At 42.3% G+C, this 253,147-nt stretch overlaps 6 protein-coding genes and 1 long non-coding RNA gene across 17 annotated transcripts; 3 read left to right on the forward strand and 4 right to left on the reverse strand.

Moving 5' to 3' along the window:
* The first annotated feature begins 408 nt into the window (after positions 1 to 408).
* Positions 409 to 6,355, forward strand: CREG1 (cellular repressor of E1A stimulated genes 1). Of its 2 annotated transcripts, XM_066208010.1 has the most exons (4): positions 409 to 758; positions 2,776 to 2,895; positions 4,192 to 4,376; positions 4,773 to 6,355. In XM_066208010.1, coding segments are annotated over exons 1-4 (642 nt in total). In that variant the 5' UTR covers positions 409 to 422; the 3' UTR covers positions 4,774 to 6,355. The 2 variants fall into 2 exon arrangements, with proteins under 2 accessions (XP_066064107.1, XP_066064113.1); XM_066208016.1 differs by lacking the exon at positions 4,773 to 6,355 and having other exon boundaries at positions 4,192 to 4,377.
* LOC136304500 (uncharacterized) lies at positions 1,569 to 14,571 on the reverse strand. The gene is made up of 3 exons (XR_010724627.1): positions 14,491 to 14,571; positions 13,804 to 13,894; positions 1,569 to 2,450 (listed from the first exon to the last, which is right to left on the reverse strand). It is a non-coding gene; the product is annotated as an uncharacterized lncRNA (long non-coding RNA).
* CD247 (CD247 molecule) lies at positions 13,888 to 63,484 on the forward strand. The gene is given in 9 exon segments (XM_066208002.1): positions 13,888 to 14,572; positions 14,574 to 14,829; positions 53,943 to 54,049; positions 55,208 to 55,261; positions 56,493 to 56,576; positions 57,230 to 57,265; positions 57,895 to 57,951; positions 59,105 to 59,146; positions 59,848 to 63,484. Coding segments are annotated over 9 exon segments (864 nt in total). The 5' UTR covers positions 13,888 to 14,410; the 3' UTR covers positions 59,914 to 63,484.
* Positions 63,485 to 67,279: 3,795 nt separating this feature from the next.
* POU2F1 (POU class 2 homeobox 1) lies at positions 67,280 to 174,956 on the reverse strand. Of its 6 annotated transcripts, none has more exons than XM_066208037.1 (16): positions 174,875 to 174,956; positions 115,307 to 115,372; positions 108,611 to 108,711; positions 105,700 to 105,753; positions 103,932 to 104,051; positions 102,102 to 102,281; positions 96,164 to 96,290; positions 88,602 to 88,696; positions 86,162 to 86,335; positions 82,321 to 82,462; positions 80,081 to 80,226; positions 79,400 to 79,579; positions 76,437 to 76,542; positions 75,684 to 76,029; positions 74,816 to 74,904; positions 67,280 to 73,603 (listed from the first exon to the last, which is right to left on the reverse strand). In XM_066208037.1, exons 1-16 carry the CDS (start codon positions 174,936 to 174,938, stop codon positions 73,293 to 73,295), a joined length of 2,301 nt encoding a protein of 766 aa, XP_066064134.1. In that variant the 5' UTR covers positions 174,939 to 174,956; the 3' UTR covers positions 67,280 to 73,292. The 6 variants fall into 6 exon arrangements, with proteins under 6 accessions (XP_066064134.1, XP_066064125.1, XP_066064117.1 ...); XM_066208028.1 differs by lacking the exon at positions 174,875 to 174,956 and adding an exon at positions 120,151 to 120,316 and having other exon boundaries at positions 96,164 to 96,281; XM_066208020.1 differs by lacking the exon at positions 174,875 to 174,956 and adding an exon at positions 120,151 to 120,316.
* A 20,014-nt stretch (positions 174,957 to 194,970) lies between these two features.
* STYXL2 (serine/threonine/tyrosine interacting like 2) lies at positions 194,971 to 211,003 on the reverse strand. Its single transcript, XM_066208060.1, has 6 exons — positions 210,929 to 211,003; positions 210,083 to 210,220; positions 207,296 to 207,390; positions 206,216 to 206,447; positions 205,240 to 205,457; positions 194,971 to 203,269 (listed from the first exon to the last, which is right to left on the reverse strand). The coding sequence occupies exons 2-6, from the start codon at positions 210,199 to 210,201 to the stop codon at positions 200,433 to 200,435; spliced, it is 3,501 nt and encodes a 1,166-aa protein (XP_066064157.1). The 5' UTR covers positions 210,202 to 210,220; positions 210,929 to 211,003; the 3' UTR covers positions 194,971 to 200,432.
* Positions 211,004 to 215,123: 4,120 nt separating this feature from the next.
* GPA33 (glycoprotein A33) lies at positions 215,124 to 224,696 on the forward strand. The gene is made up of 7 exons (XM_066208162.1): positions 215,124 to 215,280; positions 218,799 to 218,950; positions 219,831 to 220,041; positions 220,589 to 220,747; positions 222,994 to 223,107; positions 223,530 to 223,653; positions 224,085 to 224,696. Exons 1-7 carry the CDS (start codon positions 215,232 to 215,234, stop codon positions 224,164 to 224,166), a joined length of 891 nt encoding a protein of 296 aa, XP_066064259.1. The 5' UTR covers positions 215,124 to 215,231; the 3' UTR covers positions 224,167 to 224,696.
* Positions 224,697 to 224,699: 3 nt separating this feature from the next.
* Positions 224,700 to 242,925, reverse strand: MAEL (maelstrom spermatogenic transposon silencer). Of its 5 annotated transcripts, XR_010724690.1 has the most exons (14): positions 242,594 to 242,798; positions 242,142 to 242,228; positions 239,946 to 240,048; positions 237,854 to 238,009; positions 237,332 to 237,373; positions 236,591 to 236,718; positions 235,784 to 235,838; positions 235,312 to 235,453; positions 234,525 to 234,587; positions 233,760 to 233,892; positions 233,474 to 233,552; positions 232,564 to 232,705; positions 231,044 to 231,146; positions 224,700 to 230,453 (listed from the first exon to the last, which is right to left on the reverse strand). XR_010724690.1 is itself a non-coding variant. In XM_066208091.1 (13 exons), the coding sequence occupies exons 1-12, from the start codon at positions 242,771 to 242,773 to the stop codon at positions 232,590 to 232,592; spliced, it is 1,284 nt and encodes a 427-aa protein (XP_066064188.1). In that variant the 5' UTR covers positions 242,774 to 242,798; the 3' UTR covers positions 229,311 to 231,146; positions 232,564 to 232,589. The 5 variants fall into 5 exon arrangements, 4 of the variants coding, with proteins under 4 accessions (XP_066064191.1, XP_066064188.1, XP_066064198.1 ...); XM_066208091.1 differs by having other exon boundaries at positions 229,311 to 231,146; XM_066208101.1 differs by lacking the exon at positions 242,594 to 242,798 and adding an exon at positions 242,853 to 242,925 and having other exon boundaries at positions 229,346 to 231,146; positions 242,142 to 242,218.
* Between the last annotated feature and the right edge of the window lie 10,222 nt (positions 242,926 to 253,147).

Genomic DNA, 253,147 nt, shown 5'->3' on the forward strand with positions numbered 1-253,147 from the left:
AGGCTGGCTGTGTCACTCGGTGCCATGGTCCGGGTCACTCGCCGGCGTTGGGTCACAGCGGACCCGGCGATTTCGGGGTCTTTTCCATCAATGCGGTGACGCAGAGCAGCGCTCCCATTGGCTGCCGGGCTGCCGGTGACTCCACCCCCTCCCGGGCCGCGCTCGCGGCGATGTTTACAGCGGCCGCGCGCATTGACCCGCCTCCAGCGGCTCTCATTGGCTGAGGGGCGCAGACCTCGCAAGTCTATTGGCTGCCAGCGGGGGTGGCGGCTCGTTGCTCCCGGGGTTATCGCTCATTGGCTCGGCGGGGCGGGCAGCGCTGCTCCCATTGGTGAGACGCGGCGGCGCCCACCCCTCCCGGCGCGGTCCGTGGGCGGTGCGGGCGGGCCCGGCAGTCGGTGGCCGGCGCCGTGTAGGCTGGCATGTCCCGGTCGGCGTCTGTGCGGGAAGCGATGTCCGTGTCCTCAGCCGGCCGGGGAGCCACGGCGCGGCTGCTGCTCCTGTGCGCCGCATCGGGGCTGCTGCTGGCGGCCGTGGCGGCCATCCCGCCGCCCGAGGAGGCGGCGCGCATGGCGCGCTACGTCCTGCACAGCTGCGACTGGGGCGCGCTGGCCACGCTGTCGGCGCAGGAGGGGCTGCGCGGCCGCCCCTTCGCCAACATCTTCTCCCTCAGCGACGGCCCGCCCGGGCCCTGCGGCGGCAGCGGCGTCCCCTACCTGTACCTGACCGACATGGAGATCTCCGTGCAGGACCTGGAGGTGAGCGGGGAGGGACGTGACCCCACGAAGGACGCTCAGAGAAGCGCCCAGGTTGCTCGGGCCTGCGCTCACCAGCGAGGGCTGATTGCAAGGTGGAGTGTGACAGCGCTGGTTTACAAAACCACGGCATTGCCGGGGCTGGGAGGGACCGCTAGGGACCACAAAGCCCTGCCCCTTGCCACGGCAGGGTCACCTCGGGCAGGTAGGGCTCTCCAGAGAGGGGAAACTCCACGACCTCCCTGGGCAGCTGTGCCAGCGCCCTGCCACCCTCAGCGTAAGATTCTTCCTCATCTGTGTTTTAGTTTATGGCTGCTCCGTGGATGTCGCCCGGTTTGTCGGCCCTGGGGACAGTTATTAGCCCAGGAGCAGTGCTGTCTGTGGTGGCAGTCAGGAGGTCTCCTGAGAAGTTCCTGCTAATCGTGGCCTTGAGAAAGAAAGGGCAGCACCGGACAGAGGAAGTGTCTGCAGCTTCCACAAGCACTGAGCAAAGAAACGAGGCGCCACACAATAGCTGGAACAGAGAAAATTTCACACACACACACACACACAAAAAAGTCAGAAGGACTGGAGCTTCTCAGTGTGGGACCTAAGCAAAGAGAATTCTTACACAGCCTGCTGAAGGAATAGTTATTAAGTAGTAATTAAATAGTTATTAAATAGTTAATAAATCTTTGGAGCTTACCGTAAAGGGAGGCACACATGGAAAGGCAGCATTGGCATGCTGAGACTCTGAGTGTGTAATTGGCCTTGTCCCAGATCTTTTGTGGCCAAGACTTCACTAAAAACTTAATGAAATAGCAGTTCTACGCCTCTTTTATTAGATTTGTTTGTTTTAGTAACTGGTACAATATTAGTAAACACAAAACCATGGTAATTTTTCAGACTGTTTTATCATATTTTGTTTGTTCCTTGTCAGGTTTTAGTTTGTTGCCTTAAAATAGTTCAATTATGTGTCTGAGTACCATAGAGAGTCTTAATTTATTTTGCCTCATACTTTTCTTTCCATCCCAGATACAGCTATTTGCTTTCAGAGTAACATAAAACGCAGGGTATGAACTGGTAATAAATATTTCCTTCAGGAAGCTCCTCAACAGGTCCTTATTTTGCTGCTTCAGGGCAGGAACTGTTGACATGTGATAGTCACGGGCGGGGAGAAGGTGCTGAATAATCGTGAGTCAGCTTTTTGGGAGTTAAGCAACTTCCTATCATCTCTCGAGTGGTTGCTTCTGTTTCTTGAGGTCACCGGTGCTCTCCGGAGTGTTCAGGTGACTTTGGAGGGTTTCTCTTGGACCTGAGCCCTTCTGAAGACACTTCTCAAAGCAGGGGAACTTTCCTTGCTGGGGGATAATGACCCTTAGTACGTGGCATCCTGCAGTCCTGTTTGGCACGAACGCTCTTCAAGCCATGGTCACCAAATTAGTTTTTAGAAAGACAATCAGATAAGGGTTCTTTAGTTCTTCAAGTTGGGTGCTTCACTTAAATGCTTAGAATTTTTTAAAACCTAACTTCTAAAATTCACTTTAAATGCCAAAAGAGCCGGGGGCTGTTTGAAGAGATGTTTGTTTTTGTAATTTTTTTACCAACAGTTGTGAAGCTCAGTTGTTTGTCTTCTCAGTAACACTTTGCCCTTCCACCAGAATTAACCTGATGAAGTTCACTGCATGTCCTTGTCTTCTGTACTGTCCTTTGTGCCTGTAAATTGTAATACATCATCATTTGCATGTGAAATAGGTAGGCTGAATTCAGAGTTTTAAGGAGTGTTGTTCTGTGATGTTTCCATTTCATGTTAACAAGCTTCAGCACGCCTCTGAACTGGGCTTTATTTCCAATTCAGAGCTCACCCAAGGAGCCTTTCAGATGTAGTTAGGAAAAGGTGATGACAGCTCTGTTCTTTCTGCAGTATTACTGAGCTGAATAAAGTACCAAGTGCTGAAAATGTAATTTTTGGTGGGTAGGACACTTCTTTCACGTAAGAAAAGTAAGCACAAACCTCTTTATCTTACTTCTTGCATTTCAGGTCAACTCAAATGCCTCCTTGACGGTGTCTTTGGCACAGACTCCTTACTGCAGGAAGCACAAATATGATCCCCAGAACCCCCTCTGTGCCCACATAATCTTCGTTGGGAGCATTGTCAAGGTAAGCAGCTGAAAGCTGACACTGGGCAAGGCTGTGTGCATCGAATCCAGATTTATTTAGTGGAGGTAGAGGAGCGAGGTGAGAAATTCTGTGCAAAAGCATAGGCTGACGTGTTCTGTGCTGTGGTACCCAAAGGCCAGCTCATGGTTTGTGGGAGGAAAACGAAGTTACAACTTGATTTTTGCAGAAGCTTTGTTGACATGCCTCTAGCAAGGAGTTTGGGGAGGACAATAATACAGGAAACCTCCCTCATTCCTGTCAGTGTGTTCTGAAACTAAGAAGTCTGAGGCCATTATTTTGGAAAAACCTTCACACTTCATTGACATTCAGTCTCTTGCTCAGTTAAATTCTTTGGTTCAAGCAGTGTGACGTGCTTGCTTCTGACGCTCTGTTGAAGTCAATACTTAGCTGAGCTAAAAAGTTGCAGGTATTATAGACAAAAAGTGTGCATTATGTGATTGCTCTGGTGGTGCTGCTGCCAGGGCAGGGTTCTTTTGTCCACCACTACTTTGGTGTCTGGTAGGAGGAACTGAGAACTGCATGTGTTATTCATTGAAGATCCTAATCCCATTTTTGGGGATAATGATTGAGGATGAGAGCTGGTCATCACGCTCTCTCTTACTTGCTAGTCTCAATTCTTATTTGGTGTTTTCACAGCTCTGATATTTGTACGTTGCACTCAGCAATCTCGTAGTTGCTTTCCTGAGTGTCTCATTAATAATGGAGTTGATTTTATTTACGTGGTTCTTCTTGTACCTTACCCAGAGCTCTAAATTGTTGATTTAACCCTTTAAACATGTGCACATTGTGTATTAAGTGCTGTCACACTTTTCAGCTTCCCTTCTCTGTGGATTCTGTTATACCGTCCTACTTGTGTGTGTTTGCAAATGTCTGAGCACTTGGATCTGTTTCTGTCAGTTTTGAGTGAGCAGGTGCAGAGGAGGTAAAATTACACCTGAGACAGCACATAATAATGATTCACCTAGAATCCATAATCCTCTGGTTTGTGATTTGTTTAAAGATTTATTCTTATGTTGATGAAGTACTTTCTTGCTCATGCTAACTTTAGAGGCAGCCTTCTGATTTAATGTTAAAATCCATTACTTTGGGAGTGTTGCCTGTCTCACACAGTTGCACACCACACTGAAGATGAGCAGACTCAGCCACAGTAATGAGCCCCTTGGGACAAGACACGGCTGCACTAAAAAAAGCACACTGCAGTCAGCAGTGGTTTTTTAGCTAAAACTCATCTTTACACGACTATCTTACTGTAATGTTTTCCTGGTTTTTGTTCAGGTGAATGATTCAGAAGCAGACTTGGCCAAAAAAGCATTATTCAGTCGTCACCCTGAAATGGAAAGTTGGCCCAAGGATCATAATTGGTTCTTTGCCAAATTCAACATCACCAATATTTGGGTCCTGGACTACTTTGGTGGATTGAAAATTGTGACACCAGAAGAGTACTACAGTGTCAAGCCTTAGTAAGTACTGAAACTTTTCATTATAACTCTCATTATATTTCTCATTATGTTTCACACCTACAAAACTTACTGTTGTTAACAGGGAGGAGTGACTCCTGTAGAATTGTCACAGTCACTGTCCTCTGTTTGAATTAATTGCAAGACAGATGATGTTTTGGTCTAATAATTAATAGTAGTGAGACTCTTGAGTATTTCTGAAGCTGTATTAATGGGATTGCAGCAATACTGCTGATTCTTCCAAAAGAAAATTGCTGTTGAATCTGTCCTTATGATATTGAAGTATAGAGAAATTGTGTTCTGTCTACATAAAACCAAGTCTTCAAAACTTTCAAATATATTTTAGCACAGTCAACATGAATTATGCATTCATTTCACTCTTATTCTTACTCCTTGTAGGTGGAAGAAGATCCTTGGTGATGCTGATATGGAAATGAATTACTTTGGCTGTTTCATGAAAGATTTATTTTTTTATGTAGTGTAGAGCTGAAATAATAATACAATAAATCAAACATCTTGCATTGTTAATGAGCATGTATTACCCTTATGAAGCAGATTTAACTTCTCACTAACTTGAATCATGTCACACTGAAAAGCCTTTGTGCATAAGCAATAACTAAATTTTATTCACTGGATATGAATTTGTGTCTGACAGCGTGCATTCAGAAGTGTTGTGTTTACTGGAATCTAAAGGATTAGTCCAGTTCTAAAGCTTTCAGTGCCTTAGTTGAATAATATTTCTGAGCACTTTCCACTTTTCTTTTATTTTTAATACCAATTTCGTTTAGAGTTTTATGGTGAAGTTCTATAGGATGGCTCAGGTGATGGAATGGGAAGCATTGCCTGCATTACAGTGCCAAATGATGTGCTGAGTTCCCACATCCTGGTAAGAGTTTTCTTTGCACACTGACAAACCCACTTGCTTGAGCCATTTTTGTGTTTTATTGAATGTGCTGTAGAATTACAGTTGTGTTCATGCCAGCTGTACCTATACCTCAGGATACATTCTTGGTAATTCCTCAGCTGATTACGTGCCCTGACTCTGTAATAGAAGCACATCAGTAGTACCTAAAATATCTGACTTTAGAAGAGTAGTGTCTTGTAAATTCAGTAGAATGTTGTGAAGGATAAATGTTTTCTGGCTGAGATTCTGAAATACTCAGCTTTGTTAGTCTGATCAAATGGCAATTTAGCAGCTTTTATTACCCTCAGCAGCAGAACTGAGCAGATTTGGGGGTCTGGAAAACCTTATGCAGCAGTTTTGGATTAGTAACCCAGATGTGAAAAAGAAGCAATGCAGTATGACACAAATGATTCATGATTTGTAGAGAATGAAAATTAATGAAAGGTGTGCTTAATTAATTCTGTTAAAGTAAGTTGCACCCAAGCACAAAAAGCACCTTTTTAAACATCCTTTCCAATCTGCTGTGTGCTAAGTTCACCAACACTAAAAAGTGTTTATGAACAAATAAGTTGATTTTACAGTGAGCAAATATTACCTAGTTGACCTAGAGTAAAGCATTTAGACTCCTTAGAGGAGGTTGATATATAGAACAGTGGGATTTCTCGTGTAAAATCCTTATATCTTAATGTTGTTGTTATATCACTCCTTTTCTCAAATACTGGGATGGTTTGTGAAAGTATTTTTTATGTAACTTATTAAGAGTTCTTTCTTCATAAGGGGAAGGAAGATACTTGGTACTGTTCTACTGTTCTAATATTTTAAAACTAATTTAGGATCAAAAAACCCATACAATATAGAAACAATTTATGTTGAATAGGTAACACTGATAATTAATATGAAATTGAAAAATATTTTTATATATAAGGTATGACAGTTGTGAAAACTCAAATGAATCTTTGCCATGGACTCAATCCTTTCTGTGAGGACACCTGAATGCATTACATGTAACCCTGTGACTTCTGATGTGTGAGACTGATGATGCTGGACTTTTGTTAAAATTAAAATATTTTTTTGACAAGTGATGTGAAGCATTACTTATTACATATCCAAGAATTATTCTCCCCCTCCTGCTGTCTTTAATACAAGCACTCTCTTTTCAGTGTTCTTGCTTCACTGTTGCTCTGATATCTTTCATTCTTGTTAGAGTTATTGGGGAAATGTCCCTCCTTCCACTTGCCTTCCCCTCCTTGGATTAAAACTGTGTCTTTTTACTTCACATGCTGTGAAATGGAAAACTGGAAAGACAAATGCCATCATTCCACACATCCCCAACTTCCTTCTTCCACCAGCTGCGCCCCCAGATTCTTCACTGGTAGGGCAGGGTGAGAAGCATATTGTTTATTGCATAAACAATAAAACATTGGTGTGTTAGCAAGGCTGTTTTAAGCACAAATTCAAAACATACCCCCAAGCAAGCCAAGAAAAAAAATCCCAACCACAAACCCCAAATCTCCATCCCAGCCAAAACCAGTACACTGCCCTCAAAAGTATGTTGTCCCTTGAGGGTTTGGTGCAGAACGAGGCTGGCTTTGTTTCTGATTTTCTTCTCCTTTCACTATCAATTCTCAAGTATCTTCTCTTTGGAAGTGGAAGGGCCTTTTTTGTGGTAACAGTATGATCTTTAAAAAGTTTTGTAATACTACTGCAACAATTGCAGATCATCCAAATTTCTTCACCTTTGAAATTTGGGAGGACCCTAACCAGATGTTTCTTTGGGAAAACAGTGAACAGAGTGGTTAACCTACCTATACAGATCTCTGGAGTTTTATCTGTGCATCTCACTGAATACTTCTTGCTGTGTTTTATATGGAGTAGTGGAATGTAAAGCAATTCAGTCTTCTCCCTTAGTAATAGGTGTGTAAATCACCAACCCAAGAAAGTCATCAGCTGCTCCTATTTTTCCCTCACTTCTTTTCCCGATGCTCACATTTATTCTGTCCAGCTCATGCAGGAATTCATTGGTGAGCATGTTTCCTTTATTTCCTGCTCTCCAGGAGTAATACTGTGGCTTAGAACAGAAGAGGCGGAGTATAATCAATTGATAGAGCTGTAAGCAATGAATCAGTGTTTTGATTTCTGTGTGTATCCTCTACCAGGGCATGCTTGCAGTACCTGAGCATATTCCCAACAGCAGTGAAGTCAGCCTTCATACCTGGGAGGCACCTGCATTCACGGGGATCTGACACAGGATAACTGCAGCCATCTCACTAAGCCACAGGATGTTTGTTAGCTGGGAATCTAATAAGGCTAATCACAACCTGTCATGTTCTTCCTTCTATTGATCTTGCTTATTGATGTGTTTGTGCTTCTACTTCTCCATTTTTAATTTCTTTCTTGTGTTTTAAATGTAGGACTTGTGCCCAGTAGGCTCTTGCAACATACAACACCTTTACACAGTAGATCTTAAATATATCAGGTGCTCATTTAATCCTTTATTGAGTTCTCTCTGGAATTAATTTTTTAGCTGTTTAATACTGTGCCTGTGATCTTCACAGGAAAATAGAGGTAGCTCAATCAGAGTATCAGACTAACACAAAAAGTGTTAATTTTAACTTAATGGATTAATTAGTTTTCAAAAGGTTTTCCCTGAGCAAAAACATTGCATCGAGATAAAATCCAATAAACTGACATATTGTAGTTGAACACAAGAGGGTGCCACAGACTTACATTCGGCTGGAGTGTTAAATGTTTAATGCTTAAAAGTGGTTATTGAATTCATCATAACTCAAAGATGCTGGAAAAGCAAACGACGGGGGCATAATATGAACAAATTCTTTTTCTGCAGTGCTTTACATTATGAATGCTTCCCTCCATAAACACAGCGGCCTGCTGGCTGCAAAAAAAAAAAGGAGCATTCATCATTTTTTTGTGTTTTGTAATCATTTTGTGCTACGGAGAGCTCAGAAGTAATATCCATGAAAATGATTTAAGGGTTTTTAAATTAAGTAACTCTAGTAAAGGAAATGGAGACAGGTATAGAATGCCACGGAACATCGGCAGGAGCAGCCAGCTCCAGACTCAACAGTGTTTATTTCTGTCAGATCCAGACAGAGGGGGTTCTTTAGCGTGACCATCCTTTGGCTTAGGCTTATTGTGAGCTGAATTAAACCACTTGACTCTGACTTGTAATTTCCAACAGCTAATTAATCTTGGGTTCTTCAAGTGCCCCCAGGCTGCTCTCCAGTGGTTTGGGCTGCCCTGATGATGTGCAGGCATTTGGGTGATGAGGCAGAGCTGGGAAAAGCTTGAAGTTTCCCCTTTTTCCATGGGGGCTGTGTTAGAGCTCAGGCTCCTGTTGCTTGCTCAGTCCTAGTGTCTTGGTCTCAAGCCTGGCTCAAGTGTGGTTGACACTGGTTGCTGTTACCCACCCTCTGTTCTTGTCCAGGTACTGTGGGACTGCTTATTTTGGGGTTGAGGCCACTGCCCTGCCCTCCCTGCCAGCTCCTCTGCTTGGGTGGAGCAGTCCTTGCTGCTCTCCATGATAATTGTATTTTCTCTGCTGGGGAGCTCAGTCCATGAATTTCTCATGGAAGCCTCTTGCAGTTGCTCCCAGGGCTTTTTGACTATAGAACTTCTGTGTCTAGAGGCTTCCTCAGAGTTTCTGAGCTGAATTGGTAGGTAAGATTAGGCTGCAAGACTCATTCATTCTGGGTGTAGTGGTCAATGTTTTCCACAGCCTGGTTTTCTGTGGAAACAAAGCTTAGGTAACATTTCTGGGTACTTGCCTTTGTCAGATTTGTTTTCACTTTGTCGGATTCAGATTTGAAATGGGAAGTCTAACCTCAAAGCCACCAAGCTCCTATAAATGTCTTGACAACTGTGAGCTGGGGAGAGGAAACAAACCCCAGTTCATGTATATTAAAGGTACAAAAGTCATATTTTGAAAATTTGAATTTCATTAGTTGTGCTGATTGTAGAGTTGAAGTATTCTGGCAGGTATGCAGTCAGTACCAGAAAGGGTGCAATTCTGTATTGTTTAGGGGATGGTAGGCTTTAAACAAACAACCTGATATCCGTAATGATGATTCGGGATTATTTTCTTCCTCTAGCTCTTACTATCCTACATTAAAAAGCCATAAAAATTCCCCATTACTATTTGCCTCTGATCCCTGCAGCTGCCAGGCTTAGTTTTGCATAGAATTCCTCCAGTTTAAATGAAAGAGATGCCACATTTCTGGTGATGGGCCAAACAGCTGCTGTGGGGCTTGTTGAAAAAGGAGAGTCTGTTCCTTGACCTCAGTAGTACTGTGTACCCACACAGGTCTAGAACTACTTCATGTTATTTTTGCTACTGCCATTGACTCAGATTGTAAATTTACTTTGCATCATTACTTTTCTCCTCCCTTTACCTATAAAAATGTAGATACCAGTTTGCAGCACTCATGTAAAACACTTGAAGCTAATCTTGATACCCTTAGATGGCAGGAAGGCTTTATTTGAAGAACAAGATGACTTGTTTTAATCTGTGAGTAATTAATTTTAAGGATTTTTTAATAAATCTGTGATTGCTACAACCACAGAGTAATTTGACAAAACCAAACAGGATGTGTGTGTGCAAAAGGGGAGAGAGTGTCAAGAAATAGTGTGCAATTGCATATCTAAGCATGTGTATTTATGTGAAAACATTGAAGATCATTTGTATTTCTATAATGTTTTTATGCCAACGGAACCTGTTAAACATCTTCCAGTGTTAACAAGTAACTGTTTCTAGATTGAAAGGTGGCAATTGTTTAGAGGTAAGAAAGATAGTCATACAAACCCTGCATTATATTATTATAGGAACATTGCACACTAATTTCCAGTTGTCTTTTAGCCAAAAAACAGTTGCCTATTTAAGCATGAATTGGATTTTTGATTTGTTTTAAATGCTTAAATGAATTTCAGTTAATTAAGTTTTTCCTCAGGTGAGCATTTGAAACATGCAGAAGAGGTGTGTTTTAGAGGTAAAGAAGGGAGGAGAATAAAGGAAAAGAAGATACTTGTCACAGACCTTAAAATGTGGCTTCACAATATTTTTATATTTATAAAAGGCATATCCTGGTAAGTTATATTCTGTACAGCCATGCAAGAAAACACTGAAGGTGTTCTATAATTAAAAAGAGCGTTTTGAGAATGTGTGTAGTGTTAAAGTCACAGAATTTTTCTACATATGCTGCAGTGTAATTGGGGAAATCCACCTGCAATTAACAGGGTTGTTGATGACGCCAGAGAGAGTAGCCTAAAAGAAAAGGAGCACTGTTCCTCCTCCTTAAAATATGACATAAGCAGTGGTCTCTTGTGTGCATTAACAATAACAAAATCCAGAGCAGATCATAAAGGCATCAGTGGGGAGGGAAAAAATTGAATATTACAGATTCAGTAGTCTCAAAATTGAGCATTCAAAGAGGGTGTATTTTAACTTTCTCCCAACAACTCCTTTATAGGTTTCCACAACCCCTGTTGCACTGAAGATTTTAAGACCGTAGCAGGAACAGGAAACTGCCAGTCACAAAAAAATCCCTGAAATAATGAATAGAAATACGTTTTTGCATTGCATCAAGGCCTGTTTATGATCTCCCATAGGAAACATGCACTCCACTTTGTGGTCCTGCACAGGTGTTCCTTTTTATGTTTGGGTTGGTTTTTTTTCTTGTTGCACGTGTTAAGATTTTCTATTTGCTCAATGCAGCTGCGAGGAGTAGTGATGGTGAGGTGGGTTTTCCTTGGAAAAGTGGTATTTTCATACACAAAGGGGAGCAGTTGTAGCAAGAGCAATTCCTGTGTCTCCCTGTTGGGAGCTGCAAAGCAAGACCTGTAGTTAGACACTGTCTTCTTTCCAGCTCTCCATTTGCTGGCAAAAGTGCAGGGCAGGGACTAATCCTCTTGGAATGCAGCCATCACCACTAAATAAGTATTAATTGCTGCATTCCGAGGGGATTAGCACAGTTGAACCCAATTATAGCAAATCGAAGCTGCACTGTAAAGCACTACAGTGCATTGGGATGCAGTGAAGCAGCGTCGGACTGTCAGTCTGCAACATTCTGTCAATAAAAAATTGTGGGCTTGCACGCCATAAACAGCAGACCATTTCTTTTCAGTGTATTAGTCTGAATGGCATGCCTGGCTGGAGGCTACAGCCTGCTCACCAGCGAAAATTGTTGCTTTTTTTAACACCCATTATCTTTGTGTGAACATCTCCAGAAATGTTTTCAATACTTGTTGAGTTAATTACGGCACCGCAAGCGTCACTCCCCGCTGGACCAGGGGCAAGGCTCTGCAGTCTGCCTGGATCCTCACAGCTCTGAAGTCGGCCAGCTCCTCCATCAGGTGATGTAGGAATTAATTTTGCCTGCCAGTGCTAACTGTATCAAACAGGCTTAGGAGAGCTCTTGATAACCGACCTGTTCTCAATCCCAGCAGTCTGCGGTGATGATTACAGGCATATCTCTGTGGTAGCAACACAGGAGCCAGAGGGCAGTGTGTAGTTATATATTTTTTTAATCCTCAGCTTGACTGTGGTGTGGGTTTGTTTTTTTTCAGTTTTCATTTATTTCCTGTTAAAACTGCAAACCCTGCTGCTTTTTTTTTTTTTTTTTTTTTTTTTTAAATAGTACAGTCAAAGCATAACCAGTAAGCGTGAAAAGGGAATGCTTCTGGGAATGAATCAGCCCCTTGCATTAGAGCTGTTCCAGGATTTTTTGTGTCCAGAGAAAGGATGGCATATGGATGCACAGAACCAGTTGAATGCATGCCTTGACTATTTTATGAAGGATCTTATCCTTACGGATAATGAGCTGCACCTTAACCAGCATTAAACACGCTGAGCTGTGCTTGGGGACCACTTCAGTTCCCTGACCCATTCTGTTTCAGGAGCCACAGATCAAATATTGCAGTCTTCCCAGTGCAGGTAATTCTTGAAAATGTACTTTCCTCCACCCATATGCTTAGATGAAGAGTCAAGTTTAGCCGAGAGCTTTTCTTAACACAGCAGGAAAGGGTTTTATATTTCCGCTGTGGCCTTGTCTGTATTGAGAAAAATTGCTGCTGGTTCAGCTGAACGAGGGTTGGCATTCATTGCTAGTCCAGGGTTAACAAAGTCCTTACAATCTGACTGAAGTGAGTAAACTGAAACATCAGTATGGTTTAAACTGCTGGTAGAAATGCATTTGCAAGATTGGCCAATGCACAATGCGGGCAGGAGGTGCTGAAGTTTTTACAGCGCTGTGTAGCTCCTAGAGATGCAAAGACTAGAAAGGCTGAAAAGAAGGTTACACTCTAAGCAAATCATTCCTCATGGTTGAATTGCAAGCCTTATGAACACTGAAAAGCTTTTTCCTAGAGAGGAGACCACTTCCCCTTTATCTTTTCCTGTGCTGCTTGTCTGCGTGCGATTTGCATCTCTCCCATGCCATGCTTGTTGTGAGAATAACTCATAATACAAGCATGAGTGCTCTTCTCTATGCTTTGATTATATTTGGATAATGATAAGCTTGCCTTAGTTCAAAAGCTGAGGGATGGGGAGGTGAGAATTTCTAGGGGCACTGTCATGCAAAGCCTTTTTCTGACTCTACCCACACTTCCAAGTGAAGTCCATACACTCAATTTCTCTGACCTTTCCCTATCTAGACATCAAAACACAGTGGCCCAACTGCTGTTCTCCCAGTGTGCCTACTGTTGCCATTAATCTCCCTTTCTTACACAGCTCTTCATTTCTTTTCCTTACCTTTGGCCTCGACTCTTTATTCAAAGTGATAATTTGCTGGCTTTCTGCCGGAGGGAGAAGCTATGATCAATAACACGAGGAGACAGGGGTCAGTGGAATAGTGATGAGCAGTGCCATCTGCTTCTCTGCAAACACCGTTACCCAAAAAATATCAATAACTAGGATGATATTTCAGCTTTTGGATAAGGCATCAGTGAGATTGAGGCAGCCAGCAGTGAGAGCAGGGGTCTTTTTCTGCTCACTAATTCCTTGTTTCAGCCGATCTTCTCTCACACAGAGAAGTGGACAGAAAGGGCTTTATCCAGCTTGCACTGGAATATAGAACATGTACCTGAGCACAGCCATTTCAAGGACTAATGACACCTCTTTCAGGTTCAGTGCATGGCAGCTCTCCTGGGCTGGGCTCTGCTTTCTGCCTGGTGGTGTCAGAGCCCATCTCCAGGCTTTCCTTGGAGTTCTTGGGGTAGAAGAGGCACAAAGAAAACCCTCCCCAGGGCTGGGAGAGAGCAGAGGCTCAGCAGCACTGCCTGGGTATCACAGATGGGTATGCTGCACTTATACACCTGGTGCTAGACTACTACTAGTGTCTAGTACTTTTGGTATATAATTGTGCCAGTTATATATTGGAACAATATATAATTATTCAATTAAAGGAAAGGACAGTTTTATCCATGTACCAGGTGTTATTACTCCAGACAACAAAGTGAGGAATTTCTTCCAAGAACTTCAATTTACTTTGCATTCAAAAGACTATAAAGCCTTACCTCTTTTGTGCACAATAACTCTTATCCTGCCATACTTCAGGGGAATTTTTATCACCAGTTTCTGTATCTTCTGGGGATGCACATTCCTCTTCTAAGAATTAGAAACAGAAGAAAAAAAAATGTGTTGAGATGCTTGTACTTCCTCCCACCCTAAGCTCTGACCCTCAAGTGCATTTTTAGTATCACTGTTTAAAACATTGAACACTCAGTGGTCTGTTGAGCCAGATGTATTCTGATGGGAGTGAGGCTGAGCTTTAAGCCTTAGGGCTCATCTAAGCTATGTTTTCAAGCTTTTCTAATTCACAGTTGTCTAAAATGAACTTTTTTTTGATTAATGAAAAGGTGAAAATTTTTATTTGCCCGCATTTGAAAAGAGCGCAATGATGTGAGAATTCTTACAAAGCGGGAGTTAGAAATGAATTTTATATCGTTACAAGTTTAGACAGCGATGTTGTTCAAGAGCGACTATAGCTTACAGTTTTAAATTTCTATTCGTGCCCTGTGCTGCACACTGGGAATAGTTGCACAAATCCCTTCTGAAGTCAGGTCAAATTTGGAACCAGAAACAGACACCAGCAGCCACTGAGCGGGGATGACCTAGGTCATCATGATGACACCATCAGACAAAATGGAAAAAAAAAAAAAAGAAAAGAAAAAAAAAAAAAGAAGAAAAAGAAAACAACTCACTGAAAACCATGTTGCAGAGAGGAAAAGGATGAATAGCAAAGGAAACCCCGAACATCAATACCAAGAAGGCAAACCCCAGCCCTCGCTCAGAAGCTGTGAAGGCAGAGCAAGCCGGCAGGTGGACTCCGAAAGCCCTCATAGGAGGTGAGCCTCTTCCTGTGGCGGCCACACACCAGCACAGCCCGTGGAGGAGCCTCCTCCTCCTCCTCTTCTTCTTCTTCTTCTTCTTCTTCTTCTCCCCTCCGTGGCCTCCCGTCCCCAGCGGTGCCCGGCCGGGCAAGATGAAGTGGAGGAGGATCGCCGTCCTCGCCGGCCTGCAGGCGCAGCTCCCAGCCACAGGTAAAGGCGGCCTTGGGGCGTGCGAGGAGCTCTCCTCAAGCTCTCCTGAGGGCAGGGCGCGGCGTTCCTGTGGTGCCTTCACCACCATTTTGGCGGCACGAGGGTGTCCGCGCCAGCGCCTCCGCCGTGCTCGTCCTCCTGGCGTGAAGGAGGAGCGGGACCCGCTGTGTTAAACCGGCCCGGGATAAAGAGCCCCTCTGGAAGGCCGGGATGAGGGGCCCTTCTCCTGCCGGAGCGATGCCGCAGCCGAACAGCAACTGAACAAAGCTGTCGGCCCTCACCTGGGCCGCTTTCCTTTGAAAAGGGGAGATGTGAGGCAGCCGTGGAGAAGCGGTCCCTTGAAATGAGCTGCGTGGGAGAGACTTCTGATGGAGCCGGGCCGCGGCTTCGTGGCCCGCAGCAGAGCCGGCGGGCGGGAAATGGGGCACAGGTGGCGAGCAAAGGGTAGGGCTCTTCTTCCCCTCAGGGCCCTGCCTTCGTGCTCCTCGCCGCCAGACACTGCACAAAATGAAGCCGGTTCTTCCTTTGTGTTATTTATCCGTGTGGGGCAAAGGCAGGCCCCGCCTGGGCACCAAGCGGAGCGGCTTCGCTGTGCGCCGATCTTCCGAGGTTAGCTCGAGAAGGAGGAATTCACTCTTTAGGAGCGTAGTAGGTCAAAAGAGCAACAAAGTTTACATCTGGAAGAGGCCTCAGGTGAGGGCTGAATGTGCCATAGGCCACATCTGAGCACGCATTAAAGCCAAAGCCTCCAGATTTTCCCCCCCACAATATACACCCTGGCTGTACTAAAACCCAGCATCCTCAAGGGCTTGGGTGGCTGCCACAGACATTTTATTGGAAAGTTTTCTGGGGATGAGAGGAAGGTTTTACAGCTGCTTTCTAGTGCTGTGGAAGCAGCCCTGGTGATTTGTGAGGTTTTTCTTTCAGGAGGGTTTTATGCTCTGTGGCAGGCCATGATTTGTGTTTGTCCTCCCTTCAACCCCTGGGGCCTCTGTCCCTTCCTGACACCCAAATATAATCCTGTATTTAAGTATACATCTCATTTTTGTACCTTGCTCTGTATCCACAGATGCATGTAAGGCTACAAAAGTGTGGAAGTTACTTTAGGTCAAAATCTATCTGCGAAACCATCTTGTTACAATTCCTCCTTTTTAACCTGTCACACAATGCCTGTAGTTCAGGCTGTTATTTGTGCATTTTCAGCAGAAAAAATTGAAAAATATGTAATGCAGCTTGCAGAGGTCTCTGGTGCAAAGCTCTTCGGGGTATTCACACTCACAAAGAATACATGGTTCAAGTTTTGAACCAGATAATGTCACTGATGGCTGCCTGTGGATTTCAGGGGAAGGGTTTTTGATTGGATACCTAAAATAGTTTGAAGTCTAGCAGCATTTAGCCAAAGAGTGCAGGTAAAGTAGAAGAAATGTAAATCAAACCTTGTGGAATTGTTGCCACATTATGGACACAGAATTGACAGAAACGAAAATGTAAGATCTGTCATGAATTTAGTTCAATGATGAGACCAAACAGTTGGGTTTTTCAGCTCAGAGCTGTGAGCAGGAAGAGATTTTCTGCTGCCTGGAGTGTTTTCAAGCTTTCTTAGAGTTCACTTCTAGAGAGACTTCTAGGGAAATGAGCTTTTATTTTTTTTCACGAAACAAGCACAGATTCAGTAAGCATACCTCCTCACAGTGAGTTCATTCCCCTTCACTATAAAATGTTTGTGCTTATTCTTTAAAAGTGCAGTTGAAAGATGCCACCAAGATTAGCACTGAGGAACTCGCAGGGCCTTTCTTTTTGATCTTTGGGTTTTGAAGTAAATATGCCAGGTATGAGGGGGAAAAAAATGTTTTAAACTAATTCTAGAGATGGGCCATGAATTCTGATGCAGACTTTGAATTTGTGTACGCCAGACCACAAATTTCAGAATGCTCCAATTTGGCCTGTGAGCAATTACAGAGGGAAGGCATCTCACATTTTTAAATGCACATTTACATATATATATATACATATATACACACAGGTTTAATTTTCTTTATTTCCCCTCTTCAAAGGCACAAAAGTGTACATCTGGAAATCTAGCTGAGGTCCTCCCATAGGCCCTCTGTTAAAAACTCCATGAAAAGTAATAGTTTTAATTATGAGTAGATGACTTTGTTAATCATATTGTTAGTTGAGGCAAGAATATTAGAAGACTTGTACCTGAGTATCACCACTAAAATGGCAAAAACCTTCACACAGTTTACACAGCTTCTGTTCTGAAGTGTGACAGACTTCGATAGCAACAAAACAGTCCTGTGAGCAATACTGTAGAGTTGCCCCCCTGGTTTTTTTTAAGGCTGAAGAGATGATGCCTTGATTTATACAAACACACTGTGTGTGTGTATAAATGTACGTGCAAGGGTTTCAGAACAACCCTCCCCTGTTCTGCACTTCTTTACAGAGCCACTTCTCTCAGAATTGTCTGCTCAGTGGAACTGGCCAGTGCCCTGTTTTTAGCTAACTCTGTGGAAAGTGCAGCCTGTGGGTCTTTACCAGATGTTCCTCCCACAGCTCATCTCCACACCGCTTTTCTGCTCTGCATAGCTGCACCTCCCGTTGGGTTGCCGTGATGCCATCAGCCTTTCCTTAGTCACTGCAGGGACAGGTAATAGGAGTTAGCATTAATTCTTTTCTTCCCTTCCGTCAGATGCTTTAGCTGCTCTGCAAACGACCAAGACTTGTAAACCAGGAGTTGTTTACAAGCTTGTCTGAGGAAACTGAACAAGTAGATTCAGACTTGTTTTCGATCCCATCGCAGTGTCCTTGTGCGTTGTCTGAAGTTCTCCGAGCTGCATTCTTGTTACACCTAGGGGGGAAAAAAAAACCATTTAAAGGCTTAATTTTACATGTTTTATTTCTTTTGTTTCTCCTGCCTGTTCACAATGATTCATTAATAATTCATGGCGAAAACCCTGCCAACTGGCAGAATGGAACAAAATGTAGGCAATGTAGCCTTTCTTTGTAAAGGGACATTTGTTGAGCCCTCGCAGTGCCATGTTCAACTCTGTAATGCTTGTTACAGAGTGAGTGCTTTCCATCTCAACCCTTCCAAGCAGAATTCCTAATCAGTGAGGTAACAAATTAATGGTCACATTCCTTTGGGTTTTTTATGTGCACTAGATGAGAAGGATATACAAACTACAGAAAGCTCTCTGTGAAATACATTTTTCCTCTGTGTGTCCTTCTTCAGTAAGACTGTGTGGATAAAAAGCCCAAGTGGAGTTGAAAAAGGAGCTTCACTAGCAGCTTCAGGGGAGAAGAATTTGATGTGTAAATGAATGCTCATGTGAGGAATGTTTTTGACAACCATTTTCTGTTGCTCACACAGACTTAAATGGTGACTAGCATGATGAGTAAAAATTTTTTTTTCTTTGCATATGGGTTATTTCCTAACTGTTTCCAAATTCTAACCAAACTCCCTTTCGAAAAGAAAGAAAAAAATACCTTTTTTGCACAATTGCAGACAACCATTGAATCCTCCTTCCCTTTTCCAATTAATCATATATTTGAATGTCTATATTGTACGTAGAAATGTAAGATACATCAGCTATTCTGGCAAGAAAACAGAGGATGTTTTTAGCATGGCATGAATGGAAGATGCAACTTCTTAAAAATACTTAAAATGTGTATTCTCCTGGAGGTATCTATTTTCTCTGTGTGCACGTTAAAGTCTTAAGCAAATTGTTGACTTTTCACTCTTCTGCTGACTTCGGTCAACAGATAAATTTAAGTTTCACTGCTGATTCTCTTCAGTGCTAGGAGAACAATTCATGCTGTTCTAGAGTCTGTGAGAAGCTGAAATTTTGCAGATTTCTCTGATTTGTGATGTCGTCTAAGGTAATTATTTTGAGACTGGGACTGAATATTGTTTTCTTAATTAACTTAACCTCTGGTCCTCTAAGAAGTGCATAGGTTTTTTTAGCTTTTAAAGTATAACAGTCCAAATCAGCTTTTTTTTTTTCAGGAAAGCAATGAAAACACTTATCTCCACTCACGAGGAGCAAGTTTGGAGTTTTCCATCTCTCTGTGCTTTTGGCATATGACCGTATGTTAAACATGTGCTTGTGGAACCTGATGAAATCCTCCTTATTTCTTTTGTGAGATGTATCTGTAGTGAAAACTTCACCTCTGTCCAGACTCCTTCTGAGTAGCAGACAATCCTTTTCAGTTTGTTATATTTTTAAGTGAAGGAGAAGCCATAATGGGAACACAAGTCTCTGAAAACTCAGATAACGCGGAAGTGAAATATATCCCGAATTAGAATTCGATGAAAGCTGACAGGGGAAAAAGGTTGGAGAATTTTCAACAAATTATAGAATAAACAGCAGCAGGACACACTGAATAAGTCTAGAGGGTGGTCAGCTGGAAATACTTGTGGGCTGTTTTGTTTGGTTTGGTTTTTTTAGGAAATCTCACAGTATATGATCTACCTACAGTTCAAGCTGCTGTCTTAGGTGAAAATCTTAACTTTCACCGCAAATAAACTTTTCTAGTTTCCTCGTAAAGTTTTCCAGCTTGTAAAGTTAACCTTGAAAATGCAAACCTGCATGGCTCCAGAAAAAAACATAAAATAAAAGAGCAAACTAGCAATATAATTTGTCACTTAGAAGTTTTGGGGTTTTTTTGCTTTAAAGCAATTGCTATTTTGGTGGAGCGATAGCATGCTGCAATACTCATGGTTGAAAACGGTAAAAATAATTTCCTCATCAGAAAGAAAAGCACATGAAATGTTTTGAACCAGAGGACACTTTGCAAAGCTTTTCTAAGACCCCTCCATGTTTGTATAATAAAAATGAATTAATAGATTTTATTGTTTATATTAGAGCAAGGGTCTGAAATACTTTTCTAACGGGATAAGGTGCAGTACCCAGGAAATTAATGAGGGAATACTAATTTGGCTGGTGTTTTATTTCAAGGAAGTGTACGCTGGCCGTTGAATAAAGACCTCTGAAACTAAAATCCCCTTTTCCTGGATGTTCATCCAAATTTCATAATTTGTTCGTTCCAGCCAAGAGCATGGGTGTTTTGCATTCATTTCTCTTTGAGTGTTGCTATCATCTGCATGACAGCCAAACGTGAAATAACCAGAGCCAAGTAGTTACAAAAACGCTTCCCAAATATTTAACGCGTCAGCATGTGCTGTGAATTCATTCCAGTTCCCCACGGTGTACAAAGCAAACTGAGGCTTGGGGGAAACGGGACAGAAAAATCTCCATGTGGTGACCATGGGATGGGTGGGAGAAAGTCGAGGCTCTTTGTGTGAGCATGTGGATTTTGGAGCAGGGCTCAAACTAATGAGGTACTTTGTTTTCAAAGCATTTATTTTTAATTAATTCATATAGAAATCCAGCTCAAACTAAAATGGAACATCCAGTATTTTCTTCTGATCAGATCAATCTGAAGCAAGAGTTTGGTGTAGTCTGACAATGTCACTTTTTAAATACTCTCAGCAAACATCATTTCAGACAGGCGGATCAGCTTCCTAACAATGGATACTGTGCATTCCTAGTTATCAAATGTTTTGTTACTCCAAAATAGCTGAAAGTTTTTAATTACTCCTTTAAAAAAATTGTACAAACTGGATTCCTGAGCTGGGATCTTGCAGCTCACAATTAATACAGCAGAATTCTAAACCTTTGCAAGGTAAAATTGTATGCGTGTAATGCATATCATATTATAAAATATTTCATGGCCATAAAATAACTACAACATTTGGTCATTTCTTCAGCTGCAGATCAGCAAGATTCAGTCAAGGAACCCCACTTCAAGTCTTTGGGAGCAGAAATAATTTCTGTGTTCATCCACTCTGTGTTATTGCCATTTATGTAGTTTGCCATCCAGCCATGTGAAGTCAACCCCAGGAAAGAAAGTCTTACTGGAATTTGGAGTCCTCTCCTTCCCTTTCTCTCTCTCATGGACATTTTTTTCTCCATGATGCAAATTTGCACAGTGTCATCACTTTGGGCTTTTATATGAGTGAGGTGATTTTCAGCAGCACTTTGTGCAAGCGTGTGGGTGCATTTCTGGAGATGGCAAAAATAGAATAGCATTTTAAAAGTTGGATTAATAATCATCCTCTAAGGGAAGGAAAATGGGATACAGATGGATAGAAATATTACATTGTTGGTATCTTGTAAAAAAAACTCTACTTAAAGACAGTTTTTAAGAAGCAAACAAATAATTTTTGCATTACTACGAGAATAGTTGCTCCGTTCAGAAAATGTCACTCATGTAGCAAATCAGTATCTTTGGATAATTTTTGAAAGAATGATGCTTAAGTTTAAGTATGGATTTCTTTCTAACAACTTGCTGCTGATTTTCAGGATTCATTTGTTGCTTTATGTTATTTTATGATTCATTGCCTAGAGGTAAAACACCTGAGTTAGTGTCCAGAGGGGAACTCGTCTAAGTCATTATAGACTAGAAACGCTTGAGGCAATTGGTAATAAAAAGATTTTCAAGAGGAGTGTGTGGAAGCAGTGCTCTAGGAAGTAATGTAAGTGTACATTTTTCTGCTTGATTTTTTTTGTTATGACTTCTAATTTTCATATTTCTCAGGAAGTGAAAACAATATTGCTGTTAATATTGGTTCAGCACTTAATAGTCTGTTGGAATTTGAAGAGATACAAATGCAACGCAACCAAAGTAACCCATGTGACAATTAACTGGAGGCCTGCTCTTAGATTTAACTTCATGTTTGTTTGCTACCTGCATTTTTTTCCTGCTTATTTATCAGTCACATCTTCATTACCAAGAGGCTTCTGGTTCTTTCAGTCTCTTTCAGGACATGTAAATTCTCTGCCTAAATTTTTCTGAGTGGTTTCTCTGATGAGTGATGTGGAAGAACGAAATATTTGCAGGTGGTAATCTCAAAGAGAATTAGTGAAAGCAAATGAGACAACCTTCCAGAGAAGGGAAGGGGAATCACTACACCCCATCATTTATTGCCTGATTTTTAACTTCTTGAAACTATTGATCTTTTAAATGGCCCCTGTTTTCTGCGTCAGGCTCAGGACAGTTTGCTGACAATTCCTATTTCTTTTTGTCCAGAGAATTATTCCTAATTTTATTTAGAAAACAGCAAAACATTGTCCATTGGATTTTTTTTTTTTTTAATACAGCAAGTTTGTAAGAGAACTTAAAGTAATTTTTTTGAGGCTGTCTTGACATGATCTAAAGTTCTGGTGAAGGCTGTTTGTAATTTCACAATTATGGTCAGCTCCCAAAAGTTTGGAAAGAACTACAGATTTTCAAGAGTTTTGCTTTTCTTTTTCCAAAGTGCTTTGCCTAAAATATAATGAAATATCCAATATTGTGCCAACTGGGGCCATTAATTGACTTTATTTTAATTTCCAGAGTGTGATCCCTTCTGATCACATCACCAAGTGGTTTTCCTTGACTCAAACATTTAAAAACCCCAAAATTCTCTCACAAAATTACTTTTCTAGAAGAAGCAGCTTTAATTTACCTTGTTTTGAATTCTCTCTTAAATTTCAGAGGTCTCTAGGATTAATGTGAATTAGGCAGAACTATTAGTTTCCTTCTCCTGTCTATTCATGCAGCTGAATTAATCTCATTTTTCCTAGATGTTCCTAACTCAGATGTTATTTCACGACTTGATTCAAAACATAGCAGCACAATAATGCATTTGTTGCTGCTGTTAGCTGTGTGTCTCCTGATGGAAAAGCAGCACTGCTTATTTTCAGGCTTGAGACTTTTCTTTTCTTCTTTTTATAACTCTCTTAAAGAAGTTACAGATATGAACCCTCAGCCCTATCTTATGGTAACATCTTTTCCAAAGTGTTTTTCTCTGATTTTATCTTTCTCAGCTGCAAAGAAGTAGCTAACAAGTTTGCCCCTTTTCTCTCTTGCTCTTCTTTTTACATCCTGAGCCAAATGTTTATTTGTTAGACATCATGGTTGTAGTAGAACAAATATCAGGTTTAAAATAGCGCCCAAAGGTAAAGAACTTTCTGCAAAACTTTGAAATGTTTTAATACTTCCCTCCCCTCACTACTCTTCCCCTATTTTCCACTGGGTTAATCAAAACCCTTCCAAAGTATTTTTTGTGAGACACCAGAGAGTCAGTGAGCAACTTGTGTTGTGCATTTGGAAAGAGAGAAATGCAAATTCAGCTCTTTATTCTGAATGATTTGGAGCAGGAGCTTGAATGGGGCTCCCACATGCTAAGCCATTTGAGAGACCCCTGCTGATTTTGGGGAGAAATCCTAACGGAGTCTAGAAAGATTCCTTAGTTAATGGGTCATCAGAATTTGCTCCTGATGAACTTGACAAACCTATTAAAAAAAAAATCTCAACCTTAGTTGTAGTATTTTACAGAATGAGTTTAATCATTTGCAGTCAATTAATGGGGCGTGTCTCTAAGAGTTTCCCCATCCACCGCGGCAAAAATTGTTGTTCTCTCTAGAGTGGCACAACCAGGATCACTGAGCAGGTTCCTGTGTGTGAGACTCTGCAAAATGGTGCACAGAGGTGGGGCTGTTCCCTCGTGCCTGGGTATATTAAAATAGCATTAAAATAGCATTAACATGAGGACTGATAATATATATGGATGGTTCTGCCATTGCTGAAACCACATGAAATTATAGAGGACTGGAACATTTAGGAGGTGGCTACCAAATCTTAAAGATATGCAGGGATCTGAGGGATTCAGCAACAGGAAATTGGATCAGCAGAGGCAATCTGAGAAAGCCCAGCACATGTGCTGACCTTTCCTGAACAGAAGGGATTATCTGGAGGGCTTCAGGTATTTAAAAAGGTCTGGCAAGCAGCATCACCTCCAGATGTGCTGTGACTGTAATGTGGGGATGGCAATGAATTTCTGTCAAACTTTCCCCTTCTAATTAGTTCATGCCAGTGTTTTAGTAAGTGCCACTTACTTAAGCAGAACTAATTTAAAACTAATTTGGCTGTTTTGCTTAGGCAGCTGCCCAGTGGTGTCAGCAGGAGTTTTACTTCAGACAAACTGCTTGGGCATTTACCCAGCTGCTCAGGCAGACTTTTGCAGCTCCGTGCTGGAGGAAAGGTGCTGTTATCAGATCGCTGAAAAGTAATTAAGTGATGTTTTTGTGAGCTGCTGCCACATCCATAAAGGCTGCAGTGTATGCCAACCATTTGGAAAGGAGAAAGTTTCTCATCCTGTGCCTTTGGCTTCAGTGTGGGGTCTTCACCTCTTTTGAAGCTTTAGAATAAAAATAGAATAGAAATATGGTGAATAAACACTAGAATAAAAATATGGTGGTGTTCAGCCTCATCCGTAGTTAGAAGGTGTCTTATACACAAGGAAATGAGTGCCTATAAGTAGTTATATTGCCTAGCTTTTATTTGTCAATTTGCATGTATAAATGATTATACCAAGCAGTTTTAATGCGTACTGCAGTTAAGAAAGGTATAATACCTATAGCAGTTTTGTTTTGAGGTTTTCTTCTTTCTTTAACTCCTTATTATCTTGTTTTGTTGGAGTTCTGATTATTTTGAAAGTATCTTCTGGTGCTTTTTAATCCATCTGATTAGGAAGATAGCCCTCAAGATACTAAGAAAAATCAATGTGAATGAAATGTAACATTTTTAAATCGGGCAGTTTGAACTTTGGGGTCGTTTTTGAAGGATTTGTAGATAATTCTGACAATTCCAATCATCCTCAATGGTCTTTCTCCCCTTAGTGAAACAGTGCTGGTTTTTAGATAAAGCAAGAAAATAGAAAAATGGGTTTGCAGGTTTTATACTTTACCTTGTGGTTGATGATTTACTTTGCAACCTTTAGAAATCCACTGGAAGGTGTGGAGGCTTTCCAAGAAAATGGAACTGGATCAATCAATTCCAGCTCAATCAGAATGGCCCACACTGTTGGCTTTTTTGCTGTGTATTACTTACCTGGTTGTCAATATACAAATAACACTTAGAAAGTGTTAACACACGTGGTCCTGAAGACCAGAGGGTACTTTAGAATTTGATTAATCAACGCAGAGGTTTATTTGCCTGTTTCATGGTGCTGTTTTGAAAGCTGAGATCTATCAAGCATCCTTTGGATCCTCCAGAGCAATGTATTATATATATATATAGGAAATGAAATAAGAAAATTATTTGTAGGAAATTAAAATAGAGCCTGCATCTCATTTGCTGCTACATTCACACATGGTGACACGTCCGGCTTGCAGGACAGCCTTTAGTTGCCTTGGGAAAACAGCCAACTTTTCCCCTTCCCACTCTTTAAAAAGCCTCTGTAATTCAAGACTCAATTGAACCGATAAAAGAAACAAAAAAAAGTTCAAGATTATTTATGTATGTGCTGTTAGTATTCCTGAGGTGGGGATAGAGAGGAGGAGATAATGTCTGTGTGTTGTTTCGCACATACAAAGCATCTGGAGATCCTTGGGAAATGTGCTCCAGAGCTGAAGAACATTTACTGCCCTCCACACAGCACATGCATCTGTCACAGCTCTTAACGTGATGGCGTTTAACCGAGTGTTGTTGTTCAGAGACAGCCTTTCTGGGATCACAAAAATACAAACCCAGCGATTCTAGCTACCTCTTACTCCTACAGGAACAAAAACCTGATGATTGTAATGTCTGAATATCTCCTTTAGGCTAACTAAAACGTGCTGCTTTGGATGGGAGTGGTCCTTGCTGTTTCAGTGGATTTTGAAGCTCTGCTCACAGCCGTCTGCCCGCCTGCCCCTGCACGCTGCTCTCCTCCCAGGTAGCTCCTGGCTGCTGAGGACTCGCCCTGTGCATTAACTATTAACCAGGCATCAAGGCAAGGCCCTCCTCTGGGGATCGGCTGCAGTTTATTTGCTCGGTGTGTGTAGAACTCCGTAGCCTCGGGCGCCAAACAGAGCACCTTGGTCTTGAACTCGTCAGTCTGGGGCTGCTGAGGAGTGAAGCCGCCTGAGGGGAGCTGTATTTCAGCAGAGCTCTTGTTCTGCCTGCTTTGGCTTATCCAGGGAAATACCTGTAACAGGGCTTGGGAAATGCTCCATGCCTGGCACTTCCCTATTTTCCGTGTCGTGCGTGTGAACCAGACAGGCGTGAGCTTGACTGAAAGCTACTTCAGGGTTTTTTTTTATTTTTTTCCCCAAAGCCTTTCAGGCTTGGGGTCTTGAGCTGAGAAAAAAAAAAATAAATATTTGGTGATAGAGCCCTTAAGTCGAGTGGCACTTTGAATAGAGTTTACGTATAATTAGTCAAAACATTGGCTCTTCAACATCTGTATGCAGCGTGTAAAAGAACACCCACTTGAGTATTCATGCAGGGGGTGATTGCTGCCTAAAATACACTGGGGGAGAGAAGATGGAATTAAAATGAGAACACATGTTATTAAAAAAAAAAAAAAAAAAAGCTATAAATTGCTGAATTACTTCAGGAGGACCAGAAGAAGGATTCCCACTATCCAAATAGCTTTAGCATAGGACAGAGGGGCTAAGAACTCAAATCCTTACTTGGGAACCATTGGCTGAGTTTATGGAGTGGACTTTTTCAGGTTGGATTTAGGGGCCAGAGTTTGCCAGGGACACCTTCCTCAGCCCTAATCTGTTCTAATTTACACATTTGAGAGGTGCATAAGAAGGGCAATGTTGGATCAATCCCATTACAGACATATTTATGTTAATTTAATGGCTAAGCTCACGTGTACTCTTTGGTGTATCAGCATGAAAATGTGCTCTGTGTCTATTATTGAGACCATTTTTAAATGTAGATTTCATGAGGATCAAAGATGATCTTTAGTACTTGTTTACTGCAGCCTGCAGACATATTAAAATTACAAAATCTATTGATCATCTTTCATCTTTTATCAGATAAACAGCAGTTTTCTGTGAGTAAGTGAAGTTCTACCATTAGATACAAGCAGCCCAAGGTGGAGGGAATAATGTTTTCTCAGCAGGTGCCAGGAATAATGGAATATTTCTTTTTTTAAGCTCAGCATTACTGTTTCAAAGGCAGTGAGGGCTATTGCTGCTGGGTCCTCCTCTGCTTCTCTTCTACTTCTTCCCTTTTTACTACCTGGATTTTGTGTCTTGTAATCAAATGGTGTGGGTATGTCTTCCTAGTTATTTACCTCCCCACCCATCTGAGATTTATTATCATTTCTGTAATAGTAAATGGTTTGAAAAATGCAAACAGAAGTTGGGAAATCCAGAAATGTGAATTCATAAACATCTTTTACACTTTCTTTCTATTTGTCTTTCTCTGACCATATCCCTGTATATGTTTATCCCTGATGTTCTCCTACACACACGTTTCCTCTATGTTGAAAAAAAGGCTTTGTGTGTGTGCCTGTCACCTTTTAGAATTACATTATTGCAACTTAAGGGCTGGCAAATTTCCTCCCTTTAAAATACTGAATTTGTTGAATGACAGGAGTAACACCTTTGATATTATTTGAGAGATGTATAACCTCGCTGCTGCAAGAAAGATCTGGTTAAAACTGCTGCTGCTTCAAGAGAATTTAAAACTGTGAGTGGAGAAAGGAATAGTACAGATCCTTTTAATGGAATTGTGAGACACAAGTTGCTTTTTTTTTTTTTTCTCCCTGTGTAATCCTTTCATATAAAGGGTCTCTGAACTGTCAGTAGTGTGGGAAGAGCAAAGGTAGTTGCAGCTAAATTTAAAGAAAGGGCTTTTCAGCAGCCTTCTTGCTCAGGTTCATCAAACAATGGTAGAAATGGATATGGTTAATTCCTGAATTTTTGTTGCCGATGTCCTTCTTAGCCAACTTACAGGTATGAGCATAATGCAGTTCTGAGACATGCAGGTTCTAAAATTTACATCAAGCCCCAGTTTTGTGAATAACTGGTCTGAAGCTCCTGGCATGGCAGTAACTGCCTGTGCAGTTACCATTAAATACTGACAGCTTGCCTGTTGAACTCGAATTTAAGAAAGAACATAATGTTTTATTTAGATTCTTCTTCAATAAAATGTCTGAGTTCCTGACAGGAGAGATCTGGAGAGCTGATCACAGCCATGGCAGCTCTGTCAGCTGCGGAAAGGTGTTGATGGCTTGTTCTCTGAGGGGAGAAAGAAGTCAGGAGAGCAAACCATTAAACCAGCACCACACATCTGGGTGGCTGTGTGGGTGAGAGTGAGACATGCAGGAGTGCAAGGAGCAGACAAAGGCTTAAGTGCCTGTGCCCTCTCATAAGGGAAGAGTAGGGGTGATGCTCTGCTGTGAGGAAATACACCTTTGATGTGTCTTTTTCTGGAGAGGCCTGTTCATATTGCTTATCCCAAGGTGTAGGTCATTGCCGTGGTCACGTTCCTTCTTCTTCAAGAGAACCACGGCTGGTGGATGGGTTGTGGGGCCTCAGTCCCCTGTTCAGTGTGTGTGAGATGTCACCTCCATAGCCAGCATGGTGCATCAAAAAGGAGCTGTGTGAGTGCTGGAATTAGTCTGGGTTGGCTACCCCAGACTTTTGACCCGTATCAGCACCTCAACAGGTATCGGTGCTGCGGTGTGAAAGGAACATCTCTTAAAAGCATCGCCACAAATGGATTCTTGTGAAAGCAGACAGAGAGAAGCCATGGTGCAAATTAGTCAAGCTATGCTAAAATTAGCTTCTTGATAGTTGACATCACAGTGAGTCTGACAGGTTTTGGTCTTGCAGTGCAGACAGGGCTGTGATTTGTGTCTTTACCTTGTCCCTGAATTATGCGATAGCCTTTGGTTTCGGCTGGGCTATAACGTGATTTGGGAATGTGGCTTGACACCGTCTACACTGCAGAGTAAATGATGTTCCCAGCATGTCTGAGCAATTATCTGATGAGCACCTTATTCTCCCTCAGTGAAGACTATTTTTAATCTTTTAATGAATCAGCACTTGCTGCTCATCTCATTGCTTTCATTAATCTAACAATTCCTTGGGAACTGGAAATACTTCATAACCCATAATGGGTCCTCACCTTTCTCTCCTGGAGTAGTATGTTCTTGTAATTTCTGTTCTAATGGGGTAAATCAAAGTGCAGAATGGTTAATTGTTTTTCAGAAAGTCTCTGTCAAAGTCAGCAACAGAACTCCCAATTGCTTTATCCATTATATATGGTATCTTTCCGTGCTCGAATTCATGATGAGCTAATAAAATGGAAAACCAGACTAGAGCGGGCAGGGAATTGTTTATGTAAAAGTATACCTCAGGAGCTTTGTTCATGAGCTTTCAGCTAAAGCAAGGGGAAGTTGTTTCATGTTGCTGGTTTTGCACAAAAACTGCTATATAAGTAGAAACTCGTATTAAGGTAAGAAAAGTATCTCCACACTCTTGCAGCTGTTGCAGCAAGAATGAAAAGGAATGGAAGATAAATGCAGTGCTGAAGCATGGAGTAGGTGAGTTGTAAGATACTCTGCATACCTTTACAACCACCACACTGAAAGAAATTTAAAAATCATCAACCAAAGCCAACCTGATTGACAGCACCTAGATGTGTCTAAGTGTCATGTCCAGTATGGAAAAGGCCATGCACAGCACTATGACACAGCATATGGTTAAATCCATTTGCTGACCCATAACAGGATGCTGGGGATGCTGAAATTTTACTGAATAGTAGAGTCCAAAAGGGCACGTGCAAAGAAGATGAGGAGTAAATGAGATACATCAGTGAGGATTTAGGTTAAGTTAGAAAGGGCACTGATATCAGATACAAGGTTTGAGTCTGGTTGTTAAAGTGGTACTCTCTATGATCCTATCCTTGTTAACTGGGAATGCTAAAGATGTGCTGGAAACCACAAGGCAGCAGGATTTTGCTTAAGCAACCATCTGTTGGATGAAAACAGCAAAGTCGGCTTTACCTTGAAGGAGCTGGGCATGAATAGCTGACATTTGAAGGGGATCAGGATGAAAATAACCTCCAAAAAAACTGCCATGGATGTGTTGTTCCATAGCAAGCTGACAGAAGGGTGTTATGGCCAGGAGGGAAATCTGGCTTTGAGTCTGCTTTTCTCTTGAAAAGGCAATACTGCAACTGCTGCATCAAATTAGAGGCTTCAGCGGAGAAAGTGCATTCATCGACCTTTTTGATTTGTTTTTTTATTTCTAGCAACATGGAAATGGAGAAGTACTTTGTTGTTGTTGTTGTTTCCGAGCAAAACACATATGAAAAGCAGGAATAAGGTCTGGAGTTCCCGGAGGATTGCTGTGAGACTGGAGAGTGTGTCTGCATCAACCCAGATGTCTGTCCTCGGATTACTGCTGGGTAGCCAACCCTCAGGTGGGCTGCTCCTGATCTTAGCAGAGCAGCAGGACGGTGAACATTTGACTGCCTGAAACACTGGCATCTCTAACTGGAAAGGTTTATAAATTTAAAACAGCAGGGGTTTTCCAAGGTGTTGAAAAGTAATGGGGAGAGTGGGTGGCAGAGGAGCCACCATAAATTTTCTCCAGATACAGAGGCTGAAAATGTTTTGAATTCTTCCCCGTCGGATTTCCCTTAAGCTGAGGATCAGAATCGGAGGGGCTTTCAGGAAAGCCGTGTGTGGGTGTAGAGAATGAAAGTATGGTAAGGCTACAGTCTTCAGATTAATACAGAGAATAAGTTCAATAATGTCACGGGGTCTGAGGTTGTGATATTAATTTTCCTCTTCTACAGGAAAACCACAGTGCCTCTCACACTGCTGGCTGTCACATGGTGCTGTCACATGCCTTTCCCGTTTGTGGTCCTTTTGGATCCAGGACTGTCGCTGATCTGCCACAGGAATGTCAAAGGGCCATTGCCTGTTTCCGTGCCTGTACCCCTGTGTTATTTGTTTACTTGGGTTCTGGCTGTGCTGCGCCTCGTAATTTATTAATTAATGCACTAATTGAAGCCAGGGCTGACCAGAAACACAGGTCTCTGCAGATCTGAGGTACAGGCAGTCTTTTGAGGACAGCTGCTGTATTTAGGCAGGTGCACGTGTAACACCATAAACAGTATCATCTAAAACTGCAGTGATTGATGGCTGGGCCTCAAGACTCTTTAATGATTTACAGTGGCAATCACCTCTTGCTGTTATCATTTTATGAGCACTGAACATTCATCAGTGAGAAACACAACCCTTACAGCAAAGCAGGTTGCTGTTGGGAGTTTCATGTGGAGGTCAACTGGACAGCTGAGTACCTCTGTCAAAAAGCCTCCGGGTGATTTAAAGTGAGACAGCTTCCTGCGTTTGGTTTGTGCTTTTTGTTTAAAACTTTCCGTCAGTCTCCAGAGACAGCGCTGCTTTCTCACAAGAGCATCTGAGAGACTGCCTCTCTTCCACTGCTGCCCTGTTGAGGGTCAGAGAGCTGCTTCAACACCGAGCCTGTGGCCGCTTTTGTTTTCGATGTTTTTGTGCTCTCCTTCTGAAACGCGCAAGTGTCAGGCTGCTTTCCCCGCCACTCAGCAGAAAACGCTGGCGCTGCTGATCTCCGTGACAGAGCAACCGACGGGTGACAAACTGCCTTGTCATTTCAATCAAAGCCACCCACACTTGTCATTAGGTTTATCCAGGGTTAAACTGTTCATTACGTGCCAGCCCAGCTGCCAGGGGTGGCTGTTTTTCTTCATCTCGTGTCATAACTGCTGTAGGTCGGGGGCGGGATCGGAGGCACCTGCTGGCTCAAGTGACAGCTTCATTCTGGGAGCTGCAGACTCAGCTGAAAGAGAAAACAAATGGGGACACGAATTAGTGGGCCTGCAGTTCGCAGGGATAATGTGCTTTGTCAAATTAAGAGTTTGTTTAAATGAAATTATACGGCAGTTCTCATTTCCTTCTGCTTCTTACGTGCCCTCGTTTTGGGCTTCTCTGGAAACTTTGGTCTTCCATTTTCCTCTTGTGTCCTTCTCTCACATGAAACTTTTTAGTGTTGCTGGCTTTTGTTGTTGTTGTGTTCTTGTTAAAATTCCATGATATTTTAACTGGAATATATTCAACAAAATTTGTTACGAATTCATATCCAGGTTTTTGGTTGAAAAAGGCAAATATATAAGAAGAGATGATGTGGACTCAGCTAGTGTAACCTATTTCACATTGTAACAGCATAACTCCAAATATCTTTTTTTAATTTTAATTTTTGTTATGTCTCTGGATTATAAACTTATTTTTCTTCATCCTAGCCCTGTAGTATTAGGGCAATGTTGTTCAGTGCCTTGTCTCTCAGAAGTGGGAATCTTGTTTCAAGTCTGACACTGGCAGGCTTTGTGTACCACTTACTACAGCTAAGTGGAAATTAATAGTATCTTTAAATTTTTCATTACGTGCTGTGCTGTTGTTTGTAAAAAGCCCACCTGGACTCCTGGGAGACAGCTACTCCCTGTATAGCCAAGGGAGAACAGAATAATTAGATTTAGATTTGTTTTTATCCCAGCCACAGGAAAGCAAATGTGTGCATTAGTGTTATTTTGAGTTGCATTAGAGTTATTTCGAGTAAATACTCAATGTTAGATTTCTTTATATGACAACATTTACAAGTGCATTACAACTTTGATTTAATTTTCCTACTATATGAAAATGCATGTGTATTTTTTATAGCTTAAACTACCTAAATTCTGGCAATATTACCAACTATTCATTGCTACTGGATAGTTTTAAATGACCCAAATATGCTAAGGAATTTCAATAACCAAACTTTAAAGCAATATAACCTATTACAGCCTGTTTTCTTATATCCTCCTGGTTTAATCAACCCAATATAGATAAAGAAGCATTTAAGATAAATTTATATAATCATGTTACCTCCATATTATGTTATTTTAATACAGCATTGATATATAAAATACCTCAATATGCTGCATGCTAAAAATAAGTGTATTCTAATAATGTTGAGGCTTTCCAAGAGAATATATAGCTCCTGTCTCAAAGATGGGCTCTGGGGCAAGTTTTTTATTATTATGGCCATTAAAATAAGGAGTCCCTTTCATACAGAAAAGCAACATCAGTCATCTGACCTGCATCTTTCCCTCGGAGCTCTGAAAAAAAATGGCTTTTATCATCAGACTTTGTCTCTGCTTACGGAAATACAGAAGTAGACTGGGATAATTTTTAAGAACTTCCTAAGATTTTTCAGTCGGGTGCCAGGTTTGTTCAGGTCCTTTGTTTGTAAGGCAGAGCAGGCACTGAGGAACATGGAGCTAGACCTTCCATTTGGGATGGATAAGTGAGACCTCAATGGTTGCACAGAACCAGGCCCCCCTCTGTTGTTACCTGGGATTATGTGGTGGCAGATGGTTTGAGTTTGGCTGGAATTTTTTTCCTGGGTGATTTAAAGTTGGAGAGCTTTCCTGTGGGATGTGTGTGGAGTGGGGAGAAAGGGTAAGATTAAAAGGAGGGGAGGAGAGAACGAGGCAAATGTTCTGTCAGGGTTCGGCTTCTTGCAGAGACAGCCGAGGTGAGAACAAAAGGGGAAGCATCAGAGGGTAAGCAGCAAAGCCTAGGGTTAAGGGGAGAATTGTAGGGATGATGGCCCAGCAACTTACCTTTATATCACCCTTTTCATGTTAGAAATGATCCTGGGAAGCCAAGCTGTGCTTCAGAGGCGAGATGCGATTCAAACACTGCTTTGATGGTGACCCCTAAGGCAAAGGTAGAAATGACCTTCCTAAAGTTTTGCTTACACAGATGAGGACGAGCACAGAATCCCAGAGAGAGCTCTGGATTCATCTCATGAGGGTTATGGTGGTTGAATCTCACACAGCATGAAGCTGTGATGGCAGCACCTTCCTTGCAGGTGAGTACAAGGTTTGGGTAGACATACATGTTGTCCATCAGAACTGTCCACACCAGGGTTTGTTTTCCTACCTTTGAACACTTTGTGTCCTCAGGTATTTCAGTTAGTCATTGTTTGCACATAAATCATCCTTCCTGTTCCTCACTGGCTGGTAAAACTGGGATTGAACCATTACAGGGTCAGTTCTGTGCATGACACAAAAGCAGCAAATGTGCTGCTAATTCCCCAGAAACAGGGAGAGCAGGGATCAGTTACAAATCTGTCCATGTTGCACTTCACTGGGCTGACATGTTTCAGGATAAATTCTTCGGGAAATACACGAGAGAGGAATGTGGAAAGAAAGATAAAACGCAAAGTAGCTTTACCAAAGATTATGAGGATAACTAAACTGATTACTCGGTAGATTATTATTAATTATCTCCACAAAGGAATGGATGATGGATTTATCTGAATCACCTTTCCTGGTGCTAGACAGAACAGAGAGGAGGGAGCTATTGTACCTGATGGAGTAAAGGTCCTGTAAAGTGCACAGTGAAGCTCACAAAAAAGTGTCAGGAGGATGTGCAGGTGAAAATTTGGGTCTGAGGAAATCATTAGTGAGCATCTGTAAGAACTGAAATGGATATTACTATTTAATATCATGTTTAATAACAATGGCAGAAAAATGTGAATAAAACCTACAGATGACACAGGCTAGGAACAGGTCCTCAACACAGATGCAGTCTGCACTACCAGACAGAATTTCATGGACATATGATAGACATACAATAACTCATGCAGTGTGTCCCACTTATCTTTGTTTTAAAAATTCCAGAATATGACTGCTTTATTTCCCTGCAGATGATGTCTTTAGAGTTAACCCAACAGTGGTAAACTGCTTAGCTCATGGGTTCCCTTCCCTCCTGTCAGAAGTACAAGAAAAAATTACATGTAAGTTGGTATCTGAAGTTCAGCCAAAGTGTGCACCAGCTTTAGTGATGTTGGAATTCACTGACTGCTGTGTGAATGACATAATTCTTAAACTTTTTAAAATAGAAGACAAGTATTGCAGTGCTTTTTATCCTTAGCTATATTTTACTCAATAACAAGGCATCAGGTCACTGTAATTCAGATATGTCAGAGATCTCATGTTTGCTGCTGTGCTGCCTTCTGCCTCAGTAAACAAGAGGAGATCACTGTTTCCTCTTTAAAACAAAAACAGAGAATTGTGTTCTAGTGTTTCCCCCACTTCAAACCTGTTGTCAGTTTAACCTGGATTTCCCTGCCCTGCTCAGTGTTTCCCCAAGTGATTTTCATTGGGTGTATCACACATGCATTTACCTTCAATGTGTTCAAATGCCTATCAAAAGAAACTCATTAATAGTATCAAATATGAAATACTTAATTGTTATGAATATATCAGCATTGGATCCTGTTCCTTGGAGGGAGCAGAATGAGAATCTTAGTCTAATCCAACTTTTTGTTGTTGTTGTTTTTTGTTAGTTTGTTTTTTGTTTTTGTTTTGTTTTTTTTTTTTGTATTTTCAGTCAGTGCTGAAAGCATAACAAGTTTGCAGGGAAATGTGGCTCTTGGAAGGAAGGTGGTAGATGAAAGATGGTGGCTTGGCTTTTGTGGAAGTGTCCAAAATGGGCATTAATCCCTGCCTTGCTGCATAACTAAACAGTCCCATGAACCATTTGCTCAGTTCTGTCTGTTACAGAATTGCCAATGTGTCATATTTTTCTCAAGTATCCTGTGCTTTTGTTTTAATTTGCTTTTGAATGCAATCTATTTATATAACCCTGACTTTTTTATTTTTATTTTAAAGTGTGTAGGGTTGGCAGCTCAGTACCTCTGCTGTTTCCACCACGTGCTATCTAAATTCGCTTTTACCTTTTCAGTAGTCATGTGCTTGCCTGTGTCTACTCGTTTTTCTGTGTCCTTCTGTGTCTGGCACTGGAGCCCTTGCTGTGTTTGTAGCTTTGGGAGCTGCTGAATGCTTCTCAGTGGTCTGCCTCAAGTTCTTGACCTCACTGCACCTCGTGGATATTGGTCTGAAATTTGCAGATGTGGAGATGAACTGGAAAGGTTTCTGCAGTGGGAAGGGGTGTAGTGGCAAGGAGGTGGACTTGGGTGGGTCAAGTTTCTGTAAACTCCACCAAGAGGCAGAGCAAACCCCTGCTGTGACTCTGGGGCACACCTGAGCAGGGGAAAATCATCCTGGCACTGCGGGGGCTGGAACCAAGCAGCAGAAAAGCCCACGGAGAGTCCGAAAGCCTTGTGTGAACCGGGGTGTTTGCGTGGGCGAGGCTGCCTCCCGTGGGGTCACCCTTATCGTAAACAGGAGCCAGCAGCCTGGCTGGGGCTTGCCAGGCAGAGCTGGGTCACACCAAACTCACTGCTGGCTTTGTGCTGGGTCAAATCTGCACTCTGGGGGGCCTGTGCCACTCGCCCTTGGGATTCCAGGCTTGGGATGTGGGTCTGTGCAATACAGGTGGAGGTGGGAAACATCCCAGAGAAGATCCTGGGGTACTAAGTAAGGGAATGTTTTAAATAAATGGGGTTTTTTGCCATTCCATAGTTGAGTTTTCTCCATCAGAAACAGCGTACACTAAATTAAAATTCAGGATGCTACAAAGTTTCTTGTATAATTGTAGTTAATTAAACGGATAAATTATGACCTTTCAATACCAACGTGGCAAAGAGATGTTACTAAACCATACCAGAACTTTGATCCCAAAACAGAGAGACTCTTTTCTGGAGTCAAGTGGAAACCTTTTATCTGTGTAGTTTGGTTTTCTTTAAAGAGTTTTCTTATAACAACCAGAAGATTTTTTTTGCTTTAGAAAAGACATATTGTTTGATATTTAAAAATGAGACTTCCTGAGAATTAAAAATTAAATACGGCATGAATGTGTACATGGTTTTATCTTTCCTTTGATATTTCAGAAAAACAGCCCTCCAAAAAATCTAAGTTTTAATTTTTCAGAAGGAAAATGCTTGCAAATTGTAGTCACCTCCAAGGAGGTGCTCTGAGCTGTTGTGCTCCATTATGGGAAAAAGACAGAACGTTCCTTCTTTTTTAATAATACAGTGGATGCAAGTCAGCAGCATGAAGTATTAAAACTGCGGTTTTTGCCACTCTTTAGTGCCACAAGATGTTGTTTCTTTAAAATAAAACCAACAGGAGTGTTTGCAGTGAAATCATCATTTTTATTTATAGCAAGTTGATAAACGTAACTTGAACTTTTTAGCATGCAAACTCAGCTAACAGTCTGGGGCACCGGGAGATAATGAATTTCCATCACTGGACTGTCTTAGAGCACACATACCAATTTCTGCAAGGTGCACTGGGACAAAAATAATTGAGCTTTTCAGCTTTTTTGGGTGAGTTATCAGGTTCATCTCAAGGTCGAAAAGGATGTTCAAACAGGCAATTAGCAGTTTAAGTTAAAGCTTTGGTTTGCTGCTTTGAGGAGGATGTAATCTGGGCCCTGGGCAGTTACTTCTCCTTTAGCACAAATGAACATGTCAAGCATGAAATTTAATGTGTTCTTACTTTTGCAAAGAAAAATGTTCTTGTAGCGTGGTCTAAATACCAAATGTGACATAATATGTGCTCCCAATTGAAGACTTTATGGTCAAAAGAAAGAGAGAAATAACGTGTTATTTTTTAAAAATGCTGTTGTTTTAAAGTCCTTTCTATCTACTTCTGTTAACAATTTAGGCCTTTTTATTACAAACATTAACAGGCTCTACTTCATGTAGTTTGTGTACTTTATCATCTTGCTTTCTGGTGCCCTGTAACTTTTGATATTTGAGGCTCTGCTATCTTTTAGGCTCTCCTAGTGCAGTATTTTGAAGGAGAGGTGCCACATGTTCTCCCACAGGCTTTGTTTTCAGCTTACTGATTAACTATTTCGCTTCTGTGACTGGGCTTTGACAATACCCAGTAGATAGGAGCATTATAAATAAACAAACAGAGAAAGAAGCAAACATCTGATTTCATGGCTCTTTTCTCCATGCACTTACGGACACACAGTAAAGCACCACACAAACTCCCCAATAACCTAAGGTAACATGTGCTGCATTCATTTATTATCCTGATTTTTTTTATCCTTCAAAGAACACATCTCTGTCATTAATTTCTCACCTGTCTCAGAAAAGTGCTAATTTTTCTTCAAACCCTGGCTGCTGGGGTTCATGTGGTTGACCAGGTCTTTACGGATTTTTCTTCGAAAAATAAGTATACCACTTTTTAACTTCTCAATGACAGAAGAATGGGGAAGAGTGTATGGCAAAGAACCTGGTTAGAAAGAAAACAGAGGATGCTGCTCTTCTGTCATGATCTCGGAATGTGAGGTGTGAATGAATGTAGTCTGCAGCATTTTTGATTGCCTGTGGTAACGCATGTCCCACCTAACAGATTGCTGAAATAGGTAAGAGTGAATTAGGCAGATCTAGCACGTGAATGTGAGCACTAACAAGTGCACGTTGTTTTAAGCTTCAGCGCTGTCCCTGATCTAGTTGAGTTGGCATTTCATGAGTGCTGGCAAAGCCCAGGCTGGATGCAGGAACACATCACACCCTCACCCAGAAACACAGATTCTGGCCAGGGAGAGCAGCCCTGTCTCTCTTTGTGAGATGTGTCCTTGCTGTGTGCCTGGGCCATCAGCTGTTCCCTGGCCACACCACTGTGTTCAGGGATGATTCCTGAGCTGCAAGCAGGGCTTGCCCGCTGCTAGGGCTGTTTACCGCCAGCAAGAACAGGACAGAAAATGCTGAACAGATGAAATGCTTTAATTTTCCACTGTTTTATCTGCATTGCTTAGATCTCTTCCTTTAAATAGAGGAGTAAAATTATAAATGAATCTGTAGTTCCTCTCCGCTGAAGTGGAAAATATGTTATTGTCTGTTTTTATGAATCCATTCCAATCTGCTTACTCTTCTTTTCCATAGAGAGAAGAAATGGCTTGGGTGAGTGTATGTAAGTATAGGCACACATATAAAAATATGTGTGAGGGTTATGTGGTGTATCCATGAATGTAGATATATATAAATACGTGTACATACACCCTTGGTCTATGGTATTGCACCTACGTTTACGTGGAAGGGAAAGACAGCGAGCACGTTGCACCTAAGGGAGTGAAAATGGCAATGGGTGAACCCAAAAATTTGAGGTGCTCACTTAAACTGGAGAGCATCACTGATTTGGCCAAGTCCTGCAGCTCTGGAAGGTGACAGTAAGGGAATCCTATTATATCTCTGTATTTCTTCCAGTGTATCTGTCACTGGCTTATCAATAGTCTCTTCAGGAGGAGAATGCTCTGAGGCTACATAAATGCAAAATAGTGGGGCAAAGGCAATACCTGCGTTGTCAAATTGAAGATGTTTATCGAAAGTTCAGTATAGATTTTTATTCTGATTATTCCAACTCCACCACGTGTTTGGAATGAAGGGACAAAATGTTCTTGAATAAGAAAACCTTCAAATGCAGATATTTTGACGCTTTTGTATCTCTGGCAGCAGCTAACATCAGAAGTTCTAAAATACCACAGCTCTGTGAGCAGTACTGTATTTTGCGATTACCTAGAATTTGTATTTCTTATGAGAAAGATATAGCCTAACCTCATAAGTCTTGAGTTTAAACTTCTGAATGACAAACTGTGTTTTGTTGCTTGCTCAACAGGAGCCAATACAGTATATTCCAGAGAGCACAAACAGGGCTTTTTTTTCCCCTTGTCGTAGTCAATTGACTTGTTTTTCCCTAAATCTATATAGTCAATTATTCAGATTGAAACTTTCCAGTTGCTCATTATGAAGAAGTGGGAGTTGGCGAGAAGTATTCAGAAAATTCATGCTGCGATTCATGGTCCCACTCATAAAAGAGAAGAGAGAGTTTGTTTATCAGTGGTTATTCTATATGGATGTGAATTTGGTTTTGTGTCTGGCAATTTTGAATCCAGAGTCAAAGCTGTCTTCTAAAAACAACGAAAAAAAGAAAGGTATTTTGCCTTTTAAAAAAAGATGGAAGAAGAAGGAAAAGCGACTTGTCGCCTTCCCTTTCTGCCTTAGCCTGTCTGGCAGCATTTGGACTCACGCTGCCCTGTCGCAGCCTTAGTTTGGCACTACAACACAAGATCATTTAGTGTTTTTCTTTTTTCTCCAAGCTCCCAGGAGGTGCTGAGAGCCAAATATTCCAGCTCAGGCAGCAGAGGTGCAGGACATTCTGTGCCGAGGCCTTGGGTCCCCTCTGCTGAGCTCTGCAGGCATGTCCCATTTCATGGATGAATGCAGTAACTCCTGCAAAGACAGTCGTGTTCTGAAAGCAAACAAACAACCTTTTCCACCACCCTTTAACTTAAGAAGAAAAGGTGTTGGTGTGTAAGATTGTGTCATACACGTTTTGCCTGGAGGGTGTCAAAAGGGCTTCCTTTGGATCTGGACACTTCAAAGGAAGAGCAGTCCCTGCTCATGCTGCGTAGTGGGGTTGGTGCGACGCCTCTTTGGTTGGCTGAAAGTCTGTGAGTCTTTCTGCAGCTCTGACAGGGGCACAGGTGGGACACTGGTGGGACCAGGCTTTGCTTCCTCTGTCCCCTTAAGGTCCCAAGTTTGGGAAGACGATAACCTGTGACCCAGACTTAAGGTGTTGCCCTGTTTAAGTCAAGCTCTTTTTTGTTTGTTTGTTTGTTCGGGTGTTTTTTTATTCCTGCTGTTAAAGAAAGAGAGCCTGAAGAGCCCTGAAATTATAAAGCCTGCTCCTACACTCACTTTATTTTGAGGTAACAATTTTATATCTCAGTTAGAGGAGTTTTCTGCTGCTCTGAACAAGTGCTTTCCCAGACACACCTGGCGCTGGCTGAGCTCAGGAGAGTCTCAGATGTGTTTTTGCCGGGGCGGTGTGTGGGGGGTAGATCCGTATCTGCTGAAGGGAAGCGTCACGGCGCGCTTTGAGGCTCTGAGGGGCCGGGGCGTGCAGGAGTGAGGGACCAGGAGCTTGGTTTTGTTGCCACAGTGTATAAGTGAAAGGGACTCCGTGGGCATGGATCTTGTGGTTGCTGCCAGGCAGGCGAGCACGAGTTCCCCCCTCAGCAGGGGAACAAGGCTGTGTAAAATGTTCAAGCCATTTCATAATCAGCTTCGTAGACAGATCTTCAAAATACTCAAAGCTCTCCCAGAAATCAGTTGTTTTGAACAAGGAAGGAAAGGAATAGGAAAAAAATAAACATGATTAGTGATGCTAACCTTACCAAAGAGACAAAAAGGATGGAGATTTCTGACAGAAGAAGCCAGCCTGTGTTGTGGCATTGGGCCCCAGAGCCAGCTTGTGCAGTGCTGGAGGGGAGCACACAACCAGAAGGTTTCCTCCTCCTCCTCCACTGAGCCCATGAATAAACCAGAAAAATCACAGGTAATCTGCTGGGCAAACAGCTCCTGAGCAGTTCCCGAAATGGCCTGGCCAGTAAATGATGGGGGCTTTCCTGGGGCTACACTGGGATGCAGCAGCAAGGTGTTGGAGCAAGAAAACGCATTTGTTTTTCTAAGAGCGTGACATCAAGCTCCGATTTGTACGGTCCACGCTGAAACACTGACCTGATCTTCTCTGACCAAAGTACGGCACATCTAGAATGTAAAAGAAAGGCGAAGGTAAGTCATATGGCATCTCTGAGACAGTCTGTACAAAGAGGAGTGCATCATTAACAAAACCTGATAAAAGGACAATTAGTGGTCAGGATGGAAAGCTGTAACACAGAGGTGAGCCAGTTGGGTAGGTGTAAGAAATGTGATTTATCTGTCTGCAAAGGATAATAAAGCAGTCGTTCTCTCCTTAACTGTGGCTATAAAGCTATTATTAAAACCAGCTTGGAGAGTGTCTGCTGTGCAATACCCAGAGGGGCAGCAAACATAAAAGTGTGTCCTTGGCTGATGTCATGGCTCCGGGTTTTCTGTTCCTCCCTGAACTTCTCTGAACTTCCCTGACGAGCACTGAGAACACCATTACACTGCAAGTACTTTTTCCTGCTCATTGTCCTCTTTTGTCTAACTTTTTACAGCACAGAGCAATTTTACAAATGGGACAGCACTGAACACTCTGGTAACTATAGGAAATAATTTGATGACATCACTTTGTTTTCTGTCATTTCCCACCATTAAGATTGTCTGCTTAAAATGCACTTTCTTGGCCTTCTGATAAGTACTCAGGAAGTTTCTGCAGCAGCTCTTAGAGTCATTCAAATTCAACACCTTGTAATCATCTCCATGCTTGTGCTATAGATTTTGATTCCTACGTGACCTAATAAGGTTAAAAAGGATATTTTGAAATAAAGTCAGGCATGGTATTGCAGAAACTGCTCTGGTTCTCTTTTGACCTAGTGGTGCATTTGTGGTTTGAGGAACTTGGACAAAAACAACTGGGAGAGTAATGCCAAATTCTCTGTAATATTGCGAGCAGCATGTGGAACTGACTTCTTTCACTTTTACACTTCTGCTCAGTAGCAAAAATAAAATACAAATCTTGACTGAAGATAAGAATATCAATTTTGCTTCTGCAGCTGTAAAGTGAGTAGTCACTGAGCAAAATGACTGTGCATTATTTCCATGAAAATGCTGGTGCCGTCAGACTCCACCACATCAGAATGAGCACAAAACATTTCTGTGGAAATCAGCGGTCATTCAGGGTTTCTGGGAGTCAAGAGTTCACAGGTTGATCCACATGTGTTAATAACATTATTTAGAGTTTTTATTGCTGATTTCAGCACTGCTGGGTAACTTCCTGGATGGTAAAATTTCAGCAGTCCATCTGCCAGTAGAGCCTGCACTTTCTGAGTTGGCAGAAGATGTTTCTGATTAGAAGCAAGTCTGTAGGCAAACAGACAAATGTACCCTCTTCACTCCAATTGCAGTAATCTGCTAAAAGAAATTCAAGTGGCAGAATTTATTTTGTTTTTAAAACATGACTTACTGACACTTCCAAAAAATCTGAAGGTACAACTAATTTTGAAATACAATTTTTGTAAAATCTTAATTATACAGTTGTGTCTTGAATTACAAATTGATTGTGCATGAATTCTAACTATGCCCAATATCTGATATCAGGTTATTCTGCAGGCAGCATAACCAGCTGCAGAATTTAATCTCTTAAAAGGTGCAGAAATACTAATCTCTGAACAGCCCAGCAAGAGGGTATTTCTGTGTCATAGTCAGCTGAGAATTTTAAGTGAAGCAGTATGTTCAGTGTTACACTTTATTTTGCTTTACCTAGATTATAAATAGCAGCAGAAAACTGTCACTCAATTGCTGCTTCTAAAGAGTACATAATAATTTTGCATAGGATTTGATAAGTGTTTTTTCACTTTTTATGCTGCCCCCACTATGATAGTATTAGAAATGTGATAGGGAAAAGAGAAAGAAAAAATTGCTTTTATTGTTGTAAACTACGTCTGAAAACCATAGTGTTTGGATCACCAATTGTTAGCATGGTGAAAAAATAACTGAACAGATTTTCTTTGTCCCAGCTGATCAGACTTTTTCTCTTTTAGGGACTTTTTTCTGATCATAAAGTTACAAGAGTGAGATATTTAACAGTGGGACACTAGAGGAGGATGGGTCTTGCTAGCAGGGAAATTTGGCTTCAGGGGCTTGTGGCACTCGTTTGATAAAATAAAATTGTCCAAGGTCTATGCAGATTTGCTTATGATTTCGCTGTTTGTATGTCATTGTTTTTCCAGCATATGAAATTAAATGTATCTTTGTGAAATGAAATGAATTAATGAAGATAATGTTTGTTCTATAGCTGTATCTACATGTGTATGTAATTTAATTTAGATAAAAACCCAGTATGTGACAGTGGAAGCCATCGTGTTCAGTAAATTTCAGGTGCATGGAATCTGTTAGGAAATCACTTTTTTTGTCCTGCCCAAGCAGAAAATTGACTGACAGGAGAAATTCACAATAATTTTATATTTCCATTTTTTTTTGGTGAACCAGTTTTATATCCTAAACTGTATCAGGTAGAGCAGGTTACAATGCCAGACTTCTTTTGCTTCATGTGCATAGACCTTCTCCTTCGACCTTTGTATTTTGTGCATGTGCTGTGCTGTTCTTCAGTGGAAATGCAGAAATGTTTGGTGAGTTAAATATATATATTTGGTGCTGTGCAATGAGCTGAACCATCTAGTCCTTCCTGCTCTTTTGCCTTGTAGTAAATGTAGCTAACGTAGCTCTTGCAATGGATTTGGAGTAAACCACTGGTGATTTTGGTTGATAAAATGGAAATATAGCTTTGGGATATATTTCTAGAAAAATAATACTTTGTAAATTGAAGGGTTTAGAGGCAAAGTTTTTCTTTGTTGTTGTTGTTGGTTTTGTTTGTTTGTTTGTTTGTTTGTGGGGTTTTTTGGGTTTTTTTTTTTGGCTTCTAAAATGTAGGCATGTGAAAATGAATTGCAGAGGAACAAACTGTCAGGTTACTCCGAAAGCAGGGCAGAATACAGCAAATTATTTAAAGAGTAATGAAAAGGTTTATTTCCAGAAAAAAAAAATTATCTAGGGTCATACTCTCCAAACTTAAATGTGTTAGACTGAGTAAATATTTATTGTAGCGTGAATATTGTGTTAGAAAAAACTTTTGCATTTATCTTTTAATAATTGACGCAGTCTCTGTGTTTCTTGTGCGTCTTTGAAGGTGTGCGTGTGTCGGCTCTGGGGCTAAACTTGCTCTCATTGAATTAAATGGCCTTTGCTAATTTGAAATCAATGATGTGGGGAATGAATTCACCCATTTTGGAATCTGCTCTTTGCTGGGAAGGAAACCAGGACTTTTGTTTACCTTCACTTGCGTTGCTCCCTCCCAGCACAGTCCTCGTGAGTGCTGTCGGCTCCCATAGCTTCCCTTTTTTTGCCTGTAAAAACAGGGCAGCTTCTCCAAGTGGATTTCAAGGGGTAGATTGAAATAATTAATGCACATCTAATGGCTAATTCTGTGGGATAACACTTTGCTTAATGGGATTAATTCCAGGCTTGCACATGCCAGAAACTCCCGGCGGCACAGATGAGGCAAAGCACCTCAAAGTAGGTCCCTGGTACCTTCCCTCTTCCCCTCTGTCCTGTTAGGAACACACAGCAAGTCCAATGTGAATGAACCATGCATTAATCACAGCTAATCCCAGAAAAGCATTTGTATTAAGGGAGGAGAGTGTTTTGTCCTGTACAAGCCCATGCATTGTCTGGCCACCCAGTATTTTAGATAGTGCAATACACAATAAAGGGCTCCGTGGCAAGAAAAACTTGTGATGGATAGAAGTAGAAGAAAGATTTTTCTTAGAGAGTACAAAAAGTAAATTAAACACTGAGGATCCTTTTAGGAGAAAATTTATTTTCTGTGGGCATTTGATCACTTGGCCATTTTTCACCCCATCCAGCAGTTCTGTGACTGCACTTTCCCAAACTGTGCTTTCAATAAAGCTGACCTAAGCTCCCAGTGCTATGAAAAATGGAGCTCATATAAATTTCCTTTGCATTCTAAATCCATCTCAGCTGCACACAGAAAGCAAACAAGTAGAGTTTCCACACAGCCTTTTTATCTCTCTCCACATCCCAGAGGCTTCCCAGTCTGGCTTTTGTGGGAGAGAGGGGCTGTTTAAAGTAAACATAATTTCAAAATTTTCATCCATTTTAGAAGCAGCATTAAAGATCTTAAAAGGAACATGTTTCATGAGGCTGACAAGCAATTAGATGAGTGCAGTGGCAGTACAAGTGCACGATTCTACACTTACAAAATTAGTTGGAGTGAGAAAAATCAGAGACAACATAATATCCCGTCTCAAGTGGCTGCTTCAGATAGGTGCTCTGAAACTTGAAGGTATGAACAGAATTGTTCTGTAAAATACATCTGGTAAGTGGCTGAGAGCTGCTTGCCTATGTTAAGATGGAAAAAATAAATGCAAGGGATCGAAATCTTCTGAAACAGCCATTCCTCCAGGAAACCAAAACTAAATTAAATCTAGTCATAAGCAACAGAATAGGATTGCTCTTTGCTAATTTTCTGGAAAATCTTTTAACAAAAAATCTTGAAGAAAAATCAATAGGGTAAATTTAGTGCTGTGGATAAAATTAATTTAAGTTACTCACAGTAGCTCACCGTTCCAGATTTTCAATGTATTCCCAAGTAATTACTGGAATTAACTTGACAAATTTTAATATTAGTTGCATGCAGCGGGTAAATCGTAATTTATCTCAGTTGAAATACTGCCATAGAATGGTTTGAACTCATGGTGTAAATAAACAGGAAATTTTCTTTGTGATGAAAGATTGGGGTCCTTTTCCTTGGGTTTTTGGATTTTTTTTCCTACAAGTCTGTTTCCACAGAGAAGCAATTAAGAAGGTACCAGCTTCCCGTGCTTGAGCTTTTGAGAGCATTTCAGAATTTTTGATAGTTAATGTATTACTTTTCTCTTACAGTTGGTGAAATAAAAGTGTTGCATAAAGTCATTTATGATAAGGAAATTCTTTCCTCCTATTTCTTCCACCCCTCATGGGAATGTATTGCTTTCTAACAGTCTTTAATTCTGTCAAAATTTATATATAAGCTCTTCATTCTTGCCATTTCCTACCTATGCGTGAGAAGGTGTGTTTCAAAATACAGCACTTTCCCCCCCCCGCCCCTATCCTGTAATGCCATCTGAGATAAGGTTTTCTAAAGTTGGGTGTAGTCCCTCAGGTGGCTCCTAACAAAATGCAGCAGTGGAGATGTACCAGCCACAGTTTTGTCACCTGACAGAGGAGCAGCCTCAGCAGTGAGGTGTTAACAGGGATAAATAAATCCGTGCCCCAGCTGCACACCCATGGCAAAGCCCCTTCTCTTCAACAGTGCTTTGCTCTGCCGTGAAATTTTAGCTGCATAGCTGCTACATGCTATGGAAATGTGAATGCTCCCAAATCAGAGGAAGGGCATTTCAGAAGTGGAAGAAGCAATTCCTTTTTTTTTTTTCTTCAAGTGGAATGTGTGAGGGTCCAAGGAGTTTGGGTTTGTTCTGAGCCCCTTTGCTGAAGGAGTCCATCGGGGACCCAGGCAAAGTTTGTTGTGATATTTCCATTTTGTGAGAGCTCATCCATCGGCTCCTTTTTTATGAGGCCTGTGAAATGCTTCATGTGCTCTTTTCAGAGTGCAATATTCCCCAGTGGTCTTAATATTATTATTGCTGAGCTTTGTTGAGCAATGCTGCAAGAAAAATACGCAGAGCATTAATATTAACCCAAATCTTTAATCACCCCTTCTCTCTACTCTCTCTACATACTTGCTGTTGCACAGGAGAGGTTTTTTTTCACCTGTGCACGCTCTGGCAGAGGCAGGACATGACACACACACACATCTCTCCCCTAAGTGGGTCAGGGTCAGGGGCTGCTGTGAAACCTCTCCCTCCCTGCAGCTACTGCAGGTTTAGAGCCTCAGCCGTTGGGGCCGGTGTCGCCTCCTTCCTGCCCGAGAACCCACGGCATCTGCAGATCATTTAACTCTTTCCCTCCTTGACACCGAGCTGCACTAGGAATTCCTTCTCCCTCAGAAACGGGTGCTGCAATGAAAACACCTTGAGGCTTTGCTCACATTTCAACAGTCTGCTCCTGGTTGTCCTGCTCAAGTAAATCTTGCAGCCTTCCCACCACTTTTCTGCCTTGTGGATCTGCCTTCCCTAGGATTCAGTCACTTACCTGCTGGAAAGCATTGTAGGAGAAATGTGTTGAAAATGTTGAATGACAGCTACCTGGGTTTTGAAAAGTGTTGCTATGAACTTAACCTAAAAAAGTGGATGGCTTTCATTACTGGGGGTTTGGTGTCCTTCCCGAGTCTGGTTCTTTTGGCGCTGGTTAGATCTGGTGCTGTCGGTGAGTTTAGGTGGAAATTGATCCCAGAAAAGGAAAAAAACCATGATTTGATTCCAGTAGGATTAGTTGTGACGAGTGTCCAGGCATGGCTTTGACCATACATCAGGGATGGCTCCTGTAATTGGTCCATGTTGGCTGCAGGGGAAGGAATTGTTCATGGGCTGAGTGTTCTCTGTAAATAACCTTGTGTTTGTCTTGGTTAGGGCAAATTTGGGAAGAAACCTCTAAAGGGGTTCTTCTAGAAAGCAGATTTAAGTGGCCCCTCTCCTAACTGGTTCGGGAAAAGATTTCATTGGAGAAAAATGGAAAAACCAATTTATTTAACAAGCAAAGCATTCACAAGCATAAAAAAATGAATAATATTGACCAATAAAACTTCTCGTAGCAATTCACCCTCCAGCACCTCCACCACCCTTAGCTTGTGTTGTTGTGAGGGATTTTTTTCTGCTCTGCTTGCAGCAAATCGCGAGAGTTGGAATCAAGCTCAGACTGAGACAACAGCCCAGGTGAGGCTCTTGCTGGGCCTGTGCATCTCTGCATTCAGTTCCCACCATTTCCCACCAGCAGGGAAAGCCCCCATTAGCTCAATGACTTCTGGAAGTTTGAATCTAGGATAAAAGGGAGTGGGAATGCCTCATAAATCTCCTGGTTGGGAATTGTTCTTCATGTAATCAGTAGATTTGATTACTGGAGCCATGAGCTGTGAGCTAGCTCTGAAGTCTAACTTAAAAATGCTAATTTGAAGTACTTAGGGAAATGTCTGCCACTCTTCGAAGTGCTCACTGAACAGAGCAACACATCTGATTGTGATCAGCAGCATCTTGTGCCTGACTCCGTGTCTCTTCCTTTAGCCTTGCAGCTGAAGTCTCTTTGGGATTCCCGGGGAGATGAGGAGGCTCAGCTCTTTAATGTAGTCCTCCATCATGTGCACGGGGTTGCAGGAGCTGAAATGAAAAGGCCACCCGATAGTAAATCAGTCCGGGGTGAGTTACTGCTGTGGGACAGAGTTGGTAGGGCAAGGGAAAGGCTAAGTGACCTAGAACCATTTGAATAATAATTCTGCCTCTTCGTACACTTAACACCAGATTGAATTAGACGCTAGAAAATTTACAGCGGGGAACACCTTTTGCATTAACTGGATTAAACTTTTGCTGTCCCTGATGAAGCTGGGTCTGGTAAAAACACTTGTGCCTGATCTAAACCCCTCCCCAAAAGCTGGAAGAGCTACACAGCATCTGCCAGCCCAGCTTGTTGGATATCCACATGTGCGGCTGCCCTGTGCATGGTTTGCCGTCTCTAGGAGGCAACATCAGGCTTGCTTCAGGAAAGCCCTTTGCACCGAGTCCTTGCTAAACTGAGAAGTGAAAGCAGTTGCTTTTTCTGAGAATGACTGACTGTTTTGATGAAGCAAGGAGTCCCCTTCCAGAGATGAGCAAGGCACACCCCTCCTTTCTGTTTCTGACGAGGCTCTGGAAGGATTTGGAGGGTGAAAGGCTGCCTTATTGAAATATATATTCAAAGTTAGCCTTCTTCACCTTCAGACTGAAAAGGTAGATAATTTATTGTTTTCTGCACGTTTCCTCTTCCCACGTATCCAACAGCTGCTGGAGATCCACTTATCTTGCTCCTGTTACAGTGCCCTGGACTTTTTTATTAGAGTCTTTATTCCCTGATGTGCTAGAAAACCATAGAATCATAGAAAAGTTTGGGTTGAAAAGGACCTTAAGGATCATCTAGTTCCAAACACCCTGCCATGGGCAGGAACACCAATGTTTAACCCTTTGCGGCATTATAATAGTTTCCTTCTTTTGACTCTATTTCTTCCAAATAAATCAGAGGGACACTTGAATTATTGGAACTTTGTGTTAGTGCCTCCCTGAAAGGGATCCTAAAAGGACTACGAAGGGCTCACAAGAATCCTAAAGCACCTCTACCTTGACTTTCCATGGGGCTAACATTCATTGGTGTAAAAAAGTGGAAGTTGATGGCCTAAAATAATTTCCTTTTTAAATGCAATTATTTGGGCTGCCCAACATCTGGTCTTGTAACCTGAATTCTGATCATATCAGCAGCTTCCTCTGACAAGCAACAACAAAAACTCTAATGCTGAACTACAAGGGCACGAGCTTTGCTTTGGGCCATGCTGTGTTTCACAAATACGTGATGGAATATTGATGACAAATTAATTGAGCCTCTGCCCTCTGCAAGTGAAGGAGAATTCAGCCTCTGCTTCTTCAGCCCGGGAGAGTCACAGGTTTGTTTGTTGTTTATATCTATGAGTAAAACCCATAGAAATATATAAATACAAACAAACCTGTGTTAGATACATTCTTTATGAACAGGATTATCTGTAATAATTCTAGCTGTAGGCATTTAGTCTGGGCTGCCTTTTCATCTGCAGGCCTGTGTACACTGGGAGTGAAACACCATGCAGGGTACTCATCTCTCTCCTGGATCTGCCCCGAGCCCAGGGCGCTCTCTTGGGTTCAGAATTTTGCTCTCAGACAGCAGCAGTGAGGCAAGACTCATCACACCCAGCACCTCCCTGCTGAAGAGAGGCTGATAGGAGCCTGATGTGGCAGTGGCACCTGCAGCTGTGGAATTCTGTCCCCACGGGGGCTGAAACACAAACCTGCAGCAAGAGGCTCTTGGATGATATAGGAGTGAGGTAAATGCAACAGTCTAGAGTCACAGGGATCACTGCTGGTAGAAGATGGTTCTGTCTGAGAAAAGCTGCCTGCTTTGCCCCAGCAGGCAGCTGTGGCAGCTCTGGGCGGTTGGGAGAAGGCCCTGCAGGATCTGCCTTTAGAAACCTTTGTATGTAAACACTGCTGCATCAATAAATCTCCTGTGCTGGGATTGGTTTTCATGGGCTTCACTGAGGAACTCGGTTTCCAGGAAGATAAAGCGCTTCATTTACAGCTGTGTTACTGAATTTTGGTAACCCCTAAAAGTAAAACCCTAAAATGAATCACTTAATAAGGGCCATGGGAGAAAAAAAAATTTATGGTGGACAGATTTGATCTGGATTTACAAGTAATTCAGCTTTTACGGTCTGTATTTCTCAAACTATTATCAGGAATCATGGTCTAACCCAATCCAGATGCACACTAAAAAGCATTGGAGGAGGAAAATCCTATTAAAAAGAAATGTCCTGGCATGTTTCAAGGGTCCAGGCTGTATTCCAGTGATTCAGCTGATCCCCGTTGGTACTGGCTGCACTGGGCCAGCCCTGCGGGTTGGACCCCAGCCAGCTCTGGGGTGCACCATCCCTCCCTCGTGTCATGTTTTGGAGCTGTGTGTGGATGTGTGTCCTGGGACTCCCCGTGTCTCTCCAGGGCTGGAGCTCAGCTCGCTGCCCTGTGCAGGAGCTGCTGCTGGGCCTGAGCCAGGGGCTTGACTGTGAAACCACGCAGGGCTGTGGAGGCGGCGGCGCAGCTCCCTCCCCGGCCCCCGGGCTTCCTCTGCTCGGCTCCGGGGCTGCTCTTGGCCTCTCGCTGCTGCTCTGTTCTCGCCTGCCTGTCCGCACCTGGTCTGAATTGCCTTTTTAAATTTTTTTTCTTTTCTTTTTTTTTTTTTTTCTTTTTTTTTCTTCACCCATACTTCAGAAAGTCAAAGGCCACGGGGGGTTGTTGCGGAGGTGCTGGCAGAGCTGCTTTGGGGGTGTGAGTGTGGAGCAGCATGAGGGAGATGCCAGCCTCGGGTCCAGATGTGGGAGTGCAGGGACTGCAGCAGCTGGAGAGAGCACCCAGGCACAGAGGAGAGCAGGGCTGCATTGCTGGGTGGGAGCAGGGAAAAGGGGGGTGAGGGAAAACACCCAGGCTTTGGAAGGAGGAGGTGCTGGGAAGAAACTTGTCAGGGGCAGAAGCACAGCTGCTGACAGAGTTCCAGGTGTAGGCAATTGGGATTGAGGAGGGCTGGAAACCTGGGCAGTGCTCTGCTCAGCGACTGTCTCCTCTCAGTTCTGGAATATTGGAAAGACGCTGTGCAACTCCCCGTACGCACTGGGTAACCTGTGAGGTTAGCAGAGTGGGAATCATCAGTGAAATATTTGCTCTTTGTGCTTTGCTATTTGTTTTCTGTTTGTGCTTTGCTCTGCGTGACTGCTCCCTCAGGCCTGGCACGTTTGGCTCTGCCCAGCTCCCATCATTAGCTTGTCCTCTGTGACCTTGCCCTCAGCCTCCAGCCCATGGCTGATGAGGGACAGAAAGTGCATTTTGGGGGTGCCTAAGGGACTGGCCTTCTGCTTGGAAAAGGTTTTGAATCACCTCTCCACCGGTGATTTAAAAACCCAAACTGCTCCTGTTCACCTGAATGGATGGTAACTGTTTTAACTGCCACTTGTTCATTGTGCCTCCTATCTCTTTGACCTTTCTTTCAATAGGCTTTGTACCTTCTGTCTTTTTCTCTCTCTCTCACTTTCTAATCCAGAAACCTGTTTCAAACGTTATTATTTAGAAAGTGCTTTGTATGTTTTGTTTTGTTTTGTTTAAGAATACAGAAGTCAAATGTAAGGAAGGAAAGAACATGAACTAAGAGACAGGACAAGGGGAAGTAGCTTCAAGCTGCACCAGGTTGGATATGAGGAAAATTTTCTGCACCAAAAGAGTGGTTCAGCATTGAAACAGGCTCCCCAGGGAAATGGTGGAGTCACCATCCCTGGAAGTGTTCAAAAAATGAGCAGCTGTGACACTTCATGATATGGTTTAGTGGGCATGGTGGTATTTGGCTGGAGGTAGAACTTGATGATGTGGGAGGTCTTTTCCAACCCTAATAATTCTATTCCTTTTATTGGGTTTTTTTCCTAAACATTGGACTTTCTCATAGTCTCAAAACATGTTTTTCCAGGAACAATCACGTCCAAAGTAGCAGGCCTTCCCGCCTGGAACAGCTTTAATCCATGAGCTGGGATGCTGGAGGCCAGGCTGCCCCACATAAGCACCGTGTGGGCACTTGGTTGGCTCTGCAGAATCAGCCAAGGTTGGCCATGGCACAGAGCCACAGCTGAATCCCCTGCACCTTGACATCTTCTCCAGTCCTCTTTGTCTCCTGCTTCAGCTCCTCCTGCTCTGGGGGTTTTATTAGTGCTGGAGAAATATTGGACTTGAGGTGATTGTATGAATGTGCCTGGCTTTGGTACAAGAGGAGGGGATTCAGGGCCAGGATACCCAAAGGGCACCCAAAAATGTTGCCTTCAGCAGCATCTCAGATGACTCCAGGCTGGTGTAAAATATTGTCCTGTGAACTGGTTAGAAGAAAAGCTCTGGGAAGGTAATCTCAACTTGTTTGTTGGTTTAATGTACAATGTTGGGCAAATAACCTAATCTCTGTCTCTGTTTACCCCAGATATATGAAATTTTATGGTTCTGAGGAAGTGTGGTGGAGGATATTTTTCATGAAGTGCTTTGAACCATATTTTTTAAGTGATAGAAAAAGAGGGGGGAAGAAGCAAAACCATCTAGTATCCCAATTTATTTCCATGGATTTGTTTCTAAATGCATGATTTAGGAAAAAACTAATGCGAGCTCCTAATTCAGACAAACAAACAAATCTACTCTGTGGTATTTTTTCTGGGTGTGTGAGGCTGTCAGTGGGAAAAGTGATTGTTTATCTTCATCAAAGGGCTTCTCAAGTTATTGTTAATTTTTGTCTTTCTCTTTTGAACTCCCTCCAAATCTGCACAGAGCGCAGCTCAGATTAATTTTAAGGCGTTGGTTTGTTTGTTCTGTTTTTTACTTAACTGTGCAATACAGCTTTTCCTTGGGGGATGGACCTGGAGCTGCATATTGGATTTAGAGTGACTTAGCCTTTGATTTTTTTAGCTATACTTTGTGAACTTTCTACATCTTTATGAACTGATACAGGAGCAGTTTTATCAGCTTTATCTGCTGAAATCCAACAATATTAAAGTGTCCTGCTGGATGTGGGCAGTGTGTAAATATTTAAATGGAGGCTGAAAAGATGGAGACTCCCTCTTTAGGAGTCACATGGAAAACATGAGGGGCAATGGGTTCAAGTTCCTCTTGGAGCATTTAATGTGATGGTGTCAATATTTCTTTACATTTAATGCAGAATTGAGAAGCTTTCCCCTAAAATTTTGTCCAAACAATGTATATTCTCACTGACTTGATGAAGGCAGCCTTAGCCAGGCCCAGTCATGAATCCCTTCAGGAGATGCTGCTGGGTTTTCCCCAGAAAATAAACATCCTGTGTTGTTTAGGGGAGTTGGCAAACAATTCTGTCCACGGAGATACTCTCAGCTGGCTGAGGTCCTGGACAGTCTGGTTTAACTGAACCTGTTTAGAGAGAAGGCTGCACTTGCCATGGTCCTTTTTTTTTGACCGGATTAATCCTATAAATCTTATATTCAGAATTCCATCTCCTTTGTAAAGGGGCACTGTTACCCCCACACTGGCTATTATTTTTCTGTGGAGTGCTATGCAGCACTGCCACATTTTCGCTGCCAAGCACCCGGTGACAGAAATGACTTTGTTTGCTGATGTATCTGATATTTTTGTGCAGATGCTGCATCAGTTCTTGGCCTCACAGATCCGCGGCTCTGCTACGTGCTGGATGGACTCCTCTTCATTTATGCAGTGGTCATGACAGCCCTTTTTGTGAAGGCAAAGGTCAGTGTAACCCAACACAGACACATTTGGATTTGGTGGTGTAAGAGAGCTGAGCTGGACTGGGGATTGGAGGGAAACCATCTCTTAGAATGAGACCTTTCAATTTTTTTGCTTGCTTTCTCTTTTCTTTTTTTATTTTTTCCCCTCTGTTTCTGGTGTCCACTTGAGCAACCTAAAGGAGTTCTTTCCAAAGGTTCATGAATGGAGGGGGCAAGAGTGTATGAGAGTGTTTTGATGCTGCACTTACGGATACATCAGAGATTCTGGATTTTGTAGATGGGAAGTGGCTGATCAAGAGTTTTTTTTTCTCCTGCCGTGTCATTGGAAAGAGAGGAGGGGATACCCAGAAAACACAGGGAAAATGGCAAGCTTGTGAAGGATGTTTCAAAATGTCTCAATAATTCAGACATCTTTGATACTATGAGTGTGATGATGCAAACAAAACCCAAACAACCACAGGAGAGGACTTGTGTAATTGCTACAAACATGATTCTATGCCTAAATATAGACTGAGCTAGAATGTTACTTTTAATAAAGAATTGAATGTGATCATAACTCAAGAAGAGTAAATCAATACAGAATGTAGTTTGACAGGGTTTTTCTTTAAAGACTACAACACAAAATAGCTGCTCTCATTGACCCAAAACTGCCCCTTTTTACCTGAAATTTTGGCTTAGCAATTGATTGCTCGTAACTATTGTGAGCAGCTGAGCCAAAGAGCAGCTACAGAAGGGATAATCCTTTACCTATTTGTTAGCTATCAACTTATTGTGGTGGCACCAGAGCCCTGCAGGCCACGTGCTGCTCCGGAGGGGTGCAGGGATTCCCTGCAGGACGCCCAAGAACCAAAGTCCCAGGGAGGCACAAGATTAGGACAGGAAGAGAGCAGAGAGACAAAACTGAGGTGTGCAGGTGTGTAGGGAACAAACTCAATTTTTGTGAGCTGGTGTTATGTGAAATCTGATGCCTTGGCTGCTGAGGGCAGGCTGGTGTGTGGATAGAAGTGCTGCTGCAGCAGGGGTTTGCATTGCCTGTAGCCCCACAGGGAGCTGCTTGTGGGCTGCCCTGTTTCTGATGGGAGTAACTGGTAGGAGAGAGGGAATGAAAGGACTGAGGGGAGCCACTGTCTCTCTGCTCATGGAATGGTCTCTCTTCCAGCTCAGCCAGGCCTCCGAACCACAGCTGCGACCAGGCCAGGATGACGTGTACAATGTGAGTAACTGCTGCTCTTTGTTTTCTAACCCACCATCCATGCAGACCTTTGGGGGCCCTTAGAGACAGTGAGTTGCCCACAAAAACTTGGGATGATCCAGCTAATGAGTAGGCTGTAGCTGTGTCCAGCATGTAAGGAGGAAAGGTAAAACCTCACAGGGGCAGCTGCTGGTGTCACCCCTCTGGCCAGATGTTGTTGGTTCCTGATTTGCTGCCCTGAGCTCTAGGCTGGCAGGAGCCCAGGCTGTTGGTTGTGCTGCCCCATGGAACAAACAGGCCTGTGAGAGCTCTGGGTGTGTGTGCAGCCCCTCTTGCTGCTGCTGCTGCTTGATGTGGACTGGGCAAAGGGCAAATGCCAAGGAATGCTGTGGGGCTGCCTTTGGGCACCGGCAGCTCTTCCGCTCTCAAGTGCATGGAGCCTGAGGCACACAGGAGCCCCTGTGCCTCCATTCCCAAGCTTTCCCGTTGCCTCACAGCAAGCCCTGTTGTACCAGGTCGTAGCAGAGATGTGCCTTGTCCGTGCCCTGACCATGGGCAGCATCTTTAGGCAGTGAAAGAGGACAGAGACAAGATCCTGCCTGGCTCTCCTCACTGACCTGCCCACTCATGGCAGCATTAAACTGTAGCTATTTTTGCTATGTCTAGTTGTCTTCTAATTTTTTTTTCTCACGCTTTTGACCATAGCCACATCCTGTGATGAGTTCTGTTTAACTCTGTAATGTATGAACACTAATGCAACTTCTTTTCAGTTGAAGTATAGCCTGTCATCTTTCAAGTAGCACTCTGTCAGCTGTGTTATTCTGACCTGAAATCTCTCCTTTGCCTTTGTCCAAGGGAACCTTTCCCAGCTGAGAATTGTGTTGGGCATAAAATTTCTGTAGCCCCTTGATGCAAATGTAATGAGCAGCTCTGCAAGGAAAACAAAGCTCGTGGATCTTTGGTCTCCAGTGGGAGAGGAAGCATGAAAGTCAGAGTCCTTCTCCCTCATGCTCTCTAGTTTTCAACTCATTTCCACTTAGGAAAGGTTCTTGGTGCAACAGCTTGCAGTTTTGTGTCATTTCCATGGCTTAAATGTAGACATTATCGCTGGCAGTTGCATTAGGGAGTAAAAATAATTTCTAGTTCAGTTACAGTCCCTGTGAGCTGGGCTGGGTTCCCTTCCTTCACTGTGTTAAGATCTGTGACCTCACGATCACGGTGTCCATGCACTGCCTTTGCTCTCCTGTTCCAGAAGCTCTCCCGCTCGCACAGAGACGATTACGATGTTCTGGGAGGAAAGCGAGGAGCAGACCCCGAGCTGGGCGGGAGACACCAGGTAACCTCCTGGCCCGTGCGCGCTCTTGTCCTTTGATCTGGTGCCTCCCACGCCGCCGTGTCACGGCGCTGCTCACACGGGCAGCCACCGAGCGCCTTCCTGGCCAGGGAACGACGCGATTTGTGTCGTAACTCGGGCGGCGCGGCGGGACGGGAGCGAAGCTCCCCCTCCCCTTTGATCTCGGCCCCCTCGCTCGGCTGGGAGCTCGCAGCCAGCCGGGGGGATGTGACACCCGGGCCGGGGCGGATGCGGAGGAGGCCCGGCAGCGGTGGGTGTTTCACAGAGCCCGCGGCCTCTGATGCCATCAAACAAGCGCCCGCAAAGCAGAGCAGCAGCCAAAACAGCCCCTTCTGCTGCAGAGCCCGTCACTTTCAAAGGAAAAGGGAGGGAAGACCTCCTGCATCAGCGGGTGACAGCTGTAGGGAGTGAGCAGCGAAGAACTAAGTTCTACCAGATGTTAAAATGAAATTAATTTTTCCCCAGAACAAGTTGTCTGAACAGAGCCTTGTGGGTGGAGGCAGGATGGACTGGAATGGGCAGGGAAAGTCCGTAGGGCCGTAGGTGGGCCATGGAGCAAATGCATAAGCACATACAAGGTGGTGGAGGATGCTGGTAGTGCAATGTATGGGCAACTTTTTTCTTCTTTTTCACAGCAGAGGAGAAAGAATCCTCAGGACACTGTCTATACTGTGAGTAGAGCACTCTGGAGGGAGCAGAGAGGGAGGGATGGCTGGGAACAGAGATTCTGTTTCATAGGAGACTTTCCCCCCCCTACCCTATTTCAGCTTTGGTTCAAAACTCAACAGCTGCTTTTCAAGACTTGCCTTCCCTTCCACTCAGCTCTTCCCCTCAGATCCTCTGGTTTTGCTAGAAAATTTCTGCTCACTTCTGAGTGACAGAAGAAAAACACTGGGGGAGATGTGGAAAAGAACTTGGATCAAAAAACCTGCTAATGCCTAATGCTAGTGACTAACCAACCTCCATCCCATGTGATTGCTGCTGCAGTATTTCCTGTGCATGGACTCCAGCCCCTGTGGCCAAATCCCAACGCATCCAAGAGGGGCTGCTTAGGAACCTTTTGATAGAGTTGATTTGACTCTGGCTAAATGTGGTGGCCTGTGCCCCAAAGCACAGATACAGGAATGTTTGATTCTCATGTCTTGGGTCTTCCTGGGTTTTGGCTCTTGAGAAATGAGCTCGTTTCCAAGACCTTCACTGCTGTTGAACTCTGAGATCAGCTGCGTTTAGATGTGGCTACCCAGGGGCTGGCTGAGCTTTTCTATTGCCACACTGACTCTCTCTCCCTCTCTGCCTGCAGGCACTGCAGAAGGACAAGATGGGCGAGGCATACAGTGAGATTGGAATGAAGGGAGAGGTGAGTCTGATTTTCCTTCCTGGGGAAAGCGTGGCATCAGAAAACATTTCAGCTTTTGGGCAGAAAGCCCCTGATGGCTGCCCTGGCTGAGGGCAGAGGGTGTGAGATGGGTGAATCCAGCAGCACTGGAGGATTTTGGGGCATGTTTCTCCAGAGCAGTTGGGAGCTGCAGGTTTATGGATTCCCCTCCAAGGGCTGCTGAGGCTGGCTGGTGTTCCAGGATCAGGAGAGCAAGTGTCAGCCCCTCCTTGTGCCTGACTTCAGGCATGGAATAGGGGAAATGTCCTCCTTCCCACAGCTCTGCTCTCCAGTGCTTAAGAAGGCACACATCAGTCACGTCTCCAGCCACAGCAGAGGCAGAGTTTTAGCTCTGTGCACAAACTGCTGGGGGAGGGGGGCTTGTGCTGAAAACAGACCATCTGGGGACACTTGTTTATGGCAAAATGAAAAATTGCTCTGACCTACACAGGTTCTATTTTATGTCAAAGTGTCATATATATATATAACCTTTCATTTCCTTGTGACACATGAAAAAAGGGGCATTTCAAAACAAAGTTTAGTGTTGAGAAATGCTGAAGCAACACCAACATTTAATCTTTTCCCCTTTTTTATTCTAATGCTCCTCTGCCAGAGTCAAGCTCTGTCTATGAGCTACGGGGCTATAAAGTTGCACCGTGTTTTTTGAATGTTTCTGTTTCTGGAGGGACAAGAACACCAAAGCACCTCGTCCCATGCCAAATATACGATCATTTAAAAGGTTGCTGCAATTCTAACTGTAACAAGCACTACTCCTTGACACATTTGTGATACAATCCATTACTAAATAATCAGATGCTGCCAAATCTCTATACATACAGTGAATCAAGGAAATAACAACGTTCCAACAGTATGACAGGAAAATATGTCAGCAAAGCAAACCAATTTGTTTTTATTTCCTATCCTCTCTATTTTCTCCTGAGCAGCCCTTGCAGCATGTCTGGGCTGGTCCAGACTCACCAGGTGCTTTCCTGTGCAGAGCAGAGGCCAGGCCATGCACAGCTGGTACATCCTGTACACCCTCAGCAGAGCATGGGGGAACTCGGGGGCTTCTTTCTTTTTGCATAATCAGGAAAGCACCCATTAACCAATCTATGCTTGTTTCATTTTCCCAAAGCAGCAGAGGCGGCGAGGCAAAGGGAATGAAGGTCTCTACCAGGTAGGCACCACCTCCCGCAGCTGCTGCCCTCACCTGTCCTCCTGAGTGGTTGGAGATGCCATGGCACTGTCAGGGAGGCACAGCTGGAAGTTTCCCAAGCAGGCACCAGGTGTCTCGCTAACTCCTCACTTTTGGAAGCCCCAGCTATCCCTGCTCTGGGATCACAGGAACACAGGGCACAGCTGCCTTACCTGAGTAGGCTGGCAGGGAAAGGACTGGGATCACTGGAAGGGCTGTCAGGGGATGCTTCCCGGGGTTCAGAACCACCTGAGGTCCCACTGCCAACTTACTTACCCAGAGCTGCACCCGACTTCCCTTCCAGATCAAAGAGAAGCCCAAAGTTCATGATTTCGTGTCTGTTCATATAATTATCCATCCTCATTCTAGCATCAGTTAGCTCTTAATAATACACAAATAAAATGTCCTCCAAAGATCTGCAGAATCAGTTAGGATCATTTGCTGTAGTCATATTTTCATAGCAATTATTCGAGATGTACCTTGCCTTCAGGTAAGTAATAGCCATTTGCACCACACAAACACTAAAGAATGACTCAGGAGTAAAAACTTCTGTAGTGGGGAAAAAAAAAATCAGACTTATGCTCCTGACTGAGCCCCTGCCATCACGTTGTTGCCAGTCAGCCGGGAAGAAGAAAGCACTCACACTCATCCCTCACCTGTTTTTCTGCTTTTCTCTTTTTCAGGGGCTCAGTGCAGCAACCAAGGACACTTATGACGCTCTCCAAATGCAGCCTTTGCCCCCCCGCTAAGTGGGAGCCTCAGAGGGGATGGGCAACAGTGAGAGATGCCCACCTGCTCTGGGGAGGAGAGGGGGGAAAGCCTTTGTCATCCAGCACAAGCACTGCGTGTTTTCTGTGTGCGAGAACCTCCCTGGGTTGCTGCACAGAATCTGGACCTGGCCCTTTCCTTCTCCTCCTGAATCATGCAACTGCTTCTGCTATTAGAATGTACATATCTGTAAAGTTGTTTCCAATTATAGGGGGTATTAGGCTGATTTTTTTTTTCGTTCTGTTTTGGTAAGGTTTGTGTTGTGGGACCAGACCACACCTTCTATCAAACACAGCTATTCCTATAGCTCTTCCTTGTTTTCCAGAGTATTAAGACATGAGATTATGGCTTTATTGCATTTAAACATTTTGCAAAGATTGGGCTGTATTTACTTCCTGTTGTATTTATCTTAAGACTATTGCACCCTTTTCACTTTAAATTTGCCTTTAAAAAACTGCTTCAGTGGAGAGCAACTTTTTTTCTTTAATTATAAAGAGTGACATGATGTTACAGTAGTGAAGTAGAGAGGCTGAATGCCAACCTTCCAGTAGGAAGAAAACGAGCACCAACATCCCCAAAAAGATCAAGCAATGGCACTGCCACTCATCCATAAATACGAGCCAGGTAAGCTGAAAGAGAGACTTCTCTGAAGGCAGAAAAACAAAGAAAACAAGGAGATAGGTTCCCCTATTATCACTTCCAGACAACAAACTGTACAAAACCCAACATAAATGCAGTTTCCAAACCAGTCTCTCATGAGGCCGCCTCTAAAAGGTGCAGGCATCACTCCAAAGAGGTGCCAGTTCAATAATGTCACGTGTTTTTCATCAATTAATAAAACAGTGTCACAGTCCCGTGTGTGTGTGTAGCGAGCAGCACTGGGAATGGCACGAGCTCCTTACCTGAGGCATTCAGGCCGTCTGAAGCAGCCTGAACCCTGCAGCACCATCTCCCAGGGAAGCTGAGGAGGACAGGATTCCAACAGGAGCTCTTACACACATCCCAGAAGCTGGGCTGGGCTGTTGGGAAGTGCCCCAAACCCAGGTATCAAAGGGATACTCACCTCCTGCTGCTGCAGCCTCAGCTTTGCCCGGGCCTCGCCAGGCTGCACAGTGAAGCCTGAAGGAATTCAGCAGGGACAAATCCAGCCCAGCAAAACCAGGAATTTTTCACCTCGACTCAGGAACTGACCAGGCCGTCTCACCAGTCCTCACAGAAGAAGCAGAGCTAAGGCAAGGCTGCGGGGAACAAGAGCTGCTGCTCTGGGCGCTGCCCAGACGAGGTTATGTCTTCTTTCCAGGGACTGGGTGGGTTAGCAGCAGAAAAACTTGTTGAAGTGGGTGCTATGCAAGTTCAAAGGCAGTTTTACTTCTTTAGCAGTAAAACTGTACCTGAAGTAGGTGCTTGTAGCTTTTAAGGAATATTTGCAATAAATTAAAGGAAAAATAAAAGTAAACTGAGACATGGTAATGAATGTTTCTCGCTAAAAAAAAATAAAATTCCTAGATCCTTTACCGTTCACTGCAGTGACAAGAAAAATTGAGAGAACTGGGTGATAACTGAGACAGCTGAGCTGAAAATTACAGTAAAGTTACGCTGCAAAGCACTCAGTGCAGGAACAAAGAGCGCTGGAAACAGCTTTCTCTTTTTTCTAAATCACCACATCTGCAAGATGTAGAAATCACAAGTTTTGGCAGCATGAAATACCAACCACCAAACAATAGGAGTGAAATTCTTTGGTGGAGGGGAAAAAAATCCCCTTTATGCTCTTTATATATCAATGGATACCTTGATTTCAAAAAGCATCCAACGTTGGTTTTTGGGGCGACTCACCGTGGGGTTGAGCTGAGTCTCCTCTTTGCCTTCGGGGAGCGACTGAAGCTGTTTCTGCTTTTAGGAGAGGAGCTGATAAATACAGAATTAGAACAAAAGCTTCAAGCAGAGTGCATAAAGCCCGGGCTCTCCTGCAGTCTGACAAGACAAAGGGCACCACAGATCAATCTTCTGGCCCAGTTTGATGCACGGGGGAAGGGGAAGCAGCCTCCCCCCCGACACATTTAAAAACTACAAACAAGTGCATACATGTTAAAACACTTGGAAAATGGTTTAATGATGTTTACAACAGAAATGAACTGTACAATTACAGTAAGTTTAATATATATAAAAAATTACAGCAGACAAATGCATCTACACAAAATCTACCTTTTCATTCTGATTTACTGTAATCTACACAATCTCTCAATGCCTACAGCTATCTGTAGGCAACCACTGGGAAAATAATAATAATAATAATATAATAATAATAAAGGACATCTTTAAAGAGACAGCATTTCGCCTTCCTCCTCTCCCTTAGTGTGATCAGCAAGGTTTTGAAATGTGTGGGACTCTCACATTTCAGTCTCAAGAAAAGCTTGGGTTGCGTTTGGGTAGGGTACTCCCATCATGGCCCTTGATTTCAAGTGTTCTGCTGACCTCAAGTGTAAAAATGCAGTGTATGAGGAAGGGCAAGAGAAAAAAAAAAACCTCCCAGCCAGTGTAAGCAGGCAGTTGCGCAGAGCAGTGAAACCATTAGGACCAAAAACTTGTCTTATTTAGAAGAAAAAAAAAAAAGCAAAAAGGGACTGCCCAGACATCACAGACATCCACAAATCCTCATTTCTTTGAAAATTATTATCAGATTTGGAAGAAAGGGCTTGGTTTTCCACTCCCAATTCTTCCTACAAAGGGGTAGTTTTCGAACTAACAGGTTAAATATTTTTTGAAAACAAAATTTCAGCTACTTCCTCTTTGGCTCACCCCTTAAAAACAACGAAACCCCCTCGGCACTGAGAAAGAACCTCAGGTCAGTGGGGGAAATAAAAAAGAACATGCTGTCTCTTTAAAAAGAAAGAAAGAATCCCAGTTGGGAGCGGCCATCAGTGAAAATGCGATCCAAATTGGCGGTCTGGTGGAAATTCCTCACGGAATATTATGTACAGTTTAAAAACCCTTTGTAGTCGGTTTTTCTTTTATTATTATTTATGAACACCTAGGCAGTGAAAACCGTTATGTTAATACATACATAGACACACCCAAAACATACAAAAATACTATTATTTCAAACTACTAAGAATAGGACAAGTTCAGTTATCTCCATGCTATGACTTTAAGAGCATTACACTGAAACAAACAAGAATTTAAACGACAATTTTTTAATATCCCAGAAATATACCAAAATATACATCTAAGCTTTGGAATTACTGAGGTTAGACTAATGCAAGTGCTGGGTAATCGTACTTAATACACAAGTCTAAGGTTCTGCAGGAAAGAAATTATCTTTGGTATCTGCATCAGGCTAATAATATTAACATTTGGATTTTGCTTTGGGATAGAGCTTGTCTGACCCTAGAACCAAACACCCCCCAATCAACTGAGATTAAAAAGATCCATGTAAAAAGTTCCTCCATTTGCAATCCCCCCCCAAAAGTTAAAAAGTCACAGGCATCTACCTAGCATAAAAGGTTGAGAAATACAATGCATAGTTGCACAGTGGTGCTGCAAAAAGAAAAGAAATCTAGAAAAAAGGAACTAGAGGAGAAATGAAAAGCTGCTTCTTCTTCTTTCAGGGATTTCTCACGACAGGACAGCCTCTTCCAAGCAGTGAAAGGGGGGGGAAGCTCAGAAGTGCACCTCAGCGTGTATTAATCAACATCACCCAGCCCCCAGAGGGTTAAAGCACCCAGCAGAGCAGCCAATCCTGCACCCAAGTCTTCAGCTCCTCAACCCACCTGCGAAGCCCCGGCCTCCCCTCCCAGCGCCTGCGCCCCAGATCTCACCCCGGAGCCGGGAGGTGCTGCCCAGGGCTGGCTCTGGAGCCCCGGGCGGGCAGCGACCCTGGCCCGGCCGGCCTCACAGGTGGGCTTGGTGCTGAAGACGCCCTTTGTCTTTGGTTTGTTTGTTTGTTTTGAGTTTATACAATCATTAGGAAATCTTTGGTTTTGGCTGGAAATTTTAAAAGAACAAAACAAAACAAAGAAACCTCCCCCTCCCGACTTATAGCAGCCACCGTGACCTGACAAAGCTTCTCTTTCCCATGGGAGTAGGGGAACTACATTCAAATAAAGATGGACCGGGTTAAGGATGCAGCTTCTGGCCAGGTTGGGCAGTGGGGAAGGGATACAGGATTGTCAAATAATAAAGAAGAAAATTAAGTATTTGGAGATTTCTATCCTTTTTTTTTTTTTTTTCTTTTTCCTTTTTCTTTTTTTGGTCATGTTAAAAAGTGAGTAGCATGTACGCAGCACTGGGCTGAGAGAGCCTCCAGGCCCTGGAGCTCAGCGTGGCTCCGGGATGGGAAAAGGCAGCGTGGGTGGCCCTTTTCCATGGAGAGTGGAGGGGAGGGAGTGGATATTCACAGACTAATCAAGAGGACCCCTTGTAACCAAAGGAAATAAGATAAGATTGCAATTTGCCCTCACTTTGCAGTAGCTTTTAAGCAGCGACATTCAGAGGCGTTAGGGGGTCACTCCCCAGGTTGCAGGTCACGGGGTGCTATAGGCCAGAGTTCAGTGTTAATCAAAGGAGGGAGGGCAGACTTGGCAACTCTGTGGGGTTTGGAGAAAGTTAAAGCAAGTTACTCAGTTACGAGTTAGAAATGAGGTATACGACAGCTCCTGTACCTGTGGCGGATAACCACCCCACACCTACTCACACCTAGCCTTAGATACTACCACAGAGGAAGGAAATGGAACAACGGCACTGGCGGGGACGAAGGAGCTCCTGCCCGGGCCCTCGGCACGGAGCGCTGGCACACGGGGGCACACGGGGGCCCACGGGGACACACGGGGACACACGGGGACACACGGGGCTCTCCAGCCCTCCCCGAGCCCCCGCGGCCGTGCCTTCCCTTCCCCGCGCTGCAGGGAGCTGTGCCCCGGCTCCCGGGAACTCGCGGGGAGCGGCCCCGAGCTCCAAGCCGTTCTCTTTGCGTTGTCCCCTCGGACTCGCTCAGGCGCAGGGAGCACCGGGGTCACGGAGGCCGACACGTGCAGAGTGAATGGGGGAAGAACTAGAGGGTTTGTCTCTACTGCCTTGTTCTCAGGACACTGTCACGGGTGCTCTTGTTCCTAAATCGTTTCTCAAGGGCGTTGTGCGATCTCCAACGAGTTGCCCCTCGGCATGCCATTCCCTAAGGTCTCGGGATTCCTACTGTTCAATAATTTCAGGGTTTTATAGCACCGCAACGTGCCGGCTTGGAACGCACACGAAGTTCTGACATTCAGGGAACAGGGCTTCCGCAGCCGCTGCCACAGAATTCAGCAAAGGCAGTGTGAATCCTGAAGTGGGGCCTACAACAGACAAGACAATTTTTGGGAGGGAAGGGGAAGCTAACGTGATAAATTAAGTATCTTCCGGTATTATGTAAAGCTCTGCCGGAGAATATTCCCCAGCAGACCGACACAGTTTTAAGACAGATCAGCATTTTGGTCTGAGCTATTTGACAATGTCCTGTTTGGTAGAGAGATGAAATAAGGCAGAGGGGGTGTGTTCCAGTTCTGGGGCCGAGCCTCAGCAGCACTAAGGAACGCCAAAGGGTATCGTCTTCCCTCGCCTCCCACAAGCTGTTTCATTTCCTTCCTCAGATTTGTTTTCCATAAAGCACACCTTGTTTTCCACTTCTTTTGTTCCAAGTGCTCTTTTCTTTGAGAAGTCATTTCTTCAATATCCCTATTACCTATCTATAAATCTAACTAGCTCTTTGAAAAGTCACACAATATTAATACCACTTTTACATAATGTCAGAACAACAATTCTATTAGTAAAGCTTTCAGTGAAGTTCTGCAACCCGATCGGTGTCCGGAGGAAGAATAGCTGGACAACCCGCTCTCCCCATTCCTCCCTCCCTTTCTTCACAAGAGCTCACCAAGTTCACTGATAAAACAGCTCAGCCCAATAGCACGATACATGAACACGTACAAGGCTACTTTGGGGAGCAAAGAAAGGAGTCTTCAAGGTCCCTCCCTCAAGAGAAAGACCATATGCAAAAGCTGTTGAACAGACTCTGACCTTGGACTACACTGCTTCCACATTTGAAGGAAAGAAACAGTTTTCCCTGACTGTATCCCAACATCAGCCTAAGACCCGCAGCACTGGGCAAACCCCAGACACCGTTTGTCCTCACAGAGCCAAAGCAACTCCATGCAGAAAAGGTGGGAGTACCCGCAAGAGATGAGGTCCTTAGAGGAAGGGACACTGACCCAAAGCTCAAAAAACCCCCACCCAGCTTTTCCTCTTACCCGCTCTGAGAACAGCAGAGCTGACAACTTATCAGTGCCTTTGGTTCCCTACGAGGCCGCTGGGAATTCTCCGTCCCCAGCGGAGTCGAGCTCCTTTAGAAACCCAGCTCTCGCTCCCCGCACGCAGCCGGCGCCGGCTGGCGCTCGCACGCACTCGCACACACACCCACCCACGCACACCTCGCCCTCTTCCCCCGCTCCGGCAGCCTCGGGGAAACGGGAAGGGAGCCTTGGAGCCCGCACGGAGCCGCCTGCAACACCCTCCCAAGGCAAGAACCACTCGCTCTTCTGCTACTCCCACCGCAACACCGAGACATCGGCCAGGAGAACGACCGGGTCCCTCGCCAACACCACCGCAAAGCTCCTCTCCCACAACCGTCTCACAGTATTCCAACCCTTTCAGGCAGACCAGCCAGGTGTTAGGAGTAGGTTAGCTTTCACCTCTCTCAGTTTGGTTTTTTTCTTTCATAGTTTTTGGTCTAGACAGGATTAGCATTGCTATTAGAAAAGGAAGTGTTTAAAAAGTTTTCCACCTATTATCAAGCACTACAAGCCCTACATTCAGTAACAAGACAAGGGGGATAAAAGGAACCTGTTTCACTTTTGCTCTCCCAGATAGATTAAGATGCGACAACCATTCTTGTCCCTCCCTGGAGTTAAAACACAGCGGACCCAGTTCAGCTCTGGAGCAACTCAACTCAACTGAAACGGATTTCCAGCCCCGAGGTGGATCCTAGCCCAGTACAGCCATCTCTCCCCCGGGCCTCCCCGGTATTTGTTGCCTCATCTTCAGATCCCAGCGAGGGGCAAGGGAAGGCCAAGAGGGAGGGAAGTGTGCGCACACTCGAAAGGACCCTGAACAGCAGCCCCATCAGTAACCTGCATGCCACCACGTGCTGTGCTGCAGATTAGACCACAGATAAACCAACCAAACAACAATCCCAAACCCAGGAGCGACAAAATGTTTCCTTTGGCAAGACAGATACAAGGAAAAAAATTTATGAGCAAACATTTTCCTTCTAACACAGTCAAACCCCCTTCTCTCCCCCCAACATCCACCCACCCCCACCCGACCCTATAAAGTTGTAACCTATAAACAGGATCTCAAATACATACAGCATAATCATGTTTATCAATCATAATAAACCATCAGTTCAACTAAACTCTACAGCTAGAATTATCTCCACTATTTATAAAGTTTGCTTTTCTCTTCTGATTTTTTTTCAGTTTAAAACCAGTTCTGCGACAATGCTAAGCTATGCTGAGGTATTTTATGAAGGTGCCAGAAGCCAGCTGCTACCCACAAGTATTGTTCTCAGAGCTGTATGGTGCTACCTTTCGCTCAGGGAAGATGGGGAAGGAGCAAGGAGGGAAAGAGGCAGAGGGATGGAGACAGGGAGGGAGAAAGGGGGCCCAGATTATTCCAGTTATGGACGGTTCTTAGCAGGGCAACGCTGACGGACCTAAAAGCAGCCCCAAGACAAAGCTCAGTGGCTGCCTCATGTTTAGGAATTTGGTCAGAGAAGAAGTACCTGATACGTTCTACATGCCGACCTTATTTGTCTACTCGAGTAAAGGGTGTCTTTTCTCCCACAGTTCAACTATTTGTAATTTCAGTGCAATCTCCCTAACGCCCTCCAAACAGCATCCCAACAGGGGTAAAAATTCAGAGCATGTCCCCACTTGGAGTATCCTGGGAGAAGTGGCAGACAGATCGAGCGTAGATAGATAAGCTGAAAAAAATCAGGTTTTTTCTCCATGTATTACTGTGTCCGTTTGTGAAGATATGCAAATAGAGGAATTGCTTTTCATCGTTCCAAAAGCACTGAAACTACTTGCAGTGACACAGAGGGAACCAGGTACCACTCACATCGTGGAGACAAAAGGTACGAGCATCTTAAGAAACTCTGAGCCAACAACTTTTTGACAAAATCTCTCTCCTGTCAAATACCTTTAAAGTATTTTAGGGGACTCCCCCCTGGAAAGAAGAGAGAAACTCACAAGCAGCTGCAAGAGTTTTAATGAGTGAGAAGGGCAGAAGTTGTGCAAGATAGGTGTCTTGAATTCTATATTGCTATAGTACTTTGGGAGGGAGAGGGCAGATGTACTGGTTGCAAAAATAGAAAGGGATTTGAGTTGGCTGTGTGAGAACTGACAACCACAAATGCAGTGGGGGGGCAGCAGGCCAGCTTATTCCTTTGGTAATACTCCACCCTAGGCAACATCCAACAGGGACAGACAGGCCCTGCTGGGGTACAGGGTGTGGAGAAAAACAGCATTTAACCACTTCAGGCAGAACAAGAACAGGGAATAGTGACTCTTCATAAAGTTAATGAGGCAATAAAAACACCTACACTTTAAACTTCCAGTTTAAAACCAAGTATCACTGAAAATTTGGATCATGCATTATTTTATCCACCCCAAAACACCTGTCTCTTTAAGATCATTTTGTATCTTTATATATTTCTTTATCTAAGAAAATAGGAATTGATATTTAAGGTAAATTGAGATGTTGCTTTGGTTTAGTATCTGTGGTATGGCTCCAGCTGTAAGGGTTGTGCTGCTCCATTTGCAACAACAACAAAAAAGAGGGAATTCCTGTTTTAAGGAACTTTGCCTCGCAGGAATGTGCACTGAGTTAAGGAATTGACTCTCCTGTGTCCTTCACTAACTCAACTGCAGAAATGTGTCAAAGTACCCGTGTGAGGCTTACAGGGGTGGCATTTGAACATTAGTTCATAGTTCCAAGAGATGTCTACGTGCACATCCACACCACCACACAGTGAATGATAAAAATGTACTTCAACTAACACGTTGTACAGTAACTCAGAAACAAAATAAATGCTCTGTAGGAAATCTAAGCAGATGTAACAATTGCAAGCAGCCACACACCTGTGTGTACTTTCTTTGGGCTGTTTGTGAATCCCTCCACGGTGACTGTGGAGAGTGGGTTCTAAGGAGACCAAAGTGTGCTAAAGCAAAACATGTTTTTCTTAAGATCAGAAGAAAATGTCATCACCAAGCTACAGGACCAACTCCTGAAGCCATTCTCTATTTTCGACCTTTCGGGCATATCTGTGTATGTGTCCCTGGAAATCTCTTGCTTTTGGAACTATCCCAGTCCACAGGGAGAGTTTTTCACCTTCTCTTTTCTTGCCTGGGTACTGTGACATGCTTGCAACTATGAAAAGCAACCCTCTCACCTTTAAATACGGAGACATGGAACTCCGAAAAAGAGATGCTATAATCCTTTTCCAACACACCACCAAACTTCTTGTGTTCATATTCACTGGGTCTGTACACAATTGTTATTGTTTCTTTTCAGATGCATCAATTTCTGCTGCCAGCATGATGATGATTTAAAAAAGGAAGTTCCGCTAAATTCTGGTACATGATCTCACATTCTTTTCATTCTCTGAAGGAGCACAAGTGCCGTAACTTGGCAGATATACACCCACTGCCAGTCCGATTTCTGTCTTTCACCTAAACACTGGAGGTAGCCAGCATCCATGAGGAAAAAACACCGATAGGGATGAAAAGTAGGCTCCAGGAACAACAGTCAGTCAGTCACAGGGATGTCTGGGGGGACAAGGAACCAGAGCACACCGGCAATGGATGCCATGGGATATGTGCTGTTCGGGTGTTATATCAGCTTCTGCAAACAAAACCAAGGTGTTTTGGATATGTGGCTACTCTGAGTTTCCAGTTTCTCTCAGGAAAAAAAAAAAAAAAACAACAAACCAAACTTGCTAAGAAATTCCCTGGAATCTGGGCCCCAGAGAGGGTGACGGGGTAGAGAAGAGGAGGGTAAAGGGGTATAAGGTGCTCACACCAAAGCCATGTGACCAATGCAAAGGTAGTCAGGAAAAAAAGCAGATTTTTATAATAAATAAACCATCCAAGCTGCATTAGTGTTCCAGATATGTACTCAACAAGACCCTCTCCCAACCACAAACCAGCAAGAATGGGACATGAAAACTCATTCAGACAGCTAATGGCACAGTCTCCTGGAACTGTGGAGAGAGGATTTTCCACTGATTTAAGGCCCACCTTTCTTTGTGTTTCCTAGATATCTGCAAGGACCACGCCCCCCACCCCACCACAAAACCCTCGGGGAGGAGGGCATCCACCAGAGACAAGCTCGGTGGTCTCCCCTCTCCAACAAAAAAAGCTTCCTGATAAATTGTACTTTTGCACTGGCGTGAAAGTAAGCAGGGACTTTCAGAGTCAGGAACAAACGCTTCAGCTGCCGTTTTCCCCATCCTCTTACTTCACTCCAAACAAGTCCAAGGACTTGCATTCCTTTGGTAGAAACTACAGACCGTGCTGTGGCCTCCAGACCAGCACAGTGGGTACCAGCATCTTCTCCTCTACTTTTTCCCTACCTCCCTGAAGCTCACCCAGCTGTACCTGTTGCTGCTCTGAAGTTTTTACTGTGGGCCATTGCCATTTTTGCAGTATTATTCATAGCCCTCAAAGTCTCCTGCACAGCCTGAACATGTAGAGACACATCAAAAATACTGAGATTCATCAATACTGGGGGGGGACAAAGGTGGGACCTCTTGGATTAACAATCCTCTGACATTGCCATTCTATTTATACATCAAATAAAAGAAAACAAATTAAAATCAAGTTAAGAGTCTGCCCCAAGGATAACACAAATTACCAACCAACCAAAAAAAAAAAAGATTAAAAACAAGCAGCAACTTTTATATAAAATTAATAAAAACAAAAGACAAATGAAAAAGAAATTGTCAGTAGCATCTATCGCCTCTCTGCATCTGAACTGCACTTACACAAACTAGTCCATTAGTACAGCAGCTTGCTAGAAATTGACTTTGGTTCAAGCTTAGTTTTAAAAAAATAAAACATAAAAAAATCAAAAACACATAAGAAACGGTGGACGGACATTTGTTAGTTTCCCTGCTTGCAGTTCACTAGTTTTGAAGTTTTAGGGGTAATTGGTTTAAATATCAGTAAAACAGGAAGGTGGAGAGTTAGAGATGAACAGAGCAAAACCATGGTGGTGGGGGGAGAGATAAGGGGTTCTGCCACTTGAGTGCAAACACAAATCTCACATGCTCAGGCCACAAACCAAAGCATGTGTAGAGTTTAAAGTTGCTGCCTTCCGGATCTTGGATGAGAAGCTCCAGGATCCCCCTGAATCATCAACAAAATGAACATAGCTGCATCAACTCATTATTTTAGGACACTCTGGTGACAAAAGAAAAGGGGGTGGTGGGAAAGGGACTCTTCTAATACCCTCACTAGCTAAAAGTAATTTAGTTTTATACACATGGCAGAAACCTTTAAATCCATCAGGAATGGAAAGTTCAACGTGAACTGCATTGCAGTGATCCAGTCTTCTCTCTTTAAAAACCTTTTTTTCTTTTTTTTTGGTTCAGATACTAGATTGTATATTTAAGAATATACGGATCTAACTTCTGTACAGTTCAGTACTCCTTCCTCATCCACAAAAATATCCTTTGCTCCACGGATCAGAATGAACCTTAGGAAGAAAAGTGAGTTCCAGTGCCAGGTCAGCCGGGGACGCTGGCCAGAGGCGCCGACTGCAGCCCTGCAGCTCAGAGACCACACGAGATGTGTGCAAAGCCCCAGAGTGGCCCTGTTGTGTTGGCATTAACAATGGCACCTTCTGTTCCCGTATTCCTGGCTGCTGTCTTTTGCAGCCAGAAGCGTTTTGTTTTTTTGTTGTTTTTTTTTTTTTACTAGGAAGTTCTTCTAAACACTGTTGGAAGCATCAGAAAAGGAATATTGCTATGAACGGGGAGAATGTGACCTTCTGAAATCCGGTACCGACTCACCTAGAGGGTGTCTAGGACTGCAAATGCTGCTATACGTGCTGCCAATTAGCCTGGGTCAGGATGGTTTTTCAATATTTCTGTGTGCTCTTGCACAGCAAAAGGAAATCACTGGAACAGAAGAGCCATCAGTATTGTCACACAATCCGCAGTCGAGAGGTCACATCCCGCTCTCAGAAGTAAAAGGAACCAAGCACACGAAGCTAAGAGCAGAATTTGGCCGTTTTTGTCTAAATATTTGAGAGAAGGAGAACGGCAGTTTGGAGCTAATTCTTACCTCTGCTTAAAAAGCAGAGACCAGCCTGGAAGTTTGCACACAGCGATGATCTCTGCTGCTGCACTGAGCTTCCTGCACAAATGATGAACATAAATTCTTCTGACCCCTACAAGTAGGCATTAGACAAATTCAAGGATGAGGAAACTGATCAGAACATTTCCAGAAGATTAGGACAGAAAGTCAATTTGTGCTCCATTCTTCCTCTCTGACCCCCCCGCCCTCCCCCCATGGTGTGGGAGCTCGCTGAAAATAATCCAGGAGCAAAAGACAAACGCGTCCAAACTATATATATAAAAATAATAATAATAATAATCATAATAATAATAATAGAGATACACCAGTAATACAGGCCTGCCTAAATTGTACCAGTTAAGAAAGGAACCCCCAACATGATTGATACGATTATAAACACCTTGTATGACATAATGGCCTGTACAACAGACCTATAAAATGATAATTAAAAAAGAAAGATATTTAGACCAAAAAAACCAAGAAATCCCCTTCCTATGTTTGAACTGATAACCCACCTTAACTTGTCATTGTGACTGCTGGAAATGATAAGTAGTCCTTTCACTTTTTTTGTGTTTTTGTGGTTTTTAGTTTTTTTGTGGTTTTTTTAGTTTTTTTTTTTTTTTACATTTTTGGTTAGAAAGTTCTCCGATCCATGAAGCGATCCTGAAAAGACAGTGTTTATTATAAAATTAGGCAAATGTCTGTCCCAGCTTTAAATCCTTCCTGTTTTGCTTTTGTTTTTTTTTTTTTTTTATTTTTTTTTCTCCTTTTTTTTTCTGTGTGTTTTTTTGTTTTTTTAAATATTTTTCCTTCTCTCTCTCTCTCTCTCTCTCTGCGTTTCTCTCTCTCTCTCTCTCTCTCGTCCCCAGCAACGCGGTGAGAGGACGCCCGTGGCATTTTCAGTTCACGGCCCGGGCTGGCAGCCGATCCCAGCGCACAGTGACCCAGGCTGCTGGAGCAGAGCCCAGCCCGGCTCACTGTGCCTTGGAGGCAGTGGTGGTGGTGGACGTGGCCCCGCTGGCTGAGGCCACCGTGAGGAGAGAGTTCTGGATGGACTCGGCTGAGGTGGAGGTGGCGTGAAGGCTGGCGACTGGTCCAGAGGCCCCTGCGGAGGCTGCAGCTGCAGAGACCAAGCTAACTGGGTTGCTGGTGAGCAGAGAAAGGTTCTGAGGGTTCAGGAACAGAGGGGCAGTAACGATGTTAGGGGTACCTCCAGCATTGGCAAACACCAAGTTTCCAGTTGCATCCAGTGATGTTATTGGAAGAGAGCCACCGGATGCAAGAGCTAAAAAAGGGAAAGTCGAGCAGGGAGGAGGTAAGATTAGCAGTAAGCAACAATGCAAAATGTGCCTAGAAGCAAGGGTCTCTGCATTTGCCTTTCTCTGATATGAGTGCTCTCTAAATCACTGAGGGCAGTTGTCTCATCATAGGCTGCTTTTTTTTTTTTTTTTTCCTCCAAAATACCCATCAGACAAGATCTTGCGGATACTAAAATGCGTCTTTCATTTGCTACTAAACTAATTCCACTGTGTTTTTCTTCAGCTCATTTAGCACAATACTGGGCTATGTTTCCTGCCTGCACATCCAGGCAACTTGCACTGGGAAGGGTTGAGATGAGGCTTCATGTGAAATGACAGCTATCACAAGATGGAGAAGGTCATGTAACCTTGAGCGTAACATTTTAAATGTTGACATATAACCAACCACTGTTACAACTTACTCTCAGGGGTCTACAGCGTTCAGTCTGCCTTAGATTATGATCTCCTAAATTTATCTGTGACACTTTTTGAAATGGTTCTTTCTTGCAACCTAGAAACAAGATTTGTTCAGCTAGTTTAGAGGATATTTGAACACACAGGTTACCGAGCTTTTTAGACACTTGTACCACCCAGTTTTTACAGGTGGCAAACTACGAACTCGGAACAGCTCTTGCTGAAGCCAGTGGTAACTTCTGGCTTTGTGCTGCTTCCAAAACAAATAAGTATTTACTCTTCTGTATGTGAATTTATGTATTTCAAGTTCTACCTAAGGATTTTAGAAGGCAGGATGTTTGTTGTACGTTCTTTTCAAATATACATGAAGACAAGAATTCAGGATCAAGACCTGCTCAGAACTGCCCTCCCAGGAGACCTCAGAATGAATGGTGCAAGTCTGCTCAAGCAGACTGTGGAAGAGCTATAAAAAGCAAATCTCTAACCTGCTAGAGATACAGGCCAATGAGGCAAGGACAACAAAATAAATTCCAGATTATATTCAGTATTTTAAACGCCTCTTTAAATCACTGTAAGATCATACACAGCTCTGATTCTCTATTTAAGTTGTACCTGCCCTCAGCTCTGTGATCCACAAAATGCATTTGCACATTTAATTCTGTAAAACCTTTACTCCTACACTATTTATGCCCAGTGCTGAGGAGTCAGTGGTCTCTGGCAGACAAAACCAGAGTGCGTAAACCGAAGTTGTGTGACAGAGATGCATTAAAAGGAACACTACTGACCTTGAATAGTTGCCAGTGTACTGTTGCTCATCAGGGCCGGGCTGAGAGCACCACCTAATGTCCCTGGATTGAGACTGAGTAAGGCACCTCTGCAGCAAGCAAGATCATGGAAGAAGTGGAAAAGAGAAAGAGTATTACTTTTGAGAAAAGGTTTTCACTGTTCAAAAGTACACCATCATATTTTTAGAAAAGGGGGAAGGGAGGGGAGGGCAAGGAGGAAGAAAAGACCAGAGATTAAGGGCTATTTTTGGATTATTTTACTTTCAGCTCCATGAGGGGTTCATGACATGCCCGAAGTACAAGCACTGTAAACACATGACTTGCATTGATTGTTGGTGTAAGATATTCTTGTAAAGTATTTTGGGAAAAACTGTTAATTGTTAGAGAACTATCATCCTCTCCCAAATGCAGAAAAGAAATATGTAAATCAAGAGGAATTAAAGAAACAATTGTCTGAGCAACATTCCTAAAATTACAACTTCGACAATACATCATCTTGCATCTTTGAGAACTTCTTGCTCATGATGGAGGAATGAATACAGAGATGTGAAGCGGGTCTAGGCTATCTCTCTGTTTTACAATTAATAGGACAGATTCTGTGATTCAGTGGTAAGTTGCAGTTTTTAAATCAAGCTCTGCAGTGGGATGAATGATTTATCAAACAACAACATCACTGCAACACAGCTTTTTCACCCTTAAAATGAACACAGTATTTGTGTACTGTGATGGGAATGGTCAATTGCCATCTATGAGTAAACCTTCAGAATGTGAGATAAATGACGGCGATACCTAAAAGCAATTTATCCCAAGAATTCTCCTTCACTCTTCCGTCACCTCACCTAAAAGGGTGTGCAAAATGGATCCTTACCCAGCTGCAAACTGCGAGGATGCCATCAAGCCTGGGTTTAGTCCTGCTGCAGCAGCCATGGCAGCAAGACTTGCATTTGCAGGCAACTGTGCAGCTCCTTGTAAGGCGGCCGCTGCCGCCGTTTGCAACCCTGATGCCGTTACCATCACCTGGCTGGTCCCGAGAGGGGAGGACAAGGGAGTGGAGGTTGTCTGTGTTGTGCTGGTCTCACTGGCACTGGATGCCTCTGAAGCGGAGGCTGAGGCAGAAGGGGAAGGACTCAGGGAGGGTGATGTCACTGCTGAAGAAGCTGGAGGTGCTGTTGAAATCACTGTTGCCGTGTTGTTGGAGGTGGTTTCTGTTGTGCCTGGAAGATTGGTTCTGGTCAGTTCAGTACAAAACAGATACCAGACAACAGAAATTCCTGCCCACCTGATCTCAGCTGTGTGTCCAGCTGAAAGGGGCACAAACACACATTGCTGTAGTACCAAAAGTTCAAAAGAAAAAACGAAATGACACTTCCCAACGGGATGTTGAGGAGCTCTAGAAGCCAGCAAGGAAATGCAGGATATTTTGTTTCAGCACCACCTGTGGTTTTACGCCTGGAAAAATCAACTCAGTGGTGACAAAAACTGAAGCTTCCTAGTGCAGCAACAAGGAACAATGACAAGAATGTCCTGGGATACCAGTGACCAACAGTGAATGACTCTTTTAAGAATTCAGAAGGGACAAAGGGTAGGGGTTGATGTGGCGGCAGCAGAGATGAGCCCTTACCTGTGACTGACAGACTGGTGACAGCAGGACTGGCCAGAGGGAGCACGGGGTTGACAGTCAGGGTTGTAGCTGCACTGCTAGTCACAAGGCTTGGCGTGGTTGCCACCTGGAGGTCAAAAACGAATAAAACTGCTCAGCTGCTCAAAGACAGCTACATGCTAGACCTGGATTTCTTTCTTTCCGCCCTCACCTGAGGAAGTTATCAGGGGAAACACTGCATATGAACTAACTGTTTTGTAACTTGGTTACTTTATCATTTAATGAAACAACCATAGCACCTTCTCTAATTACCAGCAATATCTTTATTCCTAATAATTCGGTTTATGAAAGGAGATACACCCCTATCCACATTGTCTCAAGACCGCAAGTCAGCCCTTTCTCTGCCACCCCACAAAGACAGCACCTCGTTTTAATGGAGGAACTCTTACAGAAAGAGTTACAAAATATATTATTTCTACTTTCATTTTTCTTGCTTGAACATTTTTTCAGCTCTGAATCTCTTTTTCTGATAAAATTATGCAAATGACCCAGCATTAACAAAGGTATTTAGGGTAATGTGTTTGTATGGAGAAGCAGAATAACATTTCAGTTTTATTCAACCCAACTATAAGCTTTACTTTGATAAGTTTCCTTGTGCCAGAGGAAGAATCTCAGAATTTTAAAACATACAAATGGAGTTTTCAATTGTGGATGGCTTATTACAAGCAAGCTACAATAAACTGAAGACATTACAGATAAACACTAAAGATTTAAGGCTGGAGAAACGAGCTTATAAGGAAAAATGAAATATAAAGAAAGGACTTCCTACGGACAAGAAATGGTGTCCAACAGTAATATCTGAAGGCTGTTATACATCAATGAGAGAAATGAATCCTTTAGAATTGCCAAAGAGAACATAGCCAAGGATATAGGCTAGAAATTCCTCCTTTCCACTCTCTTACCTTAAGTCTATTATCAGAGAAATATCTCTCATGCTACACATCCTCTTAGAGGGAGTCAAATGCTTCACGCATTTTAAACAAGACTGGGGCAACTGGGCCAGACCTGAAAGCTTTCTGCCCATCTCAAACAGTGTATGAAATAAAGAGGAGCTGGATACACAGCACACCTCCCACTAATGCAGCCCAGCCACTGCATCTGTCATCTGTCCAGCAAGCAGTTAAGGCCAAGGTCACACTCCCTATTTCAGGGCAGAGAATGACCTGGAATTAATACAGCTCACCCCCGTGGTCACAGTGAGTGACTCCAGCCAATGCAGAAGGAGGCTGCCCCCAAAAGGAGCCTTCCCCTCCAATCCTGCTGCAGAGCCCTGGCCCTCGTGCAGCCAGGCTGCAAGTCACACTGCTTATCTAACCACGCTGAAAATTCATCACTGTTCCTCACATGGCTAATTTGCAGTCAAACTACTAAACTAAGTGCAAGCATCCTATGGACACAATCTCCAGAGCTGACACAAGGAATCAACAAAGCACACAGTCAGTGAAGGCTGGGGGCAGCAGGGCTGGAGCATCCATTTGTGTAACAGCACAGTCGAAAGAGAAGCTTAGAATGAGTGAAAACATTAGTGAAATTTCACTGATGAAAGGGAGACTGTGGTTAACGCCTCCATTTCTTACATACAATGGCAGATTATAGCAACAGGAAAATTTCTGTAGGAAAGCTCCTTTAAGTTACAGTCTGAGGGAACTTGCACAGTTACTTAAACACACTACCATAAATCTCACTATATTCTGCTTTGGCAGCAAGGCATGCAACCTTGCTTTGCAAAAAAAAAAAAAAAAAAAAAAAAAAAAAAAAAAAAAACCAACAAAAAAACCCCCAAAAAACCCCTCAAAACAACAACAATAATAAAAAAGACTAAGTACACTTAACACAGCCCTTCCCCTGAAACAAAAGGTTGCATGCACACACCCTGAGACAAGGATGAGGGGAGAGAATAACACGTCACCAAAATTAATGGTTTAATGAAGTACTGGAAGATATTAGCTACTACGGTGATGAGGGTGGAATAAATACTACAAAAGGACAGCTACAGGCTACATAAATTCCACCACATTCCTATTAGCATAGCTACTATGAAATCTAATAGCTACTGTTTCTATTTATGAAAACAGACCTCCATGGACATTGGTAGCAAAGGTGCTGAAGGAACCTTGATGCATGTGTTTTGTTACTCTTATTTTCATGAAGTTTGTGTTTACCTGAGGTAAATACAAGTGTGGGAAATTAATTACATGAGTATTAGCTAAACTGTTCTTTTGTTCCATGTCTTTCTTTTATATAAATAATTTCTGACTAGAAGTAACAACAGTGGTATCATTGGATTTGCGTGACCTAAGTCTCCAAATGATACAGAACCAAAAGATGGGTAAGATTTGAAAAGACCAAAATGGGTCCTTTGGTCCAACCTCCCTGCAGGGTCAGTCCTAGAGCACATGGCACAGAATTGAGTCCAGATGCTTCTTGAGTATCTCCAGTAAGGGAGACTCCACAGCCTCTCTGGGAAAACTGTTCCAGTGCAGGATATATTTTACTGCTGCTCATTTACTGACCAGAGCTGCTAAAATAAGAGGGGAGAGGGAGAGCTATTAAGCCCTTTAAAAAATTACTATTATTTTATTTTTTTTTTAAATTGGGTTAAAGAAGGAAAGCCCAGATATAAACTGAAGGTACTGTCTGAAGTAACTTCAAAGCAATCATGCCAAGTGCAAATTTGGTAGTCAAAATATTTGTTCATGAGCTGACTAAATAAAACACCCTCACTGAAGGCCTGACTAGTGCCTGATTTGTAAGCATTATCTCTCTTAGACACTATCCAGGTGGAACACTCAAAATGCCAGTAAAATATAAACATGTCAGAACCAGTCTGCTGTACAAAGAAGATGCAGCATGTGTAGCTTCCAGCGAGCACAGCAGAACTACCTCCACCAGTGATCTTTGTCAGCACAGCTCTTGACTCTTACCAGTGAGGTTGGACAAGGGAAAATTGCTTTGATGGGCGAGCTGCTGGTTCCACCACTGCTGGGTGGGTTGATCCTTTTCTCCTTCTGGCGCCGGTTACAGAACCAAACGCGGATCACCTCCTTCTCCATGTTTAGCTGGTCAGCTATCATGGCGATCTCATCCGAGGTAGGCTTTTGGTTCTGACAAAAGAAAAATGGTATTTGAAAAGATCTGAAATTGCCTCCTGGAGTTTTGCATCACGGCTTCTTCTCCAGTAGGCAGAAACTGAATCGGTGATTTAGATCCAGAATCTGGTCAGTGGTGCAGTAGAGACAAACCACAGTAGATGCTTCCGCCCTCCAGTTAAAAACCTCCGATTATGTGCGTTTAGACTATTGCCCCATTTATCCATCCTCATGTAGAGTAGTGTTTAAACCTAGGTCTGAGTATCCTGGAATGCAAGATCACCAAGTCAGTGAACTGCAAGAACCAGCGAGCTTTTCTGAGGGGGTCTGTGTTTATTTTTAAAGTGAAGCAGGTGTTGATGCATGTTTCCTGGCACGGCTTTTGTATTCCCTTTGTTTAGTACTGGCACCTTCCTAAAAAGCACAGCAATGCGTTCACTCTGACACACATAATTGTTAAGTGCAGTTTCTCCATTTCTTCATAGGCTGAGCACAGCACCACTGTGCTCCACTGACCTCCAGGAAACTCTTCTCTAAGGCCACACGTATGTTGGTCTCTATGCTGGTGCGTTTCTTCCTCCTACGGTTCAAGCCTTCGATCCCTTGCCCTGGAGAATTCAGGGCACTTGGGCTGGAGAGAGTTGAATCAGATGAGAGGTTTTCTGAAAAGGACGGAAGTAATACAAATCAGGAGATTTCATCTGAATTCAGTGCAGTCTAATGCAAGTGTTCTCCACCTGTGCAAGGTATGTTAAGACCCGCTCTGTCTATTCCAAATACGTAGAGGTTTATGAAGATCACATGCATTAATCACTGTATTTACAAATTACAACATATACCTGAAACTAAAAAGCTACAAGTAAGGCCAGAGGATGCCCTCTGCTCCTCTATGCTACCACAGTATCCATTTTATAACACCTATACAGTTTGTCTACCATATCTCATTCTACTCCCCACTCACTCATTGCAAGCCCCAATTTAAAGGAAAAAGTAGTACTTGATATCCACGAGCTATAGCTGAAAGTCACAGGCAGTTAGGAAAAAAATCTGAGCAGCCTGAAATTTCTTTTACCCACTCTACAAAACACTTGAGGAAGAGAAGTTCATAACCAGCTTCACACGTTCAGTCTCCTCTCTCAGGACAGCTTAGCAGATACTCAGTGCTACCAACCACTCTACATAACTTCACCAGGGCTCTTAACCCCTAATCCTGTCTTTCTGGCTTCACAGAGGCGCAAAGAGAGAACGTTTAACCCCACTCTGCAGCAGGAAGAGCAATCTAACCAAAAGGCAAGTTTCAGCAGGGAATTTGAACAAAATGATTAATTGTGGCTGCAGTTCCCTCATTGCACTTGGCGTTAGTGGGTGTCGAAGTTCGCAGTGCGCACCATTATTCTGATAGACTCAAATGGGCAAGGATTTTCTAGATTTTTTTTTTTTAATAGAATGGCACCTGTAAACATGTGGAAACCCTTCCTCAGCCTGAAAACTCCACTGAGAACCAGCTGAATTCCATAAATTCCATAAATTCTGGAATCATTGGTATGCTTCTCCTGTCTATTTTTACCTAAAAGTAAAACAGCAGCCTCTAAAGTTGCCTGAATCTTTCTTCCAAAGATTTCCATGAAACTGAGTCAGAGCCAAAGACAATGGTTCCCCACTTGCAGGATGTGAAGAGCCCCAACACTGTTCACAGTCCTTTACTTAACTTTACAGAGACAAGTAATCTCTTCAGGCTATAAGGAAAAAAACCCTATGACACTCCTTGCAGTACTGGATCCATCCAATGTTGCTGGAAGGTTTGGGGACTGCTGTCCTGTGGACTTGAGCACCCAGTGTGGAGGTATTTATGTTTTCTATCATAGACCTAGAACAACTAATGATAACCCCTGTCAGCACAACAGAGTGACATTTCCTCTTCGCAATGCAGGACAAATTTTCAACACCGCATGAAATTACTTTCAAAATTTCAGAGAATGCTGTGGGCGCCAGCGTAAAGCTCTCTCCATTTTGGTAAAAATAGGAAGGCACACACCATCCCTGCCATCTGTTTAACATATCCATCAGTTTTATGCTATGTACAGTTGCATACTTGGAAGAAAAAACTGGCTGACAGCACTCTCAAACACTTTCTATCCTAACACCTAGCACCACCACATGAGCTCCTTTTGCTGGTGGGAGATTAAAAAAAAAACGAACACTACCAACACTGGCATAGAGAATAACTTGTACCCCAGAAAAAAAAATAATATGGGAGGGAAAAAGCAAAACCTAACCCACAAAAAAACTCTTCCTACAGGGAAAAAGATTATTTATCTGGACCCTTGGAGAGAGATAAAAGGAATGCACACAGGGGTATGGAAGGAGATGGATGCAATAAGCTCTGCCTACTGAAACAACGAATCATGCAAACCTCTCCCTACCATACATCTGAAAAAGAAAGCTAGGAGAGGATTAGAAGTTATATGCATTAACATACACGAAGGAGGAAAACCATGACACATATTGCACCTCACCCCATGCAATTGTTCAGCTGTCTAGAGAACACATTTCTGAAAGTTTGTACTAGAACTACTTTGGATGCATAGAGGCACATGGAAAGGGAACTACGGACCCTTATTTCTACACCCTCATTTGTCCCATGGGCAGCTACAAAGCCTGGTAGCTTCATAAAACCATAAGGGCACAAACGAAGCAGCTTTTCAGAATCCTATTGATTTTGGTAGGCTGGTGAAGAAATACACAGACTCATTCACCTGCATCATTGAGCCACTTTTCCAGAAGTGGCTTTAACTTGCACATGTTCTTAAAGCTGAGGTTCAAGGCTTCAAAGCGAGAGATGGTAGTTTGGCTGAAGTCATTTCCATAGAGTTTGCCCATAGCGAGCCCAACATCACCCTGGACAAAGAAAGAGAAAAAAGGGATTCACTGACATAGGCACTTCCAAAGCAAGGAATCCTGTCACATTCTGATGCTCTCTTAGTGACTCCACTGCTGCGTGGGATTTCAGTTTCACAGAGGCTTTCTCAGCGCTACCAAGATTCATGCTAAAGCAATAATCATAAAGAAATGTCAAACTTCAGTCAGTTTAACCATATAACTCTTTCCAGGAAATCCCTGATGCTTTGTCTTCTTAGCATTATCACTGAGCAGCACATTCCACTGAATATTAACTCGTCATTTTTTCGTTGTTCTTTAAAGTAAGTAAAGGCCAAGCTCTCTTTAGGAGCAGATTTAAGTTTTTCTGCATATTTCACACTGAAGAAGGAAAGTTCAAATAAGCAGAAATGCAAAGAATTCACATTCTCAAATTTGTAGATAATACTCTAGAAAAGATGTCTGCGAACATATATCACATTTAAATAGATGCAGAAATATTCTTATCTGAACTGTTAGTATCTGCTGAGGTTCAAACCAAATTTCTCCCCAATAGATACAAATTTCAAAGCAGACAAGAAGTTGAACCATTTCAAATAATGATTAACTGCAGTCTTGACTACCATTACCCATCTGCCAGAAAGCTATCCAGGAGATTTACAGGCAGATGATCACCTCTTTACATCTGTTACTGCTTTTTAAACTCGGTTTTAGCTAGCTATTCCGCTAGCAGACATTGTGCTTATCCTAATACTTATGTATATATTATATAGCTATGTAGTATACACTTGGAAAGTTGTGTTTAAAAAAAAAAATCAATCCATTCTTGATTGTGGCCATTAAAAACACCGTAATATCTTCATGCTTTGTTTTAAAGCTGGAAGGTCCTGCCCTTTGGAAAAAAAATGGCACTTGTCAAGTATACCATTTGGTCTAAAGTAGCTTTATTTAGACTTTTATTTTTTTTTTCACAAAGCAAAGTATGAGAAGTCTGGAAGAAGAGGCTGAAAAGCTGGAGCACAGTTAGTGGAGTTTAATTGCGAATGGGTTAGTTGGATTGGGCATAAAGCTCGCTTTTCTCTGAGTCAGCTCCACAACCACAGCTGGGTATGAGTACACTGACAGCATGCAGAGTGGCCACACACAAGCCAGGAAGAAAACAACCTTTGGGAAGCTTAGTAAATTGTGCAGGTCGAGCAAAGGAAACAATTTCCTTCCTAGAGGAGGACCAGAACAATTGGTTTGTGTGCCCTTCAATCAGAGGAAACACGTGGGAACTCACATTTATGCTTCTACTCATATGCCAGGATTCTGTGCATTTTAAAACTCATAAATCATTCCAAAAGGGGTAATGTGGATGCTCTTCTGGGTTTATGAAGAAGAAAACCTGGCTATGTAAGCCGTTTTAGAGATAAGTTGATTTATGTCTTGGCAGGAAAGAGTTATGAAATTTGCTCCAGTCCCCCAACTAAATTTAATTCTGGATTTATGTTGTTCTTACAAACATTTGCCGTCTGATTTAAAATGAATAGTTAACCATTTCTTTGTCAATGCCAAAAGGTGGCAGCATTTCAGCTGTAGGCAAAGGAATTTACATATTGGGATGAGAATTTTATATATTGGGATGGCCCACGAATAGGACGGAACAGAGTATAAAGGCACTGTAAACACATCTGATCTGCTCTGTAGGTTGACTGAAGCTCTGGTAATGAACTGAAACTGATTATGAAGTACATCATCGTTGTGTGTACTGGTCTGTTAAGAAGCTCAGATGGTCTAACAGAGGCAATACCTTTCACAGAATAAAAACAACATTGTCTAAAATGTCCACTCACGTCACCTGAATCTGGACTGAGCAATTAGTCCCAGGGCTGCAATGATGCTAAGGTGCAGTTTGCTCATTGTGTCTCTGTATGTCAAACATGGAGGCATTTTTAAGGAAAATAAACAAAGGGATTTAAATGCATCACCCACATTTCAGGGTGGGAGAAGAGGCAGAACTGCTGAAATTCAAAACCTGTTTTATTGTTCACACAACAGAATGGAGTAAGTGATTAGTTTGCAATGCAAACTAAATCTTACAATTATTTTTGAAAGGCAGGGGTGGCGTGAGTCTGAAAAAGCTTACAGTACTGCTGGAAATAAATTTCTTTTATCCTCTGAAAGACAGTCTATTTATCCAACTATAGGAAACCAAAGTAATCAGGGTCTCTAATTATCATCCAATTATGCAATTAGGTTGAAGTTATTAGAACAGCCTAATTACACACATACAAACTCAGAGTAGGATAGGAATGACCAAATGTAATTTTATCACATTCTCAAGATTCCCCTTTTTTAATCTGAAAAGCAAATACTGACATGTGAGCCTGAGCAGTTGTGTTCATTTTTCCTCACCATGAAAATTCATAACAGGGTCAATAAGGAAAGGTTAACACATAACTTAAAAAGTCTAGTTGAGCCTTTATAATCATCTCACAGCAGGGCAGATTAAACACAATAATGAGAGATCTACACGAACCTCCTCTGTCAGGCTATAGGGAAGCTATTGTATTTTACCCTATTCTGTGCTGCTCCATTCGAGCTTTTGTGTGTGTCCATCACTTGTATTTCTGTGCCTCCCTCTAGTGGAAAGAAGGGAGGGAAGGAGGCACACATGCCAGCAAAATGCACTTCATTTGACTAAGAACATTCTGTTCTTGACTTAAAATTAAGATGCTGCCAGGAACTTTCATTATGACCTTTGATTTTTCAATTTAGGACTTCGCCAGAAAAATAAATCTGACTTCAGCACATACTAGAGTAGATTTACATATTCTATTCCATCACATAAGTTGGACTGACTGCTCTGAGCTCAGACTTCTAAATACTTTGATTTTCACATGCTCTTTCTTCTAGTGAAAACATGCTTAAGCTTAACCACAGACTCCTGTCAAAACTAATTGTTTACCTGGGGAGATATTTTAATTTTTGCAGGGGGAAAAAATAATTTTGATATTAATAAGAAAGGACTCTTGGAACCAAGTTCCTTTCAACAGAATAATGGAACATACAAATGCACTTTGTACTTTTAATTGTGGTCTTCATTCAACCACCTTCAGTTTGTTCAAGATTACTTTTCTTCTGCTCTATGGGTATGTCTGAGCTTTTAAACAAACCAAAACAAACCACAACTCCAGTTCACCCTTGTAAGGAAAAAAACTTCAAAGGTGACAGTCCTTTCAGGTTTTGTTTAGGAACCTTAGCAAAAGCATTAAATACAGAAATCATTGATGTTTAATAGGAAAATACGCTTGAGAGATAAAAACCCTTTGACATCCAAAGCAACTGCACAGATGCGATACAATTTTTAAACACACAGAGCAGTTAATTGTACTGTATGATTTTTGGAACTTTGTACTTCTGAAGGCAGCTTTAAAGTGCTTTGTCCCATTCATGTCACATCCCATAGAATGAATAGTGCACATGCAATGACATCTGGAGCTGGTAAATGCACGTTTTCCCCTGCTGGGAAAATGGCTATGCTTTAAAACCAACAGGGAAGTAAGATGGATGTATGGCTTTTTCTGTTATTTCTTAGAAATCCCCCACATAAAGGCCAGAGCATAACCCTATTTAAGCAGGTTCTCCTAGGAAATGATGGAATTGTAGTCTCCCCCCAGACTTGAAAGATGAGACCTCAGGTTCCACACTGGCAGGCACTAAGGTACGCAGTCTCACCTGAGTGAATCCAAGTTTGATCCGTCTTTGTTTGAAAGTCTTGGCAAACTGCTCAAGCTCCTCAAGGTCACTGGGCTCCTCCAAGCTGGGAGTGTCGATTCGCTTTGGTGTTGACTGGCTCTGTGGAAGTGGCTGAATGGGGGTCGCTGCTATTGTGCGTGTTGGGGTTGCTGGCTATTGAGACAGCAAGGGAAAGATAGAGATCAGACTTAAGGGGACAATCAACAGAAATTAAATTCCTAAAAGGTATGTGATGTTCTTGTGAGAGAGGGCAGTGAACTGGACAGTGCCTGCAATCGGGAAGTTCCTCCAATTTATTAACATTCCTCTCCAGAACGAGCAAACACAATCCAGAACTACAATAGTATGACAGGCTTTTAAAGGTTCTGTCATAACCAGTCAAAGAAAAGAAAGAGACGTTCAAAGGTAACCAACAACTTCCACTTGCTGCAGAAGCTGCTCAAAGAAAGGCTGAACACACTCTACTTGATACACTTCTATCACTTATAGACACCTTGGCATCCATGCCTTTTAAAAAATTTAAAATTTAATCTACTGGCCTTGTGAGGTGGCAATTGCCATCAGCCCAAAAGATTCAAATTTCCTATTTAATCCTGGAAGAGTGAGCACGTACAGATGCAACAAACATGGCAAGCTTCCTTCAATGCCATCTCTTGTGACTGACTCAGCTCTTCAGGAAGAAAAAAACTAGATTTACCTCTAACCTTTCCATCGATAGTTGCAACAATAAAATGAACATACTGGTGACACAAGAAATTAAGCAAAGGCAATCTGCAGGAAATGATTCATTTTATGTCACACTTTTCTTCTGTATAAAGGCTAATTTTCTAGGAAGTCCATGGAAGGCTCATTATTCCTGAACACTGGCATACTAACGCATTTTACAATGCAACTACAATAAATATCTGGAAAAGAATTAGCACCTTGGAAAATGTTCACAGGTGAACAAAATATATTTAGATCTGGTATTACACAGTTCAGGCTTTATGTGCATCAAGAACACTAGAAACATGTTTTGAGTGCATAGCTCTACCTTCTTGCATGCTGAGATGCAGAGACAAATCATTTACTCCAGAGAAAATTCTAGTCAGTTTAGCTGTGGCTCTTCAGTTAAAGGTGATTTCATGCCCCTATGTCCTAGGCCCAGTTCTGAAACTCTGGACTCCTTCAGGGCAAATAAGAACAGCCTCATGACCAGGCAGCCCTCGAGTATTATGCAAAGTCTATGCAAAGGTTCAGAAAAGGCTCTTCTAAAAGAAATGGCCTACATATAGCTCAGTCTTTACAGAACTCTTTATGTTGTTTTCCTCCTGGGTTAGTGCAGTGTTTTGCAGTGCACTGCAGATGGTAGGAGGAGGTCAAGATCTATAATTCCATTACTTAAGAAATATTATAATCATATATGATCTTTCTAGGATTGCAGATACATGCGTCATGCTTACAGGTTTTTAATATTTTTTAATTTACATTAATCATAGTGGGTAATTACTGCAATATGTCTTCACTGATTTCACCCACTTTACATAATTTATTCTTTCTTAATAGCTTTTGTATTTTTTTTTTTAAATCCAGGAATAATCTTGAGTGAGGAATCATGCTGCCAGCTGAGGTATGAACTAGAGGTGGGACAAATTCCATTTTCCACATGGTGGATGAAAAAATACTAGAGGAGGTATAATAGAAAATGTAGTTTTCTAAGACTCTGACAGACTCAGGCACCTTATTGCAGACTAGAAAATTCTTACATGTAACCGAGGTGGCAGGAAGATACTGTGTGATATTACACGGTATTTGAGAAACAGCATGCAGCCATGAAACTAAACTGCACAGTAAAACCCAGAGCCAAGCACAACTAAATTTACAGGCACATGCAACCTTAAAATTGCTTTTCTTACAGTCTGAAAACTTAATCACAGAACTCTAATATTTTAATATACATCTATCAGAATATTCGAATATTTCATTTCTAACAATCTCTTTAGTTTCACAGATGGTAACTGGTAAGACTGGCAATGACTTAGCAGTGATTGCAAAATAACTACACTAAAAAAAAGATAGATTACCACTGCAATCTTCAGAAAGAGACTTGTCAGTAATCCCCTTTTGGAGCTTTTGAGGGAGCTCACACCTTCACTCCTCTGAATTTCCAAGAAAACCTTATAGGAAATCAAATGATGCTTTAGTGCCATTAACTCAAGGTATCAATCATGAAAATTTCCACCTAAAAACCCACTTTAGAATGTTAAAGCCTGGAAAGAGGCACACTGGGGTGGGAGCTACAAACCTGAACTATCTAGAAAGACAAATCCACTATTATAGCTACAACATCTGTTCAGGTAACTAATACAAAGGGCCCATTCACTTGCCATAGTTTAAATCCCCTCAAAGCAAGTCATGAAGTGTAGGAAAAAGGCCTGACCTGCGAGGCAAGGGTGATGCTTGGCTGAGACTGCAGGAGGTTGGCTTGGCTTTGCTGAGGTAGTTGCGTTAAGAGATTCTGCGCTTGCAGGAGACCTGGAGAGAGAAAAGGATGCGTTTGGTTTGTCGTTCAAAACCACTAAAACATGAAATGAGGTAACACAAGAGTCTTGCCAAATGATGGAAAGTTAAAAAAAAAAAATGAGATGTGAGCTTTCGTTTCATCCTTGCATAGATATATTCAGACTTTGGAGTTTTCAGCCCCAAATCCCCTTGCGTTTCCCTGAAGATTAAGTGGTGATAGAAGGGTAAGATGGAGAAGCGCGTAAGTCTCCTCTGCAGAAACTGTTGGTAACGATCTAGCTCATCCCAGTCCTGTGTGCAGGAATTATTTACTGCCCTTTTCAGCATGCAGAGTTTGGATACTCCTGGTAACCAAGAGCTGACCAAGAATTGCAGAGTGATAAAAAAACACTGAGCACTAATGAGAGCAAATTCAACAACTGAATACTAATCAAACCCACAAATCTGGCCTCTTGATCACCCTCCTTCCTCTCCAAACCACCCTATGCCAGCTGCCTAACAAGAAGGAAGCTTTCTGGCGGACTTAAGCAGACCACACCAGAAGACACAACAAGCCTAGATAACTCCCTCCCTGAGTCGAATAATGCAAGAATCTTTTGGAAAAGTAATTGGAATTAAAGTTTAGGTAAAATACTGAACACTGCTCGATTTTAACACATAGAATAAACACTACACTGAATAGAGGAAAACCCTGCTACTATGAAAAGGTGACAACATCAAAGAACAGTTGCAACTGATAGAACCAATATGTAGAATATGCTGTCGATCTATGAATAAACTCCCTTACAGTCCACAATCTGTACAGTTTATTAAGTCTCTGAGAAAACTGAGATACATGCCTGCATCTAAATATTTTAACTAGAAGCTTTTTTTTTTTTTGCATTTCTAAGGCAAAAATGTATCTATTTTTAAGGGACAGAATCTTGATAAAAAATATACCTACAGTTAGTCAAATCCCTCGATTTTACTGTGAAAAATATTAGCTGTTATTTTTAGGTACCTCCTGGCTACAACTATCAATTTCCACTATAATAATTTAAGAACCTGACTAATTAAACTTACACTGCAATATATCTAGTCCCTAAAACCGGGGGGAGCAACAGATGGATGGACTGCTATGCCATCATCAGACTATGTACCACTTAAATTCAACATCATCAGCTGCCTGATCTACCTCTTAGCAGAATAAAGGCAGGGGAAACAGAATTTAGGACTTGATAAATACTGAGTGAGGCACTGGATGTTTCATGTGAGGTTAAGGCCATAAGAGACATGGAAAGAGGGATTACCACAGTTAAGGAGGAGAAAACGTATCCTCAGTAAGGGACACACAAGCCAAGAAGAACTATCATCTGACAGCGATATTTGGTTTTTGTTTAACAAAGAGCTGAATATGTATTTTAAACAGAATGTGTTGGTATCAAGATGCTCAGGACCTATAGAATAAGCCAGCTGCTTATGTAACATATTAGCATAGCACAAACAACGATGTAAATTTGCTTTGCACCACATAATCAATGTGTTCCAGCTGTGTTTTTGAAAAGCCACAGTGAGGGAACAGAGCTGCTCAAGGAACTTTCAAGACAGCCACCTACTACAGCTACACATTGCTTTTTACAATGCAAACATTTGTTCACTCGAAAGATGATTTTAGCTGCCCAAATCTAAATATTAATTAGTAAACAGTCACCTCTAAGTGCAGAGTGTTTGACCTTGGTTCAGTGATAGCGAATTTTAAACTGACAGCTTGAAAGAGAAAGGGGCAAACCCATCACACTGTCACTACAGAGTGGCTGACCAACAATGAAACAAAAACCAGGCAGCTGACAGTGATGACGCTGAGTTCTAGTCCACTGGTAACAACATCGATTACAAGTTACTGATTTGTCTTATGACTGCAATCAGAGTAATTAGGACTGGCCTTTTGTGACTTTTTGTCCCCAGAGAAATCCCAGAGGATGTTTTTCTGGCATTAACAATTTTGCTGAAGAGCACAAGATGACTACACTCTTCCTAATTTTATTCTCACTCACATGGTCTGAAGTAATTATCATGGAATTATCAGTAAAAAATAACCTGAACACGTTCAATCTACTCTGTTTTTACATCATTTTATCCTATGTAAGAGGTGCTGACACAAGGTGTCACAGGCAGAAACCGGAGACAGAACAAGTCGGTTCAACCTGCAGCTGACTGAAGCCATCAGGAGATGGGGAAAGCAGCTGGATTGTTTAGGCAATGTGTCTCTCCTCCTGATCACAGCCTTTTCAGGCACTTGCCATGCACACATTTTGGGCATTCCTTGGCTCTCACGGGTGGGCAGCTGCAGTTGTGCTCTTTTACGACATGACTTGAACCAGTCCAAGCTTCTCCTTCATTTCTTTCCTGAGAAGAAATCACTGAGGTCCAAAATAACTTCAGCGACTTAATTTACAGAGTGCACAGCATTGCCTTTTCTAAGTAAACCCACATCTTTTAGGCACCTGCTGAGATCCTGGCATTTCAAACACTGCTGTTTCCTTAGAGACTCCCACTGGCACCAGAACTGCTTAACATCTTTATTACCAAGAGGGCTGATGGGACAACATACAGTCTCAGCAGGTCTGTGGACAACACCGAAGATGGGGAAGTGGTCAACAGGCCAGAAGCCAGGATCTAGACTAGCTGGACAAATGAAACTTCAGGAAGATTGATGCAGGAAAACACAATGTTCTGCAAGAGCGCTGGAATAACCCTGTGCAGCAATACAGGGTGGGCACTGGCTGGCTGGAATGCAGTCCCACAAGAAAAGGTCCTGGGGGTCCTGGAGGACAACCTGATGAACTGGAACTGGCAGTGTGCCCTTTAAGACAGCCAACCACCTCCTGGGCTGTACTCACAGGAGTGCAGCGAGCAGGTCAAGGGTTGGGCTTCTCCCCCTTCATTTGGCACCTGCGACACCACAGCAGGGGTCCTGCTGTCAGCCTTGGGTTTCCCAGTACAAGGCACAGGGCCATCCTGGATTTTGGACATCCAAGGCCCACCAGAGGGGCTAACAGGCTGGAACAGGTAAGTGAGCTGTTTTTTTCAGCCTAATGAGAAGACTAAGGTGAGATCCTACTGCTTTCTTCAGAGACAGAAATGGACTCTGCTCAAGGGTACACTGTAATGAGACGCAATGGATGTTGGAACATGGAAAACTCCAACTAGACACAGGAAAACAATTTTTTTTTCTTTTTTCTATTTTTTTTTTTTTTTTAACATGATAACAGTCAACTCTTGGGGCCTGTACCTGAAACTGTTGCAGAAACTCCATTCTTGGACATGTTCAATTCAACTGGCTGAGGCACTGAACAGCTGCTGTAATTGGACCTCTTTTGAACAATTTTACCTGGTCTCTAGAGGTCCCTTCCAACCCACATGATTTTTTTGAACCTATAAAAGCTGCCATTGTACTTGTATACTTTACAGAAGTCGTATTCCTAACCCTCTGCCCTGGTTTTTAAGAGCCCAGTGGTATTATTGCATTAAATATGGCACACAAATCACCCATGTGACACTCTAAAATAATGACTGCATAGAGGCAGATAAGGATCTATGCAGAAGCATGATCATTTATAGGCCTTTAATTATTTTTTTAATAGTTACAGTAAATATATCTACCAACATTCAGGATTTTTCCTGTAATGTTTAAGAGTAGCATGAATAATGCTCCAAGCCAAAAAACTCTTCCTGCCAGCCAAGAGTCCCCTAGGACTGATCCGGGGTTCAGTTCTATCTAAAATTAAACAAAAGATAAAGCAAACATTCAAGCACAGACTTTTTCAGCATAATTTTAAAAAAGTTGGCCCAGAAGCATAATACATAATTCATCCCAAACCGATCTCCCAAAAGAGTGAATTTTTTCATGTAAGAACTTGACTGCTTTATCTCTGCCAAAGCTGCTCATCCTCTCACTGGAAGTTAGCTTGCAAGACAAAGCCATTATGACTTCCACATGAGTGAGGTCTCAAAGTCTGCATGACATATATGAAAGAAGAAAACAGGACTGGATTTGGCCCAGGCAACTTAAAAAAAAAATGATAAAGACAGTCTTTAATAATAAATAGCATTAACTTGAGACTAGGTAGACCCAGTGTCAATGTTTATAGCTAATTAGTAGCTTGTCCTCCACATTTGCTCTTCTGGATATTTCCTTTGTAAGTACTATTTCTAAATGTCATTGTGATACAGTCTTTGCTTAGATCTTAACAACTCCTGTTTGCAAGATTAATTTATATTAAATGCTGCACCATTTCCCCCTCCATCCAGATTCTTACTGATACGATTTGTATTGGCAATATCTCACGAGTAAAAAGGTGAACAGTCACCTGATGAGGGTAATATTTTTAAGAAGCAGCTCTAATTGTAGTAAGGGATGTTAAATTGATTATTTTAGAGACAGCTCTATTAGGTACAAGAACAGATACAGGAGGTACAAAGACATAACAAGGTGCTACATTCCTGCCGGTGACTTCAGCAATAACATGAACAACAGTTGCGCTGAATAAGAAAACATTCCAAATTTCTATTTCCATTCAATCTTCTGCATATCTGCTGAGGTTTGAAACAATTTTTTCAGTTATGATGGTATCAATTACCAGCCATGAAAAATGGGAACTTTAAAATTTGTTTCATATAAAGCCCCAAAATGGCCAGAAATCGTGTGGAAAAAGAAGGTGACTACATTAGACATGTGGCAGTGGATTTACGTGGAAAATTTCCTATCTGCTGCTGGGAGCTACAATGTGTGTGTTGAGGGAAGATAGCAGAATAACATCCTGATTACTGATTAATATTTTAGGTATTGAATTTCCTAAACTTTTTCAAAAGTTGGATCTTAGCTCATGATGTTCAACCCCGTCAAGAATCTAAATACAATTGCTGATGACTGCATTTCTCTGTACCCCTTCGCCTCTTCAAGTAAAACATTTTTCTTCACCAAATGTTTACATCTTCTACAATCTTGTTTAGATACACTGTTCTTCACTTATTTCCCTCAGAACTCTTCTCATTCAGAAACAGTGTTTCTCATTTACATGACTACATGGCATACACAAAATATGTAGCGCAGTCTGTAAAGCAAGAAATTTCTTCCAGAATACATAATCTATACACAAATCTGAATTTTTATGTTCATTGTTAAATGTGTACATATAAAATGCTCCATGCAGTACCAATGAAGCATAAAAAAAAAATAAAAAAAGGAGTGTCATTGGTTTTGAAGAAAACTCTCTGCTAGTTCCTTCAGAATATTTATTATTTTCTGAAGTTGACTAATGGTGCAATAGGACAAGAACAACATGGAAAAGTCAGCTGCAACAGCAAATAACAAAACAAAAATACACACTTTCTCAATCTTTCTCATAAATAATAATATACTGTTTGAGATCTTCTACCAATAACCATGAAATACTGAAAAAAAAAAACACATCAAAAAGTGACATAAGGGGTATTATGACATACATGTCACTTTATCATTAAGTGCTCATGAAGAAAATGAGATCTATTCAAGCATTTCAGTTTGGAAGGTTGTCATACACCAATGGCCTATGGTCAGCATTCAGCATATGAATCTTCCTACATTTTTGAGCTTTTCAGTTGTCCAGGCTGCACATTACCAGTAAAACATGATGTCTCTACCTCCACTGCGTCACTGATGACAGCAACATGCAGGTCTTAAATTGTAGTGAAGAAATAATTTTGCAGAGATGCCCTCTGGAAAAGGCACTATGAAAATCTCATCTAATACTTACTCTACTCCAGGAGATTTTAAACAAACAAGAAAGCCTTGCTTCCCTTCTATAATGCCAACAACTCATTTTGGGGGACAAATACAATTTGCTTCTCTTAGTTCTCCTTTTTGTAAAACATCTTCAGAGGTATTTTAGAAAACCAGCAGAATTTAGCTGAAAAATGTAGACAGACATCAATACCATTGAGTTTTTCCAAACAATGCTTTTCTGATTGCTGTTTTCTTAACAGAATTTATTAGGAAAAAAAAAACAAGCACCTATTTTGAAGAATTCTTGAACTAAATTTTAATGGTTTGATTTCTTCTAGTACGGTAGGTTAAGTTTACAAGTTCTGCTTCATTTTAAGAAAGCAATACATCACTAAATGCTTCCATGAACAGCCCTTCAGCCATTTTCTACCAGTGCTGGTAAAAAAAAATCTCTCCTAAATCAAGTCCTATTAAAAGGAAGGTAATTTTGACTAACCCTTTATTCAAATGTGAGGGCATTCAGACAGTAAGAGCCCTTCAGCGTAATGGAAAGCCAGTTCTATCCAAGTCATAGTATGTAAGAAGGAATGATGCATGAAAAAATTGAAAGGAACAGAAGAAAATGAGGTGCAAAGAGCTGCTTTATAGGACAGCCAAGCTCTGCAGGACTCTTCAAGCATAACAGGATTTGCCTTCTGAGCAAGAATCTTTGGATTACCAGACCTGAACAACTGAGTAGAGTTCATGTAGAAGAGAAAGGGGGGAAGAAAGGCCATTGGAGTATATCAGCATAAGAAGCCGTGGCTAAATGCAGTTTTCCGTGGGCATCAACAAATGGGGTGCAATCAGCACCGTGATGCATTGCAGCCTGAACACATCAGTCCTCAGAACAAAGCTGCTGTACAACAACTTAACTGCTCTGATACAGCACCACCTACCACTGCCTCGTCTGTCCTTGGCATGTAAGTCACACCCAGTGCATTGCCAAAATATTATTATAAGAGCTGTTACACAAATCCAGCGTTCTAGCTCTTTTCCCAAGGCATTCATAATTATTTCAGTTTATGACAAAATTCATTGTACTCTCTTTAGGCTTAAGTACTTTTCCAAACTCCCCAAAGGACTTTTGATTTTGTAATCTTTTTCCAGTCTGTCCTGCTTTTGACTGAGATGGAGTTAATTTTCTTCTTAATAGCTGGTACACCACTGTGATTTGGATTTTGGATGGGAACAGTGTCGATAACAAATACACTGATGTTTCAGTTATTGCCAAGCAGTATTTAGAGTCAAGGAGTTTTCAGCTTCTCAAACATTCCAGCAGCAAGCAGGCTGGGAGGCACAAGGAGCTGGGAGGGGACAGAGCCATGACAGCTGACCCAAACTGGCCAAAGGGATATTCCACACCACGTGGTCTCATACTCAGGATATAAACCTAGGGGGGAAAGCTGGCTGGGAGCCACTGCCTGGGAGAAGGCTGGGCATTCTGTCATTCATCCTGTCATTCCCCAAAAAAAATCCCGGATTTTTTTTTTTTTTTTTAAAATTTGGGGGGATTTTTAGGGGGTTTTTTTTGGGTTTTCATGGGATTCCAGGTGCTCAAAGGGTTCCAGGTGAGTCCATTCCCAAAGAATTCCCAACCCCTGAGAGATTCCCAGGTATGAACCACCTGAGTTTCACTTTCTCCCCTAAAAAACACTTTGTGTGACTTGCTTTTGTGCGTGGCAAGGAGCACTTACCCTGCTGCCCCTGCGGCGTTTGTGAGATGATGAACTGTGCTGGCTGCAAGTTGGTTGTTGGATGCACCAACACAAACTGTTGCAGGTTGAGATTCTGCTGCTGAAGCTGCTGCAAGTGCTGCAAATCCTTAAGGAAATGGGAAGGGGGGGAAAAAAAAAAAGAGAAGGGACAAAAAAAGAAAAAAAAAAGGGGAAAAGGGGAAAAAAAAAAGAAAAAAAAAAAAAAAAGGAAAAAAGAGAAGACAAAAAAAAAAAAGAAAAAAAAGAAAAAAGAAAAGAAAGAGCTGTGTGTTAGACATATAAGTTAGCAATGATTCCCAATGTAAGATTTCCTAACAGCCAGCTACACTCAAGCATTCAGAGATAAAACTGGATGCCATACACAGCAGAAGTCCTGCTACTGAATATCCTTTGGAATGGTAATTTGAATTTCACTCTCGTTCATAAAACCGAAGTTATTTACTAAACAACCCGGCAAAGTATATCCAGAACTGTTCTGCTTTAAAATCAAAACAAACAAATAAACCAATCTTCCTTCCCCTCAAATTCAGGCGTTTTCAAATACATTAGGCTTATCAGCACAAAGATCTCTCAAACTTATTTTTTGAGGATGGAACTCTGTTACAAATCAAGCATATTAGCTGGGAGACTTTTTTTTTTTGTAACAATGGTCTGCAATTGCCATTTAAATCAACAACAGGAAAGCAAAATATTACAGATTCCTTGTTTGCACTCTGGTTGTTCAGTTCACATTTCAGAAAGTAGCTAACTGAATTAGTAAATATATTTGATTTGTTCTGAAGCAAATTACAATAAGCTTAATAGATATGAGTATAATGAAAGGTTAAAAGGAATAATCCAAAACTCTGCATTATTGCAGAACCCGACTTTTATGCATTTAAACCATTCAGGACTATTAATTTTCTATAATTAAATGACAGGTCTCAATGTAAAATGTTAATCTCTGAAAAACTGAGTTTTCAAGAAAAAAGCTTCAACTTGACATTTAGCTGGAGAATAAAAACATAGAGAACTGCTTAAAAATATTGTTCCCCCTAACTAGCCTTTTTCTTTTCATCTCCACACAGGACAATAACAAGAGCAACTGAAATTTAAAAAACACACTGTGAAGTAAGCCAGCGTAACAGTGGTAATCCATCAAAAAGCATCTAAACACACTTTAGATTTTTTCTGTCTCTCCAGGAAGAATTTGTTTCAAAATACTCACCAAACAGGTGGAAAAAAACCTGAATGAAGGCTTGCAACCTCCCATTACACAAACCAAACCAAGCAGACAAGAAGACTCCCCCAGAGCTCTGTTTCAGGGAAGTTATTCAGGCCCCTGTTTGCAGAGGAACCGTGTTCAGGTGCAGCAGCGCCACAAACAGTGCCCAACGTGGCTGCTTGGAGCTGCTCATCTTCACACAGCCCCAAACACACGTGAGTTCAAGTGAACCAGAGTAACAAAGAGCTGCTCCTTAAGCTGCAGGTTACTGAGCACTCCCACAACCCACAGAGGATGGGACAGGCCATTCACTGCCAGCAGTGGATTTGGAGATGAGAAGTCAAGACAGACTGACAAGGAGAACTTCTTTCTTACACAATGCTGTTACCTGTGACCTTACATTATTTTAAATCTGTTAAAACTGTAGCTTGAAAGTTGCAACAATCTCCTCCTCGAGATGAGGGGTGGGGAATGTCAGAAAGGAAGACTAGGCAGGGGAAAAAATAGGGAGCCCACTGATTTATGAGACCATAGACAGGCATTATAAGAAAACGACTACTTAACCTGCATTACACAGACACTGGCCATCAATCACTTGGGCTACTTAGCCCTGTTAAGTCAAAAGCATGCAGTGTAATAATATGGTAGACAGACACCAGATGGATTGATCAAGCAATGCTCTTTAAGAAATGGAAACTTCCATTTTATAAGAGAATGGTAAAATTTTAAAAAGTGCCCACGAGCAAAAAAAAGTGATTTTAAAGTCAACAGTATTGTTTGCTTTCAGAAAATTGCAGAAATAATGCAACCATTCCTGTGAAATCGAGGCAAATTTCCTTCTTGAAAGAGAGAAATAACTGCACCAGTTCTATCCTGGAACTCCATGTTTCTTTTGACTTCATATCCTAATATCACATTGGTCAGAATTGCTACCAAAACCTCTTCTTGAGCTCAACATGCCATGGATCTCCACTCATTTTTTCACTGATTTTCAATGCTCAGCTGGTTACCTCTGCAGATTGTGCTGACCCTCCAGCTCAGAGGGGGCTCACACTGGAATGGATGTGAGGACAGGATGCAGAGTTGAAAACAGAAATGGAAAGAGCTGAGCAAGCTGACTCAGGTTGTGAACACTGGGCAGAAGGAAAGGAAATAAAGAGAGGCTGCAGGGTGAAAATAAAGGTAGATAAGAGAAAAAAACAGAAACACAAAAGGAAGAGTTGGGAAGACACAGTAGAAGAAAAAAGTATCAATGGAAAAGCAGATAGGTTAAGGACCTCTCCCAGTCAAAAGCAAACAAATGAAATCACCCCAGATGACCAAGTAGATCTCACATGATTTGAAGCACCCCCACAGGAGATGGAGTTACATGCAAGAAAGAATACAAAGAAACAGAGGCAGTGTATCTCTAAGATCAAAGGAGGAGACCTTTTTGTTTAAGACTATAGTATTCATAACGCTGGCTACCCAGCTAAGACATGACAGCTCTTATCATCAGGCTCTTACACTTTAATATGAGAAAACTGTTTTTAAATTGAGGCCTCAGGGATAACTGATATAAGCAATCTTATTCTGTGCATCTGCCTTGGTAAATGGTATGTTGGCTAAGTCTTGTTTAAATACAGAAATATAATTCTGCAACGCAAAATGAAAATGATGCCTCCAAGGCTAATCACTTCTAAATAGCCCTACCAGCCCCTCAAATGCATTTGAAATTCAACTTTATTTCCACCTTGGGAAAGTTTTATTATTTAGTTAATTATACCATTACAATAAATCTCCCAATAGCAACCACACGGACAAACCCGACACTGTTTTCCCACACTGATCTTTTTTCCTCAGTGTTAAAACCTGTACGCTAGCACAAGCACATGGAAAGAGATGGAAAGACTTTCAGGGAGACATGCATGTCTCCTGGTGCTGCCTACCAATTTAGAAAGATCAAAACAATCCAAATCCTACCCCAGCAGAATAATCTGTCAAGTGCTATGTTGTGCTGTGAGGAAGATCCTTTTTTTTTTTAAATCATCTAAATTTCTAAATTCAATGCCATTATTTCCAATTACAGTTTCAGCACAAACTTAAGCATCTGTGTCATTTTGAGATTCACATCACAGAAATACAGAGCATGGATCCTGAACACAAGGAAGTTTATAGAGAGCCCCAAAAGTTGATATATAACCTGTTTAGTGTCAATCCAGGAGCAGGACAAGCTCCTCACCAGGCCGCTGCAGCAGATACCTTATGTGAACTGCAGTGCACATTAAAGGAGTCATGCTTTTGCAATTAGTTAATTAAAATAAACACGGTAATCCCCCTGCTGCAGAGACCTGCCAGTTAATCAATTATTCAAAAATCATCAATTAAAACAAACATTCAGCTATTTGTATAATCAGCTCTATGTTTACAATAGCAACACAAACAAAGCTGAGCACTGCTTACAAATCCTTGCCAAGACGGATCAAAAAGCACGGTGCTATCTACTTACGAACCTAGATGGTAGATGTTTTCCATAAGCACCTCAAATTATATCCAACACCTGCACAATTTATGCCCTGCACTTTCATCATAAGGAGCAGTTAACAAGATTCAACCAAGCTTATTTATGTATCAAAATAACCTATCCTAAAAGACATTAATTGTCAAGTCAAACATCTAAGTAATTAGGAACGTCAGAAAACAAGTACAACTTTAATTTGTTCTGCACGTGGCAACTACGTGATCACATGCTGTATTTCAGAGAGCCCTTAGCTCACTCACGTGCACAAATCAGACAATGCTGCCTTCAGAAACTCTTATTTGACAGCACATGCCTGATCTTTTCAACTCCTCCCAAACACTTCTCTGAAGATTTTCCAAGTTCTGGAGGAAAAAGCCAGTACAAAACTAATAATTGTAAATGCTTCACACATTTTCAGAGCTCCACACTGAGCTGGGAGAGCAGGATTAGAAACATCTCACACATGCATTACATCGGTATCCACTGCTTTGGGGACCTATTTAACAAACCTAAGGTCAGACAGTTCAAGGTTCAGATTTTGTTAATAGCAAATTTTAGGCCTCCACACTTCAGTGAAGCAGACCTCACTATCTTAAGCTGCACACCTGGAAGAGGAGAGGCACACACCTGTGGATTGCTTACATCCATGTTAAAAGACTCACATCCCATCAAATGGGAACTGTGACAGGTGCATGGAAAGATGTCAGAAGCTATAACCAACAACTTCCTTGACAAGGACATCCCCCATTCTCTTCTTGAAATCTGTCTGTATTATTGCCTACAGACAGTCTTAACAAAATTAAGATATGATCTTGAGAATTACAAGTTTCCTTGAATGCTACATCCTTCAGCCATCTCTACATCATGCCAGTGAAGTGGAATCCTTTGCTAAAAAAGGTGTTATTTGGTGATGTGACTTCTCACAGTGCAACAAGAGCTTCAGTGAGAGGAATCTCATCAGCACTGGCCTTTCAAAAACTGTGGCTGGCACCACTCTGGCCTCTCTAAGGACAGCTAGAGAAGTCAGAACTTCTAGACCAACACCACAAAAGTTTGTCACTTCATCTAATGAAAACCTGATAGCACAGCCAGGCTGTTATTCAGCTAGTGGACCCGTACAGTAAAGGATTGAACACTGACCACTGGACTTCACAGACAAATGCAATATTTCCATTCTTGTCCTTAATCAGACCTCATGTTCACTTTTCAGACACTTCATCCCGGTTGAATACAAGAGACAATAGCTTGAACAGAAAGCATCAGACAGTCTTAAAGAACTTGCTCGTTCTATGAAGCAGCAACTTTGAAGATTACATACCCCACACACTTTGCACAGCTAGCCTAATAAAACTAGCATAATGTACCAAGAACTTTAATCTATGGAAAGATGGGCCTCAGCATGAGCAAGACAACCACCTACTCATAGTACTCAAGATGTCTAAGCTGCACGTTTGGTTACCCTTGTCCACAAGTCTACGGGTTTTCCACACTACATACATTAAGCACAGAGTTAGTGCCACTGCCATCTCCACACTGAATTAAGCCAGTCCTGGAAGACCCAGTGGGTTCCTTACTGCTTCAAGTAAGCAGAATGTCCACAGCAAGCAGTTCTTCAGAACTGACAAGCCTTCAGTAGCAGACTATGAGACTGGACAGATTCCAACACCAGACTCATTCTCCAGGTTTTTCTCCAGACACACAGGAGAGCCCATTCTTTGTCACTGAACTCCCAGCATTAAATACCAAGCCAAAATAGCACACAAATGGGTCAAGACAAACTGCCGTTCTTCAGCTCTATCATTTTGCTGCTAACAAGCACCATTTGGGTCTGACAAGCATCCTTTTTGATACACAGGCATCATTTCCCATCCACACAGGTCTTAACAAGTGCAATTTCTTTGGGCATCTTACCATACCCCTTTTTCTCCTTTCTCACGCTAACTACAGGAGGGAAGATTCAGAAAACACAGCATCTACTCAGATTCTGGTACAAACTCAGAAGCCCAGTGGAACTGAGGAACAGCTGCCACACAGTCCTCGCTAAGACTACCAAACTTCAACCTCATCATCCAAAGATACACGAGGAAAGACTAAAAATTCTCGAGGACTCCAGAAACTCGCCGAGCGAGGAGCGACCAACAAATTTCATTGGAATGGTGCAATCAAGTCCAAAACCTCTGTTGTTTTCCACCCTCTCAAGCCTCAAGGCTCACCTGTGCAATCTGTATTGGCTGAGATAGAGGGATCTGCGTCATCGGCGTTGCAGCAGAGGCCGAGATGGTGGCACCAGCAGCGCTGTGCTGCTGACTGGCTGAGTGCTGCACTGCAGCCGCCAGCAACTGGGCCTGCGCCTGTTGGAGCAATAACTGTTGCTGGGCTGGCGTCAACGTGAGCTATAAACAATTAGAAAACACAGCCATTAATAATGGGAAGAGCCACTTCAGCTACAAAGTCATTAGACAGCTCAGTACTAGTTATGTTAACCAGGCAATCCTAGGGCTATTCCACTGACTGGCCAAGGACAGCTGGCTACTCAACACGGGGTGGGAACCAACCTACCACAGCCCTGACGCAAACCAAAGTGCACCACCACCAACACTGGCACTTACTGGAACCTACACAACCTAACTCTGCTCCTAAGTTTTCCTCGCAACTCCACCAGCAGTTTCAGGGAAAAAGCAATTAAGTAGCAAGCAAAAGAAAAGAATCAGTATTGCCAGGATTTGAAAGGAAATTTACACCCAGCAGAACAGCAAGTGATTAGCCAGATGAATGTGAAGCAGGAATGCTGGCTATGGCTACTGAACAAACTGATAACGCCCCAGCTGCTTCACATTAGCATGAATCCCTGCCATATTCCATCATTTCCATTATGCCCTAAGATATAAGTAAAGAACATGAGCTCCATTTGTTTCTCTCCAAGTCTCCCCATCTGCCCTTTTTTTTTTCTCTTTTAATAGAATAGAGTTGGCAACTTTACATCCCTTCCCTTTCCCAAACACACATTATCTCTGTGGAACAGGTGGCAGCAGTCTCTCCTTTACATGTAAATGAATCTTGATGCCCATATTTACTACAACCCGTATCTGCATAGGCCTGGAGTTTTGAATGTTTCACTACAGCAGACAGTTATGAACTAAAACAAACCAGTATTTTCTGAGAATACAAAAAATAATAAAATATGCCAGGTTTTAACAACACATCGAAACAGTCTCACTTTTAAAGTTTCAATGCTTAACTGAAAACTAAATAGGATGCTTATTTACATACTAATATAGGAGAAGGTTTCAATTCTTCAACTGAAGAACAATTGAGCCTGAGATTAAGAAGTCATTTCATGCAAGCGTAGGGATGATCTAACCTAACACTTCAAATCATAAATATATTGTTGGAGCAACTGCCCTAAGCTTATTAACACACAAACTCTCATACTGCAAAGCTGATTATGTGGAAGCAAATTCTTTAACCAGCCCATTCACAAAACCTGCTCTTTTTTGAAACGACTGAAAGCCTTTACAACAATTCAGACACACCAGAAAGTCTAAAACAACAATTAACCCATATTTACTTCCAAAGCTTTGCAATTAAAAACCCCTCAAAATCAGTAGGTTAAAACAAAAGGGTTTAACAGGCTTAAGGAAAATACTAATAATTACCTAAAAAGACGTGCATGAGAAAAGGGAAAATTAACAATTCTCATAATTTTTGGTTCTTCACCCAGCTGTAAGGTTCAGTCTTGTTCTCTCATGCCTCATTTTAATCTTTAAGGAAAAAAAAAATCCTCTTTATGACGTCAGTGACTGTCTCATTTGTAACTGTTGTAAAACAACAGGTTTTAATTTCCTCCCAGAGTCAAAAGGGATACTGTTGTTGTTTGGAAGCAAATACTTAGAGACAAACCCCAAATATTACAGTCTGCTTATTTTTCCAGGAAGATATTTTCTGTTGCCACTTGCACTGAAGTTCCTCCCTAGGCTAAAGGAAGTTGCAGTGCCCCTCAATGACAGCTGCGTGGGACTGCAGCACCCCTGGGTAACTCTTACCCCGGTGATCTGTCCTCCGGCCAGCATGAGCTGGGTCTGGGGTATGGCCGCCTGCACTGAAGGCTGCTGGGAAGGCTGGCTTGGCTGCTGAGAGTCCCCAGATTCTTCATTAGATTTAGACTAGTCAAGAAAAAATACAACTCTTTATAGTGTAAAACAGATGTTAATGTGTAACGCTGCTATCTCAACACTGCACAATAAAAAACTTTCATCTGCATACAAAAAGCCCTTGGGTTTACTTTAAGAGTGTGTTTAAGCAATGGCTCTGTGTGCCCACCATCTCGGCTATGAGATGCTCAAACACGTCTGTAGGTAATGCAGTTTAAACAAAACAAAGAGACTCTCCGGTCTCCTGTAACTCTCTGACATTATTTTCAGGTCTCACTTCATTTTACGCCATGCGACTGAAGCTGATGCTACCTTTCACCATGAAGAAAGAGAAGGTTGTTAAAATTATTCATTGCCTAAAATCCTGAACAATGGAACGAGGGAAAGGAGATTGCGTTTCCATTTTCTCTATCTCCATCCTGTACCTCTAAGTCATCATACTGTTGGCTTATACAGAGCCTTTTTGAAAAATCCTCAACCTACAGCAACCTGTTTCTCAACATAGAGCAAAATATATAATGTATACAGTCCTTTTAGGTACTCAAAGCATTTTTTAATTGAATACTGCTTTGTTTTAAAAGACTCAAGTTTATTTTGATTTATTTTTGTGGTTTGGTTGTTTGTTTTTTTAAACAGAAGAAATTGTGAACCCATGAGGGAGGAAATGCAAGTGCATGAAGAGGGGGAGAGAGTTTTATGATAATTAAAACTGGTTATGCAGAACATTACAATTCTGCATAGATTTGCATATTTTCCACCACCTGTTTTGGGGACTGCAGAGCGGGCTAATTAACATAAAGGCTCTGATTAATTCTGCCAGTCATTGAGCGATAATTACAGCGCAGGACTGTAAACATTCTGCACTGGAGATACAGCCTGTTTGCCAACATCTCTCTCAGGGATGGAAGTTTACCATGGCAACCAAGGCAATTTTCTGCCTCCTTCCTCTTAGAAAGGAAGGTCACTATACCTCCTCTTCTTTCCAAATTGTTATTATGTATAAGTGGGTCCACATTCTATTGCATTTCATGTAATGCACTACCTACATTCTTTAATAACAAGCAATACTGAAACCAGTTTTCAATAAAACTGCATCCCTTGCCCCTTAATATAGTACAGAGAGGAAGTAGAATGTTAACAGATAAACTGAAGTGTTCAGCATCATAGGAAAGTTTGAAAGCTTTGTCGTCTCACGTACATTATTAAACAACAATTACTCTGACTTTGAAATCACTGTGTGTTATTTACACAAGCAGTCTAAACTAGCTACATTACACAGTTAATGCTACATTATATTCCTATATTCAGTTACCAGAAGCAAGGACAAATTGCAAAGTAATGCTCACTACGTGTTTGGAGCAAGTTAATAAACAGAAGAACATAAAATATTCCTGGAGTTTTACGATTTTCATGATACCACACCCGACTAAAATTCAGCATGAAGTTATGGTCACTCCATGTTTTAAACAACTCCAGAGCCTGAATGCTTACAAATCCTACACCTGATTTACAGTTGCAAAAGTGTTATTCCTTCATCCCTATCACTTGCAAAACTAGTCAGACTGAAAAAAGCTGAGTAATATATCATAGGTTAAGAACTATCTCTACTGATGCTGTTTGGGATGAGAGAAGGATGACAGCAGAAGGTATCTGTCTTTACCTGTACATTTAAGGACTGAGCAGCAGCCTGTAAACTTGTTCCAGCGAGCTGGACCTACAACAGTGCAAAAATGGAAATGAAATAATGTAGAATCCACAGAAAACTAATAACGTAAAAAGAACAATCTCCCAACCCACATCCCAACAAAAACTCCCCCAGGAATAGTGCATGCCACTCTAACACCTGAATCAGTGCAATAGGGGTCGTAGTCCAGGCTGAAATAGATCTGTAACACTCTCTCATGACGTTGTTTATCTACCTCTTACTGAGGGTATCCCTGCCTAAGGATGTGGATATTACCATGGATGGAGTTGAAGAAGAGCATATTGGGGTGGACAGGCCAACTACTCCTATTCCTGTTGGAAAAATCCAAGCTTCAGGGCAGGGCACTAAGCTCCACTCATCATCAGCATCCTACTCCCATTTCAGAATGGGTCTCTCTCCAACACTGCATCCACCAGCTTTCTGATAGGAGCAAGCACATGCACAGCACAGAACCCAGAGCATAACCACTCTCCCTCAAATTAACTCATTCAAGTATTTGCAGCCCTCAGCCACTGAGGAGAAGATCTCAACACAGAGGACCGGAGACACTTTACAAAGGCTGTATTGATTCAGGTACACTTAAAACTCAAACTCAATGTTTGTAATTAACAGGCCTAAAGGTGGTCTTGTGGGTGAGCGGCAAGGAAAAACAGATGCCTCAGAAAGTGATAGTTTTGGAGTGCTTTTTTATCTCTAATAAGGATTTCCTCTGTACAAAAAATGCTGTATTTTCATTTACTGAAACCCATTTGAATCAGTCTCGCCTTGTTTCTACCAGCACCCCTAGTCACATAGAAGGAATGCTCTGTAATTAATTACCAACACTTTCAAAGGTCAGAGTAACAGCCTGTAGAGAATTCCATCTCTAGCCATGTTTGAAAACCACTGCTCATTTGAAAACCAGGTGATATGTAAGGATACAATAGAGCAAAGCAAAATGTAGCACTCTTGCCTCTAGATGGAGGACCCCCACACAGAAAGTCCACATATTTTCAAGCACGGGAAAAACAGCAGCACATGAAATTAATAACTGAATATTTTGAACAGGCAACCTTGGAAGAGTCACCTTGGAAATACCTCCTACTGCTTTAGATGAAGGTACTAGAACATACTAAGTATGATCTACATCTAAGCAAACACTCCCATAAAAGCCCCTCCTCATCAGAAGCAAAATACAGTTTGACACAGTTGATGTAATCTGTGCTTTTACCATGGATTAACAGCAGAAAATAGCCTAAATAACACCACCCCACCATCCAAACAATATACTCAAAATAATACTTTAAAATTGCATGAACACCACATAAAAGACTACAAATGTACATTGCTCAGGTACAGCCAGCATATTCCTGAAGATCTCCGTGAATGCAATTTGGACATCCTTTTCACCACACAGCCAGCATTTCCAAATTAGAAATTAAACGGTACCTGAACGCTGCCTACAGCCCAGTATTTTGCATTAGTCTAGAGCAAAGCATTGTGTGTTAAGGTTGAATAATATCCCACTAACAGCAGCCTCACTAGCAGAGGACAGTTTGACAATAGATTCCCACACACCTGCAGGCGAATAAAAGAATACCCGAGATTTTCCTTTGAACCAGTTTCAAGAAATGAATCACACTTTATCAAACATGAAGTTATAAAGATCCTGACAACTGTTTAAATAAATAAATTTCCAAAGCAGGATAAAGCACTGTGCAAAACCCAATTACTGTCCTGGGTCAATCTATACAACGAAATGAGGACTAAAACAAACACACAGAATTCTGCAGAGCAGCTGTATCTGTCTCCATGTTAAACACACCCTGGCAAGCCATAAAAACTAGTCAGCTTCTCTCCACATAAAGGCAGCCTACAGCAGCCTATTGGTTCAGCAAATTCAAACAGTGGCACTCCCTAGGTCCTATATAAACCAATCTGCTAGGAAAATTGCAATTATGTGACAAGACGTGTGGAATGTTCCATACAATAAAACGGCAGTTCAGAGCTCTTAAAAGAGGGCATAAAAGCTTCAGTACTTCAATTATACCACAATAACTGTGCAACCTCAGACCTCAAACACTCAAGGTCATCCAATTAGGTACAGTATTTTAAAGTTAAACTTGGTGCAGAGGAAGGGAAAGAAATTAGGACATTTGTTTTCATACATCAAGTGCGAACAGATAAAAAAACTACAAAAAAATGCCCCTTATACTTCTCTTCACCTAGGGATGCCCCATTTTGCTTCAGCCTGCATCTGAAGTTCAGCTTTGATTCCCTAAACACAGCAGCAGCAGAACAGAGGGACAGTATTAGAAGTCTGAATATCATCTGACAAACAGGTCACTGAAATAACTTTTTTGTAAAAAAAGAAAACCTCACAATCCATATATGCTTAGTAAGTACGATCAACTTTCTTTCTAGTTAATCTGTAAGAGTGAAGTGGTTTTTAACTAGATAGTGACAGTTTTGGAACCTTGGCAGCCATTGGGCCAATAGAATCCTTCCCTAAAAAAAATTGAATTTTGTCTTGCCTTTCAACATGGTATCTCTATTAAGGTTAAACAACAACAACAAAACAAACAAACAAACAACCTTCTCAAAAATGCACCACACTTAGGCATTCTCAACTCCCCAGAAATGTGATTTGTAATTCTCCCAAAGAGGTCTCAGCCTATCTTGACATGTTCTGCAGCCTAATGCAATCAGGTGAGTGCCACAATCAGGACTTTTTCCCATCCACGCTCTTTAACCAGGTGGTGTACCCGTATTTGTGTTCTAATAAATGACTTCCCATCATTCACAGAAAGAAGAACACGGAACACATCAGGGCAGCTCTGTTCACAGCTGCCTGAGTCTCCTCTGTTTGAAATGCTTCTTCTCTTACCTGATGAAGGTGCCCAAGGAAGGCCTGGGCCTGGGCTGTAGAGATTGCTCCTCCGACAGGCACAGGCTGCTTTTGAAAGTCCAGGCCATTTGTTTGCGTGCCTGGAGAAAGAGAGATATTGAAAACTATTAATTACTACTTCTTGTAAGTGGAATAAGAATCAACATTCCAATTTTCCTGCTATTCTCTCAACATTATATAGTAAAAAAACACTCTGAGAGTAACAAGAATTGTATTTTTTAGTGAAAGTGGGGTGGGAAGCAGAGTCAAGGCTTTGGTAATTGAGCATTTGTCAGCTGAACAAAATCAACATCATATTTTCTTCAGCTTCCACCATCTATTCTGATGGATATGAAGATATTTAAAAGATGTGCAGATGTGGCAGTTAGGGACATGGTTTAATGGGGGACTTGACAGCATTAACAGTTGGGCTTGATGATCTCAAAGGTCTTCTCCAACCTAAATAATTCTATGACCTGTGTTTCTATGTACACTACTATCCCATCACTCTCTACACGGTTTGAGAATCGAACGGGTGCTTGCTGCTATGACTGGACTGTGTTTCCATTCTCCATGTACTCTCTATCCAGTAGCTGAAGACTAACTTTAAGTTCAGAAAGTGCCAACAGCAAGGTTTAGATAAAAAACACCTTTCCTTAAAGACAGGTAAAGCAACACTTGATGAAAACAGAAGTCCCGTAACACAGCAGTTATGGGCCACAGTTTAACTCTTTCCAGAAATGACTCTTCTACATTTCTGTTAAAGTTTGTTCAGAGGTCTCATTAGGTAAGATAACTGCCTGGGCTTCCTTCTGCTTCCACTTAGTCTCATATAACTAAAACCTGGTTATTTTCCTACATTTTTGCAGTCTTTTCCTAAACCGTTCGGAGGATGTGAAAACCCCCCAGTTATCCCAAAATAATCTGGGTGTGAGAAGAAAAAGGAAAAGAAAAAAACAAGTGGTTTTTTTTTTGTTTTGTTACTACCCACAGTGGCTAATAACAGGAAGGGAGACTCCAAGTGTGCTGGGCTGCAGGGAATTTCTAAAACAGATGATGCAATCTTCAAAACTGCGTGACTGAAATGAAGCAAAACCAGCTTTAGACTTGCATGTTTACTTGTCATGACAATCAGATTTTGTTCAGTGCCTATGGGCAGGTGTGCATAGTAACTCCTACTTCAAAATTCCTTCCATCATCTACATTCTTTGCCATAAAAACCTAGGTTATCTACTGAGCAAAAGAGTCGCAGTTGAAGAACAATACGTGGTTGCCACTCCTTAGAAACATCTGGAAAAGCCAGCAGGCATAAAACGTGATTAGTAAAATAGACCGTCCAATATCTTACAGTGCAATTTTGACCTACCAACAGCTTACACAAGTAACATTTCCAAAGACTGAGCCACTGCTCAATTAAATACAGACACAATATCAAGCTTTCTACCATCCATGTAAAGTATACCTAAGGTGGCCCTTTGATGCATCTTTGGTGGGGGTTCTGTGTGGGAAGATTTGGTCGACTACCCGGTTTTCAAATCTATGCTTTGGGCCAAGGTTTACAAACTTAAGAGACAAACATGCAGCCAAAGATCCACAAATGTGTTAAAAATATTTCAATTCTAAGTGGCATCAAATTATTTTGCCTTATTAGTTTAAAATTTCAATTCAACATGAATGCAGGGATTCTCACTGGTCTGAATTGCTCTTGAAGGAATGCAACTCCATTGTCTTTCTCCAAAGAATGGTATATAAGAAGGTCTGCTGGAAAGAACCAGAAGAATCTCATTTATCTTCATTCTGTCCAGTAAACTTCAGAATTCTCTCCATGCAGAAATACAAAAGGGAATGAAAAAGGTGTTGGGTAAATATATAGAAGTAATTTCTGACAAATAGCTACCATAAGCCAGAGGAAAACAACATACCACCTCCTCATTTAAGCAAAGGTTTTGAATTAGTTTTCAGTGGTCAGGGAGTGAAAAAAACACAGATAAGAAAACCTACTGGAGGGCAAATACTCCTCATTCCAACAGGAAATCTGTGGGGGTTAAAAAAATTTATCTGTTTCTGAGAGAACCAGCTGCAGGCCTCACCTTAGGTAAATAGGTGAAGCTGTTCGAGTCAACTATCTTCCAAAAAGTGCCTGAAAAAATCATGATACCATATTAAAAGAGCACTACTGTCCAAGTGTGCAGAAGAAATGCTCCAGTTAGCAATTCTGCTGACTCTTAATACGGAAATCTGAAACAAGCCTCCTAGGTGATAGTTTAGAAAAAAGCAAGCTCTAAGACCGAGCTTAAAACGTTCATGGCTCCCAACAATTGAGAGAAAACAACATTTTCTTTAAATTCAGTCTTGAAAGAGATCCACTCCCTCTCCCCAGGCCTCCCAAAACCAAACTCAGGGTGAAAAAATCCACATCACATCTGTTTACTCTCTGGTTTACTACTTGCATCTTAAACTTTCTTTGATGTTTGGAAGCCCAGTGTCTCTTCCCTTCTGGATGCAGCCCTAATTTTGGAAGGAATGCTACCCTGGCTGCTTGCATTTATCACAGGATGCCTATGTCTTTTGAAGAAGTGCAAGGAAAATGAAGTGAGTCCAGCACATGAGAGGCCTTGCTTTTAAGGAGCTCAGAAGGATGTGGCACCACCCGCACGGAATCCAAGAAATCTGATAAGGAGCTGGAAAATGGAGCTGTCAGAAGCAGAAGGTCAGCACATTGTAAGGACATGAAAGGACTAGAATGCCACTTTTGCTCAAGGTGAGAGTTAAATACAAAACCCTGTGAGGATTAACAGACATGGCAGACACAATCACATGTATTGTGATTTTAATAGTCCAGGGTATTAATGTATTTTGCATCTTCATCCCAACTTCCATAACTTCTAGAGCTTGCCAACACCAAAATCAGCCCAAAAAGAGTGGGAACTCCACACGTCCCATCTCCCCGTTCTCCTTGCTCCATCCTCCCTGTCCTGCCCCTTCTGGTAGTTCACCAGAAGTTTGTTCTGGTTTGGGTGCTCCACCCGCAGCAAGCTATGGGATGGAATTTCACCCTTACAGTCCAGGTCCAATGTAACCCAAGCATGTTTAAATTCTGGCATAAATTCAGCCATGTGCTCAGCTACTTCATGGAGTTGGTTTGGATGAAGACTAATACAGTGCTCCAGGAAAAGGAACAGAACAGCAGATACTGAACATGGATTATTTTATGGCAGTTTGGAATTGTACCTGCAGAGGGAAAAGGCATGACAAAGCAAAGCAGGCAAGGGAACACTGCACCTGCAGTCAGGAGAATAACTTACTCTCAAAATTCCAGAATGTAATCATCAGACTTCAGCCTGAGTTTGCAAATTGCATTCGAAAGGAAGAGGAGTGAGGAACTCCAGGGGAGATGTGGAGTAAGGTGCAAGAAAGAATTCAGGAAGGGAAGGCAGCCAAGGAGAAGGAAGATTTCAAAACCAGCTGGCGTGGGTATCTGCACTGTGCTCTGGAAGACATCTCCCAGCACCACCACCCTATCTTCCCAGGTCATTCTCTCTCCTCCCCTCTGCTGAAAGACACAGAGATACCCCCAACACTCAGAAATTGTTGTTTCCCCAGCCACCTTTCCTAATAACAAGTTCAGCATTGATAGTTGCCTGATTTTAGCAGATGAAGGATGGTTCATGGTCTCTCCCCTACAGACTTCCTTTTCATGGAAACTGGAAAATCAATCTTTGGAAATGAAGCAATGCAAACAAGTATCCTTAGAATCCTTCCAAATACTACATTTACAGTAACTATTAATTTGCTGCTATGTCAACAAATGTCATAATAGTACAGTTTCCATAGTCATTATAACCTTGGCTGCATTCTGCAGTTCTGCATTCACACAGCTCTTACAAGAGAAGATGCATAAAACAAACAAAAAGGTTGAGATGTTTTGGAAAAGTTTACGCTGCCTATGAAAAGGAAATTAAAAAGGGTTGTCTAATTACTGTAAGATTTTTTTCTTACTCCAGCAGATACTACCTAGACTGCCTGCCCACAACTGTAGCCTGGAAAAGATTCCTCTAACTCTGCAATACTGATGACCAGATTGTCAATACATGTTCTTAGGAAAACATCCATCCAACAGCCCCTGTATTCATACGTTTTGGTTGTTGTTTTTAATAGGTCTGAAATACATGTTGGTTTTTCAGATGCTTAAAAGGGAAGTCCAGTTAGCAGGAAAAATTTAAAGTCATAACATATTCCAGGCACTGTATTGTGACCAATATATTTAGGGGACTTCACAATGTTTCCTAAATAGTCAGAGCTTCAAATAAAAAACCCAAGTTTGCTAACTTCCATGAAATTTAGCTCAGAGAACTACTGACGTTGTCATCTTTAACCAGTGGTAACTGTTGGGTTTTTTTCCCGAGAACACCAGCTCTGCCAAATGTAAATTCATGCTCCACAGTAATTTCTCTTAACGTTTTCAAGTCACATTATCTCACTGCAGTTTAAAACAGGAATGACCCAAACAAGCATCCACTGAAGTTTAGAAGATAGACTATTAGTGTTTACGCAGCAGACTCGAGTGATTTACAAATGTCACTGGAAAGCAGACAGTTAGAGAAAGTTACAAAAATAAGAACTCTGAGTGTTTATAAAAATCATCATCACGCATTATCTGGGGAGCACAGGCACTGACAGAAAATCAATGGCACGTCCAGTTCCTCAGCATCCGAGCTGAAAGCTGACTTCTTTTCACTCAAGTATGCACTGAGCCCAGAACCATAATCTAAGTACCCCGATCAGAAGCCTAAAATTACATTCTGTGAGAATTCCTTTCAGAGCCTAACATCTGCCAAGTTGACTAATACAACTGATGCTTGAGCTCCCAAAGAACATTCCAAATGCCATCCATCACTATCTCCAGTGGTTTAGGAGCACTACATTTTAAAACAAAGCAATGACTGCAGAACAGAGAGTCCTCAAAAATTCTAGATTACTTTAGCTCATATAATTTAAAAATCAGGATACAAAACTGGAAAGAAAGACTGGAAACATTTAAACTAAAGAAGCAATATTCCAGAAGTTTAAACTCCAGTCAAACTTTTGTAATAACTAACTTTAATGTTAGAGTATAAAAAAATAGTCATTGTATCCTCTTTAAACATGAAAGGACCTACAGTGCAGCTTTACAGTCCATCCATTTGATGTCATGACCCCCACCCTCACAAAGATGAAATATTTGCCTAAAAAAGTCAAGCTCTGCTGAAGCAGATGCAATGCTCCCGTGGTAACTGAATGATTACCTTTGAATAAAACAAATCCTCCTCCTTACCAGCTCAGCTGAGGTGAAACTGCTGAAGTTGCACCAAGAGAAGTGTGTTGGGTATGAGCACAGGAGAAAGCACATGCAGGGAGCTGTGGTCACACAGGGGAGGAAATCTGAATTTTCTCAGAAGTTTACACACATCCTCCAGCTACAAGGAGTCCACAGGGATGTTTAAAACCATTGTTCCCTTGATGCCGTTTATGATCATGAAATATTTACAGCCCATTTGTTTTTGAAATAATGTTTTATATAATCTTAAACCATTAAATACATAATAAAACACTTCTTGTGCAGAAAAAGAATTGATCCCTCTCCCATTAAAAATACAATGACAATTATAAAACCTGAAATGCCAGCAACAAAACACACACTAATAAGCAGGCAGAATTCCTTTTGACTGAACCCATATATTGGCAGAAAAAATCCAGCCTCTCAGATAGAGAAAATTAAATACTGCTAATTTCATCACAACTCCTGAGTTTAAAATAAAACTCTTATATCGAACCATGAATAAGAAAACTTGCTTTCCTCACACAAAGTAACCAGATTTCTCTCAAAGCAACAAGTTCCCTCTCATCAGAATTTTCTCTTCCCGAACACTATTCTGAGCTGAGAAAATATTCTGATCCACGTTAAACTACTCACTTTCCATTTAGAATTGTCATTTCTCTTGCTTTCAGAATGAGCATTATATTGCCTCCAGAAAGGAATTAAAGCATGAGATAGCATGATTAAGTCATAGTGGCTCTTCAGTGGCTTAGAATTTGGTCACATCTTAAGAGTGTGCCAAATGGCAGATTGGCCCTGACAAAACCTGCTCTTCCCCACCAAATTTCAAGGTTCTGTTCTAACACACTAAGAAATTACAGAAAAGCTGGCTAACATTTTTTAAAATTTTGATATATTATGCTTTGTCCATTTGACTTGTTCTTGAGAACTGTTGTGACAGCTTGAATGAAATCTAAAACGGAAACAAGATCAGGCAGTGGCCCACATCTGCCAGGGAAAATTTCCACCCAAAAATAAATTATGAAGTTAGAAGTGCCAAGGGTATGCTCTGCCAGGAAAAAATGAGACTATTTATGGAGAGCTAGTGCCACCAGAGTTTCAGTAGTATCAGGAACATTTCAAATAGAAAAAGTGGGGAAGGGAAATCTTATATAAAAAGTGTGGATGGCGCTCCAATAAAGTAGGCATGAATAATGCCCTGTATGCGGTAGGGCAAATGACAAAAGTACTCCCAGGTCTCTAAAATCAAAGGGTGTAGGTTTTTATTTGTTTGGTTTTGTGGGTTTTTAAAATCCCACTAAACGGGTAAAGAAATTTTGCTTTCAATATCCATTCAATTCCACCAGAAAATATCTGTGCACCAACTGATCATTTCTTACCTGTGTTCCCGTCCCCACTCTCCATCGATGGTTTACTGGTTTCTGACGGATTGTTCATTCTTGAGTCTGCATTAAAACAGAAAGAAAGATAAAACAAACTAGCAAAAAAATCCCCAAATCTATTGGTATCTTTTTGTTCAAGGGAAGTACAGAACAGCAGAAATTTGCTACGTACTTTACCCTAATTCAGATTATAACACACAAAAAAAAGAACAACCAAAACCAGAACACAATACTGAATCTTCCAGATAAATATTATTTCAAAATTTTCTATGACATTATTCCCATATGTGAAAACGTGGTATTAAGGGAATAAAAGACAGCATGCTGGAGGGCAATGATAGGTAGGAACTTAATTTTCAATACAATGAAAGTCATAGAGGTAAAAAAAGGAGGGGGGAAGAAGGAACAATGATTACACCAAGATTCAAAAACATTAAGTCTGACCATCATGGCCTACATTATTCTTGTGTTTGTTCCCCCTGCTCCACCCCAACAAAAGAAAGGAGATTCAGTCACTATAATTAAATGGATGTCATTTTCCTAATACTGCATTTCTATTTTACTGGAATGTCACCGAGATGAAATTATTTTATATCTCCTATATATACTCATGCAAAACCATACAAATATAAAATAATTCCTCTTCTTTCTCCCTCTGGATGAATGTATTGAAAAGTCTGCTCCTGGTTTCAAAGCCTGTCAGCTGAATACAGTGCAATGCAGAGGGCCTCTCCAGATGGCAGACAGAGAATATAGTTTCCTTATATAGGAATCTATACAGATGTTCTGTGTACAGCATCAGCCTTCCAGCTTATTACCTCTTCATTCCTTGCCACCGACCCCAGTGCGCCACATTATCACAGACCAAAATTACAAAAAAGAATCTCAAGACAGAACAGCTCATAAAATGAAGTGTAAGCAAATCCTTGAGCACACTCTTCCATTCCCATAATGAGCTAAAAGCAAGTTCAATGAGCTTAAAATGAACCCTTTACTCCAGGATATTCTCTTGCTAGGTGCTTAAAAGGTTACCTCTGTCATGTACTTTCATCAAAGCAGTGATTTCCAAAATACCAATAGGCTGAAGAAGAATACAGGAGCAGCATTAACTGTGCTGCATCTTTCCCCCAGACAGTTCCAAGAATGCCCAGACACCTCGGTGCTCGGCAGTCCATGAAAGTTGGACATGAGAAGAGGGACTATTGCCATGCACCATCATCACCTGCTACTGCCAGAGCACAGGAAAGACAGGGACCTGTTGGGGCGAGTTCAGAGACCACCAAGATGATCAGAGGGCTGCAGCACCTCAGCCACGGGGAAAGGCTGAGAGAGTTTGGGTTGTGGAGCCTGGAGAAGGCTCCATGAAGGCTTTACAGTACCTAAAGAAGCCTGCAAGAGAGCTGGAGAGGGAATTTTTTGAAGGGCATGTATACACAGGGGAGAATGGCTTTAAACTGAAAGAGGCCAAGTTTGGACTGGATATTAGAAAGAAATTCTTACTGTGAGGGTGGTGAGACACTGGAACAGGTTGCCCAGAGATGTGGTGGATGCCTCATCCCGAAAGTTTTTAAGGACAGTTTGGATGGGGTTCCGAGCAACCTGATCTAGAGCAAGGTGTTGCTGCCCATGGCAGGGGGGTTGGAGGATTGAAACCAGAAAATCTTTAAGGTCCCTTCCAAACCAAATCATTCCATGATGCTGTGATCAATATTTTTAAAACTAATCTAATTTTCCACACGAACAACTGTGGCAGTTGAACCCAATAGAGCCTTGAAAATCCAGAGGACCGTAACAACCACAAAACTTCCCCTGGCAAGTTAACACAACCTCTCCAGAGCCTCGACTCTTCTCAGAAAGTTCCCGTGCTTACTCTTAAATCCTTCACATGTTCAGCCATGTGTAGAAGAGATCTGGACTACCAATGTCACCCATGATATAAAGGCAGACATGTTAAACTTATTTCTGAAAGTGGGAGGGAATAAGGAGAAACTTTGCAGCTGAGTGCTGTTGGCCCACACTTCAGCAAGTTTTGCCCCGTTTTTCACAACCTCTGCTTAGCACATTCAAGCTACAGTCTTGAAAAACAGAGCTCTGATAAGGTTGCAGGTACAGAACTTATTTCTTCCAGGCTCCTTATTTTGTAATTTTCCACATCTGGGTAACATAATTCACACCCTAGAAACAGAACATGGGTTCCACTGACTATACAGAAATGTCTGCTCTTGACTTGGCCCTCTCTGCTGAGAGATCTGTGTTTCTATCTAGACACTGCATATATCTTAAATTGAGTTTATTGTTGTGGCAACAGCACACTTGTTTAGACTGATTATAGGCAACATGCATTTGATAAGTACCATTAGTGCATTCCTTTACACACTGATGGCTACTGAAATTTCACTTTGGAGAACATCGAATGGGAGTCCTTTGCTTTGGACACAAACATGTAGAGTCCTCATCCAACAGGAAAATAAAAAGAGTTCTTACAAGTCAGATGCATTTGGTTGTGGAAACCAGGCTAACTCATGAGGCTGTTGGACAAAGGATGTAATTTTTAAGCTCAGAGTAGAAGAATAGCTTGAACTCAAAACACAACTGACCACAAAAGGGAAGAGCACAGGTTGAGAAGGTTGTCTCTCGGAAACATGGAATCCATTTGCTGAACCACTTCAGAAAATTCATACTAGAAAAACAACAGAGGGCCTCCTGTTGCTAGTTTGTTGCAGGAATTGAAGTATTAGAGCCAAGGTGCAGGATACTAATGATAGAATAAGGAAAGCAAAGTAAACCCAGAGGGGAGACACAGCTGTCCTGTGTACTGAACTCAAGCAGGCTAGTCACTGTTCCATCCTATGAGGAAGCTCACACAAGAAGCCTTCCTCCATGACGAGCAAGTTTGCCCAGTCACACAAAGTTATAACTGTACAGACCTCCTTCCAAAAGGCAAGCCAGGACACGCTTTCCTGTCAGGCTATGCTGCAAAAGAAATCCTTCTAGAATAGGTTTTTTAATACTAGACATACACAGAGTTTACTTAACTACCAAAAGCTTGTCTAAATGAAGAATATTTTATTGTGAAGATTCGTCCTTAACAAAGACCTCAAACATTACTACTGAAAACAGCAGCAAGTTGGAAGTAGAAACATCTTTCTGGTAGAGCTCAGGTTCAAGCGAAGGATAGCATCCATTATTTCACCAGCTGACTATTTCTTGTTCAATCTGTGGGCCTTCTGCATGTAAAGCATCAAGAACAATGCCGCTATTTCCATTGCAAATGGTATGGCATCCATCTGAAGCACAAAACTGCTACCAGCAAAACAGGCTCATATCCGCGGGATACTCAACCTACCGAGTCATTCCATGTCAAATAAAAAGGCTACTCGGTTTATACGTGCTCATGTAATTTCTGCTTCAAACTTAAAAGAATAAACAAATGAAGTGGGCTAAAAAAACCCCAAACCTTAATGCCTTCACCATTTTGTCTTCCTTTAGATCTTCCTTGGGTTTTAAATAGAGGCCCTGGGCTACAACTTCTGCCAACATTATCTAAAAACAAACTCCCCAGAAGGAAGGATCGAAAGCAGCAGGTGCATGATTGAAATCAAACTCTCAGGAGTGAATACATTCCATGCTGCTACTCTGCTAGCAGGGTTGAGGTGTCACCAGGCAGTGCTGTGCCAGCCTTTCACACACCCTCAGGAACATTTCCAAAGGCATTCAGGAGAAAGAAGCAGTGCACACCGGACCAACCTGAAGCGTTATAAGGACTGTACACAGCTGGCAAAGCAAAGCAAATCTTAACGTGGTATACACCATTAACTGTTTCCTTTCACCCATTAAAGTGGAACTGCCTAATACTCCATTTGCACCAGCAAAAATGATTCATTTCTGTGCATGGAAAAAACAAAGTTTAATGCGAGTGAAAACATGACAAGAAATATTTAGAAATTAATTTTCAAAAACCACATAATATTCAGAAACAAACATACTCAAACGCCTGTTTCAAAATTTACCATCCAAAAATATATTCTTTTACTTAGAGATATAAGTTCTTACATGAACTTATACGACAGAATGAAAATTTTATATATATATATATATATATATATATATATATATATATATATATGTATGTATACACATTGAGCTTCAGGGGGAAAAGCCTTGAAAATAAATAAAACCTATTGTAAAACTGTGATGATCCATTACTATAAATAACTTTAAAAGACACGAAGAAGGAATTATGGCATGTCTGTTCTGCAGTCCTGATGGAATCTCAGCGCAGGAAATATATTATCCCAGTAACCTTAAGCACAGCTTGCAACGGTATCAATGGCAACCACTGTGCACTCCCCCTTATTTTCTATTACACACGAAGAACCTTGCTATATTAAAAACACACAGACATAACATACATTCTGTTGTGGAATGGCACAATACAGTTACTACATTCCTTCAACACTTAGGCTCCCTCTCATTCATTTTAATGCTTTAAAATTCGTAACACACAGATATGCAAGTCAAGTCCAATGTTTGTTAGAAGGCAAATGCTTCTCAGACTGAAATCCTAAAAGCAAAAGGACTGTATTAATATCACCCAAGTCTGTGCAGAGGAAAGGAATTCTCCTGGAGCGAGGGAAAAGAGGAAAACAAACAAACCAACCAACCAAAGCATGTATTTCCCTGGTACAGATCGAGCTATCCATCTAGCAAGCAGCTACTTGCTGCCGATTCTCTGGTGAGCTTCAGCCCCCCAAATACCTTCTGCATATGTGATTAAGCCACTATGCATAGTCAATCTCCCAGCCTCGGTGTCCGCAAGAAAGAGCTGAGCTGGTACCCACCTAGAACGTAGTCGCTGCAGTCCAGCATTGCTGTGGTATCCTCTACAGGTTCAGATAGTCCAAGGAACGGGAGAATGGCAATTTCTATCAAATCTACACTACTGCTCTGACTGAACATGAAAGGGAGTGGGGAGGTGGGGGGAGAAACACAACTTCAGTTACACCATAGCAATCTTCAACTGAACAGGGAAACTTCAGTTGCTGTGTGGAGTTTTAGTCTCTCCTACTAGCTGTGTCTGACATTGTCAAGGCGACTGAAGCGTGAAAAGTTCCCCTTTTTGTAATAAAATAGAAACAAAGATTGCAGCTGGCAGTTTCCATAATGAAGCTTAATCAGTATGCGCCTGATTAGGGCCTTATGCAAATCTCCTCTCGTTAGCACAGCAGCCAGCACTTTGAAGTCCATGAACAATTCATTTGCAGAGTACACTGAAAGCGCTCCCTGCATAATTTAAATCACGGTATAAATATTTATCAGCTCATTTGCATATTAATTGGCAGTGCATGAAGGGAAAAATTATCTCCCGAGTGCCAGCATAATAATTAGGGAACAAAATGAATTTTCTTCCAATAGCTTGGCTTCTCAGCCCTAACTCAAGCACAGTACCACAGGGGATCAGGGAGGGGAAAGAGACAGAGTTCTGTTCAAATGCCACTGAAATGACACGTACAAATTAGAAACAACTCTACAGACTTAAGCACCTTTAATCTTATTCCTGCTGGCAACAATAACATCAGTAATAAAGGGGATTTGGAAAAAGCTTTCCACACAATCCAAATAATCCCACGAAAACAATTAGCAAGGTAGAAGCCGAACACAAAGCTGTCAAACCGGTGCTTGCACATCTGCGTGGAGTTTTCCACATCCGAACGCGCACTGTTTCAGCAAGGTCCCAAGCAGGGAAGAGAGTCCTACCAGGGCAAGGAAGTGGCACGATTCTCTTTAAACAGCTAAAGAGCTTGGTGATTCATTATCGGGTAATCCCTTTGCCACGGCCAACTTAACAGCAGTGGATATGTCAAGTATTGTGTAACATTTGACACCCATTAATCTATCCCGAGTGAAATCAAAATAGATTTAGTCTTTTGCTTTCCAATGACTTCCAAGGAAGAAAAAAAAAAATCTATTACTAATCCCTTCAAACACGTACACAATATGGCTAAAGAAAGCTTATTGCAGAGCTATGGTTTTTGAAAGGGGCACGTCACACCCACGTTGCATCTTTGAACCACTCATGATAACCAGAACGTGCTTGCAGCTGTGACCACAAAGTACGCTGGAGCACTGGAGAACTGAGAAGAGGCTTTGGTCTATGGAGAAATCAATCTTCTTTTCCAAAAGTGGTCCACTTTTGGAAAAGTAAGTAAGTGGACTAACTATGAGGCTCTATTAAACCATCTCAAATAGTTTGTTTGCCACTCAAATACTTGTGTCCTAAACATCAAGAACATTTATATAAAAATTCAAGCGTGATGTGGACATCATAAAATTTATTACTCCATATTCTGATCAAGAAAAGGTAATATGATGATGCAGATGATTATAGGGTTGAGCCACCCACTTCCAGGTGCTAATGTGAATTTAAACAGTAAGTTGTTTTTCTCTTTTTTTTTCCTTTTAAAACACCCTAGCTGTACTTTTCTTCTCCTCATTTCTGAAGTGAATTCAAGCACCACCTCTCCAAACAAGAGGGAGTGAGAGAAAAGGGACTTCTCAATCATCCAGTACTGACTAGAATTTATTTCCACGCTTGACCTCTTCTTCTGTTCAGGTTCATATCTCTACTTAACACAAGATGTTCCCAGCTATATATTTAACATGAGTGATCTACACTTGAAAAAGATTGCGAGAGGGAGAAGGTGCTCCCTACCACAGGGAAACAACTGCATGTGCTGAATAGGTTTTCCTAATACCTTGTTTCCAACTTGGTTTTCTACTCTTTCACATGTCCCACTGAGACCTCTGAGGCACATCTTCATGGTTCACAGTCCTTCAGCAAACTTCACTCCTGCACACATGCTTTTGGAGCACGCTGGGAGATAATCCCTTTGCTTTATGGGAAGAACCTGGACACCAATGGTGCAACAAACCAAACAACTCACAAGGCAAGCGTCTGAGCTGAGGCAGCAGGAGCAGGACAGCAGAGCTCTCCTCACAGCAGAGTGTGTTGTTGGGCTGGGGGAACACAGGTGCAGGCCCGAGAGCGCAGGAAGTGGCCGTTGGAATCGAGCACCCGTGTGGCCATGGCTCATCTGCCTCACAAACATCAACCCCCACACAAATCTTCACTGGAGCTGGAACGTCCACTAATAGCCTAAGTGAAATAAAAATTTACGCGTTGACCTGCCAAACTAACAACCGGCCAAAAAAAAAGAAGACAAATAAACAAAAACCCACACCAAGCCAACCAGCCAACCAATACTAAACACCACAAAACACCCAGACCAAACGGTTCTTTCAGTGACTACTTCATTCTTTGACAATTTTAGTATCTTACCTTTTATCTAAGCTCATAGAATCACGGAATGGTCTGCGTTGGAAGGGACCTCAATGATCACGCAGTTCCAACCCCCTGCCCTGGGCAGGGACACCTTTCACTAGACCAGGTTGCTCAAAGCTTCATCCAGCCTGGCCAGGAACACTTGCAGAGATGGGGCATCCACTTTTTGTTTTGCTCTGGGGGTTTTTTGTGTTTGTTTGTTTAAATTTACCATTGACAGTCTTAATTTCTGCTGTAGTAGAGAAGAAGAATTTCTAGGGAGGAACAGTGCCTACCTCTCTGCTCCAAAACCAGTGGTGAAATACATTAGTTTAACGTTCTCTTTAGGTTCTGCCACAACACTGCTCATTCTTTTCTTTATGGCTACTTATTAAAAGTTACTTAACACCCTGAACCAAGGACATACTTCTGGTACTCATGTTCAAGCAAAACAACACTCTGGGCTTTTCTCACAGTTTCATTTTTCCTCTAAAGCCACCTCTCAGAAGAGAAAATGCTGCACCTTGTGATAAGTAAAAAGCTCTCCACATCCCATGAAACTACTTTTTTGATATCTCAAAAAATGTGTCTCTCCTCTTCAGCCAATTCTACAGTTTTTACATTAATGATTCCCTCCCCATAAACCTATTCAAACTCTTCCTTAAAACCAAAGGAACTAACACAGAGTCACGTACGACAAAGACGGATTTTCTTCAGCCAAACACTTTGGAACCTGCAGATAACATTTCAGGAGACTCTTTTTACTCTTTTTTTATTATTATTATTTTGTCTTGTCACTTTCTACGTATTGTCCACACCATACCATTCCAAATGAATGTCTTCCTTTTGCAGTCTGCCCCACGAATGTGTCACTTTCCTTATTCAGTTATAATGACACTACCTGATTCCTTAGTAACCCCTTTTTGGAACGGGAACATCATTTTTACCTGTAGACCGTGCAACTCTTGTTTTCTTTACACGGATGTGTTTCCATGTATTACTAAAATGTCATTTACTACATGCCCTCCATGACAGGTAAGACATTTCTGCCCCTATCCAGCTCAGTGACAGGCATGACCTTTGCAAACTTCAGGGCCAGCACTTTCTGATGAGATTAGCCAATAAGCCAACTCATTATTTCCCTTTTAAACAGTGTACTTGGAGTGAAGTGCAAAGGAAAACATACAAATGGAATACAAAATACAAGGAAAGGAAATGCAGCATTAACTTCAACATTAGCAGGCTGCCTTCATCAGCCTATCAATGCCTAGGACAACTTACCTTGAAGGTACTACATTTTAACTCAAGACATTTCCAAGTCTCCATCCCACAAGCCAAATGAAACCTAACAGAAATTTCAACATACAGAACTTCAATGTGCTATTAAAAATAATTGTAAAAATCACATACTTCCACAAAATAAACTGTTACTGAAGTTGGCACAATCCTCTTAGAGTAATTACAGACAGACAGCAGCCTGTTCATAGCTAGGGCTGCAAGCTAACTCTAATTTTAGCCATCACCTTTGACTGTGGCTAACAGAATTGATTTTATCTGAAAATTGGTAAGTTTGCTCTGAAAGCCAAAAAAGAGCAGTTGTCTGGAAAAGTCAAATAAAATTGGCCTGGTTTCGAATTACCAGTCATTAGGCAATTGCTAAGAATTGGAATTTTAGTCTACATCTAATTTTACTTCTCACAAACTCCAGTCACAACTATCCTTTAAAACTTTCAACCGCACTAAACGCCTTTCAAAATTCCTTTGTGTACATTTTTGAAGGAAATTAAGCATGGGGAGAGCTAAGCAGGAATGCTAATTTATCTTATCAGTGCAGGACAGCGGACACTTGTGAGCACCTGATACATTCATATAAAAGGGTTTGTCTGTGGGTTTGGCTTCTTACGCCTCAACTTATTTTTGTTCACAGAACATAGCAACTACCATGGATTAAGTCTTTTTTTTTTTTTTTCATAGAAAGAAAACTGTGTTCATGACAAATTTACAATACCACCACATGAGGAGGGAAGAAAAAAAAGGGGGGGACAGCGATACAATGAGAGGAAAATGAAATAAATACCCTTATTCAAAAAATACAGAATTAAAACTTCCACAAAAAAACAGCCTTATTTGAAACTCACAGCTAATTCTGTCATTCAGGTGCACCATCTGAACACTTCTGCCCTGCCTTTACTGCCTACAAGCCATGGCACTTAAGAAAGCATCCATATTGTATTTACATAAAAGCTTTTCTTTCATCCTGTTGAATGTTTTCTTTTCAACAGCAAAGGATACGAATTCAGTGCAGTCAACCCTTGTTGTCTAAGTAAATGTTATTGTCATAACATTTACTTAGAAATTATGGAATATTTTGAAGAGCAGCAAACATTAGGTCTCCTGAATTAAGCTCTTGTGTTCCACTCATTATGTTTTCATATTTTCATGACTGTTTCATAATGGCTTGAGACTTTTTCTCTTCTGTGGTGTTTTTGAGTGGTTTTTGTTTATTTACACGCATCATAAGCATTGACTCCAGGAACTTAATTCAAAAACCAACCCCAAGTGTCACACCTTCAAGAACCAATTTGTGTTGTTTAACTACCACGTTCCACCTGCCACAGAGCTGCTGCACATTAGCACATTTTATTGTCTTCAGGGCATTCACTTTCTTCCAATTTAACTTGAAGTTAGCATAGAAAATGAACTAATCCTGCTGATTCCACCACACTTCAGGTACAGTTTAATACCATTACATATTCATTGTTCTAGTCAACTTGTGTATGAAAAGTAATATACAAACTTAAGCAGGATTTTTTTAAAAACGCATACAAAAATGTCCTAAACTGTGACTATTGTATGAGAAACACCTGTTTTGAATTTTTCTCCACTTATGTGGGTCTCATTCTCCTTCAGAATTATTGTTTTGTCAAATCTAAAATACTTCATGCTGACAAGTACTGAACACCATGGGTAGATGTACATTGTCTATTAGTTAACAGCTCTTGTACTTTATTACTTTTACAGGATTTGCATGCCCCACATTGCTTTACAAAAAAGGACTGCAGGACAAAATAAAGATTGAAAAGAAGACTGATGTGAAGTTGCTTGAACAAAACACAAGAGAGGGTTGGAGAACAAGATCAGTAAAACTTCAACATTTATCAGAATTAGGAAAAAAGTGACAATTTAAGGATGCAGATCTGTGATACGGTAGTACTGAGGAGGAAAAAAAATGCCATGTTACTTCCCCCTCCTCCCTGACTCTCTCCTCCTCTGAAGAAACAAACAAAACCCAAAAACAACCTCATGAAAAGCTTTAATGGATGCTGCATCTTGGGGCAGCTGGAGAACCTGGAGCACCGCCAGGCACCAGCCCCATGAGGAATGGGGTCACCCCAAATTTCCCCTGGCAGGGAACACCAGCCAATCCTCATGTACCTCCTGGACCTAAAGTGGGGTCATTCATTCCCACAAAAGAAATTTATGGGAATGTGTCCTCCCCACATGCTACTGAAATTGTGCACACATTTGAATGGGAAAGGTAAATGCAGTTTATACCATCAAAACACCAACCAATGAAGGTGGAATAAATACTGGCAGTTTCAAATTGTTATTGCAATACATACTAAAAATACCACATATTTCAGAAAAATAAATATTATCTAATATGCAAATGACAACACAATTGACTTGCCTTGACATATGATGAGTACTTATGCCAAGCTCAAATATTGAACAGAAATATTTGTTTTAGCAGCTGTATGAACTATTACATTCTGGAAGCACCACTGTACGTGCATTCCAAAAGCATTAATTTTGCCTCCCCGTGTCCACTCACACAACAGGGACAGGCCCTCAAAGCTTAAAAACATTATTTTCAAACTCACCTGTATATCAAAACATAATGCCTTATGCAAACATCCTATTTCCCTGTTCTCCACTTTGCCAAAGGAGCGATTACTAGTCAGGCTTGATGAACAGGGGCGCTACAGAGAAGAGGCTAATTCAGTGTATGATTTAACCACACAGCACTGCTCAAATCCCAGAGCCTCCACACCACTTGTCATTAACCACACTACAGGTCACTCTCAAAATACATAAATCAAAGTCGTGGGTTTAAGCTTACAATGAGTCCTGCTGGAGCCAACTTGATTCATCAGTATCAACAGCCCTGACAGTATTTAGCTCTCGTTAGCTAATTAGAGTGCCTGACAAACAAAATAACAGCAAAAAACACATGTAAAGTCTCTGCAGTTCGTCGTACGAATTGATATTGCACGGCTGTTGTGCCCACGCTTTGCAGGAACTGCTTTTGCTCTCTCTTCCTTAATAACTATCTCAAATCCAAGGAAGGATATTGCTTTAATGCCCTCAGCACACTGATCCAGACACTATTAACACCTGTAGGAACCACAAGACATGTCATGAGAATGCTTCTTTCTGAAGCTTAAATTATTTGATCTCAAAAGAGGAAAAGGCCAAATTCCAGACAAGCTGCTTTGTATGTTACAAATTGAACAAAAAATTGCCAGATGCAAGATCTGAAGAAAGAAACAGAGTTATTCACACTGCAGACACTGATTCCATCCATCAGCACACGTATCCAAGTATCTATCATTTCGGTTGCTCAGAGCTAACATAACGCTGTATTTGCTATCAACCAGGAAAAAAAAAAATAATACCCAGTGTTCGGGTACCTGGGTCTTTAATTTACAATAATGTAAGAACAGCAGAAAGTGAAAACCACAGCCTAACTACACATATGAGGTTCCACCTATATGAGCTTTTCCAGGAGATGTTCACAAGCCTGGCTCTGCCTATTTTAGCACCTCTGCTGCGCTAAAGCAGGAAAGGCATTGGACAGCTTTTCTAGGAAATAACCACAAGAAGGGGTTTTCTAGAAGCAATGCTGAAGGGCAGGCAGCATGACTGACACCTGTGGCTGTATTTGCAGAGGATTTGCTGGGAAGATATGAACGCTTCATTTGCAGGCCCATGGACACACCACTGAAGACAGGAATCACTTGTTTATTTCTCCAGCAAATCAGAGAAGAGACAGACTTTTCCATACTGCCTCAATAAAACACAGGTCTCAAATATGCATATTTCTTTTTTTTTTCCCCACAGAGAAATCAAAAATGAAAACCAGGACACTTAATTTAGGGCCCTGTGAGTACCACAACCACGTGCCACGAATGCTGAGGCAGCAAAAAGCAGCATTGCTGCCCTGCTGCTTCTTACACAACTACACAAGAGAATTGGTCGGTCTTAAAAGTACTCCAACTACAAGGAGAAACACTAACCCAAATCTGGTTTTTAATACATGAGGAGAAATGTTTGCCCTGCTGAAATACGAAGGCAGCAAGGATGCAAAAACAAACAAATGGGAAAGATGGTTTCAGCAGGAATATTGCCTTAAAACTTTCACTGTCTACAGCTTCACTCCACTCCTATGTTACACACCCATCTTACGAATTCTGTCACGCAAATTGCGTGACAAACAGAGGAAATTAAAATCTCACTGTAAATAACTATTTATTTCCTCCTAGGGACATTGACTCTCAGCCCTAATGCTGACAACTTTTATCAATTAAGTACACTTAGACATGTACACACCCCTCCATTGCCACTCTGGAGAATACTCTGATTTCTGGTCTCACACAAGCCATTTCCATGCTCATAAATGGAAATGTGATTCCTGCACCGTAAAACTTAACTACAGAATCACTTATTTTCATCAGATGCATTGAGGAAGGCATTAGAATTGCAAGGTTTTGAAAGTAAAGAAAATGGGGAGTTGTGGACTGACAGAAGCAGCAGCAGAATAACAGCTACAATTATACCAGTAAGTAGTTTAGCACAGAGCCAGCTTAGAGCACTAAATACCAAATTCAAGGAACTGTTCACATAAGAATTAAAAATTAGTGCTAATAACCCTAAGATGTCATAGTAGACCAATCTACAGAAATTAAACAAGTACACCTCATAAATATCTGATATAAGTCTATATAAAAACACCGTAGGCTGATCCAGAGCATCAAGCCAGGCTGAAAACTGGATTTCTCAAGGGACACCACAGCTCCGGTGACATTAACAACAGAGCAGAACTGATACTGTTTACACGAAACCACACATTAACCCTCAGAATCTTTCATATATATATATATGGTTGATCTATAAACATATATATATACACACACACATATATGTAGTTGAGATATATAAACTTTTTATTTATACATACTTTGTGTTTTATTTAGAACATATATACTATATTATATACAGTGTATACAATATGTTTATATTAATTTTTTTAATAAGGTAATGATCTCAGATTTCTCAAAGCTTTTAAGCCTACTGTTCTGAAAATAGTTTACATGTTCTGTTTTCCTGCAGAAAGGTACCATGACACTGCCAACCCAGTGGAAGAAACACCATAAAGAACAAGTCAGCACACAGTGCTCTTTTAATCACTTTTGTCCAGTCTTGATCAAAAAGCAAGTAGCTGTAGTGAGAACGAACAAGCAAGAAAAAAAAGTAAAGGTCTTAAGCGGCAGGATACCATCATCCCCAAAAATCCAGCCACGAACAGCCCAAGAGCTACCAACTGACCACTGCTGCTGACTTGAATGAAAATCATTCCCCAGCCTTCTTAGGAAGTCAGTCACCACTGAAAGAAGAGCAATTCAGTATTCAGAAAAAAACCCTCAAGCTAAGCTCTCCAGCAACACTCAATATTGCACTGACATTTTAATACTGCACTGAGTTGATCTCACATGCCATTTTAAAAGAAGGACCTACATTCCACATTGCTTTCACAATCCCTCACCATCACAGAGAGATTACTCATTAAAAATGCAGAGAAAGTTAGTTAAATCCCAGAGAATTTGCTAAGTCAGGGGCAATAACAACAATTTTTAAAAAAATCCTCTGTGACATTTCATTTCCAACAAGCCTCAGAAAATTGGTGAAATGAATGAAAAAAGGCTACAAAATTCAGAGCCCTGCATGAGCCTGCAAGAAGCGTGAATACGAGCATCTTTTCCATCCAATGTGACAGTCTCAAAATGACAAGCCCTTTTTTGCCTGCCTACCGGCGAGTCCACACTCCTCTTTTCTTCTTTTGAATTTTCCCCAACTTAAATTGAATGCAAATAAACCAGGTGTGGTCCCCAGAGCAGTAATCTGCAGACAGTCCCCACCGAGTTCCCATAGCAACTTGCACAGCTGGCCACGAGAAAGAGGTTGTATCTGCTTCATATTGGCTACAGAGTTTAAACACTCAGCAAGTGAAACACCAATTACCGCATCTTGTAAAGGAAACAGCTACTAAAAAGCACATCCATTTTTCCTTGACTAACACAGGAAAATAAACCTCTGGATATGCTCCTAGTCCAGCCATTGCTCAGCATGCAAAGTGAGTATCTGTTATTTAGAAGAGGCCATGCCTGCGAAGGAAATGGCTTCTCTTTTCTGCTGCAAGGAACTGAAGTTCAAGAATCACTACAGCATTTGGAAAATGCCTGTCATTCTGTACCTGGCCATCAAGAAAAAACACAGCTGGAAGAGAAAAGCCAGAAACTCAAATCCTTCTCAACAAGTTATAAGACTTTGACGAGACAGTTACCTCTCTGACAAGTGCTTTGTAAAATTTCAAATTTTCACTGTACTCGTTCTGTATCAGCTTTCTAAGCCTTAGTGCAGAAGTCCAAAGTTACTCTGTGACTGACAAACAGCTGTTCATTCCATACAAAACCTGCCCTTTGTTCCTTACCTACAAACATGGATCCCTCCTTCTATTAATTCCATGCCTTGCTGCATCCTGCACTCACAGCTCACTACGTTTGCCTGCAGCTCCTCACCCCAGCCTTCCCACTGTGTCCATTCTGTATCAGCTGGCTAAACCAGCAGGGAGAAAGCACTGGGGATAATTTGGAACCTGGGGAGGGCTGACTGGCCACAGATATGTACCACCAGAAAAGCCATACAGAGAAAGCCAGGCTTTCTCTGCTTTTCCCTTGACACAGCCACAAGCAGGAAATCTCTTCAAAGACTTTTTGGGGCAGAGGGTGTTGCTAAACATGAAGTAACCTCAACAGATCTTTCTCTGCCATGAATGTGCACTAACATCCCACTGAAGTCCCACAAACTCTGAGGAACCCGCCTGCAGCAAGGAGTCCTACAGTTAGTAAAGAACATTCTTTTCTATTTTGCTTTGAATCTATCTTCTTCTTTAGGACTACTTAAATGTCCCCTACCTCTCGCACAAAAAGAATCCATGAACTGTAAGCTCCTAGTCCCCCTCCACAACACTTCACTGACTTCGGCCATATCCCCCCTTAGCTCTATCTTCTAGGATGATAATCTCACATCTACGCAGCTGTCCATTGAAAGTGTGAATGGATTCAATAAAATAATTGCTCATGCTGTTTTTCTACATATTTTTTTCATGTCTGAGGAGAAGAGCTGCACAGTCTAGTACCCAAGAGAAAGAAGCACTAATGTATTGTGGCTTTTTTTCTTATATTGCTTTGCACTCTGATGTTTTCTTGCTAAGTCCTAGGATTTGATTGGCTTTTTGACTCCTTGCTGAGCATGAAAATACAGCAGTTATTTCCACGAAAAACTGTAATATGAAAGATCACATACCTGAAGAATTAGGAAACCCTGTATTAACTGCACATAAACTCAAGATCTTATCTCTTATTCTCCAGAAACTTAGTATCATTGAAAGATCAAAATCTGTTCAATTTGGTTAAAATTGGACAACTGTTTTTGTTGGGAGAGTGGAAAGGAAAAGTCAAAAAGACATAACACAAGCCTCTCTTTCCTTTGGAAACCTGGTTAAGTAAAAATAACAACATGATGCTTATCAGTCCCCAAAAGAGCAGGAGGTTGATAAGAAACAGACTCCGTATCAGTCACTCCTGTTTGTGCTGACTTTACAAAATGTCTGTCCTTGTACCTGGCATAACCACCTCTCAGTGAACCCTACTCTTCAAGGAGGGCATGGCAAGCTTACCCAGGAACATTCAGCCTGTAACTTCACATGAGGCCACCATTCTGCCAGTTGTCTCATATGAGAACGTACATTTATCTGGGAAAGGGGAAATACAAACAAACAGGAGCAGTTCAATGTGCATATTGGACATTAGCTATAAATGTTATTCCTCCAGAACATATACAAGACACTGTACACCTGTGAGCTCTTCCCATTATCCCACCTGTGGGACCTAGCCTTAATCCATCACTAATTTGAAAGCTGCTCGTTTGCTTAAGTACTTTTGGTTTTCCTCTCTACCCTTTCTGCCTTCCAGATTTCTTTTCTTTTTCTAATCAGCAGTACTTCAAAGAAACAGCTGAGCTGGTGGCATTAAAATGACCACAGAAACACACAAAGCTTTGGCAGGGCACAACCACTGAGCAAGAGAAACGTGCCATTTAGTGTTAAAAATGATGACTGTAAGCTCTCTCAATCGGGGGGAAAAAGGAAAAATCACAATTCATCAGAAGGAAGAAAAAAATAGTATTCCCCTATACACCTGGCATAATTTGCACTTTAAGAACCACACCGTATTAACACTGACAGTCCACTGCATATTAATAAAAGCCAAAGACTTAAAAACTGAAGGCACTCCGTATTGCAAGCCAGTGAGTTTGCACATTTTACAGGAAGCAATAAGAGGGGCATACAACTGGCAGAGTCTGGAACCTGAGAGGCTGAAAAACGAAGAGATTTTACACTGGAAGTGAACACGCAATTTTGAAAGAATTAGTAGTAATAGCAGCTACTACTGGTATAATAAATAAATATTTAATGTCAGGTGGCAAGGAGGAGACACTCTAAATGCAAATTTAGTCATGCACACACACACGCTCTCTGCTCTCAGTCATATGTAGCCTTTACACCAACAAAGAGGCAAGTTTTGTACATCTCAAAAATATAGAAGATTTAAGTACATGTTGATGCTGTCCTCTACTGCTCTTATCTCTGCTGTGCTTCCTTTCATGTTATTTGTTGCATGCTGAGGACAAACTGGCAGGGAAATTGCCCGTATACAATTCAAATGTCATTTGACCAACTCTAACCCTATACATGGTACTTGCTTATGAACAGCTTAAATGGGGGATGGAGGGGAAGGGAGAAGGCAATAGGGCCTACAAGGGAAGGTTTTGCCTTCTCACGAGACCTGGAGACAAACACAACATTCTTGTAATAAAAGAAGGCCATTGAGCACATCCTGTCTAACTTCTACCTCAACTTTCAGATGATGGACTCGATTAAGAACAACCTCATTAACACACTCTAACAGACAGAGCTATAAACCACTTTCTCACTTCAGCTGTTAACTGGCAGTTCGTTTTTTAGAAGGCATGCCCTGAAATCACCAGCATCAGTTTCAAGCAGCTGGACCTTACTGTGCATCTTGGGTTGGTTAAAGAGGCTCCCTTAACCACAAGACCCCTTACATTCAGTGACCAAGCCACCGCTCACCAGGTTAAACTTGGTGTAACCAAAGATTCTGAATTTTAAATTCAGTTTGACAGGCTTTTCACATTCTGAATCCATCACATCTCTGGCTTTGTTAGCAACTCTCCTGATGTTACAATTTTCCTAGCAGCACCATGAAGTTAGACTCAACCATACTTGTAACTCTTGTGTTATCATAGTTATTTGCCTACCTCCAAAAGCCATTTCCTGACCGTAATCCACCACAGTTCAACTCATTTTTAGAGTGTGCGTGTTTCAGAGCACAAGCTCCTCTACCAAAAGTGAAACCTACATCTTTCTTTGCTAGGTGTTTGGCAGACACTCTATTTAGCTGAATTAAAATACATGGATAAGTCGCCATAAAAAAATTGGTGATTTAGACCCCTTTGCAGTAATGGACCTGATAGGAGCAACTCCACCAGTATTTGTATCCAATGAAAACTTCGCCGCTGAAGTTTCCATACTTCTTCCTGATCACTGGCAGATACAGAAAGCATTTGCTGAAGAAAAAGACACAGCCAGTAGATTTTGACTTTCCATTAACAACTGTATTGAGATTTTTCAGTTATCCTGTCCTTAATCCTTTTAGTATGTGTTACTATTGATTTTGTATCACTTTAATTTGGTAATCAATGAAGTAAGCCATTCTAAATCACATACATTATAAAAGAGTGCATTTTATCAATACAATTACAAAACAGAGCTTTAATCTTAACAAGAACTGAAAAGGCTTACAGCAAATTCATCTGAAAATACCTTCTCTCCTACCCCAGAAAATTGTATGAATTGACATTAGATTATTTTTATTGACCAAAAATTGTCTATCAGCAAACAAAATCATCTAGTTACTCAAGCGAGTGCAACTGACCTCCAGCTTTTAAAATAAACTGCCCTTTTTTTTGACATTATTGACTCACTCATTTTTCCAGCCCCTCTCCGCAGCTTCCTTGGTCACTTTAGATTTACTAACATCAACAAATACATAACATCAACAAATTAGTTTCTTTCCAGTCAGTCTAAATTACCAAATACAAGCTGCCTTGTCTCGCAGATTTTAGAAATCCAACTCGTGCAGTCTCCCAAGCATTCCTCTTCCTCGTCACACCCATTTATTTTGAGAATGGCATTTTTCTCCCCATTTTTAGGAAACACTTAAGGCCACTCAAAAGCAGGCAAGCAGGTGGTGATCTGTGTAAGAACAGAGGTCCTCTCACCCTTCTGCATATTTCAGAAAGTGCCCAGGGACAACAACTCCACAGGCTGGTCACTCAACCTAACAATCATCCCTCACCAAAGAGAGGAGTGGAAATTCCACAATTTCCTCTATTTTGGGGGGCTTGGTGTGGCTTTTTGGCACTACTTCATCAGGTCAGAGAGGTGTCTGACTAGTGCAGAAGTTGATAAATGGGGAGCAGGGGGAGAGCTGCTGCTGTGGTGGCTCACTTTGGCTCATGAAGTCCTATCTGCAGAGATATTCATCCGACATCATGCAATCACAGCAAGTGTTGTATGCAAATTTTGAAATAAAGGCATTCACTGGTATTACTTGAGTTTTATCAACTTGCTAAACACCATCAGGAAAAAAACAGAACAGGGTATTCCAAAAACTTCCTTTTGTATTTGTATTTCATTAGCTTAAGAAAGGTAATTCCACATGACTACATCAGGGAGTGCTTCCCAAGCCATGCCACTGCCTCTACTCCTTATTTGCTAACCAGGACATGACCACTGTGGAGAGAAAAAAACACAGACTGCTGTTTCAAAAGGAGAGTACAGAGAGCAAACTGGCAAAGCTGGAGCTGGAATCCTCCTAAGCCAGCAGAAAGACATTGAAGACCAGACCTTCATTTGGACTCCCCTTCGCCTCATCAGGAGGGGGGAAGCCATATAAGGTATTTATTATGTTTATTTTCCAATAAACCTTTTTTTTTTTTTTAGAATCTAAAAATCTATAGCATCCTTCTAAATAGCAGAATATGGACAGCTACTTGTCTGTCAAGCAGCATTTGCTGATGGATAGTCGTTACCCAGTAGCAGAGGTACAATTTTAAATAAGCCATCTGAATTTATTATCTAATTTCCCTCATTTTTGTATTAAAATATCAGCCATCAATACTGCCAATACATCGATCAAATACAGCCATCAGTTGACTGACCATGAGCTCTCCTCTCAGAAATTACTTGGCTGCAAGAGTCAACAGGTAGATCAGCAAGTCTCTGCAAACAGCATTTCTCACAATCCCCTTTTCATATTTTACTTTACTAAACCAGTTCAAAATCCTACAGTATTACTTCAGTTGACAGCTAATCTACTCTATGTGTGCAATGAATCATCAGTTTGCCTATTAAATTAACAATCAAATTAATGATCAATTTATAAGGGGTTTTGTCCTGCTAATTACAGAAAGGCCCTTTTTATTGCTGCTGAGATCACCTTATTCGGTTTTAACACTGATTTTTATTACTTTTTTATTATTATCACACTGGAAATGAGATATACATTCAGTTCTCAATCATGTGCCCACTATTTTAGCTGAATTTTGAAACCTCCCCAGCACCAATTTGATGTTCCACATGGTCCTCACTTCGAAATTTCACCACACAGCCCTACTGCAAATAATCACCCTTGCTATTTCTTTGTCAGGTTTCTGGTTACACTTTGGTGGTGGCAGACCCTGGCCTTTCTCCAGAGGTACTCTCTCCTGGAAAGAGATTTCGTGCACAACTAAATTTAAACTCTGCTTCCCTAAGCAGTCTTTCCAGCTACACATTTCTATTCGAATCAACAGACAGCATCTGTTTAAATGGTCATAAGGATTGTTGCAAAGGGATGAACTGCTGAACCTAAAACTTGCCTGACTGTGATTAATATGAGGTACAAGAAACCTCACAGTGGACACCCATGGAATAGCCCACTTACCAGAGAAGTTTCTTCCTAATCCCCTTTGGTTAGCACTTTATTTGTTCCCTGTTGTATAATGGTTTTTCAATTCTTTACAAAGGCTTTACAAAGCTTTCATTTAACCTAGCATAATGTACTGTAAATGAATAATCCCTTTTCTTTCCTGATCCTGTTAATCTTTTGGCCTCAGTTACATCTCACAGCAGTGAGATGCAAATGTTAATTATGCAAGAAGTATAAGATCTGTATTTTGATTTCCATCTGTCCAATACAAGTCCAGAACAAGACACAGATAACTGAGTGCTCTCCTATCACCATGGGAACATGATTGCCAGGAACACACCAAGAACGTCTCATATTGACTCCCAGAAGCCCCAGTCAAGTACCTTCTATCCATCAGAGCCTCCTTTCTCTCCTTTGTTGATTCATATTTTTCACAAACCCCTGATTATTCTCGCTATAACTCAATCTTCCTCAGAGCTGCAGAAACACTGTCTTATTCACATAACATCTCCCTCTTGTTTGCATCATGTATGTCAATTATCACATCTACAAAAGGTGTAGAAGTAGTTGAAACATTTTATTAATGTGGTAGTGAAAACAACCAAAGCTGACAAAGTTGTAAGGCAGTCCCCTTTTCCTCTGGCCATCCCTCCCATGGGGTCACACCAGTCACACAGCTGGCATGATTAGCCCATAGAAGTGGGCATCAGAAAATTAACCCTTCTGAAAAACAATTCTGGCAGCTCAGCTCCCAACCTGGATGCCTGAAAAATCAGACAAGCCCAGCAGAGCAAATGCCATCGAGGGTGGGACCAAGCAGAATCCATCTAGTTTGGTTTGAATTGTTTAAGCCACAGCCCCACAATACTTTTAGATTTTATAACAAAGCCAACCTTACGACTGTCCAGCACTGAAAAAGAAAAGCTTCACTTTTTTCCTATCCCCCAATCACAAGCTGGCTCTACCTCTTCCCTCACATTCTCCCCTCCCTGGTGCTCACCTAACCAGAGGGGGAGACAATTTTAGTTGGCAGTCCAGAAGGAATCTAACTTCATAAAAAACTAACAGGAAATTATTTTCCTTTCAAGTTAAATGAGCTATGTGGAGTAGCCAAAGACTGAAAACAGATACAAGGGCAGAGGTTTAATCACGAAGGAGTAGGAAAGAAAAGAGAACTGCCCTGTCCTTCCAGTGGCAGGAAACTTTAAAAGGTATGTCACAGCTTCAGCATGAGGGTGAAGAGCCAGGGTAGAGCAATGTGATGGCTCAGCACTGTTGAAAGGAGGCCACACTCCACACTTGGACTTCCCACCATTTTTGGCTGCACTGTGCTGGCTTTTTCACGATACCCTTCCAGAAGGGTATGTAACTTGTTGGAACAGTAGACTTTCCAAAGGAAGGAGAGCAAAGACAAGATAGTGAAGCTGAAGATAAGGAGCAAGCAGCTTCAGAGAGCTGTTAAATTGGCTCAGCCCAGCTTGGAACCATAACTTAAGTATAGATACTTTTGTTTCAAAAAGAGATGTATTGTTACACTGTAAAGTGCCCCCAAAAAGAGTTGTAATCAGATATACATATAGAGGAGTCACTCAAGTCACCATCACTGCTGCTCATCTCCAGTACACTAGTGACTGTAACATATTAGCTTTCCTCTTAAATAAAGCATTCAACTGTGACCACCCAAAAGTCTTAGTGCAAAATACACTTGCGCCTTTATGTTCTCAGCTTCCTTCAAATACAGAGCAACGTGCAAAACACAACGCAAAATGCAATCAGGCAATGTCAACAGAAACCTGCTGAAGCTGTACCCACAGAATCAGGATGTGTTTTTGTCAACACTGACTCAAGACATCTGATGCAATTCTCATCTCTTAGAATTACTGGTTAGATTTTGATCAACAGTTCATAGTTAAGCATGTTAAAAATTAGTTGATAGATTACTCTGACTGAAAAATAACAAAGTTGAGTTCTATCAATTCTCTTAGCAGCAACAGAGAATGAAAAGATACCCATACGTCCTTCATTTTTTCCAGGTGCTCCTAATATTTGCCATGGTAATGAAGAACAAGACAGAGCCCACCATACCATAAACACATTTATTTTGGATTGAACTAGTATCTGATATGTGTAATACTCTAATAGAGGAAGTTCACAGAATAAAAAGCTGGCATAGCACTGCTCAATTTCAGTTTTCCTTAATATCTCCATCTATTTAGACACTACCCCCCTTTCTCAGAACAGAAACTTCCAAGAAAACATTAATTGATACGGTTTTCATATTTCGGTTAAAAGTTAGCCAAAACTTTTTTTCCCTTTGAAGCAACACAAGATACAAATGTTATTGGAACACAGATAGCAGCAATGTAATTCACTGGGAATTGAAACTACTAAAGGTTCTTTCCTGAATTGTTTGCATCTTGCAATTGTTATATTTTGGAGATTTTTTTAACCAGATTTTGACTAAAGCAGGAGTTTGCCCCTTTTGGTAGGTATATCAGAGACTCAAACTTCAAAAAGCTGTTCTGCACAGTCATTTCCAGAACAGCTAAAAATCCGTATTACAACAAGAATTCATATCGCAGTGAATCCACCTTTTTGGCAAGCATTTTTTTTGGTAACCATGTCCTCTGAACCCAATTCTGTGCCTGCACTGCTCCAGCTCTACTCTACACCCTCACTTTCATCAGTACCATCATTTGTACAGTGTCTCACAAACAGAGTCTCACAAACAGAGTCAAAGGACTGATAGAGATGAAAAGTAACTGTACAGTTCACCATACAAAAGACTTTTCTACCTTAAGGGCATTTTATATATTTATATATATCATTTATGTATATATATATATAAACAGGATAGATTAAAGGTGGGTTTCTCTGATTTACTGAACTTCTGCAATAAGCATGTTTATAAAGGTCTCTTCTCTGCATTAAATTTTCCAACAACTCAGGTTCTCTACTGAATTCTTTCCTTTCACGTGAATGGCAGCAGTTTCTTCCACCTGCCCATTTACTAGGGAATCCCTAAGAAACCAGTCTCCTTGAGACCTCCATGCCCCTGAAAAATGTAACCAACTGGACAGTGGATGCAAAAAAAATGACAAGAAATGGAATTAACAGTCAGCACAACCTAATAATCTCAATGTTCTTTGAAAAACAGGATCAAACATCCCCCTGTCCAAAAACTCCTGCCACCCTTTAGAGGTTTAATAAAGCTCAGAGACGTTTTGTATAAAAATCTAATTTAGAGCTTGTAAACAGGTTAACAAACAACAAAAATATATTACCAAAGAAAGAAAATATGACCTTTTGTCAGTACATCATCTTTTTCCCTGCCACCTAGAAAGTATGTGAAGGTGTATTTAATCTCCTCTTAAATATCCTTCTGTTCTCTTCCATTCTGTAGCACACCGTGTGTTTATTTCCCAGCCTCTCACACTTAACTTGAGGGACAGGCTATTCTCTTAAATTCACCTTATTAGCTTCACAAATGCACGGTACACCAAGGTCAAGGTATAAGGCAAAAAATCCTCGGGCTCAAAGCGGGTACAAAGAGTGGAAATGCTTGAAATAAGGACTGAAACAGTACATGCTCTAGGAGGGCATGCCTCAAAGAGCCAGATTCACACAAAGGGGAAAAGAAAATGTTGCACTCCAATTTAATCAAAATCCACTGGACACAACAGCTGACTCTGCAGCCCTGGTGACCTGAAGAGTAATTTTATTAGTTATACGGAAATATCCATTTTCAAGTTCCAACTGCTGCTCGTCTCTACTTCCCCACCTTGCCCATGAAGAGAAGAAAATTCACACAAGCAGCATTTTTAGAGGCTCCTCCTCAAGGAACACTCTGAAATAGAGTAAGAGAGTTCCCTCCCCTCATTTGGAACTACACTCTTTTAAAATAGCACATGCTGAAATGCAGATTTATTTTAACTTTAAAGCAGCACTGGTACTCGGAACTTCTATGCACATAAGACAAGCTCAAAACACCTGAAAAAAAACAATACTGGAAACTTCAGCACAAGTATTTTCTTAAAATCCAGATTTTGGTACAGTTTACATAAATTTATAGCAGGCGTAGAGTAGGCAAAGCTGTCCCAGTAATGCTTTAAGTATCTGCTGAACAACAGTTCATTGTGTTCCATTTTCACCATAAAAAATACAGTTGTTATCTCTGAGAGCAGACATTACACCGTATATTTTACGCACCGATAAACGTTTAAAAAACCTTTCTGTTGTTTTAATAGCGTTTTGTCATTTCCATACTTTTAGCTTGTGTCTTTAGTCATGGCTTCCCCAGGAAGAAAAACAAGAACGTGAACGTGATGCTGGTTTTTTGCTTAACAACTACAGAGGTTCTGCTACCTGCAAGTCCTATTAACTTGATTCAGACCCACTGACCAGTAAAGTTGTTGAGCAGCAAGGGCACCTCACAGATGACTGTAGCCAAAGCGATACAAACACTGCATAATACACACTTGTTTTGTATTTGGAAAATTGTTTGCCATTACATGAGTTTGATTCTTGTATTACAAAGAACTTCAGTTTTACAGCTATGAATGGCATAAATCACTATGCCAGCCAAAGAGCCCTTGATTTCTTAAAAGCTGAACGCGAAAAAAAAAAGTGGACATTCAAAGCTCTCCCCTTCTTAATGAAAATTTGCAACAGAAAACAATTTAATAACTCATACAGCAAAAACACAGCCACGTTTTCGCCATGAAACAAAAGAGAATTAAGTATCCCAGCCTCCACTGGACTAATTATTTCTCTACACTTGCCTTGTGCAAACTCCAGCTTGCTTTGAACCCAAGACCTTTATGGCTCAAGTCCCAGGAGATGCTGAGAAGGTGTTCTCAGTGGAGCAAACTTTTCCAGAGAAATCACATTCTGATTCGAGAGAATTCATTTCTTTTGGCCTTTGGGGGAACACTGCAGGTCCCATGTATTTGTTCAAGTCTTTACCCAGCAAGAGCAGAATCCCTTCTAGGCTTTGTCAGGTTCATGCTGATCTTGCAACACCTGGCTGTGTACAGCCACACTGTTCACATATTTTTAATTCTGTACAAGTAATTTTAACCCAGTCTTTTAAAGAACACTGTTTTCCAGATCTTTAAAACAGGCATTTAAGAGAAACCTTCAAGTAAATCTGTGTCAATAACACACAGTTAAAATATAATACGTTGCACAACAAAGAAACAATTGATTAGTATTAAACAAGCATTTACAACTAGAAAGTTACAGTAAGATTAAGCTTAGGGGATGGCAGTGAAATGCTATGTAGGCATATGAACCACTTCTAATATTGACAATAAAATCCCAGGATAGGAAAGGCATTCTAAGTGGCACAAACCCAACTTTTATACATCTGAAATATTATTTTTCAGGATTTTTTTTTAAAAAGAGTGAAGTAAAACCAACCCAAAAAAGGCTCCAGAGGATGACAAAGAAATTCACTGAAGAGCAGCTCTTCCATTCTGAGCAGCCACAAACATTTCCAGCACCTACACCATAACTGCTCACATAATTAATTCAGCGTAGCAGTCAGAAACAGTGGCGCTGAGACAGCCACAGTTCAGCAGCCCACACTCGGCTGTAAGGAAATTTTTCCTGAAGACAGATGCCACCCGGAGGAACCAAACCAGAAAAACAATCGGCTGCCTGACCAGAGGCAAGGCAAGGAGAGATTACAACCGCAAGTCTCTCTCCTCCCAAGACTCCCGGCCTGTGTCCGCAGAACAAATCCGCACAGCCGACAGCAGCAGCAATTTTCCTGAGGAAGACAAAGCAAAGCCACGCTCTGGCTACAAGGCAAGCAAAAGGAAAAGCAGACTGGCCTCAGAAAGGGCTTCTGTGCTTCTCCTAATGCCAAGCACAACCACGGACACCACTTTTCAGCTGCCAAGGATCACACCAGTGCTCAGCGTGCACTCCTAAAACAGACTGAACAGCTGATAAGCAGCCACACACACACGACAGCTTCATTTCGTTTCTACTTTCTTAAACTCCGCATTAATTTGCACTGGGACATGTAGATCTATCTGGAACAGTAATTAGTTTTGTTAATTAAGCTCTCCAAGTATGGATATGGAAGACATCCGTGAGACTCTAATGTAAAACTGAGTGTTGCAGGGCTGCTGTCCTCCAGTGTGAGTACTCTGCCCAGAAACAGAATCTGGGATCGGAGTGCTTAATCCCAGACAGCCAATTTCATACAACAGCTCTGAAGTGAAAAAGCCATTTACACAACTTTCTAGACCTCACCAAGAATACTGACAGTTACTCCTACACAATATTACAATATATGCTCATATAGATCTGTAGGTAGCTCAGAAAAAAATTAGGGGGTGGTCCCTAAATCTAAGCCATGGAGAACGGGTAAGTGTAGATACATCTCTCTAGGTGACATCTCAGGGCTACATATTATTAAGTCCTCCATATCTAAAATCTTCACCTGATCTTCCTGAACCTGAATGCTACACACATACCCAAAAATCAACACAAGACTCCTTATCCAAAAATGATATGCAAAAAGAAAAAAAACAGGCCAGATCTCCAGCACTACAAGTTACAGTGTGTCAATAACCTGTGCTGTGTCCTTGCAGCTGTACAAAATAATTCAGAATCTTTTAGATTTTTGCCCTAAATGAAAGCAGATTATAGTCACAAATGTGTTGACTTTCCTATACAGGGACAGTTCCTGTGTGTCCTTCAGAGCAAGTGGTTACCATAAGGTCACTTGCTGTATGTAAATTCCTGTCTCCTCTTTTCTAATGGCCAGTCAGGGTGGCCACACCACCATGGCAGAAGAGGTCATCTTTCCCTAAACCACTACAGCCTGAAAAATTCACCCTCCAGAGAAGCGTCTTCACTGAATGTGGCTGAATGGATTTTGCTACAGTAATTTTTAATTTATTTAACTCCTAACGCCCCTAAAAAAGAAAACATCAAGTGTCAGTATGCAAAATCTCCTCTTGCAGAGGAATGGTAATTAAGTTGGAAAGTTTTACCCGGTGCTGAAAATTCAACATGCATCACAATCTTTTTTGCACAAGTTTCCATTTTATGTTGCTGCCTGAAAAAAAATGCTAAATACAAGAAACAAGCAAGGTAAACACAGAAAGAATAATCTCTGTATTATAACCTAAAGCAAGCTAGTGAAAAAGAGCACATTCCAGTGGCAGAGAACTCCGAATGCAAGCTACAACCTGAAGTACAAGGGGTCTTGCTTACTGTTGTCTGCAAATGAAAGAATAAAAGAGCAGAAAATGTTATTTACCTCAGGAGATTTTACATTTTGTGTGATGAAGATGAGAGTAGTTACACAGCTTCAAGGCTCTACTAAGAATCTAATAAGAAATATTACCCCTTTGGGAAGAAACAGATGATGTACTGAACCCCTTATCCTGGATTGACACTGTGAATATGACTATTCAATGACTACAATAACCAACTTCACATTTCAGAGCTCTGCTAAGCCTTTCCTCAATATCTAGCAGTTCAAAATGAAGACAAACCTGGGAAAATTCCAGCAGCATCAGTGCCAAAGAAATAAAATCATCCTGAAGACATCATCATTTCTTTAAAATGTTCAGCTTATTTAAAGAGTAGCAATCTAAGTGTTTTTCATTGTGCAGTGTTTCCAAGGCACCAGGTACAATTCTTACAAATTTGCAGTTCCTACGTAAGGAAGGAACAGAGTTTTGAATAATTAAAACTCAGCCTCTTGCTAACACATTCTTCCACTACTTATTTCAACAAGTCTTCAATGGAAGCCACCAAACCTTTATGTCTACTATGTCACTGGTCTTTATACAGAAATTGTCAAGTAAAACTCAAAATTCAGGCTGCGTTTGTTTTGTGCAGACATACCACTGAAAATTCCCAGTGTTCTCTGTTTCAGGTGTATATTACATATTCTTAAAGAAAAAGTATAAGGAAGAAAAATCTGATGGAATTCAAAGAAGTTACCTACAAGACATGCCTGGGAAAATCATTTTACTATTGCTGAAAGGAATACTCAGAAGCTGGCACTCACTTTTTATTGTCTTGGTAAAGTTGATTTATGGTTTAGTTCCTATTCATCCTCACAGAAATTCCAAGTAGTATTAAAATCATCTCACTTAATTGCATGACCTTGTTCTCTTCTCCCAGAAAACCAATGACCAGACTAGGGGACAGAGCCTTGAGCTGCACCAGGAGGAGTTCAGGCTGGACATAAAGAAGAAGTTCATCACAGAAAGAGGGACTGGGCATTGGGATGGGCTGCCCAGGGAGGTGTTGGAGTCACCATCCTTGGAGGTATTTAAGAAAAGACTGGATGTGGCAGTCATCCAGTGCTATGGGGGTGTGAGGCCATACGTGGGACTCAATGATCTCAAAGGTTTTTCCAACCTCGTTAATTCTGTGCAACACAGCCCAACCTCCCTCAGAAAGTCTTCCTCTGCCCATGGAGCCGTTGAACCCAGTGGCTCCCAGACTTGTGCCAATTCCGCACAAAAGCATTCCAGTGCTCTTGGTGGGTAGGTAATGCAAACCAACTGATGCTGTGGATGCACCTCCTCTCCCTTGGTTCGACTTCCATCCTGGAACAGCTTGGTCCTGCCTTTGCTGCCCAGCACCAGGGTGAGCACCAGCTCTGACCTGTGAACAGAACCGTGCCCACGGGCACAAGGGAAGGCAGGGTCTGCACAGATTTGTGAGGCTGGGCAAGATGAGGGCAGGTACAGCTCCATGGAGCAAGGGGACATAGGTTAAACGACAACAGGAGAGGCTGCATGACAAATGGGGCATGGCAGGAGGGAGGGGGAAGGCAGAACAAAGGTTCATCTTCCACACTCAGGCAGCTGTAGCCACTGCCATTAATCACAGCATCCACATCCACCACAAGCAGATGCACCACTGCTACCTATGGGGCGTTCTACCAGAACGCACCTGAAGGTGCAGATGCCACTTTAGACGACCCATCCTTGCATGAAACATGGATCAAAATATGACGGCTACACACTGAAAGTTCAGTAAGTGCCAGCATCACCTCCCCCCCCAAACACACAGCAGGAAGCTAAGGAGGCCAATTATAAGGAGATGGGGAAGTAAATTTAATTCCTTTGCAGAGATGTGTATGTAAAAACTTGCTCACACAGAGTGAGGAAATATTCAACTGATTACAATCAATAATTTATTTGAAAATTTATTATGCAACATGAGCGACATGGGGGGGGGAGAAAAAAAAGAAGATTAAAAAAAAAAATTCAAACTTGCCATGAAAAGTCAGATTTCAAGGTGGATTTTCCTTACCTTGTAATCTACAAAATAGACTGATAAGAGTCATTGTTATTTCTTTAAGTAGCCTTGTTGACATTTTCTCTGGAATTACTATGTTCGTAACAGTAGATGCTCATAAAAGCATATACTCCAGGAGGTGAGGTGGTAGCAGTAAGAAGCAGTGCCAAAAATAAAAAACAGCTACATGTTCTAATAATCATTACATATTAAATTATGTTACATAACCTAATGAATCTAGTTCATGTCACCAAAAAATGCAGAACCAGAAGATGAAAACAAGTACAAATACCAAACCAAATAGATAGCTCTGAAAGCAATTTATTTGGGAAGAACATAATTTCAAATTCCAAGAAATACTTGTATACTTTAGATTTCCAGACAACTTTGGCGTGAATAATTATGCTATCTCGCATCAATTCTTTTCACCTTTCAGGATTCTGACATAAAAATTAACACACCAAAAGGCGTCTTTGAAACCATCATCGAATTTTGTCATTCAAGTACTCAAAAGTTTCGTTGCAATTTTAGATTTAAGATAGCGTTTTACACCGGTTCCCGATTTTACATGCATGCATACATTTCAGTGCTATTTTTAAACTTCTCTTCAGTAGGAAGGGCCTGACTGATTTATTTTTAAAAGGCATGCACTGCACAGTTCACGTTTTGAAAATCCACCTCAGTCTGAACCTTAGCTGGTACTTTTCACCAGAGCTCTGAAACAGAGAGCTGTCCAAACCAAAGAAAAATAAATAAGGCTTAAGAGAAGGTTCCTATCACTTTTAAGCCTTGTGGCATGTATCTTCTTGTAATTCTGACTTAGCCCTATTTCCTTGTTCGTTTTTGAAACAAACAGGAAGAAATTAGGAACCTCCCTGGGAAACAGAAGCGTAGCGAGGGCAAAGAGGCAACGTGTTGAAAAGAAAACATCTGTATTTCCTTCCCATTCTCTTCCACCTGAAATAAATTCTTTGGCTGCAGTTTGTCTTCTTTTCTGGAAGCATTTACACAGTATCTAATGCTATCCACCACCATGACTACCCCTGGGGCTTTTATGAGGGTGGGAACAATCAGTATAAGAATTACTAGGGACATCAAAGAGACAAAACATTTATTGAAGGGGGAAGAGGAAGAGAGAGTGTGAGGTAACGAGGGTCCTACTGTATTTACCTTATGTGCCAAGCATGTGGACAGCAATAAAAACCATGTAGGGAGCAATTTTGGTCAGAGAAAGAACACGGCAGCCTAATGGGAGGCCTTTGTTCTTCAAAAGGGTCTCCTTTTCCCCTTTTGTGCTTCACTTAATTCATGGCATCTGAGCTGCTCTTGAACTTGACAGACAGAGAGGAGGAGGGGGGAGAGATGGAGAAAGGGGGAGACAGAGACACAAAGAAAGAAAAAAGAAAGAAGGACTTCAAAGAGTTTTCCTTTGAAAATTCAGTTGTGATGTATGCATTGCTGAAGGTTTTAGATTCAAAAAAAAGGGCAAAAAACATTTCATATAATTTCATCGTGGGGATAAATTGTCCGATGCTCTTATTAAGAAGGCTAGAAGAAAGGAACGGAACAAAAATTTTAAAAAATAAATCTATCCGAGCTAAGGAATATAAATAAAATAGAATTACTCCCCTGGGTGCTTTTTATTTATTTTCATGTTAAATCTTATTCTCAGTGGATCCCAATACATTTATCAAAATCTTATCAAAAACATCTGGTTTCCAGCAGTCACCTGAAAGGCACGCGTTCTGCACGGAGCCCATCAGAATTCCCGGCACAGCGATTCCTGCCCGGACAGCGCCGCGAGAGCGGCGCCGGGGCCAGCGCCATCTGCGGGGCTGCCACCGAGCCGTGCCCGCAGCGATTCCGCCCCGCCGGGGAAGCCACACGCCGCAATTCTCCTCCAGACGGAGCCTTTCGGGTTTGGTTAGCTGGAGACAAAACATTCGGGTGTATCCGAGGCTCCCAAGTTGGGTCCCTCCTCTCGGAATCGCTCCCGGAGCTCGCCCACAGCAGCTGATATGAGCTCCCCGTAATATATTCGGCTTTTCGCCCCCTTTAAATATCCATGCCATGGGCAATGTTTATATGAAATAATTCATAACTGCAGACTGTGCTTCTCTCCAGCATTTTTTTGTCCTCTAGACCACTTCCTCCCCTTGATAATGTGCATCAGCTACTTACACATAATTTATATATTCCTTTGTGGGTTTTTAGCTATGATGTATATGCTGCAAATATTTGCCAACAGTATTCGTAATAAAGCGTGAGATTGGAAAATGTACAGATTTGTGTCAATACCACGATAAATTATTAATAGTGAATAGTTTTAACTTAATTCAATAATAGATTTTTAACGCATAATGATCTTAAGTTGTCCCTTATCAACAATTAACCCATCTCCATCCTGATTTACATCTTCTGACAGCCACAGCAGTCTACCTAGAGCATGCTACTTCCAGAGCGCAGAAAGGAACATCTATAATCTAACTTTGCTAATTGATAATGCTCTCTTGACTATTCTGAGGACAGATCTTTTCTTCATCTGAACAAAAACAGTACCCCAAATCCGAAGTTTTAAATTAATCCCATAACTTAATTTCTCTTTCTTTTCCAAACAGGGATATCAAGTACACACGGTTTTAAGGATATGAATCTTAATTAGCCCGCACTAGATTAATTTTCTTTAAAATCCAATGCACAGTTAGACTGTGAAAACTGTACCAAAAAATGCAAGGTCATAAACTGACAGACAAACACATCTCCAGCAGATTGCCACTGACACAGCGGATTTCAGTTGTTGTGATTTTTAGGGAGGTTTCTCACGTTGGCAGTGTATTTATATTCTATTATATCACCGATAAGGTAACCTGGGAAACACTGTGAAATAAAATTGGTAAAAACCTTCCTTTTTCACAGGCTTGTTTCCCATGATTAAGAACTGTGTTTCTGAAATAATTATGTGGGGTTTGTTTGGGTTTTTAGTAATAGTAAATCGGGGGAATTCCGCTAAAGAGAATTACAGAACCTGCAACTATTATGTCAGTTTTACAAACCAGGCTGAACATATTTCACATTACAGATGCCGAACAGAAGCAAAAAAAGATGGAAGTAGAGAACTTACAGAGCAATTTAAGTAACTGCAAAAAAACCCAACTCCATCTGTTTTGTGTACCAGGAGTGTCTTTGAGTATTAATTAAATTTATAAAACACTTTGAATACTGACAGTGTTACAGGCATATGAAGCAGACAGCAGTGGAATATTTCTGAGGTACCAATGGTAGAAATGTAAAATACTTGAGACAACCACTTACATAACTGTGCATAAAATCACTGAATTCAAAGATTCTACTCAGAGCATCTACCTGAACAGAAATGCAGACACAAGTGCCTGGGGATACTGGACAGCACCTAAGCTCCTACAGCTGGCAAAGCAAATGCATGAATAACTACAGAGGCTTACTGCTGCTAAGGAGAATTCTCATATATTTAAAAAAAAAAATCCACAGAAACCTGTTAAAATGACTTTTGTTTTGTCAAAACCCAGAGCTTTGACCACCTCAACATTCCATTCAGAGAACACTGGCTCGAATGCTAGATTTTCATATATTACATTTGACCACAGCTCCTCTTTGGGACATTTTTAAAGACGGATTTATTGATGTTAACTCTTCCATGCCTGTAACACATGTCCATCTCACTGTCTTCTCTGAGCATTCCCAAGATCCCTCTCCTGCCCCAGTTCAGTTTCATGGAATGTACCGAAAAAGTACATCTGCCCTTATGACAAATTGCTCAAAATCAACAAAAATTAAAAAGTTAATCAGGGAACTGGAAACACACACCACTACTAATTTTCTAAACTAGAAAATGTTTCCTGTAAAAAGAGATTCAGTTTGTATAAAACCTTTCCTCTGGCTTAAGCCTAATAGTTCCAACAACTGACTTCTGACAATTCCCAACCAAAAGAAAGATGGAAAAACTAGTTTCAGGCAGCAGAAGATTTCAAGTACATGGAAAGAAAATACCAAATACTTGGCAAGCAACACTTATCATAATGGTACTGACTGACATAAGAGTCACCACTCCTTCAGTAGACAGGTCCTGAATCATTTTATCCCATGCACCCAGGAGAATAAGGTGTTAAGCACAGCTGTTTAAGACTTCTAGAGTGCAGCCTTCATATTTGGGATAACAAGCAGAGTATAGTCATATCCCACACTTGAACCAGCCATCAAGAAACAGTTCAGAAAGCAACCCAAATAAAATATACTGCATTAATCCAGCATACAGATCACAAAAGAGAAGTCATTCATCCTCACGCTGACTGCAGGCAGCAGTTGCATTATTTTGAAGTTGAAAAGCAATCTCATCTGTTTATTTTGTTATTGCAGCTCCCAGGCATAGGCTCACTTAGCTTTCAGACAGGGAATATGTATATTGCATAAATAGCTTTCATACAGTCCTCCTTCTCCTGTGATGCACACAGTAATCACCTGTCTACTTAGAGGCTTTCTATTCTGGAAGTCACTATGTAGATTATATATTCTATCCCAGACTACTTACTTCCCTTAATTGTGCATGTCCACTGGGAATACTTCAGAGAATCTTTCCAGAAATGTTACCATGCTACCACAAGCAGGTAATTGCTCTCAGTTTTTTATTTTACTTTAAGACACATCAGATTTCAGGGCTATACTAGACCCTCAGCAAGAAGCAAAAATAAACTTAATAATAACCATAACAATAACCATCATCATCCCTCCACATTCTCATCCTCTTTTTACTTTTCTGGCATTCTTCCCTAATCAAACCATAGCCTCACTTCCTATAGGTGTCTGTAGAAAAAGCACGACTACAAAAATCAAACCAGAACTGAAAGCAATCAGGCAAAAGCATTTCTTTGTTGCAAAGAGACACTTTACTTATATCAGATTGCTTCTTTACAGAGAACCTCACGCAGGCCAGAAACAGCACCGTTCTAAACTGACGTATAAATGGGTTATTACACAGAGTTCCTGACTTTCCATCCTCCCTTGGTCTCTGCACACTTGACCTCAGCACTGCACCTGCCTCCAAGTGGCAGCAGGAATTTGCCTAGCAGAGGCCTTGTGGTGGGCGTGTGGCAACACAAATAACAGGAATGCTGGAAGGGTATGGAAACATGAGATCCCTTCTGCCCAGCAGCAACCCACCCTCGTGTCAGTACTACAAAAAAAATGTAAAAAAAAAAAAAAAAATCGCACCACAAAGAGCTGGTCATCACCCTGGTGCCACAGTTCCCCAAAACAGGTAAGCCAGAGTGTGAGCTGGCTGCACCAAAGTGAAGGGACAAAATTATCCCGAAGAGCAAATGCTCCCACTGCTCCCCTCGTGTGGCACCACAAGAATCAGTTCCCCCACCTGGTACAGTGAAAAATCAACCCTGAAATGAGGGACAGATTTTCATGTAATTAACAAATTAAACAGCTACATCTTCATTGTTCAACTACAAAATAAAGCATTCAGGGAGGAAAGGCATAAAAACTAATAGCCAAAGAGGCAAGGAGATCTGATTCATCAAGGGTCAGATATCAGATAAATTAACATGAACCTGCACTAGAGGTAACTTTTATTCAGGATTTAAAGCCAATGTGATTATAGGAGCATAGTATAGGTAAAAAAGAGTATCAAGAGGGAAAAAAAAGGCAATACTGTCATCAAATTCCAAAATATAAACCCCTCAATTTGGTTGGTATGAGACCCTTTAACATGACAAATTCTGTCCTTGACACTGTGAATTAGCAAGTCCTGAATGATCATGAGGTTCTGCAGCAACATTAGACCACTGTATTATTTTAGTTCAAAAGTCGGCATAAAGCCAGTATGGTCGAACAAGTGCTCAAAAGCTATTCCCACTGCTGCAGGAATGTTTCTTAAAGAAGGCAACACTGTCCAGGCAGCTCAGCTTCTCTTGTATGAATACTCTTACCCCGAGACAGACTTGCTCCTGACACCAAGGAAGTAGAAAAACACTGTGGAATTACTGCATGATTTTTCCCTAAGCAAACACTACCACCCATCCTCAGATTTGTAAGAGCTGTGAGCCTGCCCTTTTATTTGGCCTCTGCATCCTTCTCTCAACAGCAGCTGTGGCTGCTGGGAAAAGAGAAGCTATTGTTTGAATGATGGAGATGGACACACTACTGCTTACACATCGATAGAAATGGATAGAGCTTGTCCCCCAAATAAGGGAGGTTTGGTCCATACAGAGTACAACTTGTGAAGCAGTCTCCTGCTCCGACAAGGAGTTTGTGCAAGTGATAAATAACAGAGAATAGACATTTTCAGTTCCCCTGAGCTTGCTAGATAGATCTTAAAGGCTAAATAGAAAAAAAACTAAACAAAACAAAACCCAAAAAACAAGATAAAAGAAGGCAAAAGCATGCACACAGGATGATAAACATAGCTGGAACTACGTTTATAAACAAATAATGAGGAATATAGTGGGGGTTTGGCAAGTTTTGTAACAAGAAGCAACAGCACATACCCAAAGAAGTTGTTCAAGGAAAGGTCACCTTTAATATTGAAGAAGTCAGTGAGTACAACCATGAGAGACCCCTTTAGACGACCCTCCAGGACCACAAAAGGACTTCTCATGGAGGCAGATTAATGGAAATTAGTGCTAGGAAAAAACGATGCTTATGTATTAACTGGGAAGTATGCTGTGAGGAGTGCTTGATCAAGATGGAATAAATACTCCGTTGTAAAACTTCACCATACACATCTGATTAGAGGAGATATCCTCTGAGTGTGTTCACAATAAGGAATGCCTGCTTTCGAATACTTCAGATTGTGTTAAAAAGTTTATTTCCTGGCCGATTTTGGTATCACAAGATTCCCAAATCTGGTGAGGCAGAAAAACAAGAAATCACATCCTTATCAGAGTCAAATGAAGCTTATAAAAGCAGTAGCTCTGAGACCTATGGCTTCAGTGTAATTCAAGGGCTCCAGTTCAGTTAAATGGTTCTCTAACAATTCTGTTGGTTTACAACAGGTAACACTTAACTTGATAACACCACAGTCGATGTTTTGCACCAGAAGAACGTTACCTCCTTCGTATCTTGACTAAAATGACTCTGTCAGAAGAGTTCTACCTCTTGCCTTGGCACAACATGACTTCCATGGCAACTAAAAACACCCATCATGCTTCTTTTAGAGGAGCCGGGAGATTCATAGAGGAAACCAGAGTAGAGGAAACAACTTCCCTCATGACAAGGCTTTGTGCAGCACACACTCATGAGATTTGAGCAAAGACTGGCCCATTTCCTCTCAATTTATTCTACCTTCTTTTACCATACTGAAATGCCGACAGCAAACATTTGACATCACCTTCATTTTAACAGCAACTGTTAATCTATCACAGGAACATGGTTACTGTTGCACCACAGCAGCAGCTCACACCACACCGCTTAGGAAGAGCATTCCTCAAGTCCTTCTTACAATTACCTTCTTCAGAGCACTGCTGGCGACTCCTCACTCAGCTGTCCTCGTGTGTTAGTAACTGATTTGGGTTAATAATGAAGGCTGCTTTTAGAAGAGCATTCACTACTAATTCAATCAGAAAAGCTTCTACAATAGCTCTTTTAACTGTATGGCTTTTCCTTTTCAGAATCTGATGTAACAGAGCCAAAGCTTCCTTGGAAACCATACTTTTCTATTCTTACAAATTCTTATTTTTGAGAATTCAAATAAAAAAAATTTGATCAGTGGTCGATTACTACATCTGTGACTTTTTAAGCGTAAGCGAGCTCTAAAATATCCAAGAGAGCTATCCCAAAGCTAACCAAATAACACAATGCAGATATTTGACAGCAATCAGAACAAATCCTGAACAGACAGTGCAAAACAAGCCAGCCGCTGAAAAGGGTTGTAGCTTGAATAACACTCTGTGAAAACTACAAATTGAATATTGAATAACATAAAGCAGACAGGATTTCAAGGAAAAAGAACCTGAATCTGAAAATTGCAATCACGCCACTTGCCATTTCTTGGGCAGGAATAGAACACACCTTTGTCTGTGGTGCCCTATCTGGTCTGAAGAACCTTTTATCAGCGGATCAACATTAGGGATTATTTACTCCAGCAAAACTTAAATGGAAGTGGGAAGAAGGGAACGTGTATTTTATGCAATGGTCACAAAACACATCCCAAACGTTAAAACCTCAAGCACCCAACAAGGCAGGTTATTTAGGATTTTGGTTTGGGGGTGGTTTTTTGCTTGGTTTCCATTTGTTTGACATTTTGTTTTGTTGGGTTTTTTTTAACTTGAAAAAACAAAAGCAAATCAAAAACACTGTAACCTGAGAAACTGAGGAACACCTAAGGAGGAAACTTGCTTAAAATACCATTTGGAGGCAGTATAAACAAGTGAAAATCTCTCAAGTCCCAACCTCAGTTGTCTGAATTTACTCACAGCAGCATATTGAAAAGCAGCATGCTAATACTTGACTTGGTAATCAACCCTTATTTTAAGGATTTTATTCCATTTTATGTTTTGCTTCGCTATGAACCTAGCACCTCAAAGTTTCCCGGTCAAGATACAGGTTCATCTCCAAAACAATAACTGCAAACCATTTCTTTTACTACATATTCTGTATCTGATTTCTTTGCTCCTCAGTTAACATGGTGGTAGTTATGTTCCTATGTAGTTTCCTATCTCACAACATCCAAAACCTTAAATAGGAAGTACATTATGGATATGAACTATCTTGAGCTGAATATGTTCAAAGTAAATGCACACAACCTTAATGTAGGAAAGAAACAGCAACACCTCAGGGCAGAATTATGTTCAAGGGAAATAGGGAAGATCTGCTAATACTTATGAAACAACACCCCTCAAGGAATTGCAGTTGAGACAAAAGAATCCCTAACCAACAATGAAATTAAAATTTGGTGATGGAGCCAAGGGTTGCAATGATCCCGCAATAGGCAGCGCCTCTCACTGCTGGCTCCGAGATTAAAGCTCAAAGACCTGGAAGTCTCTGACTTGAAAAGCAGAAAGACATTGCTGAGACCTTTGGTTTATTATGTCCCTTTGAAAGGCTGAACTTCTCAACGGATTTCCACAAGCACACCAAATTTCTTGTTTGAAGGAGATAACATCCAGCCTATTTTCCTGGCTAGAACTGCTGTACAGTGCAACAAAGGAATTTCTAAATATCCCTATTCATCCTTCCACCAGCTCTTATTCTTTCATCCTTACAGATCTTCAAGTTTTACCAGAATCCTGATGAATGGACATGCTGTGCCCCAAGATCTACATGCAAAAATGAGTTCTTAACTATGACTGAATTATAATAGCATGAATTATATGACTGAATTATAATAGCATTCCTAGACCTCTGTTACTGTCACGATGTCATTAAATTAATTAGAGCTACTACAGCTAGAAATACTTTTTCCTTTTACATGAAGAGCAAGTGTGTATTCCACATTTCTGCAGGATTAGACATAGTCAGAGCATGGTGCTGAAGGAAACCAAAGCTAATCCTAAATTTTATAATGACAGGATCTTTATTCTAAAATGAAACAAAGTAATTGAAACTATTGCTACTTCATAAAAGGACCAGTCTTCACCCTGTCATATAATTTCCCCATAGCTGTTGTTAAACAGCACAATTAATAAGATATTTGCTCAGCAGCACAATTTATAAGATATATGATATAAGAGCAAGCAGTCTTCCCACAAAACAGCTAAAACTCCACCAAATGAGAGAGGAGTTCAGAGAGAGTCCTCATTTCTTCTCTCCATGTGAGGAACATGGATTATGGTAGCCTTGAAACAGAATAGCAGCCACCGAGAGCTGGCTTCTCAGGAAGAAAGCCTGGAAGTGCCACAGAATTCCTGAGTATTTGTCCATTCACTTTTACCTTTAATTAAAGCCCAGCCTACTGATAAGACTCCTCTAACAAGCAGAGCACATTCTTGCAGCATTAACTTCTCACTCAAGACTCCAGGAAGGAAGAAGGTGCCTTCAAATTAAAACCCAGCCTACCCAACTGAAATGTGACCCAACTGCCATCCTCTGAAAACCCAGAGAAGGCTTTTTAAGGCAACAGTTTTTAATATCAGACCACATTATTTTGAAGCAATGGCCTATGAAAATCTGTTTCTACTACAAATGCAAGTTCTGGCACTCAAGCGCAGCTTTGCACTGTGCTGCCAGTTTACAGACACAACTTGTAACGCATTTACAGACTCTCCAGTCCTACAGGGACTTTCTAAAGGCAAAAAAACTTCCTTGCTAGAACACTATAAATATAAAATAGGCTTTTATTACTGTAAACTTGGAGTATCTTTTGAAATCAAACAGTCATAGGAGTTTGTACGCCAAACATTTGTTTCTGCTCACTGGAAGCATCAATGCTACAAAGCAGCCTGAATAGCACTTTTCCTCCCACACTTGGGTCTCTAACAGTACCGAATATCCTCATTTGACCAACCTATGTCTGCAGAACTCGTGTGTGTGTGTCTAGAAATCACACCCGATTATTATGCAGCTTCCTGTCCCAATTCCCACTTCAAAATACTTCTTACTCAGTTATAGGTAAAATACTCATCGGTGCTGCAGGTCAAAGTCATCAAAACCACTGGCTTTAGGAAGAAGAAACTAGTTAAATGAAAGACATCATCTGCCTCAACCACTCAACCATTCAACTGCACAAAAATCAAGAACCTAGCAGAAGTGTTACATCCCAGTGTTGTCCAAGTGGACCCCAATAAAGCCTAGGAAGTCATTCCAAACAGGATACAAGGATCCTGCATCAAAGAAAAAAAGCTCTTATGACTGCTGAGCGAGGTCAGAAGCCAGTCACTTCAGGTAGTACAGTATTGCATCTATGATGTTGCAAGCCTGGTTGGTGAAGGACTTCCTCATTTCTCTTTTGTGGTTTTGGGGATGGGGAAAGGAAAGAAAAAATTATTGACTCTCCTTGTGGAAGCATCTTCACAGGGGAAAAAAAAAAAAGGAATCCACCCCAAAATATTCAAATTATTATTTAAATGTGGTTAATCCCACCTCCACTGCCAAGAGAAACCAGAAATCAGAGCCTAGAAATACATGTCTCAAGTTTTTTATTCACAAGATGGGGTGGAGCGCCCCTGTGCAGACACCACTCTGTCTTAAGCACCCTGAAACCACTTGGAATGGCTTTATTTTTGCTTTCAATTTACTTGAGCTTCAAGAAAAAAAAAAAAAAAAAGAAAAAAAAAAACAACCCACAAACAATCCTGAAATAAAAGAAATAATTTCTCTAAAAAGATCATTAAAATTAATTGACCAGAAATAAGGTGAGATGTGACGGAAAAAAAAAAGAGCAGAACTGACCAGAATCAGAGATTGTGTCAACCAAACTAAGTCTGCGTCACAGAGGACAAACCTCAGAGGACAGACATCAGAAGAGGAATTACATTTCTAGGATAAAGATGAGGGGTGAACATGAGAGGAAAAATGAGAGAAAAACTGTGTAAGGTTGCACTTATCCAAGCAAAAAAAAAAAAAAAAAAAAAATCCACCTCTATTCTTTCCCTTCTGAAAGGCCATAAAGAATAATACTCCAGCTGTTAATTTTAAGATGGCTTTGCTTTCTTTTTTTCTTTTTGGACCTTGAAAAGTGATTTCAAACCAGTTCTTACTGTTTCCTCCCCTCATTAGAAAATTCTGATCACATAACTAAAAGCACTGACACCTGGATGAACTGAACTGTTTGCCAGCGTTACAGCAGGAAAAAAAGAGGAGGAGAATTCATCAATTGCACTACTGAATATGAGTTCATTTACACAGAAAAAAATGCGCATCTTATTGAATGAAAGCAATATGAAAGTAAAACGCCTCTGCAGCGGCACATCACACCAGTATCTAAACAGCTGAGTGTTCAGGATAGCTTTTATAAATCTAAAAGGGAAATAAATCCAGTGCAGCTTCTCAAGCAAAGGTTCTGGAACAGGAAATATCCATACTCTTCCTAAGAAATCTGTGCATCTTCTCCCCATCGCAGACACTGCCCAAATTAAAATAAAATCCCACCAACAGAGCACAACCAGTTGAGTTGTATAGTCTCCGGATTTGAATTTAATTTTTGGTCAGAGAACAGAACTATTATAATGTACGTGTGTTTAGTAAAACATGATGATAAAATTCCTTTAGCTTGGAAGAGCTATGTCCCACATAAAATACTCTGCATGCTCTCAAAACTGAAGTCATCCCTAGAAATCCTACATGGAACCCTGTGATGCCCTCAGAGCCCAAAGAATGCTGCCCTCTCTGCTGTAAGAGCTGTGGACAATGCTTTTATTAAGATAACATCTCAATGAAACTCTTCTTCAGTCTGACTAGATACCAATATTATTTATCATCAACTTTATCATCCTCATCCTACAATATGAAAGATATTGCTTATAGTAAATATTTTTTTTTCTACTGAATCAATGCTATCTGAGAAGCAGAAGCCAATGCAAACACCACAAATCTGGGGAGCCAGATGAAATGCCAATCTCTGCCTAAAATCTTGAGGTTGCATGACTTGAACACTGCTCTTATTCCAACTGCTCTTTTTTAATTACAGGTACTCATAGATAATTGAATGACAAAAGAAAAAGTTCACTGATCCTAAGACTTCTCCTTCACAGTTTGTGACTTTTCCATCATTTACTCCAACAGCACTTGGCATTTACAACCAGGCACGTATCTCTATTTGCTACACCACAGACACAGACATGAAGCTCACCCACATGATGCATTATTTATAAAGAATATGCAGAATATTTTTCTCCTACAGAGCTGTTCCCTTCCTCTTACATCTTTCTCCAAACCATTCCCAAAGGCTTATTCCTCTGCCTTTGCGCTTCCTCTCCCTTTCCCCCAAATCCTTCCTCCAGCACTGCACTGCAGCAGAAGCAAGAATGTGTGTATTTGGTAAGCAAGGAGAGAACCTTAAGTGACATCAAAAACAAAAGTGTCTAAACAACATCACCTTTCCTGAGTCCCCAATAAACAAAATTATCTAGAGGAACCAAAACTAGAAACCACACCAGAACCAGAAACAAGGCTAATCTTTGAAAGTTCATGAATACTTATTCTGCAGGGTGATCTGGACACACAAGAAGCACTGTTTCATGGTTGTTTGATAGTAAAGACCAACTTCACCATCTGAATCACCAGTTACACTGACTGCAGAGGGAGCTTCAGTAGGCAAGACCCAGTAGGTTCAAATTAGATATGCACACATTCATGGAGCTCTCTAAAAAAACAACATACACAATTAACTTGCCTTTATTTCTTATGTATACAGTCAACTTTATTAAACTTTTTCTTGTTAACCATGCATATATTTTACATTTAAAATGTAATTTGTGTGTCAAAAGTTATTCCCCAAAATTTACATTTGTTTTAAAGAGAAATTCAGGACTCGAACGTGTTCATCCTGACGTCATTTACATTTGAGTTGATGTCTGTAATTTAATGATTACTGTCAAGAGATAATTCATTTTGTTATTGATTCATCTAACACCAGTACAGCAAGCAAGAAGAAACAATAGTTGAGGTCACCATGAAGAAACCCTCACGCAGCATAGATACTGGCAGTTAATAGAGCACTGAAAAGTTTTGTGCTTAAGTACAACCAGGATATCACATCTGGTGATTAAACTCAAAGAATGTCAGAGAACGCTCTGGCAGTAATACATGAAACGAGGAAGCGTCAGTCAATTTTTTTGCTTTCACAACAAGAGGAAAAAAAAAAAAGGACATTTTTATTGTCATAGCACTTCCAGCAAGTTGATTTTAAAAAGGAGATTTCATGCCAAAGTCGGCTGTTTAATCAGATAAAGAAGGCTTTCCTATTTCCCATTGTATAGATCAAGTTGGCTGCAGGAGCCACACAGAGCTTTGAGAAGCACATTTTTCCGTGAGGGCTGTATCGTTTGATCATAGCAAGGCTCGGGGACTGCTGGGTAATCGGAATCAGAGCTGCAGCAAAAGGCAACCAGGCAGCCTGCTGAGGCCAAGATAACCATGGCACCCCCATCCCACAGCACCCCCAGTCACGCACCTGCCTGTGGGGAAGCACCCATCTCCATCTACAGATTTGTCACGGGGGTTTTCACGTGGCTCCCAATTAACGCAAATTTTAAATTCCAAATTCACTTATAATAATTTCAACAAATGCATGCTAAGACCAGCCCCTCTGTACTGAAAACAATAAATTTCAAACCTGCTTTGAAGGCGATATGTAGAATTTTCTATATAAATCTTTGCAAGAGATACAGCAATTTATGAAGTCATTAAAACCCTTAAAAAAACAGTTTTTGTCAGAAGACAGGACACATCTACCTCAGATGCTGTTCACAGCCTTCCCCAGGAGACTGCAAGCAGCAAAGGCCAGGTGGGTTGGGTCACCTGATATCCAGAAAGAAGACAGATGAACCCATGGACAGGGGAACAGGTCACAGGGAACCCCTAAGCAGGACAAAGTTTAGAAGCTCAGCTTTTCACCAGTACTGGCTCTGGAACACCACTCTGGCACTTCCAGCCTCCTAACTTATCTACAGTAGCAAGCAGCCCTTCAAGTCTCCACCTCCTTCTGTTGACTCATCTTTCACACTCCAATTCTGAACCAAATTTGGTTCTGGACTGTGAAGAAGGCACTGCAAGAAGGTCCATCCAAGCATTTTAATTCTTTTCACTGAAATCCTCTTGAAACCACTGAACTGGAAGAAAAGTCTTCAAAGCTGCAACCAAAAAAGTGCCAAACTAAAAACATTAGAGACTGATTAAACACAAACTCAAGCCACTATCTGTCACTGTATCCTGAAATGCAAGACAAATCCTTTCCCATACTTTCACAAATATTGCCATTTTTCCACACACTACCAGTATTGGTAATAACTTAAAAGGTCGGTTTGAGCATCCCTGTATAAACAGAACGTGTAAAAGCCTGTAAAGTGGAATTGGAGCCAATGTTCTATGTTGAGTTTATGTTGTATATTTAAGTAGAAGCAGAGCGCTAACAGAGGCAATTGCAATTTGCTTATTTATTTTCCAAGTCCCAGTGGGCAAGAATGTAACTGGTTCTCATAGAGGCATTTGGAGTGGAATAAAAGAAAGCGCTGAAAAATTACGTTGTTACATTTAATAATTCTAAAAGAAAATGCGTGTTTTCTTGTCATTCCCCATCACATCATCATCCCAGTCTCTTAAATGTTGAGTTGGAGAAAATGCAGCAGGCTCCTTTCTGCTCCATCTGGTACAGACAGGCCATGTGCCCATCCATTCACAAAACAGAACAAGGGATTCACACGGCAAACCTTGGTCTTGCTTTTTCCATTTCAACTTTCCTTTCATTTTCACACACTGAAGCACTGTAGGTGTGATCACTTTTCCCAAGTATTCCAAAAAACTTTTACAATTCCCTTCAAAGAAACTGCCATTGCCAACAGTCCAGAGCTTCAAATTCCATAAGTACTCAGTCTGGTATTAGCTGCCATAACACTGTTTCTAAATGCAACATTCATTCATGCCGAGAACTGAATGATCTCATCTCCACTCATGACTGAAAAGTTCGGTTTGGGTTAGCAATTTTTTCACACACAGTTACGTCAGTTTGTCATTAAGAAAGCTGCCCTTCCTTCCAACAGTTCAATCCTGGAACCCTGGACTAGCCCAGCTTGGAAGGAACCTCAAGAAATTGCCTGGTCCAACCTTTTGTGGGAAGGAAAGCCTAGATAAGATTCTCTAGTTCCATGTCCAACCACATCTTGAAAACATACATGTTTAGAAAAGAAATTAACAGAAAGAATCAAGCGAAAATACCTAAATAACAAAGGGTTAGACTAAGGAGTCCAAAGACTCCAGACTTCAACAAATCAAATCATGGCACATTCTTTAAGTAAATAAACCCCTCCACAACAAGACAACAATTTTGAAAAAGCATTTAGAGAATTTAACACAAGTTACCCCATCACCAACACATGCATGCTCATTAAAGAAAACCTACGAAGCAACAAACCCCAGCAAATCTTCAAGTACAATACCTCAGCATTTAGGTGATGGGAACACCAGTACCTGTGAGACTACTTTGTAGTTTGTTCTGTCAGTAGCTCATTAACAAAAACATCTCAATCACATATTCTTAACTGCAGCTGCAGCATGTCACAACTCAACTCCCGTGATATGTTTATCACAAATGACAGGCTACGCAGGGTACTATTTCCCTTCTGCAGAAAAACAACTGCAACTTTGTTTCTCCCATTATGTTTTTCATCTTCCCGATGCGCTGTCCCTGACACCCTCCCAGTGGAAGTCTCCTTCCTATTGGCTGCTTTTCAAATCTCCATCCTTCTTCAGAGGAAGGAAAATGTGAAGAGGCCTTTTCATTCTAACCTTGCCTAAACAGCTTTCTGCTCAATATAATTTAACGCAAATTAGCGCTACAGCAAGAAGCCATGGGAGGAAATCAGCACATCCTACATTTTCTCCTGTTACTAGAAAGGCTTTCCAGGACACTTAGAAACATAGTTAGGCCTCATCTATATGAAGAATCATCTTTGCCAAACTAAGACAAAGGTGAAGAACCTTTTACGTACCAAGGGGGAAAAAAAAACCTATACAAAAAATACCTGGTATAGCACTTTAATTACACACTCTGCATTATTCATTAATAATGTAAAATTAGATGGTCCAGAAGTCTCAGGCAACCTTTGAGTTAAGCCAATAAGCCAGCTCTAAACAGACACAGTTATGTCAACAAAAGAAATGCAGGCTAGTCAAACTCAGTGTTTTTACTGGCGTTTTTACTGGGGCTAAATCTGGAAATAGTATCATTTTCAGAAATAGGAAAAAAATGCTAAATACTTCTCTTTGACTATCAGAAAGCAAGAGAGGCCAGAGTACGCGCTCAACAGTTAGCTCTGCTACCTGTGAAATGGAGGTACACAACCTGGTGATAAATGGAAGTGCTCAGAAGGCTGAAAGCAGCTGACCATTTCCAAAAGCTGATGGGCAGGAAGCTTCCAGCTACAATTTGCTGGTCAACAAACCCATGAAAAGAGAACATTTCACCTGTTTCTACAGAATACAGAAATAAGAAAGGCAAGCCAGGATTGAACAAGTCGGGACACTGCTACGCTCACGTTTTCAGCTTTAAAAATACTTTTCTCTCAGACAAAAAACACCACATTTGAGTGATTAAAAAATGTATTTTCCTCTTCCTCCTATCAGCAAACTTTTGGGGCTGAATCACATTATAACCATCTCACACTATGACATGTAGGCGCTTTTTGGTTCGCTAGAAAGATCTGAAGGAAACTGAGAATAGAGATAAAATACACTGCAGTGAAGTCACCGTACTGAATTCATGACATCATAATTGTTGCCATGGCAACTAGCTAGTATCAAGCACAGAATACTGCCTTCACTGCAGAATCAAGGAGCACCCGTGCTGCCACAAAATATATGTTCTTACTTGAACAAAAATCCAGTCAACAACGCAGGAAATAAAATATTACTGCAAGTGGACTGCTTTTTTTATACCTTGTTTTGTTCACCTGGTGTGAGACTTATTTAACATGGTGGCACATATAAAGAGGTCTGATATGCATGATAAAAATAGTGTAATTGAAAAAGCTATGGTTTTCTTCCAGTGTTCCTCAATTTTTCCAGAGCAGTAGTTCTTCTTGTGTTTTCCTCTCCTATGCATATGGCTGCAGTCATATACAACAAAACTCAGTTTAGACTTGAAACACAGGGAAAAAAAAATAAAACCCAAAAATCCTCCAGTAAACGACATTTTCCATTTCTTATTTCAACAAGCCAGAAATGGTCAAACTGGAACTGTCACACAGCAGCAGAACTAACTGATGAAGAACATATTCCACATTTGGAGCCCACGGTTCCTTTTGTTTAAGGAGTGGCACCACCAGCGCCTTCGAACCTCAGCGCACTGACTAAACACAGAGCTTCAAATCTGCAGCGCTCCCACAACAGCTTCCCTTGTAAATAAAAACCTCAGCCCTTTTCCTCTGAACAGTCCTATTTCACATGAGGCAGAACTGCTATTTTCAGCTCCTCCCCATTCACAAATATAAAAGCTTCAAAAACTACAAAGAAGCGGTTGCCAATTTATCAGGTCACAATTATGTTTGTGAGTAGCACTTACACATAAAATGCACAAGTGCCCCATTTGATGTTGCAAGCTGAAACATCTGTGGGAATAAATCAGTATTAAAAAGGCACATGAAGGAAAGCACATCTGAAAATTAACTTCTTCAAATTAACTTGCTGAATACAAAAGTCAAGAGCTGCAGGTCAGTTACAGCAGACAGCGTTACACACTTCACCCTTATGGCTGATTAGCCACAAAGAAATTGTTTCAAAACAAACTTTAACAAACAGCCCATGTAATATAGTAAAGTATACTTATTTGTACGTCAATGGTTCTTAAAGAGCAATCTATAAATTACTGCTGGACCAAAGAACACTTACACATAACTACATGTAATTAGTCAGTGTGTCTAAACAGTTTCAGTACACACTGATGGGGTTTTCTCAGCTTCTAAGAAAACAAAACCGCCCTAGTTACCAATTAACAGCACATTTCCACATTGGCTCGGCGCCTTTGTAGGACACGTTCTCTACTAGGATCAAGCACACTGATGACACCGAAACGAAAAGCCAGAAGTGCTGCAGTAACCTGCTCCCTCCAGCCTCTTTATAAAAACTGTCTTAACAAATGAGCACTGGACAAAGAGGATACAAACAATAAAATCAGGAGTTTCAGATACTGAGGATTAGGAGACAGCTGTATCCCATAAGCCTCTGTCCTCAGTGTTCTCTTAATATTACTTCACACAATCAAGAATGATGACTAGTACTTGAATGATGACACCACAAAAATCCCAAGTTTAACTCATGTTCCACAATATGAAGTATACTTGGGAAATTATTACAGTTGACAACACATTCCAAGGCAATCATGGAGTGTGGCAATGTACTCCCTCGCACAGAAATGTAAGGAAATTAAGTCTTTCATAGGTTTTTAAAAGTCTTAGGAACAGATGCTGCCTTTGATGAATACAACTGTGATTCCAACCATATACCCTAATACACCAGATACAGTTAAAACACAATTTTGCTGCCACAATTGCAGCAAACTAAGTTGATAAAACCTCATCAAGGTGCATCACAAATGCAGAATCCTCTTCTCTGCAACTGAGTAGAAATTCAAAGTGTCCATATTATACAATTCACAAACCTATCTGTGACACAAACACAGGACAAATGGCAATGACATTCCCTTCTTCATTAGAACACGCTGCATTTCCAGTTCTTACACAATATGAAATCACTGCTTAATAAGTAATAAAAAACCCCCACCATGTCTGCAGCTGATTTTGCTGTTTGAAAGATTGACAGATTAATTGATCCCTTAAGCAACTAATGTGTCTTTTCTGAGTGCACACAGAAAATTATGGATTATCTCAAGACTTTACAAAGCTTTTCATATGACTTTAAAATGAACTTGTTAAATTAGGTCTTCCTCAGCAGCCCTCCTGTTAAGTCCAACTTTTATGTGAATACTAGATAGGGGAATGCAAAGATGTAGGTGCTGGCCCACCTCTGCACGTGGTATTTTTTCTTGTATTATTCATGTATCACTATTATAACAGAAGCAACATCTAAAAATGTTCTGCTAGGATCTGTGGAGATGATCAAGCCACTTGCAAACCTACCTAGAGACACCATAACACAAAGAAACACCACCTGTCCCTCCTCTCTCCCCCCACAAATCAAGTTGAGAAAGGCTAGGGGGTTTAAGATACCAAACAACTATTATAACTCCTTTATTCAAACTTCCACATAGCAAATTCTTTCCACTATTGGGAGTCCATCATCCACAATTACAGGAAACTTGAGTGTAAAAGCACTTAAAAATAATGCTATATCCACCAAATTCAGCTGTTAGTTTAGAAAGAGTTATGTTTATTCTAGACACCATTCAAATGTGTTACAACATGTGCCTGGATCCATTTTCAGTTTTAACTGTGCTGAGAATGATATTAATGAAATAGTTTTTTTTCTAACCAGGCATGGCTAAAGCATGATCTCAGCAAGTTTTGAGGCACTGGCCTTTATTCATACCTTAGTATATCTAGAATCAGTCTCTTGTGCACTGCTGAACTGAACCATGTAAGATGCACCCACAATCCAACTGAGTTCCAAACCAAACTGAATCACAAAACGATAAAACACAGCATTTTAATTTCTCGGAACTGAGAGGAGATACTTACAATGTCACTATCTCCCAGAGTAATGACTAAAGGAAGAGTCTGGAAATAAAAATAATTCAAAATCTACAGATTTATGCAGTCCCTGTCTGTAGGATAATTCTCATACTCAAGACCCTCTACTTGTCTTAAGGAGTTGAGAATCTGCTCAGTTGTGGATCTCTTACTAGAAGTAGTAACAGAGGTACTGAATTTTTAATACCCACCCTCTTACATGCACAAACTTTGAGAGCAAAAGGAGCTGCCAGCTCTCCAACTCCCTGGTAGGGAATCAAAAATTATTCAGAAAGCACTTGGAGCAACCTCACACTTGTTTCTCAGAGCTGAAAATGTGCAGAGCAGACAAGGAACATCATCTCGCTTCCACTCTTTTATGGTGGTCCTGAACACTTCAGGAAAGGAGTCAGGTACAAAACTTAGCATGCACTGGGAAATAAATGTGAAGGGATTTTCTTTTTGTTTGGAAGAGAACTAAAACCACCATCCTGGCTCTGACCAGAGATCTATCTACCTGACTCTCCTCCAACAACAGGCAGCTATGAAAGAGTATAAAAACAGGACAAGCACAAGGATAGTTCCTTTGATTACATTCCCAAACGCCAAGTTGCAGCCCAGCACGTGACTGAGACGCAGGTAAAGAACAACATGCTCAGCCCTTCTTTGTACCTCCTTGCACAAACAGAAAAAAGGGTAAACAGATACATGAAAAATTTCTGCAAGTTTAGGAGACTCGCTTCTTTGCAAAACTGAGTAAAACCAATCAGGAAAACCAAACTGGAAAACAACCAAGTTTCTAGCTCCCACTCTTTCACCTGATGTGCTCTCGCATGAGAACTTTACTAGAAGCCTGTCGGGCAATGATGGCTACTTGGCATGCAGCAGCGCAGCCAGGCAAATGTCTTTTCTTCCTTACCTTGGCATACCCATCCCAAACAAAGCACAGCCATCCTGGCAGGAAAACAGGAGCTGAAGCAAGGTTAGTGAGGAAGAGATCCAAACTGGGATGTGTGACATACTGTAACTGATCTGAAGTCAGAAGCTACTAAACCTCAGACTAAATAAGCAGAAGTTCTCCATTGTTCCAAAAGATACTCGTTAACTCCCTAGTTTAGCTAACTTTGCTGCCATAAGCTGCCTAAAATATCTGTAATGGGACTGAAAGGGAACAGCAGTTAAAGATGTTCTTATTATAAAGTGCACCTAAGGGAAATGACATGTAAGTTGCATGCTTCTCTTGGGATACTGGAAACACCACAATTTAAATTGTGTAGCTCAGATCAACATAAATTCATTAAAAACAGGAAAGAATCATTGCAAAGTCAGCAACACCAGAAAAGGGTCACTCACACATTTCCAACACTGCTAACAGATACCCTCATTCAGAAACGAATGTTACAAGTGGAAAGCTACTGCTCCCTCTGCCCTCCCACCTGCCCTCTCCTCATACAATCCCAACACATTTCTGCAAGAACCCAGGACAGAGTTTTACAGTCTCTGTCAAAAGGGACAACAGTCCACAGAGCCATGGCCAAATACACACCATGCTTATGTTTCTTTTCCTTTTGGGCAGCAGCCCACCCTTCAATTGGATTAAGTGTAACAGGAACTGTACCCTCAGGTGTGATGACACAGCAACTCCAAGGATCCCTCATAGGTTTCAATCGGAATAATCTGGGCTACTTTAGGCGATTTAGATCACAGCCTTTAATAGCTCAGCTGATTTTCAATGAAATGGATTAAAAAGTACCCAAATGGAAATACCCACGAACAGGTGCAGAGGAACAGGAACACCAACAATCAGAAACACCAAGGTCTACTACTACATTCTGAGCTAGAAGAAGCTGTACCCAGCCCAAGCTTTCTGTTACTTTTTCCCAAGCATATGTGCATGCAGGTGTCTGTACATGCATCGGAGGATGGGGTGGGAAATGCTCCCAGAGGAGCTGGTAGGGAGGGGAGGCAGCATTTACTGTCATATCCATCTCTCTGCAGCCTTAGAAAAATTCAAGTATCTACCTAAACTTACATTTGAAAATTCAAATAAAAACAATAACCTACTAAAGATCAGCAGGTAAGAAAAAAAAAATGAATACTTAGAAATGAATCTTTGCCAACAGAATTCCTGAAAGAAACTTAAATCTCATTTCCCATTCAGTAGACTGTATTAACTAATAATGTAGAAACGAGTGATTCAAACATGTGAATCATTTCTACCTGTATTCACTGTACACTCCTCTCCCTCTGCTGCAGCCAAGTAGTATAAAGCCACAACTTCACACTGGTATGGTCAGGCACAAATTACTAAGTCACATGGTATTTTTCAAATAAAACTGAATCATCGAAAGGACAAAGAGAACAAACAGCGAAGGAGCTCACTGCAAAAAAGATGGTGACTTCCTAGCAGCCCTCAAAGAAAAGGAGGAGGAAAAAGATGCAAGCTACACCTCCAGCTTGATTCAACAGGTTTTTCTACACTTATTTTTAAGTCTTCCACTGTATTTACTAATTTAGTAACTCAGATGTTCATATCTTCCTTTTCCAAAGCTTCATGCCCTGTCATACAGTGTCAAACATGCTATATGTGCTACTTCATCTCTATACAGCCAAATCAGATTTCTGGGAAGAAAAAAATAAAAGGAATGATGAGCAAAAGGTTTCTTGTCACAATATTACAATTTATAAAAAAGATAAATCTGCCTCAGAGCGATCATATTAAACGGCTGAAGCACTTATGCTTGGGTTTGGTGGGGGTTTTTTTAAGGTTGCTTTACAAGGATGTCAGACCAAAATTTAGCAGAAGTAATGGTGTCTGTAATTTCCCAAGTACTTTTGTCAATATGTCCTTTAAAGCCACGGTCCTTTCTGAAGACGTGTCTCACTATAAGCAGTGCTAAAATAATGGAAACCACTTAATGGTCTCATCCACTATTTTTACTGGAGCTTCTGCCCTTGCTACCATTAATGCAATCATACCTATGGCAGTACAAACCACACCAAATTTTCAGCATCTATTCATTTCCAAGCTACTGTTCTAGTTAGGTGCAGTTTCACCTCTGGCTTCCAGGATCTATGTACAGCCTGCTGCTAAAAGAGAAGGTCCAGCATAGCGCCCACAGTTGTACACTCCCACTGCTTCCCCTAGGCCAGTACCATTTTAAATCAAGTTCAGCTCATCAACTCAATCAACTGTGGCTTCACAGTGGTTTCTATCAATCTAAAAGCAAAGCTATATAACTAAGCTAACCAGAATACTACTGCTTTTGGAAAGAGGAAGCTTCCTTTCCCTTCCTTCTTTCCCTTTCCTCCACTTTCACTCAGTGGTTCTTGCTACCCCCTTGCTTGCACTCCAAGGTCTTTGTGGAGTCAGTTTCATAAACTGAAGATGTATCTGGAGCTAGTTTTCCACCAGGTCAGCAAGTTAACCTGGAGCATCCTGGAATCCAGTTAAGTCCTAGGACAGGTAAGTGATAGGATCACATGGCTGAGAGCATGAGACCCCACTTATGCCAACAGGAAAGCCATCAGAGAGAATGAAATTATGAGAAGACTTGGGTCAACATGTGTGCTTCTTGTTCCCATCCTTGATTGGTACTGTTATTAGTCTAATCTCACTGTAAGCCAGTTCAAAGAGCTAAACCAACAAAAAAACCATTCATTATTTTTGGCGAGGCTTGTTTTCTGCCAATTTAATTCCCTGAACTAGCTCAGCAAAGGAATCCAGCAAGCATCTGCAGCAGTGCAGGGAAGGAGGCAGGAACACACAGGGAGATGAGGAGAGGCTGGGGCTGATTTAAGCTGTCACTGAAGCGCATACCCCGGAGCAGATCTGCATCACACCGTAGTTAGAACTGACAGTAATCTGTGCTCTACAACGGGAGGCCCTCAGCGCTGACGGGAGTGTGCCAACAGTGCCAGCACTCAAACGTCCTCGCCAAAGTTCAGCCTGGGCACCAGCCTGCATGATTGCGTGTAAAAGCAGAAGAATCACAGCTCTCTTACCCTCAGAGACACTAGAAAACATTAGCTGATTTCTCCCCCAGCAACACCCCTGTAAAAATGTGCTCTATAATTCCCATTACACAGATTTAGCTCAGAACAGCAAAGCAAGCAAAATTGGTGACAAACTCAGGATTGGAACCCAGTAAATCCTCTACACCAAACCAACACTTCATCACTCAACTGAGTTATTAACCCCTCAACTAATTCAATTAGTCAGTAGCAGTCTATAAAAGCTCCTTTTGCAAAGACTTTCTAATGCACTATAAAGCTCACATATATAATACAGTTAACAAATGTGGATATTTCCTAGATAGTTGTGAAATAAGAAACTAGGGAAAGGAATAATGCTGAGATCTTAAGTAATTATTTCCTTTTCTATAGAGAAAAATAAGTGCACATGAAGCAGCATGAGGGCCTATTCACACAATTCAAGAAATTTAATGCAAAGAGCTACAGAAAGGAAAATACATCTACGGATTCTTTTTCCCTCAGATTAGCATTGTAAAATCGTTTCATGTGAAATGCCAGCAATTATTTAATACACCCTAAGCGAAACCAGTATCTTCCCTTTAAATTTATCTCCTACACTTAGCCCAACAATTCCCACACTTAACTTGCTCTGTGTAACAATGAAGCGCATTTGGAAAAGGGGGGGGGATGTGTTAACACAGAAGCAAATCTCTGCAGTAGTGAACAGCCAGCTCTGTAAGTCTATCCAGCAACACGAGATAGTCTTTCATTCACATTCCAGCTTAAGCACAGCCAAGTACATCACATTTGGGACGCTCAAGTCATACTTAATTTTGTTCAACACCTTCTTTTGACAACAGCTTTGTCACCAAGACTCAAAATACGTATGTCAAAAAAGACAGTCATTTGCCAGGACTGTCACCGATTCTCTCAAGATAAGAATAATAAAGCCGTAAGTGCAAGGAGCAGAGGCTGCCTAATTGTCAGCTGTATAAAATAGAAGAATCAAGACTATTGTCCTGAGGGCAACAAGAGTTTAAGAGGAATAGAAAATGACACTGCAACCTGTTCTGAAATCTTGAACTCCACAGGAGTCAAAATTTAAGGAAAGCAAATGAAAACTTAGTGCGTGCTGCAAAAAACTACTGCTAATTTGTCAGAGAACCAGGAGAGTAAACAAACCTGCCTAAGAGGGACTTGCACCCTATTTAAAGGAAAGAAACAGGATGACAGATCAACCCCACCAAAACATCCTGGGCAACATGGACAAAACATGTACTAGAGAACTCTTTGCATCTGGATATAAATAAAACAGCAAAAGCCTGCCACTCTAAATGTGGAATTTACCGCTTGAAATCTGACAACTATTATTTCAGTGACTACGGTATTCCAAACTTCATTTTTCTGGGCAATAAACTATTATGATCAAGCCACAGTAGGAACAGCACTTCTTCACACACAAGGGACTCCCAGCACAGAGTGTGCTGGTGCTTCCTTAGGCTTAACAGACACACCAAGACGAAGGCAACCTCACCGATCCCCGTCAGTGCCACCGTTCACAGGGTATCCACATCCAGCACCGGGGAGCCAGTATTAACAGTTAATGCTTGAATTAGGGCTGCGGGCTAATCTTGGAGAAATTGACAGTGACAGCAAACCTGAGATTTTTTTTTCCTATTTAAATAACAGGGTGGGCAGCTTAGATTTTTTTCCCCCTTCCTTTTGGGAAGCTCTAGCTTCTCCAGTTTTAAAACCATCCTAGCACACACCTTCCCAATTCTGCTTCACATGCAGCAGCATGGCTACTGGCATAGCCTGGCCTGTTTTCCAACCAGCTGTCAGACTGCTAAGTTTTGGTCAGTTTTGAAAAAGGGAAGGAAAAAAAAAAAAAAAAGATAAAAAATGCAGCATCACCTTAATAACCGAGTGGATGTAATCAGGCAGTGGAACTACTGCACAGGAGGACACTTCCCTCTGTCTCTAATAAATTAAAAGCTGAAAAGACAGCCAAAATAGAGTATATTCTCCTGATAAAAATTAGGAAGCACAGCAACAGTAGCACAATTCTGCATTCTCACCACAGCCAGACAGACAATAGAGAAGGAAAAGTTTCTTTCACTCTCTGACCCAACATACACAAAGATGGTCCAAGGAGCAGCTTAAAATCTTGACACCTACCTGTGACAAACTAACACAGAAGTCTGAGACTCAGACGCACACCTGAGACTGAGCAGTAATACAGTAGTCTGGACACCTTGAGACAAGTGAAGGTGATGCCAAGGTTTGGGAAAAGGTGCATTACGCTAACATGTTGCCTACGGGCTTCACTTCACTAGACGCATTTGTATCCCTAGCACATTCCGGTAAAATTTTAACCTACAACACAGGCACACAGATACATGTTTGAGAGAAACACATCTGTATTTTGGCGTGTAAATACCTGAATTCAGCGTTACAAACCCCAGCTCAGCCATGAGACTGCACAAGGCCACTGTCCAGTATTCCATTCTATAAAAATTACCAAAACGCCTGTGACAAAGAAATTTTGTTCGCAAGATACAATGAACATTTTTATCATGCTGGATAAAATATCTCCAGTCTCAGCAGTGGTTAAATTGCTGCTATAAAGGAAATTGTCCTCAGATAAATGGTTTCCCTATGAGAAGGTTTCAGTGCTACACCTCACCCCAGGTCAATAAATCAAATTAACTGCACCTTGTCCTCTGGCCAATGACATCATCGGCTTGACCACATCTTGTGAAGCGAGTGCAAAAACATATGCTATTTAAGGCATGAAATCATATTACTGCTTTTTGTCCAGCCAGCCTTGTGCTGTTGGTCTGTGAAACAGTCAGTCACCTGAACAGTCTCATTACAGCTCCTACAGCTTTTTTTTTTTTTTTCCTTCTTGCATTCAAGGCCTGTCTTTGCCGAGGGTGAAGAAAAAAAAGGATAAATAATCTGAGTCATTATTTTTTAAATCAAAACGCTTTTCATTAGCTGCAGTGCAGTATTTTGTGACAAATTAAATTTAGAACCAAACTACGAAATACGCCATCTGCACTTGCACGTGAACCCTCTTCCTAGTAGTGTTTCAAAGATGTTTACATGCTAATCTGGCACTGCTACTCTGAAGTACCCTGCTGTTCGGTCCTTTTTCTCCACAGGGTGAAAACAATGGTCACTAATGAAAACCTACACATTTTTATTTCAAACCCATCCCTGCATAAATATTTTCTATTTTAAATTACTGCCTCTCCCTAATCAAGTAGCCCGTTTGTTTTATTTCTAAGTAGACTAATATCTGGTTTAAAACTGAATTACTCCAGACTATTTAAGAGGATTAATTTCAATTTTCACTTGGCGTTCTTATGACACAATCACAGAAAACTTATCTTCCTTTCTAGACCCTGTACTGCCTAGTGGTATCTTCTGTCTTGAAAGCCAAATCTAAATGAAAGAGAGGGGGAAAAAAAAAAAAACCCTCAACCCAGAACAGTCAAAGATACAAGCAGCGACAAAAGCATCTGACACACTGCACTGTTAAACCTCATCCACATTAAGCAAAAAGAAGATGAATAAGATTATCTTCAATGCATTCAATTCTGTTTGTGTTCAGAGGGAGGAGGAAAGCTGTTTAGATTTTGAGTGTGTCTTCTATAGCTCTCTCAGTGCCAGGAAACGTAAATTAGAAGCAACTCTCCTTTAAGGAAAAGAATCAAGGACAAAGGGACCAAAAATGCCCAAGCCTCTGAAAAGCAGATATGAAAGGAAGAGCTTTACAGTCTTGAGTTGCTATAAATTAAAAATAAGCTCCTTATTTAAAAGACATGAGTGTTTGAGAATCTATGAGCAGATCTGATGCTGCTCAAGCCCCAGGAGGGTTTTGTTTTTGCTGGCAGGGGTGGAGTGGAGATGGGGGGGTCATTTTGGTTATTAGTAAATAAATCAAGCAGCAGAGTGAGGCCTAGGCGCTTGCCAGAGGAGCCGGGGCCTGGCTCTCCCCCTCCTCTCCACACACAGCCTGGGTTTGATCTCGGGGCCCTGTGGGTTTGCCAAGAAAATTTAAAAAAAAAAAAAAAAAAAAAAGAAAAAAAAAAAAAGCTAGAGAGCGAGAAAGAAGAATCATATTGAACCACAAAAGCACATGGGGCGAATGTAAAATATAAACACGGCGTTGGGCTCTGAGTGGCTGTTATTAAAGGTCTGAATTACTAAACATGAGAGGCGGGGAAAGCCGGGCGGCCATTTCAATAATATAAACCTCCCCGAATTAGACATTATTCAAATGAGAAGGAGAGAGAAGGAAGAGAGGGAGAGCGCGGGGGAGAGGGACGGGACCGGCACGGCCGTGCCCGGGGGCAAAGGGGGAGCGGGGCAGACCCCGCCGGGGCAGATCCGGCCCTGGGGGGCTGCGGACCCGGCCCTCGGGGGCGGGGGGCAAACCCGGCCCCCGGGAGCCCCTCTCCCGCCGGAGAACGGCACGGGGGGGCTCTGCCCGTGCGCCCCGCAGTCCCCCCCCACCGAACCCGCCCCTTGCGAGGGGAGGGGGGGAGCTTTAAATGAAAAAGCCAAACCGCGCTCTGCTCCTGCCCCCCTCCCCGCACCCACCCACCCCACGCTGCAAGGCCCAAGCTCTGGGGAAATAAACCCCGGCTGGGGGGTGGTTCGGGGAAGGGGGGCAACGAGGGGAGCGATGAGGAAATCGAGTCTATCTGCCTCCCCGGGCCCCAGCCAGGCGCCGGCACCCCCGGCCCCCTCCGCCCCACCACCGGGGGGACCCTGCCCCACTCTGGCGACCCGCCGGGATCGTTCCTCCAGCATCCCTCCCTTCCCCCCCCTCCCTCCATGAATATGTAAAGCGGGTTTATTGTGGGCGTGCGGGCCGGGTGGCGGCCAAGCCACCCCCGAACGCTTTTGGGTGCGGGGCTGCCTCCCCCCTCCCTCCCGGCGTGTGTGTCCCCCCTCCCTCCCGCCCCGACCCCTCCGCCTCGCCGCGCCGCCGCCGCCCATCGCCCCCATGGCCGGTGCCCCGGCGTGCGGGCTCCGTGTGCGGGAGGGACGGTGTGTGTGTGCGTGTGTGTGTCTCCCCAGCGCGGGGAGGCTGCTCTGCTTCTCCTTCTCCTTCCCCCCCCCCGCTCCCTCCTGTGCCGTTAATTATAATAATCCTGAGTACTAATAAATTATGCTAAGCGGGGCCGGGCGGGCGGGCGGGGGGGGGGGTGCGCCCCGCGCGCGCGAGTATGAATATGAATATGTAAAACGCAGTAATGATTACCTGCCGCCGCCGCCACCGCCGCCGCCGAACTCTCATCTTGACTCGCTGCTCCTCCGTCCGCCATTTTGAATATTTTAACCAAAAATCGGCCGCGCGATAAACCCTCCCCCCTCCCCTTCCCCTCCCTCTCTCCTCCCTCCCTGCCCGCGCCGTCGCCGCCGCTCCGCGCATGCGCCCCGGGCTCTGCGCTCCCCCCTCCCCTCCCTTCTCCTCGGCCGCTTTCCCGGCGAGGGCGCGGAGCGGCGCCGCGCATGCGCAGCGCGGCCGGACCGGCTCGCTCCCCCCTCCCTCCAGCCGGCGGGCGACGGGGGGAGGCGCGTGCGCACTGAGGCGCCCCCCGCGCGCCCCCTCAGGGCACGGCGCGGTCCGACCCCCCCCGCAAAGGTCCTCCCCGTAGTCATTGGGGTTTTTGCGGGGTTTTTTTTGTGGTTGTGAAATCTAGGTAATTTACGGGAGACAAATTGAATGTTTTGGGGGTAAAATCTGAGGTAATTTACCCCCAAGGAGGGGGAGAACGGACGTGTTGGGGTAAAAACAAGGTTATCAGTAGTGGGCAGGAAGGAGAGGTTTTGGGGGTAAAACTTGAGGGGAGAGAAAGAACATTTTGAGGTAAAATTGAGGTAACCATGAGTGGACAGGAAGAGGAAATTTTGGGGGTAAAATCTGAGTTAATCTGTAGGGGAGAGAAGTGACATACTGAGGTAAAACCAAAGCTGTCTGTCAGTGGTGGGAAGGGAAAGTTGTGGGGCTAAAATTTGAGATTATCTCTAGGGGAGAGAATAGACATATTGAGGTAAAAACGAGGTGACCACTAGTGACAGGGAAAAATCTAGGGGTAGCACTTGAGGTCATCTGTAAGGGGAAAGAAGTATTTTGCAAGAAAAATCTGATTGAATCTTCAGGGCCAGAATGAACAATTTGGGGACAAGGTAAATGTAGCCACTAGATTTTTATGCCAGTACAATCTAGGTAATTACCAGGGACAAAATTCTCATTTTGAGGGTAAAATCTGAGGTAATCTATAAGGGAGAGAATGAAGATTTTGAGGTAAACTGAGGTAATGTGCAGTGGACTGGTAGAGAGATTTGGGGGGGGTAAGGCTTGAAATAATCTGTGGGGGTCAGGTGCCGGTGACCGGCTGCTCCATAGGCGCTGTATCTGTGGGCCGTGGTGTGGAAATACCTGTTTGCACTGCACCTGCACCCGGGTACTGCCCGAGCCCTGGGCAGGACTGAGCCCCTGGGAATAAAGAGGAATTGCATCCGTGGAAAATGGAATCGTAGAACCTGTGGTTCCCATGGAGGAGGGTGGCTGAGCGAGGGTCTGGTTTTCCTCCAGAAAAGAGCGATTCCTCTGTTCAAAAAACCCCACCCCAACATTCCCTCGTTCTGGGCAACCCAATGCTCCTGGGGTGCTTTTCTCAAATACTTTATCCTCTTACACTTCCCGCGTCAAATTGTCCTGGAAGAGGAGTCAGGTTTCATGCCTCCCTCGTTAAAGGGGAGTAAATATGAGACCAGAGGGACCAACAAATAAAATTAGCTTTAGATTCAAAGCTTCCAGATCAGGACGAACAATAAGGCGGAGTGGCAAAACTTTGTTAATTCTTCACAGATTTGGCAGAGTAAAAATCAAACTTACTCACATTCTTAATATTGCGTAAAATACACGTTATCCCTGAGCTTTGTAATGTACTTCCAGAAAAAGAAGAAAGGGAGGCTGGTATAGAATGGCATTCATTAAAGACTCAGTCTTAACGTTTTCCAAGAGTCGTTAACTCAGCTGGGTCAGAGTCCAAGACGGATTTTCTTCTGGGGTGCAAAACATTGCGGAGTAAGAGGAACTGTCAGGGATCTGTTCTTGCATGCTGTTGCTGAAGAAATTAGGAGTCGTATCAGAGACAGCCACTAGATTTTTTTTTTCATTGGTAGGAGAGAGCCAAAAAGGAAAGGCTGAACGAGGGAGACAGCAGGGTGTATCTCCAAGGGGTGAATCAGAAAGGTAATTTTGTCATTTTTATTTAAAAATAAGGTCCTCCGGTAATGGGATTTTTTTTTTCCTTGCCGTCCTGTAAAATAACCTCTTGTTATTGCAGAAAACACTAGCAGCGATGGACTGCACTGTTGAAAGAGCAAAAACCTGCCCCTAACACCGGTTCTACTCATGCACATTCATTTGCTGACACCCTAAACCAGCAATTAAGCACTTTGTCTCCTGAAGATCTGTGTCGCACTCACGGGAGCGAACATGTAAACAAAGGCATATTGTCGTGCTCCTCTTCAGTTCAGCCATGATCCTCGCGGGCCAGTTAATCCAGTTTTATGGCCAGGTTATACCAGCACTGCAGCACGCAGGGGCTGCACCAGGACAGATAAAGGTGTAGAGAAAGGGCTGCCTAGATTAAGACTCTGCACAGCTCTAATCCTGCCTACACTGAATATTCTCTCCCGTATCTCCCTATCTCACCCAAAGACTCTTCTCAGTCCGGCATGCCACTTCCCAGTAACCTCTTCCCTGATCCCAGCAGCTTCTTGCTGGGGAGAATTTGCTCCCATTACCACACCTGATTTAGCCTTTGCTCTCACTCAGCTTCTGCACACTTAGCTGGAACCCACAGCTGCCGCAGAAAAGATGTCTGAAAACAAGTAGTTGCTGGTGGTTTGGTTTTTTGCTTTGTTGCCTTTTTTTTTTTTTTGGGGGGGGGGGGCGGGGGTGTGGTTTGTTGTTGTTATTATTGTTGTTTTTTGGTTTTGTTTGGGTTTTTTGCATTTTCTGGTAGTTACTAATCTGCTCTGTGTGTTCTAATTGACCACCTATAAAGAGAATTTAATTCAGTCAAGCCACATAGGTGCTCTCTCTCTCTCCCTGTAAAGATTAGTCTGGATCTATGTCTGCATCCTCTCCTCTAGTTTTCTTTGAATGCATCTCTATCTGATGCCTTCCCCAAGGTGTCATACATCCCTGTGGCTATATATCCAGGAAAGCTGGCCAAATCATTAGTGATGAATAATTTATCAGATAAATTTTACCTCTCTTTCAATTGTGAGTGCCACATAGTGCCTGATTGGTGTCTTACTCATGAGCAACTTGCTGGAAATACCTGAAATTTGAGATAATTGGACACAAAGATGATACAAAGCTTAGTCCTACGAGGAGCTGAGCACTCTGGATTCATTTCACAAAAAGACATAAGTAAGAAAGTTGGTTGTTCAGCCGCAGTCAGTGAGACTGGGCTCACACTGGTGGTGAGGTATGTGCTGAAACAGAGCCCAAAGCAGCGAGCAGGACCCTGTGATTCTGTTCTCTGGCTGGACTTGTCAGCCACACAGACTCACCTCTCACAGGGATTTTGCTTTAAAAAGGTTTTCTGGCGGTGAGAAACAATACAGTGCTCAGAATCAACACCACATGTAAAGGGAAGAAATGGAATCTGAGGACCTTTTAAAGCTCTGCAGCCTATCTGCGTCCATTGTTTTGATGTTAAACCAGATACCTCTTAATTCCTAGCCCTCCTTGGCCTGCTTGACTTGTGCCCATAACCCCAAATTTTCTATGATTGCTCTGTGACCTTCTGAATTTTCTATCTCCTGCTAGAATTAATTCAGTAGTGTTTCACAGACAATTTTTTTTTTTTTTTTAAGGTAGGGAGGCAGAGGACAAAAGAAACATGAGGTGGGAAGGCAGGGAGCAAAAGGAACACAAATCACAGTATTTAAGCAAAAAGCACACTAGGAAGGAAATTATCCTTTTCACGAAACAGCTCCAGTGTATAGGGAAATTAAGAGCGAACTTATCTGCTCTGCTCCAATTCCACCGTGCCACTCAGATGTGAATCCCAGATGCTGCTTTTCTCACACGATGTCCCCCTTCTCTCTATCCTCTTTTCATCACATGAGATTTCTCTCCTACAGGAGGGCCTGTTACTAGGATCACGTTTGCTTCTGCTTTCCTTTGGTCATCCAGATAATTAGAGGCTTCTGCCTCAAAACAGTCATTCTTTGCCCCTTATGTTTTCATACAGACGTCCTCAAAAACCTCTCTATTCCTTTCACTTGGGGACTGCACGGATTGTCTCACATTTAATTACACTTATCTGTGTGTTTCTGCCTGTTTCCTATTTCTCATCGTCATACACAACCTGACAGAGCAACCGGCAGCCTCTCTGCTACAGTGTTATTTTTCGAACATGCCATCGATAGCAAAAGACACTGTCTCAAAAAGCTTGCGATTTAGAGAGCTGGCAGGGAAAGAATGAAGGGGAAAAATAGGATTAGTACCTTCTTGGTTGAGGAGGAGAAGTGAAGAAAAGCAACGTAAAGACTGTACCTAGCCCGTCCAGTGTCACAGCTGACATTAGCGGGACACAGGCTTGCACCTGGGCGCTCTGAGGCTGTGCAGTTCAGTACTTTAACCACAAAGCTGTTTTTCCTTTCTTTCCTGCGTTGCTCCCCGCCCTCCTCCTGTTCCCAAGCATGGAAAAGAATCCACCCTTATCCCCAAGGCTTGAGACCCACCAGCACTGTCTCCTTCCGTTATTATAGTTTCCCCCCTCTTCAGATCTCCTTCCTACGCACCTTGTGAGTGCTGAGCACGAACAGCAGAAGAGAAATGGAGACTGTCCACTGCATATATTGGCTGGTTTTTTCCCCTTGCACACTCCTCTGGCTGCCTTTGACCAGATTGCTTTCTGCCTTCAGTTCTGACCCTGTTCTGTTGTCTCTGGATTGGAGAAAGGATGACCCTGAATCTCTTATTTCTGAGAGTTGTCACCCTTCCTCTGAATCTTAAAGATAATAAAATTATAGCAGGAAATTTGTACCATCTCATAATACTCTGCCCCTCCCAAGTGCAGATAACTGCTTTTTTGGAGATAAGATGTGGAGCACGGGCAAAAAAGAAGCATGTTTTTCATTTTCATATTAAAAAAAAAAATCCCTGTAATTCAGAACATTCACACATCCTCAGGAAAGGGAGAGGTAATTACTAAAAGGACACTTATCTTTTCAGGTGGGTTTTTCAATCTATTTCTCACTCTCTGCTGCTTTGCCTGCACTTACGTTAGCTCCAGCTCAGTTTTTTGTATGCATTTCAATAGTTGTCATCAATGCAGCTTCTGAACCTTCCAATTTGAACCAGTTACATCCTACAAATCACCAGCTTAGAAGATTTAGGAAATTATTGCTGTGCTTTTTTAGCAATGGCAAACTAAAGCAGAGAAATTAAGAAACTTGTCTTCGGTCACATGTGTAGCTGGGCATCCCAAGAAGATGAGCCCCCAGTTCTCTCTGTTGTGCCTTGATTGAAGGACCCTGTTCAGCAGTTATTGCTCTCTCCCAGAGACCCAAAAGGCTGGCTGCATCTTTACCTGTTTCTCTGCTCTGAGAGGCACAACAATGGGGTCCTACAACTTGATTCAGATCTCTAAGGAGTGGGATTTGCAATTGCCTGATTGAAATTGCCACTCAAAACTGTCACAGATCTGCTTTCGGTGGTTTTCTTTTCCTCCCCTTACTACAGCAAAACCCTTAAAAATACCTGATTTTTGTTAGGATGACTGTTAACTTAGGGTTGGGAAAAGCTCGGATACTAAAGCAAGAGTGCCAGCAACGTGACAAACTCAGGTAGAAGGGCAAATTCTGGTTTGTACCTATATGAAAACCAGGGCTGAACTCCCTTTTTTGACCAGTTGTACAGCACGCTTTCTGCTGCAGACCTTAGGAATGCTTCGGTGCTGCTTACATGAGGAACCAAATTGTTTTTGACCTCAGTGAAGAGGGGGCCAAGAGGGACACATCTGATGCCTTTTAGCAACCGCAAGGTTTTTCTGTAGAATAGACATAGCCTATGAAACAAACACACAGCTGGAGTTAGGGTGCTTTTGAAAACATTGTCTTTATTCTCTACCTCCCTTTCTTCCAGGACAGCTCTTTGCTTATTCCCTCTTCAGAAAGGGACTTTTCTGTCACACAGCCTAGCCTGGCTGGAGATTAGGGATTCTCTCTGCCCCTTCATCCTTGAATATTTCCTTTTAATTTCACAGTTTAAATTCCAGTTGTGTAATTACATTCTGCCTACCCCAAATTCCTCTGTAATTTCAATTGGACACGGTGTCCTTCACTCTCTAGGCAGAACTCTTGCAGTGCTGTGGGGCACTGTTAATAGGCTGCCACGCTCCACTCTAGTCCCATTTCATGTAAATAGGGAAAGAGAATGGACCTGGATCCCTTTGAACTAAAACTGCTGCTCCATATAGGCGAGACAGGGGTTGCTACAGAGTGACAAGGCAGTCTTGCCCCATGGCAATACATCGGGCAGCTTTCACAATGCCTCAGTCTGAACAGATTTTTGGAGTAAAAGTCTAAATCTGTCTGGAAGTATTTCTCCCCCACAACACCATACCCTTTGATCACAAATAAAGCTGTACAGGGACACCCAAAACACTACTTCACTGAATTTATGTGGCCTGAGAGTACCTGCTCGCACCGTTTAACATGGCAGAAGTGCCATAGTGATTTAATTTAGGTCCAGGGAGTTGCGTAGCAATGAGAGGGCACACAGCACAGATGCCTAGTTCAGTAAAATGCTTTACAAGAACTGGCAAGTCCCATGCATTTTATGGCCCAACCCTAATACTTCCTGCAGATTTTGCTGTGTCAGCATTTCCCCTCAACCCTTATGCTGGTGGTGACCATCTGAGTCCCACATCCCAGCTTGTTTTATAACAACATTCCCTTTTTGTGTGTTGGTATCTGCTTTACATCAGTGTGAAATCATTTCTCCCACTCCTGCCTCCTTCTTGCTTTCAAGTTCCTTCTTCGCTGTGGCACAGGTGCTTACTTAGTCAGTGTGCCTCTGTGCAGCCCTTCAGGTATCAGAGACATTCATCTTTCAGATTTCCACCACCTTCTGCTGTGGTCTTCTGTGGAAACTCAGGGAAGAGAAGGGAGGGAGCATGTGCAGGTGGGAGAATGCTCCTCCTTTGCCTTGTCTCACAGAATTTTGTCTGTCTGTACAAATTCTCCAGTGAGCTCAGGGAAAGGAGTTGTTCACCAGGTTTAGAGTGATGTTCTACACAGGTCAGCAAAAGGAATTAGTTTACTTCAGAAACTGGAATTATTTGATGTTTGATCATCTTCAGTCACAAGCCATACTCTTTTCATCATGTGTACACCATTGTGAGAGGAACGTGGGGCTGATTCCGTAACTGGCAGCAACGGGGTCCTTTAACAAAGTTCATTTCCTTTCACTGCCAGACTACCCTGGGTAGTCCTCCTACCACAGAATGATAAATCTTACCTTGAAATAAACATCCAGCTCCTTGCTGGCAGTGCTGTCTCTACACAGAACCTCGGTTACTTTGAATTTTGATGGGACTTCTTTATATATTCCAGACATTTGGTCCTGCTCCCAAGGGACGTCTTTATGCCTGCTCCCGTGTTGGCAGACCCGAGGCTGCTGTTTGCATCTCTAGCAGCAGATAGATCAGGTGAGATCAAGGAGACCATATTTCCATGTTTCCTTGCTTAGCTTACACTGTTAGAAGTGAGTTGTTGTTAGGAGGAAACAGAGCATGTAATAACTTGAGTTGGGTTTTATTTGGCTTTGAGTCATAAATCTTAAAGGAAAGGAAAGAGCCATCATGTTCATCCCCAAGTTTGTCATACAATCAGCAAGGGGCAAGGCAGTAGTGTGGGCAAGAAAATGAAACATGTGAAGGTACAAGTGCCAGCGGGGGGAAGTCACTGTTGCTTATTGTCAGTTTTGGTGTGACACAGAAAGTTCAGCTAATCCTCTTAGTTACAGAGACACACGGGTGGGGGGAGATTGTTATCTCAAGCAATTTGCTGGCTCTACTCCTTTTTTCCTTCGAGTTTCTTTTCGCCTAATTGAGCAGCGTTTCTTCCTGGGACTAGTTTGCAATAATCCTGGGGCCTCATCTGGGAAAACACTGAAAAATATAGAAAGGAGAAGCAGCCCGAGCAAGGCAGCTTGTATCACCGTGAGTTTCTCTCTTCAGAAAGGTATCAGGTTTGGCTCCAAGTGCTGAGGATTAAAAATAAGATAAAGATTCATAGTGAAACAGAACAGTCTGTTAATCAGGACAAGTGATCTCTCTGAAAGTTGTATCTCATCCAGGCGCTAGAAGGACAGGTAATTAACCGCCATTCAGAAAACGAGGACCTTGGTGGTCTGAGGATGGAGCAAAGGCTGAGGATTCCACTGGAGTCCATCAGAAATGTGTTGATTCCATTTTCATTGCCAAAGGGATGTATCTGCAGTAAATCTAATCAGGAGTCAAAAGGTGAACGAGAACAATAACTGGGGAGTTTGTTTTTATTTATCCAGGAGATAAGGATTCAACAACAGGAATAGAATGAGAAAAAGGTGCCCCTTTCTGAGCAGACAATTATTCCACCCACGCTCGCTCATCATCAAGGTGTTAATATTCTATTACTAAGACTATTTAACAGTTTCTCAGCCTCAAGGCTGCTAATGTTTGTGCACATACTCTGCCAATTGCCACAGGTGTCTTTTTGCAAGAGACCCGAGTAATTAACATGGGATAGTCCCGAAGATGGCAGCAGCCAAGAACCATTCTTCATTAGACTCCTCACCTTCTTCCTGGTGCTGGAGCAGGGTTGGTATTACCAACATCTGAATACATTTTAAAACCCGATTTTTTTATGCAGACAGAGCCTTAGTCCTTGAAGGCACAGATTGTTTCTAGGAAAGTAAAGGCTCTGGTTCCCAAGCCCCAGTGATTCCCCTGAAGTTTAACATATCACTGTTCAGCTGGCTGAACTACTAAGGTGCTGGAGGTAGTTATCCCAAAGAAGAGGTGGCTGAACTAGTGGTGTGGCCAGTGCAAACCGTTCAGCTCATAGCCTGATACATTTACTAATGTGAATCTGATTTCAGCTGATACCAATTTACTGTGATATCCTGGACTGAGAACTGCAGACATGAGTGATTTAATTCAAGATCATATCAAAGTATTTTGCTGTGGTGGCTAAAGAATTTATTACTTCTAGCTGTGGAGACGGGTTACCTTTTCAGCTGGGATAGCTAAATCAAGAAGGGACTGCCAGAGCCATCAGATGAGAGAGAAAGGGCCAGAGTGGACATCAATCACAAAGCAGTTGTAAAACAAGTACAATAATGCTTTTAAGAGAAAAGATGTTCTGCTGATGTCCTGCTAGCACAGGACAAGGAAGAGAGGAGCTTGGTATGTATGTTGTATCTAGACATTCTTTTTGACTTTGTCTTACGTTCTTCAGTCTCTCTCTAGTGTTGCTAATCTGGGCCTTCGGAACACCTCTGAGCTCACAGCTCCAGAGGCCATGCCTGGACCTGCCTGTGACACAGACATGGTGCCTGTTGCTGTTTTCCAAACAAAGGAAACACCAAGGCTGGATCGATCCAGACTCACAGTGTGTTTCACCAGGTTTTTGACTCAGGTACTCAGAGAACAGAGGCCCCAGCATGAGCTGTGTCTTGTGTCTTGAGGTTGCTTTGGTGTGTTTCTATCCCCACCGTAGACAATAACTGCATATCCTTATCTCACGCCCATATTGTGAAAATAAATGCTTTAAGAAGTGTAATTGCCAGAAGATACAGAGGTGAGAGCGTCTTTGGTGGATTTACTTCCTTTGCTTCTTAAAATACATTGGTAGACTTTGATTGAAACTAATATTTGCTTTTTCAAACTGTACTAATTTGTGATTAGATTGTGTGTGGGAGCAGGAAGAAAGGAACTTTTACCTGTGCTATGCACAAAGCCCTTGGACCACGAGAAATGCAGGGAATGCTCCACAATGAGTTATCTGGGAGTCTGCAGTGCATCAAAATACACAAGGAGGAGTAAGGACAGGGCAGGAATTGCTGGATTCATGGATCTGTCTCTTCCTTCTGCAGGTCTGCACAGCTTGCTATTTACATGCTGGACTATACCATGCTCTTTAACCCTCTCAGTGAGCATTTCAGTTTGTAACACTGAAAATATATGGAAAAGTCGTGTCTTTTAGCCACAGATAACGCTTTCTGAATCCACGTCTGTAGCATTAGACTGCAGCTCTGACAGTGAAATAGCATTCACAGTTGCACAGTCTGTGCAGAAATTAGGCACTTATAAAATGTATACATAATGAGTTAAAAAAGATGTTTAAATTCATAAATATTCTTGTAGTTATATGTCAGATAGATGAGTGTTAGATTAATAAGAAAATGATTGTCTAAAACCACTCAACAAAAAGACAGAATTGCAGCAGAATAACATGAATGAAAAAACCATTTTCCACTATGAATAGGACCGTCATATTTCCCAACAGCAGAACCCCATCCTCTCTTAATTCCCCCCCTCCCTTTTCCCTCCCTCCTCAAACACATACGCATACACTATGGGAGGAATGACAGCTGTTCTTCATGGAATGACAGCCCAGGGATATTGCATCCTCCCTTAAAAAAAAAACAGGCAAGGTACAGAATAAGGTCAGTGAAGGGAGACAAAGGGGTCTCCCAGAGATGGCAAAGGGTAATTTATTGACAGATGAGATAGACGTTACTACAGAAAAATATTAAATGGATTCTTTTCCCCTGTCTTTAGAAGGGAAGAAACGTGGGAAGGGTTAGGAAGGACAGATGCCAGAAATAGAGACAAATTTCCCAGGAGAGGAAGAAGAAATCCTGAAGGAAATTAGGATCGCAACACAGAAAAAAAATTAAAAAAAAATCAGAGCATCTAAAAAGCTACAAAATTGTGTCCTAGAATCCTGTATGAAGACAACAAAAAAGGGCAGTGGAGAAGGAACTCCACCAGTGTTGGCAGCCTTGCTTCAAAGGCGTTCAGTGAGAGAAGGAAGGGCTGGTAAAACACAGCACCTGATTAAAAGGCAGTGTTTGAAAGGGGCTGTCGGGAAATTACGGAGCTGTGCATGCTCTCGACGTCAGCAGCAAGGAAGTCTCTGGAAGCACGAATCAAAGGGAGGCTGAGGGAGCATGTGAAGCATGGAGATTTTATTAGGGGCAGGAGTGCAGAAGTGAGAAAGGGTTTATATCATGGGAGCAGCCAAGGTCTGCAGATGGGAGGAAAGGAAAAGCTAGGTCTCCTGGTGCAATAAACTGGCATACTACTGTCAACTTTGACAGTGTGTCAGTTCCCACTGCAAGGAAAGAATCCAAGGGAGAGACTTAAAGAGTGGATGTAATGAATATAGTTTCTCTGGCCTAGAGAACTTTCCCCCAAATAATCACACAGAGGAGGGCAGGAAAAGCCAGGGTACCAGTGCACTCTGGTTGGGGTTGTGTAACTCCATGTTGCCTCCAGCCAAGGACATGTTCCTAGAGCTTGTAACTTCAGAAGGGTTCATGATTTTCACCTGTAAGGGCCAGGCTGACAACAACAGAGGAGTCACCAAAGAAAATTTCCACAAAGATAAAAGCAGCAGAACAAAAGAAATTGGAAGGAGAACAGATTTAATTTACATTCACAAGCAGGAATAGGTTTAAGCCAAACAGTATTTTATTCTGCTCCTTCGTGCAAGGAACATGATTCTTACAGCGTGTAACTCAGTCCATATGGTAGAATAAGGGAATAGGAAGACTTTTAGTGTGTCCATTGTAATGTGTCACATGCAGTATCTTTCTGATCGTGTCACTGCCTGCATAAATCTTGGCAAGACCTTTCCCCCAGAGCAGGTTCTTCTGCCCATTCGCTAATGTCACCTAAACCCCTCCCACTCCAGCAAGCACACACCATGGTCTCTTACCATGTGCAAGCCCAGCAGAAGCACAGGGCATTGCATCGCCCTGTGCTGGCAGCTGCCTGCTTTCCAAACCGACAGAATTAATGCTAAACACAGGTTTTAAATGATCTAGATGGGGAGCATTCATCCCATCTCTGTAACTGCCCATGCTCACTGCTGAAGGGAATAATAGCCAGGCTACATTGGATTTGAAGCTTTGATACTCCAGAGGCATTTGCAATCTTTTGAGCCTTGGGAGCCTTTGAGCTTAGGACAAAGCAAAAATAAAAGCTGTCGTTTTGCTGAGTTTCACTGTTAAAAGCTAAGGAAGTGTTAAATGCCAAGGAAGTGTTAAATGCTAAAGCAGGCTTGTACTTCCAATGGGTTATTTAGCCCAGCTTTCTGCTGGCTAGGAGGCTGCTGCATGCTCAAGTGCAATCTGCCACACAGAGCCAGAACCAATCCGATTGTTTCTGAATCACTTCTCAAACAGAAAAACATAGGTAAAGCTGCCGGTTTTGCCAGGAATGTATGTCCCATCCATGTGATGGCCTGTATTCATATTTGAAACCACCTGTACCATCAGTGTGACCCCGATCTGTAAGATGATGGAAGCACTGTAAAATTCAGTGCAGCATATTTTAGGGACAGTCTGCAATTACACTGGGTTGTGATGGATAAACATGAAACTGCAGTGAGGAATTTCTCCCTGGCCTGTGCTCACAGACTTGAAGTTACCTTCCGTTCTAAGGCCAAACTTATCCACAGACAGGAGACAGCCCATAAGCAGCAGGTGACAGAAGGCAGAGAGGGGCCTTTTTCAACTCAGTAGACAGCACTTTAACTCACTCAGAGAACCTGAATCTGGGTCCAAGGAAATGTCAGGCTCTTTCCCTGTGCTGTTGATTATTCTGTTAAAGAGTCCCAAATCAACTATTTCCTTTTGAAATGGTAATTTAAGTATTCTTTGGGCCAAAAAGGCACAGCACTGCTGCTTTGCAAGGTAGCAGCCAGGAGCCATGACTTGGGAGGGGAAAAGCCTGTGCTGATGAATGCTATACTCTTTCACATCACACGCTCGCTGGAAAAAGGCCTGAAACATATGTCTGCCCCTCACAGGCAAAGGCCTTAATCACCAGTTTAGAAAGTCGTGCTTGTGCTCTCTGGAGGCCAGTGAGTGTTTAATTGTGCCACAGAGAGGTGAGTGATTGCTCATGGACAATGTTTGTTAGAAAGATGAATTTAGCCCCATCTTTTGAAATTTCCTGCAGGCTTCTGCTGCTGCAGTATCCATGTACAACACTGGGCTCAGTGTCTGGGTCTCAAACACACTGACAGATGCAATCTCTCTCCCCCAGCCTCTGTCTGTTTCGTTCATTTAACTTGCAAGTCTTTTAGGGCGAGAACATCTAGAATTGTGCAGCATGCTGTTCATGCTGCAGTGGGATCCTGGTGCTAGTTAAGACCCCTGGATATTAATGTAGGGACAGTAAATACCTATTTCCTTAGCTATCTATCAACCCAAAAGGATGCTGAAAAATAATAGGTCATAAAGGTGAAATATTTTAAAGTGTTGAGCGTGGCCATGGATATAAGATTAAAAAAAAATTCTCACCACAAAGGGCAGGAAAAGCACAGCATCTCCCTGCAAGGTTTTGGAACGATTCTCTGGCAGAGCTCTTCTGTAGCGTTGTGACAGGCAGAGGTAGCCATGCTGCTTGTAAAGAAGGGTTGTGGTCTGAAAGGGAAGCTACATCACCAGTTTAAAATTCCAGTTCTGTGTGTGGCATGGAAAGTGCAACAGTTCTTGGGGAAAAGTGAAAAAATGAGCTGAAGGCAAATTTCTGTTCCTGTTTCCCCATGAATAAAGTGGAAGTTATGCTCCCTATTAACTTCAGCAAGCAACACTGAAATTCTCTGGCATCTTCAGATGGAACATGCCTATTTTTGAAATTCAACATTCGTACTTTTTCCTTAATCGGACAATTTTTTTTTTTTTTAAACATAGAATTGTCTTGTCAGAAAGATTTCTGATGGTCTCTGGCTTTTTTATTAGTGCTTTTGCAATGAATAGCTATGCTATTTTTTTTGCAAAATACAGACTATTTCACTGAAAATTTCGAGGACAAAAATCATTTCTACTTAGCAGTAGCATTAAAGCCCTTGAATTGGGCCACATTCTGCTGCCAATGCAGTTTTGAGCACTCTTGGAAAATATTTTGAACAGCAGGGAAGAATAGCGATTACCACCTCACAGTCTCTCAAAGGTGTGAATATTGTGGGTTATTTTCCCTTTGACTGTTTATGGCCTATTTACAGTATAATCACACCAAATCAGGGTTATAACACGCCTTTCGTTTTTTCTTTTTAGTGAAAATAGAATCCAGCAATTTTTTTAAAAAATTTACTGTAGCTCCCCCTAGAAGCTAAGGCATTTTTAGGCGCTAAGCAAGAATGATCTCTTCTCCAAGGCATTTGTAACTGAAGGAGAGACAAAGAGAAAGGTGGCTGGCAAAAATATTAGGCAAGTTATTTACACTTTCTATACACTTGCAATAGCTATGCTGCTGTAAACATGGCCAAAAAAATGGAATTATAAAGGGTACTTCATTGTGGACAAAAGAGAGATATGCCACAGAATTATGGGATAATTTTACAGTTTGTAAGCATCATCAGACCAAGCTGTGGACACGTGTATAAAGTCAGTTCAGTGAAATAATATTCTTATCACCCTATACATAGTAAGCAGTGGCACTGTGTAAGTGGATTAGAAGAAAACAGTCATAGAATCATAGAATGTTTCGGGTTGGAAGCAGCCACAAAGATCATACAGTTCCAACTCCCCTGCCATGGGCAGGGACACCTTCCACTAGACCAGGCTGCTCAGAGCCACATCCAACCTGGCCCTGAACACTTCCAGGCATGGGGCATCCACAGCTTCTCTGGGCACCCTGTGCCAAGGCCTCACCACCCTCAGCGCAAAGAATTTCTTCCCACTATTTAATATAAATCTACGCTTTTTCAGTTTAAAATGGTTACCCTGCTTTCTATCACTACATGTCCTGATAAGTAATAACAAGAACCCCTTTTGTTTGTTTTTGTTTGTTTAAGACCCTGGCCTTTTTGTGACTCAGGCTCCTGGTTTGGCCATCCCAGCTCATGCTAATGCCTGATGTGTGCTGGGAGCAGCAGCACTGGATTGAATCAGAGCCAGCTAGGCAGGACAGGTGGCCAGGAAGGACTAAAGGGCCTTTATGGAGCCATGGTGATAACAGTGATTTTAGCTGAATTAGAAGGACCAGCACCCCTTGCCCCAGGAGCTTGACAACCCCTTCCAGCAGAACTGCATCCTTGGGAGGTGATTTGGGAGCCTGCACAATTCTGATGTGTGTCTAACAGAAGCTGAGGGGGTGTGGGAATCTTTAGCATTGGCCATTAAGACAAATCATATTACTCTCCAGGAGGTATTTCAGTGAAGGCTGGCAGATTTACCAGTATACATCCCAGATGGTAAAAACCAAGGGAGATCCTCAGCTAGAGAAAATGTAAAAGAGCCAGCCTGCCTCCATGTGAAAGACAAAAGGGGAAATTGAGAAACGTGGTCAGTTACTGCTAAATGGAAAAGATGATGGAGAATGTGTTTAGAGAAAGAGCTGTCTCTGAGATGCCAACTTTCTTTTTGTGGCAATGGACAAGTTTTCTTCATTTACTTCTCATATCCCTCTGGGATCTGTGTTTGGAGATGGGGTGACACCATATGGTTCAAAGGGATAGAGCATGTAAGTGCTGTGAGCTCAGGGATATATCCAAACCTACCAGCACAAAATCTAGACTGGATATTTAGGAAACTAAAGTGGATGTTACTCCCACTGCTGAGGATCCCAGTCCCAAGATGATGGTGCCAAGTTAATGATCCATCCCTACCTTACAACATTCCTCATTGACACAGGAATCCCGATATCCATGGTATGTAAGGACACTTAACAAAGGGCAGCCTTTGCTTCACAAGCAGTCAAGTTTCTAGTGCAGGCCATAATGGGAAACCCACCAACCACCCTCTGGTCAGGGCAAAGCTGATTCTGTCTAAGGGACAGACAATCCACCTGATCTTACTTTTGGGTGCCCTTAATATATTGGGCATCGATGTATTGAAGGGTCATTTTTTGGGGAAAATGGGAAATAGGCATATCACCCTTTCTGCCCCCGAGTTTATCTCCTACATGTGCATCTCTGACTGCTAATATGTTGCAGACAGCTGCTCCTTTACCCCATAGTAAGGCAGTTAATATTCCACAATACACATTACCTTCTGGTGCTATTTGTCCTGTTACTGAATTGATAAAGGAGCTAGAAGAACAGGGAATTATTGTCACGTCTCATTTCCCCTACAATTCTCCTTTATGGCCAGTAAAAAAATCTAATGGCAAGTGGCAACTAACAGGAGATTACAGAGCCTTGAACACTGCCACTGAGCTGCTCACTGCAGCTGTTCCCAGTATGAATGATACAGTCATTTTTCTTAATGAACAATCTCTTGTGCTCAGCCAACATCAGCAGGATGCTTTGAAGACCTCAGCGTGGTATCCAGGAGATCGGGTGCAATTTCAACACCCATCACTTGGAAAACTCCAGATGCCTTTGCCAAACTTTAGGAGGGAAAGGAATATGGGAAACAGTGGATACTGTGGGAGTAAAATTAATCATTACTGAGACTTGGACATGATCCAAAACCTAGCTCATCTTTCCCTCTCCCTAGGAATTGTTGAACTCCCAGACAAATAAGTGAAAGCTGTCATTCAACCTGCATATAACTGGAAAGTATCCATCTAGAAAGTACATTTAAGCATTACCTGGAACTTTGTTAATGCTTTTTGTGGTATATAGTGCTATCACCTGCGATAATGTTGACAATGTCTGAAAAGTCAAGAGCCTTCATGTGCTGGACAATGCTAATCCTCACCTTGGGGCATCTGGCATTGTGTCACATAAATGTTGATGTCCTCTGTGATGGCGAAACAAATCCACAGAAGCTGGGCTTTGCAGGACTTGGGATTATGAGCAACCACCTCTGTACGATAGGGATAAGGACCTAGGCAGGAATATCTGACTTTGGATTCCTAAATAGGTTTTGGGCAGTAGAAAAATAGCCTGATTTTCATCCATGTTCAGTGTCTAGGAGCCCCAAATTACGCCAATTCCTTTTCAGAAATGAGTAGTGAACTTCAGCGGAAGAAAAAGCTCCCTTAGACTATAATGGAATTGTTTTTTCAGGACTACTGTCATACTTCTACAGCTTAAAAAACCCCCATATATATATATATATATATATATATATGGGGAAATATTGATGAACGGTAGTTTCAACCAAGAGTTGACTTTCCTAGTGTGCTCCAGGCTGAAATCTCTGAAAAGCAAAAATTCTCACTTGCAAGCTATCTCTACAGCCCAGATCAGCAGGCAGCAATTAGTTTCCCGAGCACTCACTCTTCTTTCCATCTTCCTGATGGATATTTCATCTGAGTTTATGCTCTCCTCCCTCACCTTCTCTTCAGCCTCTCTGCCTCTCTTTCCAATAAGGCTATGATCTGTCACAGACTCTCAATGGACAAGACCTATACATCCCATCACTGTCATAGGCAGTTACATGAGACAGGCCAGGATGAAAAGCGGTTTGGAAGGGAGAGAAGCCGTCATGCTTCAGGGCATAGAGTTGAACTCTAACCAAGGAGGAGAGATGAAGGAGGGCTTTGGGCCAGAAGGGGAGAAAATTTTACTCAGGGCAGGTTATTCCATAATTACCCACTTAAACTTTCTTTATACCTTCTGAGGTGAATCTGGTTCTGGCCAACATCAGAGACACAAGGGGTGGATCACTGGTCTGATCCAGGAGGGGAATGAGTTTCTTCATTCTTTCTGCCAGTGTGCTGAGTTTATAATGTTTTTCTGAAACCACAATGAAATCCCTTTCCAAGCATGACCCTTGCTCTGCCAGTGATAGCCAAAACTCCTTCCCCTAGCCCTGTCCTTCACACTTCCACAAGCAATACAGAGAGAAGCCAGTACAAAGCCAGGTCAAGATGATAAGAACAAAGCCTTGAAGGCTGCTTTTAGATACCAGCTTTACTTCGACAGAGGAGGAAATTTTCAAAGAGGTGAACTCTTTCTGTCTCTCTCTCAGGCAGGAGTCTCCTGGGAGAAGAAGAAAACAGCTTTCATTTTAGCGAGTCATGATATTTATGGCCCTTTTATGGGTTTTGTTTGAAAATATAAAAGTAGATGGACTTAAATCTGTTTCAAAAGAAAGGAGATAGGAAGGGGAGAGACAGAGCATATGAAGGGCACGTGGGTCTGAATCATCTGCCCACGTTCAAAAGGAAATCAAACACCTTCTTTGTTTTAATATGGACCTCTTCTGCCAGTCATGAGGATAATATCTGACCTTGTATGGCATAGACCCTTTTATCCTTAATGACATACAAATTTTTTACGTACACTACCACCAAGAACACTCACCTTGGGATGAAACATGACAACTATTAAATTATGCAACTGCAGCACCATGCAACAGTTCAGGTGCGATCGCTTCCAGGAAGCAGACTTTCAGATCACATCTCCTGCAGAACTGAAAGCTTTATACTGTATTCCTGAGGGGCAACTGTCAGCTTCTGCTTGCTCACATACCAGTCTCATGTGGGCTTTTATCCATCCTATTTGTGGTGTCTGTTCAGCAACAGAGGTTGCACCCTTTGGAGGGCCTCCTGTTTTTCATAAGTGGAATCTCCTCTGACCCTTTGCCTCTAGGCAATACTTTTGATCCAATTCACAGACTGAGGAGCACATGCCTCGAAATTATTGAGGGAGGGAAGTTTAAGTTGAAGGACTGGGGTTTGCTTTTAGTTTTGAATGTAGTTAGGCCTGTGGTCATTTTATGCGCTTTGGGAATGAACCTCCATAGGTTATGACAGCTACTGGGATATTTCTATGAGCAAAATGTACAAAGCTCCCCATTAATTGGCAGTTTCATAAAAGGTATTGCAGTTTCATAAAGCTCTCCTCTCAAGCAAGGAGGGAGAAATGTTCTGCCCAACTAATGGATGACTTCTGACTGGATCTGAGTTCAGCATGGAGTCATTGCAAAGATCAAATTGCTGGGATGGTCCATGAAGACAGAGCAGTCATACCATGGTTACTGCCAGCTGGTGTTTACTGCATCTTTCTTCAATATGGTGCCCTGCAATAACCAAATGGAGAAATCACAAATAGGCAAATCGTTAAAATTAGGCAAGAGGTGCCCTGAAGCATACAGCTGTAAAATTTGTAAAAAGTTATTGCCACCATTGTTATATTATTACATCACTGATAAATCTGAAAACATTCTTAAGACATTAAGCTGCAGCTTGATGCTGTTGGCAGTTGGGTGATGCTATAGAAATTACAGTTTCTTTCAATGTTTCTGTCTCCTAATTAGTATCACCTAAGTCTCATTTCAGTTGTATGCCCACACACGTGCCCTCTTGACTGGAGTCATCCTTTCCTGTCATGGTTACTTGTGCAGAGTCCTTGGTAAGTTTGAATCAGGTTTTAAGATTTATTGATCTGGCCTTGTCCATTCTGTGGTGTGTTTTTTGATATAATTTAATGACCATAAAGCATTCAGGCATGTTGGCATGAAGGGTGCACTGGAAAAAAATAAGAGATTGATTGATTGATTGATTGATTGATTATGTAGAGACACTGTTCTCTTCATAGCTAACAATGAAGCTAGTTTTCTATTACACACATTTGTGTCTTCCTGTGCACACATATCTTAACTAAAAGTAAACCAGTTTACCTGCAGATATGAATCAGATGTGGAAGCAGTTATGCTCTTCTGTAAGGATTAAAATTGTCTGTTTTAAAGATACATGCAAATAAAAATGAAATGCAATCCAGAGTGGAAGGTTCAAAGCACAAACAGGATGTCCCTTCTCCTGCTCTCTAAGACAGTTTTCACATCACCACACTTGGATAGTCCTGGGAAGAACCGAATTCATATTGTTGCCTGTTTTTATAAGTCACAAATAATGTTTTCTCCTTATATCTCTGTGTGTTTTTGTGTGTGTGTGCACCCTGTGGCAGAGGAACAACAGTCACAGGAAAACATCAAGCTCAGAAGCTATTGAGTGGTTGTAAAAGGAGGATAGATAGAAACAACATGAAATCAGCTCCTGAATATGTTGAAATGTACCAAAGAACAAAAGGCAGCCTAAGCAAAAAAAAAGAAAACAAACCCAGAAAACAACAAAACTAACCACAATGACAGGGTGTTCATTCAAGCAGATTATGCTGGTATTGGCAATACACAACCTAAATACATGCACTTTGAACTTGTCTCAATTTATTACATGAAATACAGGGTGACAATTATTATTGGCATTTAAATTATTACTTCTGGACAAATAAGTTAGAGCCTTGCTGAAACGACAGGGGCAATTCACACACCATTTAGACCTATGCTCTCACCTCTCTAGAGAACAGTTTATTTGTTACACATCCTTCCCATTCTGGATGTTTTCTTCACAATTAGAACAGCCAGAGATTTGACCCACTTTCATTTTTCTACATGACAAGTGAAATTCCAGAGAACAGGTAGGTAGCTCTCAAAGAGATTTTGCTGGATTATGTGAGTATGCAGTGTCTGTTTCCAAGCCCCAGACTATATTAATCACAGGCTTTCAGTACCTTTGTTGGATTGTCTATAAATTTAGGAAGGTCATGGATATTGTGTTTTCACATTATAGTCTCTATATTGAATGTATTCCAGCTACACCCTTTAAGGAAAGGCAGGCAATGCAACATAACCTCCCCAAATAAAACTTTTTGTCTCATAATTCACCTAGTTCTCCACCACAGCTAATGTGTAAGCATTTCTCAAGGAGCTGTAAAGGAAGGAAATGGTGCTAAACTCCTTTTAAAATTATCCAGTCTAAGCTAGTGCTGCATGCCATAAATCACGTTGTCCTGAAATTCCTAGATGTGGGAAATGGGCCATGGCCCCACAGCTATCAGTATTATGATGCAAAATGCAGCTCTTACAGTAGAAATAGGGTATTTCTGGCACATTTCTGTTTCCTTCAAACTTGTTTGTGCCACATTGAATTCCCAGTCCAGCACCAATGTCATTTGATCATCGGTGTCCCACTAATGTCTCTCACCCTTTTCATTTCTCCCAGTCCGCTTCCGTTTCCTCACAGACCTGTAACTTCTTGAAACCTCCTTTCTTCCCACAGATTTTGCCTTCTATCCTTTTCCTGGACTTTGACATATCTAAACAAAGTAATATTATGTGTTAGCCTCTTCAGCTTACATTCATATCTTCCCGTCTCTGACCACTGTAGGTCCCCTTCTTAATTTGCCTACTGTCTCTAGATCTCTTTTTGAACATTTATCCCCTAGCTCTCTGACTTTCATCACTTTCTTATTTCTTACTTCAAGCAGACCAACATCAAATGGGTTTCTCTCTCATCTATCCCTCCTTAACTGCTTTGCTTCCCACATCCTCTGAGTTTCTACCTTGTTCAAAGGAAATTAAGGAAACAGTAGCGGAAATGGGAGGAAAGATGCGGAAAAATGCAGGACTTAATGCGACAGAGAGACTGAGAACTAAGATGGCAGATGAAATTCAAGTCTAATAAACATAAAACATTACAAATAAGAAAACTTAACATATAAAATGATGATCTGAGAGCTGACCATTGCCATCCAAATAGATTTGGTGAATATAATAAATATTTCTATGAAAACATCACTCTGGTGCTCAGCAACAGCCAAAAAAAACAGGCAGACTGTGAGGAGTCAATAGGGAAGGAACAGAAAAGAGAAAAAAAAAGGTCAATATGCCATAGGATAAATCCCTGCCACATCTACACCCTGGATACTGCATGAGGATTTGGTCCCTCATCACAAACATGACAAAGCAGAACTAGAAAGGGTTCAGAGAAGAATGGCCAGGAAAATGAAGAGACATGGGGCAGCCCCTATATGAAGAATAGGTAGCTCAGGTGGAAAACCAGAAAAACTAAGGATGGGATAGAATGACATAAGGGGGGGGGGTAAAATCTCGTGGGACATGTAGGTACTAAACAGATACTACATTGGCATTGAAGGCTAGTGGGCAGAGGGCTCAGAACAGGCAGAAGGAAGATGGCTTAGCATTTTGTGTACAGTAACTTGTGGGACTTCTTGCTACAGAGGCTAGTGGGTATGTGCCTATAATGGTTATAACCCAAAAATTACTAGGGACTTCCATAGAAGGAAAATCTATTAAGGGCTATTAAATACAAAAATATCACACCTGACTTAGGAAGTCTTTGAGTTGCAAATGACTAGAAGCTGGAAAATCATGCTGGGGAAATAACACTTTTATCACTGTATATATTCTTCCCTAGGTATTCGCTGTTGTTCTCTATCGGAGACAGGATATTGAGCCAGATGGACCTTTGGTCTGACCCCATACAGCCTTTCTTATGTTCTTGTGTTTATATTCTTAACTGACCGTATGGATGCTCCTTGCACTTTCACCTTCCACTATACAATGCCAAAAACCCCTCCTGCCTACAGCAGCAAACTGAGAGGGAGAAAAAAAATATCGGTCCCAGTGCATCTTTGCTGAAAAATCCTTCCTAGATAAATTTGGGTACTTATTTACTCTTTTAATCTACTGTCAGACTGGTGTCATTGCTGAAAAACCATTCACTCTGCAGCTCTGGTCACCTGAAACAATCTGTGCAGACCTCTCCCCTTTCAGCAATTCCTTATCTCCTTCTAAATTCTCATCTTAAAACCTGACTTTCTAGCCTGCCTTCAACCCCTCCATTTCTGTCTCTCCTGGTTATTGGTCTTATGACTGAATGCTTTAATATTTTCACCATGCAAGGTCTTTATGTCACTGTTTCATGTAATTTATACCTGTGAGCTGGAGCCTTTCCCATCTTGCTTTCAAGCACTGGCCATATACTGCACGGTGTCCAAAATGATCCCCACCCCCTTATTGCTTTGGGGGTTTGGCTTTATTAACAAGGATATAAGCAATAAGAAAATAAACTTCAGCTATTTCTAAGGCTTCTCCCTCATGGCTGCTCAGCCAGCATCTTAGATGGCCTCTCCCCATCAAACCATTTTTATCTCCCTTTTACACAAGTGAACTAATAAGCCACCTACCCCAATGAGTCAGCAGAACCCACTTAACCCTTTCTCACAAGGGTCAAAACTCGCTATCAGGACAGTCTGGCTCAGACTTGTTACAGAACCATATTCTGCCCCTCGGTCTTGAATAATTTATTTGTGCAGCAGACCTAGATTAGTGTTTAAATCAAAATGCTGCCCAAACAAAGGCTGTGCTGTACAGTGCAAAATGAAACCAATTACTACATCATCTACTGCTCGTCTTTTACAGCGCGAGATGCCCCCTACAGTACTGCAGAGGACAAGCTCGTCTGCTGGGAACATCCAGGCACAGGAAGCAGGAGAGGGATTTTTCAGAGGGAATCAGCCTTTGATAAAAAAAGTAAATTCAGTGCCAGAAGGTATTGCACACTTCCACTTTGATCCATCGAAACTTAAGACCTTTTCTAGGGTGAAATTAAAGCAAGCTTCAAATATGTCTATGCAGAGCTGTTTTCTGCGGAGCAACTTTACCAGGGATGAAGGAAAGAAAAATGCCCAGCCCAACACACACTGCAGAAATTCAGTATAAATTCTCAGAACGTGGCCGAAGGCCTGGAAATTCACTACTTTAAAAATAACAACTCACAGAAATATGCAGAAACAATGGATGCATTGTATTGTATATTATTTTATAGTAGAAGAACATTATAAACCTTGGAGCATCTCTGCATGCCTGAAACACTAACACGACCGTGTTCCTTATGTATTTCAGAAATGTAATCTGAGTTGACTAAAAAAACCCCAAAACCCCAAAACAGCCTACACAAGTAAGTTATTTCTCTTATTCTTTCTACCTTTGTTACTGGTTAATCACCTGATTGTGAGACTCCATTCACCTGACAATAAGTAGCTATTATTTACCCCAGTCCTGGCTGTCAGAAAGAATCATCTTTATCTTCAGAGAAGCAGGGATAATGTCTGATCAGTGAGTTATAGTTGAGAGAAATGATTCTAAGTTTAGGAAAATTGCCAGCTGCATTTTGTTATCAGTAACCATTATTTAGATAGCATTGCTGATGTGTGTAGCGCCATACAGACAGGGACAAAGAGCAGGCCCTTGCCCTGTGGAGCTTGCTGTCTGTATTACACAATTAAAATAGGGAGAGGTACTAGCATAATGGTAATGGTGAGCTCTAAGCAACACAGTGGGAGGGAAAAGAGATTACAAGAAAAAGACAAACTTCCTGTGAGAGAGTGCTACTGCATCATCCCTCCATTGTCGTTTTAGATTCAGCTCTGCCAGAGGGCTTTGTTGGTTCAAAATACAGTCTGTACAGAAGAGGGAACTGGTAATTCCAGAGTCAAAGTCAGTAGAAACCGGTCCGCGTGCTTACAAGAGAGAGGTGGAGGATGTTGACTGGTGAGGGATGGTGCTGTGGTGTGGTAAGACACACAAGTGATGCTGTGGCAAGCTGGTGGGTTGTGTCACACAAGCTCACAAGGCTCTGCCGGGCATGGGAAGACCTCAGGCTCTTAACCTGGAGTACTCAGTTACCACAGAGGCTGGGCTTCTTCCTCTGTAGCTCAAGATACTATGAACACTTTAACTGTAAGATGCCATTTGAACCTACCTCCGCCTTCTAAAAACAAACTTCCAGGTGCCAGCTTCACAGCTTCAGCATTTCTCCTTAGGTGCAAGATGCCATACACCCATGGTCTAATTAAACAATTTTGTTATGAGGTCAGTTTGTGTACTGCTCTTTTCTTTCAAGGCAATCATGTTGAAAATTAATCTGACTATAAACACAAAAGCACCGATTTAGCTGAGCTGCATACATAAATCAAAGTGAAGCCAATACTCAGAAACCCAGCCTACACTAACACTAATCCTAACTCTATCTCCTTAACTACATCAAAAAATGATTTTTGGATGGCTGTTAATACTACTGCATTTTCCCTTCGTTGACCTGAACTTATTAGCAGGAACCAACCATACTGGAGCAGAGATGACTCCATCTAATAGAAAACAATGAATGCATTCATTACTGCACCGAATTTCTAAACAGGAGACATTTTCTTTTTTCCAGTATTCCACTTCGCTTCGCTTCTGCTACTTAGTAAAGTAAAACAGAACATGTATTCCCCTGAACTGTCTTATTTCTCTAGACACTTGTAAGGCTGGTGCAGAAAATGGAGCCTACCTGGTACTATCTAGTCAGTTGTATAAAGTAAAACTGATTAAGAGAAAAACATTATTTAAGTTCCTAGAAAAAGCTGTTGGCTTCTTCCATTTATGATCAAAAAGATCCTAGAAAAAACATGTCCAGTCTTTAACAACACTAGGAAATTGAAATAACCAAAATGGGATGTGATTGGTCTTTTGACTTGAGGCGTCACCGTTACTTGCTTTTGCTGCTGAAACATTGTCTGGCTCCTAATGGCTTCTAACATTGTGTTCCTACCTACATTGATCATTTAATACCAGCATCTTCTTTCTGACAAGCCACAAACACTTGCAGAACTTGACCTCTTCCCTTCATCGCTTTTGATTAAGAAGAGAACTATCTGCAGGAAATGCCCTACAAACCACAAAGGATTATCAAAAATATAATGATGAGTGAGTGATTCAGGGACTCTGTGGCTCTGCTTGTGTTCCTGTAGTCTGATCTTGGTCACTCTTCCCTTCTCCGCTGGAGCTTTGCTGTAGTTTCTTCTAGTCGGCTTCTCCAAGCAGCAATAATGGCATCATCATCCATCTCTTCTTCCTCTTCTTTACGCGTGCTTCGCCTGTATTGAGAGACCTGCCTAGATGCAAACCTTTGTTCACTTTGCTCCACCTTTGCCTCCTTCTTTCCATCTTCTTCAGACTTTGAAAAGCTCTGGGTGAACTTTCTCTTTGCTCCACATTCTGACACGTCTGACCTGGCCTCCTCTTCACATGCTTCCACATGATGAGCTCTAACTCGGCTCTGTGTAGATGGTTCAGGGGATTCAGAGTCAAAGGGTGGTTCAGGTGACTGGCTGAAAACATGCAGCTCTGGGCTGTTTCCTCTGGGACTTGTCTCACTGACCCTGGACCTTGTGAACTTGTACATCTTTTTGTCCTCTTTCGCAGCAGCAGAGGAAAATCTTGATGTGGCTCTCAGTGAATCACCTGTTGACTCGTAGGAAGAGCAGCTATCTAGCTCTTTTCTTTGGGATCTGCAGAATCTGTAACTGGATGTCTCAGAATCCATCTGTCTAACTCTGGATGATCTGCTATATTTCTCTCTTGCTTTCTCAGTCTGATCGTAATATGACGGCGGTTCTCTTTCTGCTTTCAGGCCATTGAGCCACTTGGTGATATCAGTATCTGTCTCTGACTTCGGTGCACCTGAGCTTGCAGGTTGACTGGACAGATTGAAGACTCCATCAGTTCTGTCAAAATCTGCTTGCAAGGGACGCCTGTGGCTGTTTGTTGTACTCTCTCTGTCATCTTCTGTTTCATTTTCCTCTGCTTTGGTCACCTTTTTTTTAAATAAAGTGCTGCGTTTATTGTCACTGATCACCTTTTCAATTTGATAGTCTGACATTTTTTCTCTCATTTCCATTTGCATCTCCTTCTCCTTCCTCCTGAGTGTCTTTAGGTCAACATCATCAGCGAAGAGGCTGTACAGTGGTTTGCTTGTCTGGGTCGTCCTCATGTTTGAAGTAGTTCCTTCTGTCCTTGCACTCACAGAGGTGTTGCAAGACAGCACAGATTGAGACTCAGCCCTGCGCAGCTCCTGCTGGTGGAGCTGAGAGGCAGCGAGGGATGAGCCACTCTGAGCACTGAGAAGAGAAATCTTGTCATCATCTGCACGCCTGCCAGGGTCTCCTGACAGGGAGGCCATGGCGGACGATGGACGGGATAGCATTAGGATCTCATTTTGCTTTTGAGCAATGGTTTCACTGACCACGTTAGCGATCCAGTTCTGAATGCTTGCCATGGATATCGTGTCACCTGGGCCAACTGGGAGATTGGGAAGGGGTACATTTGGCATCTGCAGCTGCGTTGCTCCTGTACAACTCCTGGCCTGTGACAAAGATGAATGATTTGTCTGCATGCTCAGGGCAGAAGCTGCATCGTCGGCACCGCTCGCAGAAGGTGCTGAAGACCAGAAAGCTGACAGGGGAATACTCCCACTCATGGTACTCTCTGTCTCCCAGCTGCACATGGACTGGCTTTCTTCTAAAATTTTCTTTGAACGTTCAAGGAGCTCTACACGCCTCTGCTTCTTTTTAGCTGAAGCAGAATCCTCAGTTTTGGCAAACTCCACGAATTCCTCCTTGCTGCTTTCACTGCCCACCTTCTTCTGTCGCTTCATTTTCCAAGCCTGGTAAGCAGTCAGATCAATATCTGACAAACTCTTCCCTTCTGTTTCCTCCTGACCTGCCTGGCTGCCATCTTCTGCTGGAGATGGTGCAGATGATGGCTCTAAATCCTTCTTGTGAAAGCCAAACTGGATCCTCTTGACCTTCCACCTTTCTAGAGGAGTCAACTTGTCCTTGTTCTTTTGGCAGAAATTGTAGAAGGAGCTACAGGAGGAGTCTGAAAGCACACTCTCCTCATCCACATCCCTCTCCTTTCTTCCCGTTCCTGAGGATTGCCTCTCCCCACAAGTTTTATTCCTAGAATGATACCTCTGAGCAGCTTCTTTCTCAATCTCCAGAAGCCTCTGATTCCACATGTCCCAGGTGCTCTCAGAAGACACAGAGCCTGTGCGGCTCCTCCTCATCCTGCTAAAGCTGCTGGCTTCCAGCTGTTTCTTTAGGGTTCGGATCTCAAAACTGCTCACACTCTCAGTGTCACTGAACTCGCCTGATGGGTAAGGTCTTCCTCTCATGCTGCATTCACCATCCTCCTCCCTGGCTGTACCTGCCATCTGGTACTTCTCATTTCTGCGCTGCCAATCGTGGATCCTTTGTTCCACATCCTCATCAGATTGTTCCTCTTCCTGATCCAGATGCCTTGGAGATGTTCTCCTTTCATGGTAAACTCCTGCTTCCTTTGCAGATAGGCCTTGTTTCCTCCTCCATTCCTCATACAATTGTTCCTCTTCCTCCTCAGTGATCAGGGTGGAGTGTTTGGAAACCCAGCTAGTTTTTTCCACTGATGAAGAGCTCATAAAACTTCCCAGTATGCTGCTGGTGTCCTCTTCTTCTACTGTGATGGAGTGGGCTTTGGCTCCCTTGATGCTTCCCGAGTCCCCAGCTCCAGAGAGCCGTGAAGAATTCCCTGCGTAGGCATGAGGACTTTGGCTTGGAGTCACGTCCTCATCTCCAGAACGCTCCAGCTCCCGCTCCTCCAAGAGCTGCTCATTGAGCTCCCGCAGCTGCTTCAGGAAGCCATCGTTGGGGTAGATGGCACGTTTCTTCCTCAGGGTCATCAGAGCCTCCAGAACGGTCATGTGGTGGTAGATCATCAGGTAGGCGGCCACCAGCACAGCTGAGCGGCTGATCCCCATCTCACTGCTGACAAGGATTCTGCCTACAGATAGGGAATGCGAAAGGAATCAGCTATTTCCAATAACAGACAGGATGCTCTGCTATGTAGCACAAAAGCGTTCTCTGAATAGTGTTAAAAGTGACACAGATTATATGTTTCAGTGACTGAAACCAGTACTAAGTATTTGCTAGATTTACCTTAATAAAAATCTGGATACATACAAATAAAAAGCACATTAGATTCAAAAACTGTGGGCAGGCACATTTCCAAACAATCTAAATAGTATTTGTATTTTCACCTACACACTTCACTTACTCAAATAGTCAAAAAGCTTATAATAGGTATTAGAAAGGCAAGTGAGACATTCTTGACTTGCTGGCTGACATAGGGTCAGACATTTAAGCTTTCCATGCTTTTTTCTCAATATGTAAAAGGTGAGATATTAGCATTAGCCTCCAGGAAGGTATGGGGAGGATAAACAAGTAACTTATTTTTTTTCTATCAGGGACACTATAGGACTCAAATAACAATTTTATATTAATTTAACTGTATTTTTGGCCAGAATCTAGATCAGTTTTGCAAGGTACCCTCAAACAATTACATTGAAGACTGGCTGGAAGCCAAAGTCTTACTACAAAGTCCTATTAGAAAAGAGCTGATTTTGACTCTGACAAACCGATCCCGCTGCTTCAAAGTACTGAGACCCACTCTCCTGCACCAGTAACTGTATGAGCAAGGATCAAAACTTGGAGGATCTGCTTTATTTTATAGCATTTATTATAGCATTTATTACCTCTTGCAGAAAACCAATCTTTGGCACAGACAAATTGTTTGGGGTTTAAGTTACTTGTATGGCAAATTACAGCTAAAGAAAAGCTTGTAAATAGGAAGAGAGTGTAAATGAGGCTTTGCTAGCTTGCAAACAACTGAAATTACTGTTTCTAAATGTGTGATAAACTCCAGTTTAATCAATCTGTTTGCAGTGAAACTTAATGAAGCCAATTAAAGCACCACCATTCTGACTGCCGCTATGTTACCACAAGAGGTTTACCTAATGAACCTCTTCCTTCAATCCTGAAATCTCTTTTATGCCTTTCTCAGCTTTAAAAGTCTTGGTTGCCTTCCAAGTGTTTTGCCAGCCAGAAAAGCCAATCTAACAGCTCACCAAGAGGGAGAGATCTCCTTCCTTTCATTTCTTCTAAGGTTCCTCTGCCTTGGTGCATCTTCCTCGTGTTGTCGAGCTATTAAAATTGGCTCAACGTTCCTTGTATACAAACAAATCTTTAAACTTTTCTTACTGTCACTACTGCTAGGAGGTAATCTGTTGCCTCTCTACAGAAATTAGATTAAATTGACAATTTATACGAAGAATATCAGTGATATCACAGATCCTGGTGCTTCTTTCAATACTGAACTGCAAAAAGATATTTCTAACTGTCCACTGAATTTGCAACAAAATGACCACTGTGCACTGGAGACCAACAGAATAACAGTTGCCATGGAATTGAAGTCCAGCAAATCTGACAGCAGCCTGGGTGTAGACACCCAGAGGTTCAACTCAGCCACTGGGATTGTTCTAGTAAATCAGCCTGGTTTTTTGCATCATGGTGAAACTGTAATGTGCAGGGTACAGGAATATATCTACCTCTCTTTATATATAGTATTATGGAGTATCAATATTTAAAAAAAAATGTATTAGAGCAGGGATTCTACGCTTTGCTATAGCCAGGCTCTTTCAAAGCATTGGCAGGAGCTAACTTGCAGCCACTTTGAACCTGAAGCCATAGGGCTGCTGGGCTGCCGGGCTGCCTCCCCTTACCTCTTTGCTCCTTCCTTTTTTGAATGAGACCAGGCAGAAACGGGCAGGAGGTGTTCACTGTAGCTGCATGCAGACAGCAAAGGCTCTGCCTTCTACCCCATGACAAATGTGGCATTTCAGTTGTTTATCAGAGTAAGGTTTCTCCCCGTTAATTCCTACGCAACCTGGAACCACTTCAATCTTCTCCTCTTACCTCTGTAAGTCAGCAGGGCTTCATCAAGGAACTCTGCAGCTGGGCGGAAGTGTTTGGAGATATCCATATCTGGAAAATCATCCACTTCGATGCCCATGTACTGGATATTGAGACCATTGTAGAAACTTGGTCCCGTGTAGACACCTGTGCCATGAGCTGCATTCAGGACATGGGTGATCCCCAGTCTCTTCAAACGGCTTTTGTTCACTGCAACGCTTCTGCACAAAAGGAAAAAACATGTTAGATATCAGTGCTCCTATTTTAGGTGGGAAAAAATTGCATGCTACAAGGTTTACATAACTCCCAGTCCATGTTACTCATTCAGCATGAGGTACCACTCAGACATTAATGTCCTCTGAGAGTTCTACAGGTATTTCTTTCCAATACTCAGTGGGAAAAGAAAATAAGAAGCCTGCATTCACCTGTAGAGCCATTTGCTCTGTTTCCACTCCAGCCTGATTTGAAACTCATACTGCCATCCTAGGCTCAGGCCATGTACTTATTTATCAATTCTTATCACTCCATAATTGATGCTTTAGTCTATATCCCCTTCTAATTCTGTCTGGTCTCTTACACAGGTATCTCAGACAGCTGAACCATGGTGCAGGAAACCTAATCATGTTTACTCAACACTTGCTTTGGCATTACCTTTTAAACTCCCTTTTACATAACAAAGACTTCAGTTCCAACTGTAGGGCCAAATTCCAATCAAAACAGTGGAATTTGGGCTTATTTGTTTTTTCCTCTCTTAAACTGTTGAAGCATCTAAACAGACTAGGAAAGCTGCTGATTCTACTCCCGGAGTATTTACTTTCCAGTGCATAGAGATTTCTGTGAGCACAGTCTGAAAAACACTTTAGGGCTCTCTAGGGATGAAAGGTATTAGATGCATGTAATACATGTTATGCCTTCAATGGCTCCATTTGACCCTTTACTGGGAATCTCGTGCAACTTGATGACAAAAGCTGACACTCACTTTTCTGCTATGAAGACATTAGGCCAGACTTCATCCACAGCGTCTCTGGGGGTCTCCAGCCTGTCCTTCACAAGTGCCCTCTGCAAGTCCATCACGCACGGCGTGTTAAACAAGCTGGTGTCATCAATCTTCTCCTTAACTCGGTTGTACAGGTCTTCTACCATCAGCTGCTGCGCAGACTCCAACATCCTGGGACACACCGAGTCTACCCTGACGTCCTTTGTCTTCAGCTCTGCAATAAACTGACATGGTAAGTAAAAGCACATAGAAACAATGCAGATGTATGAGCTGTCGTTACTTGTGCCTGGGACAAGCTTTGTGGCTTTTTTTCCCCAGAAACATCACCCTGTTCTGTCTGCAGTGTGGGCAGGTACACGCTCACCTAGGAACTGCCTCAGGGGGATTAGCAATGGGAAGGGCACACTGCACTGTTCTCTCAGTCCCATACTGGCCAAAGGCCTGGGAGTTAAGGGCACTCTTATTCCAGGCACTGCAGGATGCAGCTGCTGCCTACGCCTTCCTGAAGAGGGGAGGGAGGTGCTGAGCTCTTCTCCCTGGTATCCAGTGATCAGACATGTGGGAATGGTTCAAAGTTGAGCTGGGGAGATTCAGACTGGACATTGAGAAGCACTTTTTCTCTGAGCGGTAGTCAAACACTGGAACAGACTTCCTAGGGACATGATTAATACCCCATCCTTGACAGTGTTTAAGAAGTGTTGGACAGTGCCTTAATAATATGATTTAACTTTTGGTCAGCCCTGATAGTGGGACTTAGATGATCACGTATGTCCTTTAAACTGAAATACTCCATTTTGTTCTGTTCTATTCCATTCTATCCTAATTTAGTTTGTTGCAGGAAGCAACCATCACTCAAACTTTTACCCCTGCCGTACGCAATTCTGCCACAGATTCATTGCACAACTTCAAAGGGAGTCACCAAACCTTTCTGTAAGTTGTTACTTCTTTCTCTACTTCGGATGGAGTTTTCTCATAAGGGCTTTTTTATCATTTAGGATCTGTAGATGAGAAAGGCAAAACAAGTGCAGCTCTAGGTCTCTGTAATTTACATAGTTCTCTTACCTTCACTGATGATTTGTTTGGCAGCCACAGCAGATGACAGATGGATTGGCTCCATGAAGATGCTCTCTGTATCAGTGTCTGATATCACTGAGTACCTGCCAACCAACCACACCGTCTGTTAGGCAAATGCCCTCCACTGGGACCCCAACCCCAGGACTTTAGCTCTCTTCACCCATTCCAGAGGAGAACAGCAGGGGACTGGAGCAGGGAGGATTCTTTGATTGTTGAAGGGAAATCCCAGCTCTTCTCCCACATTTCATTCCCACCCCGATCTCCAGCATGGCACTACAGGCTTCAAAGATGCCTGGCATCCAGTGTTTGCAGGATGTAGACAAGTTCCATGGGGAGAAGCTGCACTGGGCTTAGGAGTGCAATCAAATTACTGGGTCGAGGAGTTTATGGATAAAGAAAATCAGTGTCTGGTTTGAGACTGGGAGGGGGAAGGATCACAAGAAACAGTCTCACAAGTAACTCTCACTTAGACAGACAGACATAAACATGGTCCTAACTAGAATTTATTGAGTAATTCAAAACAGATTGCACTAGAAAAATATTGGGGTTTCTTTCTGCCAGTTAATTGCCTGCAAGCATCCTTGGAGTTACCACAAGCTGCAGTGCAAACAGTGAGGCTGAAGCCCGTGAATCTCTCCCTCAGTACGCTGTACTTAGGGCACTTCAGAGCATGAACCTGTGGTCTGTTGAGTCTCTCCACTCGCTCAGTGTTGTGTAACTGCCGGTCAGAAACTACTCTGACACCCACAAACACCTTTAAAGTGAGTTATTTGACAAAGCGTAATAAATTTTTGTTAAGCAAAAAAGGCCACAACCTTAAAAACAAGTATATTTCCCTCTGGGTCCACCTATACAGTCAAAGAAAATTCAGTCTCTCAGTTAGACCATCTTAACAAAATATTTTACGGAGCTTTTTCCCTGATCTACACCCTCTACACTTCCTTCCAAATAGATGGTACAAATCACTAGGACAAGCTGGCTGCCATCACAGAAGCTTTCTGGCAATGCAAGGCTTGCAGACTTGCAATACACTGTTTGTTTTTGTTTAATTAAAGCGGGAGAGGGAGGGTGATTAATATGCAGTCAGGGTACAGCAGTGTCTGGAGAGCTGAACTGCTTTCAGGCTCCAGAATCAAAACAGAGGGCACAGCCATCGGAAACCACTTAACAGGCTCATCCAGGTCATTTAGCTGAGTTCCAGCACTTGTCAACCGTGACTGAAAGTAATCCTTTTCTAGTTCTTCAAAGGAGTTTACGAGACGAGCAAGGGGAGTCTCAGTCTCATTTACAGGAGCTGACACAAATTTGCAGCGATGCTCTGCCTTTGCTTCCTTTTGCTGTAAAGGTTGCCTCCAAGCTCAGTAAAAAGGTAAAAGTTAGTAATAATCTGCCACCGCAGCCTCAACACATTTTACCTGTAGCTGCCCTGAGCATCTGTGAAATGCAGAACTGCCCAAGCCTGGGTCTTTCAAGGACCCCCTTCTGGCCGGGAAGGATCTTGCCATTTTCATCGCTGTGTTTTGCCATTGACAACAAGAAAAAAAGGGAGGAAAAAAGGAACAGGGAGGGGAGGGGAAGGGAAGGGAAGGGAAGGGAAGGGAAGGGAAGGGAAGGGAAGGGAAGGGAAGGGAAGGGAAGGGAAGGGAAGGGAAGGGAAGGGAAGGGAAGGGAAGGGAAGGGAAGGGAAGGGAAGGGAAGGGAAGGGAAGGGAAGGGAAGGGAAGGGAAGGGAAGGGAAGGGAAGGGAAGGGAAGGGAAGGGAAGGGAAGGGAAGGGAAGGGAAGGGAAGGGAAGGGAAGGGAAGGGAGGGGAAGGGAAGGGAAGGGAGGGGAAGGGAAGGGAAGGGAAGGGAAGGGAAGGGAAGGAGCTGGAGAGATGTTTCTGTTCATTCTGAATGACTAATGAGCAGTAGCAGAGAGCTCAATACACAATTTTTCAGTACATAATTTTACTTTATTTGAGTTCAATAATCTTCTTAAACGATTTTGAAATACATGTGGTTATATGAAATAGGTACTCAATCTTAATTTTTCTGCAGTGTCCCACAGTTAAACATTTATGAAACATAAATGTTATGAAACATTTCATAACCTCCTACTTGTTGAGTGACACTGGGGAAGGTTCTTTTCAAACTCTATCCCTACTTCTTGCTTTCAGCTAAAGCATCTCAAAGGGTACAGAAAGCCCTGCAGAGCATTCTGCTTTAGGAAAAGAGAACAAAGGGGTATATTTTTCCTTGTATTAGGAGAAAACACATCTAATCGTGCTTGTTTTGCTTGAGGTAACTCAATTTCTGCTTGTGCTGTGACAGCCTCCTGTTCAGTGCCTGAAGCCTGTAGCTAAAGTTGGTGCTGAATCAAACCCAAATCCCAAGACCCTCGGTTTTTCTGGGGCTGGCAAAGCCTAATATCAACATTCAATAAATCCACAAGCCCTTATAATGGACACAAAGATGAAGCTGAATTTGCAAAGAGTTGAAATTGGATCAGAAGCTTCTGCATAGGGGTATGAGGGGGTGAGACGGAAGAGGGACACCAGCAGCCCATAGCAATCCTTCCTGCAGCTCATCCCTGCTGTGCACTCTCCCAGCAGGGTGGATTAATTAGTGCAGGCTCTGTCTGAGCTGGCACACTGACCCCACGCCAGGGAGAGCAGGGAATCCCCAGGCTCAGCTTGGCCCAAGTGCCAGCGTGGAGCAGAGGAAGGAAGGGAAAGCAGGGAAGGGCAGCACCTCCCAGGGGCTGCCAGGAGGCGGTGGCAGTGCCTGTGGACTCACCGGCTGGGCGAGGGACTGCGCAGGTAATGGGCCTGCACGGCCTTCACGTCCGGACCCTCCTCCTCCTCCTCCTCCTCCGGCACCGCCAGCTCGCTGTCCGAATCTCTGCCGCTGGCCATGGCGACTGCTGGGGATCCGCTACAAGGAGCAGGCAGGAGGGAGAGCCATTACACACGGGTGACCGGGAGGGCATCCCCTGGCTCTGGGGCATGAGTGGCAGAGGGGTACAGCAGAAGGGCCTCCCACACTTTGCTCCTGCCAGGAGCCCTTTCCACACGGGCTGCACTGGCTGCTCTACCAGGGCGGCCGCCATTCCCAGGGCCTCACGCAGCTCCCTGGCTGCTGCCCAGCCAGAGCCAATGCTCTTTTGCCTGTGAGTAAGGGTACTGGAAGGCCAGGAAGGAAGGGGTGGCAGGGCAGAAACTCTATACTCCCCTGACCGCGCGTGGTGGCTGGAAGGAGCCGTACACAGCCAGAGCCGGGCTGGAAGGAGGGTCAGGGGCAAGAAACATGAGACCTCGTGTCCCCAAAGGGAAATGCTCCTAAAGCTTAAGGCCAAAGGAGCTTGAAGGCTTGGGACTTTGTCCTTGTAACCCTTTGTGTGGAGGCTGCTGTCCTCACCCGGGGTGTGGGAGAGCCAGGGCACCACAGCTCGGTTAGGAACGTGGAAACACAGCAGCCAACACCTGCCCCGGCCCATGCTGAGGGACTCTCGCCTCAGTGCCACAAGAGCCAGCGGCGGCTCCCAAAGGCCCGGCAGCCGGGCTCAGGCCGGGGGATCACGGCCGCGTGGTCACTCACAGGGCAGCGAGCAGGGAAAAGGGTGAGCAAGGAAAGGGAACTTACCCCCTGTGCCTGATGGCTCCACTGAGGGTCCCTGCCAGAGGCACGGCAAAGGAGTCCACTGAAGACAGCAAGGAATGGTACTGGGGGGAAAGCAATCAGCCGTCCCCCTCTCACTCTCTCTACAGCTTCTTCATCGAGGGGCAGGACAACTGTTGGCACCAAACCTTTATCAGCTTTCTAAATATAGCTGTCCTGACACTGGCTTCTGGATTGCACGGGGAAGGAATTCAGTGCCTCACAGAGAGCAGCTGGTCAAGCACTTAACTCCTTCCCTGCTGTAGGCTGGATCCTTGTTTCTCAGTTGTAGGAAAGAGTCCAGAGCCGGTGAGGCTGGACCTCTGCCTGCAGAGAGCCTCCTGGCAAGGGGGATCCCACCAGGCACAAACTGAAATGCAGGTATGACCTCTGATATCCTTGGGAAATGCAGTGCAGGATGAACCACTCCAGCCTAAGGGAAAGTAAGCTACCAGTCAACTACTTGGACTTCTGCATTGACTTTGGCATGCTTCTACACAACATTCTTACCTCTGATTTGGAGAGAGGTAGATTTCATTGATGGACTGCTTGGTGGATAAAGAAGTGGCTAGATGGGATCCAATTACAGTCAATGGCTCAGCATCCAAATGGAGATCACTAACAAGTGGTATCCCTCAAGATCCTGTACTGGGACTGCTCAATATCTTTAATAATGACACAGCCAGTGAGACCGAATCACACCCAGGAATTCTGCAGAGGATACCAGGCTGAGTGGTGCTCTGGATTCAGTTGGGGCAGGGATGCCATACAGAGGAGGAGTGGGCCCATGTGAACCTCACAAAATTCACCAGGGGCAAGTGCAAGATCCTACGTCTTGGTTGGGGCAGTCCTCAGTATCAGTACAGGCTTGGGATGAATGGATCCAGAGCAGCCTGGAGGAGGGGGACTTGGGAGTACTGGTGGATGAACAATTGGATGTGAGCCAGCTGCACCTGCAGCCCATAAAGCCAACCATATGCTGGCCTGCATCAGAAGTGTGACCGGCAGGTCAGGGGAGGGGATTGTCCCACTCTACTCAGCTCCTGTGAAATCCCACCTGGAGTACAACATTCAGCCTGGAGCCCCTAGCACGAAACATGGACCTCTTGGAGAGGGTCCACAGGAGGGCCAGAAGTCGATCAGAATTCTGGAACACTTCTATGGAGAAAGGCTGAGAGAGTCAGGTCTGTTCATCCTGGAGAAGGTTCTAGGAAGACCTTATTGCAGCCTTTCCGTACTTAAAGGGAACTTTCTAAGAAAGGAGGAGGAGAGACATTTTACCAGGGCCTGTATTGATGGAACAAAGGGCCATGAATTTAAACTAAGAAGGTAGATTTAGATGAAATAAATTCTTTATGAGGATGGTGAGGCACTGGAACAGATTGCCAACAGAGTTTGTGGATGCCTCATCACTCAAGTGTCCAAGGCCAGGTTGGGTGGGGTTTTGAGAAACCTGGTCTGGTGAAAAATGTTCCTGCGTGTGGTAGGGAGGTTCAGCTGGATGATCTTTAAAGGTCCCTTCAGACCCAAATGATTCTGTCGTTGTAAGATCAGCTGATTTTTGTTCTTGGAAGAGCCAGGACTGAGCCACAGTGTGTCTTTTCTGGTGTCTTTTCAAAAAGACAGCCTCTAGCTCCCATCTCTTGACCCCCCAGGAAAGCTCATGGGCCAGGCTGGCCCAGGACAGAACAGAACTCAGACAGGAAAGTCTGAGTGCTGTTTATCTGTACTAGGGGCTTCAGTTGTGAGTCATGCGAAAACATCCCATTGTTGACTCCCTTCGCAAACAAGAAAACTAGAAAGGAGGTGGAAAAGGAAACTCACCTGCCTCATACTGCATTTACTTTTGATGCTGTACCATGCTGGGGAGGGCCTGCACACCCCTTCCTTCTTGCTTGAGTGCTGCATCCCCACATGGGGATGGGAGCTGTGTCTGTAGGGATGCCACATCATGGCAAGGAAGAGCAGTGACACAGCCACTCAAGTCTTCGTGTGCTCACAGCCCAGGCTTGTGTGAATGCAGGTACAGGGTGAGCAAGCAGGGAAAAGAGAAGGTGGTGTATTGAATCTTGGGTGTCGCATCTAGGGGAGGAAGGGGTGGCTGATTACGGGCTTGAAGAGATCCTGACAGTTTCATGCACAAAAAGAGGATGAATTGTGTTGATCCTGCTGATGCCTCCTCTGGGCAATGCAATTTCTAGCTGCTTCTGCAATACAGTGTCCATGAGTTCTTGTTAATTGCTCCTAATCGTGGCAAGATGTCATCTAAAGATGTTTGCTTATAGACAGCCTTGTATTGGAGATCAGAGCTTTCAAAGGACCTAAATGTTGTGGGAGCACATATACCATTGGCATCCAATGAAACCAGATGTTTTTAAGTCACTGAGCTGCTTCTGAAAATCCTATTTGTGAATCTTTAGGATACAAGTGCAGCCAAGGATGGCTGCCATGCCCACTGCAACCCTTCAGATGCAGAGATGGGGAGAGGACCCTGTAGGTTAAAGACTTGTAGAGAGCACTCAGAGCAGGCAGCCTAGCAGCTCCTCCCCGCTGCTGCCCGCAGGTTGTTGGGTTTTGGGATCAAGGCGACCATACAGAGCAGAGGCAAGGATGACAGAAATCTTTGCTATTGACCATTTGCACATGCAAACATAGCAAAAAGAGCTGTAAGTGGTTGGGCATCTGTCATAGGTGGCTAATGTATTCATTCATAGATGAACCTGAACTGAGCACCAACAGGTGCTGTCCTCTTAGGAGGGAAAGGTGGGATCTTGATATTCCTCCTTCTCTTTACTGGCAGGAGTTACAAAGATTTATAGTGTTGACACGCTGCTACCTATGCTTATTCCTCGTTGAATTTCACAGGCAGGCCTTATCAGAGCACGTATTTTTGGCAACACAATGAAGTCACCCTGGTTTTGTACTAAAGCTTTTCATGTCAGTGGCAGTTTTAAATAACATAATAGGTGAGGGACAAGGAAGCTGATATGCAAAGTTTTGGCAGTGTTGCTAGTACCTATGGAAGCTCTTTCAGCTGTGGTGCTAATGCTTGTGAGCGTTAGCAGCTCATGTTAGGGAAAGAAAATCAACCCAGAAACATATAAAATCTCTTTAAATTGCCCACATTAAAGCAGTCTGCTCCTGAGACCCTCAATGAGAGCTGTCAGGGAAAAGTGACAGAATAAAAGTGCCTAAATAACCTTTCCAAAACTAGGCTTAAGTAACTAACAAAATCTACAAATATAGAGCACCTAAAACAAGTATCTTAATATCAGATTTATGTAAGTATCAGGTGCTGAAGCATATGCTCTCCACGATACCTAGGAAACCAGTCTTAGCCAAATCTCCAAAACCATAAATATAATCCATCTCAGTGCAAACTTATTTACTTGTGTTGCATCACAGTGGCCGATAGAGGCAGGGTAAAAATCTCCCCACCAGTGAATCACTTCCACACCAACATGAGATGAGGCAGTCTCTGTGACTACTCACTCTTCCTTATTTCCCTGTCTGCCTGGCTGCACAAAAGGTGAGACCCATCATGTTGTGAAACCACAGATTCTTGGAATGGAAGACAAGTATTAATGCCCAAGAGGTACCATTTAGATTTCTCTCTTATCCCAACTGATTTGGATTACTGATTTTTATGAGACTGAAAGAACTTTCCATCTTTAAGATTGCTGTCTGTCCATCAAATTCAACTGAAATCAGTCAAGTGGGTTTTGAAGTTACTGGGAAGAAGAGAGGAAATACTCATATTCGTGTGAGTATTTAAAGTAAATGGAGTTAGGCCCCTCAGATCCTTAAAACCTGAATGTGGGCTGCTGCCTGCATTGTGAAACACTATAATACTTTAATACTAAATAAACACTTTTAAACTCTGTTCCTTAATAAATATTTGAGAAAAATGAGGTTTATCCTCCCCTAGTTGCCTGCCGTCACATGCATGTCTTCAGCTGCACTGCACACTCCACTCCCAGTCCCACTGCACCCTTCCCTTGCTTCATGCACCTGCGTGTTGGGAGAAATGGGGACAGGCCATTTAATTGTGGGAGAAAGTTCACAACTGGAGGAGGAGTTCACAAGTTTACAGAGAGCAGCGAGTGGTGATGTGGTTTGCCACTGCGTCTGGGAGGGGAGGGGCAGGCTGGGGCAGAAGCGCTTTAAAAGGCATTGAGGAAGCAAACCTCTGATGCCACTGGAAAGCAGCCCTTCAGGGAAAGGCAGTTACCTACCCAGCCTCCTGGAGATTACAAGGAAGAGCACCTTGAGGTGAAACAAAGGAGAGATGAGGGGCACGGCAATGAAAGGACTTGGCCTGTTCATTTTCAGTGCAAGTGAGTACTTAATTTGGTTATGTCCTCAAGGGTTGGGTGGAAGGAAACAGCGCTACAAAGTACAAGGACTCCAGTGCACCTTGTATGTCTCTTTTTTGTTTAGTGAAGGTTCCTTTGTGTTTATGGCCAGACAAGTTGTGTACCAATCTCTGTGCTGGATGTCCAGACACACAGGCATCTCCCAAAACTGTTAGGAGTGGGAAAAAACACTGTTCTTCATGAAGCTGGAAAGTGCTTTTCATAAACAGGGGTGTGGTTGTGTTTTTTTTTTTTTTTTTTTTTTTTTTTTTTTTTTTTTTTTTTTTTTTTGTTTCTGTTAATCCAATATTCACCTCAAGAAGGAACTTTCTCCTCTGGAAGTCTCAGTCTCTTCCTCCACTGCTATTTATCCTGTCTCATCTTCTTATATCAATGTTCCTGCACCTTATTCCAGCATCAGACCAAGCTATGCACATGGGAATTGCTTGGGGTTTTTAACTAAAAATCCTGAAAACATCACTTCAACAATAAGACCCACAAAAAGGAAATTTACAGAGTTTAAAGTAATCAGAAAAAGTGGATGGGCTCCACATGCAACAAATATGACCTGGGTCCTAGTTTGATGATCATTATATAACTTGTGCAATGCCATTGGTATTCACTCTCCTTTTTCATTATTCTCACCTTTCTTGCTGTGCAAATTAAGAATGAGGAACTTCTCAGAGAGAAGTATGTATGTAAAATGAAGCTCTTGTATTGTTGCTTGATCAGAATCTCAGTTTATTTCAGCAAACAAAACCCTCCTGTAATTGTATTAATTACCCTTCAGTCTGTTAACAATAACTCAGTAAGGAATGTGAAAGTAGAAACATCACTTCGATATTCTTCTTCCTTTGTACAAGTACAAATCACTAAGTTAAGCAGAGGGAGATAAAATCTTTCTCAATTTCTTAAAATGTTATAAACATACAAAGTGATAACACACAAAAAAGTAATTCTGGGGCTTAAATCTAGGTGACATTGTCTCTCTAGTAGTATGTAAGCTATTTGTCCTCTCTCCTTTTGTGGAGTTCTTTCAGAATTTGCTTCCTCTCCCTTCAGCCATATTTTTTAATAGATTCTAAGAAAAAAATCCCCCAGCCTCTGAAGATTCAACCACAACTTTTTTAACATGATGACTATAAAGGGAAATGTGAAAAGTGGGGTGGAGGAAATCAGGCTGAATCAATGACATCCCAGAATGAAATTGTGTTGCTTCCCTGAGAGAGGGAAGTTCCTTCTGGGATGCAGGAAGAGATGTGGGTGACAAATGAAGAGCACCAGAAGCAGTGGGACGTGAGGGTGACAGCAACAGATGAATAAGTGCGTTACAGGTTGTGCCTCCCAAGTGTTGGGTTCAGCTGCTCCCCAACTCCGCACCAAACATGTCTGGGAGAAAAGAAAGATCTCATTTATTGTAGGATTTGACTCATCCAATTGGAAGAAGGAAAAGAAGTCTTAAAGATTGGGCAGTTTCTTCTCTGCCTCAGGGGTGTGTTTAGGAACCCCAGACCAGTGGAACCAGTTTCTGAGTGACAGAAAGATCAGGAAATGGGTTTTGCTCCACCTCATAGTACAGACAGTGGTGCTTTTCACCTAAATGCAGGAAAGCATCTCTATCCAGTCACAACAAGCAAGGAGAAAGCTTTCACAGATGTCTCTTATACAGAGGGCATTTGAGAACAGCAGTCAGAAAGAGCCCCGGGGCTGTGCAAACATGGGCCTTACCCTGGGTGCTCCAGAGCAGGGAAAGATCTGGGAGTGGCTGCAATAAATAAAAATACTTTGCCCTGGTTGCCTCCTCATAACTGTCAGCAGTTGTAAATTAAATAATCCCCAAGACAACAGAAGCCACCCCTGCCCTGTCACAGAGGAAGAGGTGAAAACACATCTCACTCATGAACTGTGGGAGTCCACAGAACAACTCGGTCGTGGGGCAGGGCATGCAGAAAGATGGGAACTCAGGCTAAAAATTCCTGTGCCAAGTGCCCCATGGCACTCTGTGTAATTACCTGAATTGTCTCCCCAGGTTCTTAGTGCAGACAACCTACACAACACAACCTTTTGTGTCCTGACCCTATTTCCTAAGGGACACTTGTTCACTGCTAGTCAAGGATCTGGCAGTGCTCAGCTTGCAACTGGCGTTCCCTTACTGACGTAGTGCATGGGGCTGTGCCCTTTTCCTGTCTAGAAAAGTGGGTACTCACAACGAGTTTGCAACTCAAGGTGGAGCCTAGAAATGCACTGCTCTCTTCCTTATACATGACACTTCCTTATAGATCTAACGTGGACAAAGATACGGCAGAATGAGGACCCAGAGTTTGCTAGGTGGCAACTTTTCAGACTAATCCTCTCCAGGGAACAGTAACAGCTTTCAGAAGCGAACCTTCACCACCACATGCAGCATGCCCCTCATGGGGGAAGCCCTCCCCTCCTCTTTCCTCCTTACTGCACCACGTTCTTCTCTGCCATGGGAGCACCTGTGAGCAGCACTTCCTTGCCATTTACAGGTTTCCCTAATGATTTCCACAGATGATGGTGCTGTTAAGAAAGAAGAAACAAAACCAAAGCCTCAAACCAACAAACCCAAACGCAGAACCCACACAAACTGTTAGGAGGAAGCAGGTGTTCTTAACCATGGATTCCTGCAGGCATGAAGGTCACCTATGGCAGGGCAGACATAAATGTCCAGCTCAATTCTGAGAATAACAAAGACCTGCCCACCAGGCAATGGTCAGACATGATGAATTAAGAGCAAGTCAGAGGGAATTCACTGTAAAAGAAACACCTGCCCTGTGCCCTGCGTGCTTCCCCAGGGCACAGAGGGATTTCTGTTTTATTCATATCTCAGCTGTTCCTGTGCTCCAGAGGCAGGAGCTAGAGTTCTTGGAGAAAGGTGATTGCTACCTTACTAATTTGAAAAAAAACCCTAAGAGCTATTCTTCCCTTGTTTCTCTCAATCACTCTTTGCTTCTCTAGGTTTTTCTGTTTTCAGGGATGAAAAACATGAACAGGTTTTGATTCCGTAGCACAAAATGTCACTTTTCTATGGATTTGGATCGAGGCAAGTTATTTGACAGTTTTCCTGATCCTTGAAATTTGACAATATCAGTTTGTTAGTTTAGCCTGAATCCTTAAGACTGCTGATGCACTTGTAGTATCTGTTTATCTGTCTCCCTCTGTACATTCTGAACTGTCAAAGGGTGTCACTCACGCTGAAGGAGGGCTCAGGAAAAAAAATAAAGCATCTTTCTAGACTCCATGGCAATATATGAGTAGGTGAAGAAGAGGGGAGCAAAGAACAGAGAGCAGAGTTTAGCTCTAAGCCATCCTGTGCAGCAGCTTCCCAGAGCCAATGAGCCCCAGCACACATCACCTCTTGCTCAGTGGGGAATGACAGGGAATGAGGGGTTATTGTGGCATGTAAGGAAGCCAATGAGACTACCATGGAATCCAGATGTTGTTATTTTTCCTGAGTGCAGCATTTATTCTCTTCCTAGTCCTGGTTTCTGCTCACGCCCTCACTGTGGAAGTACCTGCGAGGCAAATCAAAGTGGCAAGAGGAAGCAACGCTACCCTGCGCTGTAATTTTCAAACCAACGTGGCTTTTGAAAGTGGAGACCTGATTGTCTGGAGGAAAATCAGCAGCAGGGTAAACTGAGCTGCATAAAGAAACAGATGAGAGGGCATCCAAGAAGGGGAAGGAGGTGGAAGCTGTGGGTGGGAATGGATGTTGGAACAAAAAAAATTTCTCCCAGGCTTTTTTTAATCCCAGAACTGTGCAAATGAAAATGCTGAGTCTAGATGCAATTCATCCCAAATCTATTGCACAACGCTAGGCAAGCCCCCACACCTCTTCCTTCTCTCTCTTGGTCTTACAACTGTTTACTGAGGATATATCACTGTACATACTGTGGGGTTTACATCTATTAAAACATGTGAAACACTCAGATAATTTTTAAAAATATACGCACATATATATAAATATGTATGTCTAATACACATCTTTGATACGGTATAAAAAGATTTAAGTTGATGATAACAGTATATGGAGACATTCTTGAGGTCTCCTACATCCATTTGAAGGTTAAGAAACTTTTAAAGTTCTCTTTGACTTCTTGGGAATTAGTGGAAGGGGAAGCAGCCTTTGGAGATCTCCTTGCAGGAACTGCCAAGGGTTTCTCCTCTGGAGATCCTTGCTGGGAGAGTTTGTGTAACCACAGGGCAATTTGACTGACATGGGTCTCAAGAGAAGTCTCATGCCGTCCTCTCCGCATGGTGAGGAAAGGTGAACAAGCCCCAGCAAAAGAAATCAGTTGTCCCTAATTACAGATAACATGTAAGAAGGGGATTCCAGATGGAAAAAAAGATCCTTTTGAATGTCTATGTTTTTCTTGGCTTTTTCTCAAACTGCTGCAGTTTAAGGTCCTCTTTTCCCAGCTGCTCTCTAAGAGTGGGCTGATTCACAGAGTTACGTGGCAGACTGACACAGAAGAAACCGAGACTGATCCTGTCCCCTCCCTGTCCGCCAGGTGGATATTGTGTCACGGTACTTTGATGGCTTAGTGGTGTACGGGGAGGGCTACGAGCGTCGCATCCAGTTCAGTGGCGATGTGGACAGTGGGGACATCAGCGTCACCATCAATGCCGTGACCATGGAGGACAACGGCACCTACGCCTGCAGCGTCCGCCTCCGGAAAGACTACCCCGCAAAGACCGTGCTCCTGGACCTCTTAGTCCTCGGTGAGGTGACACAGGCAATGCCACGCCCCTGTCAGACACACCTGACCCTTCCTCTAATGTCCACGTTGATTAAACAACAGATTTTCTAACAGCAAAAGAGAAGCTGTCATCCCCAATTCCACCTTTGGTCTTTTCCTACTCCTATGGAAGAATGCTGGGATGCGTAGGGCACTCAACTCCCTCAGACACCCAGCTGTAGAAAACAGCCTTTAGAGTTGTACAGCTCACTTTTCTAATAATCCAGGCATCCTTAGAGGGCTTTCCTCATTCCCCCTGTGGCCTGCCATACTCCAGTTATCAAAGGACAGGTCATCTAATACTATTAGACATATCCCAAAAAGCATCTTGCAATTCCTTCTTGGCTTTCCAGTGCCAAAAAGGGAGAAACAAATTAGAAACAAATTAGAAACAAATTAGATCCAAATTCACTTTAAGTTCCTTTAAGAAGAAGGTGGCATGTGCAAGACCAGCCTCCGCTCGCAAGAATAAAAAGCACTGAAACAAGAAACTGCTTCTGATTAATACAATTCCTTTTTTCTTCCTTCAGTTGCACCATCCAAGCCCGAATGCAACATCCTGGGGACACCACAGTATGGACAGACAATCAATCTGACCTGTGTTTCTCACGAGGGCTCCCCAACACCCAAATACAGCTGGAAAAGCTTCAGTGTGCAAAATGAGCCCCGTGTACTACCATATGCAGAAGGTATGGGAAATCCAAAGACATCAAGGCATTGAGGTCTCTGCAGATGAGAGCTGGGAAGATTTTGAAATGCAAATCCAAAAAACACTCTTAAGGCTTATTCTAGGATGTTGTCTGAACAGGATTTTGAAAAGTTGTCCTTTTGATAGAAGACATGTTCATGAGTAACTTAGCAGGGGGGAAAAGGCTCTTACCTGAAGTAAGAATGGTCAGAAAGACTTTAACTTCAGCTCTCTCCCAGTGAGAAAGCTGGATGGCTCTGGAAGCAGCCAGAAATAATTATTTCTCAATTGCTGGGAGTAAGACGTAACATGAGGAACAGCATTGAGTTTTCTGACCGTCTTTACACCCCAGCTTGCTTGACAACGAGCAGATCTCTTTCTAAACTGAAGGAAACAAAAGCTGGCTCTGGAAGCTTTCTTCCAGAGATGACCCCTCACCTAGACGAAGGAGATATGAGAAAGTTACACCATTCCTGCTTTGAGCATGAAAAAGGCTTCTGGTTCTTTAGGACTGACACACATGCCCTGATACTTTATTTGCTTTCATTTTAAGTCAGAATCTGGAAGGAAAAAGGAGCTGAATTTCCCCACAACAGGACCATGACAGAACTATTTATACAGAAATGAGGGTTTAATACTCTTTTAAGTGTATCAGTGACAGAAGACTCAGATTTATTTCATTAAACAACTTTGGTTTTTTTTCCTGGCCTGTCCAGCTTCGGGAATACTTAAGTGTCTGTGCCTATCCTTCCTGGTTTAAGGGAAGTAAACTAAAGACGATGAGACTCCACAGGATATTCCACACTCACGAGCCGATTCTCGCATAAAATACGCAAAGGACAAAGTATCACCAAGGGCAGGAACTTTATTCATTTCACAGCCACTAAGTGGTGCCAGCGAATCACGCACAGCCCTGAGCACAGCGGGACTTGTCACAGCAGCAGCTTCTGCTGTCACCCTGTCCCTCCCCGGGACAGGAGTCTCTGCTGGCCCATTCCCACCTCATTTCTGCTTTCATGGGAGCACCCACGGCCAAGCAATGTGCCGACTGTCCCCCGGTGCCCCAGGCTGGCTGGGTGCCCTATTGTCACTACAGGCAACTGCTTTCTGTCCTAAGCAAGTCCCACTGCTGCAAAGTGTGCAGAACCCCCTCAGAAGACACTCCGGAGCTGACAGTACCTGACCCACGTTTTTCCCCATTTCACTCACACAATTACTTTTGATTTATTAGGAGGATTTAAATTCCACTTCTAGATTAAGACTTTGACAGCTACAAACGTCACCGCTGCTCCCCACTTCCCCCGCTCCGCAAAAAAAAAGAAAAAAAAAAGAAAAGAAAAAAAAAAGGGAGACAAGTAAATACAAGGAGTATGCAGAGACTAAAAGAAAAAAATGTTAAAATTAAAAATCAAGCAAGCATTTTGTCTGTCATTTCTCAGTTTGCATGCTCTTTTACTATCTGGCACTAGGTGCCAGCAAATCCTAAACATAAAAAAAAAAGTGAGCTCCCAGGGAAACAGGAAAGTCATTAAAAAGTATTCAGTCTTTTGCTTTCAGAGCAGGGATCCGGACCTCTCTCACAAACAAGAAGCATGGACCACACATACCCATATGAGCTGGAGATGTAGCAAACAAACTGACAGAGCTAAGCTTCAGCTTGTGGTTGTGAGCTGTGTGAGGTTGGACAGAAAGCATCAGCATCACTGCAGTTGTGTCACTAGAGTTCTTCTTTGTTTATTTACACAGCCTGTGTGGCTTCTCCCAGACTAGAAAACTTTTCACCCCACTGCTAAATAATTCATATCTGAAATCCTAAAAGCTGCAGGACTGAAGAGCTTTCTCTTGTTTAACAAATTAATTCATCAAGATGGCCAGTCCCGATTTGGGCATCTGACATTTCCTAAAATCCAATCCAACCCCCCCTGCCGCCCAAAAAAAAAAAAAAAAAAAGCTTTCTGTAAGCACAGACACTTCTCACCCTCCACCTACAATTTTCTTTCTAAAAGGAATGTTCAAATACCACATGTTCCCTGTAATCAAAACAGCACACTTCTGTTTATCCTCCCACAAATCACTCTAAAACCAGGGATGAGCATAGCAGCTCCCGAGCAAGACAGAGCAATCCATCAGCTTTAATAACCTCTCATCACTCCAACCATCCTGGGCTGGAACTGGAGGGCTGCTGTTGCCACTTCCTTCCCTGCTTTAATTCTTTTCTTTTTTGGCCTGATTTGTGTTTCACAACAGGGCAACAAGTAACTCTGAAGAACATCTCAGCAGACACCTCTGGCTTTTACATCTGCACTTCAACAAATGACGTGGGAACGGACTTCTGCAACATGACAGTCAGCGTTGTGCCACGTAAGAGATGGGGCTGCCTCGGGGAAGTACCAGAGAGAATATCTGAGCTCAAAGCATTAAAGGAGGGGAATGTTATCATCTGGTTTCCTGCACACCTTTAAGAGAGACCCTTTCCTCTGGTTTACAGGCTGGTAGAGCACTCACCGACCCATTGGGTTAGTTAAAAATGACAAAAAATCTCTGTAGAGTCAGAGAGCACTGAATTGGTGGTATCTGGAACTATAGACAAAGAAGAGCAGTTGTTCAGATCCAGGGGCTCCCCCCTGTCAGTAGCTAACTGCTCCTGTACTACCCAGTACAGAATTATTTCCAACAAATGTGGCTTCCACTCAGTCTGGAGCTGGTGGGGGGGTGTGAAGAGCAGTGATTGTGCTGATCCCCTTTGACATCATTCCTGTGCTAACTCCTCCCTTCCCATGCAGCATCCATGAACATAGCTCTGTATGCTGGCATCATTGGGGGAGTTGTTGTTGCCATTGTGGTGATTGGGATCATTTCCTATTGCTGCTGCTGCCGGGACAGCAAGGAAACTGACTACGAGATGACGTGAGTACCTCTCCCTACAGCAGTGAATGGAAAAGATGAGGGGCTCTCCTTTTCCTTCCAGCATCAACAGATGGAGTGGAAAGCTGGGGAGAAAAGAAATTTGGGAAAGTATGTATTGCCTTCTCCTTTCAGTGTCCACCCCATTGGCTCCCATCTCTCCTCATGGGACATGTCCAGGTGCCACAGACACCTTTGCATCGCAGTAGAACCAAATTATTCAAACCTTAGACGTGAATTAGCACAGATGCTATGAAAAACCCCAAGTAGCTCCCACACCTCTTGCATCAGCAGCAAGACTGAATTTGTGGAGTTCAGTTGGGTACAGTTCTAGAACAGCTTGGAGCACTTTAAAAGTATCCTAACACAAAATCTCTTCAGTGAGGTTTCTGGCTGGTTTGGCTTACCATCTCTACTTCTGAACAATGTTTTAGGGCGCAAGAAGACAGAAATGAACCCTCCAGGCAGATGCCAACAAGGCATGAGAGCATAGGGGAGGATGTGGAGAATGCATGAATGAAGAAGCCACTGCCATCTCCAGGATCTGCTGAGGCACAGACATCACTGTAGAAAAGAAATCAATCCCTCTTTCTTACTGCAAGAAGTTGAATTATAAAATGAAAGGCAAAGGCTCTGCCTTCAAGTTTTGGGAGAGAACATTCTTGCTTCCCTGGAAAGAAGTGCTTGATGGACAGTGAGCACTAACACACAATGTCGTAGCAGAAAGATGCACGTGGAGTCATCCAAAAATAACCAGTCTTCCAGACTTCCAACTTTCTGAAAAAAGAAACCAGTCAGGTCTATTTGGAGAGCAGAGGAACGGAGCTGCTGATGTATCCCCAGATGCACAAAAGCTTTCAAGGTCACCAACTGCATTTCATCAAGGAAGGGTGGTCTTGTTTACTGAGTCATGCAAATGTCACAGCTTTCACCATTGTCCAACACAAACTTTTTTTTTTTTTAATGGAGGTTGAAGCAAGATGATTTTTAAAGACATTTTATTAAATGTGTTCTTTGTATATATTATATACGCACATATGAATAAAGATATGGAAAAACATAATCGATGACCAATGAGTCTCCTGTTTGGGACAACAGTGCATAATAATGTCACAGATAAGGTAAGAACTGAGATGGGCAGCTGACAAGAACTAGAAACAATCCAGCCTATTTACTGTCAGACTCCTGAATTTCTGAGTTCTAGCTCCCCCAGTTCCTAATTTTCATTCCATTACTCTTTCCTCCTGATTCTTGCACGGGCAAGTCAGAAATAGTCCATTGCTCCCGCTGCTTCTGAGGAAATGACAATGTGAGAGCATGTGCATGGCAAGTACCTCCTTAATTTAAAAAAAAAGGGGGGGGGGAGGGGAAAGAAGAGGGAAAAATAGCTTTTTATTCAAAATGGTAACAATTTAATCAGAAGCACTGCATTTTATCTGCAAGATGCATGCAAATGTGGAGGGAACTCCTACCACTGGTGTCTTTGGAAGAGAATGGACTGTCCATCCCCAAGGACTATCAACGGGTATTAAATCTAATTAACAGCTTTTTGAGGTTGGTTGCCTTTTTTTTTTCTTGGGGTTTTTTGAGAGATACGTTTGCAGTAAAATATTTATCCTTTCAAAGTTCTCTATTGCATCTTCAACTTTGGGAGTTTCAGAAACTTACAGCAATGCCTCCCACATACCCTTTACCCCCAAACAGTGACTGTAATAAAAATCTAAAATTTAACTTCAAAGAAGAACCAGCCATCCTCCTACACATGACCAGCATTTTCTAGATTTCAAACTACGAAAATCACCCTACCAGAACTGTAATTCTGGCTTGCTTTCTGGCTGCCTTTGTTTTACATAATACTTGAAATGCAATTACTGATTTGTAGTAATAACAACTGCAAAGACCTACAACAGGAGTTCTTTACAAAGAACACACAAATCCAAGTCACTCAGGCAATGGATAACCTGAAATGCAAGACATTCTGAGGACCTTTTCTCATGATGCATGACAAAACATTGCAAAAATGGATGGCTAAAAAAGAACATTTCACAGATAAGCTGAAGACAGATAAAAAAATGAAGCGCACAGCTCAGAAGCAGAGCCGGTATGTATTCCACTCTCATTGTAACAAGCAAGTATAGCGTGAATTATCTAATTACCATTGTAACACATTTCTACTGTGAAACAAAAGCTATTTCTTTTATAAATGTTACAGACATTATTAGTCAGCACAACCTGTTTCCTCCACCAAAACCCTGTGCCTGAAGAGGGCTTCTGCTGAGGGGTAACAGTGGATTCTCAAAGACCTTAACTGGAAAGTCCAGCAAAAGGGCTTGAAAGTTATCAGTAGAATAATGCCAGAATAGAGCCAGAAACTGGTTGTGGCCACTAAACCATTGTAACACTCTGCTACCTGTCTGTCCCACACTCTTCACTTTTAGCATAGGTGAAGCTTCATTGCTGTTTGTCAGCTGAAGTCTTCAAGTAACACTTGCACAGTTATCATTTTAGGCATGAAGGAAAATACACATTAGCAGTAAGCAACTGCACTAAGTTGTCTAAAGAAACCAGCCACAAAACATGGAGGAGTTTACAAAGTGACCCCCACGCCCATGAATTTATTTCTCAGTGAGCAGATTCCATAAGAATTAGCAGAGAAAAAGCAAGAGAGTCCAACTTGACAACATTTAAACCAGAACTACTTCAAGTTCTGCACTGAGAAATAAACTAAGTGACAGCACATGAGATAATACAGTGCTGCTTATCATTTTTTACCTTTTAAAAAATACCTTGGAAGTAGTGCATTTATCAGAATGCTTTATGTGTTTTTCCTCAACCAATTTGTTCTACTCTGTCAGCCAGCAATGCACAAACACATTCAAACTCATGCCTTATTCCAGGGCTTTGCTGTGACTGAATTAATTTCCTGCCTGTCTTGTATGTTTTTTGAAGCAGGAATAACTCCAAGAGTTACCTGTAGTATAGCCACAACCTTTTGCAAAATTAAACCAGCAATAATAAAACTGGAGGCAAGATAAATTAAGCTAGGGATACTTAACTAATTCCAATGAGTTAATATATGCATACATTACTTCAATAACCACTTCCCTCAGAAGGCCGGAAGGAGGGTGAAAATGTACGACCAGGCAGAAAAGTAAATTCCTACTTTATACTTTACAAAGCAAACAGTAAACTACTGTTATATTCAACGTTCTTTATTCACAAACCAACCACAGAAATCCAACAGGCAAAATTTAGCATTGGTAAATCCATGCTGACTCTTTCCAGTCCCCCACTTCTCCTTCATGTACCCACAAACACATTCCAAGAGGGCTTGCTCCATGATTTTTCCACGGAGTGCAGTGGAACTGAGCAGCCCAGGCTTTCCTAGATCACCCTTTAGACAGATGGGTGCAGTATTTGCCCCCCATTGCTGTGGACTGCCTGTGCTCTCTGTGACCTTCCAAAGTGAGAAAACAGCCTCGAGAAAGTGTCTGTCAGCTTCCTCAGCATCCTGGGATGCAGCACATCTGGCTTGAGGGATTGCACGGGTCTGGAACTCCCACTGCTGCTGTTCTCCTCCCTGAACCCTTTCCTGAGCACAGATCTGCTTTCCAAACATCCCTACAGCCCTGGGCAGTGTTTATGGATTCTTCCTTTGTAGCCTACACCTGCTTCTCCCTCCCTTACACAGCACTAGGACACAGCCACGGGATCCCTGTGAAGACAAGAGTCTTCCCAATCCATCTCCCTGCATTCCTGGATTGCTCTTGTGTTTGGGAGACAGTGTTCTTAATGCACTGCCAACCTTAATGCTACTTCACCCCACAGAGCCGGCCCCAGGGATCCCAGCCCTCCTCACTTCCCACACAACCACCAAGATCTGCTCTCACTGCCTTCCCCACTCTTCCCAGGATCTTGGGAAGTATTTCCAGTGTTACACACACACAAAAGCTGGTGCTGCCACAGCCCACTTCAAGATCCAGTACAGTGCACAATCCACAACTTGTCAGAAAGACGAGAGTTAATTATCTCACCATCCTTGTTGCTAGAGCAACTGCACTCCGTTTCTGTTTATCTGTATCAACTGTTCCAGGAAAGATACTGAGGCAGTGCTCTGGCTGATGAAGTTCACAGCACAATGATCAAACCTCCAAGATTAATTCTGGATGTGTTGGAGCCACTACTAAATTTATTACAGCCCAACATAAGGGCACTTGTAACTTCTGCTGCACTTCACCTGTTCACTAGGGATTGAAGGGAATTATTTGAAAATGGCAGTTAGAGAAGTTTATGGGAGCCTCTAGGACAGAACCATGGAAAAGTGAGGAAACAAAGATAATACAGGGTTAGATTAATAGAAGTGTTTGCCAATTTCTTCATTTTACTAAATCATTGCAAGAAAATTTATTGGCTGGCCACTCTAGGGTGACAGTAAGTGATGATAGTCCTGCAGAAGTCATCAGGAGGGCAGAAGCTAGATAACAAACTTGTTTTCCTCCTGCTCCACCACAGCACATTTACTCTGCCAAAAGGAATGATGTTGTTAAAGCCTTTGCAGTCAGCTGCAGCTACTTCTATCTATCAACCAGAAAATAAACTCAGTTTCGCACATATACTTGAGTCACTTCACTTTTGGGCAAAATTTGAAATCCTTGCGAGCAGAAAGGGTTAGCAGTTTTTATTTCAACTAAGAAGTCAAAAAGCACAGCCCCTCTATGATTATTATGCAGGTTTTTAAAAAACTTACCAGGAAAAGGAAAATACAACCTATTTTACAAGGAAATTGAGATAGGGTTTCCTAGCATACAGGTTTTCATTCACCCAAAACAAGCACTTATTCAGAAGAATCTGACCTTCAGCACACCACCACCTGACTGTGACAGCTCAAAACCCAGAATCCCTGAAATGGCAGCAAGTTTCCTAGTGGGGAATGACTCAGCACGGACCTCACTCCGGGCAGCTGGCACAGGACACACCCCATGGAATGAGGATCAGCTGTTGCTGTTTGATCCAGGATCACAGCACTGCTTTCTCCAACCAGACACCTGACAGATCCCCCACACAGAAAATCCCCACCAAATTACTGCCTTGTTTCTATCTTTTAGGATTTGGATGAGTGACACATTGCCAGGGATGCAATGAAGATTTATCTTACTGTAGACACAGCAAACACCCTCTGGTAACAAAGTAGTTATAATGCAGATCCCAGAACTGGCACAGGCATCAAAAGTCAAGAGATAATAACGTGGCTTCCCTTCCCACACATCACTCACTGTCCAGCTCCTTTCCTCACACTTGGGAGGTGAGGAGGGAGAGCTGCTCCCCATGTGAGAGAGCAGCTGGAACGCAGAGCTCCACCTGGGAACACACAATGAGCCCCGCTGAATCTCATCCTTACGGACAAGAAATAACTGCTCATGGATGTGAAAGCCAGAGGGCAAATTCAGCTTCTGTAACCACAAGACAGTGGAATCTAGGATCCAAGAAGGAAAACAGCAAAAAGCAGCATCAGAGTCCTGGACCTCAGAAGAGCAGTCCTTGGCCTTGTTCAGAGATCTACCTGGAAGATTCCTGTGGCACAGGACGCTGGAAAGAGGTCCAGGCGAGCCTGGTGATTTTTCAAGTATCACCTCCTCCAAGACAAGGAGAGGTCGAGCAAAGAGCTCCTGACAGAACTCACCCCTGAAAAGGAAACACACAGCAGACAGCAGCAGGGACAAGTGACTGGGGAGAGAAACACAGAGGTGCTGTGTGTGTGCAGGGATAGGAAAGCCAAAGCACACCCAAAGCTGCACCCGGTGAAGCAGATGGAAGGCAAAAAGAAGGATTGCTGTGGGTGCAGCTGAGTGGGAATGGGCAGCTGGTCGTGAAGGACAAGACTAAGGCCACCTCCACCTTGAGCTTTAATGGTAAGATCAGCCTTCCAAAGCAAAATTCAAATTAAAGGTGTCTAAACCAGGTCTTGCTCTATCTACAGTATATGTGTGTGCATCTGAGAGAAAGCTGGAACTTCTGCCATGCCCCATGGTTCCTGCAGTTTACTGGAAGGAGAAGGTGGAAAAGCCAGCAATGCTTAAGTAACAGCTAAATCAAAAGCAGCAGCAACTGCTGCTTACTCTCTGTTAATACACTTTATTTCTCAGTATCAGTTACACACTCTATATAGAATGTAAAAGAATATGATTACAGGTCAAGGTACTGATGTAGACTAGACCAGCAAAGCTGTCACTACAGTCATTGTTTTCATGACAATTCTCAGACAACTGCTCTGGCCAAAACCTTTAGAGTAGCAAATTCAACCACTTGTCTACTACTATAACAAGAGCAAAAATACCTAATAACGTTGCACTGTGTGTGTTAAACCAGGATGAGTTTTTACCCACTCCTGTCAGCTGCTCTAACACAAGGGCAGAAAGTCATGTCTGACAGAATCTGATGTCTCCTTTATGAAAACAGCTCTTCAGCCAGTTCAACAGATGTGTTACCAAACACCCACAACACAGTGTGTTGTCACCATTACATTTTAACCTGTCGAAGGCACATGCTTAGAGCTCCCAGGCCGCACCCCCAAACTCTGCCCTCTCTTGGTTTTGTGTCCCCTTGAGAATTTTGTCCCGATTTTGACACAGTTCATGCCTTGCCCGTACTACTCCTGGCACTTTGGAAGTGGGCTAAGGTTGCAGTCCCTCATCTTTCCTTTCCTTAAAGGAGAGAAGCATTACTTTATTGTGCTTGTTTTTCAGAGTTTATTTTTCCAGAAATCAACCAGAGTTGCAAACTGCAGAACAGCCAGGGAAGCAGAGCTGCAAAATGAAAGCATTTTCTATCATCCTTCAACAACTGTTAGGGTTCCCCCCAATAAATACAGAGTAACAGTATGAAATGGGCTACTTCAAGTTAGTGTACTCATTCTAATGGCACAGATCTTCTGATTTTCACTACGAAAAAGCCCCTCTAGAGTTGTTGGTTATTACAGTAAGACAGTTACTGCCCCAGTTAACAGCCCACTGCCTACAGCATATAATTAGATCTTCTACATCTTATGTGCTATTTTAATTTACAGGTGGTAAAGCACAGACATGCCATGGAATCCTTACAGCATTTTCCCACTTCTGCTCACATTCTTTATCTCAGTCTTGATATTTAATACATCAAGCTTAGTAAAAAACATTCTTAGGTTTGTGTACTTAACACTGAGTAAGCATTTTAACAATAATTTTTAATGCATTCTCTCCTGCATAAGAACTGAAACAAACTTTTATTGCAACAGTGAACTCTGAAAAATACTTCAAAAATGATAGTTCTGTACATCGGGAAATATCAATGCAGCAATGGCTGCCAGTTAAGGAACTTGGACAGCTCTACACAAATGCAAAAAAGCCTTTAGCACTACCTGATAGACACTCTCAGTCTGTTACAACACTCCCAGGTATATTTCAGCCTTAGAGTTTTATGGTCCCTTATTTGGTGAAAATCAGCAGGTAGGACAGCAGCCTCTGAGGAAGGAAACGGAGAATCAATTGAGGAAATTCAGTGATAAAGGTGAACAGTTAGGTAAGAACAGAAATGCTTCAGTGATCCCAAAACCCTGGAAAAAAGGGTTCAACCGGCCTTACAGCAACTGTAACAGGTTTCCCAACTAAATCAGCCCTTGGCCTTTCCTGATGCACTGATCAGCATGCTCAAACAAACCCCTTATTTTGGCTGCATTTTGGGTTTTGCTTGCATTTGTTTTGTTGGGTTTTTTTTCCTTATTCAAGGGAATGAACCACCTCATCTTGAGTTTCAGTACAAGGAACGAAATCTTCACACAGTTAGTTGCTATGGAAATAGTATTTCAAAACTGGACATCTGTTGGTACAAAACCTAGGAACAACTTAACAAAATAAGCTCTTATTTCTCAGAATCACTTGCTTAGGAGGCACATGGACTAAGCACAAGGTTCAGACAGACAACTTTTTGGGGATTAGTCCAAGCACTACCTCCATAAAAAGGAGTATCTAACTTCCCTAGAAAATGTCAGACAGTGTCCCACTTTTTTATGTGTCCCCAAATAATCATGACTGGTATCTACCCAGCCTGACTAAACTCTTGGGAAATATATCAGTTTGAATTTGATACTCTTAAAAAAAAAAAGCCCAAAACCAAACCAACCCCATAACACCTACACTTCTCTTCAGTCTCTAAGTTTAAGAGACATGTATTTCTTAAAAAGAAAACTGATGCAAATAAAAAAAAACCCAAAAACCTATGCTGTACTTGTTCTTGATGTATATAATACAGTCTGTGCCTCTAAGAACATTAACAGATAGATAAATTTGCCACAGTATTTCTTTCAAGACATTTTATATAAAATCTGCTTTTTTTGCCTTGAAAGACCATTCAAATTTCTCATGGCTAGAACTGATATATCACAGCAAACTTTTGGGACTCCTGACTTTCAATTCTTTCTCCTAGGGCAGCCCTTCACACCTTCAGTGCTTTCCCCCCTGCAAAAGTTTTTGAAGCAAGACTGTTACACACTGAAATCCCATCTTCCACATGCAGGAGATGGGAAGGTTATTAAAAAAAAAGAAATAAAGCAAAAAGTTTAAGTTGTTTGAAGCCACACTGGTCACCAAAGAATTCTTCTAATTCAATTATATTGATTAATCAATCTTGAATTTGCACTCCATTCATTAAGAAATACAACTAGTACAGAATGCAGTTTTAAAGATGTGATTGTCAGGTCCCCTCGAAATAAATCTTCCTGTAGATAATGAACAAGATTTTTTTTAATCTTCTTTAAATCCACTCAATAGTTTTATCATTCTAACAAGAACTTCAACTGTCAAGGTTTGCACAGAAGATAAAAAACTGCAGTCTGGAGAAAGTGCTAGTTATCTTAGGGAAACAAAGTAAATTAGAATTTACAGCTGTCCTGGATGTGAAAGAGATTTTCAATTCCTGAAAGACTTGGATAGATCAGGTGCACTTCTCAGCAACCGAATGACTCCTCTTCCTTGTACAACACTCGTTTCACAAGGGGAGGTCTTCACACCACCTGGAGAATCACCTATTAAATTAAACACAGTTTGCACATCAAACCAGCCTTTAAAGCTCGCATAAATTAATGGAATTGTTCTTCATACGCTGTGGAGCTGAACCTTTTCAACAGCTCTGACACAAAAAGTCAGGCAGGTCACGTCCCCCATGAACACCAAGACCATCAGGATTTCCAGGTGGAACAGAGTTTACTTCAGCATGAATCTTGTATGTGAGAAATCAAGCTGCAAACTCAGAATTCTTACAGTTATTTATTCTGCAAGCCTGATCCTGTTCCTCTGAAGGTTAGCCATAAAATGCCCAGAAGAACTGAGCTCAGAGGCCTTCTAGCAAAAAAATCCTTCCCGCAAAAAGAGACTTTAAAAGAGAAGTATTTGAGTTGTGACAGGACACCTGCAACAAGGCCCAGCTCAGTCTAATCATATAATGATTTAAGAGCATGGAGAGTATTTTAAACATGGCCCTGCCTCAAAGCACCTGGGCATGGGAATGACTTCATGTAACAGAAAAGTGTACATCAGAGAGCAACATTTCTGAGAAAAACCTGAATTTTCAGAGTCATTTTTGACCCCAAGATTCTGTCCAGTAAAAAAAGGCCAGCTCTTCATGCTTGAGTCTTCAGAAATTCAGTGAAATCCACACACAAGAATAAGCACAGTTCACACAGAGCTGTGCACCACTTACAGACAACATCTAAGACCAGACATTTGAAAAACAACAGCTGAATTAAGTTTAAATATCTCTTTCCACTTAAAAAACGTCCAAGTTTCAAACTCACAATTAGAAAGGACAAACTCCTGATCCTGTCTTGGAAAACCCAAAGGTTTGTCACATCCAGAACTCTCAGCTTTCATTTTCTGTATGAAAAAATAAATATTCAAAATAAGGCAGATATATCTGCTAACAAGAAATATACACCACTATCCATCAAACCCATGATCAAAACCCTGAAAGTTCATCAGTCTGCCCAACCTATGTCACAAAGGACAGCACCCAAAGACAGAACAGCTCACCTGAAATTGGCAACTGGAAGTAAATCAGGGTCTCAATTGAAAGAATCTGACCTGGACATGTCCAGCATCTGGTTTCACAATCCTGGTATTCGTGCTTTGATCACAATCAGAGCTTTGCAGAGGGAGATGAGCTGCTGTTAGTGAGACTCCATACGCACTAGCAAAGGATTTGCTGATGCAGTAACTTGACCAAGAGAAAAAGGAAAACAAGAGAAGTTTGGCTAAGAGGGCTGGGATGCTGATGTGTGGAAGCACAGTATTTTATGCTCTTCAACTGGCAAACAAAAGCAGCCAAAGCCTGAGATGCACAGGACAGATACCAGAGGGCAGAAGGACTTTATGGCAGCATCCCTGCCTCCTTCCAAGACTGTTGTACAACTACACATGAAATAAAAACAACCTGCTTCCCCACATTATCAAATGCAGCACTTGCAAGTATGAAAAGCAACCTTTATTTTTTTCAGGGCACAGCAGTCCATGATGAGTTTTTTGAATGAAAGACTATTTATTACTGTCTCTCTATTTATTATTGTATTAAGTGCTACTACTGCTGTCAAGAGAGATCATAAATGGCATTTCCTTGCTTCCCAACTATTTACTTTTCCTTTCTCCCCACCAAAAGGAACAGAACCTTATGTATCTACATTACATGTTAGGCAGTATAGAAGTTTCCAAAGCAGAGATACGCCAGAGCATACTGAGAATAACCTCTGAAGTCAAACAGTGAATTCTAATGTAATTAACACTCTTCTCACCACTGCAGTGCTAACAAAATAAAAGCCATCACGCTGGAGACAACTCCCCAGCAACACTCACCCCATTTTCTTACAGGATGCCAGAGCACAGCAGATGATATCATTCTCCTCATGCCACTTGCACCTACATGAAATGAAGCTCAGGCTCATTTCAGAAGCACCTACATTGTTAATCAACAAGAACAATTGGTCTGGCCAGATGAACAAGAAAAAAACATTAAAAATTAAATCTTTTTGTTCCAGTGACCATGCAGCACCTTTAAAATTTCACAGAGTTCAACAGCTTTGTCCTAAGTAGTTTATGCAGAGTTTAAAGTTCTGCTTATCAGGCAACCTGCTTCATGCTGAGGTGGGGGGCAGGGAGAAAAGAGAATCCTAAGAGACAAATGGAATGTAAACCATTTGAACCATTTCAAGTTCCCATTAATGTGAAATAATTCCTCACAGCATAAACATCCTCACTTTCCTCTCCAAATCTGTCTTTTAAAGTACATTCTTCCATTCCCCTTAAGGTCTCCCTCTAGGGTGAAGAGGCTCATGGAAACAGAAAACTGCCTGACTGTAAAAAGATAAAGTGACAATGATGAACCCACTGGATCTTAAAATCCATATTCCAAGCAGAATCCCAAGAACAACTTACATATTTTTTTAAGATCTACTGAAATTTAAGACGGAATTATTGGTTCTTTTCTTAAATTAGCAGCAGAGGAAGCACTAGAGTCTATTTCTAAATTAACTGCATAATCACCCAATATGCTTCTGCAACACTGCAAGCAAATATCCCTTTTTGTACCAACACAGAAGAATCTGGAAGCAGACACATTTACACAAAGAACCACCCAACACACCTGGTGTTACTGGAGAAATCCCACAGGCAGACATCCAGTTTTCTATGCATCCAGACCACGGATGGCTCCTTTTGGTATTTCCTCTGGTACAGCTTCATTATCAGGTCTTCTACAGCAAAAAGCTCCCAGTGGCTCTCAATGCCTACAGTTCAGTGAAAATCCAGGCCAGGAAAAGAGGAGTCACTGAATATCCAGCTCAGCTCATTTCTCAGTCAGTCCCTGTTCACTGCCCAGCCTCCTATCACAGCATCAAAGCACAAAGATATCCCACCAGTGGTTTTAATAAAACCTGGCTTCCTAGAAAGGGGTGGGAGAAAGGAAGAGCATGCAAAGCAGGTCTAGCTATCAGCACCAGCTTTTATGAAAACTTTCAAACATGCTTTTCAGGCAAACAGAGCTGTCCATGATTACACAGCCCTTATTTCTGGGGGTAGGAGGGGAAAAGGATGGACAAAAATGACCCATTTCCTACCTGTTATGCTGGCCATTCGACCAAGACACCAGTTAATTCGGAATCTGTCATTAGACTGGAGGAAAAAAAAGACTTCTGTCATCTCAAAGGAGTACAGCATAAAATTCTGACACTTCCATGACTTCTGACTTGGTCTGAAAAAATCCCCTCCAAACCAAAATTGTTTGTGGCACTGAATGCAACCTCCCTGACAACTATCTTGAAGAGGAACCGAATTTCATGCATACTTCCTTAGAGAGCGCTAATACTTATGGATGGAGCCCAAGATCTTGTCCCTCCCTACTTTTTAAGGATTAAGGTTAGGTTTGAATTGAATTGAAACAAAACACACCTGTTATGAAACTTAAACACCTCTGAATCCTAACATTTAGTTCTGTTCCCTGGAAAATGAAACTTGAGCAAAAATATAAGACACATGTTACTCTCATGGGGAAAAGTGTCATGAAAATGTAAAAATATCCTTCCAAAAAAGCAGGATTTATGACTATTATTGAGCACATCCAATTTAAGTCAAATCTTAGGAGCCCTTAACCAAAGTCATAACAATGTCAGAGAACAACAGACCCTGTTCATCAGTAGATTAGAGCCAGAAGTGCAGGCTGAAAATAAGAAGGCAGAAAATCAGGTCTCTGCTTTATAAAGAGGTTGGCTTCTAGAGGCCATTTCTTCCTGCCCGGAACTGGGACACTTTTTCCAAAGTGTCTTCCCCCACTCATATGCACACTGATTGGGTTTTAGTGCGAAGTATCCCCTTAGCCACCCAAGAGGAGTGAGAGCAGAAGCTGAGGTTTAGAGCTCTGACCATACCCTGCAGAAGAAGCGAGGCTGAGCACCTCTGGCCGGCCGGGCAAACTCCACAAGCTCCCGCAGGACAACGGCATAACAGGAACGGGGAAGGTGAAATCCAGATATCGGGATCTTGTGGGTTTCATCACCTAAGGGAGGGGGGAAAGGGGACAGGACAAAAAACCAACAACAACAACAACCCACAAAGTTGTGAGAAGTCCACTTTCCTTAAGAGATTCCCTCCTCCCTTTTGTCTTTCAGTATACATATACAAATGCACACAAACACACACACCCCTCCCCATAGACAGGGCCTGCTACCAAAACCTTGCTGCTGTCAGCAGCTCTGGGCTGTGAGCAAACACTCACACTCCTGCCCCTTTTAAAAGGCAAGTATCCAAGTATCAGAGGTAGGAAAACACGGGCCAAGTTTGTTCCCTCTGTATACAAGGAGAGGAAATGTCCTAATAGAAACAAACTGGAGTCTGTAAACATTACTGAGGGTCACAAAGGAAACAGGCAGGCTAAGCCAGACACAACAATGGCATAGATATTTTAATTTTGTTAATATATGCCAAGCTGCTAAACACAACTTTTAAATATAAAGCAGTATCTTGGAGTTACCCTGTTGTCAATTAGCACTTCATGCTAAAGATACACACAAGGACTGTAAGACTTACAAAACATTTGGACAGAGGCCAGATAAGCCGAGTCTAGAACTGCACACCTTTGCACATCATTTGTTCTCTCCATCAATACTCACCAGCAGCCTGGCAGTGGTACCGAAAACCACGTGGTGGTACTTCTGCAAAGAACAGGAAAAAGTACAGTCATCACCCAGCACCACCAAGGAGAGGTCCTCAACTCTCAACTGCACACCACAGCTTCACATACAGAAAGGAACTGCTTCATCTTCCCTTGTGGCCTTGTGAAAGTGCCATGACGACTTTTGGAAACGTTATTTTCAGCTATATGCATCTTAAAAAAAGTGCATTGTGGAGTGTGTTTAGGTCCAATGGAGAGAAACACCAATTGGCAGGAAATATAAAGCACAAACATGTACAGGTCCTCCTGGATTTATTCTACCCTCTTTGGAGATACATGCAGTTCTGACACTAACTCTCTTCAGAAACAAGCTCAGCACTGCTCTGACATTTTAAGAAGCCTGACCATTTATAATCAAAGAAATAAACTTGTACTAATACCAGAAGTCTAATCTGGGCAGCAGTGACCCCAGAAAGCCTCTCTCTCACCCCAGCACTTCCCTAACTTTCCTGGAGCTCACCTGGATCTATGAAGTGGTGGAAATCAGCCACGATGCCATCCTGCAGGGAGTACCTGACACACCCAATCTCGCAGGGAAGGAAGCGCTGCTCGCAGTGGGGTGGCAGCTTCCCATAGCTGTAGATGTCCAGGAAGTAGAAGATGTCTGCAACCATTTCTGAAGGAAAAAGGACAAAACCATCTTCAGACAAGACACCAGAGGTTACAGAAGCCATGCTGGCCTCACCTCATGCAGGGAAAGCTTTGGTGAACTTTCTCCTGTGACTGGGTGAAGAAGTGTAGCAATCAAGCAAAGCACAACACAGCTCTTCCTCTGTATCCAAGATGACAAAGTTATGCAGATTCAGGCACACTGGTAGTGCTGATACACCTTTCACAGATCCCACTGTGTGCAGAGATGGGGCAAAAAACCCCAACAAATACAAGCAACTTAAAAAGCCTACCTCCAAACCTACAAGATATTAAGAGGCCTGCAATCCAACAGGAACTATTATTATTTTTAAGGATAGGTCTCTTTCCCCTTTCAGAAAATAAGGTTAGGGAAAAAACCAAATCAGCAGCTGCAAAACAGCCTCACAAGCTAAATTTGGCAGCTTACACCACTTAAATGAGTTGGTAGTAATCTTGTGGGGCAAGGAGATGAGAAGTCTGCTAATTAAAAGGATGGCTTCTCCTCCACCAAATGAGCTCCCATAGAAAGCAGCAAGAATACCCAACACAAACGTTAAGAAACAGATTTATCGTTTACTAATTAAAAAGTATCCAACTATGACAATTGTTTTACAACACACCTTACTCACTCTCTTCATGACTGTAACAAGGCCCTCAGTGAAACTTAACATATTAATCCTTACTCTAAACCCACGTATAAACCCTATTTAATCCTGACTCTAAACTTCTGCCCCCTCATCAAAAAAAATCCTACTTGCTCTACTAGAGATGTGCAACTGTCTTCATACATAAATAATTCTGTGTGCCAGACTTTAGGACATTTAACACCAGTTTCCCTGAGCCTAATGGTCATGCTCCCTTAGGTGGGTCTTAAACTGCATGAGCTGAGGGGCCATAGGAAAGACACCTCTCCTACCTTATGAAAAAAATGGAAACAGCTCCAGGGAACCACACAGAACTTTAACTGAGAAATCCTAAGAGGAGCGTCATGAAATGTATCTCAATTATCCCTGATCATTGTGCCTCTCATTCAGCTGGAAGATCAATTGTGTCGGCTCAAGCCAGCACGATCAGCCCAATCAAATCTGCATCACAACGACAGGGGAGCACGACCCCTGGCACACAGGGCACTAATAAGCATTTCACTTTTTATGGAGCTACTGTTGCTTGCTCCCCCATAACCATGACAACATAAAAACAGTTCCAGAGACTGAGGTAAAAAGCTGGAGCTGAGACTTAACTACACAAGAGACTTACATGAACTGCCTTCCTGACTTGCCTTGTAAGCACCACCTTTTATAATTTTTCAGAATAACACAATATTCATTGGGCAGAAGATTACAAATGTGCTCACTACCCAACTCTAATTAGAGCAACCATTTGAAGACAGGGAACAGGTTAGAAAGGTTTAGTTTTTGAGAGCTCTTTCAATAGAGAAGCAAGTCAGGATGTTATAAAGGCACTGACAGAGTGCATATTCCCTCTCTAATTCTCCCAGTGAGGCCAGGCCCTTGTTTTATTTAATGCCTCTATCATACAAATTTTGAACTTTGATACCTAACAATTCTTAACCCTTTGAAATCAGTACAAGTACTCTTTGATGCTGAACTTGGATTAGGTCTTGTCAAATCAAAAATGCAGGACTTGAAAAATTTACCTTTTCCTTAAAAACCTTGAAGTAACTGTTAAGAAACTGTTAGTGGCTATAAAACAGAGAATAGAATTCTTGGAGGTTGAGGGGGGGGGGAACAGTATCTTCCCTTATGTCCCTCTACCTTTTACAGCAGCAGCCCAGGAGTGTAAAACATCTCACAAAGGTGGCTTTCAACAAAATGAAACAGTCTTTGTACAAGTACCAGTGAGAATATCCTCCAAGGGCACGCTCTCATCTACCAGGATCAACTGCTTGAACATCAGCATACCTTGATCATCTTTCCAGGACAGAGCACAGGCATCTGGCAAACGAGCAGCACTGGGCATCTTTGTGGTCAGAGGGGCAGGAAGTGGATCAGCCCCATTGCAAGCCTGGAAAAGATGAGAAAGTTAAAAAAAAAACCAACTCAAACAACAACAACAAAAGTCTTTCTGCCCCAAATAAAGCCCTTCAGGTACTTATATCAGAGGAAAATGCAATATCCACTAATAGCAGTGGTTAGGTGGAAAAGTTTAAATAAAAAATGCCTGTATACTTGCAGGAAGGCAAGATTTCCCTTCAGTACCTTTGTCAGCTCATTACAACTTTAAAGAACTACAGCTAAATTTACAAAATTTAATACAAAATAAAAAAAAAAAGAGTATTTTCTTATGTTCAACCACTTATCACAGGCAAGGAACTCTTCAAACTGGAATTTAAAACTTTTCTCCATAAGTTATACAAAAAAAAGCACCTGGCACATGTGTTAGCTGTCTTTGACTAGGAAACAGGTTCATGAAAAGCTGATAAAGCCTTAAGGAAGTCACTGGATTGCTCTGAAAATCCATTCATGAATGATAAGCTTTTAATAGGATGGGAAAAGAAACCTGGCAGCCTTACAGAATCTGATCACTCAAACCCAAACCGGGAATAACATCCACACCCAGGTGCACTGACTGCAGATAACCATCTTAGCCAACGTGAACTGGTTATCAGTTTGAACTATTTAAAACAAAATGAGGAATTATTCCCATCTAAGTAAGCTTTGGCCACCTCCAAAAGAGGAAGATGAGTTTTCACTACACAAGTGACCGTGGTTTTCTGTGTACAGGGCTGGGATGAATAAAATGGGAGTACATAATCTCATATATCCATATTTCCCTATTTCCACTGACACAGTAAGGATGGTGATCTTTATTCTGGTAAAGCAATTATTCCTCTCCCTGATTACAACCTTCTAAAATGCTACAACCTGTGGAAGGAAACACAGAAGCCTCCATTTGTGACTTACCTGCCATTTCACTTAGTTCCCTCTGACATATAAAATTGGAGTTTCATTAATTACACACACTCTAAACGACACAACAGTGATGACATTTTAAACAGCTTTTTCCCAGACAGGCAGGCCCCCAAAACCAGAAAACATTGCCTAACAACCCCCTTCTAGTCTAGACTGCCTAATTTAACTAAACCATTTTTACTAGTTACTCCAAACTACAATCATCCTGTCATTCCCTCTATCACCACAGAAGTGTTTTGAAGTCCTGGGATTTATCCTCACTATTAATTCATAGTTCACAGTCATTATCTAGTAATAGAAGTAAATTCAGTACTATCCATTTAGTCAGTCAGTAAATGTGACTTTCTCTCCTTGGACACACAAGTTTTTACACTACCAACAAAGATTAAAATAAATAAGCTGACACCTCACATAACTCAAACTCTTAAGTAACTCTGCTTCAGGGAAGTGCTGGGAGAGAAAAGAGACAGAAACAAACAAACAGGAAAAACACCTTTCCAAGGCAGTAAATAGCAGAAATGATCTGTTTTACCACCATTTCCAACCACAACCATAAACACTTAACTGCCTACTTCCATACAGTTCTCCACAACAGTGTTACTACTCTCTCCCATACCCAACCAACCTAAAAGTAATGGCAGAGTGTTAATTATTCTATTTGTGCACAGGCGGCAACATTTCATTGACCTGGTTCACCACACAGCTCCTCCAGAACAACTCATCAGCTGCCTTTAATACGTGCTTTCGGGCCACCAGACAAGAACCACCTAAACCAAGGACACCCGCAAAGCAAAAACCACGTGAACCTGTAACAAAAAGTAACACCAATTCACAGGATAAATAAATAAATTTAAAAATTAAGTCGGGCACTGCAAAATACGGTTAAACATAAAGCTAGGGTGTTAGAGAACTGCATTTTACTTTACTACATTCTACTTTAAAGAGCACAGAGGAACAAGTTGTGATGGTTTAAAGAGGTACCAAGGATTTTTACCGTCAATTTAAGCCAGAACAATTATCTGCATAACTTCATAATGTCATGCATTCCTACTGCAGCCACAACCTCCAGAGGCTGGAGGATGTGGAGAGCGGGTGGAACTTCCACAGCATCCTACGGACCTGAACACACAGGGCCCAATACCATTTACTCCTCCTTACTGAAGGTGTTCCATCCTCAGCATTTACCTTCTTTACTGTCTTCTGAGGGTGTTTCTTGCTGTTCCACTTACGAGCCTTCTCTACGTACGTTGCCTTCTCTTCCTCTGCCAGGGACTCGAAGGAAAATTAGCAGTTATAAAAAGGTGTCGACCACTCCCCTCCCTAGAGCAGTCCCACAAACCAACAAGAGATCGCTCCTGCACTTCCGAAGGACATCATCGACGGCTGCCAAGCCGACTCAAACACTCCCACTCACTTTTTTTCCTAACAACGCGGTAAGCCTTGACTGCTAACACCCAGCGAGGTGAAGGATCTCCGAGTGAGGACACCCACAAACAAGAAACCTCCTGGACGCCAACACCCCACAAAAACCAGAGCTGAGGGCAGGACGGCACAGCCACCTGCGGCCACACAGGGCGGCCATGTGAATGGCGCCAGCCCGCCCTCCGGGAAGGGCGCCGCCGCCCTCCCGCCCTCACCTCCCACGCCTGGGAGCAGTAGGGGACGGCGTCCGCCACAGGGACCTCGGGCAGCTGCTCGCGCACGAACCAGGCGAAGGGAGTGCGGGGGCGGCCGCGCCGAGCCATGGCCTCGCCGAAGGGCGCTGCCGAAGGGCGCTGCCCACGGGCGCCGGCAGTGGCGGCGGCGCGGCCCCTCATGAGCGGCGGCCGGGGCGGCGCCTTCCCGCCCCGCCGGCTGGGGCGGCGCTCCCGGGCTTGGCTTTCGCGTGCTCCTCACCGGCCATAAAGGAGGATTATCGGCGGGATGGATGGCGGCCCACGAGCTCCAAGGATCACAGAACGCTGAGGAGTTGAAATGGACCTTGAAGATGATGGAGTTCCGGGGACGCTTTGAGCTCCGTTGCTCAGAGCTTCGTCCAGCCCGGCCTTGAACGCTTTCCAGGGATGGGCAACTTCCCTGGGCAACCTGTTCCCGTGCCTCACCGCCCTCACTGTAGGGAATGTCTTTCTAATAGCCAGCCTAGGTTTCCTGCCTTTCATAAGATAAAGCAGGATGTTGTATGTCAGCGGAATCAGATGAGCGGTTAGCACCCCTTAGTCCAGGATATCCTGTAGCAAACAAGCTCTGCGGGTGAAGTAAATCAAGGTGTTGGTATATGTATCGTCAGCTTGGCAAAAGGCTTAAGGCCCACGCATCCTGTAGAATCCTGAAATCATCAGGGTTGGAAGAGACCGTTAAGATAATCCAGTCAAACCATCAACCCAGCACTATCACTGTAACCCCTAAACCACAAAACCGCATCATCCAGTGTCAGGTCCAGATGCCTCTTGAACATATCTGGATATAGCTGAACTAACTTCATTGTAATTATCAAAAATCACGCCTCCAGGTCAAAAAGATCCCTGCCTAGGTGAACGTTCTTCCCCTGAGCATGCATAGGGGTCAGGTGGGATTATGTAATTGTAATTATTACCAATCATACTTGGGAGGTTACTAACACAACATTTTTGTGTGTAAGTAGTGGCATGGAAAACCCAGTGGGCTGTGCTGGATTTGTGAAATACCACCAAGCACCCAGGCTTGTGCTACTCCAAAATAAGTAAATAATCAATATGTCTCTCAAGTGTGTAATTACTGGCTTGTTGTGCACCACGTAGGTGAATCTGAATTTTGTGGATAACAACCTCACAGCAGGTCCTGATGAGAGTGGCATGGCTTCTTTTCTTAAGTTTTTATTTTTTTAATGTTCTTTGAGTGCTGAAGGATAAGAAATACCCGATGGGAGCAGGAGCTTGCACCAGGTTCAGGAAGGAGAAGGGGAAAAAGCAGAGACCAACTTCAGGTGAGAACTCTGGGTTTAGTTTTGAGATATATGGCAGGAAAGTGGAGGAGAGGAGTGGGCATGTTTGCACTTGAAAGGGCAAATTTATTAAAAATTATTTGGGAGCTCATGTTACACAAAACTGAAGCTGCTGTTCAGATTCTCTTTTTGTGGTTTGGGGTTGCTTTTTGTGGTTGTTGGGGTTTTTTCCTTTCATCTATCTCACTGACATAACTGTCACTTCCTTCATTGAAAGTGCAGAGGGAACCACAGTTCAGATGAAATAAATGCTGGAAATAATCTGATCTGCATCTTTTTGGTAAGTGGCACAGAGTTGCTTTCTGCCTTAAGCTTTCTTTGATCTCTCTCAAAAAATCACATGATCTTTACTGGCCATAGTAAAAAAAAAAATTAAATAAATAAAGAGAAGGTAGCAAGGCAATAATCACAGCAGGTGAACAATCACAATTGGCTTCAACACAAAGTTTAATCAGTTTGCAGAAATCTGGTTGCCTGGAACAGAGGACCCTACATGTGACATGAGACAGGGTTACTGAAGTGGCAATACTGGCACAGGCCCTGATTAACTTCTGGCCTGGTTTTCCTTGGCCAGGGCACATGATGTCTCCCACATTCCTCACTCTTCCCTTGTCTTTTGAGGAATCTCCTTCAGCATCCATCTGCTTCTCATGCAGCCATCTTCAGTGGAGTTATCCAGACAGTCTCCATGAAAATAAATAGTGCAGTACTGACTTGGAAGATTCTTTGCAATTCTCCATCCCAGAATCCTCTTGAGTTTACTGCCAGTTTAGACATGAGGATAAAAACAGTGATGAAACCCATCCACACATTTTCAAATCACTGGAAAAAATCTGCCCCTTTTCCTCAATCTAGCCACTTTTTTCATCTTTGGGTAAGTCTGCTCGACTCCAAAGGAGGTTGCTGTTGTTCAGGCTTAAATCTTTGACTTAGCTGATTATGTTTGTCATGACAGCTGGAACTGCTGTCAGGTACAGTCGGCCCAGTTTGCTCTTGCATCTCCCTGGTGGCTGGTTTCTCTGAGGGTTAAAAATGCTGCCTCATTCTGGAGACTGTTCTGCCTTGCTCAAATCTTGTGAAACAGTTTGGTTTGTGTTCCACTTAGGAAATTTGCTGTTAGACATACAGGAGGAGTCAATCACATTGTTGAAAATGCAGAAAATCATGATGTAACCTCAGTGAGAACAGGTAAGCATTTTTAATGTCACTTTTACTGCTGTGGAAGATAATTTATATTCCAGTCTAGTTCCAGATACATTAATGCTAAGTCTCTGAGGAAAGACTGCAAGAAATGACTTGTATCTTGTAAATATAAACATCTGCACAGAGCCTAGTTCTTTCAGGCAGAAAGGCAAGTGTTTACTGTTATATTACTGTAAGAGTTGTTGCTAGGAGTGCATCTGTGCACTTGTGTTTTATTTTTCTTCACATCATATTCTTTTCTCTAGTGTGCAGCTTTGGGACCCACCCTTCAGCAGCCCTTCCTTTTAAAGAAATTCAGATAATGTGTGCATCAACTGTTTGAAAAACACAAGGCTCCAGTGATAGGTCTCCTAGGGCTAGAGGTGTGGTTGGAAAATAAAATTCATCAGCAGTAGAGAGAGAAAGGTTTTTCCTGTGTGGGGTGGGGGTCAGATTAAAAAAAAACAGGGAACAGATCATTTTCAGAGCATCATACCATCAGTATTCTTCCCCAGGGTCCTGAGGAGAGCCCAGTGCCTCTGAAGAAACTCATGTTTTAAATCTTCATTTGTCTGCTGTTTAACCTAGCAGGCAACGGACTTTTCTGGGCCATTTACACTGATCTGAAAATAACATTTGTACCACTGGAGCCCTTCCAGCAGTTAACAACAAGTGGTGTGCCAGTATTTATACATTACTTGTTGATTGTTTTTTTTTTTCTTTCTTTTAAGCACTTTAGTTAATTGATATGCCAACACTTAAAGTCCTCTGTACCTGGCTTTGGAAATGCAACTCCAGAATTTACAAAATCAGTATAAATGGTCCAGAGAACTCCTCTGCCAGCCTGTGCTTTTCCATCAATGCATGGAGTTTGCCAGTATCTCAAAATAGGGTCTATGTACCCTGGTACTATACGGGCAGAAAAGCTATCTGGAACTTTTCTGCCAGTAATATATTCATTCAGGATTCAAGGCTATAATCTTCCCTTGCAGTTTTTTCGTCAGAGGGAATGAGCAGAGTTATTCTAAAAAGCGTGGCAGTGACTGCATCTGCTGTTCCCCACTTACCTGCTGCTCTGGGGCTACAGCACTGCCCCACAAAGGGAAATATTTGGTGCTTATGTTGGAGGAATCAGGCCAGACCCATCAGCCCAGGAGGGGCGAGGCTGATGCAGCTCCACACTCCCAGGTCCGAGTGAAGGGAGGTCAAGTATGTATTCCCAGCCTAACCCAGCTCCTCCTGCGGTTTTCCCATTAGAGATGAGCCATCCTCTTTCTCCCTCCCTGGCTCTCAGGGCACACCACCTTCCCACAAAGAAGTCCAGCTGGATTGTAACTAGCGCTGTCACACTCGCTCCCTCCTGGCACGTGAGGGAGCTGGCTGCCAGTCTGCTCTAGAGGACAGTAATCCTGGTCACTCCCTCGGGGCTCTCCAGCTGCAGGCAGCCAGCCACACCAGTGCCTGCAGTCCAGGCCCAGCTGGTGGCACCCAGACCGTCATTCATTCCAGCTCCTGGCTCCAGGGACACGTGGGGGCCCTATCTACCTGCAGTCCCACTCCAGGTGCTGGAATTTAAGTCGACTTACTCCTGACTGTCCAGTCACTGTCACCCAGGCACATGGACTCTCCCACCCATGGCGTGGCTAGAGGCTGGCACCAGACCCCCATACACATGGACACACCCAAAACAGAGAGCTGTTCACTCAGGATAAAGTTATAAAGGAATTGAGTAAGAAAAAAAGGAACAGGCTGTGCATGACAGATAAACCCATCACCCAACAAGCTCTTCACACAGAACTGTCTCTCTCTATCGCCTTATCCATCTATTTCCCTTACTTGTTCCTTCCCAAGTCGCCTAGATCTCTCCCTTTCTGTGCCTTTGATTCTCTCCCTAAGCATCCCACGAGGAGTCCTGTGCAGTCCTGAAATGCTCTTCCCTTGCATCCTCTAACAACTCCTGTATCTGTAGGATGCAATCCCCCTCAGTCCTGAAGTTGCTGTGCTGTTGACTTATCTTGATAGGCTCCAGTCTGCACCCTGGGGCCGAAGCTTTCCCGGGACAGCCCCGGGGAGAGCCTGGAATGGTTTTCCTTTATTCTGAGTTCCTATCTTAGGGTTCCCATCTGCCATTGTGTCCCTGTGTTCTTTTGGACTTGTGAAAATGGGCCATTGATGAGCTTTTTGTGATGGATGTGGGAGGAGGCAGGGCAGGGTGTTAGTTGGGCTGCCAACCACTGAAGTGCCATTGTCCCGCTGCACCCCTTTGTGTGCTTTGGAGGCAAGCTTTTGTCACATAATCTCACGGCTGATTTCTTTCTCAGCCTGGTTATGGAGATTTAAAAACCTACAAATTCTCTGGAGAGTGACACGGAGTATAGACCAGTACTTATTATTGTTTCACACGCAAGGCATGAACATCTCAGGGATGAGAGCCTGCAGGCTTCCCTTCCCCAAGTTAACGATTTAACCAGTCAGCTACAGCTGCCAGCTTTCTTTTTTGACCTTTTGACTTAGTGAATCTTTGGTTTCTTCTTGAACAGCGCCGTGACTGCGAGAGTGCTTTGCACTTCACCCATGTGATCAAGGATGTAATTTAGTGCACCTAGAGGTCAGGAGGCCTTTTTACAAGAACTCACCTTGTCTTGTTCGCATGCAGGGTTTTGCTGAGTGTTGGACTTGTTGTGAGTGTCCTGGACCACGCCTCATGGGTGGTATCAGCACCTTTCTTCCAGGTTTCTATGGGAACTCATGTGGGAGCTGATAATGCTTCTGTCATCTCTCCAGAAATGGTAGCATTTGTGTTGGGGGTTGCAGTGCAGCAGGTCATGGAATTGGGATGCACGGGACCTGCTGGGCAGGTGCTGTAACCCTGCTGACCAGCACATCCCAGGACCATTGAACCTGGTGCGTGGCAGCCAGCTGCCCAGGTATGCTACAGCTGCATCCCCTCAACGCCAACAGTTTCAAACACCTTTAATGCCGTGGCTCCAGTGAAACAACCACATTGTTCCAAGTATCCTGGACAAAGTCTGGGAAATCCTTAACATCACATCAGACCAGGTTTTCAGGCAGGAAACAAGGACCTGGCTGTGACACCCCGAATGTATGAAAGCATGACCTTGGGTGTTTGTTAGATATCTCTGCTCTCAGGACTATCTGGGTATGCAGAGAAGGAAAACTGCAAGCCTTTCAGCAACTTTGACAGTACATGTGTGTAGCCCTGGTTCGTGCCTGAATTGTTTTAGTTTTCTGAAATTCTTTTCCCAAGAAATTTTCTGCAAACAAGAGAAGTGTTTTTGTAACTGTACTGTATTTTTTATTCCTTTTCCTAGGAGGGACTTCTACTTGGTGTCCCTCTGGTATGACCAATGTGATTGAAGAAGTTTGTCTGTCACCAATCAAATTGGTCTGTGTAAAATAGTATATAAAGGAGACACATCCCAAAAATAAAGAAGTCATTTTCAGCCTTCTGACATTGGAGTCTTTGTCGTTGTGGTGTAAAACAGCATCACATGTGTGCTTTCAGTCTCAATCTACTGCTGAATGAGGGGTTTTTTTTAGATTTGAGTTCTAAATGTTAGGCACCAAAAATTTTCCAAAGACTTGTTTTGGATCTGGGCCTAAGTAGGATGACCTGAGTAATTACAGACCGGTTAGACTGACAGGGATCCCAGGCAAAATAATAGAATCACTGATACAGGATTTGCTTCAATAATGAATTAAAGAGAAGTAACGTAATTAATGCCAATCAACATGGGTTTGCAGCAAATACATTCTGTCACACTGGTTTGTAATTGCATCAAAAAGATATTAAGTGTGGTTACTAAAGGTAATGCATTCAGACACATGAAGCATGTGACTCGGCCGCACAACACTGAATCAAGGATACAGATTTATGATACAACGAACCATCCAGTCCCTGGTTAAAGCATTAGCTTAAGGTGTCTCAAAATGTCATTTTAAATGAGGAATTGTAATCACATGTTTTATTAAGATCTTTCTTAGGTTGTTTCTTGGCTGCATACTACTAAATACTTGTTAGTAGCTTTCAACAAAACGTGTAGTCATCACAGTTACTTGCAAAAAATACAAAGCTCGAAGGAATACTTAATAAGGTAGGTGACAGAGTGGGATATCGACCAAAGAGGGGTTCTCTATGTGATGCTCTGTCAAGAGGACTAACAGCATCATCCCTGGAAGGACAAACAAATATTGAGCAGGGATGATGATGCTGTAATACTTCTGCTTTCGTGCTTTTAGCAGTTGGGCCTGGGATACTCTCTCCAGTTCTGGTGTTAGCTCAAGAATATAACAAACTAGCAGTCTGTTGACCTTCCAGAGAGGATGTTAAGGGTGCTTTGATCACAGCCTGCCATTACCTCTTCAGAAATGCCTTAAGTGTGCCTTGCCCTCTGGCTTGGCACTAGAAAGTGAAGTTAGATTAAATTAGGGGCAGGGTGAGGTCCCTTCCCACCCAAAGTAATCCGTGATTCGTTTTTGTAACATGCAGGCTGTAGTTCAAACTAATCGATGTAGTGTGGCAAAGTGATGTGGCCTATTTTATTGGGAAAGCTGGACTGGGCAGTCACGGAAGTCCAGGTTGTGAACTCCAAGTCCCTGAAGGTATTTGTGCTGCCCACAGTTCCTCTCCAGCCAAAACCTTAGAGGATTTAACAGCTTGTTACCTCCTACATTATCTGTAGATATGCAAGCAGAGTTTGTCCTGTTGTGTATTTTTGCCTGTAGTGACACACAAAAGGTGGTGAGCTGGGATGATTCACTTGTGATCCTCTACCTATGTGATAACTTAACAAAACATTATTGCCGGCATGCCATTGGTGCTTTAAATGAAAATTTCAGCTTCGATCTGTAAGTGTAGCAAAGGCATACTATGATTTTTGGTGTCTAAAAAGGAGTTAGGAGCAGCATAGGAAATTTATACAGAGGAGTAAATACTATAGGAGGATGCTGTTCTCTTGGGTTCTTCCCAATGCTGAATTTAAATTACAGACTGAAGGTTCGTTGTGGTGAGAAAGCCAAATTTCTCCATTAAATATTCTAAACATTTCTTGGTACAAACATCATGATTAAAAACCAGTAGCAGTTTATATATACATATCACTCACTCCTGATGTTAATGGGACGTAAAAGCTCTGTATTATTGTGCTATCAAATGTAGCCAGGCAACTTGGAAAAAAACAACATAGAGCGTGAATATATTTCTACAATGTCTTGCTGTGAAGCTATCAAGGATTAATAGGAGATTGCAGTGTAACGCAGCGAACGCGGAAAAGTTTTACTTAGTAGCTGTCTAAAGAGACTCACTAAACGCTACGAACTGATGGTGTGTCACCCAGTAAGTTCTGCGACGCGCTGATCTCAGTACTAAATCAAGGGATTCAGTGTCTAATGGCTGAGTCTAGCACGGCATCCCAGAAAAGATGTTGAAATCACTGTTTCTATGGAAATTTCTACAAGGGAAATCCAGGGGGCTGAACGGCACGAAAATCTTCATGCAGCAGAGTGGGTTTTCAGGGATGTTGCCGAGATGGGTCGTTCTGACCGAGGTGCTGGTGTAAATCGTTCCACGCGGTGGTAACTTAAAAAGCTGACTCTGCGTATCAGCAGAGGAAACAACCACAAAAGATGGGTACTGGAAGAGGAGACGAGGGAGGGCAGGAATGAAGTACTTGGCAAGGAGAGAAAAGAGCCAGCAGCTGCTGCAGCATGAGTAAAAAAATTAGTTTGTTTGCTTCCCCATTGTTCGGCTGAATTTGCTCATGATCCCATGGCTTGGAGCCCTCCTTCAGGTCGAGTCACGGTATCAGCAGTGAAATCAAAGAATGTTGCGGTGTGGTATTCCTCCGGTTCTGCCCGGGACTAAATTACGCAGGGCAAACACCGGGAATTTGCTCATCCGGTGTCAAGGTTGTCAAGTGACTGAGGGAGATGAAGGTTTAAGTCCATCAGCTTGTTGTTTTTCAAAGGACAGACAATCCCTGGTGGGCTGTGGCTTGGAGCCATCTGGCTAATTGCATAGGAATTTCCCCACCGTTTGAAGGTGAAGTGGGGCTAACTGCAGTCATGCAGCTTTCAGTCTTGGGCTAAAAGGAAAGACAACATCCCAACATTAACTATTAAGCCAGCTCAGATGTTGCAATCACGAGATCAAAGGTCTGCAGAGATCTGGAACATCCATTCAGGGCCTGGGCATCCATCTTAGGTGGGTATATACAAATGACAGCTCACGTTAAATGAGAAAGGACCCTGCAGTAAGTTTATGAGAATTTCAAAGCAGATATAAATCCAACGTTACATGCGAAACAATGGTGCTTCCTTCTATTGAAAAATCTTTCCTTCCTTTGTCGTGAGTCAAAAGTTTAGCAAAAGTGATGCATGCCAAATTGATTTGCAAAAGCTGGAGTAGATTAAAAAAAATATAAATAACAAAAACCCCCAGTAGTAGCTAACAATAGTGACGCATAAGGGATTGTACTGCTCCCAGTGTTGAACAGATGAGATAATGTCAACATCAACATTGTCTCAGGAAGCTCTGGATCAGAATCCTGGCCAGCTAAGTTACAAAAAGGCAAGGAACCAGGATTTCACTTGAAATTTTGAGGGTTATCAGGAAAAATGGTTAGGGGAAGGAGAGAAAAATAGCTTTGTATTTACCTTTTAGGAGTCTTAGTTCAACCCATACAAACTTTCATGAATTTTATCCTATAAATAAGTAACAGTGGTGAGGCAGACCCTGAGCTGATGCAAAGTATTATAGTTCCATCTGAATTTTCTGGAACCACAATTGCTGGAGGCTGAATTTGTGGCCCGAAGGAGAGTTTCTGCTTTGTCTTCCACCTGCAAGTATGCAGGAAGGCTGTGGGGTGACAGGTCAGTGTGCTGAAGGAGAACAGCACTGCTGCACGTATATATATTATTTAGTGTCACAGGGACTTCTTAGTAGTAACTTTTAGCTACTACTGCAAAACAGTTAAATTCATTATGTATCAAGTCAGAGGAACATCAGAACACTGATTGGGGTGGGTGTGTATATTTTTTTAAAGCGATGCTGAATAAAAATAAACTTCGATGTGAAAAAATATTTTTAAATAACATTGAATAGCTCCAAATAAAACACTTGAAAACAGATCAAATGTCTAGGGATTGTCTCTTTGCTTAATTCCGTTTTAACTGTACTAACAGAGGGACTACACCTGTCTGAAAACGGCCAAAGATGTTTCAACATGTCTTTTATCACAGCAAGCATGCTAGTTTGGTTTTTCCTTCAGAAATTATTGATCTTTTTTTTTTCATTCGCGCTTTTTAAGAAAAGCTTATCTTGCCTGTAGATAAGTTCAGTCTGAAAGGCAAAATGATGAGGAATCCACAAGCAACTGGAAAACACCTGCTAGAATGTAGACAGCTTGTACAGATTTCCTGCAGGCGTCCCTGTGCACCCTGCCTTTAGCAGCAGGACGCACCAAGTGCTTTGCTTTAGAAAAATCAGAATCGTTTATGTTTTTTTGGCAGATTCCAGATGGGACGAAGTTGGAGACTACTCCCATCTCTCATGTGGATCACCGATGCCTGCAGCATCCCAGCTGTGGTTACAACACCCCGTAAGAAAAATGCCTGAGGATGAACAACACTCAAAGGGAAGCTGTGCTGGATGCTGTGAATGGAGAGTGCCATTTTGCAAGGTGCTTCTTTCTCTCGGGTGCTGATCCACAATAGAAAGCATGGTGCTATTTTCGCCAGCTATTTAGGCCCATGAATAATTCCGCTGACTTATTAAGTTTTCCACAGAAACTTTAAAAGTTTTACGTACAGTTAATGTGTATCCACGTGGATTTGCTGCGACCGGGACCATTGAATTTCTAAGCAACATCCATATTCTAAAGTGTCATTTGAGGCTATATGTGACCCCTTTCTCAAAAAAACAAACAAACAAAAAAACCCCCAAAACAAACAAGCGAACAAAAAAACCCCCACAAAAAACCAAACAAACCCAAAAGAAAGAAACAAACAA

This window comes from Chamaea fasciata, unplaced genomic scaffold (genome assembly GCF_029207755.1).
Source record: "Chamaea fasciata isolate MVZ Bird 193981 ecotype frontalis unplaced genomic scaffold, bChaFas1.0.hap1 SCAF_2, whole genome shotgun sequence".
Taxonomy (NCBI): Eukaryota; Metazoa; Chordata; class Aves; order Passeriformes; family Sylviidae; genus Chamaea; species Chamaea fasciata.

Bases quoted from the DNA above. Each gene is read 5' to 3' on its own strand.
- POU2F1 (XM_066208020.1), bottom strand. From the start codon at position 120,268: ATGTTCAGTCAGAGCAGTAGTGTAGATTTGATAGAAATTGCCATTCTC. The intron at 115,373-120,150 runs GTGGGTACCAGC...GTTTTAATGCAG, and splicing joins CTGCAGCGACTACGTTCTAG to ACTCAAGAATGAACAATCCG. The intron at 102,282-103,931 runs GTAAGAGTTACC...AATTGTTTATAG, and splicing joins CCGGAGGACAGATCACCGGG to CTCACGTTGACGCCAGCCCA.
- CREG1 (XM_066208010.1), top strand. From the start codon at position 423: ATGTCCCGGTCGGCGTCTGTGCGGGAAGCGATGTCCGTGTCCTCAGCC. The intron at 759-2,775 runs GTGAGCGGGGAG...CTTGCATTTCAG, and splicing joins TCTCCGTGCAGGACCTGGAG to GTCAACTCAAATGCCTCCTT. The intron at 2,896-4,191 runs GTAAGCAGCTGA...GTTTTTGTTCAG, and splicing joins TCGTTGGGAGCATTGTCAAG to GTGAATGATTCAGAAGCAGA.
- MAEL (XM_066208094.1), bottom strand. From the start codon at position 242,773: ATGAGGGGCCGCGCCGCCGCCACTGCCGGCGCCCGTGGGCAGCGCCCT. The intron at 238,010-239,945 runs GTATGCTGATGT...TTTTTCCTTCAG, and splicing joins GTCCTGGAAAGATGATCAAG to AAATGGTTGCAGACATCTTC. The intron at 234,588-235,311 runs GTGTGTTGGGTG...CATTTCATGTAG, and splicing joins GATTTCTCCAGTAACACCAG to GTGCAAGTGGCATGAGGAGA.
- GPA33 (XM_066208162.1), top strand. From the start codon at position 215,232: ATGAGGGGCACGGCAATGAAAGGACTTGGCCTGTTCATTTTCAGTGCA. The intron at 218,951-219,830 runs GTAAACTGAGCT...CCTGTCCGCCAG, and splicing joins GGAGGAAAATCAGCAGCAGG to GTGGATATTGTGTCACGGTA. The intron at 220,748-222,993 runs GTATGGGAAATC...GTTTCACAACAG, and splicing joins TGTACTACCATATGCAGAAG to GGCAACAAGTAACTCTGAAG.
- STYXL2 (XM_066208060.1), bottom strand. From the start codon at position 210,201: ATGGCCAGCGGCAGAGATTCGGACAGCGAGCTGGCGGTGCCGGAGGAG. The intron at 206,448-207,295 runs GTAAGAGAACTA...AGTTTATTGCAG, and splicing joins CAAACAAATCATCAGTGAAG to AGCTGAAGACAAAGGACGTC. The intron at 203,270-205,239 runs GTAAGAGGAGAA...CCCTATCTGTAG, and splicing joins AGCCCTGCTGACTTACAGAG to GCAGAATCCTTGTCAGCAGT.